This window comes from Battus philenor, unplaced genomic scaffold, assembly GCF_028537555.1.
Source record: "Battus philenor isolate CCGP_79_NKW_IND1 unplaced genomic scaffold, ilBatPhil1.0.hap1 SCAF_26, whole genome shotgun sequence".
In the NCBI taxonomy this organism is placed as follows: Eukaryota; Metazoa; Arthropoda; class Insecta; order Lepidoptera; family Papilionidae; genus Battus; species Battus philenor.
The window spans coordinates 940957-1217549 of record NW_027181689.1 but is presented as its reverse complement, the minus strand read 5'-3'; the positions used below and the strand labels follow the sequence as shown (position 1 = coordinate 1217549).

The window sequence follows — 276593 nt, the reverse complement described above, 5'->3', positions numbered from 1 at the left end:
GCTCCGTGCTATATATACTGCCACTTCGAACGAGAAATTCTTTGAGAAACGTCGGTGACTGCAATTCTTCTGTGAGTCAATCCACCTCGAGAACCTTTCGGCTCCAACTGCCATCAGTTGCACGAGCGATATGCTCCGTGCTATATATACTGCCACTTCGGACGAGAAATTCTTAGAGCAATGTCGGTGACTGCACTTCTTCTGCGGGTCAATCCACCTCGAGAACCTTTCGGCTCCAACTGACATCAGTTACACGAGCTATATGCTCCGTGCTATATATACTGCCACTTCGGATATTAAATTCTTCGAGAAACGTCCGTGACTACACTTCTTCTGCGGAACTCCGAGCATTGCCCTATCCATGATCTGTGGTCGCTACTCCTGAATCCATAACCTCCAGTGGTCATATTTTTTACGTAATTTATGGTCTACCAACCGACTTTTCAATTTTTCTATCCACCGGAATATTATGATTACTCTTTGTTTACGTATCACCTATTTTATGATTCAATATTGAAATCTTTATTTAGTTACTGTTAAATGTGGGAATATTTTCTCTTGAATTTAAGTAAGGTGTATAATAAATAATATATAATTGTATATCTTTTTCTTTTCACGAGATATACACCTACTGCAAGGTATAGGTAAGTTTATCAATCCATGTATTCTATATGTGACTACTATTTTTTTTTTTTTTGGATGCAACTTGACGTTGATTTATGGGACAAAAAATAAATTTTAATTTTAATCGATAGATACCCACAGCAAGGCAATGATCTCCTGCAAATATCTGCACGTTGACCTGTCTTGTGTTGCCTGCATCTGGAGAATTAACTATTTCATCGGTGCAAGGAAGGAAGAAAAGAAGAAATACATGCACAGGTGTTACAAGCACTTTCGAATCGACAATCAACATAAAATGTCGCCATGTCCCTACAGGAAGCTACCATCTCGGAAGGCAGTTCTGAGAGCCGGCGAGAAACTCAACAGTTGCTCTTTACAAATATAGTTTTATAAATACGCGACAATAATTAGCTTCCCCGTGATCATCAACTTATAATTCCACGCATTAACATCAGTATAGTATTCTTGAATACAATAATATACTTATTTAATATTGATTTTAAATTAATCGAGTGACAAATGTGAAATTGTTTGTGGAATTTTATTGTACATATGTTTCTATCTATATATACTATGACTATTTAATTTTGCTATCAAAATAACTATGTATTTTGTAAATAACTTCACTGAAATTTTCAGTTCATAGACCAAAAATATTTTTATAAATCGTCACATTTGCTGGCAACAGAGATCAAATGATCAAGATTTAGTTCGTTAATATTTAAAATTTTATTTATTTTTCCGTTTCGTTAATTTTAAGGAAGCACGCAACATTAAATTGTAAGATATATTTAATTATTTTTAATATGTTTACTCTATTTTATTCCACTAGTTGTGTTCACTCGATGTAACTGTCAACAGTCAATAAATACGACCGTTTGAAGTTGTATCTTGTTTGTGTGTATATTGTCGAATTAAAAACGCTGTGTAATTTAGCAGATTTATAAAAATACAGATTATATAAATCTTTTCATCTATATGTATAAAACAAAATTTTGTAAGTTCCATTATATATTATTTAAATTAAGAACGGGTTGAACAATTTATAAGATTGTTGTACAGTACCCGGCGATTAATATTGCATATCGATCTTTGGAAAGAGACATTCGGCTAATTTCGGCTTCGTACATCGTTATCTCTGTCGCACGAATAATAATCAGTTCGATATCTATTAGGAGCTGTTAAAACAAGTATCATTTGCTTCTTTTGTTATTTTTTTTAATTTATTGTATAAAATAAACCAATTTATCTATAAGTGGCTGCTTTTGGTGGGGGTAAAATATAATAAAAAATATGCACACATTATGTTTACGTACTAAATTATTTAGGAAAATTACAACTTAACGTAATAAACACTGTTATAGCTATTGTTAAAATATACAAACAGGTTTATTAATCTATCTATAGTATTGTTACTTACTGACTCATTCTGACTCGGAATGAAACACCACTGGTTCACAAGGAGTCCTATATTCACAAATCAGATGGTCACCCTACTTTAACACAAAGTATACTTTCACTTAGTCCAAACTACATTTCCACACCGCTCAAGAAATCACTATCCGAATAACTTGCCAAATAGTCACTTTGTATCACTGATCGTAGATCTTAATCTTATAACTCGAAAAACAAGACTGAACTGTCAACATGGAGCAACACCTATTTATAATACAGATATGGTTCTAGTAAGTTCGAGATAATACTCGGTAAGAATTTCCGAGAACCGTGCACAAAAATCTTTAAATAGCTTCAAGGTCACGCGTGTTTATAGCACTTCTTGATCCTAGGGTTCCGCGTTCATTGTTTAGTGGGTTCTGTAACTCGTGTTTTTAAACATTATAATCTGTGTGAATATTAATTTTGGCGGTAAATCTAGTTCCGCCATGTTGGTAATGACGTTGAGAAATTGAATTGTTTGACATGTGTCAAAAAAGGCGGGAATCTGGAACGTGGATGGAAGGCTTATTGAAGTTTTTTTTTTTGAGTATTGATCCCATAGACATCAAAGTTCGTGTTAAATAGAAATATTACTTTTCTTTCTTTATATATATATGAGTTCAATGACCCTATGGCGTCCATTTTGAATTACAAAACCACGTGAACGTTTAACCAATTATAATTAGAATACGTTTTAGCGCAATAGAATTGTTTCTAAAATTTGTTTATCTAATTATTCATGTTCATTTGTTTATTGGCAACCCTTCTAGATCATAAATACCGTTATTGTTTCCTGACATTAATGGTTTTAGGTGATGTTTGCTTTATGGAAGATCTATAGAAGTGCCAAATGAATTGCTTCCTGTGCATATATTACATTTAATTTTTCTTATATAAAGGATTGTATCTGAATAAAATGACAAGTCTGAAAATGCAACTTTTCAGGAGAGACAAAAAACTTAATATTGGCTATATATCAAACACTGATGTACATTAATTTTATATAGTTTTAAAAGCTAATTTTAAATCTAACATATTTAAAGAAAAAAATATAGATAATTTTGTCCGTCTCCGCGATTTTCAGCCTGAAAATCATGAAAAAAATTGACAAGGTGTATTAAGACTTGTAGATTGCAAATATTTATAAAAACACATAAAAATGATAAGGGCTTTTGTCATTTTATTTCGGTGGCGGCTGCGATTTCGATATAGTCATTCCATCCTTTAGGCCTCCCTGATAGATATTTAGGCGATATACCGTAATCACTTGGTAGGTGGACTGGGGATCAGTGTGGTATTATGGTACGCAGAGGACGCTGCTGTTCATCATCAGGAAACTTGTTGGTAAAGAGTGGTAATCATATGTAATTAATGCACAAAATCTGAATTATTTACTGACTCTGTGTTTGGCATTAATCGGTGTAACATAACTCCTGAAGATGCCCCGTGGAGGGGTGAAACACGTGTTGAGTGATTTGACGGTGGCAGTTGTGTAATTCGCATGGTTTGCCGCATGCGCATTTGTCAGCGCACTGGTGGGCGGTGCACTTTGTTGCACGACTACCACTGCATGTGCGGAAGTGGCTAAATATTGGTCCTTTTCTTTATTATTTAAGATTGTATCTCGTCAATCGAACCTAAGATCGCAAGTTAGTCTTTTACCACTGGTATACCACTACTGCGAATATTACCAAAGTATATATATCACAGTGTCATTACAATATACATTTTTAAACAAATATGTATTTTTTTATATTAATAATTGATATTTAGGCTTCGCTGAAAATTTTATATATTTTGAATAGCAATTACACCAATACCTCACTTTGCGTCGTGGTTACGTTCCTAAAAAAAAAACACGACGCAAAGTGAATTAAGATTTTCTATAGCAAACCATGTAAAGATCGAAGATAGATTCTAGTGTTACAAAAATACTACTTTTTAAAAAGAAAATTGAACAAAGTAAACATTTAAAAAACAAGAATAATGAATAAATTGGAAAAATATTTACCGTTTTTGTAACCAGAAACAACACGTAAAAATTAATAAATTTATTATTCTCTTTTAAAAAAAGCACAACACACTACGTAATTGAAACCGAACTATAGAATTACCAAAACAAAGTGAAAAAAAAACTGTATTCAAATTGCGTTGATTTTTAGTTAGAAAGGGAATCCTCGAGTTATGATGACATGGCGCAATTAGAAACAAAAGTGTTGCCATCTTTTGGAAAAAAAAGAAAATAAAAAAAAAAATTAGAGACTCGAACCCAAAACAACGCAACCTCGAAAATCTAACGACGCACAGCGAAAATTAGTTTTCATTAAGCAGCGACGCAACTTGGAAAAAAAAGCAAAACGAAACGACGCAAAGCGAGGTATTACTGTATTTAGATAGTACTAGTATACTCGCATGCAACTGGAAGCCGTTGGATCGGCAAGGGTAGATGAACCCTCTTGGACAGTGATTCCCAAAGTGGTCTATATCGACCCCTAGGGGTCTATGACAACCTGCAAGGGGTCTACGTCAGCGAAAAAAAATTTGGGGATCCATGAAATGAAAATGGGGGTCCACGATAGTGGATCTCAACACATACACTGATAGTACCTATTTACTTACATCATACCATCTTATAATATCAAAACATTTACATTATTTATAAAAGTATCTATGAGATTTAAGATTGACCCTTACAAAATTGACGCCAAATGTTGATAATTTATTATAAAAGCATTAGGTTCATCCTTCTCACTAAAAATATTGACTTATTGCTTATGTTATTTTATTTGTAGTTTATTTTATATTTATTTAATGTTACGTATATTTTACATAACAGATAAAAAAAATATTTTGAGTAGTTTTAATTTAAATTTAATTAATAAATGTATAAATTAACATGTGTTTTTACTTTAAGTTTTTAACACTAAACTTCACTACAGTTAGAAATTTTCAGGAAATCAATATCAGGTAAGTAGGGGATCTACCCAACACGGAAAAACATGGCAAGGGGTCTACGACACAAAAAAGTTTGAGGAACTCTGCTCTAGGACTTCTAGGACCCACTATGTGGACCAACGAAGTAGTTACGTAAGTCACTAGATGCGGAGCAGGGTGGAACTTATCATCGATATTTAGGGTAGGCCTGTCTTGCAGTGAAAAGATGTAAAACAACTTATTACTTTACGTTGAAAATTCAAACTACATACGTATCTAATAAATCGTAAGATATTGTCTGAGATGGCGTATGTGGAATGCGAAGCGTTTTGACGAGGTTTAATTTAAGACACACGAGATCATTGACTGCGCGATATTCCGAGGTAATTATATCGCAAAATACATTCGTATGATCGTATTCGTTTATATTTCGTAAACAGGAAACGGATGTGCTAATTCGTTTCACTTTTAAACAATTTTTTTTACTAACCTTATTTATTAGATTACTTTTGTATATTAGATTTGTTATATACACAGTATCCTATTGTAAATAGTGGTAGACCAATGGTGGAGCCCTAAAACTTGCCATCGTAAGTCACAGGTTTGATTCCTGCAATGCAACCTGATATAATTGACACTTTGCATTAATCATAAAGGATTGCCATTGCTTACAAATAAGTTTCTAGAGCAGTGATTCTCAAAGTGGTCTATATCGACCCCTAGGGGTCTATGACAACCTGCAAGGGGTCTACGTCAGCGAAAAAAAATTTCAGGGTCCATGAAATGAAAATGGGGGTCCATGATAGTGGATCTCAACACATACACTGATACTACCTATTTACTTACACCATACTATCTTATAATATCAAAACATTTACATTATTCATAAAAGTATCTATGAAGTAAAATTGTTCGTTTAATGTTACGTATATTTTACATAACGGATACAAAATTTTATTTTGAGTAGTTTTAATTTAAATTCAATTAATAAATGTATAAATTAACATGTGTTTTCACTTTAAGTTTTTAACACTAAACTTCACTACAGTTAGAAATTTACAGGAAATCAATATCAGGTAAGTAGGGGGTCTACCCAACACGGAAAAACATGGCAAGGGGTCTACGACATAAAAAAGTTTGGGGAACTCTGTTCTAGAGAATGAGCGAAGCATAGTGATTATGGTATATCTGCTTATAGATTTCTTCGAGTGTAACCAAGTTTGCAGTGTAAAGAAAATTATAAATAAATGGTTGTAGAAATAATTATTTTTTACTATCTCTGCAGAATTTGTAATGCAAGAAGTAATTGCCTTATAGCATAACTTATTTCAAAAATACATGTCTGACAAAGGACCTTTTCTCTTCTTTGAATCTTTTATACCTACTAATTACATTTCTATATTATACTGGCCCATCCCGCAAACGTTGTTTTGCAAAAAAAAAATTTTTAATTTTCAATTAAAAAATAAGGGTTGATCGTAGAGGGGTGAAAATTTAGGTTTGTATGTATTTTTGTATGTTGTATCATAAAAAAATAAAAACAAAAAATTTCGTCAAAAAAATAAAAAAAAAATTTTAAGGGTGAACAACCCTTATCAATTAGGGGTATGAAAAATAGATAGTAGCCGATTCTCAGACCTACTAAATACGCATATAAAATTTGGTAAAAATCGGTCAAGCCGTTTCAGAGGAGTTCAAGTTCGAATACCGTGACACGAGAATTTTATATATTAGATATTCAAGTCACTGGATCAGTGAGATGATTTTCATTATGTATATCACAGTTCACGAGAAAAATTAAAGTTTGTTGTTCCCCGTCCAGGTGGAAAGAGACGCCTGTTGTTACAAATGGCGACCTTCCAACATTTTACATCGGAATCGATTTACGAAATGCATAAATAACTAAACGATCCTAACAGCGATATCGTTTGGCACGCAGACTTGAGAATCGATATAATGTTTATTATCCGATCATGTATCAATCGATTTAATGTATATATAGATATATATATGTGTTAGCTATATTTGTATATATACACAAGCTGATCCCGCAAACGTTGTTTTGCAAAAAAATTAAAGTTTTTAATTAACAAATGTAAGATAAGGGTTGATCGTAAAGGGATGAAAATTTAGGTTTGTATGTATTTTTGTATGCTGTATCATAATAAAATAAAAACCAAAAAAAATTGTCTAAAAAATTAAAAATAAAATTTAGGGGTGGACCACCCTTATCACTTAGGGGTATGGAAAATAGATAGTAGCCGATTCTCAGACATACTGAATACGCTTGTAAAATTTGGTAAAAATCGGTCAAGCCGTTTCGGAGGAGTTCAAGTTCGAACACCGTGACACGAGAATTTTATATATTAGATAAGAGGAATCACAAAGTAATATCGTTTTTGTCGACATATTTTACAGAAAAACCTATAGATTTGTAACCGCTCCGGCATTGATTTGTATACTAGATGGCAAAAGGTTGTTGATGACGAAGGTTAATATATTGTTGATTAAAAATAAAAACTTTTTAAAATGTAGTCGTATGAACGTGACTTTATTGATATATATATTAGAGGAGAATCACAAACTAATGTCGTTTCTGTCGACATATTTTACAGAAAAACTGATTGATTTGTTACCGCTCCGGCATTGATTTATATACAAGATGGCAAAAGGTTGCTATTAACGAAGGTGAATATATTGCTGATTAGAAATAAAAACTTGTTAAAATGTAGTCCTGTGAATGTAACTTTATTGATATATATATTAGGGGAACCGGAAAGTAATGTCGTTTCTGTCGATATATTTTACAGAAAAACCGATTGATTTTTTATCGCTTCGGCATTGATTTGTGTACTAGATGGCAAAAGGTTGCTGATAACGAAGGTGAATATAATGTTGATTAGAAATAAGAACTTGTTTTCGATGTAGTAGTGTGAATGTAACTTTATTAAAACACACACATAAATATATATATATTCGGGGAACCGGAAACTAATGTCGTTCCTGTCGACATTTTTTACAGAAAAACCGATCGATTTGTTACCGGTTCGGCATTGATTTGTATACTAGATGGCAAAAGGTTGTTGATAACGAAGGTGAATACATTGTTGATTAGAAATTAAAACTTGAAAGAAAAACAGATTAATTATTACCGCTTAGGCATTGATATACAAGACGGCAAAACGGTTGTTGATTAGGAATAAAAACTTGTTAAAAATGTAGTCGTATAAATTTAACTTAAGAAAGCGACATTACTTTCCGGCACCCCTAATACGTACTGTCGCTGATAAATATGCAATACATTCACGTCTATATATATTTTACACTTATAACTAATTATGCTATATGTTAACTATGTATTTAAGCAAATTTTATTGTAAGATAAACTTAAGATTTGATATTTTTAACACATATCTACAAGGTTACATTGACCTATTTCTTACCGGGTGATTCATGCAAAACAAATGTCAATCAAACAGTCTGTAAACTGAACAAGTGATGTAATTATTTATGAGTTTACAGTTGCGTTGTTTTTTTTTTCAAAATGGCGATTTAATGGCACCGTTCGAAATGTATTTTACTACTGTTCACTACATCATACAGTTTCGTACTGGTTTTATGGTATATTAAATCAGGGGTATACAACCTTTTTTAAATTAATTAACCAATTTGTTTTTTTTTTTGACATAATATTTTTAATAAAGTTTAAAATAAAAAAGTAATAGATTTTAAAAAGGACAAAATAACAGAGGAACGAATTAACTTGAAATTATTTATGAGAAATTTAGTACGGTTCATTTGATACACGCTTATAGATATTAGTCGGAATCAGCAACGTTCCGTCATGATTGGTGGATACTTTTGATTAATTTCATATTTGTAAAGAATCATTCTCAAACATAAGTAACTAGTTACTTCAGACGGCTAATATGACGACGGTGGAAAACAATAAATAATTAAAAACGAACAAAAATAATGAAAATAAGCTGATAATGGAAATGTAAATTAAGTGCAATGTAGATAGTATTAACTAAATAAGAATAAATAATAAATAAAGAGAAAGTAATAATAATAAATATAAAATTATGAAACCCTACAGAGAAGGAGGAAAGTAAGACGATGAGAAAAGAATGAAAGACGTTGAGTAGGACGAAAGATATACGAAAACCTTGTATATATGTGTAATAACGGAAATAAAAATAAGAAAAATAGCGATGTACAGAAGGAAAGCACTTGTAAAAAAGATTATCTTGTAATGCTATTTACAGCTTATCCTTGAGAAAACAGTTTAAAGAAATCATTATTCCTACAGTGGATCTGTAATATATTAATAATAATATTTTATACATTATAATAATTATAAATACACGACGTCCATAGCGTATTTACAAGGCACTGGATATATCAAGACATGGTCTACGAAAAATCTTTATTTCATTTATAGTAAACGGAAACAGATTTTTAATAAATTTCTGCAAAAGGTTACGAAAAAAATTGACTAAAAAGCCTTATTTAATAAACGAATATATATTTAAATATCTGATAGATTCAGGCGTTATCTTGCGAAAGTCTATCCTAATTAAGAAAGGGACTAATATATAGCTACCGCTATGCAGCAGTAGTCGTGCAATGAAGTACACCGCCCATCAGCCCGCTGATAAATGCGCGTGCGGTAAACGGAAAGCATTATAAAACGTTAAATCGTACAGATTTAGAACATTTACAAAACTTCCTATTATTCAATTTATATATTATTAATCAACTGAAGCTGCATCCATAATATCTTAGCTTTGCTTGCACTGTGCCAATTTTGCAATTATCTATTTATGAAGCCGATATTGACCAAGTAATAGATATCAGTCAAGAGTTAGAAATACTCGACTAACAACATTTCGATTGTTTAGAACAGGGATCCGCAACCTTTTTAATCAACGCGTCAATTTAAATTGTAAAATTTTTTGACGAGTCGCAGGTAATGTCACAATGTTCATTATTCTGTGTTTGGCACTAATCGGTGTAACATAACTCCTGAAGATGCCCCGTGGAGGGGTGAAACACGTGTTGAGTGATTTAGCGGTGGTAGTTGTGTAATTCGCATTTTTTGCCGCATACGCATTTATCAGCATGGCGGGCGGTGCATTTCATTGCACGACTACCACTGCATGTGCGGAAGTGGCAAAATATTGGTCCTTTTCTTACTTAGGATGGACTTCCGCGAGGTAACGCCTGATTCCATTAAATAATGTTCATTAAAAACAAAACTATATTTTTATTATAAACATTAGAATAATAAAATATACAAAGATAAAAATAAACGAGATAAGAACGGAGAAACGAATATACTTGAAAGTTTTTTCTAGACAGGCGTATATATAATACGTTCGCAGCTTTCTAATCGTTATTAACTGTCTCAGTTTAGCATATATCACCATTTTATTATAATTAATATTATAACAATATATTGTTGAGAGAAAGTCGATAAAATAAATTCAAATTTATGAATGCTTTGCGGGCTGCATAAACATGTAAAACAAGCCTCGTGTTGTATACCTCTGGTTCAGAATGCTAAACGCAAAATGACGTTACCGTATAGTGGAATAGTTGGTACAAATGAAGCACAATCTTATGTGTTTATAGATGAAGTCACTATATAACCGTGACTATAAATAGTAGTAAGTTATATATGAAAAAAGTGTAAAAGATATAAACTTTTTTGTTAATAAATTAGCTAAAACATTCACCCCATTCTTGTTTAAACTCATGAACCATTCTGTCCCTACGGAAAACGGTTGCACATTACATTGTATTTGTAGTTTTTATTTCTTATCGCAATATAATAACCTTCATTATCAACAACCTTTTGCCATCTAGTATACAAATCAATGCCGGAGCGATAACAAAACAATCAGTTTTTCTGAAAAATGTGTCGACAGAAACGATATTACTTTCTGGTTTCCCTATTATATATATATATATATATATATATATATATATATATATAAATACAGTTACATTCACACGACTACATTTTAAAAAGTTTTTATTTCTAATCAACCATATATTCAATTTCGTTATCAACAACTTTTTGCTATCTAGAATACAAATCAATGCCGGAGCAATAACAAATCAATCGACATTACTTTGTGGTCCCTCTTGTATATATGTATATAACATTAACATATCCTTTCTCACTCTAATAGGATAAAACAGGGCTTTATTTTTGTGACAGTGTTCAATGAACTTTTTTTTTGCTGTATACGAACAGCACAAAACCACTCATGATGGTGATTGTTATAGTATGCCTATGCCTTGAAGTGAACTTCTATCGGCTGTTATGATGATGAATTACATCATAATTTAGAGACCACATGGGTGAAGACTTAATTTTGTGATGTATGTCTAAATGAGAGACAAAGGTATCAAAATATTATTTAAAAAAGAAGTGAAGACGTCTGAGGGTCTTTGGAGAAATGTTGACTGTATCAGCTCTGGCGTGGTATTGTCCGTTGTCCAGTGTTGGGCAAGTGGTACACGAAGCCGTTAAGTTCGAAGATGGTAATATGCGAGCGTGTGGTACGGATATATACTATATATACTATTAGAATCCTGCGTACTCGTACATAGGATTCTAATGGGATTTCAGTGTTGTCACTTAAATGTAAGTGATTAAATCACTTATTTAATATTGGAGAATCAAGGAAGCACGCCCTAGAGGTATTTGAAGTGACGACTGAGATAAATACTGCAAGATGCCCGACGGCTGCGCATGCGCATGCAAAAATGTCCGCGTGTACTAGCGATTTTAAACAATCGTACGAGTTGAGTGTAGAGTGTTGACTGTACTCCCGGTACAGTCAACGTCTTATTTAAGTTGATTAACAATTTGTTTTTTAACTAATGAAGTATAATGTCTTATGAAATGTAATATGCTTGTCTTTCGTCCGTGTATATTGTACACAAGCTTGAAATATTCCAGTCCATTTCGGTGTACACGCGCCGCAATAAAATCGGTTGTAAGCCAGTGTTTCCGGTGCGATTGGTCGTCACTTTTAAATACCTTTACGGCATCCGATCTAGGGTTGTGCCTTGTACATATAAATTAAATTTCAATTGTTTCATTTTGATAAAGTTATATTACAGGTAATTTTATGAGTGTGTGTGTGTGAGAGAGCGCGCGCGCTTGTGTATGCGTGTGTGTAGGTATGTGTGTTTGTGTGTGTGTGTGTGTGTTATTTCATCATTGGATCATCTAATCAGGGCGCGCATGGAACCTTTTTCATCGTTATTTTAGTCCATCGAGGCACGCTGCACGGCATAAGATATCTACGAGGGAATATACCATCACCTCGCTTGGCAGAGGTGTTGGTGATCAGTGTGGCATTATGGTATGCAGAGGACGCTGCTTCATATCCTCTGAAAACTCATTTGTGAGTAGCAATCCTATATATTTAATACAAAGTGTGAATTATATATGATTACTAGCTGATCCCGCAAACGTTGTTTTGCAAAAAAAATATTTTTAATTTTCAATTTAAAAATAAAGGTTGATCGTAGAGGGGTGAAAATTTAGGATTGTATGTATCTTTGTATGTTGTATCATAAAAAAATAAAAACAAAAAATTTCGTCAAAAAAATAAAAATAAAATTTTAAGGGTGAAAAACCCTTATCACTTAGGAAGTATGAAAAATATATAGTAGCCGATTCTTAGACATACTGAATACGCATGTAAAATTTGGTAAAAATCGGTCAAGCCGTTTCGGAGGAGTTCAAGTTCGAACACCGTGACACGAGAATTTTATATATTAGATATAATGTATCAAGTCCAAGATCATTGCAAGTGTATTTCCTCTACCGCTTGTACCACTAATGGATTTCTGTATACTGTGTCTAAATTCGTAAACATTATCATGATTTCAGCTGTAGTCCACAGCTGGATATCACCCTTCCCAGTGTGGACCAGTTGGAAGCAGCTGCATCCAGCTTCTTCCGATGACTTCACCAAGGTCCACCTTGTACGGTCTTGTAGGTTACGAGGACTCAACTCAAGGCTTAAGTGGTCATCTATTCAAAGCTATGTGGCTTGAATACCACTCCAGCTTACCAATCCGTCTGGCTAAATGGATTACTTTCGTTTATCTTAAGATGTACATACCAGACAACATATGGTCACGACTAGGAGAGACTTGGTGGAAGTCCATATATCAAATTTGAATGTACCTCTAATAATTATCTATTACTATTTTAACAAATGACCTTTATCCCTTAAATTCATAATGATGCAATTCTGCAACATACCACTTAAATGGTATAAGTAACAGTAAATGTAAAGTGTTGTATAGCTGCAACATAAGGTTTTGAAAAAAAAACATTAAATAAGTATAAGAATATTACACATATATAAAAATATTTTCCTCTGCATTGTAGTGTACCTATTTGCAAGACATATATTTTTAAAAGTATAAATAAAAGTCGTGCATTTAAGGGTTAAATCTGTCTTTTTCACACAAATAAGTTTCCCATAAATCAACGACAAATGCGTTTTATATTAAAAATGTATAAAGAAGTTTTTATTCAATGATCGACAGCCCTAAATTTATCCATGTTACAGTTTTGTAATAGCGTTGCAAATATTTATTCGGACTTTACAAATGATCTGGCACAAAGTTGCATCATTTAATTACATGCAATCAAAATTTTGATGCGTTAATTTGGTATATAATTATATAGACAAATGTAAAACAACATTATTTTTTTTGCCATTTGAAAACATTTACGGTGATTTGATGAAAGAATACATTTATGATCTGTGTAAGCCGGAAGTTAGGAACGTAAATAGATTCTTTTTAATTTATATGATATGAAATTATGTTTGCCGACACCGAAAATCGAGTATCAAAGCAATTTAAATTTATTTTACCTATTTTTTTAGAAAGTGTTATATTTATAATATAAATATCTGAAACAAAAATATATTTCGTGCGACTATATTTTATTTAGTAAGCAAATCATTCTATGTACAATTAAATATAATCAAAAATCATCTAACGTTATATAAATTTATTATTAATAAATAAATATTTATCTGTAAAAATCGTGACAGAAATGTGATGAATATAAAAAATACAAATAAACATGTAACGCCTGAATTTCTATTTCAAAAAGTCACCAAAGTTTACACGAATCTGAATGTACATATATATATATATAAGTTCCACAATATATCATAGACCTTTTATTAAATATATCTTTATCATGAGTTATAAGTTGATTTAAATGTGTAAAACTTTATTTGTTGACTTATTGAAATGGTTGATATTGTAATGTACATATGTAAAATTATTTATTATTATCTGTGCGGCTATTAGCAGATCAATTCTCCGAGCCCGCGGTAACTTACTGCTTATAATTTTAATATAATCGACGATTCAAAAGCGCAAGTAAATATCTTCTTGAATAAAGATATTTTTAAGTTGATTTTGGTTATAAACATACAGGATGATTATTAGTTGATGTAAAAATGGCGAGGTAGATACCGTTGTTATTATGAGATGAGTGTGCGTGTAGATCAGTGATTCCCAAAGTGGCCTATATCGACCCCTGGGGGTCTAAGACAACTTGCAAGGGGTCTACGTCAGCCAAAAAAAAATTGGGGGTCCATGAAATAAAAATGGGGGTCCACGATAGTGAATCTCAACACATACACTGATAGTACCTATTTACTTACATCATACTATCTTATAATATCAAAACATTTACATTATTTATAAAAGTACCTATGAAGTAAAAAATTTGTTATATACGAGTATATGTTTATAAAATTGTGTAAGTTGTAGGATGTTGGTATTCACTTTGTGATCGCAATACATTTTGAACATGTAAAAAACTTATAAATGTATAAATTAACATGTGTACTTTAAGTTTTTAACACTTAACTTCTCTACCCAACACGGAAAAACATGGCAAGGGGTCTACGACACAAAAAAGTTTGGGGAACTCTGGTGTAGATCATATTATACATTAGGGGAACTGGAAAGTAATGTCGTCTCTGTCGACTTATTTTACAGAAAAACCGATTGATTTTGTTATCGCTACGGCATTGATTTGTATACTATATGACAAAAGGTTGCTGATAACGAAGGTAAATATATTTTCGATTAGAAATAAAAACTTGCTAAAAATGTAGTCGTGTGAATTTAATTTAAGAAAACGACATTACTTTCCTCTCCCTCTAATAGTAAGAAAAAGCGTTTTAAAATTCAGTATTGTTTACTATCTATCTCTATATACTATATACTGCTAGAAGTATCAGCCTATATTATATTTAATGTTTTAGAATGATTTTATACAGAGTGATTAGAAATAGGGGTAAAAGCTTTAGAAATTTTTGCTGACTAATGAGCTATTAACAAATTTATAGCCTTTATAACTATAATCAATCGCCCTGTACTATAGATGTATTGACTACGTATTATTATTTTTCTTTTATACTTTTAAGTAGGGAAAGGACCAATATTTAGCCACTTCCGCACATGCAGTGGAAGTCGTGCAACAAAGTGCACCGCCCGCCAGCCCGCTGATAAATGCGTACGCGGCAAACAATGCGAATTACACAACCGCCACCGCACCGATTACACAGACTCTGTGTTTGGCACTAATTGGTGTAACACAGCTCCTGAAGATGCCCCGTGGAGGGGTGAAACCCGTGTCGAGTAATTTGACTACCACTACACTTGCGGAAGTGGCTAAATATTGGTCCTTTTCTTACTTAAGATGGACTTCCGCAAGGTAACGCCTGAATCCATTAAATATTTTATACTTTTCACTATGCTCGTATTGTGATCAAAAAATAAGGTGAAATAGTCATTTAAAACTGATCATGATCACATTAAAAAAATCAGTAATTTGGTGCTTGAAATATGTGTATTGACAATTAAAGAATTCACTAGTGGTGTTGAAATGTCATTTGTTTCAACCCAAATTATTTTGAAGTATGTTTTGTGCCCCAAACGCGTCAAGTCTCGATTGGTCGATTTCATACTGCATTGACTCTTCGCAACTTATTTACCTCTTAAAAAAATATCTTTAAATTTGAAATCCATTAATATACATGTTTTTAAATTTCGCCTGAATGTTTTTTTTTAACTCAATTAATAAATATTAATTAAATATTATATTAATTAACCATTTCAATAATGTTTTTTTATTGAGATATGTTACAATATATTTACAAAATTTTAAACAATTATTGAGAGAATTCAAATGAATGTGTTTAATTTCGTATTAATGCATACATAGAGGAATTGATTGTCTAAAATGGCAGTGGTCAGATCACATTGCTGGTAGAACGATAATCTTTGCCCCCTATTGGAGGCCTTCTCGCTCTCTCCTATCGTATTTATGGGACAGAGCATTACAATTTTATTTATAATATATAACATTAATTAAAATACTTATTTACTTTCTCAATTAAACAATTTTTGCTTATTTATATTAGTTTCTGTCTTGTTTCTTTTAGGTTTATTTATTTCACATTAGTGTTTTTTTTCTATTTCACATTAGTATTTATTTTCCTATTCCTTTAATTTCTTACCCGACCTGTACTATTTTGTACTTTATTTCTATTAATTACGCCCTTATTTATTACTCTGCAACATTTGAGGAACGTAGGCCTGTCTTTATCACTGTTGATCAGTGAGGTGATGCTGTCCTCACTGTTCTTTCCTTACAGATGCGGGACAGTTCACTATCAGGTGCACCACGGTTTAGTCCATTCCCGGTTCACAGAAGCATGACGGACTTTCTTAGAGCTTAAACCTGTGAAGGTACTCCGAGAATCCCCTGTTTTTATGGGGCCATTGGGGCCAATACCGTGTCCGAAAATGTCCGAGCGTGTCCGAGTGTGTCCTAGCATGTCCGTGTGACCGACGACGTATAGAAGATCGCTGGATGTGTGCAAGACTGGCTATCGTTGCCATCTTTATTGGAAACCTATACCTTATTATGGGCATCTATCTACTGACATGTTAATATGATGAAATTCAATAAATACATTACATATTTTTATTTATATGTTATCAATAAATGTTTTGTAATTGCGGCTCGGATTATCAAGAAGTTTAAGCACCCCTGGTATGTAAAATTATATAAATTACTTGTAATTACGACAAGAATTACTGTAGCACTTATGAAAAATTTAACACCCCAGATCGCGTGATAGTGCGACGTAAATTGTGGCGGAAGTCGCTGAGGCGTAGCGTATCAAAAAACAAATTGAGACGGAAACGACCTACAGTCACGCACTTCTATTTGCGTATTAAACTATTTTATATTCCGACTACGAATTACGTTGGTTGAATATTTAAAAAATTTTACCAGACTAAAGGTGTACATTTAACGTGGTATCTCTCTTATATAATGTTATGCAATTACGTAGTTGGATGCGGAACATCAGTGATGATGACCATTAAAATCTGCGCGAATGTTCAGCCACACACCAAATTAGGCATACAAACATGTCCTTTTGAAATAAACCACATAGCCACTTCGAATCTGACACCAATGACCATTACCATCCACTGGACCTGCAGTTTCGGTTCCGAAGTGTTTCTCCAGCCGGCAAACTATGATACAGCTAAGAATGAAAAGGACCAATATTTAGCCACTTCCGCACATGCAGTGGTAGTCGTGCAATAAAGTGCACCGCCCGCCAGCCCGCTGATAAATGCGTATGCGGCAAACAATGCGAATCACACAACCGCTACCGCCAAATTACTCAACACGTGTTTCACCTCTCCACAGAGCATCTTCAGGAGTTATGTTACACCGATTAGTGCTAAACACAGACTCTGGACTCTGCATGTGCGGAAGTGGCTAAATATTGGTCCTTTTCTTACTTAGGATGGACTTCTGAAGTAACGCCTGATTCCATTAAATATATGATACAGTTAAACTTTGATGATACGCGATACGTGGGGCCAAATAGGCCTGGCAATTATCAGCCTGGTACAAGGCCGTATGCCACCAGCGATATCAAGTGTTTCTTAAACAATAGATTCCCACATCTGTTTTTAAAACACTACGCGTGCTATAAACTTCAATTACTGTTGAATGCCCTGCGCAATTGTTTTCAACGAGAGAGATCGTATGAAACAATGTGTTCGTGTATTTTAAATATTTATTCACCAGCTGCCCGCATGGACTTCGTAAAAAAAGTTGTTGGCCTGTTGCATACATGTGAATAAACAGATGAAATATATTTCAGAGTGATCAAACTAATGTAAAAGTTGCCTCGCTAATAAAAGAGAACGAAAAGATACTAATTTTCCTCGAACTTTGTAGGAATTTTGCAGAAAAATCAATAAGTAGAAATGAAAGTTAAAAATAAGAATAAATGTAAACAATAAAATAGCAAATGAAGCAAAATAAAAATGAAATCTATTTATACAACAAAATGTTTAAAATAAAATAAAGAAATGTAAAACTGGGGAATGAATGATATCGAATGAAAAAGAAAGACAGAAGAAATTTGGAAAGAAAGATGATGCACGAAAGATTATAAGAAGAATGCAAGAATAGCGTGCAAATAAAAGTAATGTAAAAAAAATAAAACGACCCTGTCCTTTCAAAAGATAAGGGTACTAGAGGCCCTTAATAGCGGATGTCATGTAAAAAACTAATGTAAAGATAGGTTTTGCAATATGGTGTTGGTGTTTGTAATATTTGTGATTATATTTTTATTATCTTTAGAGTATATTATACTTTTAGAGTCTCTAAATCAATAATTTAATAACCCAACAAATTATTGATTTATAACAATTAATTGTAATTACCAACCCGTCTGTCAAGTGTGATAATTATGGAGTATCTTTGGGAAAGGCTTTTATGCCTATAAAGGTTATATATAATAGAAATTATCGTTAACCCAATAATACACATATTTAAGAATGAAAACATGTAGTATACTAATTAATAAAAAAAAAACTCCTGTATTGCTTAGATAAGCGGAAGATAGATTTTAATAAAGTCAGGCTTTACTTTGCGGAAGTTCATCCTAAGTAAGAAAAGGACTAATATATAGCTACTTCCGCTATGTAGCAGTAGTAGTTTAGGTGTTTTTGTGTTAGGACTCTGTGTTTGGCACTAATCGGTGTAACATTACTCCTGAGGATGCCCCTTGGAGGGGTGAGACACGTGTTGAGTGATTTAACGGTGATAGTTGTGTTTCGCATTGTTTGCCGCATGCACATTTATCAGCGGGCTGGCGGGCGGTGCACTTTATTGCACGACTACTGCTATATAGCGGAAGTAGCTATATATTAGTACCTTTCTTATTTAGGATAGATTTTGTTATTAGAGTCATTTAGAAAAACATTTATATCAGGGCATCTTAAACTTTGGGTCGCGACCCCAAATGGGGTCGCGTAGCAAAATTCTGGGGTCGAGAGATTTTAATGTTAAATATTTATATATACCATTTGATAACATCACTAGAGTTGGCGGAATACAGTGGACTTGCAGCGTATGGATACTCGCATTTGTTGAAGGTTTTACACTAATATAAATACAATTTTATAATTTTTTGTACAATTTTTAATTTTAGATTATTGTATGTTACAAAACGAATTCTAAAACTATATATATTTTCACATGTATATGTATATTGTTACCTAATAAATAAATATCAAAATATAAATATTTATCTTTTTTTTATAATTGAATGAGGTCGCCAAGAAACTCGCAATCATAAATGGGGATACTACTGACATTTATTCGTAATAATATATGATTAGATAATAAATTATGAACTTAAAAAATCTAGATCACGCCGTGCGCTTTAAAATCTAGGTGCAGTCGATATAAATAGCCAGTAACGAATAGTTTAAAACAATCACAGCTCTAGCCAACCGCCTCGTTCCATTGTACAAACAAATATTATGAAATAAATTTATCTAAAAAATCATTCCCGTATCAAAATTTATTATTGTTCGATAAAGTCAATTACATATTAGTTACGTTTTTAAATATACACCTATCCTTTAAAAAAAAAAAAAAACATTTACACGGTTGGTACGTTTCTCAGAAAAACGTGTAAATCGAAAATTAAAAATTTTCAAGTCAAAAACGTGTAAATTGAAAAGCTTGCAGAAAATGCATAATTTTGCTATTTGACAGTTGTAATTGTTTTCAATATTTTTAGGTATACACAGAAATAAAAATAAAATGCATTGAGAAGTTAAAATATTTAATATATTACGGAAACACTGTATTTTTAATTTAATTACAATTAATTAAACAGAAGAAAAAAAAATATAACCAAAAGTGTTTTATTATCCTTTATCACTGTCAGAAATTACTGTCATTTTTTTTTGGAATCGAAGGTTCGAATTCACTTTCATCACCCGAAGTTATTTGTGCCGATTCGATGTTTGAAGCAGAAATATTTACATTACGAAAGATGGTAATAAAATCGGTTATTAACAATTGCTTCGAATTTTTTGTAAGATCTTTGTAAACTTCTTCATATTGAGCCAAGTCAGCACATAAGCTCGGGATTCCCCGTGAAATGTGTACACAGCGCACGTGTTCAATCACAGTAGCATTTGGTAGAGTGCGATAAAAACAAAAAGAAAAAACTTATTTGGAAAACCGTGTGAAAGCGAAAACGTGTAAAACGAGTACCGTGTAAATCGGGGGATAGGTGTGCAAGTTTGTTTGTTTATATGAAGGCTTTTAAACTGTCTGGTTTTTTTATATGGCTCCCGTTTATAGGGGTTTTTCGTTCAACTTCTATCACGTGTTGTTTTTTATTTACATTACATTTATTCACATAATTTTAATTTATTTCCATACTCATCTTTCTTCCATTTCAATCTCTTTCATTCTATCGTGTAATTTTATTCACAATATCTTTCATTCCTTTCCATACATTCCTTTCATACATCACCTCACTTCCTTCCCCTTTCATACAGAGTTCTACAACTTTTCGTTTATTATTTTTATCATTCGTTTAACAATTCATTTTAAATAGTAGATCTTATAGTTAGAACAGGGTTTTTTGCGCAATAATTATTCCTTTACAATTTCTTCTATTTCTACTTTCGAATATCACATTATCTTGCGTTCTCTTTTCTTTAATTTACAATTTTTGCATACATCGACTCTTTTTTCTCCACTATGTTTGATCTCTTTTTTTTTTGAATTTCCGACCTTTTTTATTTTATTTACGATTTCTTTTATTATTTTGTAGCAAAGATCAGTCTGTATTGAAAGCAATTATATGGATTTGAGATATGTTTATTTACGATGGGCTTCATAATAATGTTCACAGAATCAAAGTCACCCAGGGAGCAATGGAGATGGATATGCTTGGTTTCGTTGCAAGAACAGAAAAGAGAAGATCCGGAAGAACCAAGGTCGTACGTAGCTGGAGTTTTACTTCCCAAGTGGCAGTAACCAGAGCACATCGTTCGTGTAATAGATAACCATTGGGGTTGATAAGTCTGTAGGCTTTTCACTAAGTGGACTGACGATATAGTCAAGGTTGTGAAAAGTAGTTGAATTTTTAATAAAATTCTGCAAAATATTATTGGACTAGATATATAAAATTCAAAAGGTCTATTAAAAGTCCACTCACTCCCTCTTATCTCAAATCAAGGTTTCAATTTCTTCATGATACACATGAGAGGTCTTTGAGATTATCAGAGAATCTGGAATTAAAAATACCGGCGCATTCTTCCTCGTTTATGGCCAAATCTTTCACCACGCAGGCCGTTCGATTGTGGAATGATTTACCGCTGAATATAAGACGTGCTAACTCACTACCTATTTTGAAGAAAATGGTTAAGAATTATTTACTAGACCTATAATAATCTTTCTCTTAATTCATTCCTTTTTCTTCTTCTGTTTCTTTCTGAGGCAAGTGCGATCGAACCAATACTGATAGAAGTCAGCAAGATGTTTTTATTTGTTATTGTATTATATTTAAAATATGTATTAAACCTTATTTATTATAAGTATATATGTTATATACGTATGTATGTATGTTTATGTTCGTTTGTTTGTAAATATGTATTTTTTGTACACGTAAACTGCCCATTATTAGTACTTTTACCTTTTCCTTACTATGGATGTCTGTAAGAGATTGCCTTGTGTGATAAGACCGCCCATTGTACTTTTTTGTATATTATTGTAAAACTTATTAAATGTATCTTAACGTGTACAATAAAGAATATTAAATAAATAAAAGTTCATTGACTGAAAAGGCATATCATTCAATAAACAAATATTAAAATGACATGAATCCTTGGCAGTGATGTCGCTTGATTATTTTGTTTTCATCTAGGCTATATCTGATAAAGTTTATATGTATAAATCTGTATTGTTAAACTTCATTAAAAGATGTGTTCTTGTGGAGTTTCTTCTATTCTTCTACACAACTATAACACATTGCGATGCAGATTAGAGTCAAAAATAAAATAGGTTTAAAAAAGAAGACGATCAAAATTGTTAAATTAATGAATTTCATATTTATCTTAGATTTATGTAATATTCTAGAAACGTGACAAAAAATGTTAAAATCGAATCTATGGAAATTTGTTCTATGGTTGTATTCCGCTTTGAAATACATGATATATACGATCTGGCAGACAAACCAACAGACACAGGACCGTTCAACGAGGCAATCTTTGTGGGAATCCTATGCGGCTGAAATGAAGAAGGAATCCAACGTTTTAATTCTTAACCATAATAAATACATTTAAAAAACTTTTAAGTTAAACGGTTTTTTGATACCCATATTGTTGTGGTTGTGGATAAATATGAACCTAGTCCGCCATATTGGAACGGCGTCCATCTTGAATTTTAAATTTTGACATAATCATCGTGTTTTACTAGTGTAGCCCTTTCATTTGATACCCATATTGAGGGGGTTAAGGAAAAATATGTAATTCGCCATTTTGTATCGTCGGCCATCTTAGATTTATAATGTTATTGATTTTATTATATTGTATTGTCATCTAAATTAAATGTGTGTACCAAATTTCAGATCAATCTGACGACGGGAAGGTGCTTAAATTTCAATTTCTAATTTTGATCCAAATAAACAAATTCCGTACGGGTCGAACTAAATAAAACCGTTTAAAATGAGATAAACTTTTTGTAGACCATCGCTTGAGAATTGTGAACTGTCATTTTTAGATCACCCTTACGTTGACTCCCGTCGACTCTTGGAATACTGGTGGTCTACCTGAACTACTTTGGTTGACAATAATTTAAAGTAACATTTATTGACTATACTCACCGTTTATCAGTTCTCTATTGACTGTAGTAGACAGATGTCAGCATCTCTTCTTTCTTACATCCATTTCAACCTATTTCACAGTCGGCGCAGTAGAGTTTAAAATATCTAGGTTAAACTTAGGTTAAGTAAATGTTAACTAGAGTGACGTTAGTTAAAGGATCTCTTAACCGAATATATAAGGATTTAAGAATCGATTGTCGGTTAGGTTAAATTTATTTTTAACTATTATCCTTCCACAGTTTGGTCCCCTGAAACAAGAGAAATATATTTAAGAATAAAATTAAATTAAAACAAATTGGATTTACAAAAGATAGAACCGTTAGGTAAATAGACGATGAAATCAATAATTTGCTTTTAAACGGTTCACCTTATCTATCAATGAAAGCAGATAATATATTTTATTAAGTAAGAAAAGGATCAATATTTAGCCATTTCCGCACATGCAGTGGTAGTCGTGTAACAAAGTGCACGACCCGCCAGCCCGCTGATAAATGCGCATGCGGCAAACAATGCGTATTACACAACTGTCAACGTTAAATCACTCAACACCTGCGGAAGTGGCTAAATATTGGTCCTTTTCATACTTATTATAGGATGGACTTCCGCAAAATAACGCCTGATTCTATTAAATATATTTTATTATACAGGAGGTCCATCGAAACTTACTTAATTTTAAAGTATGGTATGGTTGTGGTTAATGGTGTAAATAGAGCAAGACCTGTATCTGAAATCGACTGTCATTCTGACCGCGTACAGTGATTACCAGAACAGAAAATATATAGATATATATATATACACACACACATATATAAATATATATATACGTCTATATATATGTTTATATGTATATACGGTTACGATACGTAGAATTTCGATATTTGTTTTAAACATGTTACTTTATTTTTACAAAATATTGTTAATACTATTACAAAATAATATTATTACAAAAATTAATACTATTACAAAAACGGTTTAACCTACTTGCTTATATAAAGAACCTGGGTCCAGTTAAAAGGGAATTACGGGACAAAAAGCTAAATTGGAGAGTGAAGTTATAAATTACATTTTAGAAACGAGAAATACGAATAAATGTTTGTCATATATAGGGACATAACTTAGAAAGGTTCAGATTAATTACACCTTCTTTCATATATACGTTCTATGTTACACAAAATATAAAAGTAAAATTCGTTTATACAACATTGTAACATTTAACAGAACTGTTATTGATCGTCAACTTATATATATATTTTTTAATCTTTTTTAATTTTGACTCTGTGTGTTTGACTCTCGCAAGGTGTTATAGTTGTGTAGAAGAAGCAGGAAGAAACTCCACAACAACATCTTTTAATAAAGTTTAACAGTGCAGATTTACACATATACACTTTATTAGATATAGCCTAGATGAAATCAAATCAGGCGACATCGCTGCCAAGGATTCTTGTCATTTAAATATTTGTTTATTGAATAATAAGCCATTTCTGTTAATTTATTTTTAATATGCATTTGGAATTTTATAAATGGTAATTAAAATATCTGAATTGTTTTTTTAAAAATGAATTAACAAATTTTATGCAGTCGAAACTTTGGTACAGACAGTCTTTCACGTTCCCTATTTTTTTCATTTAATATATTTATATTGTAAACTTACAAAATATTATCATAAATATGTTGTGAGGCCACTAGAAGAATATTGACCTATTTAAACCGCTTTCTCATGGAAATTGGCGACCTAAAGCCGTAAATAGCGCGGATGGCTCTCTTGTAAAACAAATATATTTACAATATCCGCACTTCTACCCAAAGCATCAATCCATATAATATAATGTTGTAGCAATAACTAAAATACACTATTCTAGCTGTATCAATGTCAGAGTAACATTTTATCTTAACGGCATAAGCTGCAGCTTCATCGATTATAATTAACTAAACGCCATCTTAAGTATTATTAGGATGCAAGAAGAGAATGGAAATAAATAAAAGTGTGTGAATAAATTAATAACAAATTTAAAGTCCCTGTCCCACACTAGATAGGGGAACGAGAGGTCCCAAATAACGAGGCACGTGTATATAACAAGCACGTGTATATAATATACGTGTGCACATATGTTACTTTAATTCACATATTTTGTACATTTGTCATATAATTTCAATAAATAATTTGTAAAAAAAAATATTCGTTTGCATGTTTTAAATGCGTATTAAAAATTTCAAATTTCGAATAATGGCTCGAACTATCAAAGACCTTGGGCATAATTGGTATGGTATATGCTGCCAACACATTTATGTGATATTAATTGAGAGTAATAGGTCGCGGATTCGATTACCATGATTGTGACCAGAAACTAAAGGGTTGCTTTTTTAAATGATATTTAACAATATTTAATATGTACATTATAATATCAACCATGTTAATGAATCAACAGACCAAGTTTCACACATTTGGATCAACTAAAAACTCTTGAATTTTATAATAAGATATATTCAATAATATAATTTTAGATTTAAAACTAAGAAAAGGAACAATATTTAGCCACTTCCGCACATGCAGAGGTAGTCGTGCAACAAAGTGCACCGCCCGCCAGCCCGCTGATAAATGCGTATGCGGCAAACAATGCGAATTACGCAACTGCCACCGTTAAACCACTCAACACGTGTTTCACCCCTCCACGGGGCATCTCCAGGAGTTATGTTACACCGATTATTGCCAAACACAGAGCGAGTAGGTCCTTTTCTTAATTAGGATATACTTCCGCAAGGTAACGCCTGATTCCATTAAATATTTAAAAATTTTTATTGTATATGCGTACAGTCAGACTCCTTATAAATTTGTTAAATCTTTGAAGACGAAATAAGGAGTAACGATTTTATTTTAATTTCTTAGGTTATCATGTGTCAGTTGCTATTTTTCATACAAGATTCATTTAGTTACTGTAAAATAATCTTTATAAAACAAATTTATTAAAAACATCACCCGATTAATATGCCTGTACGGGTATTTTGTGTAAATAAATATAGAATTAATATCGGCATTGTTCCATAATAAAATACGGTAAGAGAGAACGCTATTAAATAATGAACTACTTCGAAAGTTATGATTTATATGTTTCTATCATCCATTTAACACGATATTTTTATTATATTACAATATTTATATATATACATATTCGACAGATTAGACCCGGAACCTGCAAGCTAGTAAATCAGAAAAAAACCCACAACAGATGTGACACCGGAAGTATTGTATTGACTTATTATTCAATCATTGAAGGAATCGGTGCTTTAAATATATACGTATAAAACATTTATTAAAAAATGCTTGAAGAGCTTTCTATCAATAAGGCTCCGACGTAACAAAAACCTCTCAACGTAGTTGTAAAACAATGGAGTCTACCACAAGGGTGTATTTGTTGCCCCCACACTTCACAGACACCTGTCGGATGCACTGTATTGAATATTTTTCATAAATATAAAACCTCTTTCGACTTGTAACATCGCCCTACAGTTTTAATTAAAAAGTACAACGAAGGTTTTAATTCGGGTGCCTTCAGTAATGCCAACAACCTGCTAAACTTGTATAAGTTTTTACAATATCATGTCAGAAGCTATGTTAAATTTATTGGCGAACAAAATTGATAGATTTTTTTAATAGCATTTATTATCATATAGGATTTAAACATGTTTGAAATAAATATAAAACGTTTATAAAAAAAATTATGTAAGTATTTAGGTTATATTTTTTTCTAAGTAAAAATTAAAAATAAAACAGAACTCATAATAAATATATAAAATAAAATACGTTTTAAAAATGTACCAATACAAAAAGAAAATTCAGTATGTTTTTTATTATTTTTACATAACCCATTCATATTAGAATGTATGTATTACACTTATACAAAAATTCCGTTTATAATAAATATTTATTTATATATACATATATTTCATTATATTGTCGATTCGTTAAAAATATTCGAAATTTCATATTTATTTATGAATAACCCTGTGTAATGATGGACGGACAAGCTTTTAAAAAATTTACAATAAACATAACTAAATGTATAAATTTAAATTTACAGCGATCGCCTCGAGCGATAAGACCGCCCTTTGTACTGCCTTTAAATTATAAACCCTTCTTCCTTTATTATTTCTTTGTTATATATTCAATTAAATATAATATAAATATATAAACAAACATAATATAAATATATAAACCATAGTCTTTGATCCCTGTTTAGTAATGTTTTTATTTGTTTTTTAATTGTTTGACTATAAATCATTATATGTTCTCAGTGAGATAGTTATACTAACAACTGTAACTAATTTTATATTTCTAAGCTTCTAAGTTTGTACTTTCTTACTGCCTTGTGTTACTGTCTATCTCCAATAAAGTAAATAAATAAAATTAAAGGTTTATAAATAAACGAGAGAGAGTACATTAAATGTAAGCAAGTATTCTTAGGTTTGTGTACGAGTATATGAAATAAATGTAACTAACTGTAAAGGTAATTTTAATAATATTTATAATGTAATAGATTTTTTAATAGCTTTTTTTAAGACCTTCGCTATTGGTGGCCTTTCGTATTCGTATCTTATTTATGGGTTAGAGACTTTTATTTATTTTTAATAATTTTCTTACTTATTTATATATATTTAAATATATATGTTATGGTATACTTACATATAATTACATACAATAGAATACAGCTATTAGTATATTTATATAGGATGTTTATTTTCCTTCTAAATTTAATTTAATTTTTTTGTTATCTTTTATGATTTTAACTTGTATCACCTACCTTTATTAATTTATGCACATTCTAAATGATTATCTGGTAGAGAATGTCTTAAATAAACAGTGTAATAATTTGAAGTAGGGTGACAAAAAAGAATCGCATTGAAAGACTGTCCCGGTACATTTATCTCGTGCTTGCACAATATAGCAACTTGCATTCTTTAATTATACAAATGAATATTATGTCACTGCCAATGACTCGATACCCGCCCCCCTTCACGCCCCCCTCTTAGTTCGACCCACTTGTGACAGAAATAAAGTGATTATTTGGCGGCTGTAGTTGTTCAACTGTCATTATCACCTGCAACGACGCGACACATTTGTTACATCTGTGACCTTTTGAATTGTGACGCTTTTAACTGTATCTGTGCCGGACGTCCACTGCTGTAGATATGGCACTACAATTGATTTACAAAATTACCTGTCGAAAGGTTTTTTTTCAATTGAAATGTTAAACAACATAATACTAGAGAAAAAGGAGATAACACTCCTTTTGTCAAGGTACCTAAAACACTCACTTGTTTTGGAAAAAGATGTTAAGCCTTTATAGGGGTAAATAAATAGCACAATTGTCAACAGAAAGCTTATATATAATGACAACTTTGAAGTATGTTATATTTTTTTTATTGGAATGCGACAAGCTAATGGCTTTTGGTAGTTCAGTTCGTAGAGACAGATAATAAACAATGATTACTTTTAATATGTAGTCTTTTAGTTAATGTAATATCGAACTTTTAGTATCTAAAACACAGGCTACATCTAGTTTAAACACTAGAGAACTCAATGTATAATATGCACTAATATACACTGGTTATATAACCAACATATTGTATATTGTATAAGCTTGTTAAAAGCGTTGTAAGTATAAATATTTTATTTAATTTTAAAAGTACTGCGGTCACTTCTTGGACGGTGCTGCTAAATATCATCTGGAAGTCTTGGACTCAGTTGACCGAAGATCCCGTAGTTAATTAACAACGAGAAGCTCTCAAATAGCAGACTAAACAACCTTGAGCATCGTTGAGTTGCCAGCTTATCAGTTTTTTATAGGATACACAAGTGCTCGAAGGCTCTTTTCGAACTGATCGAGACATCTCCATTCCTTTATCGGACTACCAGGCGCAGGCAAAAGTTTCATCCATACGTTGTTGACATATCCAAAAGTCGAATTAAACGGTTTCACAGCTCGTTTTGGGTGAGAGTCGCCAAGATTTGGAACGAACTGCCTGGATCTATTTTTCTGAGTTGAACTCTGGAGCCTTTAAGAGTAGAGTGAACAGGTTTCTTTTGGATGGGCGTGTACCATCTTCGTCTTCATCTACTCTTTCCATCAGGTGAGATGGAAGACAAACGCCTATTCCATTACAACTATATAAAAAATACTCCAAAAGTTCACAGTTTTAGTTGTCAAACTCAAGCTCGTGGTCAACACTAGAAAACCTTTGGACCCTGGTGGCCTTCGAAAGGAAGTTAAAAAAAAATATCCTGTGTAACATCACAGCGAAGTTTATATATCAAATAAGGGTGAATTTCTTTATCGAAATTCTCTTCGCCACATCGCCCTCCAGACAACTAAGGTCAGTTAACCCTTAAATATAAAATCAATATGAAAGCCTTATTTGTCTAAAAATAGTAGGAGGTAAAATAAAAATAGTAAAGTACTTGAAATTTCATTATTTGTATTAGAAATAAAGACAAGCTTCTTTAGTAAAGATACCATAAAGTTAGTAACTAAGACCAAATATGTCAATTAAATAATAAAGATTCGTCTAATACATTCAGGCATTACCTCGCAGAAGTCCATCTTTACTAAGAAAGGAACTAATATATAGCTACTTCCGCTATGCAGCAGTAGTCGTGCAATGAAGTACACCGCCCGCCAGCCCGTTGATAAATGCGCATGCGGCAAACAATGCGTATCTGGTAGAGCTTCTCAATATAAGAAAAACTGCTATGTGATGTCCATTATTATATATAATAAAACACCATTACATATAAGGAAACTACCACAAAGGCTGTTTTACATAATTTAAGTATATGGTTTGTAGATAAATGCTACTATACTGTTAAGGATTTTTAGATGATATTGAATAGAATAAATATGTAATGTAAGTTAGTAATTATAAGTAGAATTGTTATAAAACAGGTATAATACCTAGTTACTTTTGCATGCCGACACTTGCTAAACATGTGATACTTCTAATATATAAAATTCTCGTGTCACGGTGTTCGAACTTGAACTCCTCTGAAACGGCTCGACCGATTTTTACCAAATTTTATATGCGTGTAGGTCTGAGAATCGGCTACTATCTATTTTTCATACCCCTAAGTGATAAGGGTTGTTCATCCTTAAAATTTTTTTTAATTTTTTGACGATTGTTTTTGTTTTAATTTCTTTACGATACAGCAAACAAAAATACATACAACCCTAAATTTTTACCCCTCTACGATAAACCCTTATTTTTTATTTGTTAATTAATTTTTTTTTGCAAAACAACGTTTGCGGGATCAGCTAGTATGTTTATAAAATTGTAACAACCTTTCAACCGTGTTTACGTAAAAAAAATATATTTTATTTGCTTTTCATATTAAAAAAATAAATTGAAAATTTTTTCAACATATTATACAGTCGTAATGTTATCGGTGAAAGACTGCATTATGAGAATTTGTCTAGGTACAGTTGGCAACATAAACTGTGTGACGTCGTATTTTTTTTTGAAGTTATTTGTTTATATAAGCTATGTTATATTTTCTATTGCCCACATTCACATAGCAAACCCATTGCGTAGATGTATATTAATTTATAATTTTTGACCAATAGGTTTTATTTATATATTCATTGTTTCATGGTAGACAAATAGAACTACAATATTAAATACAATGTAATAATATGCTGTAATATTTTATGTGTGTACTAGTCAAAAGTAAACAAAGTATTTACAACTAAAAACATAATTATCACAATATAGAATACTTAAACTAAGAGTATATCAATAAAGATGTCCTAAAATAATGATGTTAAAAGATAAACATTCACTGCCAATATTTAATGGAATCAGGCGTTAATTTGCGGAAGTTAATCGTAAGTAAGAAAAGGACCAATATATAGCTACTTCCGCACATGCAGTGGTAGTCGTGCAATAAAGTGCACCGCCCACCAGCCCGCTGATAAATGTGCATGCAGCAACAATGCGTATTTCGCGATGCGAATGCGATTTCCATCAGGCTCTGTTGAAAGCGATCTGTATCTAGTTTTTCGACAACCTCAACTAAGACACCTATTCCTTGAGGATGAACATCCTATTTTTCCTCTTCCTCCTATGATCTCCATTCCAGAACCTCAAAGTTCTAGCTGCCATCATTTCTGAGCTATGTGGTTCACCCACTGCTTTGAACATGTTAATTCGCTAAGCAGTCGTCTGTTCCAAATTCGAAAATACATTTCTGAACCGAATAGAGCGTTGCGAAATGCTTGAGTACCTCTGGATATAAAATGAGTGAAGTTATGTATATATATATATATATATATATATATATATATATAAATGCTAACGAAAAATTGGTTATGTGATAATGTTAGATACCTAACTATGATGGGAGGAATGAATGTCCCTGAAGAATGGAATGAATTTAAATAAAAAGTTATCTATCTAGTCACACGAATAGATATATTTTTAACCAATGACATTGTAAATATAATAATCGTTAGAGAATTTCTATTAGAAAATTTATTTTCGTGTAAATTTGAACTATCCAAGTTTATGTCGCTGACTGTACAATGCAGGGCCGTTAACCAAATTGTCGATTTAAAGAAAATGCTTGACTCGCGTCTAGCGGATCGACGACCGAATGTTATTTTATCCAAAAGAGAGATCACGATTATGGATAGAAAGAATTTTTATAAAAAGTATAAAATATTAAATTTGGTTATTAACATACGAAGTATTGTTATATTTCAAAACTTTTATGTTTAAGCGTAAAAATTGTCTTAACTTAGTGGTTAAGAATACAGTTATTTTCTTATAGATGCGATCATAGGTGGCGAGTTTGATTTTCGAGATGCATTGTTATATAATTCACACTTTGTGCAATAATTATATAGGATTGCCACTGTACACAAACATGTTTCTAGAGCAGTGATTCCTAAAGTGGTCTATATCGACCTCCAGGGGTCTATGACAAACTGCAAGGGGTCTACGTCAGCGAAAAAAAAATTTGGGGGTCCATGAAATGAAAATGGAGTCCACGATAGTGGATCTCAACACATACACTGATAGTACCTATTTACTTACATCATACTATCTTATAATATCAAAAAATTTACATTATTTATAAATGTACCTATGAAGAAAAAAAATATTAATATGTTACGTATATTTTACATAACAGATACAAAATTTGTTTTGAATAGTTTTAATTTAAATTCAATTAATAAATGTATTAATTAACATGTGTTTTTACTTTAAGTTTTTAACACTAAACTTTACTACATTTAGAAATTTACAGGAAATCAATATCAGGTAAGTAGGGGGTCTACCCGACACGGAAAAACATGGCAAAGGGTCTACGACACAAAAAAGTTTGGGGAACTCTGTTCTAGAGGATGAGCAGTAGATTCCTCTGCGATTATATATATCCTCACATAGGGAGGCCCTTGCCATACAAGGGGCATCTATAGGCTGATACAACGACGATGAGTTATATATTTACGTCTTTAAAACTTTTATGTATATGTATTTTGTATATATCGGAACGTATTGTGGATTCGAACTCAGAATGAAACACCATTGGTTCACAAGGAGTCCTTTATTAACAAATCAGATGGTCACCCTACTTTAACACAAAGTATACTCTCGCTTAGTCCAAACTACACATTTCAAATAACTTATCAAATAGTTACTTTGTATCACTGATCGTAGATCTTAATCTTATAACTCGAAAAACAACACTGAACTGTCGTTATGGAGAGTAAACTTGTTTATACTAGGGATAAGGTTCTAGTAAGTTCGAGATAGTACTCGATTAGAATTTCCGAGAGCTGTACACAAAAAATTATAAATAACTTCAAGGTCAAGCGTGTTCTTCATTCTAGGGTTCTGTGTTTATTGTTTAGAGAGTTTTATATACGTGCTTGAATTTCAGGACGACGCGATGATTTATTTTATGTCCCCCTTTTTCAAAGTACTGTTTTTACAAAATGTTTTTTTTATCAAATTGTTTGCATTCTCATCTTCTGTCGTGCTCAATGTCATTTATTCAATTATCTATTATTATTCACAAATTATTTTTTTTCCTTTAAATTTTTTATAATTCTTTCATTCGTCACCTCACTATCGACGCCATTAGTACACAACAGGTTTACATTTTGTTTTATTTTGTTTTATTATTATTTCTTCATTTACTTTATTCTTACATTTACATACCTTCATAATTAAATTTTCACTTTACTATTTTTAAAACAAATTACGTAAAAAACAATCTTTTGTCAGTTCTTCATCCGCTACCGCTTTTGATTGTGATAGTAATGTAAATTAAGTTATAGAAATTGACTAAAACCTGTTTTTTTATGAATCCTCTTTGAGTCGAAATTCTAGACAGAAATTTATTGATAGCCCAAGTTAAGGTCCATAGTGTTTGCCGAAGCGAACCAAGAATTTGGAGACTCAATACAGTAACATAAAAGTAAATAGAGGTCCGAACTGAGATTTCAGAGGCTTAAACTTTTAAACTATTATAATAAAATAAAGAATAAAAAAATTTACCTAGCCACCTAAGAGTAATAAGATGATGGAAGGAAGGCGATTTTGTGATGGAAATAAGGTAAGAATAAAAGAAATTGAGAAGTATGACAGTGAGTGAAGAATAAAGATGAAAAATCTGAAAAACTTATTTGTAAACAAAGACCCTGATCCCAACTAATTAGGGGTACGAGAAGCCTCCAAAAAAACAATAAAAAAATGCTTTTACACTAAGCGACATCTACGTCTTGTGTTGTAAACCCGTAGAAACATTAAATAATATCAGAGAAACATTGTCAATTGAATCAAAAAAGCAATTAATACGAAACATTCAACATAGAATAATAACTTATTTAATATATTACCAATGAACAATAAACTTTGACTTAGTTATAAATTTAACTACAGCAATGGGTGTTATTTTCAAGTATCACGCGAAACAATGACAATCGATCTGAAACTTTATCACTTTGCAGTAGAGTCTATATTCGGTAGACGGTATGAAATATTTATTTCAAAATGTTAATACTTTGCTTCGATCACAGGTATTTTATGTTGTCGGGGAATATTTTCAGGTCTATACAAAAAGATGGGTAAACCTTCAGTCGATTAGGCTTTTTAAGTTGGTACAGTGAGTTTATTTCTGACTTAAAATAATTCATAAATATTATTGTGTACCACCTTTTGGTATAATTTTTGTGTTTTCCAAAGTGGGACCCACAGGGGAGCAAATTTATTCTTAAAAGAGCAATTAGAAAATGAACTAGAAACAAGTTTAACCCTTTCGCTTTAACAGTGGTGTTGTGATATTACAATTAAATTATTTTATTTCATTTATTTCTTTTAGTCCTTATTTACTAGTATGAATCCTATTTGGGTAGAAGCCTCCAACCTGTGCCAAGCCTCTCTATCTTGGGTCTTATATATATATATATATATATATAAATGTGTGTGTATATATATATATATATATATATGTGTGTGTGTATATATATATATATATATACAAATGGCTTTACGGTTAATAAATATTTTTTTACTTCGCTTTACTAAATATTAAAATCAATTAAAGCCTTTTATCTATCCCTGCAGGCTATGTACTGGATGTCCTTTAGAGCTTTTACATCTAAAACCAATCATTCTGTATAAATGCTGCGCATATATTCTTTTCAACTAGGATATCTTGGCCGATGACGTCACACGACCTGGAAGTTACTACGGAAGGTCGGAAACCTATTATTGCATTCATTCTAGGTCAGTGAAGCGACTTATATTTACATTGAATATTATAATATAGCGTACATAACTTTATAAATAGAAAATGGGAATCCCCTTGGGATGTAAAATCGTTAACTAGCTAATAAGAGAGCTAGTTTAAAACAAATTCGAATTTAGAATACAAATTACAAATTACAGATATTTGAATTAGGAATTGTCTACCGACAGTTGTCATATTCAAAATACTTTGGTTTATGTATTTTGGTGATTGTATCTATTTTATGATTCGAATAATTTTAACATAATAAATGCTCTGCTGATAATGCTGCTTTGGTAGCATAGCAGTGGTTGACTGTTGAATTTCGACTTAAAGAAATAGTTAATAACTTCTTATTTGTTTAGTTGAAACCAAAATAGAGATTTATCACTCTTAATGATATTGTTGAATACAAAATTTAAATTAAATTGAAATATTAAAAAATTTAGCAATATTAAAGAATTTAAATCAAAGTGAATATTAACCATTACTATTTCTATTAATATCTTTTTTTTAAAAAAAAACCATTACATTTTCTTTTTAAAAATAAAAATAAATTATCTTCAATATACTTTATGCAAGCTATATAAATTATTAAAATCATAAAAATTAAATACACAATTTATATACCTAAAATAAAACAAAATAAATTAATTTAAATTTTATTTATTAATTAGAATATTTTTTTATAATATTAAACATATTTTGACCTCCATAAATCTTTCTTCAATCTATATCAATATTCTTCATAATATTTTGCCCTAATTAATTAAATATGTTTAAACTATAAGTGTATAAATTAGGTATAAATCACATTAAACAGAAAATTTTCTTAAACAATAAGTTATTAAAAAAATATTTACAGAATCATGGGTTCTTCTTATCTACTGTAATGTTTTAGGAGCAGAAGAGAGGAAAGGAAGGTGATGTGTAGAAGACTAGAAAATCAGAGGAGTGAAAGATATTGTAAAGAATAATAGACGAATGAATGATTGAAATTGTGAAGAAAAAAAGACAGTAAGAAAAAAAAAATAATGTGAATAAATAAATAAAAAGAATTAAAAATTCCTTGTCTGTTCCAAGATCAACAAATAAGAGGTCACAAAAAACGGACTATAAAAAGAAACAGATGACTGCTGGAGTATTCAATATTGGAAGACGAATTTAACCCTTAATAGCCTAGAGTTTCAATTTTGATATCAATCTTTTAAACCGAATGTTCGCATTACTATTAGTTTTTTTATAGGTTGGTTGGCTGTACGTATTTTACTGTTGTATAATATTCTTTCTAACGAAATTTAAAAAAAAATCTGTTTTTCCCTTCATCTAAACCCTCAAGCAAAAACAGTAATATTAAAAAAAAATCACTTTCGTAAATCAGGCTATTAATGGTTAGGTCATCGAAAGAAGTTGGGTTCTGGCAGTTTTCAACAGGACCTGCTAGAAGTCTATAGAGGTCTGTGTCCAGATGTAGATATTCTAAAATTGAAATGATAATATAATATGTTTGAAACAAGTATATATATATTTTTAATTACATATCGCAAGTTGAGACAGCCTTTGTCCAACAGGGAACATTATACATCTGAAATGATAATGACTATATAATGATATTTTTAAATCAGAGTTCCCCAAACTTTTTTGTGTCGTAGACCCCTTGCCTTGTTTTCCCGTGTTGGGTAGACCCCCTACTTACCTGATATTGATTTCCTGTAAATTTACGAACGAAATGAATAAACGTATTTGTCCCACATTCATATTTATAGAGTGACGAATTGAACAAGTCAGTGCAAGGTAGCGAAGCTCTGAGACTGCGGCTCTCAGGTTTTTACAAGTTCAAAATGTATTGCGAAAATAAAGCGAATACCAACATCCTACAACTTACACAATTTTATTAACATATATAATATTTTTTTTTTACTTCATAGGTACTTTTATAAATAAAGTAAATAGGTACTATCAGTGTATGTGTTGAGATACACTATCGTAGACCCCCATTTTCATTTTATGGACCCCCTAAATTTTTTTGCGCTGACGTAGGCCCCTTACAGGTTGTCATAGACCCTTAGGGGTCGATATAGACCACTTTGGGAATCACTGGTTTAAATAAAGCATATTTTTTTTAATTTTATTTTGCTTGTTAATTCTGCTTATATGATACAGTGAACATTCTACATCTGAAATTATAATGAAGATATAATCATGTGAAGCATATTTTTTTTTAATTTTGTTGTGGACATTTTAAATCTGAATCGATTCTGACGAAATACATCATAAATATTTTAAAGAAATAATTACTCAATATCTTTTTCAGAAAACAAAGTTTAATTTACTTTGTAAGGCTTTCGAGAAATCAAAAGGTTCCTTTATTAAACTCCGCGAGTTCACGAGAAGCCTTTTGAGAGCCTCAAGTTCTTGGCTCCGAAGTTTTACGGCACGCACTTACACAACCGGATATACTTGACAAAAGCCTATATATCAGAAGCTATAGACAGTGATAATCTATTTGTATCTCAATCACAAAGAAAAAGTTTATGTAATAATATTGCATATAATTAGAAGATCAAATAAATAAATATTATTATTAATAAAAGCTAGTTATTGTGTATATAAAACATAGTTAAATTTCATTTATAAAGAGCAACTGTTGAGTTTCTGGTCGCCTTTTAGCAGATCAGGGTTCCGGGCCGGTGGAAGCTGACTGCTTATAATGTTACAAATAATTGACCATTTAAAAAAGCGTGTACAAAAGGTTACTTCATTATAATATCAAATGACAGACGCCTAATGCAAGACGTAGGTTTCTTTCAAAGATCGTGTGATATATTTAATGGAATCAGGCGTTACCTTGCGGAAGTCCATCCTAAGCAAGAAACGAACTAATATTTAGCCACTTCCGCACATACAGTGGTAGTCGTGCAACAAAGTGCACCGCCCGCCAGCCCGCTGATAAATGCGCAAGCGGCAAACAATGCGAATTACACAACTGCCACCGTTAAACTACTCAACGCGTGTTTGACCCCTCCACGGAGCATCTTCAGGAGTTATGTTACACCGATTAGTGCCAAATACAGATTCTCTGTGTGACTACCACTGCATGTGCGGAAGTGGCTAAATACTGGTTCTTTTCTTAATCGTGTGATATGACTACAAGTGGGATAGTTTTCCAGTTACACCAGACACGCTCGATAATGTAGTTATTTTCACTTCTCTTCCACTGCCAGGGCAATAGAAATATAAAATATTTATTTATCGAAATAAAAATACTGGCTTTAATAATCATATTATGTGTTTTCCCGCGCTTATTTAATGTCGGTAAAGCAGTATCGGTTTAACCTTGACACTTCATAGATGGCGCTGTTAATAATGGTGTTACGATGGCGTCCATTGCGGTCGCCGGTCGGTAAAGCAGTTTGTATTTGAGATAATAAAGAGATAATTAATAATATTCCAGAATAACATTTGAGAAGAAATTGACAATTTAAATAAAAATACAAAGATCTTAACAATGTCGTCTGTCCATCTAGTGTATACCGGCTTCTTGTTGCCACTCTAGAACTTTAAATAAATATATTTTGAATATGAATTCCAATTTCAAATTCAATCGATAAAGAACGTATTATTAAAAATTATTTAAAATAGATAATATTGTAAATACGAGTACATTTGTAGCGAAATAATCACAGCTGTCAAAATGCTTTCGCTTATCTGTCAATCCATCGGTCTACGCATGCGCAAAAACTAAGGACGCGCGGCGTATATTTGTAGGCGGTTGTCAAAACCGCGTCTCACGCCGAAAAATATTATGAAATATAATAATGGCGAACGGCGTCAAGTGACGCATGTGTTGTTGTTTGTGAATTTGTATTAAATATTTAGTTGTGTAATGGAATATGGTATTAAGGACTATCTTATACCAATTTTAAATCAATGTTTAATATTTACAAATAAGTGGTGAAAGTTTTATATAAAAATTATTTCATTCGTATGACAAATAATTTATAACGGCGTTGGTGTGTCTGAAGTTGTAGGCGGATGACTTTTAAAATAAACTGTTTATATCTTTCATCCAAGCGTTTTTGTTTTTGCCTACCTAACCTGTTAAACTCCACCACATATTTAAATGCTTATTAACACATCTATGTATGATCCCTTCTATATCTCCCCGAAGTTCACTGAAGGTGTCAAAAATGTTTTAATTATTCAAGCACAAGCTTGCCTTGACGACACTGCGAGTAAAAAGTCTAATTTTCTTTGCATATTTAAGTCCATGCCATTAGTCTCATCTACAAGCGCCTTTACTACCCGGATAGGCCATCTCCCCCCTCTCCCACTATAGGGGATATTGATAACTAGCTATGCTATCTCTGTTTGGTTAAGCCAAGCAAATATACTCATGAAGATAATAGCTATTGATTTTATTATTATTATATATAGGATGATTAATAGACGTAATAGTTTTAAAGGTGTGAATATATAACCAATTAACCAATTTTGATCACCCGTATAAAGTGATCACTGTTACGTTAAGCACTACACATCCTCTGCAGTCAAGACACTACAAGTGCAGACGTCACCATTACAAGAGCCTTTATCTTTAGTGAGAGGCTGTCCCTCTCTCGCAACCGCGAACAGTGAGGGTGATCTAAAGCAGGATCCGGATCCGACCTTTAATATCCGAGTAATCCACGCTGTCTTCCCAAGTCGCACAGAAACATTCTCTATATCCTACACTCACAGGTGTAGACTAGCTTGTCTGAAGTGTTAGGTAAGAAAAGGACCAATATTTAGCCACTTCCGCACATGCAGTGGTAGTCGTGCAACAAAGTGCACCGCCCGCCAGCCCGCTGATAAATGCGTATGCGGCAAACAATGCGAATTATGCAACTGCCACTGTAAAATCACTCAACACGCGTTTCACCCCTCCACGGGAATCTTCAGAGGGGTGAAACACGTGTTGAGTGATTTAGCGGTGGTAGTTGTGTAATTCGCATTGTTTGCCGCATGCACATTTATCAGCGGGCTGGCGGGCGGTGCACTTTATTGCACGACTGCATGTGCGGAAGTAGCTATATATTGGTCCTTTTCTTACTCAAATAAAAAAATCATTCCACCGATTATAATACTGATGTAACTAAAATTCACATCTAAAAGCTCTCTCTCTCCATGTTTATTTAGCTTAATCTGTCCTTGACATGTTTGAATTTCGCGAGTCGAGTTCAAATATTTTAAATGTCAAATATATCAAGATTAGCTTCGTGTCACATGAATCATTGAATTATGAATTGCGAGGCGAAAATTATTCAAAAAAATTCAAGTATGCATTACATGTACTTTAATGACCAATTATTTGTAATATTATATGTAAGCTACCACCGGTTCGGAACGCTGATCTGCAGACAGAAACTCAACAGCTGCTCTTTTTAAATGAAACTTAACAATGCTTTATATGTAGATTACAATATCAACCATGTATATAAATCAACAAATCAAATCAACACATTTCGATGACCTAAAAACTCTCGAATGCTATAATAAGATTTATTTAATGATATGCTTTTAATTTTAGATTAAAAACTAAGAAACGGTACAAGGTTTAGTAATTTGTGTACGTGTGAAAGAGAGAGCAATAGAGAAAGCTTTCAGGGAGATCACTGCGTTATCGAATCAGAAATGATCCGCAGAAGAACCGTGTGAAGTGTTAGTAGGGGGAGCATATAACTCGTGCAATCGGTTGCCGTTGCTACCGCAAAAGTTTCCGAGTGGCGACCACGAGTAAGTCCTCCTATTAGGTGAACTGATGGTAAAGTCATAAAAATGGACATAAATATTCGTGTGCCATTTCATGTGCCCCGCGATTGTCGGACCCCTTTAAGATTTTGTTACTGAGGATGATTATATGATGATGTTTATAGGTTCTTGAGGGACCACCCTCACTAGATGTATCAACGACATAGTGGAGGTTTATGCCATGTAGTGAGCGTTTTTCGGCTAAAAAGAAGAAGAAGAACAATGAAAGAAGAATTGTGTATTTAAAAAAGAATGTATCACTTAAAATAGCGTGTATGCTCTTTATTTTCAACGTTCGGAAACCAAATCCCCTTAAAACGAAATGCGAGCAACACTAAATTGCATTTCCAGAGGCCAATCCGCTACGCTCTACGTGGCTACGAGCTACGGAGCTACGAGATACGAATCCGCGCTCCCAGAGGCCCTAGTGTTTGACCCGACCTATTTAGCTCTACGCGGTTAGGGTTGTCACAAATATTTACGAGTATAAATATTAAATTGATATTTACACTTCTTTAAAAATTAACTTTAAATATTTACGAAATGTAATATACTAGATGTAAATACTTTAAATAAGTGAATCTATAGATCATTTGTCAGCAAAAATAATTGAAGTTTCAGCATCGATTTCGAATCATACTGTATAAAGTGAACACTCTGAAATAAGTTACATTAATATATTATCTGTTTAAATGCGAAAGGCTTATGACTTCTAGCAGTAAAGCCTTTACGAACAGATAATAAACATTAATTATGTTAATATGTCATAATACGAATTTTGAAAACCATTTTCTTACCATATTGTTATTTATTATTTCAGAAACAATGAATTGTTAGTTGGGGTCTACGAGAGTGGTACGAGCAGTGGTAGCGATCATTGGTCTCGAGTTCGATTCCCGGGATACAACCTTATAGCATTATAAAGCCTATAAGGACATATAGTAACAATAATTAATTTTAATATGTAGCAATTCGAATTTTCAAAGCGGTTTTATTATTTTCACTAAGGTTATTTAATATTTGAATTTTGGATAGGGTATACTATAGAACAGTTGACAGCAAATGACTTATACATTCATCATTTTAAATCTAATATATAAAATTCTCGTGTCACGGTGTTCGAACTTGAACTCCTCTGAAACGGCTTGACCGATTTTTACCAAATTTTATATGCGTATTCAGTAGGTATGAGAATCGGCTACTATCTATTTTTCATACCCCTAAGTGATAAGGGTTGTTCACCCTTAAAATTTTTTTTTTATTTTTTTGACGAAATTTTTTGTTTTTATTTTTTTATGATACAACATACAAAAATACATACAACCCTAAATTTTCACCCCTCTACGATCAACCCTTATTTTTAAATTGAAAATTAAAAATATTTTTTTTTGCAAAACTACGTTTGCGGGATCAGCTAGTATTTTATAATAAACGATCACCATGTATTTCGTATATGTATATATTTTATATATATTACAATAGGTGTGGTAAAAGGCTTTATAGGTCCTAAACTTAGAAGATTCAATCAGTTTTATTGGAAACACTTTAACACATCAGATGAGGACAGAAAAGCGGTTCTCCTTTGTTTTTGTTTTTATTGTAGATCATAAATCTAGGATGATAGCACTCTTAAGATAAGTTATATTTAAGCTTAAGGCATACTTAAGATTTTGATATGTGATAGATACGAGAGTATATACTTCTAGATATACAGTTGTGTATTACTATTTCTCGTCAAGAAGTAAGGTGAAATTGCATATAAAACATATAATTTATTTATACTTCCAAATCAATTTCATTTCCTTCTAAGTAATTCCTATAAAACGCACTTTTGTTTACAATTTTTGGAAGGAATAGTCTTTTAACAGTATAGCCTTCAAGACCTTTTCGATTCGGTTTTTACCTCCTCAAATGTGTCGAAACTAGCGTTGTGGAATAGCCAGAAGACGCACCGAGCTAAATCAGGCGAAACCGTTGGTCGTATTTATTTTTAAAAAATATATATACTCCATCGCTTATTGGCAACTAATTCTTTATATATCTACATTATAAATATCAAAGCGTAGTGATATTTGGCGCGTTTTGTAAAAATTAAGGCACTTTCACATTATGACATTACTTTTGCGTCACCTTATACATAGCTGCATTGGTAAGTATGTTATTGATTATAAAATATATTTATTTATTACACATTAAACAAAGGAACAGACCAAGAAATAGAGCAGTGGTAGTTCAGCGGTACACTTGCGACCATATTTCGCGGGTCGATTCTTGTGGTACAATCTCAGATAATTCACATTTTGTGTATTAACTATATATGATTGCTACTGTTCAGAAACAAGTTTCCACGCATAGATAGCAGTGTTATCCCCCCATAGATATATTTGGTGGAGGCCTATGCCTGTTACATTAATATATTCCAATTGGAATGCGACAAGCCAATAACTTAAGGCAGTAGTTAAGTATGATAAAAGTAATGGGTACAAAATAAATATAAAATTGTAAAATTAAGATAAAAGATAAAAATTTATAATTGTTATAGTATTATACGGTGAAGACGAAGAAAAAGAGGTGATGTATGATAGGTAATAAGGTATGGAAGAGAATAAGAAGGACAACAGGAATTAATGAAAGATCTTAGAAGAACAAAGAATAGAGTGGAAGTAATAATAATAATTGTGAGCAACAACAACGACACAATTTGTTGTAAATAATGACATTGAAATGAAAAAAAAATATCCAATTTTTATGACGTATTTTATCATGTCAAATAAAAGCAGAGTTAATATAATATAAAAAATAACTTTTTTAGACAAAGAAATAAAAACAATTCGACCCGTGTCAAAAAAGAAACTCATTAGTTTTAACCGCTCCAAATTAATTTTATCCTTGTGTTTTTTTTTTTGTTCATTTCACTGTTCATCACATTGATATTCATGGAGACCAGTCGCCAGTATTAAATTATATTCCGACAGAGGCGTATTGCTAACACAACGTCTGACTTAACACTGTGGCCGACAAAGAATTGACAGTCAATGAGTCGACACAATTCCTGTACCATTGACATAAGCAATTAAGTTCCTTTTAAATATACAGATTAGAATTTTATTTTTAGTTTATTATTATATTGTAGTAAAGATTGTCAAATTTAAGTTTAATTAAAATAAATATTTATTTTTGTTTATATAAGCTACATAAAATTAGGTATAGTTATAAGATTATTTGTATATATAAAAAAATGATTGTTATATGTGCAAAAAATAAATATATATATTTATAGCTGAAATACATCTTTCATTGCCTTTCATGCAGTGTTCTACAGTTTTAAATATTTTTGTTTATGTATATTTATATATATATATACATATATATATATATATATATATATATATATATTTGTTATTTTAACTTATGCTTCATGAGCAGAATAAGCTACAGTAGATGATGGTGATAAAGAGGTGAAAGTTATAAAAGCTATCACCGATATGAAAAATTTAATTAATTAATAAACAGAGATGATGACAGTTATGTTTCGGAGAATATTCGAAGCGTCGTGAAATAATTATTTGAATAATTTTCATTAGGAAGTCAAGTCACTTATATTTAATGACATTTGATAAGTACAAAAGCGAACCTTGTCGCTATAGGTCTGAACACCCCTGACCCAAATACTTTAACTTGATGAAGGTTTAACTTGAAATGAAGGTATAATTATTATCCATAAGGTTAATTTGTTAAAAAGTTCATTAAAAATTATTTTATAACTATAACTTGACAGAACGTAAGTTAAAAACTTTTTTTCAGTTTAAAACAGTTTTACGAAACGTGGAATCGACGCCCCACGGGGGAGGAAATAGATTGTTAAGGGGTGCAATTCGAAAGTATTTTAACCCTTTCGCTTTACTTTATTTTATTTACTTAATTGGAGATAAACAGTAATAAAAAGCAGTAAGAAAGTACAAACTTAGAAGCTTGGAAATATAAAACTAGTTACAATTGTTACCTTATAACTATCTCACTGAGAACATTTAATGATTTATAGTCAAACAATGACAAAACAAATAAAAACATTACTAAACAGGGATCAAAGATTATGGTTTATATACTTATATTATGTTTATTTATATATCTACGAGTATATCATATATTTATATTATGGTTTAAATTGTATTGTGTGTACTCAATAATTTCGAACGAAATTGTCTTTTAAAAGATACGAGAGAGCACGAGAATATATCTTTTAATATTAATATATATAAATATATATATGAATTTTAGAAAGGCTAAGGTGGTTGCCCCATCATACATAATAGTTTTAAAACACTGGTTTAGAGCAGGGATGAACAACCTTTTTATTCGCGATCCGATTCAAACTTAATTTTTTTTGGCGGGCCGCACATAAAGTAACACATATTAATAATTTACAAAACTCTATTGGTAATAAACATTAGTATTAATATAAATAAAGTTACAAAAGTAAATAATTTATGTACAAATTTTATTGCAAAATGTAAAAACAAACATGAAAAAAAAAAACAGAAAAATGAAATTATTTGAAATATATAATGAGAAGTTTTGAATTGTTTTTTTCGGTACAAACTGCGTATGTAGTTTAAGTCAGAATTGACGGGACTAGCTACACGTATGCAGCTTTCTAATGTTGCATCCCTTAGTTTTGATCGATGGTCATTTTTAAATAATTGTTTTGGTTTAATATTTTGAATAAAAAATCGATAAAATAAATTAAAAGTCAAAGTTATATTTAGAGAAAGTAAAAGAAAGAAAAAGAAAGTAAAACAATAAAGTTTTCGTAAAAAAAAAGAGCAGATGAGAGGAAAAGAAGCGTAAGCTGGAATTGAAAGAGACAACAAATGAGAGAACAAGATAGAGAATATGTTTGGCACAAGGTGTGGAAAAAAAAAGGAGATAGCAAGGCAGAAACATTTCGTCATCAGAAATTATACATTATTTGCTCTTAAATAATAATTATTGTTATATTTACAGGCAAGTTCCTCACTCTTTCAACCCTCACAGAATGAAAAGCCCCCAATTTTAACAAACACCGCTGACTTCTATTAAATACTTTATGAACTAGATTAAAAACAGAAGGCAAGTTGAGACGGTTCTTCATAATTTTCAATAAACTAAGAATAGATATAAAATGGAAATACAAACATCATGTGTATGCACGTTTTTAGTTTAATACTAGCTGTGCCCGTGACTTCGTTCTAGTGGAATTTAAGTATTTTTTTTTAACTTTTTTATATAAAAATAGCCTTAGTTATTCCTTATTACATTAGCTACTTCTAGTATAAGTTACGTCAAAATCGGTTCAGTCATTTAAGAGATTAGCCGATAACAAACAAGCAGACAGAAAGGCAAAAAAATATTAAAGAAATTAATTTTGATATATGTATATATATGTTTATATATGTGTATATATATATACATATGCATGTAGCAAAGAGCGTTTATTTTAATATTACATGCAGACACATCAGTTTTATTTATTTATATAGATCACGATCATTTCGCTATTTCAATTCCGGGAAGTTTTTCAGTTTTCAATTCAAACAATTGTAATTGCCCGAACCGCGTTTTCAAAAAAGTCCAGGATTTAAGTTACTAAAAACAAAATAGGAACTGAATTTGTTTACTTGAGTTTCATTTAATCAAAGGATCTTTCGAATACCAATCTGAAAATCCTTCAATAAAAGAGGCGTTATATATATATATATATATATATATATATATATATATATATATATATATAACGTCGCTCTCTCTCTCTATATATATATATATACATATACATATCTATATAAAAGACGTAAAGGCTTCAAAGGAGTTAATGTACAAATAATTTGCCGGCAAAAAGCTTTAAAGGTTTTGCATCTATTTAAAATTATCCTAAATAATGTCTCCACTATGAAGTATGTTTTATTATTTTTATTACTTATTTATTTAATATTCCTTATTGTAGACGTTAAGATACATTTAGTAAGTTTTACAATAATATACAAAAAAGTACAATGGTCGGTCTTATCACACAAGGCAATATCTTACTTATTAAGTGATTTTTTCTATTAAAATGGGTGTAAGTGAATTCTGGCAGTACAAAGTACGGGAACAGATATTAAACAATAATTAATTTTAATATGTAGTGTTTCGTATTATGAAAAAGCATTTTCTTATTGTATTATTATATTGTTAATTATTATTTTAGAAATCTTCAATTTTTAGTTGGGTTTACGAGAAAGATATAGGAGCAGTGGCAGGGATCATAGGTATTGGAATCGAATACCGGGATACAATTTTAAATAATTTACTCTTTTTGCATTAATTATATAAGATTGCCTTTAGCTTAATTGACAGCAAAAGAGCAGTGATAGCTCAACGGTAGAAGACTGAGACATGCGATTGTAGGTTCCGGGTTTGATTCCCGTGATACAATCGTATATAAATTATATAGGATTGCCACTGCTAACAAACAAGCTTCCAGAAGATGGACAGCTGCGTTCTGTGCCTACCATAAAACCACACTACTGTCGCAAAAAAGCCTACCGAGCGTGATTATAGTATGTACTTTCATAGATATCTATTGGGTTGAAACGTCAAGCTATGCGTTTAAAATTTCAAAGTTTTCACACCCTGTATATAAGTGGTGAAGTTCTGACACAGACTGATGACGTCATAGGTTCCGATAAATGCAGCCTCTTCAAAACTAATTAAATGCGACCTTGTCATATCAGTGCAGGCCGCTGCTGTGACGTCATACTGCACACATGCAACCTTCGGAATCAATCTCTCTATAAACACTTGAATTATAAAAGCTTTCCACTGTATGGTTTAGTTAGTTTTAATATATATATATATATATATATATATATATATTTAATACGCAAAAGTTTAGTTATTGTAATTGGTGTATTTATTTGTTTGTTCAACAGCAGATGGCTCGATCGAATCCAACTGGGATAGGCAGCGTTCAACTAACCACAAAACATCTTGTTTAAAATACCGCAAAGTAAGACGATAATCTTTGAGTAAGAAAAGGACCAAAATTTAGCCACTTCCGCACATGCAGTGGTAGTCGTGCAATGAAATGCACCGCCCGCTAGCCCGCTGATAAATGCGTATGCGGCAAACAATGCGAATCACACATCCGCCACCGTCAAATTACTCAACACGCGTTTCACCCCTCCACGGAGCATCTTCAGGAGTTATGTTACACCGATTAGTGCCAAACACAGAGTCACGTCATGTCGCGAGGTAACGCCTGATTCCATTAAAGATAATCTTTGACTTATTTATGCTACCGGTGATGAGATAATCTGACACGTGGGCGTTTACGTTGTGCCTTAAAAGAAGGCATAATATAGACCTTAGAGCTATGGAGAAGGATATATCCGTAGAAGAACCAAGGTTCTAGAGCAGAGTTCCCCAAACTTTTTTGTGTCGTAGACCCCTTGCCATATTTTTCCGTGTGCGGTAGACCCCCTACTTACCTGATATTGATTTCCTGTAAATTTCTAACTGTAGTGAAGTTTAGTGTTAAAAACCTAAAATAAAAACACATTTTAATTTATACATTTATTAATTGAATTTAAATTAAAACTACTCAAAATAAAATTTTGTATCTGTTATGTAAAATATACGTAACATATTAATAATTTTTTACTTCATAGGTACTTTTATAAATATTGTAAATGTTTTGATATTATATTATAAGATAGTGTGATGTAAGTAAATAGGTACTATCAGTGTATGTGTTGAGATCCACTATCGTGGTCCCCTATTTTCGTTTCATGGACCCCCAAATTTTTTTTCGCTGACGTAGACCCCTTGCAGGTTGTCATAGACCCCTAGGGGTCGATATAGACCACTTTGGGAATCACTGATTTAGAGTAACGGAGAAGGATATATCCGCAGATGAACCAAGGTTCTAGAGTTGACAAGGTATGTGTAGGTGCCCTACTAGTAAACCAACTAGAAAGTAAAAGTCGCAGGAAGTGACTGCATGTGGATAGGGTAAGACCGGTCATCAGAGAGATCTTTCAGGGAGGTGTATATAGTGGGTGGTGATGAAAATATCTATTCATTTATTTATTACGAAATAAATATTGCAACATCACTAAATGCAGAGAAAAATTAGAAATGACAATGATTAGTTTTAAATTCTAGCACGATACTATCTTCAAACACTTGGTCACATTTCGTCATCATCACCGTTTCCCCATCAGGATGTCTACTGCTAGACATAGATTTTTAATACAACCAGTTGCATTATTACCTTGGCTGCAATCATTTTGTTTTGTTAGTACGAATTATAAAAAAAACATTCGGTATTATGAAATTCAAATTTGGGTACATTCTTAAAAAACCTCTTTCTGCTAATTATGTAATGATTTTAAAAATGTATTTAAGTACATATTGATAAAAAGATACAATTGGGTTTTTTTAAATTAAAAATCGGGAACACTTATTCTTAATTTTTACGTCACATATTCTTGTTTATTTATGATATTGAGATTTCATTTTTATATTCCTATATTTTTACGATTCGTACATATAGTATATATTATATATACATTAAACTGTGGCCAAAAAGTAAGCTGAAATCTAATATATAAAATTCTCGTGTCACGGTGTTCGAACTTGAACTCCTCCGAAACGGCTTGACCGATTTTTACCAAATTTTACATGCGTATTCAGTATGTCTGAGAATCGGCTACTATCTATCTATTTTCCATACCCCTAAGTGATAAAGGTTGTTCACACTTAAAAAAAATTTTAATTTTTTTATCGAAATTTTTTGTTTTTATTTTTTTATGATACAGCATAAAAGAATACATACAACCACAAATTTTCACCCCTCTACGATCAACCCTTATTTTTTATTTGTAAATTAAAATATCAATTTTTTTTGCAAAACAACGTTTGCGGGATTAGGTAGTCGTCATATAAAACTCTAGGGCATTAGGAAGATAGGTAATTTTTTTTAAGTTGGTAGTACTGTCTATAGCAAACAGAAGAAAAATTTGTCTGATATCATTTTACAATGAGGACCACGTTCCAAAAATCTAAGATTTAAGTAAGAAAAGGACCAATATTTAGCCACTTCCGCACATGCAGTGGTAGTCGTGCAATAAAATGCACCGCCCGCCAGCCCGCTGATAAATGCGGTGCATTTTATTGCGCGACTACCACTGCATGTGCGGAAGTGGCTAAATATTGGTCTTTTTCTTACTTAGTATGGACTTCCGCGAGGTGACGCCTGATTCCATTAAAAAACTAAGATTTGGTACTTGAAATCAATGACAATTAGAGATTTTGATAGTGGTGTTGGAATATGATTTGGCGCATCGCTAAGGATTTTGAAGTATGTTTTCTGTTTAAAACGCGTCAAGTCTCGATTGGTCGATGTCATACTGCATTGATTCTCACGTCTGATATCGTTTCTCGACCACCGTATGTACCTGATGTTATTTCGGGCGAGTTCTGTATATTCAAACTCAAAAAGACAATGCCGGGACGCCTTTTTGACAAGATCATGTTGATAAATATAATCTGCTATACCGGAAAAAAACTTTTCCTGCTGTTTCGAAAAAACAAAAAGCATTGACAAAAGTGTGTTTTATCAGGCAGGTATTACTTTTTGATTTGGATAAATAAAGAATTTATACTTTATAAACAAATTTCTTTACTTTTTAAACGATTTTATTTAGTTCGACCCGTACGGAATTTATATGGGTCAAAATTAGAAATTGAAATTTAAACACCTACCCGTTGTCAGATTAATCTGAAATTTGGTACACAAATTTAATTTAGATGACAATACGATATAATAAAATCAATAACATTATAAATCTAAGATGGCCGCCGATACAAAATGGCGGATTACATATTTTTCCTTAACCCCCTCAATATGGGTATCAAATGAAAGGGCTACACTAGTAAAACACGATGATTATGTCAAAATTTAAAATTCAAGATGGACGCCGTTCCAATTTGGCGGATTAGGTACATATTTTTCCACAGCCACCACAATTTTGGGTATCAAAAAACCGTTTAACTTAAAAGTTTTTTAAATGTATTTATTACTCACAATATTATGTACGAATTGCAAAAAAATAGGTCAAATTGTACATTTTGAAATATATTTAATTTATCTAACATCTACCTGTCAAATTATAATGTAAAATATATTTTGTTGGTACGTATTACATAAGATGTATTAAATTAGATTTATAACTTCAAAATTCATCAAATTTTGACGTTAAAAATGTACAGAAGTAACGAATTGAAAAAGAAGGTAACATTGGGCATTTTGAATATGAAAATTCGTGGCTATCGTATATAAATATTTCATCAAATTACAAAACTAAATAGACGTGAAAAAGTGGTCTTTTAAATTCAAAAACTTTGAGTAAACTATCTTGTTCGTGTAGAAAACATTAAATATATTTTTGATTTAATATCAGCGTTGCCATACCAAAATACCTCGATAATATTATCTGCAATGTCCCCTACGTTTAGTAAGGATGAAGGTTAGAGCGGGAGAGCTGCGTCGAAATTCAATAAATAACAGTAGGAGCGAAAGAGAGGGCGGTAGGTTATTTAATCAATCATATAGTCACGGATGGAAGCTTCGAGAATTCCTTCCCGCAGAGATACCGCCCGAACTGGGTCATTCCAAGTGGAACTAAAGCCACTGCCACACTAGCTGCTTGTTGTGTTTGAAAACTTCACGCATACGTACAGTGTGGCACGATCATTCATAAACAAAATTTTATCTCATATCAGGTATACAGATTGACGTTTTTAGATCATTTCAATTTAATACAAATTCACATATATATTTTTATATATTTTTACATATAATAATTGCATCTAGTAAAGATAATACACACACAGTTTCGACGATGTCATACTTATATCTTATGTCTGTACTGTCACATTCTAATAGAAAAACAATATTAATGCAACATATTTCAGAGTGATTACCTTATACAGGGTGATTGAAAATAGCTATAACACACACACACACACACACACACACACACATGTATATATATATATATATATATACATATATATATATATATACACACATATATATATATACATATATATATATATATTTATATATATATATATATATATATATGTATATTACATCCATTCACCAATTTAAAGATAGGTGTAAAATCAATAACCAACCACTCTGTATGTTTACTTTTATCTCTTCTCTTTTCTCTCTCTGTTGTCTGTTCAGCTGTCAAGCACGCTGAGCTGTTCAACATTTGACAAAATAGATATCTATTGAAAGACCATCTCATCTATAAAATGCGATGCGTTCTACCATGCATCTGTAATTTTATTACAGCTTATAACTTATTTAATTAGTTTCTCCTGAAGTATACATTAACGCTTCTCAAAGGCGCACTCTCGACAGCTTAAAAGTTTACACTGGACAGCGGGAAATGGATTGCAAACAATGCATTTTAAACGTCAACATGCATTATATATTAAAGTTATAGTAAATCAAATTTTAAATTACTTGACATTACATATATATATATATATATATATATATATATATATATATATATTTAAGGGGTTTTCATACTCTCGTTGGAACGTTTTGACTCTGAGAGAAAACATAAAGAGTATTTGTTGAAAAATAAATGTTCCTATCTATATGTCTGAGCCTATGTCTTCTTTTCAGCTGATAGATGCCCACTACAAGATATAAATCTCCCTGAAATATCTCATAGATGACTGCTCTTCCACTGCTCGCATACTCCGACTTCCTGCAAACTTAAATATGGCGTCGATCCACTGGTTCTGATCTAACCTTTTGACCACTACGATCATTGATTGAACGAGCAATGTGCCCCGCCTGTTCCACTTCAGATGAGCAATTCTTCGATATATAGACCTCTCTATTGCTCTTTGTGACCTTCAGTGTTCTTACGAGGTTCATCATAAGTGATCATATCTCAGATCCATATTTCATCTCTGGCAACACACATTGGTCAAAGATCTTCGTCTTCATATTTGTTAACGAGATATTTTGGAACTTCCAAAACGCTGTCTATTCGAGTTGGAGTGGATCGAGTGATCTCTTTTCTCTAAGTTGAACTTACTAATCTGGAACGGTTTGTCCCAAGTATAGCACTTTCGACAACTACGTATAAACATTAAACATCGTCTTCCCTATATTTATTTTAAAGCCTACTTATCCAAAGGCTCTATTTAGAGCAGTGATTCCCAAAGTGGTCTATATCGACCCCTAGGGGTCTATGACAACCTGCAAGGGGTCTACGTCAGCGAAAAAAAATTTGGGGGTCCATGACATGAAAATGGGGGTCCACGATGGTGGATCTCAACACATACACTGATAGTATCTATTTACTTGCATCATACTATCTTATAATATCAAAACATTTACATTATTTATAAAAGTACCTATGAAGTAAAAAATTTGTCATATATATGTTTATAAAATTGTATAAGTTGTAGGATGTTGGTATTCGCTTTGCTGTCGCAATACATTTTGAACTTGTAAAAACCTTATAAATGTATAAATTAACATGTGTTTTTACCTTAAGTTTTTAACACTAAACTTCACTACAGTTAGAAATTTACAGGAAATTAATATCAGGTAAGTAGGGCGTCTACCCAAAACGGAAAAACATGGCAAGGGGTCTACGGCACAAAAAAGTTTGGGGAACTCTGATTTAGAGCATCGAGAGTTGTCCCATGATCTCTTATGACTACATAATCGGCAAACCAAAGGTTACTGGTATATATATGTTACTTCTATTCGTAATATTAGAAATATCTGATAACTTATTTATAGTTCTATTTTAGTTTTGTAAATCGAATATTTGTTTTATTATTTGTACACAGCAAAAGATCTTTATTCGCGGTGTATATGTTCTATATATATGTCGCGAATACAGACACCGTTAATACGGAATGCTGATTTATATGCGATTATATATACGTTACTAGGTGACAAAGTAAAGAAAATATAAATGTGAGAAAAATCAATTCAATTAAAGTTTTTGAACTCTTCTTCTTCTTCTTTCCCCTTTCTTTTTCTTTATTTGGGGTCAGGTCACCTTATCAATTTGCGCCAGGCCACTCTATCCTGGGGGTTGTCTCTGCATCAAGTTGAAGGGTTTCCAGTTCCTTTCCGATATTACCACCACGTAGCTTTTGGACACTCTCTCCCTCTTGGGAATTCTGGGAGGCTTAAGGCAGTTACCACGTGGTCATCTGGTTTTCGTTGAATGTGGCAATACCATCGTAATCTATTTTCCTGTAATTTTCTGGGAATCGGAGCTACCTTAAACGAACCTCTGATATATTCGTTGCGTATTCTGTCCATTCTAGTGACGCCACCTGATCATCTTCATCTCATTGACATAATTGAAGTTCTTGAACATTTTGATTAATTATCGTAAGGCTTAAAACAAAAGGTTGAAGAATTTTGTAATTATCTCTCGTTTGGCAGTTTTAAAACTCCTTTAGTTCAGACTGACAAGCAGTAGTCGTATTAGAAATTTGCCTCTTAAACATAAGACTTCGTTACAGACGGAATAATGTTCATAAATAAATCCTAAAGCTCATTTGTACTTCTTAAACTTTCACTAAGATTTTACAAATTAAATGACTGTCTCTTCTTCGATGGGCTATGAATTTAACATAGTAACATATTTTTTTTTATTAGTCCATCTGACGGCATTTACAAAGGATATTGTTTTGGATGCCTATTGGAATCATTTTATTATTATGTATGTACTTATTATTTCTGTGAATACAGGAATTGGGTCGCATTTTTTTTAATCTGCGAATGAGAGGCTTTTATCGTAGTGATCAAATATATATCTACGGCTCCGAATGCTAGTTAATCAGGAAAATATCCGAGGACGCTATATCCTCACTTATCAAGAATAGTGAGATTCGACCAGAGTTTCTTAGGCTATGTAGAAAAAACGTGATAAACGTAATAAAAAGAAATAAGAGTCAATATTCTAAGATAAACAATATTCTAAGATAAAGATAAATAAAACGAATGTAAGCATAATATAAGTATATAATAGATGAAAGGAACCGGAAAAGAGAGAAAATGGAATGAAAGGGCAAGACAAATGAAATGTAGAATGTAACGAAAGAATGAAAGATCTTAAGATGCATGGAAGAAGGACGCAAGAATAAAAATATAAATGAGAAAATTATTAAAAAGATATAAAACTCTCTAACCCATAAATAAGTTAGGGGTAATAAAGGCTTCCAATTCGGGAGCAAAAAATTTCTAAGCCTATACCTAAGTCTGCGTTTATATCCATATTTTAGTCAGTATCTATATTTATGACTATTTAAATCAATATCTGTATATAATATCTTTTATATCTAATAGATTCAGACGTCACTTCGCAGAAGTCCATTCTAACTAAGAAAGGGATTAATATATAGCTACTTCCGCTATGCAGCAGTAGTCGTGCAATGAAGTGCACCGTCCGCCAGCCCGCTGATAAATGCGCGTGCGGTAAACAATGCGAAACACAATCACCACCGTTAATCTACTCAACACGTGTTTCACCCCTCCACGGGACATCCTTAGGAGATGTTAGATCGACCAGTGTTAAACACCGAGTGAACCTAGTGGGCGTATTGTTTACCGCATGTGTATTTATCAGCGGGCTGGCTAACTTTATTGTACGACTACTGTTGCATAGCGGAAGTAGCTATATATTAGTCCCTTTCTTAGTTATAATATCTTTTTTTGTCTTAATTTCTGTGATAGTTTTATGTATATGTTATGCGGTTTTACTAGTACTATTTAGCTATTCGTCTAATTAGATAGGGGCTCCGTAAGATACAGTGTTTCATTTCGTAATAAATATGTCAATTATTAGAATTTAATACGCAATTGTAATTTCCAGGTCACTGACAACATTGAATAACGCTCACCTCGAAATATGGAAGCGATTCATTATTTATAATTGGGTTTCCGGTATTCACACGAGCTCGAGCTGCGTGTAATTAAAATTTGTTCACCATTTATTTTTAATTATATCTACCGTGTTTGTCACTTAAAGGCAGATATAATGACCTATTTAACACAATTCTTTGACCTGAAAATATACAGTCGATATAAGAATTCCAAATATAAGTGCTTCACCTGACAAGACTCAATAATATTTAATGGAATCAGGCGTTACCTTGCGGAAGTCCATCCTAAGTAAGAAAAGAATGTTTAGCCACTTCCGCACGTGCAGTGGTAGTCGTGCAACAAAGTGCACCGCCCGCCAGCCTGCTGATAAATGCGTATGCGGCAAGCAATGCGAATTATACAACTGCCGTCAAATCACTTAACTCGTGTTTCACCCTCCCACGGGGGATCTTCAGGAGTTATGTTACACCGATTAGTGCCAAACACAGAGTCATTTATCAGCGGGCTGGAGGGCGGTGCACTTTGTTGCACGACTACCACTGCATGTGCAGAAGTGGCTAAATATTGATCTTTTTCTTACTTATACAGTCCATAATATGTAATACTGTTATCAAAAAGTAAGGTTAATTTGTTTATAAAATCAATATGTGACTGATAAAATGCACTTTAGCCAACGCTTTTCTCCAGTCCTCGTAACAGTCGGAAAAGGCTTTCCGGTACAGCCTTCGAGATTTTCGATTCGGTTTTTTTTCCTTAATAGTGTCAAATGACGTCCCATATTACCCTTTTGAGTTTAAATAGCCAGAAACGCACGAAGCCAATTCAGGTGGTTGGTAGATTGCAGAACTATACGAGTCGAGTTTTTAACGCTTTTTTTACAATAAATTAGGAGATTTTTGGCACCAATCAAGGGTTGACACGTCAGATGATTAAAACATTTGACAAATAAATACATTTTAAAAACTTTTAAGTTAAACGGTTTTTTGATACTCATATTGTGGTGGTTGTAGAAAAATATGTACCTAGTCCGCCATATTGGAACGGCGTCCATCTTGAATTTTAAATTTTGACATAATCATCGTATTTTAGTAGTGTAGCCCTTTCATTTGATACCCATATTGAGGGAGTTAAGGAAAAATATGTAATCCGCCATTTTGTATCGGCGGCCATCTTAGATTTATAATGTGATTGATTTTATTATATTGTTTTGTCATCTAAATTAAATGTGTGTACCAAATTTCAGATCAATCTGACAACGGGAAGGTGCTTAAATTTCAATTTCTAATTTTGACCAAAATAAATAAATAAATAAATTCCGTACGGGTCGAACTAAATAAAACCGTTTAAAAAGCGTGTACCTCCAAGATAATTAAACTTTTTGATAAACATACGATTGGCAAATGTTATAGACAGTTCTACCAACCTAGGAAAAAAATGTACCTGCCTTGATAAAGCCCAGGAGTTTTAATAAACAATATTATCTTTCTTTTAGATATTGTATAAAATAGGTATATATAATACAAGTCCGTTGTTGGTGTTTAAAGTAGCAGTAGATAAGTCACATAGCGTGCAGAACAGATAACCGCTAGGGTGTTAAGAGGGTGTGAGTCTGAAGTGTTGGCCAAGAACAGGCAAGACCGTGGGATGTTCGCCCACATGATGGACAAGGAACCTTGTCAAGCTGGTCCAAAGACGAAGCCGCTGCCAACCGATCGTTATATTAATCCATGAGGAGTTCTATGTCCAGCTGTAGATGTCCCGTGAATGATAAGTTGGATTTATATTGTTCTTACGTACATCTTTGATAGAGAGTAGTCAAGCCTCCCTCAAAGAACGCCACGATGACAGCGACTCGACACCATAATTATATCGTTGATCCACCTAATGGAGGGCGTGCTCATGCCGCATCTGAAGGTTCATGGTTGAGCACCTTTCGGCTCCAACTGCCATCGCTTGCAAGAACGATGTACGCCCAATACCACTTCAGAGAACATAAGCAGTCATTCTTATCCCTCTACAAAGAAATTGCAAAAAGTGCAATAGAAATAAACAAAAAGTAAACATAGAAAATAAATAGATAAATAGATAAAATGTTAAAATTGAAACAATATACAAAACTGTGATAGAAAATAATTATAGAATAAGTAATAATAATGTAAAAATAAAAATGTAAAGTAAAAATAAAAAATGGAAATTGTAATAAGAAAAGAGGAAAGAATGAAAGTTGAACAGAGTAAAAGAGAAAGATAGAAGAACTGTAGCATGAAAGAGAGATAATAGACTGAAAGAGAATGTAAAAAACGAAAGAAGAGAGAAAATAAAAGACAATGTGAATAAATAAATGCTAAAAAAGTCCCTATCCCACAATAAATAGGGGTACGAGAGGCCCCCAATAGCAGGGGTCATAAAAAAATACCACTTCAGAGTCCTCAAATTCTTTAGGAAAGTTGCACAATACGCAATAGACAGAAACAAAACATAGATGGATAAAACATTGTAAAGTTATTAAAATAGATTCATTTATATTAAATTAATTAATAAAAAGATAATTATAAAATAAATCCGTAATAAAATTGATGTACACGACAAAATAATTAAATCAATTAAAACTGTGATACTGTAATAGAAATGGATAACTGAAGTGTTTGAGGATGTACGAAAGGAATGGAATGATTGAGAAAGGAAGATGGAATTGTAGAATGATAGAAGGAGGAAAAAAGTTATTGTGCACTATGGAAGACGAGAACGAAAATAAAAATTATTAGGAAATACAAAACCCTGTTCCCAATTAAATAGGGGGTGGAAGGAGAGGTCCCCAATAACGGGGGCCATAAAAAGAATGAGAAAAAGAAGATCTCATGATTTCTAATTCGATCTCGCAGCGAAGCCTCGAGCATAGCCTTCTCCGTTGCTCTCTGGGTTACCTTCAGCCTTCTTATGACGCCTGTCGTAGGTGACCACATCTTGGATCCGTATTTCATCACAATTATATTTTACTTTCTATCACATCCGTCTATTCTTAATGAAAATCTATGATCAAGTCTATGTACAGCTGTGGGCATTCTTTGAATGATCATTACGTCGCCTTTATTTTGTTCTTACGTACAAATCTTGAAACCGCCATATTGTTTAATGTAAATGTTTTCCACGTAAAAAGTTTCGTACATAAAAAAAATTATTTTGTTTTCTTTGTATTTCTTCTCGCGTACCATCTTAACAAGGCCTAGTTCTCCCGGGAATTAAAATTTTCCGACACTCATTAGTGTAATACAGTATATTTTTTTTCTAATAGAAGCTTCTAGAAGAAATTTCTGACTCTACGCTTTTTATTCTGCACCTTCTGACTGTTGCGTTGAACTAAAATTTTATGATCGACATTTATATCCCGGACGGGATTTATTTCGCATTGCGCTCGTTCGTTATTCTTTTGTTCGAATTATTTCCTTATTCTTTGGTATATCTCCGCACACAACGAATGAAATGACAATCGTCGCAATTATTTTCGTCGAATTTCTTTTTAAATATATGCAATCTACCACTCCTAATATACCTTCGATTTTTTTCCGTAAATTTCTAACTAAAAATGGCGGAGATAGGCAATGCTATCTTTCTTTCTCTAAATAAATTAGGTATAGTACCAGTACCAACAAAAGTAAAATTAAATTACGCATCGCTTACTTTCAAAAGTAATTATTCAAAAATTGTTCTGTATAAATTAAGTTTTAAACTATACAAAGATTAATATGTTAAATGTATTAATACTAGAGAGATGGAGAGAGAGGGATAGAAAGAGGCAGAGAGGGAGATAGAGAGAGAGGGAGAGGGAGAGAGAGAGAGAGAGAGAGCTGCTGAATTTGTTTCGCCTGTTCGTCTTAGGACTAAAGCAAGTCCTGAGACGAACAATTCATCATTTTATTCGGTGGAGGGTGGAGTGATGATATCTCATTTGAATTCGAGCAGAAGTTAATTTGATAGAAACTAGTCCGTATCTAAAGATGAGACGAAAGGTATGATTCTACTTTGTATATAAATATATAGGTATACATATAAATGGAGAAAGGAAGTCGATAATTACAACACTGCGTCTCGATTTTGCATGACATTGCAGGTACACGTGTACTAGGTACGTGTTTATAGCTGTGTAGGGTAACCATGAAATTAGTACGGACAGTCCCAATTAAAACTAATGTTAAATAGCATTTTAGGTTATTTTCGAATAATATTTCGAAAAGGTAAGACAACGTACAAATGTTCAATATAATTGGAATAAAGTTATTCCTTAAATGGCATTTAATGAAATCAGGCGTTACCTTGCGGAAGTCCCTCCTAAGTAAGAAAAGGACCAATATTTAACCACTTCCGCACTTTGTTGCACGACTACCACTGTATGTGCGGAAGTGGCTAAATATTGGTCCTTTTCTTACTTAAATGGCATTTTCAATTTTTTAATCCTAAAATACCGTCTTGTTCGAATGTGTACTATTGTACTAGCTACTTTAACAAAGTTGCTTGTACATTTAGTATATGGACAAATCAACAGTAAATCATAAATACAGGAAGATTGATTTTCGATGTAAAAGCACTAAAGAAGCAACATGCTTTAAAAAGACCTATTTCTAATCAACCTGCAGAAAGTGATCGGTAATAAAATGTGATAGACCTGTAAGTTCTGGAAATATAAAGTCTTCTGGGACAGATATTAAACAAGAATTTATTTTATTATGGATTTATTCGAGTTTTGTGAACAATTTTTCTTACGTTTTTTTTATAATTTCTGAAACCTTTGATTTTTGAATATGGTGTAATAGTGTACCACATATAAATTGACGATAATAAATTCTACATTCACCTCTTTTCACCCTGAGTTTTAAAATGTTTATTTATTTTTCCAAAAAAAAAGGGATTTTGAAATAGGTTCAACTGGTTTATATGTAAACTACTTAAATTATGAAAAAAACTTTTAGTACAGGTCTGACATTTAGCATGTAATAGTGTGGTCACCCCACAACCGGTTGAGATTCAATCAACATGGAGCTCGGGAACAATGGCTGCCATCGTCTCCCATACCTATACACAGACCCACATGTACCTGCATTCGACGGATTTTAGCTTCACACAACTTTATCAACTATCCTTGAAATATTAAAGATATTTTGGTCACACTACTATTCGGTTTACCTTCTTAGTCACAAGTTTCGATAGAATGAATATTCTTTCAAATATATACATGAAGTATAGATAAGTAGGTACAAAATAAACTGCACAAATAACTAATCAATTAATAATAGGAAAACGAACTAAAAATAGAATAACAAAAAAATAGTGTTGTATTAAAAAAGTTAAACCCAAAAAAAGAAAACTGTGATATAAAAAATAGGATAAGTAATAAAGTATAAAAGAAATGTACCTAGCCGTCTAAGAGTAATAAGATGATGAAAGGAAGGCGATGAAAGCGAGAAGGAATGAAAGATATTGTGAAGGAAAAAAGGTAAGAACGAAAAAAATTGAGAAGAATGAAAATGAGTGAAGAATAAAGATAAAAATTTGAAAAACTTATTTGTAAACAAAGACCCTGATCCTAACAAATTAGGGGTACAAGAGGCCTCCAATAGCGGGGGCCATAAAAAATATATACAAAATGATTGGTAATAGATATAAAAAGTTTAAAGGATATACATAGCACGTTTGTCAATTAATATCTTAAAAGATTTTATTATTTCCAATGAACCTCTATAAAGTGATCAATATGAAAAATATTACGTTTATTTATTTTATCATTGCGTTTCTGACAAGTCAATAATTTTAGATGTATAAAGTCTGCAAGGACAGATAGCATATATATATATATATATATATATATATATATGTATATATATATATGTGTATATATATATATATATATATATATATATATATATATAGTGATTTGCAACGTAGTTGTTGTCCTTCTTAGCTAGAGTTTTATAAACAAACCTAACTCTATGGAAATTGACAAGAGAAATAATAACAGAATTTGTTAAAGCCCCTATTTAAATTCTCCTAAAAATTTATTCAAATTAATTCAACTTTCGACATAATTTGTCAGATGCTTATTCACTTAACTGCGAAGTTAAAGTTAACATTTATGTAATGTCTTTTCAACACTACTATACTTATTCTTTCCATAAATAATTTTACGAAAAAAAAATTTTTTTCTTTTATTTTATGTTACACTTACTACTATTAAAGTGTGTTATTTTAATATATTAATACATATCATTAAAAATATATAAAGCGTTATGTCAAGTGGTCTCCATTGGATGCAATAAAGGCCTTTAAACTTTGAGGTCAAAAATAAATAGCAGCAAAAACTCTTTCTATGTAAAAAAAGTTTTTAAAACGATTCGGTTCTCTTTATCACCCAAATATTTTTAAATCACAAAATATTTTACAATATTTTGGCGCGAAAATAGGAGAACACAATAAACGATTAAATAAAAATGACAGATTCCAAATTTAAAAGTGAAATTTTATTTATTTTTGAATATCAAATTATTAATGGTCTGTATAAGTAAATTTAAAAGATAGAAAATATATTTGTAACGTATAGCCACAAAGTCTATACATGCGTTTTGATTTTATGCATTTTTATTAATTGATATCGTAAATAATATAAAAAGAATACGTCAAATGTCGACTTGATTCTGATCTGTCATTTACAGATTCCAAATTCAAAAGTGATATTTTGTTTATTTTTAATTATAGAAGTATTTATGGACTGTCTGAGTAAATTTTAAGTATATTCCAGAATAATATAAAATAGAATTGTAATAAAGCCTATAATCTATACGGTTTGAAATAAAACCTTTTCGATAAATTTATATCATAAATAACGTAAAAAGAATACGTCAAATGTCGATCTGAATTTGATCTGCCATTTACAGATTCCAAATTCAAAAGTGATATTTTGTTTATTTTTAATTATAAAAGTATTTATGGCCTGTCTAAGTAAATTTTAAGTATATACTAGAAAAAGATAGAAAATAGAATTGTAATAAAGCCTATAATTTGTACAGTTTGAAATAAAACCTTTTCGATAAATTTATATCGTAAATAATGTAAAAAGAATACGACAAATGTCGACCTGAATCTGATCTGTCATTAACAGACTCCAAATTCAAAAGTGACATTTTGTTTATTTTTAATTATAAAAGTATTTATGGCCAGTATATGTGTGGAGTGGATACCACGTAATTATATAAGTTCTAGTACATTCTAAATTCTTCGTGATATTTCCTATCTTGAAATATATATATATAAAAACACTATAGTTAAGCGACTTAAAATAATTACAAGGATGTCCATCATCTTCTTTAAGTGAGTGGTTGAGTATTTCGCATATATTAAGAAGTTAAAAAAAGCACGTGAATTCAGTGTACTGGATGTCCAGATGGTCCGACCATACATGTACATGGAACAACTGGCATCGAATGAGTACACGTGCATTAGAATTAAATAGAATAAAGGAAGAAGATGGAGAAATTACCTCTATCAACAATGACCTTGTAAAGGAGAACTTTTGTTAATACAATAATATAACACTGTTATCAAAAAGTAAGCTATATTTGTTTATAAAATGTAAAGAATTTATTCTAGCAAATCAATTTAATCAACTTCAAAAAATCACTTTCTGATAAAACTCACTTTTGCTACTGCTAGTTCTTTAAACAGAATAGTACTTTTCTAGAACCTTCAAACCTTGTATTCGGTTTTTATCTCCCCAATCTTACTAAAAGGCGTCCACGCATTACCTTTTTAACGATATAAGTCGTGTTTTTAGCAATAAATTCGCGAAGAAACAATGCAGAATGACATCGACCAATACTTGACACGTTTAAGACACAAAACATCTTTCAAAATTGTTTGGGCAGAGCCAGATGATATTACAACTTTTGATATAGACGCTTGGCAAATGTTATAGGCAGTTCTACCAACCTAGGAAACATTTACCTGCTTTCCTAATGCCCGGGTGTTTTAAATGACGATTTCATATATGCATGCATATATTTCTGTATAAACATGTATGAATGGGTTTATCTAAAATTTTCACAGCTGGACATAGGCCTTCAGAGAATTCCAATACGAATTTAACAAGATCTTCATTCCACCGCGTTGACATTTAACAGGCACTAATTTTATAAAAACAACACATATGTTTAATTTTTTTTCTAATGTATTTAGGGTTATCACTGTTGTAAATTAAATATTATATTTTTAATTTATATAAAAAGTTGATTAATCTAATCCAACTGCAAACAATAGATGTAAATTACATTGATGACAAAGCGTGCAATTTTGGCATCGACCATTCACTCCCGTATATATATAGATGACATTATTTTTGGCTCGTATCGTGATGTATTATCTCAACCTCTGTTAGTTTGCCCACTTCTCTTACACATAGATAGATAAGATAGATGTATCCACTGTTGGGATACAAGTAAAGATATACCTTAAAATGGTATTGTAAGGTATTTGCTACGATGTTAGATTAATTAGAAAAGATCATCTAATATAGATTCTCAAGAGGCGGTAGACGCGGCTCGGTAGCCAGTGGTGTGCCAATTCATGCGCCGCGTAATTGGTGTTTATATTTTTGAGAGGAATAAATAAATAAAAAATAATAATCAAGAGGGATAAATAGTTTATAATATATATAAATTAATTGCGATACAGATAAGTAAAAAATAAGAATAAATAAATTGTTAAACAAATAATAATTGTAGAACTCTGGATGGAAGGCGAAGGAAGTGAAGCGATGTATGAAAGGAATGTATGGGAATAAATGAAAGACATTGAGATGGACGAAAGAAGTATGAAAATCATTTAAAATTATGCGAAAAATTATAATGTAAATAAGGATGCTCTCCATCCATGATAGGGATTGAACTAGAGACTCCAAAACAGACCCATTAGAAAATATTGTAGCCGGTCTTATAGGAAATCTATGAAAGAGACTTGTCTAGAATATACGTCCTTTAAATGAAATATAAAAGATATAATATACAACATAAAGCCTATTTATTAAACGGTTTTATTTAGTTCGACCCGTACTGACTTTATTTGGATCAAAATTAGAAATTGAAATTTAAGCACCTTCCCGTTGTCAGATTGATCTGAAATTTGGTACACACATTTAATTTAGATGACAATACAATATAATAAAATCAATAACATTATAAATCTAAGATGGCCGCCAATACAAAATGGCGGATTACGTATTTTTCCTTAACCCCTTCAATATGGGTATCAAATGAAAGGGCTACACTAGTAAAACACGATGATTATGTCAAAATTTAAAATTCAGGATGGACGCCGTTCCAATATGGCGGACTAGGTACATATTTTTCCACAACCACCACAATATGGGTATCAAAAAACCGTTTAACTTAAAAGTTTTTTAAATGTATTTATTTTGGTATAAATTATAACATACAATATACTGGATATATACATGTATAAATTTGTATGAAACGGTATAACACAAGTATATTCACATATCACAAATGAGTTTGTTCCGAATGTGTTGCTAAGCAGAAAATTCGAGAGAGGCTTTAAAATTTCAGCTAATTTTCATGCTCTCGTAAAGGCAGTAAGGTTTTTATGGAGAGAAAATTATTTTATAATTAAATGGAAAACAGAGACTTCTTGATAGATCACTGTAGGCCATAGTGTCCTCCAATGGTAATAATTTCAACTAAAACTGAAGAGTTCCACGCGCTATATAGAAGCATCCACAACCAATGATAGGTTTTTGTGATGATCACTTAACATCCTTTATACACTCAAGCAACCAACGGCACCTTGGGGTCGAAGTTTGGGGACACGGTGAACACAAACATCATCATAGATGGTGTGCCATTTCATACGCCGAGCGATAGTGGGATCCATTTATGATTTGATGTAGTAAGTATGTTAAGTTTGACTAGATCAGTGATTCCCAAAGTGGTCTATATCGACCCCTAGGGGTCTATGACAACCTGCAAGGGGTCTACATCAGCGAAAAAAAAATTTGGGAGTCCATAACATGAAAATGGGGGTCCACAATAGTGGATCTCAATACATACACTAATAGTACCTATTTACTTACATCATACTATATTATAATATCAAAACATTTACATTATTTATAAAAGTACCTATGTATCAAAAAAAAATTATATATGTTTATAAAATTGTGTAAGTTGTAGGATGTTGGTATTCGCTTTGTGGTCGCAATACATTTTCATTACATAACATGTGTTTTTACTTTAAGTTTTTAACACAAAACTTCACTACAGTTAGAACTTTACAGGAAATCAATATCAGGTAAGTAGGGGGTCAACCCAACACGGAAAAACATGGCAAGGGGTCTACGACACAAAAAAGTTTGGGGAACTCTGCACTAGATGGATCGACTACACAATGAATTTCGTAAAAAGTGACGTAAGTGAAGTGACATTGGCTTATTTCGATCGATGGAATGTTTCTTTCAAAAAAAAATAAATGAACAATACATTACCAAGATTTGTTATAACTTAAAAAATCCTTCCACCTCTGTAATTTCTTTCAAGATATTTATATTATGAGACGTAAGGATTTATTGTTTAGTTTCTAATTTTATTAAACCTTGATACAGCTAAAACATGCTTACTTGTATTGCCAGCTTTATGTATGCATCTTTTTGATATTTATTAATATTCTTAAACACATATATCTATATAAACACACACACGCACACATTGTGTCTACACACATATGTATGTATATACATGCATATATTTATGTGTATGTATGGCATTACCATATTACTCTTAGCAGTGTAAAAATCTTTTCTCTTTATATTTCTCGTGACATTACATCGACTTGACGGTTTAACGTCAAGAAAATGAGTGACAAATAAGATACGTTTATGTATTTATAAGTAATAAGTAAATTGTAACTTAAAAATAATTTTATATTAAATCCATCTACTCATATATATTATAAATAAGGTTATTTCTACTGCTAGCTTTTTGTACGTTGCATTCTTATATTTATTAACATTCTTTAAAATCTAATATATAAAATTCTCGTGTCACGGTGTTCGAACTTAAACTCCTCTGAAACGGCTTGACCGATTTTTACCAAATTTTACATGCGTATTCAGTATGTCTGAGAATCGGCTACTATCTATTTTCCATACCCCTAAGTGATAAGGGTGGTCCACCCCTAAATTTTATTTTTAATTTTTTTAGACAATTTTTTGGGTTTTTATTTTATTATGATACAGCATAAAAAAATACACACAACCCTATATTTTCACCCCTCTAAGATCAACCCTTATTTTTAAATTGAAAATTAAAATTTTTTTTATTGCAAAACAACGTTTGCGGGATCAGCTAGTATATATATATATATGTGTGTGTGTGTGTGTGTGTGTGTGTGTAATAGTGTTAAGAACCAAATATAAATTTAATAAACAATCCTGACTAACAGCTTGAAAGTATCTATGCGTAAGGTTTAACTAAAAAACATATGACGCGCACAAATGAGTTGCGCAAGGCTTGAGTTAAAGTCAATACGGGTCACTTGCCGGTTGCGCCGGAGATGTTATCTCTTATCAGCTCCCGCTCTCCGATCGCTCGTTAGGCACGAGGAGGTCAAGAAGGTGCCTTCATTCATTCTTACCTTATATATACAGGGTGATTGGAAATATTTTTAAAAGTCTTTAAACGTGTGAAAGTGTACAACATTCACGTATTATCATATAAGATTTTTTTATATTGCCATGCGTATGGCCAGTTAATTATGAAAACGATATTTTTTATTTTCATCCGATGACCGCCCACTGCAAGGTATATGCCTTCACTAAACATATTGAATGGTATCAGGCGTTACCTTGCGGAAGTCCATCCTAAGTAAGAAAAGGACCAATATTTAGCCACTTCCGCACATGCAGTGGTAGTCGTGCAACTGATAGTACCTATTTACTTACATCATACTATCTTATAATATCAAAACATTTACATTATTTATAAAAGTACCTATGAAGTAAAAAAAATATCATATATGTTTATAAAATTGTGTAAGTTGTAGGATGTTGGTATTCGCTTTGTGGTCGCAATACATTTTGAACTTGTAAAAACCTGAGAGTCGCAGTCTCAGAGCTTCGCTACCTTGCACTGACTTGTTCAATTCGTCACTCTATAAATATGAATGTGGGAAAAATACGTTTATTCATGTGTGTAAACATGTGTTTTTACTTTAAGTTTTTAACACTAAGCTTCACTACAGTTAGAAATTTACGGGAAATCAATATCAGGTAAGAAGGGGGTCTACCCAACACGGAAAAACATGGCAAGGGGTCTACGACACAAAAAAGTTTGGGGAACTCTGCTCTAACGTTAAGATACCATTGTCCGTTTATGTTACGGAACACTCTGACCAAACATTTATTGAGGGCAAATGTGTAATACATTCATCGCTTTAAAGCTCTTACTTCATTCCAATCATCCTGTATATATTTGTAAATGAATAATTACTTTTTTAAACGGTTTTATTTAGTTCGACCCGTACGGAATTTGTTTATTTATTTGGGTCAAAATCAGAAATTGAAATTTAAGCACCTTCCCGTTGTCAGATTGATCTGAAATTTGGTACACACGTTTAATTTAGATGACAATAAAATATAATAAAATCAATAACATTATAAATCTAAGATGGCCGCCGATACAAAATGGCGGATTACATATTTTTCCTTAACCCCCTCAATATGGGTATCAAATGAAAGGGCTACGCTAGTAAAACACGATGATTATGTCAAAATTTAATTTTCACAACCACCACAATATGGGTATCAAAAAACCGTTTAACTTAAAAGTTTTTTAAATGTATTTATTTAAACTCTATTTAAAACTAGCTGATATGACAAATGCATTCATTCTCTAATTTAAATTAAAAAAAAGTTTGACTATAAATTGACGAGTTTTTCATATTTATGCAAAATCGAATATAAAAAGGGTATAATTAACAATAAAAATGTATTTAAAAACACATACAAAAAGTAGTAATGAATCATACGAAGAAAAGCTCAAAATCAATCTAGAATAAAAATGAGATTCTTTACAAAATTCAACTTAAAATACACGACCACATTGTTCCAAATGGAACATAATCTGTAAAGAGCTTACCACGAACTCAGACGTATGTCTAGTAATGTCTCTTATAAATATCTTTAAGACGTTGCAGCAATTCTTTCTCAAGCGTTTTTTTATCACAAACTATAGGGTTGTATTATTTCAGATATTAATTCGGATTAGATAGTTTTAGTTCCAGTGGGGGCCAATACACTTATCAAATGAACACCACGCACCGGCAATATATTGGTGGTCTATGATGGAGGTTGAAGAGGACATCCTAAGGCTCTATTGCGGAACTTTTTAAATTAACCGTGTGATGAAGCGAGGTGATGAATGAAACTAAATTAGTATGAAAAAAAATTAAAGAAAATTTAACAATGAAAGAAAAATAGATCTTAGAATAAATGATAGCAGAGCATAAAAATAGATAATTAATGTAAAAAATAAACAAAAGAGGTATAAAATTATCCTGTTTTAAAATAAGATAGGATGTGAAAGGTCCCTAATAGCGGGTGTAAATAAAATAAAAAAATTAACCATATTTATCATAGGCATTTAACATGAAAACATTTTTCCTTATAAACAGTGTCTAGGTACATATAAAAACCAATTTAGAAGTCCGGAATAGCAAGGACATTGTGTTCACAGAATACTAATGTATATATTGATTTATACTTATACAAGGGTGACTATGATTTTTAATATTCACCAGGATTGTCCCATTTTGCGTACTGCCGTGAATTTTGCTATAATAAAAACGATTTTATACTGCTACAAAAGATATATATACGTGTTTTTTGTTAATATTGAAACACCTTTAAAGATTAAATTAAGTAAATTAAAATTTTATCTGTCATTAATTATATACAGTGTAATGTCTGACTCCCCCAAAGATATCTACGGGAGATATATCATAATCGCTACGCTTGGCAGGTGATTTGGCGATTAAAAGTGTCTAGAAATTTGTTTGTGAGCATTGAAAATCATATATAATTAATACACAACGTGTGAAATATATAACATTGTATCTCGGAAATCAATCCTGCGATATGTGATCGCAAGTCTCAGTTCTCTTCCATTGAACTACAAGAGTTTAAAGACCCGGTTTGGTTTTGTTTTGATAAGTTAGAAATATGTTTGAGTAAAACTTACAAATTTCATTGATAATATGTATAAATTTTAGCTGTATTTACCCATAAGAGAAAATTGTGTAAGAAAAATTGTAAAAATTATGAAACGCTGTCGTGCCTCGCAGCTGGGAGAAGACCCCTCTCCCAACTGTCTGCGCTTAGTAAAAGCGAAAAAAAATATATTGTAAAGAAAACCTTAGGGATAATAATTACAATTAATAAAAATATATATACAAAAAAGTTAAAAATATATATGAGCAGTGCTTATGCCTTTGATTTAGAGTACCGGGTTGTACAAAAAGAGCCTTTAGTAAGTTTTTAAAAACCTGTCAAAGAATTGTTAATGATTAGATAGGAAGTAGCACACCTTGGAAATTATGTCTTCGCTTTTAGTCAACATCAATGTACAGCGCATATATTACGTCAAAGAGGTAGTGGATTTTCTGAACAGGCGTTCTAACTCTGGGAAGAATATCCCGAAACAGAGAAACACCCTGTACGTATCTCACATCCAAACCGATAAACAAGTTCTCATTAGCCAAGGCTACGGTACAGAGCCAGGTTCGAGGTCGCTCATCATCAACGAGGCTCAGGGGCTAAAGAGTAAGGCGATCATCGTCTGTCGAACAACAGACACCTCCAGGCTGTATATATGTCCGTGCGGCAGCAATATCACGTCACACACGTGCGTGTATTGCACGGACGAGACTCAAGATGCGATCGCAAGGTTCATCGATGTGAATACGGCAAACGCCGCACAGATACTGGCGCACAACCTGAGGATGCCAACGGTTTCGAGTACAGGTCTGGCGTTGAAATCAGGAAGGAGACAATAGCCTCCCTGATAGGCGAAAAAGAAACTAGGAAAGAATTCCTTGCTTGTCGCAAGAAAATAGTTAAAAACGTTATACAAAAAAATAAAAATCCAAATATACAATAAGAAATGTGATAAAATGTGATAAAATAAAACTCAAATGTGATATATAATGTATTATAGAAAATAACTAAAAATGTAATAAGAAAAGAGGAAAAAATGATAGATGAACAGAGCAAAAGGGTAAGAAAGTAGAAATGTAGCATGAAAGATAGATAATAGACCGAAAGAGAGAGTAAAATATAAAAAAAAGAGAGAAAATAAAAAATCATGTGAAAAATTAAATTGCAAATAAAGTCCCTGTCCCACCATAAATAGGGGTACGAGAGGCCCCCAATAGCAGGGGTCATAAAAGAAAAACCTGAGGATGCCAATATGGAGTAGGGATCAGGAAGTGGTCGCACGAAACGTAATTTAAAAAACTTGACATTGTTAGGGCGTTGTTAAAATCAAACAAGACATTTTAAATAGTTTAGGACACTTAAACATCGTAACAAAAACGTAAGTAAAAAAAAATTCGTAAATATTAAACGTAATTGTAAAAACAAAGGCATGGATGCTAATGTCTGTGAAATAGAAACGGATATTTTAATTTACTATATGATTTCGTATGGAAAAACAAAAGTATAGTTTTTAATGTTTTTCTCGATATCTTTCCTTTTTTTCCATAAGAACCTTCTATGTTATACCTGCGAGCTGGTTTCTGCGAATTTCACTGCGCTCATTTCGTCTCTGAGTTTGACTTATTCGAGCCAACTGCTCGAAAAATTCCGGCAAACCTTTTATAACGTACGGTTTATATTCCAGACTACCATACCCCTCCATATATGACTAGAATTCGGACTAGTTTATTCCATCTGTAACGCAGAATTTTTCGCCTGTTCTTCTCAAATCTGAGAAATTTATCAACTCAACATGACGTGAAAAATAGATATAATGATATTAAATAAATTAAAAAATATTGTTATTTATTTAATAAACATTAGGCCTGCTATTACTATTTCATATCGTTCCCCTATCTGAATCTATAATAAGAACTTCGCTTACGAAATATTTTTTTTCAATTTTGTTCTTCTCTGCACTTCTTCCATTGTTCAATTAATCTCGCATTCTCTCTTTTTTCTTCCATCATAATGTCTTTCACTCTATATCTTTTATGTACATTCTGGTCATACGCCACATTTCTCACAATATTACATTTTTTATTACATTTATTTGTTTCAGCTGTTAAAGTTTATTTATTACTATATCACAGCTACCATTAGACTTTAGGTTTTAATAATTACCTAGCACTATTGTAAGAATCTCTTGTGGCATTCAGCATCTCCTATTAAGGAGACGGTGCTGCAACTCTACCTTCCTGGTCCACTGTCCGGCGTTCAGAAGACTGCGCGAAGATTCTGAATGCCGGAGAAGGATACAAGAAGATAACATTGCGGTCATAATGCAAAATGAAGAGGAGAGAGATGGAGGAGAGGATGCTTCCTCAGCTAATGCCAAGAGGTAATTAAAAATGCTATAAATAAAAATAAAACGATATAGTTGATTCAGATATTGCAAAAAATTATATTGTAAAGAAAGCACCGAAATAGTAAAAATAGTAAAGAATTAATTAATTTGTAAAATTAAGGTAATAAAAAAAATGTTGTGAAATTGTACAGAATGGAAGTGAAAGACTGGGAAAACTGTAGAAAGAATGAAAGAAGAAAGAGAGATGATAAGAAATATGAAAGAATAGAATGAAAATAAATGGAAGTGTGTGAATATATTAATAAAAAATTAAAAATCCCTGTCCCACACAAGATAGGGGAACGAGAGGTTCCCAATAACGGGAATCAAAAAAAAACTCTATCTTCCTTTCTACTTCGACCTCTATAACTATTCGTACAGTGAATAAGGTAATAAAAATATCTGGTAATTTACCACGCCATGGTTTAGTCCACCGCTGGGTTAAACACGCAGTAGGGACTTTCCATGTCCAGCTAGATTTTCCGGAGCGCGCTGTTGTCTTGTCTTTCATATACCATCTGTTCAATTCATCATCTGCCGTCTAAGTTGATGCTTGAATAACGAAACGGAGCTCTTCTTATATTCTGGTTGCATGTACTTGCATGTATTACGATACTACTTCATCTTCTTTTCAGGCAGTACATCACCCTTAAAGATCACCAGGATCATTAAGTCTTGCGCTGTCCAAACCCAGCGACACCTATGTCATCGATTCGTCTAGTGGGACAACCCCCACTGCGTTTACCCACTCGTGGTCGTCACTCAAGAGCCTTTTAACCTAAACAGCCTTAAGTTGCACTAGCGCCGCCCACTGCCACTTGAAACGTGCAATTCTTTGAACCACGTCAGGTTTCACGGGTGATCTTGAGCCTTCGTATGAGGACTGTAAAGCCACGTCTCAAATCGGCATATCACCACTGATCATCATACTTTCAATTTTGAAACATTTATAGTGAACACTTGTATATGTAATTAGAATATTACCTATGGGATCTAACTTAAAGCTATGAAGGCATACATGTTCTAATTTCAAATGCCAACAACAAACTCAACTGTGTTTCGTTTTTTATGGTCATTTTATAAATTTAATTAATACTGTAAAAAATCAATTGTCAAGGTTTATTATCACAGCATACTTTATAGCATACAGTAAAGTTTTATTACTGATATTTATTTGTCAGCAACAAAGACGAATTTTAATATATTTTATTGTTAAAAACAAATTGAAATTGCAACGTAAAAAGAACGATATAGAACGTGATTACTAATTTTAATAATGTAGTTAAATAATCTAGTGTTATAAATTCTATTTAATGCTTTTGAATAAATATTTTATTTATTTTAAATAAGTGTGTCTATATTTAGGATATTTTTCGTTTTTTTTTAAGAAGTGAATAAATATGAATCGATATATTTAAACGTATCGCTTCATAAATCGTAGATATAAAATGTTTTACACAATATTTTAAAATTATATTTATATATACATTTATAATTCATATATTTTTTTACTACATGTGTTTATAATAAATAATTAATAATTTTTAATAATATAAATACGCAGATAAATCCGGGAGCACGTTACGAATTATTATAAGTACAATTTGTACTTGGATATTGTAAGTTATTAATTATAAGTAGGTAAGTTTTAAGTAGATAATAAGTACACACAATTACTTACGTATAATGGTGAGTGATGAAAGCAACTTGGAGATGGAATTAATAATTGAACGAACCACTGAATCACTGATAACACAACACTACACACCACCGGCTGAAACCAAAGTAATGTACACGATATGAAAGCTCATTGTTTTTTAATTGCATGCCAATGATAATGGTACACGCCTTATGATTTTATGTATATTTTTTTAACAGAATTTTTTTTTTCAGGCGAGATGTTGAATGACGAGCTGGGCGGAAGACGTGTGGGCGGCGCGCGCAACGCCCGCCCAACTTCAGGCGAGTGACGACGCAGACAACTTCACACTACTACGTGACCTCGTTTCGGTCCGGATCATTTCCGAAACGCTGGTGGGACAGTGACGGGACGAGAGGGAAATATTCCGAAGGTAGTGACTACAGTGCAGGCTTGTTTTGTTTACAAGATAAGCCTTTAAGATGAACCAAAATGCACATGTGTTTTAACATGTAAAAGAAAAAAATTATAATCTAAACAAATCTGTAACATCAAAAGATAATGATAGAAATGTATAAATAAAATAAAGATTAGAAATATAATTGTACCTAGCCACCTAAGAGTAAATAAGATGAGGAAAGGAAGGCGATGAAAGCAAGAAGGAATGAAAGAATAAAAAAAAATAGCAGGATATTGTGAAGGATAAAAGTAAAGAATGAAAGAAATTGAGAAGAATGAAAGTGAGTGTAGAATAAAGATAAAACAATGAAAAAATTATTTGTAAATAAAGTCCATGTCCCAAACCAAATAGGAGTACGAGAAGCTTCCAATAGCGGGGGCCATAAAAAAAGCCTTTAAAATAGGCTAGCTAAAATAATTTGTATCTAATTAATACCTTTTAGATATACTTCAATATATCGAATGATATATTCTTAATTCTTAAATGAATTCCATTGGTTATATTTTATATATATATCTAAAAAAGCTGGTTAGCAACAGGCATCTTTCAAGTAATCTTGTAAAGATAAGATTCGAAGCCTTTATTAAAACATCCACAAGTCGGGTTATTTTTATTTCGTTTTTTTTTTTATTTATTCATCAGTCTTCAGAGAGACAGGGATATAATATATGTTTTACTTAATATTTAAGATATATATATGTGTATATATATATATATATACATATATATAATGATGTATATATATATATATATATATATAAATATATACATCATTCTATGTCTAAAATGTTTTTTCATTATGAGTTAGTATTTTATCTAGCAAGCAAGAAGGAATGAAAGAACAAAAAATTGCAAGATATTGTAAAGGATAAAGGAAAGAATAAAAGAAATTGAGAAGAATGAAAGTGAGTGTAAAATAAAGATAAAGTCCTGAAAAAATTATTTGTAAATAAAGTCCCTGTCCCAAACAAAATAGGGGTACGAGAGGCTCCCAATAGCGGGGGCCATAAAAAAAGAATTATATCTATTAGTTGTATAACTTTTACTATTGATAATAATTTCCTGTTTTTTTTTTAATATTTTTCTTATACTATACCTATGTCTTGTTGTGACAGGGCCTGTCCAGTGTTCTTTTTAGTAGAACCTTTTTTTGTATCTAGATTTTAAAAACCTTTTTAGGTTATGTTATACTATGAACTTTGACGCCTCCACCGTCTGGTCGATGAAATAGTCGACTTTGGTCACCTAGTAAACACAGGTCTTGATGTATTTAATCACCGCGACCACTAAACATTTCTAATTAGATGTGCATCTTTTTGTATTAGAAGGTGATGAAGTCTGTTCTACATAGTCAGGTGAAGACATTAAGGTAAATATCTAAGAACCGTCTCACGTATTTTTATTAACAAAAGAACTCTTATAGAACATAAGAAAGGGACTTATATATAGCTACTTCCGCTATGCAGCAGTAGTCGTGCAATCAAGTGCACCGCCGCTGATAAATGCGCGTGCGGTAAACAATGCGAAACACAACTACCACCGTTAATTCACTCAACACGTGTTTCACCCCTCCACGAGGCATTCTCAGGAGTAATGTTACATGAATCTATTAGATATCTTATAGAACGTAACACCTAAATATATACAAAGTCGTTTCTGTCGACATGTTTTACAGAGAAACCGATTGATTCGTTACCGCTCCAGCATTGATTTGTATACTAGACGGCAAAAGGTTGTTGATAACGAAGGGGAATATATTGATGAGAAATAAAAACTTGTTAAAAATGTAGTCGTGTGAATTTAACTTAAGAAAGCGACATTACTTTCCGGTCCCTCTAATATAATCAAATATACAATATACATGTAATAGGTAATGTAACTATCATATATATTATAAAATAAACGTGTTAATAAGCGAAAAGTTTACATCCAATTATACTTAATTTTTAAGATACATGCTTCTCCCATAGATTTTTAATGGAACTTGCCTATATCTATTATTGTTTGTCCACCTTGTAGGATACAACGCTTAAGGTTGATATATATACATTGCTCAACCATGAACATGCAAATGAGGGAGTCCAAAGAAGTCCTCAATGGTAGACCACGTTTCATTCTTGATAGTATATCTTGAACTGATAGTATATTTTGAACTGATAGTACATCTTGAACTGATAGTATATCTTGAAGTGATAGTATATCTTGAAATGATAGTATATATTGAAATGATAGTATATTTTACACTGGTAGTATGTCTTGAACTGATAGTATTTCTTGAACTGATAGTATATCTTGAACTGGTAGTATATATTGAACTGATAGTATATCTTGAACTGATAGTATATCTTGAACTGATAGTGTATCTTGATCTGATATTATATCTTGAACTGATAGTATATCTTGAACTGATAGTATATCTTGATGTGATATTAAATCTTGAACTGATAGTATATTTTGAACTGATAGTATATCTTGAAATGAAAGTATAATTTAAACTAATAGTATACCTTGAAGTCAATATGATAGTAGATCTTGAATACGTTGAATTTCGATACAAAGGTATCATTCGTGCATACCTTCTTAAACCTTACCATGATATCAGTTATTGTTCTCATTCCTGATCGCTATACAGGATGATTGATTACATGTATAAAATTTTAGACGAAAAATAACGTATTGATAATATCACATGAAAAATCTTTTTCCAAATTGATATTAGTATATATTAAAATTAAATTATTGTTTACAATTTGTCCTTGAAGGCTTTATACTGAAAGAAGTAGTTGTCGCATTCCAATAGAATTTGGTTTTGTAGTCACTTTATACAAAGTGATTGTAAATAAGTGTGAAAACTTTAGATACATCATGCATTCACATCTTTAAATTAGTACATACAGCCAATAATCCTCCTGTATAATATATAAAATCTAAGTATTTTGATGAAGGTATATATGTAACAATTTGAACTGAACTTATCTATGTATAGTTTAAAAATAAAAACTGCGAAGAAACTATGAAGAAATTTTGAATTCGCTCAAGTATAGGGTGGGCCATAAATTTTTGCACTTATAAAACATGTGTAGAAATAAAAGTACAAATGCTATTTTGTTTACGATTTATTTACCGTAATTATCATTTATTAAAATTTATTTTTTAAAAATTACATCGTAAGGTAGCTCCGATCCCCAGCAAATTACAAGAAAAAAGATTACGATGGTATGGCCACATTCAATGAAAACCAGATGACCACGTGGTGAAAACTGCCTTACGCCTCCCAGAATTGCCAAGAGGGAGAGGGCGTCCAAAAGCCACGTGGTGGTCTAATAACGGAAAGGAACTGGAAACCCTTCAACTTGATGCAGAGACAACCCAGGATAGAGTGGCCTGGCGCAAATTGATAAGGAGACCCGACCCCAAATAAAGGGAAAAGGGAAGGAAGAAGAAGAAGATCGTCGAGATGTGCTCCGTCTCGCCGTTGGCACTCCTGTAATCGACTATTGTTTCTGTGTCGTGTTGCTATTTGCAAAAATTTTTGGCCTACCCTATATATAGAAATCGGGTATTACTTTTACTAGGAATTTATTTAAATAGGTTGTATATCCTATGTATGGGCAGATATCACTTAGGTACTAGCCTAAAAGCCTCCTCGCAAAACGGGAGGAAGGGCGCCGTTGGACTGATAACGTCATTCCAACGTCGTGACCCCGCAACTTTGTCGTACGACAGTACCTTACAACATAGTGACCATAGTTTATGATTTTTTCAGGACATTCCTATTATTTTATATTTAATAAACTCAAGTAATTATCTATTTAAATTAAACTCAATATACTTACTTTCATTAGTTTTTAGTACTATCAGTACATTAATCATTTCTGTACTTTTTTGTCGACCTTTCAGCTTTTGCTCTCAGAGATATCCACTGCATGGCATATCCCTCCTCCAAAAATATCTATAGGGGGATATACCATAATCGCCACACTTGGCAGACGAGTTGGCGACCGCAGTGTGGTATTATGGTACGTAAATGATACTGCTTCCCATCCTCTGGAAACTTATTTTGTGAGCACTGAAAATCCAGTATAATTAATGCACAATATCCCAATTATGTAAGATTGCATTTCGAGAATCAAACACCGCGGTCGAAAATTTCAGTACTCTGTAACAATGCACAATATACTTTGTACGTTTATAATAAACCAAAATGATATACAGCTTTTGTTATTCCAATATTACTTGGAAAAAGAAGTTGGTATGAATAATTAACATTGATATTTTCCAGTGGACCGTTATAACTTTTGTTTCGCTTATTAATTTTATTATCTACGAACTTGGAAAAAGGAAAAACAATCAATGGTGATTACTACGCAGCATTATTGGAACGATTCGATGTCGAATTGCATCAAAAACGTCCCGGTTTGGCACGCAAAAAAGCGGTCTTTCACCAAGACAACGCACCGGCTCACCGATCGGCTGTAGCCATGGCAAAATTACACGAATTGGGCTATGAATTGGTTGAACACCCACCGTATTCCCCAGATCCAGCGACTTTTTCCTGTTTCCAAACCTAAAAAAATGGCTCGGAGGACGCCGCTTCGCAACAAACGATGAAGTCGTCACTAAAACTTCGGCCTATTTTGAAGAGCTCGAGCAAAAGTACTATTCGGATGGGATAAAAAAATTGGAACATCGTCTTACTAAGTGTATCGAGCTAAAAGAAGGCTATGTTGAGAAATAAATCGATTTAAATCCTTCCTCCACTTCCACCAATCCACCCTCGTACTTTACTGACACGTGATATGATAGTGATAAGAGAAGAATGCTATGAAAACTTAGTGTAATATATACTTAAATAGAACTTTAGACAATTGGTGTTAAAAATACCTAACAGATATGAGAATCAACTGTGTATGGGGAACATGAAGCCTGGTTGCCAATCCGACTTGGCCACGCATACAAAGGTCATCACAATATACAAGTAATTCCATCCGTTTTTAAAGTTTTATATTCATTGAAATGAAATGTTTCAATGTTGAAAGTCATTACGATTTCCTTATAATGGTGTCCTTAAAAATATCGACTTATCAAAATTACGTACCTACAAGGATTCCACACACGCACATTAAAAACTCAGATATGTTTAATAGACCCTATGACAGTAATAACTTCCTCTCCCCAAAAATTAAATAATGCACACCGGGTGATTCGTTATGTATAAAATCTTTAAAGGGGTGTTTAGCAAAAAGTTCATTTACATCACACATATTTCCAACCACCCTGTATAAAGTGATCACTCTAAAACCCTATTGGAATGCGACAAGCCGAATCCGGGTAGTAAATAACATCTAATTTTAATATATAATCCGAATTTTAAAACGCTTTTTCTTTTTATATTTTCATATCATTTTTAATTTATTATTTTTTAAACTATTAATATTTAAAATGGTCTACTATACATTAATTCACCACAAAGCTTTTACATCTATAAATAAACATCCTGTGTTTTTAAAGTTATTTAGGCCCTTTTACCACTGTGTCGCCTTTCGTTACACTTATCAATCAATGACGACACATAATACAGAAGTTAGATCATTTGATTAACTGTCTATATTATTAGTACAAATATTTCACATTATATTAAAATTACAAATATTTTTATGGTCACCCTAATCCACCCGTATAGTAATAGCTGAGCTTATTACATCGTTACGCGCGTGACAAAGCGCGGTCGCGGAAATTCGCAATACATTACTTGCTAAATATGTCGAGATTTAATTACATGTTAATTAAAAACGAAATGTATGTGTGAGATGTTTAATGATTTTTATAGTCGTACCGAAATAAATTTACGATAATTTTTATGATATCTCACTTACTATCATGTTAAAAGGCTTTGCCGGAGTTTATTCCGTCATTTCCGTCAAGGTTTGCTGACGCTTTCTGAGTTGCCTTGTCGTTCCCCTCTCGGGGGGTTTGTGTCAACATACAACGGTACGCCAAAGCGATCTAAGATTATAATAAGAAAACATTTTTTAACAGATGGAATAATAAAAAGAAAATTATAATTTAGTAAGCAAAGTCGCTGTTATAGATTAATATAGAGAAACGAGAGAAAAAAATTAAGATCTAAGAGCTCCACGACCTCCTTAAATACGTACATATGTAACTGTTCCAACCTGGGTCCCCGGTGGAAACATCTAGCGTTGATATCCTCTCAAATCCACCGAATTTTCAAATGCCACTTGCAATTTAGATGTATAAATTGTAAGTAAGACTGCACATGCAGTGGTAGTCGTGCAACAAAGTGCACCGCCCGTCAAATCACTCAACACGTGTTTCACCCCTCCACGGGGCATCTTCAGGAGTTATGTTACACAGAGAAATGTGAAACATAACTCCTGAAGATGCCCCGTGGAGGGGTGAAACACAGAGTTTGACTTTGTGTTTGGCACTAATCGGTGTAACATAACTCCGAGTGAAACACGTGTTGAGTGATTTGACGGACCACTGCATGTGCGGAAGTGGCTAAATATTGGTCCTTTTCTTGCTTAGGATGGACTTCCGCAAGGTAACGCCTGATTTCATTAAATATAAAAGTATAAATTGTATGTCTTAACTGAACTTTCTATTTGAAAGCAACGCTTGAATATTCTTTGGATCTAGTAAAATAACCATACTTAACGTTTTTGTTTCATTCATTACGAAAAGTTTCTGGTAGGTAATGTTTTATTTTATTTTAATTTGTCGTCATTATGGTGATTTTCGGAGAATACCTATGCCTTGCAATAAAATGCTGACATCAATAAATATGTTCGATGACAATATTTTTACGTAATTCATGGTCTCTTTATAGAAACACATTTTTTTGTATCGTTATTATAAGTCCTAATTATTTCAGGTTGTATCTCTTATTATTGTTCTCTGAACTTGATGCTGCCTCTTACAGTTTCGTAGAAATGATCGGAAACAGACTGGTGGTGTGTTATTTTGGAAAATAATAATAAAACTAATCTATCAAATCTTACTGAATAAAGGAAACGCTAATTAATTGTATATACTGCTATTTAGCGCCGCTATAAACAACGTTTCGTACTGGAGTAAAAAGCTATTTGTGTTAATTATAGCTTAGCGTAATGTGTCTTTAAGATTGAATTATTTATATATATATATATACATACATACATACATAGGAACGTGAGATGGTGCGAGGCAGAGGCGTGTAAGAGTAAGGGAGACGGACGACGTTTGAACGACGAAGGAAGCGTGCACAGTTTAGGTGAAGAGTTCTTTTTAGAATAAATGTTTGTGCTCCACGAAGAATTTTAAACTCAATTCCTGCATCCCGATTACCACATATATATATATATATATATATATATATATATATATATATATATATATATATATATTTAGAATATTGTTTCTCAACAAGTACTTACATAAACCGTATGCTTATAAAAAAATCCCGATTATCCCAAGAACTGTGACATCGCTATTTCAACCCATAGAAGCCTACTTCAAGATACAATCCTCTCCTAAAGATATACTATGACATACCATAATACCATATTGCGATCGCAAAGCTGTCTCCCATGCTTTTCGATTATGGTACATCCATCTCATCGTAGATATTATTACTAGCCTATACCTTGAATGGACATCTATGGGGTGAAAAGAAGAAATTATTTAATAGATTAGCATAGAAGATTTACAGAAGAATTAAGATTACTAATGTAGCTCGAGGAATTGTCTGAAGTGTCTCCACTAGGGACTCACGATATAATTAAAGTCACAGAAAGTCGCTGAATTCAAGAAGTATTAGATTTTTTTTCATTTGACGTAAAAAAGATTTTTTATTTCAATTTAAATTTAGAAAACGTTTTAACTACATTACATACACTTCCTTACAATATATAGTTAAATTAGACATTATTCAATTTTACCAATTTTTAACTTTCACCGCAACATATGTATTTGTAGTAACATAACCCAGTTAGATGTATTTCAGCTCGGTGCACAACGTTCGACTGCTATAATTGGAACCCGTGCGTACCGACACACGACTCTAGATTTCCTAGGTCTTAACTCGATAAACTAGTCGTTCGAAACGACTAAATACGACTGAAATATAATCTCAAATTATTTCAGAGAATTTTTGTAACGTAATTATTTTGTTACAAATATATATATAGCAGAAATCAGTACGCTTGGACAAGACAAGAACACTCTTCTGTCTAAATATTTCCTAAATATATTCTTGTTTATATTTCCTAAATATATGTTTAAATTATCCTATAAGTTTACGATCGAAGTCTTGTATTGTGGTACAAACACTGCCGCCTATCAGGAAACTTGTTCGTGAACTGGTGATCCTATATATTTAATGCACAGAGTGTTAATTATATAAGAATGTTCCAGGAATCTTTCCAGCGATCTAAGATCGCAAGTCTATCTTCTATTGCTAGGTTCCCCCTGCTGATGACTTATACAATATAAATACCAGAAACTTCTCCAATGTGCTTTGAATTTAGCATTTTAACTTAACTTTTTTTTTAGTACACATGACGGCATTTACATAAGATATTGGGTTGGATACCAGTTGGATTCTTTTTATAATTATTTATGTACTTATTGGATCTGCGAGTAATAAGTTAGTTAGCTACGAATGCAGGAAAAGGGTTGAATTTTTTTAATCAGCGAATAGTGAAAACGCAAATGAAGTAAGCGCGAGTAAGATGTCACCGTATATATATATATACAGTATATAAATATAATACATAATGAAAGCTACTTATCCTGATGATTCCATCAGGTTATCAAACGACAGCTGTCGAACCTTCGCTTTGAATGCACAGCGATTCCTGATCATCCTAATATCGAGAGGGAGCGCGTTGCAGAGAATATAGCTCAAAGAATTGCTTGTCTGAAATGGCAGGTTGTGAGAAACTTCATTCCTGCAATTTACCGCTGTTTGTCTCGAGTAGCGACCACGAGTAGGTAGACGTGGCGTGGGTAGCCACCCCTCCACCCCCACCCCCACTAGGTAGACCGATGACATAGTCAAGGTTGAGGGGTTTTCGCATGCGTACAACACAAAACCTGTCATCACAGCGACCTTTGAAGGAGGCCTATGCTATACAGTTGCCCTATTTCAGCAGATATAATGATGATGGAACAGTAAACATGAAGGTTCATCATCAAAAGCTAACCGAAGTCTATCATTTGTCGCTGAAACCATACAACTATAATTTATACATGTTTAATCCGTAAACACTCTGAAATATAATTTTCAAATTGCCGCCAATTTGTGAAAATAAATCACAATATGATATTATGTACGAAAAAAAATTGACAAATAAAAATGTGAAGTTTTAACACTACAATTATTAATATATAGCTACTTCCGCTATGCAGCAGTAGTCGTGCAATGAAGTGCACCGCCCGCCAGCCCGCTGAGAAATGTGCATGCGGCAAACAATGCGAAACACAACTACCACCGTTAATTCACTCTATACGTGTTTCACCCCTCCACGGGGCATCCTCAGGAGATGTTAGATCTTGTTTGTTGTTTACCGCACGCGCATTTATCAGCGAGTGGTAAACAACTAACAAGAAAAGAAAAAAAATATATATATATATATATATGTGTGTATATATATATATATATATATATATATATATATATACCTTAAGCGTGTATTTGAGAGATGTTCATCATGTTAAAGTGGACGGAGTATAGTTATTAATACTATATACAGGGTGATCACTTCTAAGTACTAAACTAAAACTATTACCCAGCAACAATCTCTAAAGTTTTTACAACTATTTCGGATTAGCCTGTATAAAGATCACTCCGAAATATGTCAAGTTTTATTTTTTTTTATTGAAATGCGACAGACCAATATATACTGCTAGTACAAATCTTTAAGAACAAATAGTAAATGATAATTAATTTTAATATTTTATCATTATGTTGTATATACACTGATCGATATAGAATTTTTACACTTATGACCTGTCACCTTGTATATATGAGATTTCTAAATATGTATAGACTCATCACGATATCTCTAAAACTATAAAACGTAGAAACTTAAGTTTTGGTACAAACATTTCTTTTGGTAAATAAAAATCAGCTAAGAACATATTTTATGAAATTCCATCCGCTTCAGAAGTTAATTAAAAAAAAAATTAAAAAAATACTCGAAAAAAGTAAAGTTAAAAGAAAGGAGGGCATGTCCTCTAGCACAGACCACAATTTATAGTCCAAAGGGTTTAAGTCTGGACTAGCCGAAGGTCAATCATCAGCCTTTATGAAGTCTGGAACATATTGTTCTAGCCAAATTTTGGTAGTGCGCGCCTTATGACCCGGGGCTGAATCCTATTGGGATGTCCACACTTCGTTTTTGAATAAAGTTTTGTTCAGAGATTAACTAATGCTTCTAGAACGGTATCTTGATACACTTTGGCTAATGTTTTCACTCCTTTTTCGCAAAAATGGAGTCTTGAACTCCTTGGTAGGAGACACCCCACCAAACCTTGACGTATGCTGAATGAGGGCCTGAACTTTGGCCACTACTACTATTATAACTTGGAAAGAATATTTTTGTGACATCATATAGTGATGATGTAGTCTGATATATAAAATTTCCATGTCACAATGTTAGTTACCGTACTCCTCCGAAACGGCTTGACCGATTTTTACCAAATTTTATATGCGTATTCAGTAGGTCTGAGAGTCGGCTACTATCTATTTTCCATACCCCTAAGTGATAAGGGTGGTCCACCCCTAATTTTTTTTTTTTTAGACAAATTTTTTGGTTTTTTTTTTATTGTGATACATCATACAAAAATACACACAACCCTAAATTTTCACCCCTCTACGATCAACCCTTAATTTTAATTTGTTAATAAAAAACTTTTTTTTTTTAAAACAACGTTTGGGGGATTAGCTAGTTAACCCTTAAATGCATAATGATGTAAAACAGCAGCATACAACTTGAAACTTAAAATAAGTACTACACTTAAAAGTAAATGCATAGTGTTGTATACCTGTAACATAAGGTTATTTAAAAAACAAGTATAAAAAATATTATATACATATTTTTTTTCTATTTTTCCCTGCATTTTACTGTACTTATCTGCAAGATAAATAAATATTTTTTTAAGTCTAAATAAAAGTCATGCATTTAAGGGTTAATATATAAACGACGAATGGAATAGGAGGTATATGGAAAGTTTGCCGGCATCGACAACGCGGAAAATCTTCCCAGATGTCATCGCAGCCACCACTAGCTCCGCAGTGTCGAGGTGGACGCGGTCTTGGTCCAGCTCTTCAAGGGGCACGGGGGGTACTCTGAGTACCATGGACGTGGAACAGACCCTGGTCCACCTTGTAACCCACTGTCCCGCGTTCAGAGGACCTTGGTACGATTTCGAAAGCAGGTTGAGTAAAAAAATAAGTGAGGACACCATCGCCTCATTAAGAAAAACCCGACAAGCCAGTGTTCTTCTTATTGCAAAAAAACAGCAAAACATGTAATAAATGTAAACAAAACTGATACATGTAGCTAAAAAACTAAGAAATAATTATAAAGTAAATAAAACAAAAACTATGTAATCTGCGATAAAATGTAAAATAACCAAATTATAAAATGTAAAATAAAAGATAAAGTAAAAATATATGATAACCAAAAGCCGCCGATGAATGAACAGTAGAAAGTAAATAAAATAAAGATAGATCATGTGAAGTATGACAGAAGAGCATGGAAATAAAAAAGAAAAGAATGTGAATCATAAAAAGATAAAAACATCCCTGTCACATAAGTCAAATAGGGGAACTAAGGCCCCCCAATAGCGGGGACAATTCAGTAAAAAAATATATAAAATGTAACATACCTTTTACATCACAATATATATCTTGTTCTTCTCGATCACAAACGAACACTGAATAAAAACGAGTGAAGAATTCGTAAATTATCTTATGATTCACCCTAAAGAGATCTCTTCGTGAAAGTTTTCGGAAAAACGGTACCGTAATCGCTTCGAAATTCAAATATGAAACACACCGGACGCATACTCACAAACGCATTTTTGATTCAGTCCACTGCACTATACGGGAATTGATTTGGTTATTTCTGTCTGTACGTTTTTATAATCGGAGAGCGCGTGGTCGACGCGTGCGCCGCTCCCGGGTGCGGTGTCGGTCTAATAATGACGTATCCATACAAATATCTAAATATATCGATAAATACTCTTCCGCAATAACTTTCCGATGCTACATTATAATTATTTTCGTAACGCATAACGTTATTTTAAAACGGTTCACACTATGGAATTATAATCGTTACAACTGTCTTCAAAAATTGTAGGATTTTTATAACTTCGTTATTCCATGCCATCTTTATTCGCACTTCCTTTCTATTTTTTTATTTAATTTGTTATTACAACAAATAGGCAAAATAAGGTAATACCTCCTCCTCCTCCTCTTCCCCCTCTCCCCCCTCCTCCTTGCTCACCACGATGCAGTGCTCAATTCCGCAACCTCCCTCTACTTTTTAGCATATAGACAGCAGTGTCGAGGTGGACGCGGTCTTAGTCCAGCTCTTCCTGGAGCAGGGGGGGTTCTCTGAGTACCTTCACCGTTTTAAACTCAAGGAGCGCCCCTCTTGTTTCTGTGAACCGGGCGTGGACCAGACCGTGGTCCACCTTGTAGCCCACTGTCCCACGTTCGGAGGACTCCGAGTCGACTCCGAATTCCGGTTCAGCATTAAGGTTAGCGAGGAATCAATGGCCTCCCTTGTAAAGGAAGACGAGACACGTCTTGAGTTACTTGAGTTGTGTAATAGAATCGCTGTACAAATAATAAATAGGAATAAATGTTAAATTAAATATATATACATATATACATATAATATATATATGTGCGTGTGTGTGTGTGTGCAATAATAATAAGTAATGATATGTACATAAATTAAATACTGTAAAATAAAATAAAAATCAAAATTGTAAAAACTACGAAATGAAGTGATGGATGGAAGGCATCGGAAAAGATAGAAAATGGAATGAAAGGGTAAGACAGATAAAATGTGAAAAGTAAAGAAAAGAATGAAAGGTCTTAAGATGCATGAAAGAATAGCGCGATAATAAAAATATAATTGAAAAATTATTAAAAAAAATAAAAGTGCCTGACCCTAAATGTAAGTTAGGAGTACGAGATGCCCCCAATAGGGGAGCAACTATAAAAAAAGCACTGTAAGCATAGGCTTTCCCCATGACGATCGGTCATGCACTTCCCAAATCCCGCAATCTCAATAATATCTTTCGCCTAGATTAATATGTTACAAAATAAATAAAACAAATCATTGAAAATCTATACTATATATACACCAAGTCACCTCTGTGTTTGGCACTAATCGGTGTAACATAACTCCTGAAGATGTCCCGTGGAGGGGTGAAACACGTGTTGAATGATTTAACGGTGGGAGTTGTGTAATTCGCATTGTTTGCCGCATGCGCATTTATCAGCGGGCTGGCGGGCGGTGCACTTTGTTGCACGACTACCACTGCATGTGCGGAAGTGGCTGAATATTGGTCCTTTTCTTACTTATACTATATTTCTTATTACAATAGGCATAATATAATTTATTATTGTTAAGTGTTGTCGTGATATATAGTATGTGTAAACTTTTGTGTACAAAATCCAAATCTGCAGCAACTATCATCCATTTGTAATCTTTGGTATAATAACTTGATTTCTGTAAATATATCATAAATATCATATAAACTTTATCCTTCAGGCATCGTGTTACTGGCCAGTACACCCACAATAATTTTATGTAAAATCATTCCTGTACGTTAAAATTCAAATATCGAACGCCGATTTGAATTCAGACGCCATATTATACCAATGATTATTTCTTCACAGAATTCTATTATTTGCATCCTTATCTTTCATTCATCATTGTGTCAATTCTTATTTCTACTTTTATTCCTCTCGTGTTCTTTCATTCCTTTTCATTCTTCGTTCCGTTCATACCTCATCTCAATATCGTTGCCTCCTTCGCGGAATTTTTCAGGTGTTACATTTTATATATATTTATTCTTTACAGTAGTATTTATTGTTTCAGTAGTATTTACAGTAGTATTAATGTTACTTTACAGTCGCGTTACAGTAGTGTAAATTGTAAATAATCTTTGTATATATGAACACAGCATATCTATCACTCTTGGCTATCATCTTCCTTTTCAACGAGATCTGGTAAATCATCTCAACCCGCTAATTACGTATAATGACTCCGACGACAAGCATACATAACAGACAATAAAGCAGATAAGTAAAAAAAACTAAAATCAATTTATTCTTTATTTCAATAGGCGATTAGAAGTACTTCCGAATATATATGTGTGTATATATACATAAATAATACAGACATTTTTGACCCTGTAGGAAGCTACAGCCGGCTCGGAAGGCAGTTTTGCTAAAGCCAACGAGAAACTGAACAGTTGCTCTTTACAAATATTGTTTTATAAAGAGCGTGCGACAATAATTAGCTTTCTGAATGAGCATCGACGTTTTATTCCATGCAATAACATCAACACAGTATTCTTGGATACAATAATATAACTTCAATAATTTTAATTTAGTATTTCTTTTAAATCTCTCCAGTGGCATATATTGTACAGATACGTATATATGCCATAAAAGTTTTTTAAAAATTTTGAACACTAAAACTAGGAGTATGCAGCTTTTTTTTATTTCTAGTATTAACATAGTGTATTTCGTTGTTTTTTTCTATAATTTTGTATGTTTTTGTGGACAAATAAAACATTAATATAGATATATTGCACCGCAACTATAAGAACATCATCTTTATTAAAAATATCTCGAAAAGAATCCCACGAAGTAAATGGTCGGCACTGTTTTTTTTTTATTGAAAATATTGATTCAATATCTACAGTGTTGCCCCAGAAAAATATGCGATAGGACAATATGCTATGCTATAAATTTTAAATTACAACAATAAGATAGATATAAAAGCCTTAATGCTTTCCACAATATAAGAGAAAGCAGGTAATAAAGTATTTATATATGCATGAACTATATGACGTATTAATTACGTTCACAAAATAGAATAAGAGTAGGAAGAAAAATGAAGAAAAAAGAGTATTTACATCCAGTAAGAGTATTAAAAACATAAATAGGTATAAAATCTGTAAATAAAAGATAAACTGAAATAATTATAACACTGTAATATAAGAATTCTGTGTCAATAGACGGAAGAGGTATGAAGGCGTGACAAAAACAAAATGGCTGCTTATACGCGCGTGAGAAGTTACAATTCTTTGACGTCATTAAAAATAAGTTTTTAACTGTATGCAAATAATTAAATATAATTAAAACTGAATAATATAGTCAACACGATCAATAAAGTTCAGTTTAAATTTGAAAAACTTTAATTTTATTATAAATTCTGTCATGTACGACTTTTAAATAATGTCCATTTCCCAATGACAGCTATGACTTAAAAAAAGCTAGGTTTGTTATTTTAATTATTTAATATTGTTTAACCAATATTTTGAAAGTAAATTAATAAATTTAATAATGAATTCTAAAATTAAATTTACGTTCATTAATTTTATATATATTTATCATTTTCTAAATTCAAGATATACTTTTAATTTTTATCGAAAACCTTACAATAAATTTGTTTACCTGACATTTTGATATACTTACATAAGTATCTAGTGGAGAAATGAGTTTTATAAAAAAATATAAGACATCAATGAAAAAAAATAACACAAAAAAATATGTAAAAAATTAATTTCGTTAATTTGCTTCAAATTAGTCTAAAATTTTAATTTGGAAATTATTTTAGAAGTGCCTTGAGTTAAAAAAAGTAAAATATTATTCTAAAAACAAAGGCGAGGACGTTAATGTCTGTATATATATTATAGAATTTGTTTCCCTTTATATATATATATATATATATATATATATATATATTATGTATTGAATATAATAATTTTTTTTTCAAAAAACTCATTTCTTTAAAAGATATATGTAAGTATATAAAAATGTTATTAGATAATAATTACTAACAGCGGTTTGGTGTCATGGTAAAGGTGTTTTGGATTGTTCGTTTCAAGTGACAGTTGCCGTTGGAGCTGAAAGAATGTCAAGTTGCGACCACAAGACGGTATATATGGCATAGGCACCAGTATGTTGCTGCAAGGGAGCAGCACCAGGGAGGTCATGTTGGCAACCTTCGGAGGAGTTGGGCGTCTGTTAGCTAATATATTTATACAATGCGATTAAAATAAGAATAGGACGGGCTCTCGGCTAACTTCACTCATATAAGTACGGTCAGCATTAAATATATAAAATAAAAAAATAATAATAATTGTTTTTGTTGATTGTTTAATTTGTTCTACAATGAGCAAAAGAGGTAGTGTTTTACATCGGCGAGCTCGAGGGATTATCAGCAATGTTGATAAGTACTTCGAGGAAGAGAAAAAACGTGCCATTATGTTGTTGGACCAGTTTAAACAAGCAAGAATTGTACCAGCGCCAGATGGCAATATTCATATATCGCGTGATGTATTTGGAAGTTTCATTAAGCATTTGGAAACTGCTTCGAAGGTAACCGAGCGAGTGACTTTAGCCACTGGTATTATTTTTTAACATTGCTTTTTTTGCACACTATACCAAGTTCCCGTTGTGACGTCACAACATGGCGCTAGGCCGGTTCTATTCTTATTTTAATCGCATTGTATATAGATCACTTTTAAAACCGGAACATTTAACACGTTATTTGAACATCGTCAATTTTATAAAACGTTTATAACATAATATATCGATATAAAATTTTATCGATACACGTACATCACTATTACGTAAGCGCAAAATCTTACGACACACCGCACATACCTATGTTCCTGTTTGTAAACTCACATACATTTGTAAAACATTTATAACTGGAATACTTGAAAGCTAGACATCTATCGCACATCTGTTAAACTTTATCTTTGATAGAAGTCTACCTTTGAACAACCGTCTTGTTGCGATTCGATTTCGAGGAACACGCCGCAACTGATAATGCGGTTTAACAAATGTAGTCATAGGTAACGTGTGTGCCATTTCATCCGCCGAGCAATTATTGGACCCTTGATTTTGACGATTTATGATCGAAAGCTGGTAGACGCAGAATGGGTAAGTTACCCTCTAGGTAAACTGAAACGGAGAACGTCTTGAAGACTATACCAGGAAAACAGAATTTTCGGACGGTGATGAAATTGATTTGTAAGAATAAATAAAGAATTTATTTTTTTACTAACAAATTCACTTAACTTTTTTATCATAGTATTAGATCGACTTTTAATTTAATTTAAAAGTAAGTCAATTATTTCGTCTATGTTCACCGAAATAATTAAAATTACGCCTAATTTTTTAAATCAAAAATATTAATTTTGTAATTTTTTTTTATTAGAGTTCATATAAAACAATCACACTACTTTACGTCTGTATAAGTAAAGAGGAAACCTTCAGAGTATGTAGGCAATGTCAACGGCAACGTAGGCGACAGAAAACTAGATGGATGGATGTGGTAAAAAAATACATGCGGTTCCGCAATATTTCCGAAAATGAAACATCGGATAGAGTGAAGTGGAAGCGAAAAACGGTTATTTTGAAGATCTATGGAAGAGTCCTGTCTTATTCTGACATAAAAATGTTTGCTAACTTCTTCCTCACTGTATTACAATCTTTAGTAATAACAACGTATTGTCTTGTATAAGTTGTTTTGATCTATCGCAGGTTCCCCTATAATGATCTTCCGTTCATCGACGTGGTGAATACGGCAACCGCCGCACAGACACTGGCGCACAACCTGAGGATGCCAATGTGGAGTAGGGATGAGGAAGTGATTTTAAAAACTTGACATTGTCAGGGTGTCGTTAAAATAGATTAAGAGACTTAGTAAACATTGTTAGATGAGAAAACGTGTGCAAACACAAAGACACGGACGAAAATGCTCGTGGAATATATATCGTAATAATACTAAAGAAGTAGTCTACTTTAACTTCTCGACAAAATAATTTAATATCATGTAAAAGTATGTATAAAATGTACAAATTCTATTTATTCCTTCAAATCAATTTTTTCCTTTCCTCCTCAGAAGAAACGTTATCCCCCATTATCCCGGTATCATCGTCCTTCCTTCTGTAACAATATAGAAATAACATAGATGTTCTTATCCTATATTTGTATTGTATATTCGTCGTACATTTATATGTGTATTGTTGATTACATTCTGTATTTTATTATTATAATATTTCAATCTCAATAAATTCTATGAAGAATGTAATTAGAAAAAATAGTTTGTATTTCTAATTAAAACCTTCTTTCTTATATCATGTAAAAGAAAAAAAACCGACATCAGTTTAAATACTCAAAATTCCTTTTAACATATCAATCAAAAATTTCTGTAAAAAAAAGTTTAATTCAAGACAAATTTCAAAACACAAACACAAAAATAATTCAGGTGAGTTGTATTTTAAATATTAGGAAATTGTTACATATATTTACGGTGCCGGAAAGTAATGTAGTTTCTGTCGACATATTTTACAGAAAAACTCGATTGATTTGTTACCGCTCCGGCATTGATTTGTATACTAGACGGCAAAAGGTTGTTGATAAAGAAAGTGAATATATTGTTGATTAGAAATAAAAACTTGTTAAAAATGTAGTCGTGTGAATTTAACTTGAAAAAGCGACATTACATTCCGTTCCCCTTATACATAATTAAATCAAAGTAAAATAGAAACTGTTATATGCGGCATGATTGGTTATGTAAAATCAAGAAAAGGCTTTATGAATTATTTCCTTTGTATAAATTGACCACGCTGAAAAATGACACATTAATCTTTTTTTTTCATTTGAATCCTACATGCTAATAACTTCAGACGATAATCACCTAGGACAGATACAGATAGTAAATAATAATTAATTTAGTATTTAGCTAATTAATTTTTAATTGCGTTTTTATTACTTTCTTTATTATTTCTGAAACCATTCATTTTAAGACATAGTGCACCATAATTGACAGCAAATAATCAATACATTCACCTCTTTCAAACTTTTGAGCATAAAATAAGCTGTGCAGGCTATTTATAATTAAAGATAGAGCTTGTTGAGATGTTTTTTAACAAATTAATATAATAATGGTTGATTCGTAACATATTATTAATAAGATATTATATATGCGCAATAATTCTTAGAGAGACATACATATGATAAATACGAGAAATAAATATAAGCTCTTATCGCCTAAAATTAATCTTCGAAAAGCTAACACATATGAATGAAAGGGTGTGATGCGTGTACATATATAACAGAGTTACGCAACATATAAACCTTTCTTTTCTTTGTTTTATTTAAAAAAATAAAAATATATTATTGAATATATCTTATTATAGCATTCAAGAGTTTTTAGTTGATCGTTTAAATTGTTGATATTATAATGTACATATAAAAAAATGTTATATTTTGTTTGAAAAGATAAACTTGAGTTTATGGCAGGCTTAAAGGATCAACATTCCTATCAGGTGATAGCTTGCTTATCTTCAAATAATGCAAGAATCAAAAGCCAATTGAACTGCCAAACAACCTGTATGTACTTTTAAACATGACTTTAAGAGAAGCATTCGTATCACACACACAAGCGACACGTGTAATTGGTTGTAAAGCAGGGATTGTGATTGGTTGATAATAATGTCGGTTCTGCGATTCGATGACGTAGTTTCAACGAGATTTTCAGACAAAAGGTATATGATAGAATTGCCCTTCTAAGCGAAGACATTTTCCGAGACATGTAATGCTGTTGACGTCACAGAGAGATTATTTTTAAAATTCTTCGCTCAAAATAAATAACTTTATATGAGAATTCTTACTTAAACTCTTTTAGTAGAACTTAGTATAAAATTGAATATTTGACCCAAACCAATGTATGTGTAGTTAACATATATATGTGTATATATATCTTGTGTACGTCCAGAAGTGATTCCAGTCCAGATTGCGATTTGAATCTTGAACCTATTGGATTGTCTTTGGTTTCGAGGATGTGGTTTTTCTGGCTGGCGTGGAGTCTCCAGTTCGTGGTTGTTGATCACCAAGAGCTGGGTTTTTTGCAGTGTCGAGACCATGGTTGTCATGGGCAATCGGTAACGTACCATGGGCTTGGTGCGCAGCGCGCTTTTTCTGCTCCTAAGCGTACTTCTCTCGCTGACTTCTTTTGCCGGCGCCTGCACAAAGAAGATTTATATCGCCTGCAAGAAACCAGCGCCCTGTGGTGAATAATTAAGGTTTGTTAATCTTCTTCACTTATTTCATCACTTCTACAGGTACATAACACAACTTTAAATTATTTTAAATGATATAGTTTCCTTACATTAGAAATTTTAATACCTTAAGTCAATAGATGTTTCATCTATATTTAATTTTAAAATTAATGATATATGGTAAACCTCGTACCTTTGTTCTGCTAACATTTGATATTGGTATTACGTCAAGAATAATTTGATTTTTTGTGCATATCATACTGTTTACTTTAATAAAATAAAAACAATACTATTTAGGCGATGTAGAGATAATTTAATGAAAGTAGATGAAATAGAGCAAACCGGTAATTACGGCGTAAGTAGATTCCCCCTTCCCTCACCCCTCCCCTCCCCCTCCCGCTCTGTCATACGACTTATATCCTTCACGTATAAATTACCATCACCTAAATGTTACAGTGATGTTTCTCCAGATGTTTTCAAATATCAGAAACGATTATTAATACGTTTTAAATCTTGTTTCAGCATGAAGCACTTCCTCACCAGCTTATTTCTGGTGGTCCTGACCCTCGTTAGCATGGCCTTTGAAGTGAGTTGCTGTAAGAAGAAGATCTCGTGCACCGGCCGTGCCCCTTGCCGCCGGGGTCCGTACAGGAAGTGAAGATGGAAGAGAGAAGATCGAAGGAGGCTGGAAAGAGAAAGGAAAGCTGGATGGAGTTTGACGGGAGGAGGGAGTTTTCCAACCACGTCTGCCCCACGTACCAGCTCCGTAAATTTGAATTCTACTACGCTCTCATTTCATAATCGCAAATGTTGAACCGGTGTTGTACCACGTAATAAAACTCTTGGAATAATTGAAGGCTTTCACTTCGTAGCTAGCAAATCCGGTGATGAAAGGTATTGGTTTGGGTCAAATTCCACCCCCCCCTAAGTTATTGCTTTAGGCTAAGTTAGATTAGAAAGAAGAGCGTAAGGTGGAAGGACGCAAATCGATATTTTTCATTTTCAGGACCTGCACGGAAAGAGGCGCGAAGTAAATTTGCAGAGGAAGACATTGCAACCAAACACTACACATACACGAATATCCCGGATTTTATTTACCAGTGTAAGTATAATAGATATGAGATAGATACGGAATACCAGCAAGCACTTTTTGAAGATGCCTTAACACAGTGATTCCCAAAGTAGTCCATGACAACCTGCAAGGGGTCTACGTCAGCGAAAAAAAATTTGGGGGTCCATGAAATGAAAATGGGGGTCTACGATAGTGGATCTCAACACATACACTGATAATACCTATTTACTTACATCATACTATCTTATAATATCAAAACATTTACATTATTTATAAAAGTACCTATGAAATGAAAAATTTATTATTTATGTTTATAAAATTGTGTAAGTTGTAGGATATTGGTAGTCGCTTTGTGGTTGCAATACATTTTGAACTTTTAAAAACCTAAGAGTCGCAGTCTCAGAGCTTCGCTACCTTGCACTGACTTGTTCAATTCGTCAATTTATAAATACGAATGTTGGACAAATACGTTTATTCATGTGTGTCTACATGTGTTTTTACTTTAAGTTGTTAACACTTAACTTCACTACAGTTAGAAATTTACAGGAAATGAATATCAGGTAAGTAGGGGGTCTAGCCAACACGGAAAACATGGCAAGGGGTCTACGGCACAAAAAAGTTTGGAAAACTCTGCCTTAACAAGTTCACGTTTTTTTTTTTCAATATGTCCCCTTCTATGGAACCTCTTGTACCTCTATTGTGGTTCAGGGACTTTGTTTTTATTTCATAGATTTTTCATGTTACATTTTTATTTTCGCGGTCTTCTATCGTTCCTCCTATGATGTTACATTCCTTTATTTTCTTTCTTTCTACAACTCTTCTTTCTTTCCCTTTCATATCCATTTTTTCATTTATCACGCCGGCTTTGCAATTCATTGTCCACACCCACAGGTGGGTGCGCTTAGATTTTTTCGCTCTTATCAGACAGAAGTTGGTCTAGAACATTATACGGCATACTAAACAAATTGTCTAGCTATAGATATCTAAGAATCACTAAATATGATATTGATAAGTACTATCTTTAAACGTTCAAACTAATTACAACATGAATTGGTATTCATGTTGTAATTAGTCTTCTTCTTCTTCTTCTTCTTCTTCTTCTTTCCCTTTTCCCTTTATTTGGGGTCGGGTCTCCTTATCAATTTGCGCCAGGCCACTCTATCCTGGGTTGTCCCTGCATCAAGTTGAAGGGTTTCCAGTTCCTTTCTGATATTAGACCACCACGTAGCTTTTGGACGCCCTCTCCCTCTTGGGAATTCTGGGAGGCTTAAGGCAGTTTTTACTACGTGGTTATCTGGTTTCCGTTGAATGTGGCCATACCATCGTAATCTTTTTTCCTGTAATTTGCTGGGGATCGGAGCTACCTTAAACGAACCTCTCATATATTCGTTCCGTATTTTGTCCATTCTAGTGACGCCACCCGACCATCTAAGCATCTTCATCTCATTGACATGAAGTGTTTGCTCGTGTCTCTGACTTACAGTCCAGCATTCCGAGCCGTAGAGCATAGCTGGTCTGACAACTGCTTTGTAGACTTTACCCTTGGTCTTAATGGGCATACGGTTATCACATAGAACGCCTGACACTTCCCTCCACTTCATCCATGCAGTTTGTACCCTGTTCTTGACATCAGCGGTTGAGTCTGCATCGATACTTAAGGTCGACCCTAGGTACCTGAACTTAGTGACGGATGGTATTGGAATGCCACTGATGTTCAGATTGCTATGGCCTTGTGTTGGTGTTGGTGCAAATGCACAGTGCATGTGTTCCGTTTTGGATCTACTTATGCGGAGGCCGTTGGATTCTAGTTCTCTAATCCATAGGTTCAGGTCTCTCTGCAAATCATCCGCTGATTTGTTTGCAAGAACAATATCATCTGCATATAGAAGGCACCATGGTAAGGCATTCTGTATATCCTTTGTGAGGTAATGCATGACGCAGTTAAATAATAATGGGCTAAGTGCGGATCCCTGATGAACGCCAACTGTTACTTCGAACGGGTCACTGAGTCCTGCCGGGCTTCTCACCTGGGTCGCGCAGTTGTAGTACATGTCTTTTACTATGGAGACATACTTTTCGGGGAGGCCTTGAGACCTGAGAGCTTGCCATACAAGTTGTCTTGGCACTCTATCGAAAGCTTTTTCCAGGTCAATGAAGACAATATGTAAATCTTCTTTATTGCATCTATGTTTCTCCATAATAATTCTCATGGCTTGAATTGCGTCCGACGTTGATTTACCAGCAGTGAAGCCGAATTGGTTTTCCGTGGTTGGTTTCATGTTGTAATTAGTACTCTTGTAAAATCTAATACTAAAAAACCAAACATCTAAGTTATAAAAATACACCGTCAACGAAACATCTGGTCGCTTAGCGATGTATATAGCTTTCGTTAACGAAAGAATTTAGGCCAGCTATGAGTGAACATCAACTCTATAACATTAAAACATCCTTATTGAATCAGCACAGTATTTATCACTGTTATGGTAAGTACAATGTGATTAAAAATGAAGGTGAAATTTTCATTTAAAACTCCTGAGTAGCCAGGTATTTGGATGCGCGGTATTTTTTTCCTAGGTTGGTAGAACTGTCTATAGCATTTGCCAAGCGTCTGTTTCAAATTTGGAATATCTTTTGGCTTTTTTAAACGGTTTTATTTAGTTCGACCCGTACGGAATTTGTTTGGGTCAAAATTAGAATATGAAATTTAAGCACCTTCCCGTTGTCAGATTGATCTGAAATTTGGTACACACATTTAATTTAGATGACAATACAATATAATAAAATCAATAACATTATAAATCTAAGATGGCCGCCGATACAAAATGGCGGATTACGTATTTTTTCTTAACCCCCTCAATATGGGTATCAAATGAAAGGGCTACACTAGTAAAATACGATGATTGTCAAAATTTAAAATTCAAGATGGACGCCGTTCCAATATGGCGGACTAAGTACATATTTTTCCATAACCACCACAATATGGGTATCAAAAAACCGTTTAACTTAAAAGTTTTTTAAATGTATTTATTAGCGGCAAATTGCTCAATTTTTTTAGAAAAAGAGCTTCAAAAACTCGACCTCGACTTCTGCCTATTCAAATTCAAAAGGCCAATGCGACAACTCCGTTCCAATAGGATTGAGAAAATAAAAACCGAATCGAACATCTTGAAGGCTATACCGGAAAAATTGTATCGCATTGTATCGTATTGTATTGTAATTGTATTCCAGTCGGGACTGAAAAGAGCTTTGGCAAAAGTGCGTTTTGTCGGACGAGGATTACTTTGAATGTAATGCAATTGATTTGGAAGAATAAATAAAGAATCTATTAAAAAAATTACTTTATAATGTACACGGCGTTTGTGGTAAAGAATATGGTAAAACTAATTTGCCATCTCCTTCATGTCTCGTATCTCCATCCAAAGGTTGTTTGGTAGAGACCGCCTCGAGCGATAAGACCGCCAATTGTACCTCTATATCAATTATTTATTTTTTCCTACCTATCATCTATGTTATTTTGTTACATTTCCTTTTTGTTTTTTATAGAGTTTTGATGTATAATAAAGTGTAAATACCTAATACCTCATAAACCAATATCTCACTTTGGGTCGTGGTTACGTTCCAAAAAACACGACGCAAAATGAAACGCCACAAAGTGAATTATAGATTTTTTATAGCAAACCATGTAAAGATCGAAGATAGGTTACAGGGTCACGAAAATACTACTTTTTAAAAAGAAATTTGAACATAGTAAACGCTTAAAAAACAAAAATAATATAATATAATTTTGCCAATAAATATATTGGAATAATATTTACCGTTTCTGTAACCAGAAACAACGCGTAAAAATTTATATAAATTTATTATTCTCTTTAAAAAAAACACAACACACTACATTACAACACACAATGTAATTGAAACTGAACTCCAAAATTAGCAAAACAAAGTGAAAATAAAACTGTATTCAAATTGCGTCGAGTTTTAGTTAGAAAGGGAATCCCCAAGTTTTGATGGCATGGCGCAATTAGAAACAAAAATATTGCCATCTTTCAGAAAAAAAAGAAAGTTTCAAAAAAAATTGAAGACTTGAACCCAAAACAACGCAACCTCAAAAATCTAACGACGCACAGTAAAAATTAGTACTAATTAAGCAGCGACACAACTTCGAAAAAAACGCAAAATAAAACGACGCGAAGCATGGTATTGGTGTATATAAATTATTTATTTTTTCTTATTTATCAAGTTATTTTGTTACATTTCCTCTTTTTTTGATAGTTTTGTTTTACAATATAGTGTAAATAAATAAATAAACAAAAAAATGTAGCACGAAAAATTGCTAATCTGCAGTGGCAGCAGGTGGGGCCTTTGTGACCGAGGTTATCAGGTGACGATCACGAGCAGATAGATGAGGCGTTGGTTGGTTGAGAAGTCTCTGTATTTAGGCAGCGCATCTTTGGTAGAGATCTATAGCGTGCAGAGAACATCTATGGTCTAAAATATAATAATAATGAAAGTAAAATGCTAGTGTCGCAGGTCACGTGATAATGGCGTATGTAAACGAGTTCCTCCTGGTGTGCCTGCACATCATCGTGTCAATCTTCGACGTGTTCCAGGAGAAGAGTCGCTTGGAGCAGATCAAGGCCACTGGCGACTACAACTGCCCTGGAGTCAAGGTTATCGTGAAGGTAAAGTGGACTCTGTTTTACGTGAAATAAGTTTGATAGTTCTACATATTACACCTGAAGAACTCCAAGAGTTCTTTCTGGCCTGCTCCAAAACTTACTTTGAGTCGGTCTCTGCACATCCCAATCCCCTAATAGCTAGCGCCTTACTCTACTCCCCCCGTACCTGAGTAAAGACCAAGATACATCCTAAAGACGTTCTCCTCACGCCCATCAAAGGGTTCCCACAAAACACTCGCCACACCGCACCCCCTGCAGACACTCGCAACACTGCAAGCGCAAACCACTCAGCATCTTCAGCAACCACTACACCTGCAACACTTTACACAGGTCGTCGTGTTCTACATAACAAAACAAAACCCACCACGCCACAACACCCGTTTTTAGTGAGCGGCCGCCCGCTCCCTAACCGCAAACAGCTTGGGCGAACCGTGGTTGGATCCGGATCCCTCTTCGGCTCGCCTGTGGTCCGTGCTGCCGTACTAACCCGAAAGCACACTCCAGCAACACACCCCGTCAAAGCTCTACCGCGAAGAGCCTTAACAACGTGCAAGCGTCCCCGTGCAGCTGGTAGGCGCCCCACCAGCTTTTAGTTCTTTGGTTTAAATCTCGTTCACGGACCCTTCCGCTCCGTGAAGTACCGATAAAGCTGTAAAAGCCTTAGAGCTAACAGCATTAACATCATCAGAAACAATAGAGATGAAGAACTGTGAGGGTGCTTAGCTTGAACCTCGTCTTCAGAGTCTAACATTAAAGGTACCCTTGGAAGCCTTAACTCACACTGTAATATTTTACTCAGGGTATACCATAGCTGCCTTTTGAATAGACGATATAATACTGTGATCAAATAGTAAAGTGAATTTAATGATAAAATGTAAATTCATTATTTATTCTTTCAAATCAATTTCATCACATTCAAAGTAATCCCCGTCTCATAATACACACTTTTGCTAACGCTTTTTCCAGTTGATATACTATTTTTCCCGTACAGCCTTCAAGGCTTTAGATTCGGTTTTTACATCCTCAATCGTGTCAAAACGGCGTCCTCGCATTGACCTTTTGACTTTGAATAGCCGTAAGTCGTATGGAGAAAAATCAAACAAACACGATGGTTGCGGAAACATATTAGTGGAGTTTTTGACGCTGTTTTTCCAAAAACTTTGTGCTATTTTGGCACCAATCAAGACTTGCAGAGTTTAACAAATACATACGGAATAAAACCTTTTCACAAACGGACGCTTGGCAAATGTTATAGACAGTACTACCAACCTAGGAAAATTTACCTGCTTGCCAATAAAACCTGTGAATTTAGAATGACAATTTCATATTAATTTTTAATCTATTGTGTTGATCAAATAATATGTAATGAAGATACTGCATATCTACTTGAATTGTATATGTTGTGTATATGATATATGCATCGTGATTATTACTTCTTTATTATGATACTTCTAACATTAAATTTGTATAGTTTTTGTTATGGCAATATATAAATTTGCTATTCCAAATTCAAAATATCTTTATTCAAATATGCACGCAATTTTGAATCGTCAATTATTTTTATTAGGGGCACCGGAAAGTAATGTCGCTTTCTTAATTTAAATTCACACGACAACATTTTTAATAAGTTTTTATTTCTAATCAACAATATATTCTCCTTCGTTATCGACAACCTTTTGCTATCTAGTATACAACGTGTTCCAAATACAAAATGAGCTATGAAATGACAATTAAATATCGGCATGCGCAGAAACGACATTACTTTCCGGTCCCCCTAATATATAATAAATAAATGCTTCCGCCGGCACGGAATGCTGATTTCCAGAGAAAAGCCTGTCAGAAACACAACAATTGATTTTTCTAAATGAAATTTCACAGTGTTTGTTGTATACTTTTATTTAATGGAATCAGGCGTTACCTCGCGGAAGTCCATCCTAAGTAAGAAAAGGACCAATATTTAGCTACTTCCGTACATGCACCAAATTACTCACCAAATACAGAGACTCTGTGTTTGGCACTAATCGGTGTAACATAAATCCTGAAGATGCCCCGTGGAGGGGTGAAACACGTGTTGAGTAATTTGGTGGTGGCGGTTGTGTGATTCGCATTGTTTGCCGCATACGCATTTATCAGCGAGCTGGCGAGCGGTGCATTTCATTGCACGACTACCACTGCATGTGCGGAAGTGGCTAAATATTGGTCCTTTTCTTACTTTGTTGTATACATTATGATATAAGTCATGTGAACGAGTCAGCAAACTTTAATATATCATCTAAAAAGAGCCCACATTATAATTAATATTTTAAAATTTCAGATAAGACAATGAAAATATAAATTACACCGGAGAATCATGAAAAAATATTCCACCTAATGAAGCATGTATACAGTATTGTAATAAATATAAAAAAATTGAATAAATGTCATTACGTATATAGTTTTCAATTTATTAAAATAGTGTTTAGTTCACACCAATAGATGGCGCTGAATGGTTTTTAAAGTACAGAACCCGACGATAAATATTGCAAATCGACCTTTGGAAAGAGACAATCGGCTAATTTCGGCTTCGTAAAGCACTATCTCTGTCTCACACTACCTATGTGTTTGCGCGTGTGTGCGTGTGTGTGTGTGTGTGTTTTTGTTTTTTTTTTTTTGGAAGAAGTTTAAAAATACGTTTACGTACCATAGGGCCTGATGGTGATGCCCCGTATATCGGAATCGATCTAGGCGTCAATACCGACTAAAAACAATCCTCTCTCTTCGATATCCCTGGTCCTCACGGCCTGGCCGTGGCCTTTCTGTGATAAACTGGCTGTTCAGGCCAGCTTCCTCCGCTCCTACTCTCGTGTGTGTGTGTGTGTTTGTGTGTGGCAATATTCTATGGAGCCTCTCTTCCATCTTTTCCCAGACACTGCTAGTTTTGCTATATTGACAACTTGCTCTATAGCGCCTAGCGTAGACCGGCCTTTTCTGAACCCATACTGTGAGTAAGCTAGGTGGGGTTCAACTGCTGCTTCGATCCTGCTGTGGATAATACGTTCTAGTATTTTCCCCGCAGTATCCAGCATACAGAGGGGCCGGTATGACGATGGCTCGTCTGGTGGCTTCTTACCTTTAGGGAGAAGTACCAGTCTCTGTCGTTTCCACGCGGTAGGAAAAGTGCCTTCCCGTAAGCAGCTATTATAGGTCTCTAAGAAGACTCCTGGTGATGCTACAATAGCTTGTTTAAGAGCTACGTTGGGGATCCCATCAGGTCCTGGAGCTTTGTTGTTTCCAACCTTACCGCATGCTACCATTAGCCCCTTCTCGGTAATAGGGGGGATCTCATTCGGATCCACAATCCCTAGTATCTATATATATATCGAAAACCATTAATTTTTACAAAGGGTTTACGGTATATTATTTGACAGTAAATTAGCTATAAATTCTAAAGCAATAATTAATATTAAATTCTGTTACTGAAGCAATACGCAAAGGTAGGTCAAAGAAAAATGATAATGTTAGCGATGTAACAATAAATATATGCGTAATTATACATACATATACACACAAATATACTTGTATATGTAAATATATATATTACTACTTTATAGTAGCGTATAAATATAATATATTTCGAGTAAGCTAGGCACTTGTGAGACCCTTATTAATATATCAGCAACGATTTGTAAAATGTACCTAATTATAGTGCGTTAAGAGTATAAAATTGAACGCAGAGTGATGACTACTCAAGTTCTACCCACAACTAATGGATGTGTGTCCAGGCAACGTCGAAGCACTCTGTAGTTAAAAGGTTCGCACCACAATACCTACGGGGGGAGGGGAGGGGGGTGTTGTGACGTCATTATTCATAATTACAAGTCTAAGGGGTTTGTTTACACGTGTATTTAAATATTTTTTATGACCATCGTTTTTTTTTTGGCTATTGGAAGCCTCTGGAACCTATCTGGTGTGGGACAGCGACTTTTTGTTCTAATTTATTTAGTTTTTCACAATCTTTTTTATTTTCTTACTCTTCATTTATACATCTTAAGATCTTTCATTCGGTTTTCTTCCACATTTCTTCTTTCATTCTCTTTCGCTCTGTGACCTTTTATTCCTCTCTAGTTACACATTAACATTTTGTAATTTTATTTCTGTTTATTTACATTGTTTTTTCGCTTAACATTAATATCACATTATATCACATATCTCATTTACATTTCTTATTTTCTATTTACATTTGTATTAATTTTCTTTAACTTTTATTTTTGTTAATTAACTTTTATAATTATTTCTTTGCAGTATGAGAGGAAGTCGTCTTTGGTCTCTTTTTCGCTTATCAGGGAGGCTATGGTTTCCTCCCTGATTTTTAAGCTAGACCGGCACTCGAATTCGAGCCAGAGTCCTCCGAATGCGGGATACTGGGCTACGAGGTGGATCACGGTCTGGTCCACGCCCGGTTCACAGAAGCACGGGGGGTCCTCCTTGAGCTTGAACCTGTGGAGGTACTCAGAGAACCCCCCGTGCCTCGCGAAGAGCTAGGCCGAGACCGCGCCCACCTCGATACTGCGGAGCACGCGGTAGGCTGAAATGACTTATGTCCACCGTTACTGGCGGCCTCTGGTTTAAGGAGAACTTACAATCTTTAATTAATTATTTTACATTCTTCTTTTTATTTATTTACTTCTCTTTCATTCTTCTTAAGATCATTCATTCGGTCTTTTAATATACTTCACATGATCTTACATATTTAGTTACACTGGATTGGGTTTCGGAAGTTATATTGGCTCATGTGTAATTTGTAAGTTCATCAACATATCTGATGATCTTCCTTCGACCTTCTGCTCTGCCATTCCTGGCAAGTACGTTTTTCATTCATTTTCTCTTTTAGCAAATAGATGCCCACTTTAAGTCATAGGACTCCGGTATGATGAGATCCAGATCGCCGTGATGATCTAGCACTGCCCGTATCCAACGACTTCTCGTGATCTTGACTATATCATCGGTTCACGGGAGGCCTATCCTTGCTGTTTCAGCTCTTTGTCGCAACTGGAGATGCTTTTGAACCCAACGGCCACCTGCGACTTTAGACATACAATTCTTTGACCTATCTTAGTGACTTTTTTTTTGCGTTACTCCTCATTTCGGATTCGATCTCAAAGCCCTCTTTCATTGGTCTATGGATGACATTGAGCCATTTTAAAAAGCCTGTTGTAAGAAACCACGTCTCAGATTTTTAAGTCGATAATTTAGATATGCGAAGTTTTTGAGTTGGGTTCAACAGGTGATGTCTTAATGAATAATTTAGCTAAGAATTTACATTAGTCATCTTTCTGATAAACTAAAAAGTATTCTATGATATCTTAATGAATATATCAATCTCTCTCCTAAGGTGTTAGATGCGTTCTTGGCGTGGGATACGAGTTTTTTATCTTTTTTATCACAATTTTTTTTGTGCTTAAACCATTTTTTGTAACTAAATTTGTAGATATTATCACAGTTGGTATCACATTTAATTTTGTTTATTCCAATGTTTTGTTTACAATTTAACTTTCTTACTATCTTTTACTGTTTACCGTTTTATTGTTTTTTACATATTGCATCATTTCGCTTACCATACCTAATATCTTATTTTTAAGTTTTATTTTTATCAATTGACACTTTTATAACACTTCTGCAATACCTGAGGTCGGTCTATATACTTCATCGCCCATTATAAAGGCGATGCTATATGTATTTATATATTATATAGTAAAAATAGATTTTAATTGGGTCATTGAAAATATATACCAAATTAGACTTGATGAAACTTGAAGGTAGGGTGATGAAAAAAATACATCTCAATTGTTTTTTATGTTCCCTGTCTTTGGGGAGTTATGTTATACCTAGTAGTACCATAGATAGATTTATCTATCTAGATAGATAAATCTGTGTTTGGCACTAATCTATATATATAAAGAGGTATATAGTATATAGTGGTGCATTTCATTGCACGACTACCACTGCATGTGCGGAAGTGGCTAAATATTGGTCCTTTTCTTACTTAGGATGGACTTCCGCAAGGTAACGCCTGATTCCATTAAAGAATTACGCAGATATTTATAAACTCGTGTAAATAATATCGTAAAAGGTTCCACCAGTCGCACGGCGTAGTATTGACCCTTTGTGGAGACGTTGGTCTACTTCGTTGTGACTACTTGAAGGCTATTCAGATGTCAACGTGGTGTCTTGTTCTGGGCCCCCACTATAAACACCCGCAACTCTAGGGTCCGTTTGTGGTTAAGGAACACTCAGTCTCGGGTGCCGTCACGTGGTGTGCACCTGCACAGCCTTCGTCATCTCTAACACTTGCAAGTTTTCAAACTAAATCTTTTAAGTTACCAGTCATCATTTCAGCTCATGGGATAATACCTTTATCGACATAGAAGCTTGGCGATCGTAGTGTATTATTGTACACAGAAGACGCTACTGTCCATCCTCTGGAACTTGCTAGCAGTAACTGTATACAATTAATGTACATTATATAATATTGCATCACGGGAATAGAACCCGCGACCTACGATCGCAAGTCACAATACTCTATCGCTGGGATACTATAGATATTTTAACTGTATACAAATTGTCCCATAAATCAACGACAAGTCTATATCTGAAGGCAGTGTTGAACCTCATAATATCTAAGTAATAATTTTAAAAATTATTTCTAATTAAAGTATTACATTTACAGATAGACAGAGATGATTTTTATAACGAACATCGATTTGAAATAAATACGTAAAATATGTATAGATTTATTTTTAGTTAATTTTGAGGTACTTCTTAATTTATGGAAATCGTTAATTTATGGAATATTCTGGAAGTTCTTTCCTTGACTTAATGACTTAATTTTTTGTGGCCCTCGCTATTGGGGACCTCTCCTTCCACCCATATTTGTGTGTGAACAGAAATTTTAATTTTCTTTTATACATTTTTTCATATTTTATTTTTTATAACATATTATTATATACAACACATATATTATATAACATCTAATTTCCGTTCTTTCACTCTATAATTATCTTTCTCTTCTATTCTATCCCATTCAGCCATCCTCATCACTGCAGTTTGGTCTTTTTTATTATGACGGATTTTTGTTTATGAATTCTCTCATAGGTATATTTATCACATTTATTTCTAATTTAATTTTCATTTCTTTTCATTTTTACTTACATTATTTGTCTGCCTGTTTACACCTTGTTTTTATTTATTGCATTTTTTGCCACAACCCTGCAGAATCCGAGGGAGGACTCTCTTCCTTTTTCAGCCAAAATGGAGGCGACAATGGCTTCCTTTATCCTTTTTCCTATCCGGCATTCGGTTTAAAAACGGAGCCCTTCAAATGCGGGGCATTCTGCCAGGTGGATCACGGCCTGGGCCACGCCCAGTTCACAGTAGCACGAGGGGTCCTCCTTGAGTTTTTTTTATGACCCCCGCTATTGGGGGCCTCTTGGTACCCCTATTTATGGTGGGATAGGGACTTTATTAGCATTTAATTTATTCACTTAATTATTTTATTTTCATTCTCTTCTCTTTCATTCTTCACATAATCTTTCATTCTGTTCTTTTATACCACAATTCTGCTTTCTTTCCCTTTTGCTCTGTTTTACCATTCTTTCATCCTCTTTTCATTTTACATTTTCTTAATTTCTAGTTTTGTTGTATCACATTTTTATCTTTATCTTTATCACAGTTTAATATTATTTATTTTTACATATCTTTTTTGTTTTTGTTTGTTGATGCCTAACTTTTATTTTTTTCTATTGCATATTGTATAATTCTTTTGCAATAACTGAGGAATTCTTTCATGGTTTCTTTTCCGCCTATCAGGGAGGGTATTGTCTCCTCCCTGATTTCAACGCCAGCCTCCTTGAGTTTAAACCTATCAAGGTACTCAGAGATGACTAAAGGTTTAATGACGTCACAATAAAACAAAAGCACAAGTTCAAATATATATATTTATGTCGTATGTATATTATTCTAAACCTTCAACGGACTTTTAACAAAATAAAAAAAAGTGAAACCAATTACAACACATAACGTGGACATGGCGACAAATTATGTTAACGTCTATCATACAAAATCATGCGTCGGCTTCGTTTCGGGCGTGTCCACGTTATACTGTCGCAATTCGGTTCCTACGCCGTATCCAGTTACCAACAGAGTATACAATAGTTTACAAACTATCATTACCATTACAAGAATTATCATTTTACAATCAAGCTATGATCAGTTTTTTATTTTTAATCTGTTCTATTTTACTTTGAACGCCAGGCCTGCGTGACACAGATGATACAAAATAATATAATGCTCTAGTAAACCAAAAATTAACTAAAAACTAATTGACAAATTCAATGCAAATACTTCAAGCGTCCGCCATCTTGATGACGTCATATATGATATACACACAGTCACATATACATCCTTTTTAGTTTGGCATTAATCGACTTTTGAATTGATTAAAAAAGTAAACTATACAGGGTGATTGGTTATTGTAAAAGCCTAAAACTTATATAATTTTTTTTGGAATTCATCAAGTAAATAGCTTGCAGTAACAAGTTTACAACCACAGATAGTAAATAATTAATTTTAATCTATAGTGATTCGAATTTTGATATCGATTTTTTTTATTGCATTATAATTACGTTTTCATTTTATTAAAGCCATTCTAGCTGTAAATTCAACCCTCAGCTTTTACAGTTTCAACCAATCACACCGTATATTATGAATGGAATAAAAATTTTTATCGACGTTAAACTTAAAGGAAATTTTATATGGTTTTTGAGCGCCACCCAACATGGTTCTAATGGGGAAGTCCCCAGTATCACACCTTATAACAGTCAAGCTAACTTAGCATGGAGAAGGCTAGAAGGTACAGTTATAAACTAAATTCAAACGTTGAACAAAACCAATTATTAATTCTAATTACAACCGATATGAATTAGACAATGGCACAGTATATTAGCCTTTATCATTAAGGTATAGTGAGCACCGTAAGCAGCTATTATAGGTCTCTAAGAAGACTCCTGGTGATGCTACAATAGCTTGTTTAAGAGCTACGTTGGGGATCCCATCAGGTCCTGGAGCTTTGTTGTTTCCAACCTTACCGCATGCTACCATTAGCCCCTTCTCGGTAATAGGGGGGATCTCATTCGGATCCACAATCCCTAGTATCTATATATATATCGAAAACCATTAATTTTTACAAAGGGTTTACGGTATATTATTTGACAGTAAATTAGCTATAAATTCTAAAGCAATAATTAATATTAAATTCTGTTACTGAAGCAATACGCAAAGGTAGGTCAAAGAAAAATGATAATGTTAGCGATGTAACAATAAATATATGCGTAATTATACATACATATACACACAAATATACTTGTATATGTAAATATATATATTACTACTTTATAGTAGCGTATAAATATAATATATTTCGAGTAAGCTAGGCACTTGTGAGACCCTTATTAATATATCAGCAACGATTTGTAAAATGTACCTAATTATAGTGCGTTAAGAGTATAAAATTGAACGCAGAGTGATGACTACTCAAGTTCTACCCACAACTAATGGATGTGTGTCCAGGCAACGTCGAAGCACTCTGTAGTTAAAAGGTTCGCACCACAATACCTACGGGGGGAGGGGAGGGGGGTGTTGTGACGTCATTATTCATAATTACAAGTCTAAGGGGTTTGTTTACACGTGTATTTAAATATTTTTTATGACCATCGTTTTTTTTTTGGCTATTGGAAGCCTCTGGAACCTATCTGGTGTGGGACAGCGACTTTTTGTTCTAATTTATTTAGTTTTTCACAATCTTTTTTATTTTCTTACTCTTCATTTATACATCTTAAGATCTTTCATTCGGTTTTCTTCCACATTTCTTCTTTCATTCTCTTTCGCTCTGTGACCTTTTATTCCTCTCTAGTTACACATTAACATTTTGTAATTTTATTTCTGTTTATTTACATTGTTTTTTCGCTTAACATTAATATCACATTATATCACATATCTCATTTACATTTCTTATTTTCTATTTACATTTGTATTAATTTTCTTTAACTTTTATTTTTGTTAATTAACTTTTATAATTATTTCTTTGCAGTATGAGAGGAAGTCGTCTTTGGTCTCTTTTTCGCTTATCAGGGAGGCTATGGTTTCCTCCCTGATTTTTAAGCTAGACCGGCACTCGAATTCGAGCCAGAGTCCTCCGAATGCGGGATACTGGGCTACGAGGTGGATCACGGTCTGGTCCACGCCCGGTTCACAGAAGCACGGGGGGTCCTCCTTGAGCTTGAACCTGTGGAGGTACTCAGAGAACCCCCCGTGCCTCGCGAAGAGCTAGGCCGAGACCGCGCCCACCTCGATACTGCGGAGCACGCGGTAGGCTGAAATGACTTATGTCCACCGTTACTGGCGGCCTCTGGTTTAAGGAGAACTTACAATCTTTAATTAATTATTTTACATTCTTCTTTTTATTTATTTACTTCTCTTTCATTCTTCTTAAGATCATTCATTCGGTCTTTTAATATACTTCACATGATCTTACATATTTAGTTACACTGGATTGGGTTTCGGAAGTTATATTGGCTCATGTGTAATTTGTAAGTTCATCAACATATCTGATGATCTTCCTTCGACCTTCTGCTCTGCCATTCCTGGCAAGTACGTTTTTCATTCATTTTCTCTTTTAGCAAATAGATGCCCACTTTAAGTCATAGGACTCCGGTATGATGAGATCCAGATCGCCGTGATGATCTAGCACTGCCCGTATCCAACGACTTCTCGTGATCTTGACTATATCATCGGTTCACGGGAGGCCTATCCTTGCTGTTTCAGCTCTTTGTCGCAACTGGAGATGCTTTTGAACCCAACGGCCACCTGCGACTTTAGACATACAATTCTTTGACCTATCTTAGTGACTTTTTTTTGCGTTACTCCTCATTTCGGATTCGATCTCAAAGCCCTCTTTCATTGGTCTATGGATGACATTGAGCCATTTTAAAAAGCCTGTTGTAAGAAACCACGTCTCAGATTTTTAAGTCGATAATTTAGATATGCGAAGTTTTTGAGTTGGGTTCAACAGGTGATGTCTTAATGAATAATTTAGCTAAGAATTTACATTAGTCATCTTTCTGATAAACTAAAAAGTATTCTATGATATCTTAATGAATATATCAATCTCTCTCCTAAGGTGTTAGATGCGTTCTTGGCGTGGGATACGAGTTTTTTATCTTTTTTATCACAATTTTTTTTGTGCTTAAACCATTTTTTGTAACTAAATTTGTAGATATTATCACAGTTGGTATCACATTTAATTTTGTTTATTCCAATGTTTTGTTTACAATTTAACTTTCTTACTATCTTTTACTGTTTACCGTTTTATTGTTTTTTACATATTGCATCATTTCGCTTACCATACCTAATATCTTATTTTTAAGTTTTATTTTTATCAATTGACACTTTTATAACACTTCTGCAATACCTGAGGTCGGTCTATATACTTCATCGCCCATTATAAAGGCGATGCTATATGTATTTATATATTATATAGTAAAAATAGATTTTAATTGGGTCATTGAAAATATATACCAAATTAGACTTGATGAAACTTGAAGGTAGGGTGATGAAAAAAATACATCTCAATTGTTTTTTATGTTCCCTGTCTTTGGGGAGTTATGTTATACCTAGTAGTACCATAGATAGATTTATCTATCTAGATAGATAAATCTGTGTTTGGCACTAATCTATATATATAAAGAGGTATATAGTATATAGTGGTGCATTTCATTGCACGACTACCACTGCATGTGCGGAAGTGGCTAAATATTGGTCCTTTTCTTACTTAGGATGGACTTCCGCGAAGTAACGCCTGATTCCATTAAAGAATTACGCAGATATTTATAAACTCGTGTAAATAATATCGTAAAAGGTTCCACCAGTCGCACGGCGTAGTATTGACCCTTTGTGGAGACGTTGGTCTACTTCGTTGTGACTACTTGAAGGCTATTCAGATGTCAACGTGGTGTCTTGTTCTGGGCCCCCACTATAAACACCCGCAACTCTAGGGTCCGTTTGTGGTTAAGGAACACTCAGTCTCGGGTGCCGTCACGTGGTGTGCACCTGCACAGCCTTCGTCATCTCTAACACTTGCAAGTTTTCAAACTAAATCTTTTAAGTTACCAGTCATCATTTCAGCTCATGGGATAATACCTTTATCGACATAGAAGCTTGGCGATCGTAGTGTATTATTGTACACAGAAGACGCTACTGTCCATCCTCTGGAACTTGCTAGCAGTAACTGTATACAATTAATGTACATTATATAATATTGCATCACGGGAATAGAACCCGCGACCTACGATCGCAAGTCACAATACTCTATCGCTGGGATACTATAGATATTTTAACTGTATACAAATTGTCCCATAAATCAACGACAAGTCTATATCTGAAGGCAGTGTTGAACCTCATAATATCTAAGTAATAATTTTAAAAATTATTTCTAATTAAAGTATTACATTTACAGATAGACAGAGATGATTTTTATAACGAACATCGATTTGAAATAAATACGTAAAATATGTATAGATTTATTTTTAGTTAATTTTGAGGTACTTCTTAATTTATGGAAATCGTTAATTTATGGAATATTCTGGAAGTTCTTTCCTTGACTTAATGACTTAATTTTTTGTGGCCCTCGCTATTGGGGACCTCTCCTTCCACCCATATTTGTGTGTGAACAGAAATTTTAATTTTCTTTTATACATTTTTTCATATTTTATTTTTTATAACATATTATTATATACAACACATATATTATATAACATCTAATTTCCGTTCTTTCACTCTATAATTATCTTTCTCTTCTATTCTATCCCATTCAGCCATCCTCATCACTGCAGTTTGGTCTTTTTTATTATGACGGATTTTTGTTTATGAATTCTCTCATAGGTATATTTATCACATTTATTTCTAATTTAATTTTCATTTCTTTTCATTTTTACTTACATTATTTGTCTGCCTGTTTACACCTTGTTTTTATTTATTGCATTTTTTGCCACAACCCTGCAGAATCCGAGGGAGGACTCTCTTCCTTTTTCAGCCAAAATGGAGGCGACAATGGCTTCCTTTATCCTTTTTCCTATCCGGCATTCGGTTTAAAAACGGAGCCCTTCAAATGCGGGGCATTCTGCCAGGTGGATCACGGCCTGGGCCACGCCCAGTTCACAGTAGCACGAGGGGTCCTCCTTGAGTTTTTTTTATGACCCCCGCTATTGGGGGCCTCTTGGTACCCCTATTTATGGTGGGATAGGGACTTTATTAGCATTTAATTTATTCACTTAATTATTTTATTTTCATTCTCTTCTCTTTCATTCTTCACATAATCTTTCATTCTGTTCTTTTATACCACAATTCTGCTTTCTTTCCCTTTTGCTCTGTTTTACCATTCTTTCATCCTCTTTTCATTTTACATTTTCTTAATTTCTAGTTTTGTTGTATCACATTTTTATCTTTATCTTTATCACAGTTTAATATTATTTATTTTTACATATCTTTTTTGTTTTTGTTTGTTGATGCCTAACTTTTATTTTTTTCTATTGCATATTGTATAATTCTTTTGCAATAACTGAGGAATTCTTTCATGGTTTCTTTTCCGCCTATCAGGGAGGGTATTGTCTCCTCCCTGATTTCAACGCCAGCCTCCTTGAGTTTAAACCTATCAAGGTACTCAGAGATGACTAAAGGTTTAATGACGTCACAATAAAACAAAAGCACAAGTTCAAATATATATATTTATGTCGTATGTATATTATTCTAAACCTTCAACGGACTTTTAACAAAATAAAAAAAAGTGAAACCAATTACAACACATAACGTGGACATGGCGACAAATTATGTTAACGTCTATCATACAAAATCATGCGTCGGCTTCGTTTCGGGCGTGTCCACGTTATACTGTCGCAATTCGGTTCCTACGCCGTATCCAGTTACCAACAGAGTATACAATAGTTTACAAACTATCATTACCATTACAAGAATTATCATTTTACAATCAAGCTATGATCAGTTTTTTATTTTTAATCTGTTCTATTTTACTTTGAACGCCAGGCCTGCGTGACACAGATGATACAAAATAATATAATGCTCTAGTAAACCAAAAATTAACTAAAAACTAATTGACAAATTCAATGCAAATACTTCAAGCGTCCGCCATCTTGATGACGTCATATATGATATACACACAGTCACATATACATCCTTTTTAGTTTGGCATTAATCGACTTTTGAATTGATTAAAAAAGTAAACTATACAGGGTGATTGGTTATTGTAAAAGCCTAAAACTTATATAATTTTTTTTGGAATTCATCAAGTAAATAGCTTGCAGTAACAAGTTTACAACCACAGATAGTAAATAATTAATTTTAATCTATAGTGATTCGAATTTTGATATCGATTTTTTTTATTGCATTATAATTACGTTTTCATTTTATTAAAGCCATTCTAGCTGTAAATTCAACCCTCAGCTTTTACAGTTTCAACCAATCACACCGTATATTATGAATGGAATAAAAATTTTTATCGACGTTAAACTTAAAGGAAATTTTATATGGTTTTTGAGCGCCACCCAACATGGTTCTAATGGGGAAGTCCCCAGTATCACACCTTATAACAGTCAAGCTAACTTAGCATGGAGAAGGCTAGAAGGTACAGTTATAAACTAAATTCAAACGTTGAACAAAACCAATTATTAATTCTAATTACAACCGATATGAATTAGACAATGGCACAGTATATTAGCCTTTATCATTAAGGTATAGTGAGCACCGTAAGCAGCTATTATAGGTCTCTAAGAAGACTCCTGGTGATGCTACAATAGCTTGTTTAAGAGCTACGTTGGGGATCCCATCAGGTCCTGGAGCTTTGTTGTTTCCAACCTTACCGCATGCTACCATTAGCCCCTTCTCGGTAATAGGGGGGATCTCATTCGGATCCACAATCCCTAGTATCTATATATATATCGAAAACCATTAATTTTTACAAAGGGTTTACGGTATATTATTTGACAGTAAATTAGCTATAAATTCTAAAGCAATAATTAATATTAAATTCTGTTACTGAAGCAATACGCAAAGGTAGGTCAAAGAAAAATGATAATGTTAGCGATGTAACAATAAATATATGCGTAATTATACATACATATACACACAAATATACTTGTATATGTAAATATATATATTACTACTTTATAGTAGCGTATAAATATAATATATTTCGAGTAAGCTAGGCACTTGTGAGACCCTTATTAATATATCAGCAACGATTTGTAAAATGTACCTAATTATAGTGCGTTAAGAGTATAAAATTGAACGCAGAGTGATGACTACTCAAGTTCTACCCACAACTAATGGATGTGTGTCCAGGCAACGTCGAAGCACTCTGTAGTTAAAAGGTTCGCACCACAATACCTACGGGGGGAGGGGAGGGGGGTGTTGTGACGTCATTATTCATAATTACAAGTCTAAGGGGTTTGTTTACACGTGTATTTAAATATTTTTTATGACCATCGTTTTTTTTTTGGCTATTGGAAGCCTCTGGAACCTATCTGGTGTGGGACAGCGACTTTTTGTTCTAATTTATTTAGTTTTTCACAATCTTTTTTATTTTCTTACTCTTCATTTATACATCTTAAGATCTTTCATTCGGTTTTCTTCCACATTTCTTCTTTCATTCTCTTTCGCTCTGTGACCTTTTATTCCTCTCTAGTTACACATTAACATTTTGTAATTTTATTTCTGTTTATTTACATTGTTTTTTCGCTTAACATTAATATCACATTATATCACATATCTCATTTACATTTCTTATTTTCTATTTACATTTGTATTAATTTTCTTTAACTTTTATTTTTGTTAATTAACTTTTATAATTATTTCTTTGCAGTATGAGAGGAAGTCGTCTTTGGTCTCTTTTTCGCTTATCAGGGAGGCTATGGTTTCCTCCCTGATTTTTAAGCTAGACCGGCACTCGAATTCGAGCCAGAGTCCTCCGAATGCGGGATACTGGGCTACGAGGTGGATCACGGTCTGGTCCACGCCCGGTTCACAGAAGCACGGGGGGTCCTCCTTGAGCTTGAACCTGTGGAGGTACTCAGAGAACCCCCCGTGCCTCGCGAAGAGCTAGGCCGAGACCGCGCCCACCTCGATACTGCGGAGCACGCGGTAGGCTGAAATGACTTATGTCCACCGTTACTGGCGGCCTCTGGTTTAAGGAGAACTTACAATCTTTAATTAATTATTTTACATTCTTCTTTTTATTTATTTACTTCTCTTTCATTCTTCTTAAGATCATTCATTCGGTCTTTTAATATACTTCACATGATCTTACATATTTAGTTACACTGGATTGGGTTTCGGAAGTTATATTGGCTCATGTGTAATTTGTAAGTTCATCAACATATCTGATGATCTTCCTTCGACCTTCTGCTCTGCCATTCCTGGCAAGTACGTTTTTCATTCATTTTCTCTTTTAGCAAATAGATGCCCACTTTAAGTCATAGGACTCCGGTATGATGAGATCCAGATCGCCGTGATGATCTAGCACTGCCCGTATCCAACGACTTCTCGTGATCTTGACTATATCATCGGTTCACGGGAGGCCTATCCTTGCTGTTTCAGCTCTTTGTCGCAACTGGAGATGCTTTTGAACCCAACGGCCACCTGCGACTTTAGACATACAATTCTTTGACCTATCTTAGTGACTTTTTTTTGCGTTACTCCTCATTTCGGATTCGATCTCAAAGCCCTCTTTCATTGGTCTATGGATGACATTGAGCCATTTTAAAAAGCCTGTTGTAAGAAACCACGTCTCAGATTTTTAAGTCGATAATTTAGATATGCGAAGTTTTTGAGTTGGGTTCAACAGGTGATGTCTTAATGAATAATTTAGCTAAGAATTTACATTAGTCATCTTTCTGATAAACTAAAAAGTATTCTATGATATCTTAATGAATATATCAATCTCTCTCCTAAGGTGTTAGATGCGTTCTTGGCGTGGGATACGAGTTTTTTATCTTTTTTATCACAATTTTTTTTGTGCTTAAACCATTTTTTGTAACTAAATTTGTAGATATTATCACAGTTGGTATCACATTTAATTTTGTTTATTCCAATGTTTTGTTTACAATTTAACTTTCTTACTATCTTTTACTGTTTACCGTTTTATTGTTTTTTACATATTGCATCATTTCGCTTACCATACCTAATATCTTATTTTTAAGTTTTATTTTTATCAATTGACACTTTTATAACACTTCTGCAATACCTGAGGTCGGTCTATATACTTCATCGCCCATTATAAAGGCGATGCTATATGTATTTATATATTATATAGTAAAAATAGATTTTAATTGGGTCATTGAAAATATATACCAAATTAGACTTGATGAAACTTGAAGGTAGGGTGATGAAAAAAATACATCTCAATTGTTTTTTATGTTCCCTGTCTTTGGGGAGTTATGTTATACCTAGTAGTACCATAGATAGATTTATCTATCTAGATAGATAAATCTGTGTTTGGCACTAATCTATATATATAAAGAGGTATATAGTATATAGTGGTGCATTTCATTGCACGACTACCACTGCATGTGCGGAAGTGGCTAAATATTGGTCCTTTTCTTACTTAGGATGGACTTCCGCGAAGTAACGCCTGATTCCATTAAAGAATTACGCAGATATTTATAAACTCGTGTAAATAATATCGTAAAAGGTTCCACCAGTCGCACGGCGTAGTATTGACCCTTTGTGGAGACGTTGGTCTACTTCGTTGTGACTACTTGAAGGCTATTCAGATGTCAACGTGGTGTCTTGTTCTGGGCCCCCACTATAAACACCCGCAACTCTAGGGTCCGTTTGTGGTTAAGGAACACTCAGTCTCGGGTGCCGTCACGTGGTGTGCACCTGCACAGCCTTCGTCATCTCTAACACTTGCAAGTTTTCAAACTAAATCTTTTAAGTTACCAGTCATCATTTCAGCTCATGGGATAATACCTTTATCGACATAGAAGCTTGGCGATCGTAGTGTATTATTGTACACAGAAGACGCTACTGTCCATCCTCTGGAACTTGCTAGCAGTAACTGTATACAATTAATGTACATTATATAATATTGCATCACGGGAATAGAACCCGCGACCTACGATCGCAAGTCACAATACTCTATCGCTGGGATACTATAGATATTTTAACTGTATACAAATTGTCCCATAAATCAACGACAAGTCTATATCTGAAGGCAGTGTTGAACCTCATAATATCTAAGTAATAATTTTAAAAATTATTTCTAATTAAAGTATTACATTTACAGATAGACAGAGATGATTTTTATAACGAACATCGATTTGAAATAAATACGTAAAATATGTATAGATTTATTTTTAGTTAATTTTGAGGTACTTCTTAATTTATGGAAATCGTTAATTTATGGAATATTCTGGAAGTTCTTTCCTTGACTTAATGACTTAATTTTTTGTGGCCCTCGCTATTGGGGACCTCTCCTTCCACCCATATTTGTGTGTGAACAGAAATTTTAATTTTCTTTTATACATTTTTTCATATTTTATTTTTTATAACATATTATTATATACAACACATATATTATATAACATCTAATTTCCGTTCTTTCACTCTATAATTATCTTTCTCTTCTATTCTATCCCATTCAGCCATCCTCATCACTGCAGTTTGGTCTTTTTTATTATGACGGATTTTTGTTTATGAATTCTCTCATAGGTATATTTATCACATTTATTTCTAATTTAATTTTCATTTCTTTTCATTTTTACTTACATTATTTGTCTGCCTGTTTACACCTTGTTTTTATTTATTGCATTTTTTGCCACAACCCTGCAGAATCCGAGGGAGGACTCTCTTCCTTTTTCAGCCAAAATGGAGGCGACAATGGCTTCCTTTATCCTTTTTCCTATCCGGCATTCGGTTTAAAAACGGAGCCCTTCAAATGCGGGGCATTCTGCCAGGTGGATCACGGCCTGGGCCACGCCCAGTTCACAGTAGCACGAGGGGTCCTCCTTGAGTTTTTTTTATGACCCCCGCTATTGGGGGCCTCTTGGTACCCCTATTTATGGTGGGATAGGGACTTTATTAGCATTTAATTTATTCACTTAATTATTTTATTTTCATTCTCTTCTCTTTCATTCTTCACATAATCTTTCATTCTGTTCTTTTATACCACAATTCTGCTTTCTTTCCCTTTTGCTCTGTTTTACCATTCTTTCATCCTCTTTTCATTTTACATTTTCTTAATTTCTAGTTTTGTTGTATCACATTTTTATCTTTATCTTTATCACAGTTTAATATTATTTATTTTTACATATCTTTTTTGTTTTTGTTTGTTGATGCCTAACTTTTATTTTTTTCTATTGCATATTGTATAATTCTTTTGCAATAACTGAGGAATTCTTTCATGGTTTCTTTTCCGCCTATCAGGGAGGGTATTGTCTCCTCCCTGATTTCAACGCCAGCCTCCTTGAGTTTAAACCTATCAAGGTACTCAGAGATGACTAAAGGTTTAATGACGTCACAATAAAACAAAAGCACAAGTTCAAATATATATATTTATGTCGTATGTATATTATTCTAAACCTTCAACGGACTTTTAACAAAATAAAAAAAAGTGAAACCAATTACAACACATAACGTGGACATGGCGACAAATTATGTTAACGTCTATCATACAAAATCATGCGTCGGCTTCGTTTCGGGCGTGTCCACGTTATACTGTCGCAATTCGGTTCCTACGCCGTATCCAGTTACCAACAGAGTATACAATAGTTTACAAACTATCATTACCATTACAAGAATTATCATTTTACAATCAAGCTATGATCAGTTTTTTATTTTTAATCTGTTCTATTTTACTTTGAACGCCAGGCCTGCGTGACACAGATGATACAAAATAATATAATGCTCTAGTAAACCAAAAATTAACTAAAAACTAATTGACAAATTCAATGCAAATACTTCAAGCGTCCGCCATCTTGATGACGTCATATATGATATACACACAGTCACATATACATCCTTTTTAGTTTGGCATTAATCGACTTTTGAATTGATTAAAAAAGTAAACTATACAGGGTGATTGGTTATTGTAAAAGCCTAAAACTTATATAATTTTTTTTGGAATTCATCAAGTAAATAGCTTGCAGTAACAAGTTTACAACCACAGATAGTAAATAATTAATTTTAATCTATAGTGATTCGAATTTTGATATCGATTTTTTTTATTGCATTATAATTACGTTTTCATTTTATTAAAGCCATTCTAGCTGTAAATTCAACCCTCAGCTTTTACAGTTTCAACCAATCACACCGTATATTATGAATGGAATAAAAATTTTTATCGACGTTAAACTTAAAGGAAATTTTATATGGTTTTTGAGCGCCACCCAACATGGTTCTAATGGGGAAGTCCCCAGTATCACACCTTATAACAGTCAAGCTAACTTAGCATGGAGAAGGCTAGAAGGTACAGTTATAAACTAAATTCAAACGTTGAACAAAACCAATTATTAATTCTAATTACAACCGATATGAATTAGACAATGGCACAGTATATTAGCCTTTATCATTAAGGTATAGTGGACATAATCGCTTGACTTCGCTTACCTATAACATTTTTATACTATATTTTCCCTTCGTAAAATTAATACTTTTATCTATTTTAACATCGATAAGCTTTAAAATATGTTAAGAATTATATCGCGAACCTTTCTATAGTCCATTCGCGTTAAGAATTATAACACTACTTTTTAGTTATGTCGCGTTAAGATTTAGAGTTTAGACTAATTAAATTTCAGGTGAATTATTTTTCTTATACAGTGATTATATTTTAGAACGCATTTGATTAGTTAGGTATACGGACAATGATGATTCTCATTCTTAACGCGAACGAACTATATGTATGAACGCAATCTTAACGCAAACGAACTATACGGTTTAAATCTCACAGGTCTGACGTCCAAAGTGTAGACTTCATATCTCTGATTAGCCTAATAGACGTGCATATGCTATAGGAGGGAACGGATCTCCTTATGTATGTGGCAGAGGTAATCCACGTAAGATGAGCTTCCATCCATGCCGCGATCCTCCACCAGGAAATGCCGGAGCACCGCCTCCAGCTTGTCGTGTTGACGCATCATAGTAAGCTGTAACAAATATCATAGATTTATCTATAAATTTGTGAGCCTATAAATTCCTTAATGGCTTCTTACATATAAGCTAATTTTACTAATGAACAAGTAATTTTTGTAATGTCATCGATGAAGTGATATTTAGAAGCTTATAGGCCTTATTAGATCGAAGGTACTTGCAGCTGAGAAGGTCGATTACAAGATAGATAGACGATCTTTCTAAGATCGTCCGAAAATTCTGGACTCTAGTGGAAATTATTGGAAATCTTTGGGGGTGCATATGTCCAGCAGACATTTTAACCCTGAAATGTTGATGATGATATCATATTTACACATATTTTAAATATACCGTATATTAATATATCGTATATTACGTTAAAATTTTATTTTAGTTCGGCTGCGTTAAAGATTGAACATAAAGGAGTCTATACATAAAATCTCGTGGTATCAACGGACCATTATTTTTACTATGAGAAAATACTCTAATGCTTCATCCATTGTCTGTTTAGACATGGGCCTTTTCCTATAGATTTCTAATTGGACAAGTCGGAAGAGATCTGTGTCCACAACCTTAAAATTGTCATATGTCCGCCTTGTGGGTAGTTGTCCCACGCTGTGTTACAGACCCTAAGGTCCTAGCGGCCTGCCCACTGCAACTTTCCGGTGGATCTTTATACATCAAGATGTAAGTGAATTTTTAAATATAAAATTCTGGACAGCATTTAACATTTATCATTTTTATTCATAAAAGGATCTCAAAAACCTTATTTCACTAAATACAAAGCTGTCAAAATGAGAACAAATACATTTAAAAAATAAGGTAAACTAATATTTCTACATACAGTATCTTATAGCAAGGCATCTCGCATGTCAGTAGTAATATATATATGATATATATGAAATCGAAACCTTAACGAATAGCAATGAACAATAAGAGATAAACAAATATAAATGAGTGAATAAGTTATAGATGATAAATGAATAAAAAAGTTTTATGTCATGAAGTCCAGAAGTGAATGAAAGCAGCAATAAAACCCTGAAAAGCTGACCGCCTCAAAAATCATAAAACAAGTCCCAAAAAAAATTTCCCATGAAACTTAAATAGATCGCATAAAGCATGAAACGATCACTTAAAGATATTTCAAAAGACATTGCAAAATATTACTTAAATCCTCAAAAGATATTTCCCGAGAAAGTAGACTATTACATACCTCAAAAGCATAAATCAATTCTTTGTTGATTTTTGTTATGAAATTGAAAATTGTTACATAAATCCCCAAAAAGCATAATACAACCCTGAAAATATGTTTCCTGTGAAATTACAAACTATTGCATATATTCCAAAAGCATTATTTTATGCTCCCTTCCTCATAGATTGTTTTTACGAAATTACAAAATATTACACAAATCCTCAAAAGCATACAACAATCCCAAAAGGATTCCTTCCTTGAAGTGCCTCTCCAACTAGTGGAGGTTGGCTATCAGCTTTCTGCTCTCTTCCTTATTTTTGGTTCAGCAGCGCTGGCGATTCCGGTCCACTCTCTAATGTTACGAAGCCACGAATTCTTTCTCCTACCAACCTTCCTTTTACCAGCGACCTTTCCCATCATGATAAGTTGAAGGAGATTGTATCGTTGGTGTCGAAGAACGTTTTTTACGCGATTTTCCTTCGTTTTACTGTGAGCATTAGTGCGCGTATATGGCCGATTCGTTTCAGAACTTCGACGTTGGTCACCTTCTGAGTCCAGCTTATGGACAGCATGCGTCTATATGTCCACATTTCGAAAGCCTCTATACGCTTACGAAGGTCTTCCTTTATGGTCCAGGCCTCACATCCGTACAGTATAATAGGCCAGATGTAACAGTGAAGCAAACGGGTTCGCAGCTTAATGTTGATGCTGCGACTACATAGCACTTTCTTCATCGCGTTGAAGGCGCCACGTGCAATTTCAATTCACGTATTTATTAAGTCGCTATTCCAATCTTCGTTAAGCCATGTACCCAGATATTTGTACTTTTGAACCATTTCCAGATTTTGGCCTGATACCGTGATGTTCGTGGTGGTGTCAGATGCGTTAGAAATGACCATAAATTTCGTCTTCTTAACGTTCATTTTGAGACCAGCTTCGCTGCTGTGCACCTCCAAGGTTTCAACCAAAAGGATATATCCCGTAAAATTATAAACTATAACATACATCCCAAAAGCATTGTTTAATGCTCCCTTCCTAATATTACACAAATCCTCAAAGCATACAACAATTTCCCGTGAAATTGCAAACCATTACATATATCCCAAAAGCATAAAACAATTCCTTGTAAATTTTTTCACGAAATTGCAAAATATTACCTAAATCCTAAAAAAGCATAAAACATTTCCTTGTATATTTTTTTACGAAATTGCGAAATATTACACAAATACCCAAAAAGCATACAACAATCCTCGAAAAATATTTCCCGTAAAATTACAAACTATTACATGTATCCTAAAAGCATAAAACAATTCCTTGTATATTTTTCTTACGAAATTGCAAAATATTACACAAATCCCCAAAAAAAACGTACAACAATCCCCAAAACATATTTCCCGTAAATTGCAAACTATTACATACATTCCCAAGAACAAAACAATCCCCCAAACTTTTTAACACTATACAGATTAATAAAAAGAAATCAAATCTAGTAGAAAGAGTCCAAACAAAAAAGATTTTTCTACTAGAGCTTTTGAAATTTTCAACCTATTTAACCTTATCTAAAAACATTACGACAAGGTTTAAAATAACAGGTTGTCAAATATCTCCCTTCCGCTTTTTTGCTCTTTATTCATTGCTTTATAAAAAGTGTTACAGTGATCGGATTTAGTTCAAATATGCGCCGTTTTGTTCGATAATCTGTTTCCATCTAGACGGCAACTTCATAATACCTCCCTCGTAGAAGCCCCCCTCCTTATTTGCGAAGAACTCGGACAGCCACTTTTCACAAACCTCTTTTGAGTTCAACTTTACACCACCAAGGGCGTTCGCCATGGACAGGAACAGGTGGTAATCACTTGGCGCTATGTCCGGGCTATATGGTGGATGCGATAAAACCTCCCATCCGAGCTCCCGTAGCTTCTGACGAGTCATCAACGAAGTGTGTGGTCTGGCGTTGTCCTGGTGGAACACTACACCCTTCCTGTTGGCAAATTCTGGACGCTTCTGGTCGATCGCCTGCTTCAAGCAGTCCAGTTGTTCGCAGTAGATGGTAGAATTAAGCGTCTGGCCATATGGGAGCTGCTCGTAGTGGATGATTCCCTTCCAATCCCACCAAACACACAGCAAAACCTTCCTGGCCGTCAATCCCGGCTTGGCCACTGTTTGGGACGATTCACCGGCCTTCGACCACGACCGTTTTCGCTTGATATTGTCGTATGTGATCCATTTTTCGTCGCCAGTCACCATCCGCTTCAAGAATGGGTCGAGTTCGTTCCGTTTCAGCAGCATATCGCAGGCGTTGATTCGGTCCAGAAGGTTTTTTTGCGTTAAATCATGCGGCACCCAAACATCAAGCTTTTTTTGTATCCAGCCTTCTGCAGATGGTTTAAAATGGTTTTGTGACTAACTCCCATCTCCTGGGCGATGTCACGAGATGCCACATGCCGGTCTAACTCGATGTAGTCCATGATTTGATCGGTATTTGTGGTCACAGGTCTTCCGCCGGCTGGCTTATCCATGGTGTCGTTTTCGCCGGCTCTGAATCGTCGAAACCATTCCTCCGCGGTTCGAAGTGATAGAGTACCATCCCCCAAAACACCATTAATCTCACGGAACGTTTCTCTAGCGGATTTGCCTTTAACGAAGGAAAACTTTAAAATAGCGCGAATTTCGGCGTTAGTGAACTCCATGTTTACACGTCTATAACTGTTGAACGCAATATCCAAACTAATCATGCATAGCGTCGTTTTGTAGGTTATGTCAAGACCTTTCAAATTATGTATAGTATTGCCAGATACGAGCTCTGTAACGCTTTGTACATAGCCGCGAAATTCAAAAGACAAAAAGGCGGAAGGGAGATATTTGACAACCTTTTATAAATTGTTGATTGTTTTTTCAAATTAAATTTCATCTTACTATCTTCGTACCAAATCCTACCATATTCACTTTACCACATTCCAAATGGGGAAAAAAGTGCTATTTCTACTTAGTTCTATCCACACAACTGTTTCGACCGTGTGCGGATTAATTCATTACATTACACTACATTCATTATATATATATATATATATATATATATATATATATATATATATAATTAACTAAGAAAGGAACTAATATATAGGTCCTTTCGTTATGTAACGGAATTTATTAATGCCTGATAATATTAGATATATATATACTTAATTATAATGTAAACCAGTCTTATAGCTGAAGTCAAGTAAGAGTAATAAGTTTCATTTAAATTGGTGATTGTAGAAGACCCTATTGATAGAGCAGGAATACCCACAAAAACCTGCACCACTAGCGCCCTCAGTGAAAGAAATATACAAAAGCATGTACACCATGTTTCATACCCTGTTCAATTAAACCCATTATAAGTAAGAAAAGGACCAATATATAGCTATTTCCGCCAATGCAGTAGTAGTCGTGCAACAAAGTGCACCGCCCGCCAGCTCGCTAATAAATGCGCATGCGGCGAACAATGCGAATTACACAACTATCACCGTTAAATAACTCAACACGTGTTTCACCCCTCCACGGGGCATCCTCAGAAGTAATGTTACACCGATTAGTGCCAAACACAGAGTCTCATTCTCACACTCTGCTATATATTAGTCCTTTTCTTACTTAGGATGGACTTCCGCAAAATAATGCCTGAATCCATTAGATATTTAAACCCACATATATACTGTGATAAAAAAATTAAGGTGATTTTATTTATGAAACGTTAATTATTTATTTATTCTTCCAAATCAATTTCATACCCTTTCAAGTAATCCATGTCTGATGAAACGCACTTTTGCCAACCAGTTCTGGAAACAATCGGAATTGTCTTTTTCCGGTATAGCCTTTAAGACTTCGATTCGCATTGGTCTTTTAATTTTGCTAAATATCCAAAAGTCGCACGGAGTCAAATCAGACAAATGCTGAGGTTGTGGAACGATATGAGTCGAGTTTTTGGCAAAAAAAAAAAAGTCGTGAAAAAAAATGGTGTATAACATCGACCAATCAGAAATTGCCGCGTTTGAGATACAAAAAAATATCCTTCAAAAATGATATTTAAACTCTTGACAAACTAAAAAACTCTAGGAAAAATAATTTACCTGCCTTCCTAAAGCCTGGTAATTTTAAAAGACAATTTCACCTTACTCTTTGATCACAGTAGTAAATCCACAATAAATTATGACGGTAGTCCTACAAAGCTAACAACATCCAAAAGCAACGTAAAACTACCCACATAAATAAATGTACCCTCACAAAATAGAATTTTTAATTATGTGAACCTGATTTTACAAGTCAAAATTCGTAAATCTTGTATATTTCAACATGAAAAGCTGCTTCATCACTGATGATGAAATTGATGATTGTATCTGGATTAATTATCTTAAATATATTGATTTATTACTTGCAATGTTTTTAATCTGAGACTACAAATGGACTGAACTATGGTCCACACAATTGAAAATTCTACTTTAATAGAAAACCGGTCATCCCAAAAATGAATTGTCAACCATATACCCAATGTAGATACGCCCCGAAGCTCAAAAATTCCCACCACCTACAAACGAACCCTACCCCCAACTATAGCATCTTCTGCACGAGTTTATGAGTCTCCATGAGGCTGTCGACGTAGGAGGCGCTGCCGTCGGAGCCCCGGTCTTCCACCAGCAGCTTCCGGAACAGAGCTTCGTCCTTGTCGAATTGGTGGAGCACTTGCAACTGAGACGCAAACGCGAGGATATCACATGCTGGACTTTAATTTGACCATCGATTCTGACACTAATTCCTTATTGTTCTATTTACACTATACACACGCTCTCTCTCTTTCTTACTCTCTATCTCTCTCTCTTCCACACATCTATACAAACACACACTTATATTCATTTATATATCTACATATAAGATTATAACACCTATATACTCATCAAAATATCTCTGGAACCAAGTCTTAGAGATTTAAAATTTAGATAGAAATATTTCTTTTGCCGAGTAGAGTTCAGCTAAGATTCTGCGAAAATCTATCAGCAAGGAGTTGTAATATAGTCTCCATAAAATAATCCATTTTTTCAGTTATTAATTAGTTTTAAACTATAGTTTCCTTATTTTTTTGGTTATGTTAAATATTGCTAAAGAAAAAAACTCAAGACCGCTCGATTTGGCAATGTTTTGGATGCCCTCTGCCTTTATCTTGGGGACATAGGAATAAGTATATATTACCATTTAGGGGTAAATTACTCCCCCTTCCCCCGAAAGTAATTCATTTTACATGGTGTTTCAAATTGGTTGACAATTTTTCTTGATTATTGGACCGAATAATATACCATATAATAATTGACAGCAAACAAGTACAGCTTGTTTCATTCACTCCTTAAAAGCTCTTACACATATTAACAAACATCCTGTGTAACTGAATTAAAACTTTTGAATAGATAACACATGATTGTTTTCAATTCTTGTCGATATCTCAATAGGTAAATGTCACAAGACTTCACATAGCTTCTGGCGGTGAAACTCCACTCTTATGCTGATTATTTTGACAATTTTGAAAAACAAAACATCATTCATATATAAAATCTTCATTCACCTCTAGTGTTATTAATACGAAATTTGTATTCTTAATTTTTTTCACTATTAATAATAGATTAAATAGATCAACATTTAGCAATAAGCAATCTGGAAAACTGCAAATAAAATGTAGCCAATATGAAAAGTCTCTGCCAATAGGCGGCATAGCATTACGGAGAGCTTTAAAAAATATTTGTTCTAGTACTTTTCTTAGCAAAGTGTGATATCCTTACCCAACCTTCCAAATTTGAATGACATTATTTATCATAAGTAATAAATAAAATTTAGACATCCATGAAAAAAAAATAGATGTAAAAAATTACTTTCGTATATTTGCTTCACAATAGTTTAAAATTTAAATTTAGAAGTATTTAAGAGGAGTAGTAAAAAAAAAGGAAAATATTGTTCTAAAAACAAAGGCAGAGACATTAATGTCTGTATATATATTATTGAATTTGTTTCCCATTCAATATATATACATATATATACATTGTATATATGTAAATGTATATTTAAAAAAATGTAGACATCTTGACACTTTTTCACAATTGCTGTTGTAATTAGAAAAACTTGTTAAGCAGTTGTATTAATTAAATATATATTTAAACAGTTTATTATTTGAATAGATACTGTAAACACCTCTTCGCTTGCATATCTCTAATTTAAAAATAACTACATTACTTTATATAGTATGTTTAAATTTAGAAAAATTTATAAACTTCACACTATTAGGAATATTTCCGTCAATTCTATTTTAAACTACATTTCATATTTCTAATCCTAGAATAGGTTTCCTTGTGATGAATAATTTAACTTTAAGTTCATCATCTTCATCATTGCCGGATATCCTATGCTGCTTTTGCCAGACCATACACCATGTTGATTCCATTCCTCTATGTATCTCCTCATATAATGAGGTTAGTTTCATCATCATATCAATCTATAAACGCCCACTAGTATTAACCTCCAAATATCACCACAATGATCTGTTTTGCCATGTTGTCTTTCACACAGTGTAGCCAATTCTTACATAAGTGTCAAATTATTTGCCTCCTAAAAATCAAGCCGACAACCTGCGATATCAATTCGATGTTTTTATAAATTAAACTACCACAGATCATATATTAATATTAAATTATCTAAAAGTTTAAATATTAGCAGCTCTTAGCCATTCCACACAAACCTTCAAGCATGCAAAATATAACCACCACGTAAGACAGAGACAGAATGTATTAATATATTATTGCAACGCCATCTAGTGGTAAGTTACTGGAATCAAAGTATTATTTATAGACTATAGGCAAAGCATTTGACCTCTGTGCTTGCCTAGAAGAAACTTGACACATAGTATCAATAGAATCTTCTAGAATTACTCTAGCAGTGTTACGTTCAAAGATCAAGACTACTCTTATGCCGTCGATGCTCATTTAAACCCACCAACGCACTTAACCCTTGTCTGCCACCGGCAAAAAAGGCTGTTATCGCTTTGTACTTATGTTTATAACATATAAAAATAGATTCTAGAAGATTTATACCATAAGTATTTTCAATTATATTCCAGTAAGAAAAGAAGGCTTTAATATCTTATTTTTTAAAAAGAGGAAAATCAAAAGACATGACGTGAATTAACGCCCACAGACGGTTAAATAATATTACACATTATTTCAAGACTTTTTTGACTTTTAAGTTTCTGAACGGCTCTTAGCGTATCAGCGTTCCAAGCCGGTGGTAGCTTACTGCCTATAATGTTAAAATAATCGACGATTCAAAATCGATATAAATGCCTACTCGAGTAAAGTCATTTTGAATTTGACACCCAATGAGATAACATTCATAAGAATCCTTATAACAAAAACACCCCGTATAATATATTTGTCTCACTGCGATATTAGCAGCGCCATCTATGAAAAAATCTAAGTAACTTATATTAAATGTTTACAAAACTTATGCCTATCTTACCATAATAAAATTCAATTTCAAGCCATCTAATTTCGTATATATATAGGCTTCGCAAAGTACTTTCCAAAGGTGAAGGCTTTGATAAAATGTAAATTTAAATATGTATTCAAATATAGACAACTGACAGGTTCGAAATATTGATCCCTTGGAGAAGAACCTGACAGAGAAATTCATCGTTACTCTTTTAACGCGATTTTTATTCATAGAGGCTGATAGCACACAACCTTAACAATGTCATTGGTCCAACTAGTGTGCATCTACATAGGCCGCGTCTACCAGTTCGGGCCCTAATGGCCTCACGAGTAATGTGCCACTTCGGACGGGCAATACTTCATGGGCAATACTTCAATTACATCGGTGGTCTTAGTTCCTATGCAGATCTCTTCATTTCTTATTAAAAGTCCATCGTAAATGACGTCTCGAAACATACAAAAAGAAACAACAACAGGCTTTACTCTTGCCTTAACATACTACTACTACTACTACTCCGCTGGCTCAGTGACCCAAAGTGGGTCTTGGCCTCCGAAGCGAGAGACTTCCACTTTCGTCTATCTTGCGCCATCGTCTGCCATTGGTTGACATTCAATTCGCGCAAGTCTGCCTCAACGCGATCGATCCAGCGATACCTGGGTCTACCCACTGGTCTTCGACCCCTCGGTTTTTCCAGGTACGCTACCTTCACGCTCCGATCCGATCCCATTCGCTCCAAGTGACCAAGCCAGCGGATTCGTTGAGCTTTATATTCGCCAATGATATGATATTGCCTTAACATAGGCTCTGAAATTTTAGGATAAATTTATTACTTTAAGAATATTTCTCAACATACCCTCATCGCACATCTTCTCTTTTGTCTCACTTGGTCCACCAGCGCCCTCACCGCGGCGCTTGCTGGCGTGTCGAGCTCTGGCAGCTCGCACACCTGCGTGTCCACTTGCTGCGGTGACGTCACACCGAAAACATCGCGAACGAAGTCACTCGGAGCCAAGGACCCGATCCAAATCAATATATGGACTCCGTTCTCTGGAAAAGTAATTAATAGTAGACGGGTTTATTAATGACTAAAATCACTTCATGACTGAAACTTTTACAGAATAGGTGAGATATTATTATGAGAGCTTTAATTTAATATTAAATCATCATTATCCTCCATTTTAGCCTTGGGACAACTGCTAGACAAAGAAAAATATTCCTGATAAGACAGGTTAAAAGCAGTCTACATCCAGTGTCTACCGAAGATATCATACCCCTCTCATTTTTAGGCTCTAGTGGTCACATATCTTGTATGCCATGTGACCCATATCCACTGCAAATTGTCCACCACTGGGCTGCATCGAAATATTTCATTTGTTAAAGGATCTCATTCCCATGGCTTGTGGACCTAAGTTAGATACCATGTTCCAGTACTGTATTTACTGTTAACAAACATTGGTTGAAAACTTTCATCTTAAAGTGTTGACTGAATTTTGAGCTATAACTAATTTGCACTATAACTTAGTGTTATGTAAATAAAACACACATGTATATATAATATTAATCGACTGAAGATAGGTAAAAACCTTGGATATGACCCTGGAACAAATGGGAAAAATTATTATGAAGTATGGGCCTGGGCGGTAATAGTCCCACATTTCTTCCACCCAGACCGTGGGATATCATATATTATATATATTATATATGGCGTCCATCGGGTGAAAAGAAGACATAGATATTTCTTAAATCAAAATTCGTATTGTCGATATATAATTGGTTAACGATAATATATATACATACATATAAAAGTATATATTAGAGAGAGCGGAAAGTAATGTCGTTTCTGTCGACATATTTTACAGAAAAACCGATTGATTTGTTGCTCCGGCATTGGTTTATTTAATGGATGGCAAAAGGTTATTGATCACAAAGTTGAATATATTGTTGATTAGAAATAAAGACTTGTTAAAAATGTAGTCGTGTGAATAACTTAAGAAAGCGACATTACTTTCCGGTCCCACTAATACATTATATGTTAGTTAGTTATTTTATACTTTACTTTTTATACTTTAACTTATACTTTTATCACGAAATTATTGTGGTGTTGTATCTACTAATAATGGTTGTACATATAGTTATTTGTTTTTTGCTATATTTTATTTTTCATAGATCTAAAAAACAAAGTCAACTAACTGAACAGGTAGACAATGAGGTAATAAAAATCAATATCAAAAGAAGCAAATGACACTTGTTGTAACAGCTCCTAATAGATACCGGACTGTTTGTACTTAGTGCGACAGAGATAACGCTCTCCGAAGTCGAAATTAGCCGATTGTCTCTTTCTAAAGGTCGATGTTGAATGTTTATCGCCGGGTACTGTATAGTGTATTTTATTTGAGGAGTTTAAGGTAGACTTACCGAGCAGGTAGACGCCATGGTCTACCATCTTATCCATGGAGGCACGAAGAGGAGTGAGGTTGCCTCCTGCCAGAGAGCTGGAGTGTATCGGCAGCAGACGCGGGTACGTATACGCCAAGGAGAGCCCCACGTCAGCGCATAACGCGCGATACATTGCGCAGGATCTTTCGTCGCACGTCACGTCTGCGCCTATTGGGCCAGTAATGTACATGTTACATATATATTTTTTTTATTATTGTTACGATCTATATTCCACAGACATTAGCATCCGTGGCCTTTGTTTTTACATTTACACTTAATATATACGATTTTTTTTGCTCACGTTTTTGTTTATTACAGTGTTTACTAAATCTGTTAACCTATTTACTATACTATTTAAAACTAATTATTATGATATTTTTAAAATAATTAGTATCTTGTGCAGTTTTTTAAAATATCATACTTGAATTCTGAAATTTTATATATTACACTAATTCCAAATTAAAAATATTTTCATTCAAGTAGGCATTTACACGATACAATCTTATACAATTCACACTATGCATTTTTTATTTAGGATTGCCGCTGCTAGCAAATAAGTTACTAGATGATGGACAGTAGCATCCTCTTCATACCACCATACCACACTGCAATCGCCAACCCGCCTGCCTAGCGTGGCGATTATGATTTATTCTTCCACAGATATCTTTGGGGGAGGTCTATACCTTACAGTGGGTATCTACGGGTTGAAACGACGACGGCCTGTACTGTAATGTCAGAGGAGGCATAGCTTCCCTCCGGGATGTTTCTCTTGATATCCTGGCGACCCCTCCAAAGGTACCGAAAAAGATCACCTTGTTACTTAACCATCCATTCAGATATTCCTCCTCTTTCCCCCCCTTCTCAATAAAATAGCGTAACCATATAACATGCTATTAAAATAATAAACATACATCACTTCGCTTAGTCTACCAATTGACGGACAAAATTCCTTACATATATTGCAAAACTGAATTTGAATAAATTAAAAAATATATATTGAACAGGGTCAGTTTAAGTTTAGCAGAATTAGTTACAGAAGTAACTGAGCCATCTACGACCAGTTACCGTTATCACCATGGACTTACCACCAGCAATAGCGTCGGAGCGTAGCACGCAGCTCGTGTACAACGGCAGCAGCTTCATTGACTCTGGGAGGACCAGCTGACCGGAGGAGGAGGGAGAGGCACAGTGGCGGCGGTAGGCTGCCAGCGAACGTGCGCATCGGGAGGATAGACCCTCCCGCACCTGTCGAGGTGTTGCATCCCTCAACGCCCACACCGCTGCAACATATACATATTATGACATGATAATTGGAAACCCATTGAAGTTTTAGTTCTCAAAGTGGTCCAGATGGATTCTCAGGGGTCCAGGTGGATGGGCGTTGGCGGGACATCAAAAAAACGACTTCACCTTTTTTTAAAGGCCCACTTTATTTAGGACCTCTCGTACCCCTACCTTATTTTGAGATAGAGATATATTTTCTACTCGCTCATCCTTCACAAATTCTTTCGGTTTTTTCTCTTTTTTTCTTTGCGATGTTTTCACAGTGTATTTAAGTTCAGTTTTTTAATTTTCCTCATTTAATTTTCCTTTCTATATAAATCTTTTTATATACAATACATACTTATATTTAGATCTAAAATCTTTTCTTATCATATATAATCGCCATCCTTTGTTTTAAATTAAAACTTGCATATTCAATACACTTAACCAAAACACAAATACTCTTGTTATATCTAATCTCTATATAATTGTAGCATTATTGGCCGAATTTGGGGAATTTGGTAGACATATTTTATACCATTTGAACCAGCTTAATTGTATAAGCGGTCTACCAGAAAGTCTCGTGGGCAGACATTTAACTTATTCCAAATACTTTGGTCTTGCAAAAGACGTCACTATTAACACTTGTTCTCCCGGGTGAAGTGAATGACTCAAGATACAGAGGTCACTCATTTTTACAATGGATCAATTCCATATTATTACATGCGAAATGAAACGGTGGAACAAAAATGGCGAGAAAACAATTCACACTCATATTTGAGATTGTTCGACCTGGAGAAATGAAGACTTGTACAGGGTATAATAGAACAGAGATCACAGAATCAACCCCTCGGTAGAAAAGCTGAATAAGTGGAAATAGACCTTCTTCTGCCAAGAGCACATAAATAAACAGAGAATCTATGTACTCACCCTGTTTAGAGAGGAATGCCATGGTGGTATCGAGTTCGGCACTTCGGTAGACGTCAGCGAGCTGGTGGGCTACGTTCAGCGCCAAGTTGAGAACCCTCAGCCGCCTCTGGCCGCAGCGTCTCGTATACAGCAGCGCAGCCTGGATGTAGACTCCATCCTCTCCCGTCAGCTTATCGTCATGCTTTATCTCCACGCCGATTGCCTTATCCGCATCTATAGGCACAACCAAAAAAATATTTATGCAGGGTGGTATAGGACCTCTACTCATAATGTTGACAGACAACCTTGTTAAGGTGCTTCTGTGAACCAGGTGTGGACCAGATCATCATGCATCTGATAGCCAGCTCTCCCACATTCAGAGGACCTCGGTTGGCCTTGATTGTGCAAAGGGATTAGCGATGACAACATCACCTCACTAATGAAAGATGACAATGATAGGTCAGCATTTCAACAACCAAATTAACAGGAGATAGAGAAAAGAGAAATAAAACTAGAATTAAAAGAAATAGGAAGACAAAATAAAAAACCCAAAATAATATTAGATAAATAAAATAGAAACAGAAAACTGTGATAAATTGTGACAAATCGTAATAAGTTAGTGTATTAAATAAGAATGTAAAATATCACAAAATAAATATATATTAAAGGTAAAGAAATGTGATATTTGAGGAACGAGGCTAAAGAGAGGCGATGAATGAACGGAAATGTGTATGAAAAGGAATGATAGAAAATTGTAAAATAAAAAAAGAGGAAAGATTGTTCATGTCAAGAATAATCAAAGAGTACAGAAATAAAAAGAAAACACAGTGAAAAAATCATTAAAGAATATTGAACCCTGTCCTACAAGATATGGAGTATGAGAGGTCCACAATAACAGGGGCCATTAAAAAAAAACTTGTTAAGGTCCATTTCGAAATTTTGGGTAAGCCAGTCCAGTAGTGGACATTCTATGACTAAAATAACAAGTATACAGGGTGATTAGTTATAGGTGTAAAAAAGATTTTAAAAGGACAAATGTATGTGATAGTCGATCACGTGTCAGAAATTTATTTCAAAGATTTTATCGCTAATTCTAATCAACCTTTATTAACTAATCAGTCTGAAATATGTAACACAACTAAACTAACTTTTCTTTTAAATACAGTTTAAAATAATATTTACCAATAGCAGCCAGTTCCACGTCGGTGGTGTTGGACATGAAGAAGTGTCCGAAGAAGTCAGTTGCTCGTACTCCAGTGGATGTACGAACTCGCATAACGGCGTCATGTGCCGTTGCCCTGGATACCACACGACGGACATCCCACGCTAGACGGTGACCATCTGTCTCTGCCTGCGAAATATAAAACAATATTGCTACCACCAAACGGTCATGTCTCAACCAAATTCACTTTCTTTAAATATAATATAGTATACAGGTTGATTTGTTATATATAGTTGTATAACATCTTTGACAACAAGCAGCTTTTACACCTATTTCCAATCATACTGTATAAAATTTATTTTTCATATTTCAATGCGATAGGCCAGTAACTTATGGCAATACAAATTCTTCAGAGACAGATAATAAATAACTAATTTTAATATGAATCTAACTATATTAATAAAAACTAAAATAAAATTTAAATCCTTTTAGAGCCATTTTCACAAGAGAAGAACTGAGAAGCACTCACAAAGAATTTTTTTTTTTAATAATTTTCACTTGAACAATTTAGGTTGATAACTCTAATTCAAGTAAAACATCCTTTGTGATTGTCTTCTGATCTAGAGAACCCTGAAGACGAGGTAACTCGTCAGTTCCTCATATGACATTTAGCATAGTCCACCCTAATTTTGTTGATGCTTTACGAAACCTTCTTTATTATAATAATGTTTCAAAACTACGAGGTAAGCTCCCTGCCTTTCTCCCAGACTCCTTTTATGATTTGCTATAAACAAATAAACTATATCCTGGTAAAGGTTATTCAAAATAGCTTAGTACGAGGAACTGGGTTGATCCATCAAGAGTTTCTTCAAATCTTTCAAGTTACCCACTATGTTTAACTTGTCCAGCAGTGTTTCCAGCAGTATTTTGTACAAACCCCCCCCCCCTACCACTATTACAATTCCTATGCCACCATATGTAACATATATAATTTATAAACAAGTGCGAAAGGGCTATACCCGTGTCAAGACCATTCTCTAATTGCATCTCATAACTGTGCAATTGCCCACCACTGGGACACGGGTCCCACATTAGGAAACAGTTGTACTGGATTATCACATTGCCTCCCCCTCCTTTTTTATCATAATGATTTTGGACCATATCGAATCTTCATCCTCAATCACTAAGAGAGGGATGATATCACAGCCTGAGGAACAAGCTCCATTGAGGCACAAGGTTGTGGGAGTCTTAAACCTTCTAGCCATCACCGACCAAGGTGGTTTAAAGATCAACGTGTATTTGTCCTCCAAGTGACCCATCAGCTACATTGGTGCTATACCATATAGCGACTTACAGAGAAGTATGTGTATTTGTGCAGCTGTCCACCGGTTAGACGAGGAAGCTGGCCGATGGTGGCTGCATCCACGTACGCGTTGTTACAAACGAAGAGTTCCACGCACACCCCTGCCGCAGAACACGCCTGACCCAGTTCGTTATACGCGGTCGTTTGGGGCGCTGGAACCAAATAGACATTATCATAACCAGTCTCATTCTCTTTCTCTATTTTCATCATCATTTCTACCATAGGCCATTGAATGCTGGACATAGATGTACCTATGCATCTCTGTATAGAGAATGGATTCCCAGATCGCGGCCCGCCGGTCGAATACTGGTGGCCCGCCGACAGCAAAAATAATACTCTCGTACATTCGAAAAATATTGAATTCTATTCCAGAATAAAACCAAAAAATTTAATTACCTATACTTCTAGCGGCCAGCCCGCCATCAGTTCATTATTTGCCCGAGTGGCCCCTAGTCTTAATAAGTCCGTGCAACCATGGTCTAGAGACTTCTTTGTCCAGAATTAATTATTATTACTTCGATAGATTGATAATGAGATAAGGATGTGTTTATATGTGAAGTTTTTTTATTATAATAAAATTCCAAATACAGTTAAAAGTATTAACATATACTGGGTCGTGTTCGTATTCATGTCACACGTAAAAAAGGCCCACGATGTTCGTTGGCTGCATTATCGCTCAGCGAGATTGACCCACCGCGTGGGTTTACTCTCTGTTTTTTGTGTGTGTATATATGTTTGTATTTGTGATGTTATTTGTGCTCATGTTACTGTTGCAAAATAAATGGATTAGAATGCGCTATATACGGTTTCCAGACGATAATATGTTTTTTTTATTTCTAATATTACAAATTATATTTTAAAGTCTAAAATAGTATTTTGGTCTATAAACATCTAATATAGAATATTGGTAGTGACCACGTACTCATAATGAAAAAACACAGCTCAACTCATTAGTAAGCGAACATAGCTAAGGATGTGTTTACATGCAATCATTTTTAAGCATAAACAATTATTTTGTGTGTTGTTGATTTGAATATTAATTTTTAAAAAATATAAAACAAGTACTGTACACTTGTTTTATATTTTTTTTGTAATTTTCCTAAATAATTAAATACATAAACATAATGTGAACAGGTTTTTTTTTATTTCATTTTATCCCAACCTGAAGACACTTGTAGAAAAATTGGTGTATTTTATACAAAGAATAAAAATAATTATCAAAAGAAGCAAATGATACTTGTTGTAACAGCTCCTAATAGATACCAGACTGTTTGTATTTCGTGCGACAGAGATAACGCTCTACAACGCCGAAATTAGACGATTGTCTCTTTCTAATGGTCGATATGCAATATTTAACGCCGGGTAATGTTATAACTTACAAAGTATCTGTTTCTCCTTATCCGTTCCGAGGAGTTTCCTATCCTCTCTGTTTATCAGCTTGCCGGGTGCGTTATACGTGGGCAGGGTTGTGTGGAAGACCAACAGCTGTCCAGATGTATCAGCCGCTTTCAACGCCTCTAGACCAGCCTGGAGGAACAGAAGACTCATTTATCAAAAATATATGAAAACTTGCCTGTGCTTCAGTATTAAATCAGAAAAATGCTACAGGTGATTGTTTAAAATGGCAATTTGAGTTGAAAGGTTCCTGAGTAGCCCCACTATTGGTGAATTGATGACTTAAGGATGCTGGAAGCTGAATTTCAGAAGTTTCGAGGGAGACCTATCTCTAGCGTTGAGCGTCTTTCACCTAACATGATAATGATGAACAGATAACATTACAGATTTTAAAATATTTGTAATATTATCTATAACAGGGATGAGCAACCCGCGGCATGCGGCCCTCGAAGCAAGTAAATTTTAATTTGTGTAATGTATTTTTTTTAAATGTTAGAATCAAGGCTTTAAAGATAATAAAAGTGTCTAATTAGTTGTAAATCGGTTGATTACGGACATAAATTACGTTAAGAACATGGTTTGAGCCTTCAATATATACTTTATTTTTTTGTTCATGGCCCACTGTTTTTGAAACTGCGGCCCTCCGACCAAAAAAGGTTGCTCACCCCTGATTTATAAAATCATTTTTTTTTGTCAAAAATAGAAATTATAATGTCCATAGAAGAACCAAGGTCACCATCAAACTATATAGTTTGAAAAATTTCTCGTTTAAAGTAGCAGTGGCCGGGGTACATCGCTAGTGCCGATTGCCATTTGGTTCGAAAGATGCTTGAATAGCAACCACGAGCTGGTTGACGCGGCCTGCTTAACCCCGCCCCCCCCCCCCCCCTCCCACTACATGACCGGCGACATAGCAACAAAGGACCCGACGTCATGGTGAACTTTAAGGGAAGTCTATACCTTATTCTATCTTTTCGCATTAGTAAGTTCGAATTGAACTTCGCTTTAATAGCTCATGTACTAATAAATTGTTCAACAGTAAACGTCGGCTAAAATGAAAATAGATACGGAAAGCATCGCCTTAATGTTGGGCGACGACAACCTTCGCCCATCATTTCTATCGTTTGCTTGCAGGGTGGTAAGAAATGCAATAAAAAATAACAAAACCAAATAGGAAAACTTGAACCAAAATGCACATATAAAACACATGTAAAAGAACTTATTAAATAATAATAGAATGTAAGACAAGACCCTAATCTAAACAAATCTGTAATATCAAAAGATAATGATAGAAAATGTAAGAATAAAATAAAGATTAGAAATAAATATACCTAGCCACCTAAGATTAAAAAAGATGAGGAAAGGAAGGCGATGAAAGCAAGAAATAATAAAGGAACAAAAAATATTGCGAGATATTGTAAAGGATAAAAGGAAAGAATAAAAGAAATTGAGAAGAATGAAAGTGAGTGTATAATAAAGATAAAACCCTAAAAAAATTATTTGTAAATAAAGTCCCTGTCTCAAACAAAATAGGGGTACGAGAGGCTCCCAATAGCGGGGGAAATAAATAAAAGTTGTTCGATGTAACAAGTGTCTTTCCAGAACTATGTTATATTGGAAGTGTATTCTTCAACAACAAAACTATGTTGATATTGATTCTATCTAAACTAAGAACCATCATGTGGTCAGCTTGGCCAAGAACATACCACTAGTAACAAAAACATTGCTATGTGCTGTCAACTAACCTGAACCGCTGGAAGCAGTATAGTCTCCGTCTCCTTATTGTCACGGAACATTGATGGAAGCTGCTGCAGCAGCGCAGTGAGGACTGACCCGCTGTCTTCAGGCAGCTCCAGGAATCCTTGCAGCAGCGGCACGAACATATCCGACACATCACCCACGGACATCATCTGCGGCTGTGCTAATGTACCCTGTGGATATACATTTCATTTAATCACATTGCTGCACTAAATATTTGATGAAGAGATTTCAGAGCTGAAATATAGCTTTAATAATGACAATACAGATTATATTCACAAAATGAGATGTGTTACTATACAGCATGTTTGAAATGTTTAATTAAAAAATTATGTAGGTTGACTAGATATAGATGTATGTATAAGTTTTATAAAGCGTGAATAACATCTTTGAACAATTATTTTTGACTCTAATATCAATATTTAAATTCTCTATCTAAAAATCTAACCTATGTTAGCTCATAGGAAATCGAAACAAATTACTAAGTATGAATGATAATAATAATTTTATTATTATTCCACCATGAAATTAGCGAAATCCAACTAAAAGGCAACTTAAGTATTATTATATGTGCTGGCATAAGTGCCGTTACATCTAACTTCAACACACATATTTTGTACTTTTGTTCTATAATTTTAGTAAATATAACATAGTATTCCTCTGCGTATTTAAAATGCGTATTAAATTGCGGCTCGCAAAACATTTCAAATTTTGAACAATGGCTTGAACTATCAAGGAACTTGACCACCCCTGATATAAAGTTTCTACTTCTATATACAATCACCCTGTATATAATTTTTCTATCTCCCTGATCATAGTTAAATCACTTTATTCTCATATATATCACCACACGCATCCCATTACCAGCTTAAAGTGGTCTCTTATCGGTGACTTGAAGCGAGTAACTTCAACAGTTCGAGGTTACTAAGGAATCACTTGAGCTAAGTTACTATGGAGGTCTAAGTTAAGCAACTTTAAAGTTATAACACAGTACCTTTATGTTATAGAAATGCACTGTAGAACTGTATGTTATGAATCCGACTCGAGTCAAACTTTTGCCAGTCTGCTCGTCTTTCGGCATCGCCTGTAAATAAAAACGCACAGATCTAGAGAAATCCTTTCCATAGTTAGCTAACCCTTAAACTATAACTACATGTGTATCCTAATATCCAATCTTTGTTCATAAATATTGCATTTAAATCGCTTCAATCACATAATAGATCAAATCTGAAATGAGATTCATATAAAGACAAAAGTATTTTCTATATAGTCCAACTGATAAGTTGAGAAGGAGCAGTGGGCGGGTCATATAACTCTTTAAGACCCCGCCCCCTTTTTGGAGGTCCTCGCACTTTTCCTGTTTTGGATTTACACAGACTATTTTCACAATTTTTTCCACACCTTCCGACCAGAACACTATCATCATCACTTATTCCTATATCTCCAAGATCAGACAGAGGGTGTTCACAGTACGTCCCCATCCCTAACGGTCTTGAGCCTCGCGCTTTACTTCGCTCTACGTCATTCCAACTGCCTTCGCTTCTGCAGTGATCTTCCGCCACCAGGTTCGCTTTGAGCGGCCACGTCTATGCTTTCCTTGAGGATTCCATTCTAGGGGTTGCCTCGGGTATGTGATCAGAATACTATAGGTAACTTAATTTATTTAAAATTCTTTTTAAACATTTTATTTATAAAGGCGAAGGTAATCCGAAGCCATTCTCTGCCATTTAACCACTAGCAGTGCGGAGATAAATTAATAAATATATGTGAAACTGGTAACATAAAACATTAAAATCACATAAAAACACATATAAATAAACTAATAGCTATATATATAAATAAATATATATATAAAAATTGAGATCTACTCACATCTATGAAATCCATGATGTTATCGCAGACAGTTTGAACCATTCCGTTCTTGATGGCATTGTACGATACGTCAATTACAAACACAATGGCCGGAGAATTTGGTAGCTTGTTATTCTGAAAAACGAAACAATACATAAGTAAATTATTTTCTCATCTTACTATCTAGTAATAACATAATGCTTTATTCGTAGATGTTTCCTTCCAAATTCAAGATATCATCAGATAATAAGATGATGGTTAATAAGAGTTCTGTTAAAAGTTCCAATGTTGAATAAACGAATTTTTATTTTAACAATCTTTAGCTTTTAAAACATAAAAATTCCATATGGCTCATTTATGTAAAATACGTAACAGAGAACGCCATGATAATAGCTTATGGGTGAGGATTATGGCCAAAAATGCCAATAAAACTATTCATGTTTGCCATACCACTTCGTACCAATTTTTTAAATATCCTCTGGTCACCGAAGCCTTGCCTCGGGGTTTTGTTTTACGAGACTGTTGCCCCAGCTAATTGCTACTAATTTAGCAACAACCAGGGAGCATATACAGAATGATAGACAATTCCTTCGAAACCGAGTAGCCATGCCCAGCGTCGTAACAGATATAAAACATTGTCGTGATTAATTACAGCGCCATCTAGCGGCAAATTATAACAATGTGGTTACGATGTGAAAGTATTTTAATAGAAACTACATTGAAATTTATCTATACTCGCGTGCAAGCGAATCGACTTACCTCTGCAAAATGGATAAATGTTGTCTTATATTTGTAAACGATAAAAAATAACAAGCATATATTTATGTATATATAATCCCAAAAATCTGCGCATTATTATTGAATTTAATCGAATTCTAATTACAAAGTAACAAAAATATTAATTAGTAAAAAAAACCAAGGGAATTGAAATTAAATGAAGAAAAAAAGTGATCAAAAATTTATTAAATAAATAGCTTTAAGTTCATACCTCTACATTTTCAAAGTGGTGATTGGATTAAAATGATTAAATGTGTAAATTTAAAGTTTAAAGATAATAAGCTTTAATAAATAAATACATTTTATACCTTTTAAAAAAATATAAAACACATTAATTTTGTATGGGTGAGTCGATTCCATTGCACGAGTGTATAATGAAATGCTTCAACTTTAAGGCTATAAGCGTTTCAAATGCATTTAGAAGATCCTACAAAAACTTGACCAGGATTTTTATTTAACTGAACAAAATTTTAAAGAACTGTGCTATATCAGATGAAATAAAAAAACGCTTACTCTACAATATTCCTTGGTGGCAACAATCTCGTATGTGCCAAGTGCCATCTCGGCTGGCATCCTTCCATACTGCTGCATACTGTTAATGTATTGCGTATACTCCATTGGCACTGAGGAAGAATATTTTGCATTAGACAAGCCGGTAGGGGAGGCGTATACCTACCCACCAGGCGGAGGTTCAATGACATGCTGGAGAAGAACCTAAATGACCAATGTAGTTTGTATAATTGCCCATCTGAAGTGGCAGTGACCAGGACACAATTTTCATGCACCTGTCGGTTATTAAAATCGAAGATCACACCAAGTTTTGGTAATCCTCAACCGATTGATTCCCTCTTTGGTATCGCTAATACCACATGTAGTCTTCAGTCTAGCTTTTTCTAGCTTATCTTAACTTAGAACAAGATTTTATGTCGACTTGTTCAAAATGCTCCACAAATACAGCTTATATAAGCTCAATCTAGCTATGGAAGCTTATAGATCCTGATAAAATATATTCATTCAAAGAGAGCTATAACTTGATTGGTTTATATGCTTTCGATCTTGTGATATATATCACTCTTTTATATCTTTAACTCATTTAGCTCAGTACAGCTCGAAGAGAGAATAAGGCAGCTGAGATTAAAAACATATCCTTTATACCTTCGGCTCTTTTAGCTCAGACTGAGAACTCGGTATGGTGGAATAAAACATGTAAAATTGAAATAATGGAATGCTGAAAATTATATCCAATTAGTGAGCTTTTTTGGGTTGCATTTGCTTCCTATTAAGCATTTTATGTTTGACATATAGCACAAAAAAAAAAGCCAATGCGCGTGTTGTCGTTCCGAAAATCCGTAGTTTACATTTTTAATACAAACATGCTATAGCTATCCGTCTCTCTCTTTTGCATGTGAATTGCTAAACAAGCCCACTTTTTTCTCTCTAACTCTGAACGATTTGTAACTCAATAACGAAAATGAGTCTTAAGTATAAAAATATAGAGATACAAGTGAAACACACACAAGCTGGAGAGTGATTATATCTTTTGCAAAGATATATATCTTTCTTGTCTTTAACTCGCGAGCTACCCATCTCTAGTTCTAGATGACCAAACAGAAGACTTACCCTCAGTAGTAGCTTTACAGAAAGCGCACTTGAAATGCCTTCCAGCATCAATAAACTTCATGCTCGGACACATGTATGCCTTGCAACGGCTGCAGCGCACTGGACCCATTGTCGGGGATCCAGTAAGGGCTGCAAAGTCCAGTAGCGGAGGCTCTGGTTCTGATCCAACTGTCTCTGCCATTGGTGAAATCTTAAAAAAATTATTACATACATTTAATTCGGGTTTTTTTTTTTATATTGAGACTCTCCTCAAACCTATCTTATAAGGAATTAAAATTTAAAGTCTATAGAACTTCGTCCACCTAGTGGGATGTCTAGTTTTGGCTGGTGGTACGATGTGTCCAGCCCGCTGCCACTTCAGACAAATAACTTTTTAATCTATGTTGGTGACCTTGGTTGGCAGCATAACTCCCCTAACACAGCACTGTCCATATATCTGTGGGTGACCCTGAACTTTCTTATGAGGCCCATCATAAGTGATCACGTCTGATCCATATGTCATCACTGGCAACACACATTTGTTAATGACCTTCATCTTCAGATACTGCGGCGTTTTGAACGAGTAAATGACAGATCACATGATATCGAGTAAAAGAAATAAATTAAAAATCAATTACAAAGCAAATTTTAAATTAAAACTATTCTTTTCCCACACAAATTACAAAGTAAATTACAAGTGTAATAGTGACAAAATCATAGACTCATGGCAACAGCTAGAGGAAACCTTTTGTCAGAATGTTACACATACACACACACACACCCACCCACGTACACATATATGTGTATATATACATATCTCATTGTTGACTAACTTTCAAAAAATTTTCCCAACTAATGTACTTTACATTAAAATATAAAATATCTCTTGTTTCAGAATGTCTTAGGGCAAAGGGCTACTCCAACATCCTTCATTGCCTCTGGTCAGCTGCAACTGAGTCACATGGGGCCTAACATAGATCCTTTTCCACTCTCCCATGTCTTGGCTTTTGGACTCAGAGTACCATGTCCATTCTTGAGGTACCAGACAATCACCGTTTTGATTATTACATACATGCTATTATAATTATGGTCAGCATTCTTTATACCTAAAATTAGTTCAAATACTTAAATTTCTACTATGCTCTATGAAACTTCATTATCATATTTTCAGTCATAAAAAATCCACAGCTGGACAAAGGCTTCCACCATAGAATTTCACAGCTGAACAAAAGTGTCCCCCACAGATTTTTCCAGTACAACTAGCACAAAGCGAACTGCAAGCAATGTCTTCAGATGAACTTACAAAGATCATCATCAGTCCAAGTATTATGCCTGATTAAAACAAAATTTAATTTAGTCTATTATTCTTTTTTCAAATACTTACAATAAGACAGAAAGGCATGGATGTCTGCTTCAGTAAATCAGCAGTAACCGGAACACTATACATTGAGCTTCTAATATAGCGAGGACCTGTAAAATTATAATAGATTTTTTACATTAGTGTATATGAACTTGGCTGTTATTTAAACAAAATAACAAGGAAGTAACTATATTTTAGTGTTCTATCCGCTCCGAGACGACACATGGTAACTGTTAGAACATATGCGCAACTTTGTTATACAAGACACTCCTTCATAACATATCTGAATATTAAATTAAAATATTAAAAATCATTTTACAAGTCAAAGTAGTTTTATTATATATATAAGGGGTCGCCAAATTTCGACTCGTAAGCCACATGAAGCTCTTTGGATTATTTGGCTCTGATTGATTGTCGAATTATGTCAATATTTAAATTTATATGCTACTAGCTGTTCCCGCAAACGTTGTTTTGCAATAAAAAATAGGGTTTTAATTAACAAAAAAATAAGGGTTGATCGTAGAGGGGTGAAAATTTAAGGTTGTATGTATTTTTGTATGCTGTATCATAATAAAATAAAAACCAAAAATAATTTTCTAAAAAATAAAAAAATTATTTAGGGGACCACCCTTATCACTTAGGGGTATGAAAAATAGATAGTAGCCGATTCTCAGATCTACTGAATACGCATATAAAATTTGGTAAAAGTCAGTCAAGCCGTTTAGGAGGAGTTCAAGTTCGAACACCGTGACACGAGAATTTTATATATTAGATTACATGCTTTATATCAGGGGTGGTCAAACTGCGGCTCGCGAACCACATGCGAGCTGCATGTACACATGAACAATTATTTTTGATTTGATTGATTGTTCAATTATTTCAATGTGTAAATTTATATACCTATGGCAGCCTTTGGGAAATCAAAACAAATTACTGGTGTTAATAATAATTATTATTATACCACCATAAATAAAGTAAAATCCAAACACCAATCATAATTAACCAACTACCATCTTAAGTATTATTAGGAGTGCTGTCATATACAAGTGCCTGTATTAAAGAGATTTTAAATTAAAATACAATTATCGTGGGCTTGAATTATCGTGGGATGCAACCCATAGTTTCACAATATTCATTGTGATAGCAAATGTTTGATTGACTTACTCGAGTTTCCTTTGTCGTCCACAACAAAGTCGGTGGTGACCAAAGGTGGTACCGCACCCTTCTCGTTTGTTACGAACACACCACCACGATTCTGCTGATCATCTGCCATCACCTGGATCTGGAAAACAATTTACATACTCCATTTTTACAATTGACATTTGCCATTCTTAGAGAACGTTTTGGAAGCATCCTGCAGGCAGTATTAACAAAGTCTTAACATGTCTATTATGTGGGTAGCCCAAGCATAACCCTCTATTTGGAGGACTTTGATGCGATTCTGAGCTCCTGCGAGGAAAGAAGGTTAGTGAAGACAACATTGCCTCACTGATAAACAGTGACGAAGACAGGACTATTTAATGGAATCAGGCATTACCTTGCGGAAGACCATCCTAAGTAAGAAAAGGACCAATATTTAGCCACTTCCGCACATGCAGTAGACATTTGGAAGACAGGACTGCGTTCCAAATATTGCCTTGACCTAATTAATAGGTATAAAGTTCAAAATAGTACAGGTCCGGTAAGAACTGGTGTGAACTAAGTAAAGCTAAAATAAACAAAACAGAAACTTATTCTTCATTAATTCTAAAAGTTAATAAGTATTTTAATTAAGGATATTATAAATTATTAATAAGATTGTAATGCTCTGTCCCATAAATAAGGGGAGAGCAAGAAGCCTCCAATAGCAGGGGTCATTTAAAATAAAAGCCATAGCCTTCTCGTCTTGAATGACGGAGACCTTGTTAATGAAGCCCAGAGTGAGAGACCAGGCTTTAGAAACCTGTTCTAGAAATAAGTTAATATTCACTATCTATGCTGGTAAATTCTTCAGCAGGTTAGGGTTGTTTTATATGAAGGCACTCCTTTTTCACACAATACCACTTGTTCATGCAGCTTCAAGATAAGCCTATTTGGGTTTGAATATCTTTGTTATAGTGTCATTGGAAGGAGTCAGCATATACTGATCTCTTCTTTGACGTCAGGTTTTGTAACATAAAATAATGACTTGGCTATTTTTAAGGAAATACAAATAATTACTTACTGGACTTGGCATCTGATCTGGATCAAGCCGCCTCTGCTGAGGTTGTGCAAACTGCTGCCCTGGATAGCTTGGTTGCTGCCCTGGGAATGGTGGGTAGCCGGACTGCTGCTGATATCCTTGAGGTCCTGGCATTGGAGGTTGGCCAGGCATTTGATGTTGGCCAGGCATAGGAGGCTGCCCTGGCATGGGGGGTTGGCCAGGCATTGGGGGTTGACTGTGCATTGAATGTTGGCCTGGCATTGGTGGTTGTCCTGGCATGGGTTGTTGCCCGGGCATTGGAGGCTGATTATGCAGTGGTGGTTGTCCAGGCATTGGGGGCTGACTATGCATTGGCGGTTGGCCATGCATCGGAGGTTGGCTGTGCATTGGAGGTTGGCCGGGCATTGGAGGTTGGCCAGGCATTGGAGGTTGACTATGCATTGGTGGTAATCCTGACATAGGTGGTTGTCCTGGCATTGGTGGTTGACTTTGCATTGGAGGTTGGCCTGGCATTTGTGGCATTCCTGAAAAAATACATTTATTTTTAATCCTTTTTGGAATACTTGATGGTTCCTTTTCTACAATGTATAAATATTCATACCACTATATGCTGAACTGTGAGGAGGTCCTGGAGGTCCTGAAGGTCCAGATGGTGCAAAACCAGGTTGTGCTCGTTGCTGAGATAGGGGCGGCGGCATGTGGGGAAGACCAGGCATAGATGGAAACTGTGACTGTGAAGACGGAATTTGCTGCCCAGGTTGGGGTGGTAGACTAGCCTGTGAGTGAGGTATTTGCCCAGGCCCCATTTGTGATGGCATCTGTCCAGGCATAACACCTGGTTGCGGAGGGACTCCTGGTGGCCCACGAGGTTGTCCTTGATAACTAGGTCCTGGAGGCCCTGGTTGACGCATTTGAGGCGGTTGAATGTTTTGTTGTGGTTGCATACCAGGGCCAGGTTGGCTAGACGGGGGCAAACCTGTCTGAGAAGTTGGTAAACCATGCTGCGGTGGCAATCCAGGTTGACTACTTGGTGGTGCCATATTTTGATACCCTCCCAATTGTGGTTTAGGCTGCTCTGGTGCACCTAAAGGACGGCCCATCATGCCAGATTGAGGAGGAAGACCAGGCTGTGAGTGAGGTGGCATTTGGGTCATTTGCTGTGGGGGAGCACCAGGTTGTCCCGTTGGTGGACCTGGTTGTGAAACCATTGGCTTTGGAGGCCCTTGGGGCATAGACATGGAAGGTGGTCCTTGAAATTGGCGACTTTGTTCTTGACTAGGCATTTGACCAAGCCCTTGAGATTGAGAGATTGGGATGGGACCTGGTGTTGATGAAGGAGGTTGCATTTGAGGAGGAAATTGGGGACCTCCACTTACAGGAGGCCTTCCTGACATTGAAACTGGAGGCCTTACATTTGGAGGTAACTGGCCAAAGTTAGAGGTAGGGGGAAAACTGCCTGGAGGATACTGTCCAGGTGGCAATTGGGAAGAAGGGATTCCTGGTGGGCCATTTAAATTCATGTTCTGCATCTTTTGCGACATGTCAGTTTGGTCAAATTGCTTCATAGGCATTTGTGGACCGTTAGGTGGCATTTGACTGTAGATATTAGCATTTTGTACTCCATTGAAGTCTTGAGATGTAGGTGGGAAGCCCAAAGGATTCTGAGGTGCATTGTTATTTGGTCCCGATGGTATATACTGAGGGTTCATCATCTTGTTGGAAGCCGAACCACCTAGAAATAAGAAAATTTTTATTAAATTCATCCACTAAACAATTAGACCAATATATTGATCTAATTATATTATATTCTATGCATTTATATGTAGTTACATTTTAACTACTTGTTACTGTTTCCAGATAATATATTTTATAATATATAATAATTTATTTATAAACTGCCTACACAAAGTACATTAGTGAATGTAATATCTAAGACTTTCTCTATCAGTTAACCACTTCACAGGTGCAGTGTTAAATTAAAGGTAGTGTAAGAAGTATAAATTAAAAAAAAAGTATGCAAAATGAAAAAGAGCAATTAAAAACTTTTAGATGTCTCACATATCATCTACTTGCTTCGGAATTCCGAGATTAAAGAGAACATATGCTTAGGCTATATCCACTGGTAAAGACAAATTTAGAGAAGGCCATAAGCTTGTACTCCAGCCAATCTTTGTTTTCATAACCTAGCTCTAATACTTCCTCAGTATTAACTTAAGCCATTACACCAGAAGGAACAATACCGGAATTGGAAAGTTATTTATGAGCTATTATAAAAGAGCATGCCGCATTAATGAAGAGTTCAAAGACAAAGGCATCAGATCTTGGGAGCTGAACATCCTGTGAAGATCATTCCAACCAAGCAATTTTAGGATGTCAATCATTGATTTTGCAGCAAGCCTGGGAGAAGTTACTTCACATTTCATTAAGTTAGGGGATCAATGACATAGTTAAGGTTTGAAGTTACTTGATGCGTACAGCGATGGAACCGACATCCTGGTAATTTTTTAGGAAGTAATAGAAGAATAAGACGTGAGCTAACTTTTCCTATGCTCCTCAACCCTTTAACGGTCATAAGGAGTGGACAGAGGAACAATAAAGTTAATAATGGTTAGGGATATATAATAAAATTAAAAACATATGTACATATGTTCAAACTTTCTATGTTTCTATTGTGTCAAACTGTCTATTGATAATCCTAAAAGTTGCCTGAATAAAGAAATACGGTTGGTGGATGAAATTTCTGTGATGAAAAAATAAAAGTCACGGTGGTGAAAATATCACCTCTAACTTATAAAGGGTTAACTATACAGTTTCTCTTTTGATCAATAAATAATTTACATTATTGGTGTCTTTTGACATAATTCTTGTGGTTGCCACTCAAGAAACTTCCTTTCATCATGATACACCATTTCTATCGAGCAATTCTTCCAGCTACATTGGTTACCTTGGTTTATCTTTGGCAAGTGTAGACCACAAGCCAGTAGACATGTGGATAGATGTCCTCTTCTGATGACATTGTCAAGGTCTCAGAGAGTCGCTAGATGCGAAGTGTTAGACTGATTATGAAGTCTAAAGTGATGTGTTTCAACTGACATGGTGATGATAATCATGAAAAAGCCTACCAATGTGCATATTCAAACAGGCAAAATGACTAAAAACAACTAAAGAATACATTATGGAAGATATATTGCAACATGAAACTTCACATTGAGTCATTAAATATGATTTTGGTGCCTTTGACTCATTTGCTGTCAATAAATGTATAGAACACTTTAAAAAGTAAATGAAGTTCTTGGCTAGTTGCATTCCAAAAGAAAACATAAATTTATGTAACATATTTTACATAGAACACTTTATACAGGATTATTAGTAATAGATATAATATAGCTTTAAGCTCACCCTTCACCACCAAAACATCTCACCATTCACCTCTTAAAAACCTACATGTTTTACCAATCATCTTGTATAAAAATGTAAATATGTTAAAAAGTTTCATGGATTCCGTTTGTGTATCTATGTTAATTATAAATGATTGGTAATCTTAATTGATAATAAAATTGACTTTATTGACTCATTCTATAAACTGTTAAACGAAAAGAAACAAAAAAAAAAAAGAAATTAAAGAAAAAACTGAAAAAATAAATTATCACGTCATATCGGAATAATATATTCAATGTTTTAAATCTAGTATAATCCACTACACTCATCATATAGGAAACAAGTATGTCACTATTGTTCAATTTCCATCCATATCTATGAACATGCTTTATTTTTAATAGACATTGTATTTCTTATACTATGTTAATTGTAGCGTTATTAATAATTATAATTACAAAACATATCCAAAAACTACAAAGATGCAATCTAGTTGACAAATAATTACGCGTATAAATTATAAGAAAAAAATTAGAAATTAAGACAAAGGAATAGTTTTGAAACAAAACGCAATTATTACATATTACACCATGAGCTTTAACAATGTAATATATAAAGATAATTAAACGAAAATCCAATAATTCATCACAAAATCTTGTTAGTATCGAATTTGACAGATGCCGTCTCCAATATGATCCAGTATATCTTCAAGGATGTTGTTTACACGATAATTACGCAAATAAGGATATAAAGAGAACAATTATATCATCAAATACTTACGGCTTCTAATGCAAAATTCAGCGAATTTTCACAATAAAAAATATAAACAAGACACATGAACTGCACAGACTTCGGGGCCACGTATTCTGGCAGACGGTGTTGTCAGCTTCACTCCGCTTATGTGGAACTTTTCAAATTTCACCGTGTATGCGTACAAAGAAACGTGTTTTTTTAACTTTCTATATTTATATACCTATAAATGCGAGATTTCGACCAGCTTATACATCAATAAACCTTTTAAATTATTATTCTTATCACAATAAATATTTATTATTCACGCTTAAAACAAATGTAAAATAGTTTTAACTATATTAGTTCTAAAAATATTGAAATAACGAAACGATAGTATATGTTCTGGCAATTAATTTGCAATGTGTCAATTTTTAAATGTAACAGATAAAACTGTTTTTTATTTTTTAAGGACCAAAGTTCAAATTGCAATAATAAATAATTATTCATAACGTTTACTAGTCTAATATGAGTAATTTAATATTGACTCCTATTTGCGCGAACCGGGTTAATGTAGCGCTCTTTCAATTGCAGTCTTTAAAACGTTTGTTAATAAATTTAAAGATGTGTTTACATGCGATTATTAGTTTAGTAAATGTATATTTAAGTGGTTTTTTTTCGTTTCGCACAGATTAGGCAAAAATCAATGTAATGCAAAATATTATCGAATCCACAAACGCAAAAAGTCTGCTTACAGTCAAAATTATCAAGAACATAATTTTCATAGTTAAAAAGAAATTTGTCTTTTACCTACGTGTAAACGAATCCTTAGGGCTTTTTTTACTAACCAATAAGATAAATTATGCATGTTCTGGTATAACATTTATTACTGTCCTGTGAGTTCAGATTTTTTTATTATTAGTATTTTACGTATTATTTTATTACTCCAATTTACTTCCTAAAGTATAACTGCGATTTTAATACAGCTTTATCACAAATAATAATTCAACAAATGTGTTGCGTGGCGTAAAAGCAGAGAATGCTTTGACCAATCCCGCTATTATTTTTCAACTTGTATTAAGGGCCAAGGAAAGCTTTTATGGAGAGGATGAATAAAAAATTTAAAAGAAATTTAGAAAAGTCCCTGTCTTTTCTTTAACAACCACAGAGTGACCTAAAACCGATAAATGTCAATTGATGTAAAAAATGGCGCGTAAAGATGTAACTAAAAAAAAATGCCATTTCAATTAAAATATAATCATATTATCACTGTCTTGCAATATACGATATAGATAACTTTTTTTTGTAAATAATCATCATATATTATAGACATAAATCAATAAATAAAAAATATGAAATACGATTTATTGAGTGCGACATAACAAAAGAAAGCATTTGACACTACTAAATCTGTCAAATTGTATTACGAATAAAAATATTAAATATCAAAACAGTGATTAAATTAATAGGAAAAACTTAACTTTTTCGCTTAAATCTTAATTATCTTTTTATGAAACTGTAAGTATCTGTTGATTGAAATTAGATACAGCTTAAATAAATAAATGATACTTTGAGAAGACACACCCCTTTTGTTGTACGCATGCGTCGACATCGACATAAATAGTGATGTGCGGTCGTTGTTTATATCGATATCCGTCACATTCATAAAAGACACTGAGAGAATAAATAGAATATTTAATTTAAGTGTCACCTTTATTATATAAATTATCCTTACGAAAAGGTAACTACAAAATAAATTAATTCCCCTACATAGGCTTTCATATACTTCATTTAGGACTGGCTGGAAGCGGGTACATTCAAACATCGCACCGTTCTGAGACCGAGAAAAATACTCGAGTTTCTGAATGACCCGACGCAACCTCAACGTCGCCGGAAATGAATCCGGATTTATGTTACAAGGAACATCAACCCCTGGTCATTATAAAGTAGGTAATTGAGAGAAATAAAAATTAGATCATACCTTTTTAAATTAATAAAGGGTAGGGAAAGACCCAAATGTGAAAATATTTAAGAATAGATAAAAAGTACTAAAAATATAATGATAAATTAATTGCAAAAAATAATAACATTTCAGACCCAAATGTAATATTCTGTGATACTTTGAAATGGAGAAGAAAAATAAAAGGCGACAGTTGAAAAATAATGATTCTTATGGAGTGAAAGGTATTATATAGAAAGATACTGTGAAAGAAGAAAGAAGACAAATGTTGATAAAAATATATCTGAAAAACTTATTACCTTGAAATTCTAACATTCCTGTCCCACATGAAACAGGGGGATAGAAATTTAAAAAAAACCTTGATTATACTAAAAAGAAGCGTTGTTGGAGTTTCTTTTGCTACTTCTTTCAGCGATAACGCTTTCCAAAGTGTTAGTAGTGATGTAAGCTAGGCAATAGTAGCCGACCAAGCCAGCTTCAGCAATCTCAAGTGCACTCTTGTCACTGAGTTCACTTTTTCTTTTCACTGATCGTGCATCCAAGCAATCTAAGAGCTTGATCGCTTTCCAATCAAGTAAAATAGTAGTATATATCGGCCAGAGCCGAGGCTTCCCGGGGCCCTTGTTAATTTTAAATGGTTTTTAATGGACCTTGTGTTTGGGGACCCCTCGTTAACCTCTATCTTGGGAGGCACAGGGTCTTTTTTATTAATATTTTCACGTACTTCTTCTTTATTTTCTTACTCTCTTTTTTCATCACAATTTCAATCATTCACTCGTCTAACATTCTTCTGACTTACTACACATCATTTTTCTTCCTCCTCTGGACTCCTAAAACATCGCAGTGGGTTACTTATATAAATCACAGTAAAATTCAATTTAAGTATTTTGGTCATTTACCTCCTTTTTTATATCTGGTTCAATCAATTTATTTTCTTTTACAATTCCTATTTATTTTATTTTTATTGATTGCAACCAGTATGATGGCTCTGCAAAATTTCAGAAAGGAACGGCAAACTTTTTTCCTCGCACTTAAAGGCGCTGTTTCTTTTCTCAATCTTCTCTCTAATATCGATCTCCAATTGCGTTCTATGTCTTCAGAATACAGGACAACCACCCTGTGTTTGGCACTAATCGGTGTAACATTACTCCTGAAGATGCCCCGTGGAGAAGTTAAACACGTGTTGAGTGATTTAACGGTGGTAGTTGTGTAATTCGCTTTGTTTGCCGAATGCGCATTTATTAGCGGCAGGCGGGCGGTGCACTTTATTGCACGACTACTACTGCATTGGCGGAAGTAGCTATATATTGGTTCTTTTCTTACTAACTATCATATGTCACTTATCTCTGTACAATTTAGTTTAAGTCTTTGGTTATTTACGTCCTTCATATATATTTGGTTTAGTCCTTTAGTCTTTTACAATTATTCATAATTTTCTGGTTTCTTATTCATCATTACAAAATTTTTGGCTTTAGCAGACTCTTACTAATTTACATTTCATTTTTATTGATTTCAACCAGTATGTTCGTTCTGCAGAATTTTAGAAACAAAGGTCGACACTTTGTCTTTATAACACAGGACAGCTGCGCCCTCTTCGCTTTACTACCTTCCCCCGTAAGATTAGCAAATGCCATTTGAACAGCAGTGATAGTCTGGTTGAAAAAGGCTTCTTTCGGCTTTAACAACAAGGTTCTTGGTCAAATTTGTGGATGGACATCCTACCCTGCGCTTGCCGATTTCTACTCCAGAGCCTTCAGGCACTTGTAGCTATCTGTTCTGCATGTTATCTTGACTACTCACTGGCACTTCAACTTGTGTAGAAATTTTTTAAGCATGGCTCTCGTGGCGACTCTTTTGCCCTCTTAACATTCCACGTTCTCAAATGCGTAACTAAAGTCATTACTTCGCGACTGCTTGTAGATACACGACACGCATTGGATATCATGCTGTTCGATTGTATCGCAGATCTACGTGACATTATACAAGTCGATATATGCTATCCTAGTTTCATTGCACCATAGCAGAAGACGATGTCCCATAACCTTTACATGGCTCCTTCAGCGACTGAGCTTGCCAATGACTTTCATAGTGAGAGACGAAGTTTCATTGCCGTAAATCATCACCGGTAACACACATTGTTCGTCAACCTTCATCATAAAGCATTGGGGGATACTAGACAGGAGATGTTACATTTAAACTATATAAACCCACGCCCGTTAGTTCAAAACCAGACTTCCTAGGTGATACAAGGTGACCAGTAAGGAGAGATATAATAAATAGGTAGTATGGAGGGGTTCAAGGACGCTCATCATCCACGAGGCTCAAGGGCTAAAGAGCGAGGCGGTCATCGTCAGTCGAACAACAGGTACTCGAAGGCTGTATAAAAGTGTCCGTGCGGTGGTAGCAATATCACGTCACACTCGCGCGTGTATTACACGGAGGAGACTTAAGAACAGCTCTACCCGAATAGAGGGGAATAGTGTGGTCGAAGTGTTTGCGGATTGGTACGGCAGCGTGGATCAATCGGGAATCCAAGGAAGGATCTAGATCCTCCCGCGGCTCGCCTACGTTCGTGATTAGGGTGGGGGAGGCTACCCTCTAAAACTGATAGTGTCGTGTGGTGTGTAGTGTCTTGCTCTTTTGTGTAGAACGCGGTGTCCTATGGGGTGTGTCGCAGGTGGATTGGCTGTTGATGCTGTGTGGATAGCGCATGCAGTGTCTGCAGTGTGTGTTTTGTGGGAACCTAATAATGAGAGTGATGACGACATCTTTGGGACGCCTCTTGGTCTTGGCTGTGTATATTCATCAAGCTTAGCCTATATTTATACAGATCTATGAAAACAATGTTAAACCCACAATAATCATCAGCCAATCACAAGTCGAGAATTATTGTAGCGCGCTCTCTTTCGCACGATGTAGATAAAGAATTATATTTCTGTGGGATTCCCCTTTTCAATTTGTCACTGACGCTGACATAATGATGCTCCTACTATACTATTTAGTACATTACTAGTGCGACATTTAACACAATATAAAATAGATTAAAAGAGAATTTGTGAAAATATCGATAACATGTTTAATATCCCACACTATTTCGTACGAACCACCCTCTATCGATTCGCGTCAAAGCCTAATTTTACCAGCTCGCTTTGCGCATTCGTTCCATAATAATATAAGACTCATATTCTTTCAAACTATAATCAATCTTAAAACTGAAAGTTTTAGATATATTTTTGAATTACAAATAATTTACTTACGACATTAAGTTTCGTGGGTGATGATGTAAAGACAATTGTATGGTTATAAATAAAGCAACGTAACGCTTTGGTGATAGAGTTCATTTTTGCGTGTTGAATAATAAAGGAAGATCACATTTAGACGTCAGTACAGGGTCTGAAAAGATCGCTTCAGTAGCGAAGACGAAATCATGAAACACTTCGTAGCACTTTGCTTTTTTATACGAAAAGTGTTGAATATATATAAAATGTAGTGTTTGTACATCTGTGTTTCTTTTCGAATGTATTTTAATAAGTTTTGTGAATATATGAAGTGAAAATGTTACTAAAATAATCAATGTATTTCCAATTGAAGACGTCTAGACTAGATGTTAGGTGACGCCTGTTTGTAATAAGGTAAGTAGATATACAGGATGATTGATTACATGCATAAAAATATTATATATGTGAATGTATAGTACAATTATCAGAAAACATCTTTAAAGCTGTTACACCTATACATAATCACCATGTATAAAGTTATCATTCCAAATGATAATATTAAAAATAAATAAAAATTCAAAAGTGTTACGATAAATATATTGTTTAAATTCATTTGTTTTTTATTTTTAAAAAGAAACAAGCCAATGACTTGCAGTAAATCTACAGGCACAGATAATATAAATATGTAATATATATACTTATATGATAATCAGAATTTTATAAAACATTTTTCTTACTTCAATATCTTTACTTACCAGATTGTATCATACATCAATTAATAGTTTTACACATTTGTTATTAATTGAATTCAAATCATTTGTTTACAGATGTGATTAAGACTGTTACAGGTGTTGTGTGTATAAATTCTCTTGTTCGTACTTACTCTTCCTTATTTATTCTCCATTCATCTATACATGGCTTAAAATACACATATAATTATAACTATTATAATATAAAAGCTAGTGATTCCATAGCAGATATTTTTTTTAACAAAAATTGACAATATTTTTGTTATTTGTAAATGCAAATTTATTAATATATTATCTGTGGCCTTCATCCGTGTGAAATTTAACTAGGAAAATAGTTCATTTGTTTTTTTTTTTCGTATTTATTTTAGTGTAATAATGTATTTACGGGCATGAATTTCACAATTGCCATAAATTCTCATATCACTCACAACTCGCAACGACATCATTCATTCGCTGTTTTAGTTTCATATCAAATCAACATGAACTGTCACGGCGATATATGAAATTAATTATAATTACAATGGCGCCATCTGTCGATAATTGATCACAATAGCTTAGAAACCTTTGTGAGTTCATGCATAACAACTTTGCTGAATATCATCACACGGTCAAATGCATAGTATACGATTCTATAAAAGAGATACAGACAAACATTCATTTACATATATAGGTTACATATGCATCAAAATTTAAACACATGTTTAAAAATAAATATAATCACGTTACGTCTAAATTTCGTGTTTAAAAATTTAACAAATGTTTTATAATACATGTAAGCATATATTATAAAGTTCCACAAGATATCTTAGACCTTCCGTTTCTTAGTTTTAAATCTAAAATTAAAAGTTTATTAATAAATAAATCTTATTACACCATTAAACATATACGTACAAGGTCAGCAACATCCTTTATTTATTTACATTTTATTTTAAACCATAGATAATAATTAAAAAAGAAACAATTCATATGGTACAAGAGGCGGTCTTATCTCTCGAGGCGATCTCTACCAGACAACCTTTGGATGGAGATGAGAGACGTGAAGGAGAGGGGAGTTTAGGGTGTACATAACTACAAATACATACATTACCATACACTAATATGTATATACAAAAATACTTATATATGAATACTACGCAATGTTCTATTTTAGAGGCCAAAGAAGTGCTCTTTTACCATCTTTTTAAATTCTGACAGCGACTTAGCGCGTGTTATTGGTTCTGGTAGCTTATTTTCACAGCCCGCTGATAAATGCGCGTGCGACAAACAATGCGAAACACAACTACCACCGTTAATCTACTCTACATGTGTTTCACCCCTCCACGGAGCATCCTCAGGAGATGTTAAACCGACCAGCGCCAAACACCGAGTATTGACTGCTGCATAGCATAGGAAGTATTTTTTAGTTTCTTTCTTAGTTAGGATGGACTTCCGCGAGGTAACGCCTGATTCTATTAGATATTTTAGACTATTAGAAACCGTGCATCATTTTCCATCATCAACAACTACTCTACCAAGAGGAGGACCATCAAGATACCCCATCTACACACCTTCAGAACATCACCACCAGCAAACCACCTATCAGCTCTTTGCACTATGGTAACACGAGATAGAGTTTCATAAACCTAAAATATTTAAGTAAGTAAAGGACCAATATTTAGCCACTTCCGCACATGCAGTGGTAGTCGTGCAACAAAGTGCACCGCTCGCCAGCCCGCTGATAAATGCGTATGCGGCAAACAATGCGAATTACACAACTGCCAACGTTAAACCACTCAACACGTGTTTCACCCCTCCACGGGCATCTTCAGGAATTATGTTACACCGATTAGTGCCAAACACAGAGTGGCACTAAGCGGAGTGGCGGTGTACTTTGTTGCACGACTACCACTGCATGTGCGGAAGTGATTAAATATTGGTCTTTTACTTACTTAGAGTGGACTTCCGCAAGGTAACGACTGATTCTATTAAATACTAAAGTATTTAACCAGTTCTTTCCTTTTTTTTTCAGCTGCAACGATGCTGCAGATGATACTGTTGGTGCATATTCTGATGCTGGTTGAGGGTCTGCCGCAGAAGCCGAACTTGGACGCGATCCTGAACAGGAGAACGGATGTGTACATCGCAGGCTTCTTCCCTTTCGGCAAAGGCGTGGAGAATTCCAACACTGGTACCTATTTATACTCTGATCTGTCTTCTGCAGAAGGGATATGCGTTCGAAAGACAGAAGCATTCCATGTTCCAATTTAAAATTCAAAATTTTTTTTAATTTAGTATTCATACATAAACCAGGTCTGTGTAGTCAGCCCGTGAGTAATACCATCTGGGGAAGTTTATATTCCGAAAAAGCCTGCTTGAAACTCAACAGATACTATTTTTAAAATAAGAAAATGTAACAACAAACCAAGCGCTTGCTATATATATATAGGTTGGTAGATTTTTTTGGTAAAAAATTTGAACTAAGATTTATGGGACATTAATGTGCAACGTTACACTGTGGGCGTCTATGGGCTGAAACAACGGCTTTTCATATAAGTGTTCTGAACTGTTTAGAAAAGGAATGGACAAATAGGGTAGACATATCAACTCTTCAGTTCATTAGAATAAGGGAAAAGTACTTCCTGCCAATTTTCCTCGTCCACTCAATGGGAACCCGAGAAGGGCAGCAACGCGAAGTGATCTCGTGTTACAACTGTACATCTTACACTTATAATTAAACACCCTATAGTAGTTATAAAATTTTTGTTAATATGATGTGCCAAATGTCTTTCGTGTCCCACTGCTGTAGGTCGCGGCGTAATGCCGAGCGTGAAGCTGGCACTGGACCACGTCAACGAACACGACTCCGTGCTCAGGAACTACCGGCTCCACATGTGGTGGAACGACACTGAGGTAACACTAATGCACTCACCCATAAACCAAGTAAATCGCTGGACAATCCGGTTCTTCACCAACCTCCTTTGCGTTTAAAATTAATGAAATGCATTTTGTGCGGGATTCCTACCAACTAAACCCCCCCCCCCCGGTGGTCGACCTCTGCGCTAAACGTGGATCACGGTATCTCCCGGTCAGGGATCGCCACGCGGTCTTCCCTCGCGCCGTGCTATTTTTCGATAGCCCGTCCCAGGTTACCCTCGATATGTAAGATAACCCTCGTGGTGCTATCACGATGGTTCGAGACCACGTCGAACCATCGTCCGCCTCAGAGTCGCCGAAGCTAATAGGAGTTTAGGGCCTCCACCCTAAACTCCCGCGACTCCGAAGGCCCGGTTTATGGTAGGGGAGCACCATTTGCCAACCTTACCCCAACTTAAGCTTTCTAAAATTTTTAAAACCCCTTATGTAACATACATAATTTTATATTAAAGCAAAAGGGCCAATCTATCGAGTCATTGTCCACCGTTGGGTTGTGGGCTCCACGTTAGGAAACACTGCTCTAAAGAAAGTTGAGATATAAAGAGTGACACTGAAAGTCCAGTGAAATTACCTCAGCGAGGTGAAGATCCTCTTCGTCCGGATCGAGCCCCCTCGTCCCGCAAGCATACCTAAGGCGCGGTACAAAGGTCCCGGTACCATTGTCATATAGTCAAATCATTAATGAACGTGATAATTTAACGTTTAATTATATTTTTCCAAACCCTCGGCAGTGCAACGCGGCAGTGGGTGTGAAGTCGTTCTTCGACATGATGCACAGCGGTCCCCACAAGCTGATGCTCTTCGGAGCTGCCTGCACTCACGTCACAGACCCCATCGCCAAAGCCTCCAAGCACTGGCATCTCACACAGGTACTCTAGCTATTCCATATCTCAGCCAGTAAACATGACGTGGGCAAACCCCCCACTAGATGGACAGAAGTTAATGTCACGAGAAATCTGGAAGATCATCACAAGATCTACCATCATAGCTACCTTGGGAGAGGCCTATGTCTTGCATTGGACGACTACCTGCCGATATGATGCTGATAGTTACCCTAGAAAACCACACAGCACTCAGAACTGATGACCGCTGGAGCCTTAAGGTTCTGATTAGAAGACCACAGAACACAAACTTCTGCTAAGACGAGCTTATAAAAGACGTTGGATGCAGTCTTCTTCCAATCGATCCTGACGTAAATCTATGAGAAAGACCAATGTTCAGCTGTGGACGACGTGTCTGAAGTTATGATGATGAATAACTGCTGCTATTTGCTATAAAGAGCAGAATCCTGGACCCATTGTCATGTAGATTTTTAAGGAGTAGGGAATTTAAGAAGAAGAGAGATTATCTCTCCTAACTGAAATTACACTACTACTATTTTGATACAAAAAAACACCCTGTACCTAGCTTACACCTAAGCAGACAAGTTCTCATTAGCCAAGGCTACGGTAGAGACAGGTTCAAGGATGCCCACCATCCACGAGGCTCAGGGGCTAAAGAGCGAGGTGGTAATCGTTGTCCGTCGAACAACAGACACCTTCTGGTTATATAACAGTGTCCATCACGCTGCTGTAGAAATATTACTTCACACGAACTCGTGCGTGTATTACACGAACGCGACTGAAGATGCCTTAACTAAGTCATGTTTTTAAGATTACGTTTAGTACGACCACTTCCTCATCCCATCATATTTCCATCCTCAGGTTGTGCGCCAATATCTGTGCGGCGGTTGCCGTATTCATCACGTCGATGAACCTTGCGATCGCATCTTGAGTCTCGTCCGTGTGATACACGCGCGAGTTCGTGTGACGATATCGTCATCATCGCATGATGGACACTGTTATACAGCCCAAGTGTTTCTGTTGTTCGATGAACAACGATGGACGTGTCGCTCTCCAACCCCTGAGCCTCATGGCAAATATACAACAATTATAAAAGAAAAACTAGCCGTAGAAGATAAGTTCATGGTAAAAACTCCTGGCTTTGTATTGTCGGGGAATATGGTCTTACAAAAGAGAGGTTGTATTGCTTTGATAGATGAATCAAGTGAGTGCTCCTCCTATATGTACAAAGTAACTCGGAGTGAGAGATAGAGAAGGAGTATGAGAAGGACTTTGCGACTACCGCCGTGATTACGATTACCCTATAATGTCACTAAACAAAGCAGTACTGACAAAGTCACGTTCTTTTCAGCTCTCATACGCGGACACCCATCCGATGTTCACGAAGGAGGCGTTCCCAAATTTCTTCCGCATCGTACCCTCGGAGAATGCTTTCAACCTGCCCCGCATCAGACTTCTCCAGCACTTCAACTGGACAAGGGTCGGCACCATCTATCAGAACGAGCCGAGATATGCTTTAGTAAGTAAACTGATCGTTTTTAGAAAAAGAAGATCACGGGAAGTCGCTGAAAGCGGGCAGCGCACGATGACCACGTGGCGATCTTTGGGGGAAGAATATGCAAGAAAAGGACCAATATATTGCCACTTACGCACATGCAGTTGTTAGTCGTGCAATAAAGTGCACTGCCCGCCAGCCCGCTGATAAATGCGCATGCGGCCGATTTGTGCCAAACACAGAGTCAATGCCAAACACTAATCAGTGTAACATTACTCTTGAAGATACCCCGTGGAGGGGTGAATCACGTGTTGAGTAACTTAGCGCATTTATCAGCGGACTGGCGGGCGGTGCACTTTATTGCACGACTACGACTGTATGTGCGGAAGTAGCCATATATTGGTCCTTTTCTTACTTAGGATGGACTTCCGCAAAATAAAGCCTTATTCCATTAAATATGGAAGAATATGCCCTGCAGTGGGCTTCGACCAGTTAAAACAAAGATTTTTTTATATATTATTTTATTTCATTTATTCAATCAATTACAAACAATTGTTCTGGATAACTCAAACTGTACCGCCTCCTTTGATATTTAAGTCATCCTGTGTAATAAAAAGTAGTTAGTAGTTACTGGTTTAATAAAATACGTAGATTTGGAGTTGTAAGGTTAATACAAAATTATATATTCTTTTTTTCTTAAACTTCTAGATTAAAAAAGAGTTATTTCCTACAGGCTCACAACGGATTATTATCAGATCTCGATACCCACGGCTTCGACATCGACGAAACCCAAAGCTTCGCCACTGAAGTCAGGACCGCGCTCACCAAGCTCAAGGAGAAGGACGTCAGGATCATACTCGGCAACTTCAACGAGACCTGGGCCATGAGGATCTTCTGCGAGGCCTATAAGTACGTACCCAATTCACCTGTTCTTTATAACAGCTAAACGCTTCTAATTCCATTGGAAATCTATAGAAGGGGCCCTTCTTTTGGTATCGGGTGGGGGGGGATTTTTAGGATGAACATAAGATACCTCCCTCTGGAGGAAGGACAGAGTTATGTGGTATTTCTACCCACAAAAACCTTTATGTGGTCGTCTTCAGTATCCTATGGGGGCGGTTCTCCTACCGAACTCGCAACTGCACCAAGTAATGTGCCAAGACACATCCCGGATGTAAGCTATGCATCCTCCAATAACCTCGAAATACCGTAGCAAAAAGACATAAATTTTTATTTGAAAATTATAGGAAATATAGTGATACAGTTCCAACTCTAAAAGGTCTTGTTGAAAAAAATACGTGATGTGAGTTTTACTAATATGCAAGGGTTAGCCAGTAACCTTACGCTTGTAATTGTATATATATATATATATATATATATATATATATATATATATATATATATATGTATACGAGACAGGCGGTCCAACTCGGCAAGGCTAAATTCAAGGAAGAGTTCACTCGCCGAAATCATCTTGAATGGGCAGCGTTCGGAAATCTGCGAAATATATCATAATCCTGCAATGCCTGAAGGTACTTGACCAGAGCTGGTGATAACTTACAGATCCTAGACGTAGTCGCAAAAGAATGCTTGAAGTTTTGCTGATAAATCGAATCAAGTATGGAGATCTGCAGAAAAGGCTAAATCAACGTGGTAGATCTAAGAGTTGTTCCTCTGAAGTATATAGTAGGTACATCGACCTTGTAACCAATGGGGTTTGGAATCAAAAGATCTTTGACCCGGGTAGTGCAAGACCGTTCATCATGACGATCTTTGAGGGAAGAGTATGACGTTGATTTATGGGACACTATTTACTATCAATATATTAGGGTGATCGGAAAGTAATGTCTTTTCTCTCGACATATTTTACAGAAAAGCCTTATTGATTTTTACAGCTCCGGCATTGATTTGTATACTAGACGGCAAAAGGTTGTTGATAACGAAGGTGAATATATTGTTGATTAGAAATAATAACTTGTTAAAAATGTAGTCGTGTGAAATTAACTTGAGAAAGTAACTTTGCTTTCCGGTATCCTAGATGATATATATTTTCAAGGTATATATATATATATATATATATATATATATATGTGTGTATGCTAACTGGACTCTAAATAGTGGTTTTTGATTGTTAATGAATACAGGTTGGAGATGTATGGTCGGGCTTACACGTGGTTACTGCTTGGCACGTACAGCGAGCGCTGGTGGGAGAGACACGCACCATGTGCCAGACGAGACCTGGCCGCAGCACTGGACACCGCTATCCTCACTGACCTTCTTCCTCTATCTACCACCGGGGAGACGACCGTCTCCGGCATCGTAAGCTTTACAACTAAATATATTTAATGGAATCAGGCGTTACCTTGCGGAAGTCCATCCTAAGTAAGAAAAGGACCAATATTTAGCCACTTCCACACATGCAGTGGTAGTCGTGCAACAAAGTGCACCGCCTGCCAGCCCGCTGATAAATGCGTATGCGGCAAACAATGCGAATTACACAACTGCCACCGTTAAACCACTCAACACGTGTTTCACCCCTCCATGGGGCATCTTCAGGAGTTATGGTACACCGATTAGTGCCAAACACAGAGTGCCCTCTGCACTGCAGCACACTGGTGCACTTTGTTGCACGACTACCACTGCATGTAGGGATGTGGCTAAATATTGGTCCTTTTCTTAACTAGATATATATAGAAGGGATAGATATGCGGTACATACCTGTAGATAAATAATGTACTTTCTGCCATTAATAACAAGATTTCGACTGCAAAAAATATCTATTACAATAAAAAATGCCGTAAGACATTATTGCATTATTATATACAAAATTTAAAACGGACATTAAAAATAAATTTACGGATAAAGCCTTAATATGCTTGGTGTAGTGATGTCGCCTAATTATTTTGACTTCATTTAGGTTATATCTGATAAGGTGTATATGTATAAATATGTATTGTTAATCTTTATTAAAAGATGTGTTGTTGTGAAATTTTTTGCTGCTTCTTCCACACAACTGTAACACCTTGCGAAGCAGAGTAGAGTCAAAAGTAGAATTGGTTTAACAAATAAATAGATGATAAGTTGACGATCAATAAGAATTCTGTAAAAGTTCCAATGTTAAATAAACGAATTTTATGTAATTAGGAAGCAGGGGCGGCTCTAGCTCGTGTGCAATGAAACCCTGGCGCCCCTTGGCCTGACCCCCCCCCCCCCGACTATAATTACCAACTTTGCCGTCGTAACAAGAAAGTTTTTTCATATTCCAACAAGCTATTTTATAAGTAGGTATAGCTTAAAGTATGGTATTAGTTACGGCCTTTCTTATGATGGCAGAATAACACTCATTGTTTTTATGCCTGTAGCACATCTCTGTTACGAAACTAAGCAAATATGTTCCAAGACGATGCTCTTACAACACGCCCCCTGAGACGGCGGCGCCTGTGTATATTACACACCCTGCACTATAGGTTAAGCCGCCCTTGTTAAGAAGGGCCTATAGTTTTATAGCTAATATAATAAAACGTAACAACTGTATGCAAAGATATTCATTTCGATAGAAAACATGGCAAAAATAGACAATACAGATTATGGAATTGATAATGAAGGACATAAGCGGTACATAGACGAGGGTAGATCCACACCAGGTAGATTGACAACGTGAGTTGTGAGAAGTCGGTGGTTGAGGGCATCATGGCGATCTTTAGTAGCCAGGGAGATTAAAATAACAGACTGAAAACTAATTCTATATGTCTAATATATAAAATTCTCGTGTCACGGTGTTCGAACTTGAACTCCTCTGAAACGGCTTGACTGATTTTTACCAAATTTAATATGCGTATTCAGTAGGTCTGAGAATCGGCTACTATCTATTTTCTATACCCCTAAGTGATAAAGGTTGTTCACACTTAAAAATTTTTTTTTTATTTTTTTAACGAAATTTTTTGTTTTTATTTTTTTATGATACAGCATACAAGAATACATACAATCATAAATTTTCACCCCTCTACAATCAACCCTTATTTTTTATTTGTAAATTAAAATATCTAATTAATTAATATATTAATATATATTAAAATATCTCTATAATTTTTGCAAAACAACCTTTGCGGGACCAGCTAGTATCTATATTATAAATGTCAAAGCGCAGTGACATTTGGCGCCATTTGTAAAAATTAAAGGCGCGTTCACATTATGACATTACTTTTGCGCCACCTGTAACGAGTATAGCTTATATTTATAGCATATATTTGTTATAATTTAATGTTTTTTTTTTTAATCAGACAGCGAAAGACTACCAAGTGGAATACGATCGTAGAAGAGGCCTGGAATATTCCAGATTTCACGGTTACACTTACGATGGTAAGTATCACAATGATATATCAAACATTATGTTTATTTGCAATGATAAATTGAAAAGAAAATAATATATGTTCAGCTTCGTAGAAAACAGGAAAGAGTTTTAAAACAAAAAGGTTTTAATCAAACCTTTTTTTTAAGTTGAATAAATGTAAAAGCTTGGAAGCTTTTTTTGTTTCATTTTTTATGTTACATGTATATATTTTCTTTCAGTGTACAATCATTTTAATATGTAGTGTTTAATAGTCATTTCTTATTTTTGAAACTTGATTTTTGAATAGAGAACCATACATTCATTGACTGAAATTGTTATATATTACCCCTTTAATATTAAAATTAAATTGCTATATTTAAAAAATGTGTACGTTTAATCTTGTTTATTATAAATAAAGTATTTTTTATTTTTTTTTTATTGAACTTAAATTGTGCGCATTATTAAAAAGGTTGCTCACCCCTGGATAAAATAATTTTTTAAGTGATACTTCCTGAAAGCATATTTCGAACGTATACTTTGAATTTCAGGAATCTGGGCAATGGCGCTAGCCATCCAGTCTGTGGCTCAGAGAGTAAAGCTGAAATACAAGGAGAAGACTGTCCAGGACTTCCGTTACCGAGACAAGGAGTGGGAGCAGCTGTTCTTGGATGCACTCAGCAATGTCACCTTCGAGGGTGTCACTGTAAGGCTTTTTTTTGTATTATGGCTCCCCCTTTTTAAGGGTCCCTGGTACTTTTTTTCATTTTTCTTTTTTCGTTCTCAAGGTCATTTATTCACTAATTATTCTGTTTTGTTCACGAATTATTTCAAAGCTTTCATTCATCACCTCTCTTTTGTCGCCTTCCCAACAGAATACTATGGGTTTACATTTTGTTCGGTTTTGATTTATTTATATTTCTTTGTTTATTGTTTTCCATTAAATTTATGACAGATTTAGGTATTTCTTTTGGCTAGTCTTATACACTTTTGTTTTTTCGCCTACTTGTTCCTTTTGATGATCTTCCCTATGAGCCTTCTGCAGTACTCTAGAAAGGTCCCGCGACTCTCTTCGTTGTCCATAAATGATGCGATGTTCCTTTTTCCGACTCCAAGGTGGATGCGAAACTGGCAATCCACTTTCGCTTTATTTTTTAAAGGTACACCTTCACCTCTTTAATGGAATCAGGAGTTATTTTCTGGAAATCCATCCTTAGTAAGAAAAGGACCAATATTTAGCCACTTCCGCACATGCAGTGGCAGTCGTGCAACAAAGTGCACCGACCGCCAGCCCGCTGATAAATTCGCATGCGGCAAACAATGTGAATCACACAACTACCACCGTTAAATCACTCAACATGTGTTTCACCCCTCCACAGGGGCATCTTCAGGAGTTATGTTACACCGATTAGTGCCAAACACAGAGTGACTGTTACTCTCACTGTACTGTTTTGTAATAAACTTTGGTTATGAACTTTCATAATCATCATATCAGCTGATAGACGACCACTGCAAGGCATAAGCCTCCCCCCAAAATCGCCACGATGATCAGTCTTTCGACGCTCGCAACCAGCAACCTCCAGCGACCTTGTCTATATCTTCAGTTCCACTTAAGGAACTTACCTACGCCAAAAATAGCAGCTTTTGATCGTCACTCGAGATCCTCTCAACTCCAAAGGCCAGTTCTGACGAGTAATTCTTCGAGTCACGTCGGCCACCCTAGTTCCTCTACAGATCTCCTCATTTATTGATCTTGCAGCGAAACTCCGAGCATAGTCCACTCTATTACTGTCTAGGTGACCTTCTTATGAAGCCCGTCGTGACCACGTGACGGTTCCGTATATCATCACCTGCAACACACATTGATCAAAGACCTTCGTCTTCAGACATTGCGGTATATTGAACGAGAAGTGGCTACGGAGCTTTTGGAATATTTCCCATTCGAGTAGGATTCGGCGAGAGTAATAAAAAAACTGAAACTAATTTCTTCTCAAACGTGTTTATAACATATACATATATATCATAGAAACATATAAGTTATCGGTTCTTACCAGGATAGAATAAAGCCTATTTTTATTTATTTGTTGTATAAATGATTGTATGTATTTATTAGGGTCCAGTGAGATTTCTTGGTAACGAGCGTAAGGCGTCCATCTTGTTGAAACAGTTCCAAGGAGACGAATTAGGCGAGGTGAAAGTTGGGGAATATTGTGCTGAAAGAGATCACCTTGATGTCACCAGCTGGGAACCCTTTAAATGGGTTGGGAAGTAAGTCATATACATATATATATCTAATATACAAAATTCTCGTGTCACGGTGTTCGAACTTGAACTCCTCTGAAACGGCTTTACTGATTTTTACCAAATTTAATATGCGTATTCAGTAGGTCTGAGTATCGGCTACTATCTATTTTCTATACCCCTAAGTGATAAAGGTTGTTCACACTTAAAATTTTTTTTTTATTTCTTTAACGAAATTTTTTGTTTTTATTTTTTTATGATACAGCATACAAGAATACATACAACCATAAATTTTCACCCCTCTACGATCAACCCTTATTTTTTATTTGTAAATTAAAATATCAATTTTTTTTTGCAAAACAACGTTTGCGGGATCAGCTAGTATACATATACACACACACACATAAATATATATATATATATATTTATAAAGTAATACAAATTCAAAATATCTTTATTCGTGTAGGCATTTACATGCGCTTTTGAATTGTCGATTATTTTTACATCATAAGCTGCAAGCTACTGACGGCTCCGAACGCTGAACTTCTAACAGGCGGACAGAAACTCGACAGTTTATCATATGTTGTGATGTGGAAAAACGTTTATTTAATTATTAAAATAATTTGTGCGCGGAAAATGAATAATTCGCCTACGCGCGGTTGCGCATCGAACCATGGCTCAAATCCGACTCTCTGAGAACTCCAACGGCCGCGGGCGCACGTGCTGCGTCTTGGCTACCTGCCAAGAGCAAGCAAGAGCGCGTATCGTGCACGCCGTGCGAGTGAGCGAGACGAGTGGGCGAGACGAACAAAAAGTTAAGCGTTGTGACGACGTCCGCGGGAACTTTCACATAAGGCGACTTTTTATATAGCAATATTATTACAATGTACATTATAATGTCAACCACACAAATTTTAAATTTTAAATCAACTAAACAGTCTTGATTGCTATAATAATATTTATTTAATAATATAATTTAAATTTTAGATTTAAAACTAAGAAAGGTATAAGATATCTCGTGGAACTTTATTATATATACTTACCATACAGACACATGAAGGATTTGTTGTATTTTTGAAGACGAAATTCAGGCGTTACGAGTTTATTTTTATTTCTTATATTTATAATATGTCTGTCACTATTTTTTTTTAATATTTTAAATAATGGCAAATAAACAATATTATTACGTACTGTGGGTTCTGACTCGAAATGAACACAACTGGTTGACTAGGAGTCCTTTATTCACAAATCAGATGGTCACCCTACTTTAACACAAAGCATACTTTCGCTTAGTACAAACTTCGCTTCCAAATCGCTCAAGAAATCACTGTCCAAATAACTTACTAAATAGTCACTTTGTAACACTGATCGTAGGTCTTAATCTAATAACTCGAAAAACAGCACTGAACTGTCAACATGGGGAGTACACCTATTTATACTACGGATAAGGTTCTAGTAAGTTCGAGATAGTACTCGGTTAGAATTTGCGAGAACCGTACCCAAAAATCTATAAATAACTTCAAGATCACGCGTGTTTATGGGACTTCTTGATCTTAGGGTTTCGTGTTTATTGTTTCGAGGGTTCTGTAACTCGTGCTTTGTAACGATATGAATTGAGTGGAGATTGATAGAGTACCAATTTATTTAAAAACTTCACTCAGGGAATCTCCAGCTTTTTAGTTATAGATAAAACGTACAGGTCTTTTTGTAAAATAAATCTAGAACTAATTTCCGAAGGCTTTAGTTTAGATTTAAGAATTGGACTTAATATTTGTTGTAAAGCAGTGGTAGTACAGCGGTAGAGGACTGAAACTTGCAATCGAAGGTCACCGCTTCGATTCTCGGGATACAATTTTATAATTCACTATTGTGCATTCATTATATAGGATTACTCACGAATAAGTTTCGTGACGGGTTTCGTGGGCAGCAGTGTCCTTTGCGTACCATAATACCACACCACGATCGTCATGGTATATCCCACCATAGATATCTTTAGACCTCCCGCCTATGCCTTGTAGAGGTCTTTTGGGCCCTCTGCCTAAGGTCCTGGCCCCGGTTCTCATATACGACCATTTCATGTTTGAAAGCCTCTTCGCATCCCAAGTACTCCCCCTCCACCTTATTGTATAAAGGATGTTATAGAATGACCACTAACCAAAGAGTTCCACTATTTGATAGTTTATTCAGATTGAAGTTACTATCAAATTCGGCATTTTTTAATCCTTTCCATGGCTTATACATGTGGTAAATGTAAATGATTGTATGAGAATAAAAACATAAATAAATACGGTGCAATACCTAAAAATAAGTGTGAATGCCTTACAGGAACCCGCCGAAGGATCGTACTCTACGAATCATAGAACACACACAGGTGAACATCACAATCTACGCGGTCCTGGTCTCCTGTTCTGTCATCGGAATACTCCTGGCAATCGGCTTCCTTGCCATGAACGTGCATTACAGGAACCAGAGGTATACAAGCAAAACCCATGAACAAATATATATTTTGATGGTCTAATCAAATATCGTCTTCTGCTGAAACCGGTATACTTGATTAAGAAAAAGACTTATATATAGCTACTTCCGCTATGTAGCAGTAGTTGTGCAATAAAGTGCACCGCTGATAAATGCGCATAATCGACTACTGCTACATAGCGTAAGTAGCTATATATTAGTCCTTTTATTACTTAGGATGGACTTCCGCAAAGTAACGCCTGAATCCATTAGGTATACTTGATGATAATGTATAATGTCACAAAATTCAATAGCATACCAGATTTCACGGGTTTGAGGTATCAGAGCGTAGTATGCCTGGCCTAAGACCTATTTTAATGTAGCGAAGCTCGAAGGCTTTCATTTTACCGCCGAAGGCGCCGAGCACTTGGGTCTCTTCGATGAACGCTCCATAGAGTGACTAAGTTCAAGGGCTCCAACGAGGGGACCTCATGAGGCTTTACCTCGTCGATAATACCCGCTCAGCATTTTTATTAAACGGTTTTATTTAGTTCGACCCGTACGGAATTTATTTATTTGGGTCAAAATTAGAAATTAAAATTTAAGCACCTTCCCGTCATCAGATTGATCTGAAATTTGGTACACACATTTAATTTAGATGACAATACAATATAATAAAATCTATAACATTATAAATCTAAGATGGCCGCCGATACAAAATGGCGGAATACATATTTTTCCTTAAATCCTTAATTCCTCATTATGGGTATCAAATGAAAGGGCTACTCTAGTAAAACACGATGATTATGTCAAAATTTAAAATTCAAGATGGACGCCGTTCCAATATGGCGGACTAGGTACATATTTTTCCACAACCACCACAATATGGGTATCAAAAAAGCGTTTAACATAAAAGTTTTTTTAAATGTATTTTTTTTATTTTACCTATTTTTACAACTCCTGTCATGAGTTCACAGCGCCAGTTTTGCTTAATAGTTTATTAAAATTCTTTTTTATTATTTTCTCGTTCTTCATACGTGCTTTTTAATATCTCTGAGTCATTCTTCTTCTATCGGTCACATTGTCTTCAATTCCTTCACCTTTTATATCTTGTCTCTTGTCCTTCACAGTTTCTCCTAGATTGCTACTTATAATATAGATTCATTTATTTTATTTCACATTTGTAGTAATATTGCTTCCAAAAAACCGCCATATTTAAAAACTCGCGGACGTCGTCACAACGCGCATAACTGTTCACTCGTCTCGCTCACTCGCACAGCGTGCACTATACGCGCTCTTGCTTGCACCTTTGGCACGCAGCCAACGCGCAGAACGCGAGCCGCGGTTTGTAGTTCTCTGAGAGTTTGTTTGAAACTAGGGTTCAATAAACGTTTTTCCAAACCACACATTTAATTTTTATTGTTTTAACTCATGTTTATATCACAGTTTATCACATTTTGTTACCTTTTATGATTTTAATTACTTCTCTGTTTTATTAACTTTTATTACTATATTTACTACCTTCTAGCAGTAATCCAAGGTCTGAAGGCTTTTCTCTTTACTTATCAATAAGGCGATGTCACCTTATTTTATTCTTTCGTGCAACCGAAACATTCAACCCGTAACGCGCAAAATGCGGGACAGTCGGTGATCAGGTTTGCCACGTTCTGGTCCACGAGGGTCACAGGTGCTCGAGAGACTTGGAGGCCCCCATACCCCAGGAACGTTTTGCCCAGAACCGTGTTCAGCTCCAACAGGTTTTTTTTGTAACAAAATTGCCATGTTCGGAAGGCAGATATACGCCGAAAAGTGACAAGAAACTCAATATTTACTGTTTTAAAAATCGTAGAACATTATATTAATTTTTATTACAAGATATTTAATATTTTGTGAGTAGATGAGAAATTTCCCCGTAGAATCTTTGTCATATATATGTTCCATATTATAGACAATTTATTAAAGGAAATATTTTCTTATTACAGGTATATAAAAATGTCATCACCGCATCTCAATAACCTCATCATCATTGGCTGCATCTTCACATACCTGAGCGTAATATTCCTCGGTCTGGACTCCAGTCTCAGCAGTATAGGTAAGATTTTATAAATAACTTAAATTCAAAACATATGTTCACTTCATAATTTTCTTATCATCTGTATTGCATATATCTTGAAAATTTTTGATTATTATCTATATTTTTAAAATCACCGATTTGCTAATCAAATTTTATTTGGTTTTAAATATACAGAGAAGTATAAATAATATACAGAGAAGTATAATAAGTAAAAACAGCATTTGTAGGTATTTTTTTTTTTAAATTTACAAAATTTTTCTCTAACATAGTCAGAGCCTTTATTTACTAAATTACAATTTCTAGACGGGGGGGGGGGGAATCTTCTTTGGACGCCTGGGAATGGAGGGCCCAGGAGTCTCAGACTTAGCATTTATAGGTTGCACGGGTTTAAGTAGTAGGGCGCTGATAACGCCTAGCCTAAAGCCTCCCCCCCAGCCTCGAATAGGGGACCTTGGTCTGGGCTATCAATCGTGAAAGCGTTTAGTATTCCGACACGGACGCACGAGAAAGCTGAACTTTGACTTGGTCAGCATTGCCTGGCTTATAGAAGAAGAGGCAGAAGAAACTCCAGTCTCGCTTCTATTTAGCATAATCGGGGGGTTCCCCTGTAATATACGATCCAGCCTTGTTTCCAACATGACTGGGTGGTCATCAAATGGCGACGATGACAGTGTGCAGTGCATTCCGTTTGAATGTACTGAATCTGTTTGTTTTGTAGATGACGGCACTTAAGTCAATAAATCTATATGAAGTATTTATTAAATATTACTTTAAATATTACTTCTAATACTAATTAAAAAATAGTTCAGATTTTCAAGTCCATCCAAAGGTTGTCTTGTCGGGTACAATTGTACAATGCTCAAGATCGATATTTCGAAATTAGATAGAAAAATATTTTTAAATTAAACATGATAGTCAAACAAATTCTCGAAGAGTCTGCATACGTATATATTGATTTAGGAACAAGAATAAATTAAAGTCATAAAATAAATTTAAAGACCTTTAAGTTATAAAAACAATAAATTGTAATTAACGGATTCTCCCCTTGTCGCTTGGCGTGTAGCGCCACCTATCGGCGCTCTATAACAATGCTAACATATGTTTATTTTATACGTTTACAATAATCATAATAAATTCAAAAAATAGGGGTTGTCCATAGTGTATTTAAAAGGAACCGTGAAAAATTGACTGTACCAGAGTTTCGACTTCAAAAAGTCTCTAACTCAGATTTTTTAATAAAATTCTGCAAAACATTATTGGACTATCATAAACAAAATTCAAAACTCATATTGAAAATAAATTGACGGAAAAGGCTTATTATTCAATAAACTAATAATTAAATGACAAGAATCCTCGGCAGTGATGTCGCTTGATTATTTTGATTTCATTTAGGCTATATCTGATAAAGTGTATATGTATAAATCTGTATTGTTAAACTTTATTACAAGAAATATTGTTGTGGAGTTTCTTCCTGCTTCCTGCTTCCTCAACTAAAACACTTTGTGTAGTGGAGTCAAAAATAAAATAGATTAATAAGTTGACGATCAATAAGAGTTCTTTTAAAAGTTCCAGTGATGAATAAACGATTTCTTTTTATTTGTAACAACGCGGCACGCTCACGCACCACGCGCATGCGCGAAAGAGTTGCGCAGGCGAAATACAAACATGGCGCGTGATACTTAACGTCCCGGCTCGCTGCAACAATTATTTTGATAATATTTTGTTTAAATTTCCTTTAAATATATGTTTCTTAATATTTTTTTAACTTAGATACCGTGGTAAAACTCGATGAGGTCTTCTACTAAATTTATTCCTCATTTATTAAATGAAATTAAATTATACTTTTTTTCTTTGCAGTATGCAAGCTTGATTTTGATTAAGGAACCTTTCTTTAGCATCGTATAATTTTTATAAATATAAATTTTATCACTAAACAAAAACTAGTTATAAAATCATATTTTTAACGGCTTCTGTTATTGGGAATCTCTGTTCATCCCTATCTTGGGAGGAACAAGATTTTGAATATTTTTTCACTTCTATTTTTTTTACTCTCCCTTTTACGTCACAATCTCAGTCATACATTCTTCTATACATCACTTCTCTTGTTTCTCTTTCGCTCCCAAAATATCACAGTAGATTTCCTTTTAGATCACAGTTCAGTTTAATTCTTGTCTTTGATTATATACCTCCTATTTGTCTATCTAATTACATTCTTTTATATTTCTTTTAATTTTCTAAAAGTAATCTAATGCCTATATTCAGTGGCGTACCTAGAACTTATGCCGCCCGGGGCGATCTCCAGTTTGCCGCCCTTTCTATTATAAGTCAATCAAATAGTGGTTTTTATAAATTAACACATAAATAAATTATTAAGTTATTTAATGATGATTTAAAAAAATATTGATATATCACTTTGAAGTAATCATATACACTTTTCAAAAGAAATTACATTTATGAACTGATATCAAAAATTTTAGTTAGGAAAAATTGCCGAACAAAATCGTAAAGATTTTGACGAATTCAACGAATTTAAATGAATACAATAAAATAAAGTTATTATCTTGTTCTTGAATTAGAATTCAAAATTTACACTAAAATGCATTTATATACAACGAGGAATAATATTCGAAATCATTTAGTTAATCATAATTTTTGTAAATCAAATATTAAATTTATAATAATCATAATAATCATTTATTATTCAAGAAAGAAAATAAATATGAAATGAATAAGTTGCTTTTTACAACTATAAGTAAATCTAAAAAATGCCGCCCCAAGGTAAGTGCCGCCCGGTGCGGACCGCACCCACCGCCCCCCCCTAAGTACGCCACTGCCTATATTAACATTTCAAAAATTTGTTACTCTATAGAAGTGTCTAGAATTTTAAGAGACAATAAAGCTTGAGAATTGTAACTGTTGAATTTCAGACCGGCTGTTATCAGCGGAAAAACATGCTGCTGACGGTAGCTTACTACTTATAATGTTAATATAATCTATATTTCAAAAATGCGTGCCAAATTCTACTAGAATAAAAACATTCTAAATTTTGATTTATTTTTTTAATTAACAATATTACTAAAGATACAGTACCCGGCGATAAATATTGCACATCGACCTTTGGAAAGAGACAATCGGCTTATTTCGACTTCGTAGAGCGTTATCTCTGTCGCACGACTGACAAAACGGCACATAGGTTAGTGTGGGACAGAGATAATGCTCTACGGAGCCGAAATAAACCGATTGTCCTTTTCCAAAGGTCGATATGCAATATTTATCGCCGGGTATTATACCATAAAAACACTGTCTTAGTATGTTGTAGACCTGTTTAAGATCTGGTCACAATTGTAATTCTTTTAGTTATAAATTAAAAATGTTATAAGTAACCTCAATTCAATTGTTGTTTCTACTAATATAAGACTCTTACATCCTTCCATGACGTACACATCCCTGTGAAAGGCCACAAGTGAATGAATGAGTAATAGAAAATAAATCAATAAATATATGTTATCGACACCAAAAAATTTAAATGTACTTAAGAATCAAGATCACCGACTTAGCTTGAAGCATGTCTCAAGTGGCAGAAGGCTGAAAGGTTTTCGATCGGCGGTAGGTTCCCCATTAGGTAAACCGACGATGTAGTAAACGTCGCTGGTAGACGCTGGATGCCGGCAGCGCAGGACCAGTCATCGTGATGATCTTTGATGGAATCCTTTGGCTGATACTGACCTTCCATCGCTTGTAACGAAGAAGTCCGGAAGTTGCGGAAGTCCATCCTAAGTAAGAAAAGGACCAATATTTAGTCACTTCCGCACATGCAGTGGTAGTCGTGCAACAATGTGCACCGCCAGCCAGCCCGCTGATAAATGCGTATGCGGCAAACAATGCGAATTACACAACCGCCACAGTCAAACTACTCAACACGTGTTTTGCCCCTCCACGGGGCATCTTCAGAAGTAATGTTACACCGATTAGTGCCAAACACAGAGTGCCCTCTGCACTACAGCACACTGGTGCACTTTGTTGCACGACTACCACTGCATGTGCGGAAGTGGCTAAATATTGGTCCTTTTCTTACAATATGCATAGTCACAAATAACACACATGCGTTGGTCAGGTCTGATCCATACCACAATAGTCGAAGCAATAAAGATCACCTTACACCAGCATAGAAGTGGTAATATCATTACAAATTCACCAAAAGGTATCACAGTCCAGAGAAGATAGATACGATGCAAGGCCACGATTGTTATAAAGCAATCGAAACTTTGAGAATTGTTAATAATAATTTAGACTTTTATATGCATTCATAGATCGCAGTGTAACGTTGCATAAATCTAAAAAGACAATAATATCAATGACAATAGATTTAAGAGAATGAACTCATTAAGGTAATCTAAGAAATAAAAATAAACTAGCTGTACCCATGTTAGGGTCCATAAAGTGTCTCATTTATTCGTAGGTATTTTATACGACCAAACGTCGTGGTAAATTTATCTAAGAGTATATTCAACAAAAGCACGGGCTGAAAAGACGCCATTACTCTATTTCAGAGTATGTTCTAAATGAATATGTTTGAAAATGAATTGTTTTAAGTGTAAATATAAGTATTTATTTTGTCAATACAATCTTCGAAGAATAAATTACTGACCCCATTGAGTTTATTGTTACTTTGTTTTTAGTAAAAGTCCCGTTACAAACTAACTTAATATTAATTTTAAGCTAGCGTAAATGATTGATGATGTGATATAATAAACCTATTTTGACTTTAACACAGATGATAAAGTTTTTAGTTTTAAAAATATTAAATAGGTAATCAACGCGCATGCCGCACGTTGTTCGTCTCGCTCACACTTCACCTGATCTCATCATCTTCATTAATTCTTAGGTCTTTCTCAGGAACCGCCGCTGAGAGGTAAAAAGTGTTTGTTCCCAACCCCCCAGCTTCAGCTTCCCCGGGCATAAATGGAACCCGTCAACCAAATTTTGGGAACTTCAACCCCGTCCATAGTGTTGTGAGAAAGACCTAGGCCGTTCTCTGGATCGCTGGAGTCGACAGCATGTTTTCAAATTTGGTTTATATTTCCTTTTACCTTCGCTTATGCTGACTGTACTTTCTTGTGCTATATTTACAAGTTTACTGTGCTTAATAACATTAACACCGTTCTATTTTTGAATTACATGACTATTATTTGCTGCTTCTATCTCATCTACGACTTCTTGTATTGTTTGCTTTATATGTATAGCGTTAATTTAAAAACTTTTCTTATTGCTGGCCACTTTAGTCATGATACTTTTTTATTTTAAATCATTCATACGCGTTCGAATTGAAATTCGAATGCCGATTTAAATTCGAACGCTGTCATTGTAGTGACAGCTGTCATTACATTTGAGTTGACAAATACTTGAAATATTGGCACTTCATCTTCATCTGTTAATCCTGTACAGATGCTCATGCTCTAGTGACCCCCTAAGAATTGTGGCACGCAAGAATGATTTAAAATAAAAAAAATATTATGGCTATACTGGCCAGCCATACGAATTTTTTTACGCAAACGCTACATCAGCTTGCTGTTCTTTATTCAAATTATTAGTTATCGGTACATTTGAATCATTAAATAAACAGACTGTTAAAATGTAATCCTAAATAATACTTTTAAAACCCGTATGAGTGCAATTTACACCTCATTCCGTTATACATATGTTAATTTGAGTTTTGTCTGCGCAGGCGCTTTTCCTCACATCTGCACCGCCAGGACGTTGCTGTTGATGGCCGGGTTCAGCATCGCGTTCGGTGCCATGTTCTCCAAGACCTGGCGCGTTCATTCTATCTTCACTGATGTCAAACTAAATAAAAAGGTTTGTCCATATTTAGACGTGGTCACTTAAAAATGCTCTAGGCCACCTAGAGAGCAAGGAAGACGTCTACGCTCAGAGTTTTTTGGCTAGATCGAAACAGAAATGAGGAGATGCCCAATAGAACCAAGGTCACCGATGTATATCGTCTGAAGTGGCAGTAGGTGGGGCAAATATTGTAGCTGGTAGACCAACCGACACTAGGTAGACCAGCGACATAGTTATGGTCGCGGAAAGCCGCTGGATGGGCAACATAGGTCCGGTCATGGTGACGATCTTTGGGACAGGCTTGTCTTACAGTGGGCGTCCATGGGCTTAAAAGGAGAAGAAGAAAAAATTATGATGAAATGGATTGATTCTAGAATGTTCGGTCAAACTAGGTCTCAAGTTCTCATTGGCCAGTTCACAGTTGCTCAAGAAGCGACGCAGATAGGATACCTCCATAGTTAGAATCAAGGGAAGATCCACAGACGAATGAAAGAAGCTGATATAGTCCAGCTGATTAGTGAGTTCAAAAGGTAGTAGGTGGAACACATGGCACGAGTAAAAGAGATAACTGCTTTTTATGACGTCCACCCAAAAGTTGGCCAGACGAGTTTGCATATCTCGCTTCAAGCCGTTCATATAGGAAATCCAAGGAGAAGTTCTATATGAAACTTTACGACTAGAATGATGATGCACTGATAGAATCACCTCTAACACAATTACCTCATAAATCGCTGGTGGTTTTCAGGTGATAAAAGACTACCAACTGTTCATGGTGGTGGGAGTTCTTCTGGTGATCGACTTGGCCATCGTGATCACCTGGCAGATATCGAATCCATTCTTCAGGGCCACCAAGCAAATGGATCCTTATGTAAGATTTTTTTAAATTTAATAAAGATATCGGAAATTATATCTTTTAAAAAGGTTTGTGTACCAGTTCAACTTTGTCACAATTGTTGAACTGTCTACGAGTTAAAATTCTTTCTTCTGATAAATCTACGAACTAAAATTACTTGACTTGAGACTACTATCACCATCTTCCTCTTCGACCGTCCCATCCCATGGAAGGACTCGTCTTCGACTCTAAACTAGTCTTCCGCCAACATATTCGCCAGGTCAGGACTAAAGCCAGTCACATCTTCAGCACGCTTTATCGCTAATCTGCTCAAGCAGGCTTCCCCTGGGGCACAAACTTTGTACAAAACTTGCGTAAAACCATTCTTTGCTCTCTTTGCTTGTTAAAAGACTTACCTAATAACCTAACCTATAAGAACATAGCGAGTGATTCTTCCTACTCTCACCGTAACTCAGAAAACGCTAAGAGAAGTCCCAAAGACGTACTGCTCACGCCCATCACAGGGTTCCCACCGAACACGTACACTGCAAGCTCTAACCCCACAGCACCAGCTACTTCCTCACCTGCGAGAATCCACACAGGACATCGCGTTATTCACAATAAAACAAAACACTACTCACCACACCACAACTCCAATTCTTAGGACCGCCCGCTCCTTAACCGCGAACATCGTGGGCTAACCGAGGTTGGATCTGGATCCATTCCTGGCTGTGTGGTCCACGCTGCCATACCAAGCCGCATACATAAGCTCCACTCGGGTAGAGCGGTTTACTACGTGCAAACGTCATCGTACAACTGGAATGCGTTTGTCCCGCTTCTGTTTTATTTTTAAGTTCACGGACCTTTCTGCTCCATGAACTCAGTTCCTATGAAGCTGTAAAATCCCCCGGACTTACAGCATCAACTTCAACCGAAACCAAGTAGTATACTGCTACCAAGCCTCATTGGGGTGCCTGGGTGGACAGACTATACATTTAATATCGCGGGATATCACTGGGTGTTGACAGCGACCTATGTCTTGCAGAAGACATCTATCCGTTGAAAAGAAGAAGACGAGGAGTTATTTCATGTTTTGTAAGAAAAGGACCAATATTTAGCCATTCCGCACATGCAGTAGTAGTCGTGCAACAAAGTGCACCGCCCGCCAACCCGCTGATAAATGCGTATGCGGCAAACTATGCGAATCACATAACTGCCACCGCCGGACCACTCAACACGTGTTTCACCCCTCCACGGGTCATCTTCAGGAGTTATATTACACCGATTAGTGCCAAACACAGAGTCGTTTCATACAGAGACTCTATTTCATGTTTGTCAACGATCTCTGTCACAGCCGCATCCAACGAGCGAGGACATTGTCATCGTGCAAGAGAATGAGTACTGCCAATCGGAGAAAATGACCATTTTCATCGGCATCATCTACGTTTACAAAGGACTGTTACTGGTAAGTCTTATGTCTATGAGTCTATGACCATAAACTTCAAAACCAAAATTAAAATATTTTTTATTCGAATAGGCTATTACAAGCATAAGTCAATTGACATAAAATATCAGCATTGTTATCCATATAGAAAGCTACCATCTCGGAAGGCAGTTCTGGTACAGCCGGCGAGAAACTCAACAGTTGCTCTTTACAAATATAGTTTTATAAATGCGCGACAATAATTAACTTAGCTTCCGCGTTAGCATCAACATATAATTCCACGCATTAACATCAGTATAGTATTCTTGGATATAATCATATACTTTTTTTCAGTAATATTTTTTTAATGCCAGCTTGAAATCTTTCCGGTGTTACATCTGAAATTGTTTGTACCATTTTATTGTATATAAGTATATATTTAGACATAAATGATTTATTTAATTTTTGAACAGAACTCTAGGAGAATACAGGCTATTATTATTTTTTGTATTAACACAACTGTAAGAACACCAGCTTTATTAAAATCATCTCGCAAAGAATCCCGAGCTAGAATGACTTGTAGCTTAATTGACGGTGAGCGCTGATGATTTGTAAAAACATCATCAAAGTGCTTCATTATTTCAGCTTCAGGACGTTCACAGCTGGACATTAACGTCCCATATTTTCACAAGGTCGTTAACGCACTCTTGTCGCGTTTGATCACCAATTCCCCATCAGAAAGTGATAAAGTTTTCGAGGATGAAGTACGCAGTTTGTAGGTATCTATTCACTTTGACTCTGGAGAAATCTGGGTTACAATCATCGGGAAATAACGTAAGCGTTCAAGGAAATTTCACAGTATAAGATCTTCGATCACCACTCCGGAACAGTCATCTGTTCATGTTCCAAAGCTCTTAGCTACCACAGATACATATTTATTAGAATTGCTTGTACTTTATTGCGTAGCATCTAAAAGGTTGCTTTAGATATAACACTAGCTGATCCCGCAAACGTTGCTTTGCAAAAAAAAAAACAAAGTTTTTAATTAACAAATAAAAAATAAGGGTTGATCGTAGAGGGGTGAAAATTTAGGGTTGTATGTATTTTTGAATGCTGTATCATAAAATAAAAAAAAATTGTTTAAAAAATAAATTAAAAAATTTAGGGGTGGACCACCCTTATCACTTAGGGGTAGGAAAAATAGATACTTGCCGATTCTCAGACCTACTAAATACGTATATGAAATTTGGTAAAAATCGGACAAGCTGTTTCGAAGGAGTACGGTAACTAACATTGCGACATGGAAATTTTATATATTAGATAACAAAAGAATACAATACAAACCCGGACTCTTTTTGAGTTCACATTAGTTTTGGCACCAGCTCTCTTTTATGTCTCCCTTCCGACTGTGCCAAACTAAAGGCCGTCCATCACAAACACCATTAAATTGTCCTTCGATACTGTGTTTGTTCTGGTTTGAACTGGTTTCACTAGCTTTTCTCGTTTAGGAACAGAGAACTTAGTTTTTAATTAATTCATTCACATCATTCTTTTTATTTCTTTACTCCTTCAGTCTTCTTCATTCATTCGGTCTTCTAACATCTTCACATGGATTTATCAACTCGGTTCCATTGGCTTGGGTTTCGAAAGTTATGTTGGCTCATGTGTAACGGGTAATTTCATCATCATACCTGATGATCTTCCTTAGTTCCGTAATGAAACTTCGTCCTGCCATTCCTGGTAAGTACATCCTTCATTCGTGCCTCGTATCCAACAATTTTGACCTTGACTTTTATTAGTCTACTAGATAAACCTTTTGACCCATCGACCGTCTGCCACTTTAGACGTGCTACTGAGGATTATCTCATTTCTGATTCGATTTCAAAGCCTTCTTCATTGGTTTATTGATGAAATAGAGCCTTTTTAAGAGGCCTATTTTAAGCGACCACGTGTCAGATTTTTTAACGGTTTTATTTAGTTCGACCCGTACGGAATTTGTTTGGGTCAAAATTAGAAATTGAAATTTTAAGCACCTTCCCGTTGTCAGATTGATCTGAAATTTGGTACACACATTTAATTTAGATGACAATACAATATAATAAAATCAATAACATTATAAATCTAAGATGGCCGCCGATACACAATGGCGGATTACATATTTTTCCTTAACCCCCTCAATATGGGTATCAAATGAAAGGGCTACACTAATAAAACACGATGATTATGTCGAAATTTAAAATTCAAGATGGACGCCGTTCCAATGTGGCGGACTAGGTACATATTTTTCCACAACCACCACAATATGGGTATCAAATAAAACCGTTTAAAAAACCGTTTAACTTAAAAGTTTTTTTACCGATTTTTTAAGACACACTGGTCACCTTAGTCATCCGTCTTCATCTAAAAAATATTCTGCAATTTCTTAACGAATATATCAATCTTTCTCTATAGGTGTTCGGTGCGTTCTTGGCTTGGGAGACGAGGCATGTCTCCATACCCGCGCTGAACGACTCTAAGCACATCGGCCTGTCAGTGTACAACGTGCTAATCATGTGCATCATGGGCGCACCAATTGCTCTTGTAAGTTGTACTATTAGCTTCTATAGTTAATGATGTAGCTGTGTTGATGACTGTACGTATTTAATTTATATAGCTTGCATAAGTGTTAAGTAAGAAAAGGACTTATATATAGCTACTTCCCCTATGCAGCAGTAGTCGTGCAATAAAGTGCACCGCCCGCCAGCCCGCTGATAAATGCGCGTGCGGTAAACAATGCGAAACACAACTACCACCGTTAATTCACTCAACACGTGTTTCACCCCTCCACGGGGCATCTTCAGGAGTCATGTTACACCGCGTTAACGGTATAACATTACTCCTGAAGATTGATTTTGGGACTCCAAATTATCAAAAAGCAAGTTTAAATATAAATCATCATCCAGTGAATTAAGATCAGGGATATATGACGACCAGTCTTCAGCTCTGATAAAATCCAGAACTTTCGTTTCTATTGGGCAAATCCAGTTCTATTACCATTATTATTGATTATTGAACATGGTTTTTAAGTGGCTTATCTACCTTTATAATAATTATATCTTGATACACTTGTGATGATATTTAAATACACTTAACAATAATATGGTTCAATCACACCTACATAGCTAACACCCCATCAAACCATCAGTCGAATAATATTCACGTTGTATTCTGTTGACTAATAAGAAAAACGAAAAAAAAGGAATTTTACATTCGTTTATTTACGGATTTTTTTAGCAATGATTTTGGTAAGTGTGTTGAAAAAATAGAATAAAAGTTCTCTTTTTAGTTAGACGTTCACTGCAAGATTGGTCTCCCCTAAGATAATGGGAGGATGTACCATAATCGCCACGTCTGGTAGGTTGGCGATCAAAGTGTGGTATTATGGTATGCAAAGATCGCTGCTGCGAGTGGCAATCCTATATAATTAAAACACAAAGTGTGAAATTTATAACATTGTAAATGTACATCGAAAAAATATTCATTATAAATTATTAAATATTTAATTATATACTGATTTTCATGTAGTTATGTATTTATGTAGAAAATTGTTGACCGCCATTTTGTCAATCAAATCAAATGTCAATTTAAAAGAAGTTAAAATATTACAATAGATATAACGTAATACAACTAAATTGTAGACGAGTTATTGAATTGTGGATTATTTATTCAGCTGTTGTTTAGATTTATTGAATAAGTTGAATAATTATTTAATAAAACATACAATAATCTGTGACAAATATTGTAACATCGACTTTCGCATGATTGACAAAACGTCACACAGGTAGTGTGAGACAGAGATAGTGCTCTAAGCCGAAATTAGAAGATTGTCTCTTTCCAAAGGTCGATGTGCAACATTTATTGCCGGGTACTATGTTAGATTAGATTATTTATCTAAGTTTTCTTTATAAAAGTGTCACGACGCAACCAAAACAAAGGCGACCTTTTATTTCATATAGTTTTGGAGCAATAATCTTGAATTCTTTTATATTTAGTTATTATACCTAAGTTGTCGCTTTGGTTATATCTATACAAATTAATAAAACTGCATTGTTTGTTAGTCTTTTTAATAACACGCTTTTAATTACATATATATGAATATATTTACGGTTTATATATAAAACTTACATTTTTGGATTTTGTCTATCTATTTTTCCGGGTAATCTTACTGGGCAAGTAGCTGAAGTAATATAAAGTAAACATAGGCCGGCTCCTCTACTTTCATTTAAAAATTTTTTTAAAAATTTACATATATATATATATATATATCATAATGAAAGCATTTTTGAGCTAATATATTTAATCATATATGTATATATATATATACACACACATTTAAATTTCAAGGGAATGATGTCGCGTTGAAAACTAGTTATATATGTAGAACTTATCATTACTTGAATATAACTTCATATATGTTAATATATGCGGACCTAGTTATAAAGATATTTTGCAGGTTTTGATCAATTGTGATCAAAACCCTTTCTGGAAAAATCTTGTTTCTATTAGATAGAGAACGTCTTAACTGTAACTCTACGGACTATTCGTCCAGCTTATTAGGAATCCACGGCGTGCAAACGATACCGTGTTATAAAATACCGCTAGCGCCATCTAGTGTAAAATATGTAGAATTAATTCATCTGATGTAAAAAATATTTAAGTGAACAACCTTTCCTTTACCTTTAACAACCAACAAAGTGATGGGTTCTTGATTGGGTCCTTATCCTAATTTAATTAAAAGGATGCTTGGTATATATATATATTAATATATATATATATATATATATATATAAATATATATATAAATATGATGATTTTTAAAATGGTAGTATCGGGTACGAATGCTTACATAGCAATAGCGTAAGACGAGAATCTGTTTTGATGGGTTTGCATAATTTTGTTATATCTGAGATTTTCGGAAAAAATGTGTATCAATATTACAGAATTCATCAAAGTAATACAGCGTGTATATAACAATACATTGACACATAATAAACGTTTGTAATTATTTTCATACTTTTGAAATGTAGTTTTTTATTTGCGATGGTGGCGCCACATATTGACTTAATGTGGTAACATTAAGATGTCAACCTATCGTAGTACGCTAGTCGTTTGGGATGTTGTAAATAGATGGCGCTGTAAACAATTGCTAATATTGTGCTTGGACCTGAAGTAGATAAGCATACCATAGCATATTTTCTGACTAGTATAGACTTGACTTGATAATTCTTTTACTCTTCTTTGAGTAATCGTGGTTGATTTTGTAGCTCAAGGTTTAACGCAGAGAGATAGAGAAGAGAGAGAGTGAGCATTTACTGAGTTTTTAATGGCAGTTTTGACGAAATCAGTTCATCATGTTTACTTGATAATTAGAAAACAATAAATGAACCAACATCCGACAAACGAACCGTCGAAATGTAAATGCAATACATACGATAAATCTAATATAATTTGATTCAAAGACAAATTATACAGAAAACCTAAAGCGAGCGTATATCATCGTGCTTTACATTTTCTATTACATACAGAGTGATTGTTTCTAAATGTAAATGATTTCAAAGAATAAATGTATAGGTCATTTCCTGCCAATTACTATATGAAACACCCTTTATAAAAATTAATAATATAGGATATAATAAATGACTTAATAATAATATTGTAAGAAAATGTGTTTGCAAAGTTAAAATCTATGTATTTGTATTCATTATTGTTTACTTTTTATACTAGCAAACTTTCTATCGACTAAAGTTATTGGCCCGTCATATTTCATTAGTTTATATATATAAAAATTTTATATAAAAATGGACCCGGGTTTATATACCACGGCTAAATCCGATCTAGTACAAAGTGGTTGTGTTTTAATAACTTCTTTCATTTCAGGTTCTAGCTGATCACAAGGATGCACTGTTCATCCTAATATCGATATTTATTATTTTCTGCACGACAGCCACTTTATGCCTTGTTTTTGTTCCCAAGGTAAATATAAGGAATTTTTTCTAGAACATTTCTTTATAATATAGCACATTTAAATTATAGACGAAACACTAACAGTTAGTGCAAAAGTGGATATATAGATATACTCCATTGTTAATTGACAACTAATTCTCTTTATATCTACATCATAAATGTCAAAGCGCAGTGAAATTTAGCGCCATTTGTAAAAATTAAAGCATATTTACATTATGACATTACTTTTGCGCCATCTGTTATTAAAAATACAAGTTTTACTAAAATATGTCAGTAATGCAGAGCTCTAAATGCCAATGTAGCTGTAAAAGCAAGTACATCTTCAGAAATAACACAATACATTATTGCTCGATTTTTAATATAAATTGTAAATGTTCTCATTAGAACATTAGTATTTGTTTGTACATATTTATAAAAGATATCAGTGATACTCGTCATTAAAACAAATTAAAATGGGTTAATAAGACACATATTTTATTTATTTATTAAATTAAGTTATGTTATACTTGCAGCAACAAAGCGGACTACAATAATAGAGGTCCTAAGATTTGAAAAAACTTTGTTTTAAAATTTATTTTTATATGTTCAGTATACATTACTTAATAAACAAATTTTAAGGAGAAATTAAAACCAAAACGCATGTTTTTTGTATCAAAATATAATCGAAAATTTTGATAAAAATGGATGTCTGTTTATGATGGTTTTATTATTGCCATCTAACTTTTACAAATACATATTGTTTAATTTATTTGAAAATTCAAAATTCTTATTAAATAGCTACATGAATTTATATGTAGGCACATATAAAATAAATATATAAAAAATATGTACTTAGTAAAGCAAAATAAATATGGTAATTAACATTTTGTATAAGCCAGATATTGTAGCAGGCCAATAGTATATTAGTATATAAGTAAATAATTATATAAATACTACCATTGTATGATGGCATACCCCAGAAATATCTACCTGTTGGCGCTCTTAGTTTGGTATCAGCTGCCATCTTCTGGAAATTTATTTTTGTGTAGTGTCAATCCTATATAATTAATGCACAAAGTGTTGTTTATTTATATAAGAACGTATCCTACTAATCGAATCCGCGACTTTCGATCGCAAATCTCAATTCTCTACCTAAAACATTAATAAATTTTAATAACTCTATCTGTCAATAGATGGCGCTACTTGTGGCATAATATTTATTTACTAAACTGTGATACAGCTGTTGGAATTGAGACGCAACGGGCAGCCTGGGGCGGCTGGCGCTCGTATCCGCGCCACGTTACGTCCAACAACCACACATGAGTGCCGTGACCCAGGACCAGAGCTGGAGCGACGTCTTAAAGAACTTCGCCAGTACAATAATAGATACCGACGCACCCTGCAAGCGAAGGAGAATGAGCTTCAGGTATGTTCATCATCATTCTGTTCATCATTAGCTGGTTAGCTAAGATCGTCACCTTGACGGCTTAAACTACCTAATCGAGGCCTTTCCAAACCTCTATTGCAGCTGTTGGAATTTTTTAATAACTTCAGTGTTCTCGCTGTACGCCAGTCAAAAATGTGATTCAATTTACTAGACAGACTGTGCTTAGTGTAGAGTGAATTTTTGAATAATTAATTTTAATATAATTTCGCATGTTGAGTTTTTTAAAATTATTATTATATCTGTGAGTTTTTTTATAATGTCGATTTTACCGCTCGGTGCCCATTTTGTTTACGACTAGCGCCATCTGTCGTAGCACGCTAAGTAATTTGAATTAGGTGAATAAGCTATATGCTGACAAATGTTGTAAACATATCTGATGTAATAAGGAATAACTTAACCTATTTTTATTTTAGAAAAATTAGTATAATGTAATGATATTCCATACGAACGAAGACACAGGAACAGCTAGTCTTGTAATAAATAAAAGAACTTGTAAAAATCTAATATATAAAATTCTCGTGTCACGGTGTTCGAACTTGAACTCCTCTGAAACGGCTTGACTGATTTTTACCAAATTTAATATGCGTATTCAGTAGGTCTGAGAATCGGCTACTATCTATTTTCTATACCCCTAAGTGATAAAGGTTGTTCACACTAAAAAAAAATTTTATTTTTTTAACGAATTTTTTTGTTTTTATTTTTTTATGATACAGCATACAAGAATACATACAACCATAAATTTTAACCCCTCTACGATCAACACTTATTATTTATTTGTAAGTTAAAATATCATTTTTTTTTGCAAAACAACGTTTGCGGGATCAGCTAGTATATATATATAATTCCTCTGAATTTCATTCACCTGTTCTTCTCATATATGAAATATATTTTATCGTAACAGGTGGTAGATTCGTAAAATCAATAAATAAATTTCAATTTGAAATAATTGTAGAATGTACACCCCAAAGATGGACGACTTCGTTAAGATCATCGCATACCGCTGCATGCAGACCTCTTTTAGCAAAATCTATTGTGACTCTAATCGAATGTGCATGTTCTAGAGCCAAAATGATGTTGTATCAGATGTCACTTGATCACCCCGATTAATCATATGCTGATCAATTTGTTTTGATAACAATTTAAGAAAGAAGACGACGATTTCATAAAATCTATATTGTAATGTCTATAACAATGTTACGTTATCATTAAGAGTGTTTTTAAACGGTTTTATTTAGTTCGACCCGTACGGAATTTATTTGTTTGGGTCAAAATTAGAAATTGAAATTTAAGCACCTTCCCGTTGTCAGATTGATTTGAAATTTGGTACACACATTTAATTTCGATGACAATACAATATAATAAAATCAATAACATTATAAATCTAAGATGTCCGCCGATACAAAATGGCGGATTACATATTTTTCCTTAACCCCCTCAATATGGGTATCAAAGGGCTGCACTAGTAAAACACGATGATTATGTCAAAATTTTAAATTCAAGATGGACGCCGTTCCAATATGGCGGACTGGGTACATATTTTTCCATAACCACCACAATATGTTTATTAAATATATTTATTAAAAGTGCTGTGGTGGCGAAAATACATTGGAAAACCTTGGGAACCTTCCAGATGCTGCTTAGTAAGCTGGGCAGCGACGCCAGCTCAGAGTCTTCGGTGCGCGACGCACGTTCTCCGGTGCCCCAGCGTCCACGCCCGGCTGCCGCTCGGGAGAATTTTAGTCATCCTGGTTTGTTCTACAACTATATTCTGTACATCATTTTTTTTCCGGTGGGGGTAATTTTCCGGTATTCAAGATGCCCTGCCTCTGGGGGGAGGACAGGGGTATGTGGGATTCCTACCCACTAACCCCCCCCCCCGGTGGTCGCCCTCTGCGCTAAACGGGTTATCCTGTACATCCTGTACTATAACACCTTGCAGAAATATTAGAACAAGATCTATATCCTCACTGAAATTAAACATTTATTCGAATTTAAATGTTTCACACATAATCATCATAATGTAAACCTATAGATGTCCAAGGCAAATATGTTAATACTAGAAAATCCGATAAGAAACCAAAAAAGATAAATGTAATAAAAGAGTAAGGTATAGATGATTATGGAGTGAATAAATAGATACAAAGTATAAATAAATATGCTGTGATATAAGAAACAAAGGTAATCAGGAATATAGATGAGGAAAGTAAGGCGATGTGTGAAAGAGAAACGTGAAGTTTTTGTGAAAGATGCGCAGAAAGAGAGAAAGAATTTGTGAGGAACGAAAGATGCAAGTTAGAAAAGTCTGAAAATATATTTATATCTGAAATGTAACGTTCCTGCATATTGTAAAGGACGAGTGAAGAGAATATAGTTAAAGAGAATGATTAAAATATTATTGATAAAACATATCCCAATCCCAACAATAAGATAGACAACGATAGGCACCCAAGCACCTGTCAGGCTTTCATACGGAAAACAGAGTATTGTAAGATAGAGATGGAAGGAAAAAATCACCAGCGGTAACATCGGTTCTCTCATGGAAGATGATGAGACTTGTTGCATCTTCTTGCGATATTATAAAAATGTAATAATACAAAATAAAACATAGGTCGTGTAGGTAGATAATACTGGTAAGAAATGAACTGTGATAATAAAATAAAAAAATTAATTGTAAATAAAAATATATACACCAATACCTCACTTTGCGTCGTGGTTACGTTCCCAAAAAACACGACGCAAATTGAAACGCCGCAAAGTGAATGAGGATTTTCTATAGCAAACCATGAAGAATCAATGAAAAAATAATAAAAAAATAGAATGATCGAAGGTTCCAGGGTCACGAAAATACTACTTTTTAAAAAGAAAATTGAACAAAGTAAACATTTAAAAACAAAAATAATATAACTCTGCCAATAAATTAATTGGAATAATATTTACTTTTTTTGTAACCAGAAACAATACTTAAAAATTTATATAAATTTATTATTCTCTTTTTTTTAAAAAAGCACAACACACTACAAAATTGAAACTGAACTCTTAAATTAGCAAAACAAAGTGAAAATAAAACTGTATTCAAATTGCATTGATTTTTAGTTAGAAATAGAATCCCCGAGTGTTGATGGTATGGCGCAATTAAAAACAAAATTGTTACCATCTTTGAGAAAAAAAGAAAATTTAAAAGAAAAATTTAAGACTCGAACCCAAAACAACGCAACCTCGAAAATCTAACGACGCAGACTCAAGATGCGATCGCAAGGTTCATCGATGTGAATACGGCAACCGTTGCACAGACACTGGTGCACAACCTAAGGATGGCAACGTGGAGTAGGCATGAGGAAGTGGTCGCACAGAGCGTCTTTAAGATAGATAAAGATACATGCAAAAACATGAGACAAAATAAAACGGAAATAATGGTTGCAAATATCAAAGGCACGAACGCTAATCTGTGGAACATGGATCCTTGTAATAATAAAAAAATGTTAAACTATTTTTATCTTCTTTTAAAAACAAATTGCCTATATGAAGCATTAGCAACTGTATTTCAGAGACTTCAGATATTACATCGGTATGCAGTCTCAGTGCCTCAGCTGGGGCAGAGTCCGAGTATCACCAAAGTCAGACGAACCTCGAGAGGTAAGACAGTATAGCAAAAGCAAAAGCAAATAGTATTGTTACAAAACACGGTTTAAATCTCAATCCTCTACCGCTGTACTACCACTGCTGTACAACAAATATTAAGTCCAATTCTTAAATCTAAACTAAGCCTTCGGAAATTAATTCTAGATTTATTTTACAAAAAGACCTTTACGTTTTATCTATAACTAAAAAGCTGGAGATTCCCTGAGTGAAGTTTTTAAATAAATAAGTTTTTAAATAAAAAACCCTCTAAATAATAAACACGGAACCCTAGTAAACGCAAAACACAAAATTTCCGTAAACACGCGTGAACTTAAAGTTATAGATTTTTGTGTACGGCTCTCGGAAATTCTAACCAAACACTATCTCGAACTTACTAGAACCTTCTCCGTAGTATAAATAGGTGTACTCCCCATATCGACAGTTCAATGTTGTTTTTAGAATTATAAGATTAAGATCTACGATCAGTGATATAAAGTGACTATTTGGTAAGTTATTTGGACAGTGATTTCTTGAGCGATTTGGAAGCGTAGTTTGGACTAAGCGAAAGTATACTTTGTGTTAAAGTAGGGTGACCATCTGATTTGTGAATAAAGGACTCCTTCTGTACCAGTGCTGTTTCATTCCGAGTGAGAGGGTTCTGACTCGGAGTGAAACACCACAATGTGGGTACATTACGTAACATTATTATGAGCGGAAATTATCGCCTTACTTTAAAAGACTAAGCTTTAAAAGACATAGACATCCTTAGAGTAGCTAAACACGAATAAATATTTTTTTTATAAAATTTTCTAGAATTACTCATTATATAGGACGCTGCAAGGCTGCACCTTCTTAGCTTACGTTCATTTATGGAAAGTCATGTATTACTGTGATATCAATATATAGATATAATAAAAATAGAATAATATATAAAAATTGGTGTATTTTATACAAAGAATAAAAATAATTATCAAAATAAGAAAATGCTACTTGTTGCAACAGCTCCTGATAGATAACAGATTGTTTGTATTTCGGACAACAGAGACAACGCTCTACGAAGACAAAATTAGCCGAATGTCTCTTTCCAAAGGTCGAAGTGCAATATTTATCGCCGGGTACTGTAGAGTAATATTTTTTAACCTTATTAAAAACTTTTATGCCCCCATAAGTAATATATATATATTTTTTATTAAAGCGAAAGGGTTAAACTCGTGTTGAGTTTTGAATTGCTCCCTTTAACAATCAAATTTCCGCCCCCTCGGGCGTGGGTCCAACATTGGGAAACAGTGGTGTACACAGATAACTAATCCAAATATAAACAAATCTTACATTAAATACATCCTTTATTTAGTAGTACTGCTTTCAACTACTACATGGTAAATTCTTATAGTCAACATTTTCAATAAAAATGTTTTAATTCCCCAGGCTGAAACCATCTGCCCCACCAGAGCCGGTGAAAGAAGTGACCATCAAGGAACCGAAGAAGGAGCAAACGAAGAATGTTTCATTCAAGAATCACCTTGACTACACCAGCCCACCTTCATCTAAAGCCGTTCCTGAGAAAGACCAGCTGGCGAAACTGCCTTACGGCTGGTCCACAGAGGTATGAATTAAATCAAAAATATTTTTATTCAGGTAGTTACCCGCGATTTTTGAATCGTCGATTATTTTAACCTGTGGAGATTGTAGAGTGCTCCCATAAATAATAATAATATTCGCACTGACTTTCTTGTCATTCTTCTTACTCATAACTTTAAATGACATTTGTGGGGTTGCCCACGTATGGGATATCAGGGACGGTACGCTTATTGAGCATACAGTAGTCTCCGCACGGCTTCCAGCCGTTGTTCTTCTTTAGCACCAGATCAAGTGGTGAAGACCAGGAACTTTCAGAAGGTATTGCTGTACCGTCGCGTAACATATCCTCAAGCTGTTGTTTAGCAATCTTCATTTAGTCCGATGCTAATCTTCGAGGCATGCAGTTAATTGGAGGTCACACTGATTTTCTTATGTCATTCTTCTTAATCATAATTTTAAATGACATTTGTGGGGTTCCCCACATATGGGATATCGGTCAGGGACGGTACGCTTATTCAGCGGTAGTACCCGCACGGCCACCAGTCGTTGTCCTTCTTCGGCACCAGATGAAGTGGTGAAGATCAGAAACTTTCAGAAGGTCTTGCTGTTCCGTCGCGAAACATGTCCTCAAGCTGTTGTTTAGCAATCTTCATTTTGTCAGGATCTAATCTTCGAGGCATGCAGTTGATTGGAGGTCCGGGCGTTGTGCGAATATGATGCACTTGGAGTGACTAGTTTTATTTCGTATTCCAGATGGTCGGATAATTTCTGGGTATCTTTGAATGTCGTAGTAGCTGGATTCGCCCAATAATGTCTTGATTGATGATATCATAGACGTAATGGCTAACGTTGCTGAAACGAACAGCGAGGTGATGTCATCCAGTAAGTCCAAAAGTCTACGCTGATAATAGGTTTAGTGACATTTGCCACTATGAATTGCCACCGGAATTCGCGACGTTATCCAAAATCAAGTTGTAGATGTACGAAACCATTAGTGTCGATGATTGAACTGTTTGCTGCGTAAAGTTGGTAGTTGGTTTTGACTCGGCGTTCGTGTAGAGCTGAATTGGGGAAGGTCGTTTCCAGTGGCGACTCTGAGGCGGACGATGGTTCGACGTGGTCTCGAAATCGTGATAGCACCACGAGGGTTCCGGGGGTAGCGTATCCACGCATACCCCGGGACGGGCTATCGAAAAATAGCACGGCGCGAGGGAAGACCGCGTGGCGATCCTTGACCGGAAGATACCGCGGTGCCCCGTTTAGCGCAGAGGGCGACCACCGGGGGGGGGGGGTTTAGTGGGTAGGAATCCCACATACCCCTGTCCTCCCCCCAGGGGCAGGGCATCTTGAATACCGGAAGATTTCCCCCACCGAAAAAAAAAAAAAGTTCGCATCCAGTATCGACCAGAAACTGCGTTTCCGTTCAGCGATCAATGACGAACAGGTGACCGGAGCTTTTTGAGTGACAATCGTTAGTCGCCATTAGCAACTGCTGTTCGCATTTCCCGAACTTGCACAAAAATCACATGGTTTTACGCATTTATGGGATTTCGCCCCAAACTTAGAGTGATACCAGCAGGTGGGGTATTTGTGGTAGCTGGAATCTGATCTGATTTGGATACGACAACGCCCGCGGTAGTGTTTATATGAACTTTGCTTCGAACTGTCTCTTGCTTGACGTCCACCGGTCTGCGCGTGCGCCTGTCGTGTGAGTTCTCCGATTTTGTTTCGTTTCATCCATTTTATCACTTCTGGGTGTGCTCGCTACTTGGGAGATGCTTGGTACAAGCTCGTTTACTCCGTCTGCAAGTTCAGCTAGCGAATCCAATGACGGTTGTGCCTGAGATGCGATGAGGGTTTGTATATTTGTTGGAAGGCGGCTAGTCTAAATAATTTTAAAGAAGTTTTCAGGGACGTCAGGTCCCGCGAGCTGATTTAGGTGTCTTAATTGAGAAGGTTTCCTATCTCCCAATTCTTCTTCCATGAATAACTGTTTTACTTCTTTTTCGCGTGAGACACACAATCGCCTTATAAGTTCTTTCTTTAATGTTAAAGTCTTCCTGGATCTTGAAGAGCAACCTACCATCGTTTCTTTAAATATAGTAGATTAGTAAATTTAATAATATTTATTTTTCCTTGTTTATCTGCAATCAGTGTCAGACTATTTAAAACAGATTTGTTCCTTTTCTTGTCTCGTTTAACACGCTCTTTAACTGGGAAATACCTTCATCACCACCTGTCTCCAAGTTTTGCTATGTCCTTGCGTTTCTGTCGTTTAGAGTAAAATTATAATTCAAAATATCTTTATTCGAGTTGATATATACATTCACTTTTTAATCTTTAATTATTATATCAAAATATAGTATAGTTAGTTCGTGTATAAGCTATCATTGGTTCTCCGCGAAGAAGTGCCGGATTCAATAACAATTTATTATGTAATTTGTACTACAACATTGTAATATCAAATTTTGTCGAAAATTTGTCAAAAAACCTTCTTAAATATATAACTTACACTTATATCTTTTACAGGAACCAGAACCACCGAAACCAATAGCGAAACCAGTGGAACCGGTTAAAGCTGAAACGAAAACCGTACCAGCTTTGAAACCGTCGGACACGCCCACAGCGAAATCCGTACCGGCTAAAATACAAGAACCGCTCTACACCAAAGCTGCAACTCCTAAAATTCTAAAGGTAATTTTTAAAAAAAATATTATTTTATCAAACGGTTTTATTTAGTTCGACCCGTACGGAATTTGTTTATTTATTTATTTGGGTCAAAATTAGAAATTGAAATTTAAGCACCTTCCCGTTGTCAGATTGATCTGTAATTTGGTACACACATTTAATTTAGATGACAATACAATATAATAAAATCAATAACATTATAAATCTAAGATGGCCGCCGATACAAAATGGCGGATTACATATTTTTCCTTAACCCCCTCAATATGGGTATCAAATGAAAGGGCTACACTAGTAAAATACGATGATTATGTCAAAATTTAAAATTCAAGATGGACGCCGTTCCAACATGGCGGACTAGGTACATATTTTTCCACAACCATCACAATATAGGTATCAAAAAACCGTTTTACTTAAAAGTTTTTTAAATGTTTTTATTTTTAAACTCATTTTAAAAATGTAACAATTATGATGACATGAGCGTATTTCAAATATGTTCAGTTAATGATTATGGTATAAATATATCAAATTTATTATTGCAAATTAAACTTTATTTATATATAAAATTTTAAATTATTTGTTTATGATATTATAATGCATCATCAACCGCAGCGTATGATGTCACCAATGTGATCGACAGATCATTCATTCGGCTTATATGATAATGATTACAATTATGGTCATGGGACAAGACCCCAACCTTTTTCAATTCTTTTAAATCAACGAGTCAATTTAAATTTTTTATCTTTTTTGGCAAGTCGCACATTACGTAACACTTATCAATAATTTACAAAACTTTATATATAATAAACATTAAAATAACTAAATATACAAATTGCAATGCGAAATAAAAATAAACAAGATAAAAAAGAAAAAATAATACCTGAATTTTTTATGAGAAATTTGATATAGTTTTTTTTGATACAAATGTATATATAATACTGTTATGTACTGTGGGTTCTGACTCAGAATTAAACTCCACTGGTTCACAAGGAGTCCTTTATTCACAAATCAGATGGTCACCCTACTTCAACACAAAGTATACTTTCACTTAGTCCGAACTTCGCTTCCAAATCGCTCAAAAAATCACTGTCCAAATAACTTACCAAATAGTTTTATATCACTGATCGTAGATCTTAATCTAATAACTCGAAAAACAACACTGAACTGTCGACATGGGTAGTGACCTATTTATACTACGGAGAAGGTTCTAGTAAGTTCGAGATAGTACTCGGTTAGAATTACAAACAAAATTCTATAAATAGCTTAAAGGTCACGCGTGTTTACGACTTCCTTTATATCTCTTTGTATTATTTCGACGTGTGGTCAGTTGTGTTGTGACAATTGGTTTAATGGTTAAGAGGTTTATAAAACTCAATCTCGTGTTACTATAGTAAAAGAGCCGGTAGGTGGTGGTGTTCTGCAGGTATATAGATGCAGTATTTTGATGCTCTTCAAGAGGAAGCTTCATTTTTCATTTTCTATCATCAACAACTACGCTACCAAGAGGTAGCGTAGTTGTTGATGATAGAAAATGATGCACGGTTTCTAATAGTCTAAAATATCTAATAGAATCAGGTGTTACCTCGCGGAAGTCCATCCTAACTAAGAAAGGAACTAATATATTGCTACTTCCGCTAAGCAGCTGTCAATACTCGGTGTTTGGCACTGGTCGGTGTCACGTCTCCTAAGGACGCCCCGTGGAGGGGTGAAACACGTATAGAGTAAATGAACAGTGGTAGTTGTGTTTCGCATTGTTTGCCGCACGCGCATTTATCAGCGGGCTGGCGGGCGGTGCACTTCAATGCACGACTACTGCTGCATAGCGGAAGTAGCTATATATTAGTCTCTTTCTTACTATTAATTTCTTTACAATTTATAAAGGCTTCAGTTGAATATCACTGAAAATGAGGTCTTTTCCCAACCTGCGTTTTTGTAACTAAGCCTTGTTACTATATATATATATAGATATATATACACCAATACCTCGCTTTGCGTCGTTTCGTCGACTCTGGAACCTATCTTCGATCATAATTCACTTTCACGTTTTTTTCGAACGTAACCACGACGCAAAGTGAGTGAATATATATATATATATATATATATATGTATGTATATATATATATATATATATATATATATATATTTATATATATAATGTTATGTTATTCAGACACCGGAAGCCCAGAAGAAAGTAACTAAAACAGCAGATCAGGGTCAAAAGTCGACGCCATCGCGGGAGGTCAAGACCCGTCACCGAAGGATGTCCAGTGCCAATCCAGCAATGCTTGCTGATCTGATGCACGTGCCGGTGGATCGAGATGATGGGGAAGTTCCCGTCATAGAGAGGAAAGCAGTTGGTTGGTCAAACTATATTTTTATATAATCAAGTGTATAATATCATAGCCCAAAGAAAGTGTCGTCGGTCAACTTAGTCGGAGGCCTATCCACGCTGCAAAAGTACAACCTGCATAAAGTTAAAATGGCTAAAAGCATAATTTTAAACATATAATGTACAATATACATACTTCTACTTTCGCATCTGTGTTGTCACCTATAAGATTTACCGCCCATTTGTAGCATCTTAAATTTACCATGAACCATCCCAATTCTTCTTCTTCTTTTTCTTCCTTCCCTTTTACTTTTATTTGGGGTCGGGTCTCCTTATCAATTTGCGCCAGGCCACTCTATCCTGGATTGTTCCTCCATCAAGTTGAAGGGTTTCCAGTTCCTTTCCGATATTAGACCACCACGTAGCTTTTGGACGCCCTCTTCCTCTTGGGAATTCTGGGAGGCTTAAGGCAGTTTTTACCACGTGGTCATCTGGTTTTCGTTGAATGTGGCCATACCATCGTAATCTTTTTTCCTGTAATTTGCTAGGGATCGGAGTTACCTTAAACGAACCTCTGAAATATTCGTTCCGTATTCTGTCCATTCTAGTGACGCCACCCGACCATCTAAGCATCTTCATGTTATTGACATGCAGTGTTTGCTCGTGTCTCTGACTTACAGTCCAGCATTCCGAGCCGTAGAGCATAGCTAGTCTGACAACTGCTTTGTAGACTTTACCCTTGGTCTTAATGGGTCTAAATGAACCATCCCAATTACGTAATATTTGTTATATAGAATACAATGTACAACTTTAATTAAATTGTATCACATGTAATGTTTATTGGAATGATTAACAAATATAAGCGCTTTACCTGATAAGACTCAATAATATTTAATGGAATCAGGCGTTACCTTGCGAAAATCCATCCTAAGTAAGAAAAGGACCAATATTTAGCCACTTCCGCACATGTAGTGGTAGTCGTGCAATAAAGTGCACCGCCCGCCAGCCCGCTGATAAATGCATACGAAACAATGCGAATTACACAACTGCCACCGTTAAATCACGCAACACGTGTTTCACCCCTTCACGGGGCATTTTCAGGAGTTATATTACACCGATTAATGCTAAACACAGAGTTTGTGTACAGAGTCTGTCCACTGCATGTGCGAAAGTGGCTAAATATTGGTCATTTTCTTACTTAAAGACTCAATAAGGTACCAATTCCACAGGTCAAGATAATCAACTACCAACACCACCAAAACCTAAGCAAGAACCAGAAGACATTCTTGACATAGACCATGACTTCTCATCCATGGAAAGAAGGAAATCATGTAAGTATAGTTTGCAAGTAAAACTTCTTCAAATACATCCGAATCAAAGATGGAACTTTACAAAAGAGATTTCCATTTATATATACTCATCATAATATCTCTACAACTAAAAGGTCTATAATTATAAAATTTTGTACAAATATTCTTTTTACTAATTAAAGATCAGCTAAGAAAGTATTTAACTAAATTTCATCTGCAAGATTGTACAAGGGTTTATTAAAAATGTGTTTTGAAACATTAGCCCTCACAAGTATAAGACTTGGACGTAATATTTTTTTTATTTATTATAAATTACCAAGTATTGATTTCATAATCACATATGAAAGACTGCGTGAGTCACGTAAAGCAAGGAATAGCTTGTATCTAGTATGAATCCTAGGTCAAATCTTTTTTATAGGTTACACTGTACCACTCAGACTTTTGGGATGGTATCCTGTGAAACTGTTATAATTCTAAGAATATTTTTATAGAAGAATCAACAAATTGATTCTAATCGACAGGGGACTTCTCTTTTGCCTCTATTTAGGGAGGGTCAGACTCTTTTTATTGTGTTTAATAATTTTCTAACATTCCTATTTTTATTTTACTTTCTCTCCTTACATTCTTCACGATATGTTTTATTTTTCATTTATTTTTCGTCACCAATATCTTACACCTTCCTGGATTACTCGTCTCCTTATACACACCACCTGTCTTCCTTGTCTTCTTCTTCTAAAATACTACAGTTAATTAATTCTTTATTTCACAGTACAGTTTTATCAATTGTATGTTTTTCCTCCTTCATCTTTTTAGTTTCTAGTTCTTTAAAATAATGTTTACCTTCTAAAATACAATCTTGCTCGAGCCTTTTTAATTTGTTTTATTTTAATTAATGACTTTTTTAATTGCTTCACTGTTGTGCTTCAGGAACGAAAGGCAACGCTTTTCGTTGCCCATCCAGGAGGCATTATATCAAGCCTCTGTATTTTTTTCAATCTCTATTTCCAGTTCCGTTTTTTCCCTCAAAAATGCGAGACAACATCTGCATAATAAAAAATGTAAACTAATTCACAGGTCAAAGAAGAGATTCAGAAAGAAGAAAGAAGGAAAGTTTTATTGTGGTCCAGAGCGACTTGTGGGACACGAATACATTCCAGTATACAAATCAGAAATCACCGCCAGGTACACTTTTGAAGTATTAAACCAGAGCTCCTCAAACTTTTTTGTGTCGTAGACCCCTTGCCATGTTTTTCCGTGTTGGTAGGCCCCCTACTTACCTGATATTGATTTCCTGTAAATTTCTAACTGTAGTGAAGCTAAAAACTTAAAGTAAAAACACATGTTACTTTATACATTAATTAATTTAATTTAAATTAAAACTATTCAAAATAAAATTTTGTATCTGTTACGTAAAATATACGTAACATATTAATAATTTTTTACTTCATAGGTACTTTTATAAATAATGTAAATCTTTTGATATTATAAGATAGTATGATGTAAGTAAATAGGTACTATCAGTGTATGTGTTGAGATCCACTATCGTGGACCCCCATTTTTTATTTCATGGACCCCCAAAATTTTTTTTCGCTGACGAAGACCCTTTGCAGGTTGTCATAGACCCCTAGGGGTCGATATAGACCACTTTGGAAATCACTGTATTAAACGCTCTTTGTAAAGGATGTTTTATTATAGATATACATTAACTGTTATAAAAGTTTTGCGTATATGACCATTAAACCTATCTAGAGGGCAAGTTATGATGTAATACTTCTTTCAGCTCACTCTCATACTCCTATGCAGAGGAGTGTTTCGGAGAAGAGTCGACAGCAGTCTCCTTCTCCACACCATCACAGGTTTGGAGTTTCTTCTTATTTCAAGATTATTTAATTAATTGTAATACGATTTTTTTTTTACAAATTCTTGAAATGAAATAATTTAATGTTCTTTATATATATATATATATATATATATGTATATATAATGTGATTGTCGTTTCAGCCCATATACGCCCACTGAAAGGCATAGATTAATTAAAAAAATATTTAATAGAATCAGGCGTTATCTTGCGGAAGCCCATCCTAAGTAAGAAAAGTACCAATATTTAGCCACTTCCGCACATGCAATGGTAGTCGTGCAACAAAGTGCACCGCCCGCCATCCGATAAATGCGCATGCGGCAAACAATTCGAATTACACAACTACCACTGTTAAATCACTCAACACGTGTTTCACCTCTACACGGGGCATCTTCAGGAGTTATGTTACACCGATTAGTGCCAAACACAGAGAGACTCTGCTGAAGTGTCTAAATATTGGATCTTTTCTTAGTTAAAAAATATCTTTGTGGGGATATACCATAATCGCCACTCTTGGCAGGCGAGCTGGCGATCGCAGTGTAGTATTATAGTACGCAAGAGATGATACAACCCATCCTCTGTAAAAAATTTTTATGAGTAGCGCAGCTCTAGATAATTATTGCACAAAGTGTGAGTTATTCAAGATTGTATCCATGGATTTGAACTCGCGACCTACGATTGCAAATCACAGTCGTCTACCGCTGGGCTATTGAATAATAAAATCATCAGCGAAGCGTGGCTTTAAAAGTACGCACATGATGCACGTACCGGAGCCTGGCAACCGAGGTAGTGCGACATGATGCGGGAATTCCCCGAGTTATCGGTTGGGCGACGTTATTTAAATATGGAATGCGAGTGACAATATCTTTATTCAAGTAGACATATACATGCGTTTTTGTATCAACTTTTTTTTAGCATTATATGCTAAGAGCCGAGCAGAAACTTAACAGTTGATTTTTTAAATAAAATGTAATTTTTTTTTCATGTATATATTATAATATCAATCATGAAAATGAGACAGCAAACCAAGTTCCACATATTTCGATCAACTAAATACTTTTATTTCCATGTCACAAAGTTAGTTACCGTACTCCTCCGAAACGGCTTGACCGATTTTTACCAAATTTTATATGCGTATTCAGTAGGTCTGAGAATCGGTTAATATCTATTTTCCATACCCCTAAGTGATAAGGGTTGATCACCCTTAAATTTTTTTTCCTAATTTTTTTGACGAAATTTTTTGTTTTTATTTTTTTATGATACAGCATATAAAAATACATGCAACTCTAAATTTTCACCCCTCTACGAGCAACCCATATTTTTTATTTGTTAATTAAAAACTTTAATTTTTTTTGCAAAATCGTTTGCGTGATCATCTAGTAAAATATTTTATATTTAATGATATACCTTTAATTTTGGATATAAAATAAGATATATTTAATGATATACTTTTAATTTTAGATACAAAACTAAATATTTTTTATTAATTATCAGTCTAATAAATATATTATAACTTCCAGGGAAACCGACACGAGGGGCATAGAAAGGAGAGCATCTAATTCTTCTATCAACCATAGTAAGAATATTTGAAACATGTACTTTGTTAATGTTAATTCTAGTCATAGAACACGTTTGAACTTTGCAGAATTTTCTAGACGTTTCAATGACTTTTTATATGAATCACCAGATCTGGCCTCCCACCACTTCCCCCACAATTGTAATAGAACTGAATGGACACAACCATCACCATGTCCAACGATAAACTCCCACTCCAATCGCCATCATCAATGTGTGTTAAACCATCACCACAATGGACCTGATGCTGTACATTAATTATATGAAAAATAATTTGTTTTGTAAATTATAATTGTCGTTAATTTGAACTGATGGAGCAGTGGTACAGTGGTAGACGGCTGACTTATGATCGCATTTAACGGGTTCAATTCCCGGGATAGTATTATATATAATTCACACTGTGCATTAATTATAAATGATTTCCTCTGCTCACAAACAAGTTTTTAGAAGATGGACAGTATTTTCTGCGTAATATACCACACTACGATCAACAATCTGCTTGAAAAGCGTAGTGATTATAGTATATCACATAGGTATATTCAGCGGAGGCCTATGACCATGGTTTAAAAAAATTGAACGTATGTTGATACTGGTGCTTTTGCTATAAGCAGATAATTTCTTTAAGGTTTTAAAAGAAGCTCCTTTGATAGTCCACGCTCTTAGAATTTATGTTTTCTTTTAACAGATGCTTCAGCTAGTATATTATATAGTATACTAGCTGATCCCGCAAACGTTGTTTTGCAAAAAAAAATATTTTTAATTTTTAATTTAAAAATAAAGGTTGATTGTAGAGGGGTGAAAATTTAGGGTTGTATGTATTTTTGTATGTTGTATCATAAAAAAAATAAAAACAAAAAATTTCGTCAAAAAAATAAAAAATTAATTTTAAGGGTGAACAACCCTTATCACTTAGGGGTATGAAAAATAGATAGTAGCCGATTCTCAACCTACTAAATACGCATATAAAATTTGGTAAAAATCGGTCAAGCCGTTACAGAGGAGTTCAAGTTCGAACACCGTGACATGAGAATTTTATATATTAGATTACAGTATATATTTAAAAAATCAGTGTTTTTCTTTTGAAAACATGGATATTATAGTAATTTATCCCCATTTACAAAAGATCACAGTTGTTTTCTTTTAAAAGCAGAGATGTCACAGTACGGTTTTTTACAACTTGAGCTCTAATTTTATCTTTTTTATATACATTTAGGAAACATATATACAGCATATAAGCATGTATACAGTATTGTAATAAATATAAAAAAAAATTAATAAATGACAACATATATAGTTTTCAATTTATTAAAAACAGTGTTTAGTTCACACCAATAGATGGCGCTGACACGTTTTTTAAAGTACAGCACCCAGCGATAAATATTGCACATCGACCTTTGGAAGAGACAATCGGCTAATTTCGGCTTCGTAGAGCACTATCTCTGTCCCACACTACCTATGTTACGTTTTGACAGTCGTTGTATTTCGTGCGACAGAGATAACGCTCTACTAAGCCGAAATTAGCCGAGTGTCTCTTTTCAAAGGTCGATGTGCAATATTTGATTTGTTTTGGTTGAAAAATTATTAATATTTTGTTAAAGCGGGAGTAGTTCGTGATGGAACGCCTGAAGGTTACCGAGAATCAGAGACGCTGAGGATGTCGGATCGATTATCAAAGGTAATTTAAATATTTACGATTTTTTAATATTAAAAATTCATTCTCGTGTTCATATATAGTAATGGCTTCTATTCTATATACAATTGTTTCTGCTTATGTCATATTTAGTATCAACAATACGAAATGGTGTGTTATAAGAGTGGACACTCAGTCTACACGATTCAAATGAAGATTTATTCGTCAAGCGACAACTGAGACTGGAGTCGCTCGACGAATGAAACAGGAGGTATATGGAAGGAACGACGGCTTTAGTGACGAGGATATTTTTCCCGGACGCCATTTCAGCCTACCGCGCGCTCCGCAGTATCGAGGTGGACGCGGTCTCGGCCCAGATCTTCACGGGGCACGGGGGGTTCTCTGAGTAACTCCACAGGTTCAAGCTCAAGGAGGACCCCTCGTGCTTTTGTGATCCGGGCGTGGACCAGACCGTGATCTACTTTGTAGCCCAGTGTCCCGCATTCGGGGGACTCCGGTTCGACTTCGAGTGCTGGTCTGGTGTGAAAATCTGGGAGGAATCAATAGCCTCCCTGATAAGAAAAGAAAAAACTAAAGAAGAGTTCCTCCTACTCAGTAAAATAATAAATATAGTAATAGATAGAAATAAAAGCTAATAAAAATGTAAACAACAAAAATCAAAAAAAAATAAATAAACGTAAAACCAAGTGATATTGTAATAATCCTATATAGAAATAAAGTAACAAAAATGTAAAAGAGTAATGAGGAATGTATGAAAGGCGTTACATAGCGAAAGGGAAAGACAGAAGAATTGTGGCAAGAATGAAAAGAACGAAAGATCATACAATGTATGTGAAAAAATTAAATAATGTTGAATAGTCACTGTCTCACACAAGATAGGGGGTACGAGAGGCTCCCAATAGCGAGGGCCATTAAAAAAAATGAAGATTTAAATGAAGTCGCTGAAGTCATAAACGCTTATTGTCACAGTAGCGCCCTCACTAAATTCAGACGAGATGTTTTTTCTGTAATTATAGAAAAGGTTAATGGAAGTCCTTTCACAGCGCCGAGGGTCTGAGTTCCCGCAGCCGGTGAGCACGCCACCACAACAAGTGCAGTCTAAGAGGAGACAGTCTGCAGCATATGTGAGTAGAAATTGCAACTAACCAATATCATTACAAAAGCAAAAGTTTAAAATTAATATATGGTACATTCTATCCAAAAATAAATGGTTTCAGATATAATAAATCATATAAATGTCAAATTCCAATTAAAATATATAAAAACTAATTATTGTTTACTATCTGTTATTGCAGAATTTGTACTGCAAGAAATCATTGGCCTATCGCATTACAATTGAAAAAATATATATTAATTTATCTTATTTTAAAGTGATGACTTTATACAGGTTGTTTAAAAATTGTTGTAAAAGCTCTAAAATATTTTGCTGTCAGATAATCTATAAACCGATCATCCTGTATAATGTTACATATGATATAGTTCGAGTTATACCTTCAAATTCTTGTATGTACTTAAAAATTCATAAGTAACAAATCAATATTAATAGTAAATTTACGTTTTTAACAGATGAGGTCTTATCAAGAAGAAAGGACGGAAAAGCCTGAAGCAACACCACGAAGACATGACGATATTCCAAGGAAACATACTCCTGAACCGAAGTCAGAGCCGTACAAACCAGACCCTGATACAATCAGAGTGTCCAGGGGTCAGGAGTCTCCAGCGAAGAGGTTGAAGCAGGAAGCTGAACCATTGAAGAGGGCAAAGGGGGTCGGGGATTCACCGAAGCTAACGCAAGCGACCCATCAGACGAGACCAAACCATCACAAGAGCAGTCCGAATGTGGCTTCAAGGCATAAAATGGGTAAGACCAATGACTATTATAATTCTATCAAATGCGCGACGTTCAAATTAAACCGCCACTTTAAATATACGCCATCTACCGGCTTGTGGTCGCAACTATTATATATTCAATGTTTAATCTGTAATAACAATCGAAACTGTTAATTGAAATCCAAAAAACTTTTGTTATTTTATTTGCTATAAAACTGTTTACTTTGTTAGTTGAATTGTATTTAAATCAGAGATTATAAAGAGACAAAAACATGCAGAACTAGTAATTTAATTTCAGTGCCATCTATTATTAAAGAACTTAAAAACTTACTACTATTTACAACGGCAACAATACAACTTTGAAATTGAACGCCTTCAGTAATTTACCGTCGTCATAGCATTTGGACAGAATTTGAGAAGGAAACAGATTTAATATGGTTCTCAACTACCTGCTAAATGCGTGTACAGTTTTCAAATTAATATATGCACGTTATAGAAGTATAATTATCAAAATATCGAATAAAAATATTGATGTTAATGTGTGTGCATACAATATACGTAATACTGAAAATTATTTTTCTAATATAGTGAAACCTATTATTCTCAGAGTCAAATGGAAAGAAGGAAGAACGGAAATCAGCAACGTACGGAAGGAGCGATTCAAAACGTCAGGAATCTGTGGAACAACGCAAAATGTACACGGCGAGCTCTGAATCAGAACTATTTGAATGCGCCATCTTGCCGATATTCCATAAACTACTCACGGAAAGGCACAAGAGCCAACCGCACGGCCTAAACATGACATATGGCGTCAGCTGTCCAAACATTTCCATCAAATGTGACATAGTTGAGTACTTATAAATATTTATTATCTATCATTTACAAAAAATTAAAACTAAAATCAATGTGAAAATTAAATCTTAATAATATATACAAACAACAGATAATTAATGTAATTGTAACATTTTTTAATATAATTAGCATAGATAAAAAATTTACAAAGCAAATCTCTTGCTGTTTAAATCAATTCATAGATGTAGTAAAAATACAAGTTCGCTCACGGGTTTATATTTACGGATATTATAGAAAAACAATTCAAAAGTATTACTATATGTTACTATTTAGATAAATTTAAATATGTGACTTTTAAAATCATATATGAAGTGTTGCCATGTAATTGCTTTTCATTGAGTAATCTTTTTTATAGGTTATATATACGCTTCGTTTTGCGTTTTTTTTCGAAGTTGCGTCGCTGCTTAATTAGTACTAATTTTCACTGTGCGTCGTTACATTTTCGAGGTTGCGTTGTTTTGGGTTCGAGTCCTTAATTTTTTTTAATATTTCATTTTTTTTCTTAGTGATGGCAACACTTGTTTCTAATTGCGCCATGCCATCAAAACTCGGGGATTTCCTTTCTAACTAAAAATCAACGCAATTTGAATACAGTTTTATTATCACTTTGTTTTGCTAATTTTAGAGTTCAGTTTCATTTACGTAGTGTGTTGTGCTTTTTTTTAAAGAAAATAATAAATTTATATAAATTTATTGTGTTGTTTCTGGTTAGAAAAAAGGTAAATATTTTTCCAATTTATTCATTGGCAGAGTTATATTATTTTTGTTATTTAAATGTTTACTTTGTTAAATTTTCTTTTTGAAAAGTAGTTTTACGTAACCCAGGAACCTATCTTCGATCTTTATATGGTTTGCTATCGAAAATCTTAATTCACTTTGCGACAGTTTCACATTGCGTCGTGTTTTTTTGGAACGTAACCACTACGCGAAGTGAGGTATTGCTGTATATATTTTTATTTATATAATAGTGTATATGATCACAGATAATGTAAAAAAATTTATGAACGTTTTTGTCAATGATTACATAAAAGATAGCATATTTTAGAAATATGTTTGTCTCCAGGCCATTTCAGTGTAAATTAAATATCTAGTTTAATCATTTGCCTGTTCTTCTTAGATCTGAGGTATTTATTATCCGTACATGTGGAAGAATTTTACTTTTCTTCACCAGATAGAAGCCGTACTACGATGATTTGTCTTGCACTACCCGTATACAGTGACTTTCCTCGTTCTTAACTATTCGGTAAACCTAGTTAGAGTCCAACCACGCCACTTCCACCGGCTTGTGGTCGTCACTGCCAGTTCAGACGAGCAATTCACTACTCTCTGGGTGACTTAGAGCGTTCTTATGTGACCTATCGTAAGCGACCACTTCTCAAATCCATATGTCATCACTGGCAACACACATTGGTCAAAGATATTTTTATATATCATCGGAGTTGGATTAGTTTTTATAGTGGTAAACTTATCTTGGTATTGAGATGTGTTCCATTCTATTTTGAATAAAGAATTTTTAAATTTAAATTTAATAACAGATAAAAAAATTATTTTAATTTTGTACTGGCAACACTTCGTCTGTGACTTTAGTCTGTGAAACTTTAAAATAGTACATAGGTGAATTATGTTTTAGTGTATGATATAATGTTATCACATTTTACGTAAATCATTTTGTAAATTTTGCTGCGGACTATTATTGCGCCATCTTTACTGATCTGTGCGTATTGCTTTTGCTACTGTGGTACCGGAAATTTTTTCTATGGCCCCCGTTTTTGGGGACTTCTCATTTCTCCCCAATCTTTGTGGGGACGGGAATTTTATTTTTATTCATAAAATTTTTTTTTTCTATTATTTATTTCTATTATTTTCATTCTCTTATACCATTCCTCACAATATCTATCTTTCTGTTCTTTCATTCCATAATTTAGTCTACCTTTCATCCATCCTCAATTACTGCAGTTTGGTCTATTTATAATATATCACGGTTTCTTTGGTTTCTCTTAATTTCAGTATTATTATTAACGTTTTTAACTTATTCCTATTATAATTTAGTTCTAGTTTACAATTTATAATTACACTGTTTTGCTTATGATTTATTTCTATTTATCACAGTTGGATAATGGTTTGGATAATGTCCTGCAGAAGTTGAGGAAGGATTCTCTTCCTTATTCCTCTGTCATGATGGAGGCGATAGTAGCCTCCACAATCTTTTTACCCCTCTCCGTATGCGAGACAGTCGGCAATTAGGTGGAACACGGTCTGGTCCACGCCCGGTTCACAGAAACATGGGGTATCCTCCCTGAGCTTAAACCGGTAAAGGTACTCGGAGAACCCCTGTACCACCTGAAGAGCTGGACCAAGCCTGCGTCACGATAGGCTGCGATGGCGTCCGGGAAGAATTTCCGCGTTGTCGATGCCGTCGTACCTTCTGTATGCCTCCTATTCCATTCATCAAGCTTTCCCAGACTAAGCTGTCGCTTGACGAATGAGATGGAGCATTCCTCGTAGTCCGCTTTTCTCTTACTCTTTAGGGTACCGGAGATTGGGAGCGGCATGGTGGTTTTTTTTCTTCTATTGGGAGCCTCTCGTACCCCCTATCTTGTATGGGACAGGGACTATTTAACATTATTTAATTTTTTCACAATTTTTTTTTATTTTCATTATCTTCTTTCATACATCATATGATCTTTCTTTCTTTTCATTCTTGCCACAATTCTTCTGTCTTTCCCTTTTGCTCTGTAACGCCTTTCATACATCCCTCATTACTCTTTTACATTTTCATTATTTTATTTCTATATAGGATTATTACAATATCACTTGGTTTTACATTTTTTTTTGGATTTTTGTTGTTTACATTTTTATTAGCTTTTATTTCTATCTATTATTATACTTTTTATTTTTCTACAGAGTAGGAGGAACTCTTCTTTGGTTTTTTCTTCTCTTATCAGGGAGGCTATTGATTCCTCCTTGATTTTTATACCAGACCGGCACTCGAAGTCAAGGCATGGTGGTTGTCGCTTTCCACTCACTTTCCGACAGTCAAAAGTTTTTTATTTTGTAACCGTTTGTCCTGTGCCATACATAACTCATTGTAAAAAAGTTGTTTTTTTATTTATTTATTATAGAATAAATTAATACTAGTCAATATTCTACGTGTTCAAATGATTTATGTTGTCATACTTTAAAACTTGTTATAGAATTAAGAATAATTAGAAAAAATAAAAGTCGATTTATATCGGGGATTCCCAAAGTATTCAATTGATTTGTGAATTTATTCCTAGGGCCGGTATATCTTGAAGGTAGTAATAACATGAAGTCTGAAATAGAAGTGTGTATGTTCATCAAGCTTAGCCCATATTTATACCGATTTAAAACAATATTCGACCTATAAAAATCATCAGCCAATCACAAGTCGAGAAGTATTGTAGTGCGCACTCTTTCGCACGGTGTATATGAAGAATTATATTTCTGTGATTTAATATAGCTCCTTCAAATTCATATTGCGAGTGCTGGGTCTATTCTATTGTAAGGAGTGGAACCTGGTGTGGTGGTCGAGAAAGATGCACCATGCAGTACATTGGCGTTCACCTTCAGCAATCAGACTCCTCATCAAGCCTAACCAAATTTTATATCACCTAATGAGGTGATGTTCGCTCTTAACAAGTCTAAATCCTTCTGTTAAAAAGGATTTCTCACACACTTATATATATTTTTTATAGTTGATTGAGGCTTGAGATCATAAGTCGCGAGTTCGGTTCCCGGGATACAATTTTATATAATTCACACTTTGTATATTAATTATATAGGATTGCTACTGCTTACAAGTTTCCAGAGGATGCACAGTAGCGTCCTGTGCGTACTATAATACCTCATAGTGATCGCCAACCTGCCTACTAACCTTAGCTATTATGGTATATATCTTATTAGATATATACCATAATAGCTAAGGTTAGGATCTTTGTGGGAGGACAAGACTTGCATTAGGCATGAGCTGAAACAGTGACCAAAATTCCGTTAATTAGGTCGTGGTACCTGATGGTATATGATATTTTTTGGCAAGATAATGTTTAAAAATTTACGAGCATTAATTAAAACTAGTACTGTCACAAAGAATGTCAACATAAGACTTTGAAGTTCCACTATTTTACAATAGATGGCGCTCGTTGTATTTTACACCGCACTAAATTTTATTTGGACAGATATTGATTTCTATTTATGTTAACCATAGGATCCGGAATCCACGAAGCTTTTACACTTAGCAGCATCAAGGATTTGTTTTAAATAATTAGAAATAATATTACAATCAACTAGGTTCAATTATGTAAATTCACCCAAAGGTTTAATCACTTAATTGTTTTATACATATTAAATATATCACTTCTAGTATATAGGACAGTTAAAAAACGTTTACCCTTGCTTATTTCAAACCTTCAAGATATATAAGTTGTTTTATTTGTACCAACCTGTTATTATATATATATATATATATATATATATATATATATATATATATATATATATATATATATATATATATATATATTATCGTATATATATATATATTATATATTCATACTTATCTAATTAAGTGTTATATATATATATATAACACTTAATTAGATAAGTATGAATGAGATTGTAGTGTAATATCGAGTAACTGTGCCATCTATGTCTTATGTATGAACTAATTCCTGAAAAATATTTTTGTGTCAAAAATAATTTGGGAATCCCCGTACTTTATGTTGTTATATAATAATTGATATACAGATAATAAATAACGATAATTACATTTTTTTTTAATTTCATATAAACGCATCTGTTTATTTTCATTTGAAATAAATCATTAGTTTTAACAATTATTTATTATACCTACTAATTCATTTTTCGGAAAAAAGCTCACATGAAATAAATATTTATAATAAAATGCATTGTCTTTGAAAATCAGAAAATCGTTTTTACATTTAAGCTTCAGAAAATATGGAAGTTTTTTTTCTAGTGTTTAGTTTTTAAAATTGCGAGGCTAGAGGGCTTCCCGGAGAGCCTTGTTTCGGGTCACTACAAATTACTACTTCATCCAATTGGACGATATGTAGTGGTATTTTATCTATATATATGTATAGTAGGTAAAATATAGTATATATAAATGAGTTCCCATTTCTCGTGGTCGAGAACGACTTTACCATTCATATTTTTGCTGAAGAGGTTTCTTATGGTAATACAAATACAATACCCGGCGACAAATATTGCACATCGACCTTTGGAAAGAGACAATCGGCTAATTTCGGCTTTATAGAGCATTATCTCTATCCCACATTAAGTATGTGACGTTTTGTCAGTCGTGCGACAGAGATAACGCACTACGAAACGATTGTCTCTTTCCAAAGGTCGATGTGCAATATTTATCGCCGGGTATAGTTCGGTATATTTTTAAAAAATTGCAAGTTGTTCATATATATTGTCGTTTAACAACCGTACCAATATTTATCGATCACGAAATTAATCAATTGTTTTTAATTAATAAATAAAAACACTTGGTTATATATATTAGTAAAATATTATATTTTGTGTGTATATTAAAAAATGAAGGATATTCTTTTATTCTTCTCTGTGTTAATTTCCCTCGCAAAGCTATAGCGGGAGGTGACCGCCTGCTAGCGCCATCTGTTAGAGTCATATGTAATTAGAGCATTCCGAGCGCCATTTGCAATAGCATTGCAAAAAGTTGAAAAACTATGAACTGAAAATGTTTTTTTTTAATTAATTTCATGTGAGTTTTTTTCTTGAAATACTTGAAAGTATCCTCGCATATAACTGAGGTTGTGTAAGTTTATACAGTTTTACGAAACAAGAACTTAAATTTAATTTTATTTTTAAGTCAAATTTTCGATATGGTTTTACTTCTTTTTAATTTATACAATTTAAATAATATTGATAAATTTGTAAATGTAAATGTATATTTAATTGTTTGCACATGTCGCAAAAAAAGCTAATATCACTGCGAAATTGTAATATACTGAATAAATTAAATATAAAGGGTATTCAACCAAGTCAAAGTTAGCTGTTAAGTTTTCACAAGTTAAGTGCTTTACACTTGAAGCAAACTTAATCGTTACTTAGTTCGTCTGCACGTTATTGAAGACTTAATAGATGTAATAAAATAAGTTATTAAATTTATTATTATAACAGTTGTTTTATTTATTCACGACTGTGATGTTTCATTTTGTTTTGTTGACTTTATTATTGGATTATAACCTCTTTTTGTGAGAAGGACGCTATTAATGGCGCAGTTATAGAAATCAACCATTTATAATCTTATAGACATAAAACAGACTAACCAAAGCCCAACCAACAAAATTTTTAGAGAATAAAGAGGGAAAATAAAAAAGAAGATTTATACGACTCTTTATTAAAATTTTCTTAATGTTAAAATAAAAAATACGTTCTAAAATTTAAAACAAATGAATGTGGGAAGACGAGAATAAAACTACAGGCGACTAACCACTAGTTTATTAATTAAAAAGTCTTAAAAACAAAACATGTCTTCACCTTACTACTATTTATTTGACAACTTTGACATCTGTCATCACGTCCCTGATTCAAAAGTCTTACTAGAAGAAAATTCAAGTGTTATTTTGTATACAAACTCACATAAATTAGTCGCCAAAAATAACGTTCAAAATTTTAGAGAAAAGAGAAACACTGTAAAGTTGAATCACTTTTGGCAACTAAAACTTCCAATTACTAATTAAAGCTGTAAAAGTAAGAAAAGGACCAATATTTAGCCACTTCCACACATGCAGTGGTAGTCGTGCAACAAAGTGCACCGCCCGCCAGCCAGCAATCTGCGTTCCTAGATGTATAGCATATATTTAATAAAGATTGCTCTGCAAGGTGAAACAGAATCTGCTACATATTTTAAAAGTGAATTTATTAGTTTTCCATATTTGGTTAAATACCTTGAAGTCAATGCAATAAAATTTGTTTGTTCTTTTAAATATAGATGGCGTTACCTTGCGTCACCAGACGTGAACGTTGATCCTGTCATCGCACTGTCAGTGAAGTTAGTATTATTCAGCCGTTCTTACTGTTTGGTTGTGTTTTTTTATTTTTGTGCTTATTTCGAGTGAGTTTTGTGCTTTTTGTGTTTATTCATGTAATTAAAGTGTCGAAAGTACAATAAACATGCCGGTGTTTCATACTAAAATCATCGAGAGTATCTTAGAGCCGGTTGCTCAACAGGTGAGTGTTGGAAAATATTAATAGACCGTATTGTATTGCAATGTTGAAGGTGTCAAATTTTAGTTTAGCTGTTTACTTTAAAGTTTTATTTATCGTATGATTATGTCATCGGCGAATTGGTGTTTGTTGTGAGGCAATCTCATTAATTACTCTTTGATTATGATTAGGTAAATAATAGGTAGATTCGAAGTATATATAATAACTATCTGTAACCTTAATTGTATGCAAGTGTTTAAAATTAAGTCAATTAACGATATGCTATGAGTAACGACTCGTTTTAGTATTTTGTCTTGAACTCATTTCAGATGGCTGACTCATGCGTTAGTTCGTTTATATTAAAATGTAAATTGATTTTACACATTCTTTGAATTGTGTTACTAACTTGATTTGACCGTTATTTTATGTAGCTTATTTTCGACTTACGGTGTTTTTCAATCACTGGAAAAAATTTATGAAACTTTTTTTTTCGTAAGTTATATATAAATTTGCGTATTGAACTAACAGAATAAACAAAACTAATAATCATCTCATTTATTGTCTGTATGAAAGGCTAACAGCTGTTGGTAAATATAGGACGAAATAGTGTAATTAAAGTAAAACAAAGTAAAAACAATCTCCCACATATAGTGTTAATTTTAAAATATTTAAATAAATGTATAATAAAATATTTAATATGATTTGAAAGCTGAAAAAGTCCTATTGCCAATTTAGAAGCCTAGTCTTAAGAATTTAAAGCTAAACCGACTTTGTTTCAATGTGATAATGTAGAAACAAAGACAAGTGTATATCACCTATCTCTAGGCTATAAAAAATTCTTATGGCTTTGATATTATAGCATAAATAAAAAAAAATTGTCAAACAAAAATAGTAATATTCTATTACTTAGTTTGTTGTCGATTCTTCCAAGGTGAGATAATAATGCTTTATTTTAACCCATATAAATGTCTCAAAAATTTGTAATTCTGATTAGAAATTTGATGATTTTGTATTAAATTTGTATGAACCCCCTCAGGGTAAAAGCCTCCTCCAGAGCTTTCCATTTTACTCTATCCTTGGCAACTTGGAACCACCTGTGACCTGTCATAGCCAAGATCTTGTCAGCCCATCTGGCATTAGGTCTGCCTCTCACTCTGGTACCTCATGGTCATGTCCATTTTAAATATTTGACTAATTTATTTGAGAGATGTTATTTATAGTAGAGCTCAATTTGATTCTAGTTTTTATCTAATAAGGTTCTTCTGGTTTTAGTTTGAATTACTCAAAATTCTGTTCTATAAACCTTTGTGAAAGCTATAAGAATAAAAATCACTGTTAAAGAAAGAATAAAAAATGGTTAAATATTGACTATATTAATGCCAGGATGTGTTTGGAACAATCATTGATTTATTTTAAGTTGAAGAAGTTGGATTGAATCAAGGTCTCTGACATAGCTTGAGGAATTGTTGGTCTGAAGCTGGAGTAGGCGCATGCACTTGTGCTAATAGTTGTTGGTGTCTAAAGGTTCTTGAGTAGAGATCATCTTAAACACAGCGTTGATATCCTTCACTGGGTGGAACAATGACATAGGTAATGTTATTGAAAGTCATTTAATGCAGACAGTGCTATATCAGTCATTATTGCACTCTTTGGAGGAAGCTTATGCTTTGCAGTAGGAGCTATCATCTGATATGATCATGATGAGATGTGAATTTAGTAGAACTCCCACAAGGTTGACTGATGATATAGCCAAGGTTGCAGGAAGTCACTGGATGTAGGTAGCGCTATACGAGTCATCATGGTGATCATTGTGAGAGGCTAAGTCTTGCAGAAGGCTTCTTACGGCAAAGATGATGATGATGCTTGATACTCATTTCTAAATTTGAATATGAATTCTTCTCTTCAAGAATTAATTTCTTGTATTAAAATAAAATATTCTTAGTCGAAAAGTAAAGATAAATGAATAAACATTTTTGGTGTAATAGATAGGTTTACCTTTTTTTTACCATATATATGTGTATATATACATATTGAGTTTAAAAAAGTTCCATGTGTATGCTTATATAACTTGTTGAGTTTAAAACACAATGAAGGTACTTTTAAATTAAAATATTACTCATTCTTATAACAAGCTGATAAATGTAATACTTGATGTATCTTGAATGTTTTATATAAGAACTTATACAGGGTGATTGGGTATTTTCTGTCAATTAATCTATGGTACTTCCTGTACAAAAAGCAATAGTTTTAGAAATCATAAATAATATAATGATAATTTATGAAGTAATATAAGAAAAACTTTTAATATTTAATTATCTTTTTTTATAGATTTTTACATGAACTACTTATATATTGTCTGTGTTAAGGAAAGACAGATAATAAATTACTCCTTTGTGTCATAAATAGAATTAAAAAAAAAACATAATTATAGTGAAATTAGGATTACTACATATTAAAATTAATTATTGTTTACCATCTGTACATGCAAATATTGTACTGCCAGAAGTCATTGGCCTATCGCATTCTAAAATAATAAATAAAACTTGGAATGTATGTTTGTAATATTGAAGTATGCACATTTTAACACAGAGTTCCCCTAACTTTTTTGTGTCGTAGACCCCTTGCCATGTTTTTCCGTGTTGGGTAGACCCCCTACTTACCTGATATTGATTTCCTGTAAATTTCTAATTATAGTGAAGTTTAGTGTTAAAAACTTAAAGTAAAAACACATGTTAATTTATACATTTATAAATTGAATTTAAATTAAAACTACTCAAAATAAAATTTTGTATCTGTTATGTAAAATATACGTAACATAGTAATAATTTTTTACTTCATGCATACATTCGGTACTTTTATAAATAATGTAAATGTTTTGATAAGTTAGTATGATGTGTTGAGATCCACTATCGTGGACCCCCATTTTCATTTCATGGACCCCCAAATGTTTTTTTGCTGAGGTAGACCCCTTGCAGGTTGTCATAGACCCCTGGGTTCGATATAGACCACTTTGGGAATAACTATTTTAATACATGCATATGGACATATATATGGTACATATACATACATTTTTTTAAAAATTTTGTCTGTTTGTTCCGGCTAATTTCTAAAATGACAGAACTGATTTTGATAAGACATACTTGCAGGTAGCTGATATAATAAGGAGTAATTTGGGCAACTTTTATTTAAGATTAAAAATAGTTAAAAAACTACATAAATTAGATATTTTTTCTTGTTAAATTTTATATAGATAAAGTTGCAGGCATACAGCTAGTTGAAGAAATATATTAATGTACCATATTTCATTTTATACAGGTGTTTGAAATTAGTGTGAAACTTTTAAGGATTTTCACTGGCAAATGAGAAAAATATTCACCTTTTAAAGCAAGGGTGATCAACCTTCATAATCAAAGGGCTAATTTAAATTTTTTTTTGACATATCACATAATGTAACACATATTTTATTGATTTACTAAATTTTATTTTTAATAAACATTAAAAATTTAATGCAGAATAAAAATTAAGAAGATATGAAAGGAAAAATGAATGTACTTGAATATATAAATGAGAAATTTGGCAATGTTTCTTTGTTACAAGCGTATATACAATATGTTCACAGCTTTCTAATCATACATCACACAGTTTGATCTGTGGTTATTATAAATTGTTTCAGTTTAGCATGTACCACTTTTTTATTATAATCTAATATATAAAATTCTCGTATCACGGTGTTCGAACTTGAACTCCTCTGAAACGGCTTGACCAATTTTTACCAAATTTTATATCCGTATTCAGTAGGTCTGAGAATCGGCTACTATCTATTTTCCATACCCCTAAGTGATGATTGTGGTCCACCCCTAAATTTTTTATTTTATTTTTTATACAAATTTTTTGGTTTTTATTTTATTATGATACAGCATACAAAAATACATACAACCCTAAATTTTCACCCCTCAACGATCAATCCTTATCTTTAATTTGTTAATTAAAAACTTTAATTTTTTTTCAAAACAACATTTGCGGGATCAGCTAGTTAATTTTATAACAATGTATTGGTGAGAGAAAGTCATTAAATAAATTCAAGCTGCTATCCACTAATCTCTGCTTTAAAGTGATTACACCTATAAACAATCATACTGTTTAGGGTTGAGATTTTCATACCTTGTGTACCTTGACCCCAAGGTGTTGATATCAACCACTCCAATATAGAGACAAAGCGTTCTCTATTATATTTTGGACAATGACATATGTTACGTCTCTGTGTATTCCATTGTATGTAAATATAATAATCAGATAAAGGAATGACAATACATCATCAAGTTTAATTAATTGTTATTGAATATATTAACATTGTTATAGTGTGCTTTACTGACTGCTGTCTAATTAAGTAAAAAAATATGTGTCCGCATGTATTACTGCGCACTATATGATGTTAATGCTGTTAGCCAGAGGGCTTTTACAGCTTCATCAGAGCTGAGTTCACAGAGCGGAAGGGTCTGTGAACTTAAAAATAAATCAGTTGCATGAAGTCGTTTGCGTGTAGTAAAAGGCTCTACCCGAGTAGAGCTGTGTAGTGTTGATGTTGTGTATGCGGTTTGGTATGGCAGTGTAGACCACAGGCTAGCCAAGGAGGGTTCCGGATCCAACCTTGTTTCACCTGTTTGTTGATAATTCTTGATTTCCTGTTTTTCTTAACATTATATCAAATGTTTAAGAAGCGCTTGCTGTTTTGTGGTATCCATCTTAGAGCCATTTTACAATATACTTACTGAATAATAATACAATAAACATTTTAGATTGTTAGATAAAATGTTAAATTTATTATTCCGATAAAGTGGTATACTCGATATCATGTCAACTGATAGATGCCTGCTACGACCTCTAGGCCTCCACCAAAGATCTCCAGGGAGGGTTCACGTGGTGGGAGTTTACCCACGCCGTGGTTACGGCTCGTGGTTGCCACTTAAGAATCATGTTGTGGGTTGCACGAGCAATGTGCCTGACTGCCACTTCAGATGATAAATTTTATTTGTTGAAATGATATTCATTTATCATCATATCAGGTGATAGACTTCCACTGCAAGGTATAGGCCTCCACCAAAAGATAGCCATGACGACCTGTTCCGATGCCCACATTCAGACTCTTACCCCAACCTTGACAAACTCTTTAATGGAATCAGGCGTTACCTTGCGGAATTCCATCCTAAGTAAGAAAAGGACCAATATTTAGCCAATTCCGCACATGCAGTGGTAGTCGTGCAACAAAGTGTACCGCCCGCCAGCCCGCTGATAAATGCGTATGCGGCAAACAATCCGAATTACACAACTGCCTCCGCCAAATCACTCAACACGTGTTTCACTCCTCCACGGGGCATCTTCAGGAGTTATGTTACACCGATTAGTGCCAAACGCTGAGCTCACTGTGTTTGGCTCTCAAATATTGGTCCTTTTCTTGACAATCTCGTTTGTTCACCTGGTGGTTAGCTAACTCTCGCCGCGTCTAACTTCATATGGTCGCCACTGTAGAACCTTTCAGCCCCAATGGCTGCCGGCTGCCCTGCCAGTCCGCCCACTGCCACTTTAGATCTAAAATTATGTTCTAAATTCGTTTATATGCAATTAATTCATAACATCAGCTGATGGACGTCCACTATAAGGCATAGATCAGTTCCAATTCCATCAAAGATCGCCTATGTCTTCAGTTCACATAGTGGGGGCCCTAAATATATGTTTTAGTAAATTTCTTCTTTTATTGTTATATGACACAATGTTGCCATTCCATTGTAACCATACGACAGTTATGTTTTTTATAATATCAGCTGATGGAAGTCTACTACAAAGAATAGATTTCCAAAGATCACCTATGTCGTTAGTTCATATAGTGGGGGCCCTAAAAATATGTTTTAGTAAATTTCTTCTTTTATTGTTATATGATACAATGGTGCCATTCCATTGTAACCATACGACAGTTATGTTTTTTATAATATCAGCTGATGGAAGTCTACTACAAGGAATAGACTTCCAAAGATCGCCTATGTCGTCAATTCACATAGTGGGGGCCCTAAAAATATGTTTTAGTAAATTTCTTCTTTTATTGTTATATGATACAATGTTGCCGTTCCATTGTAATCATACAGTTATGTTTATATCTTAATGTAAACGTGTAGTCATTTCAAGTTCCCCACTTGTTCTAACGAGCGTTTTGTTTCTCAAGAAAGACTTCTTGGCAACAAACGTGATTTACAATTCATTGCAATTTATACCTTCAGTTCACGTAATAGAGATCAATTTTGATAATTTACCTGATTACTAAAGTTGCAAAATACAGTTTTTTACATGTGTACGGTTAATATAACTGGGTCTTATAAATTGTTGAAGAGCAATGGTAGTCTAGCGATAGAGGTATGAGACTTGAGATCATAGGTCGTGGATTCGAATCCAGGGATACAATATTATATGATTCACAATTTTGTGCATAGTTTAATATGTTATAATTAAAATATCATACTGCGATCGCCAACCCTCCTGCTAAGTTTGGCGATTATGGTATATCTGTATATACATCTCCATCCAAAGGTTGTCTGGTAGATCGCCTCGTGTGATAAGACCGCCTCTAGTGTCATATGAATTTTTTCTTTTTGTCCCGTCTATTGTCTATGGTGTACGAAAGTGTTAATAAATAAATTAAAAATATTTTTTTGGCGGAGGCCTAGGCCAGAGGGCGTCTATGGGTTGAAACGAAGGATTATAGTTTCTTGATTTCTGATAAAATCAACATCCCGAAGCTGGCAGTAGTACCTGGAGAAGATATATATATATACGATAAGATATATATATACGGACACACATATATATATATATATATATATATATATATATATATATATATGTGTGTGTGTGTGTTGGAGAAAATACTTATCGGGCAACAAAAACAATAGGATAGAAGGATGTAAAGGTTGACATTGACAGGGGATGTCACGCAGACGGTCAGATGTATATATATATGTTATATGCTGTAATAGTAGAATCATAGACTCGTGTATCAGATGAATGAATTTAAGCTCAGACAAATAAGTTTAGAAGTTTCTAGAATGCTAACTATGTGGTTCATCTTCGTCATCAAAGATCGCCACGGTGTCTGGTCTCATGCCGTCCGCATCCTGATACCTTGACTATGTCGCCGGTCCTGGTGGTGGGCTTACCTATGCCGCGTCTACCGGCTCCTGAAGACCATTTGAGAAGCATTCCACCCCAACAGCCGTCGAAGCAATTCTTCTATCAGTGACTTTGGTTCTTCTGCGGATATCCTCTTTTTCATACAATTTCTCATTAACACATTCCATACCATGTGGGGCGTATACGAACACCGCTGCACTTTCCGTTCATTTGCAGTTCTCGTTTAAAAACAAAGGATTTTTAAACAAATGAATTGTACACTCGAACATAGATAACTTCACACCACGCATGCGTACGTAATGCATATTAAAATTTATAACTTTTTTCAGCTAATTATAGCTTTTTTTTTATAATATTGTCCCCGCTGTTGGTGACCTCTCGTTCCCCTATCTCGTGTGGGATGGGACTTTTTATTTCTAGTAATTTATTCATATTTTTTATTATTATCTTTCTTCTCTTTCATGTATCATCTTATCTGTCGTACTGTTTCTTTCGTTCTACAATTTTCCCAGTTGTACTCTTTCATTCCATTACCCATAGATCCATCCTCAACCACTACATTCTAGGTTTCCTTACTATTTTATTTTGCAACATTACATTTATTGTTCAAATATTTAACACGGCTAATTAAAAAAAAAAGCGTGCTACTTAAACGACTTTTTTTTTATTTTAAAAATGTCGGTCGTATACACCCCACGCGGCATGTTACCGATCAGTATTTAGAATTGGCGGGAATTTATTAAAAAAAAGTTTGTTTATTAAACAATGACATAATATCGTTTTAAATTTGTTATCATTTTTCAAAAAAAAGTCCAGGTGTATCGTATAATATTTATATTGACCGCTGACTCACACTGGCTGGCCGCTTATTCTCATCGACGTTTTCGCAGCTAACATTCGCGCCCGAATTTAAATTTAGAACGTCGCGTTCGCGCCTCGCTTGTTTTGTAATTCCCGTGCTCTATTTTTTTTTCTATGCGGCCTGCTTTGGACAGATTAAAAATGAATTCTTTTATTTATCTGTTAATGTCATCAAATATGGAATCTGCAGGTGCAAATGTGAGAGGGGTGGCCTTGGATGCGGGATGCGACGGATGTTGGCCGGTTAAACCAGTTTTGTCGGAAATCAATGGGACAACCCCGTGTCCAGCTGTGGGACTTTATTGTATGTTCTTGTTAGAGCAGTTGTGATCGTGTTTTGTACTGCTCTTCTGTCTCGACTGATAATAATGACGAGGTCTACGATACTAAATGCTTGTTTAGAAGATGCAAACCATTCTTCTCGCTCGCTCCTCGATATTAGGATGATCAGGAACCGTTGCGCATTCAAAGCGAAGGTTCGAAATGTCGCTTGACAAGCTGACGGAATCATCAGGATAATTCGATTTTTAAATATATATATTATGGTTTATTTATATATAGTTGTAGTAAGTAGTAGCCATTAATATATCTACAATATCTCTGTTGCACGACTGACAAAACGTCACAAAGTAATGCAGGAAAGGGATAATGCTCTACGAAGCCGAAATTAGCCGATTGTCTCTTTCCAAAGGTCGAAGTGCAATATTTATCGCTGGGTACTGTATATAAGGTGTTTATTGTCTTAGTAATTATGTTTCTTGTCAATTTCATTTTACGTTTTTTCGTCTTTTATGATATGATCTTGTTTCACTTGCCTTCTTTAGTTTGCCTCGACTCCGCCTAACGGTTAGCTGGTAGAGAATGCCTTTGGTGTTAAGTTCGCCGCTTTATATATGTTGTATAAGAAGTGTTTTAAGATACATATTCATCCCTGACATGAGTTTACTCATGTACAAACACAGGCGTGATCAACCTTTTTTTAATGATGGCTCAATTTTAATTTTTTTTGGCTAGCCGCAATAATTCTTTATTTATGATTATTATTATTATTTACACTTTATTGTAAATCATAGATAATAATTAAAAAAAAAACAATTCATATAGAGGTATAAGAGGTGTTATCACATAAAGCGATCTCTACCAGAAAACCTTTGGATGGAGATGAGAGAATTTAGAATACTATTAATAATATACATTAGATTTAAAAAATAAGTAAAATAGGTAGAAATTTTACGTACAAATTTTAATTCAAAATTAGAAGAATAGAATAAAAAAACGAAATAATTTTAAATTTGTAATTAGAAGTCTAGAATTGTTTTTATAGGTTTAAGTCTGAATTGATGGAGGTAGTTGCACGTATGCAGCTTTCTAATGTTGCATACCTCAATATTGATCGATGGTCATTTTTGTTTTATTATTTCTGTTTAGTATGTACCTTATTATAATTAATTTTATAACAATACATTGATGGGAGATAATCGCTGAAATAAAATCAATTTTAGAAATACACGATGCATACCCATGTTTAACCCCTTTTAGTGCCGGGCGAAAAAGATGTACATATGCGAGAATAACCAGTCGAATTTCAGTTTTACAAGGGTCTGGAAAAATGCGCATAAAAACCTACGGAGAAACAATATTTACATTATTCAAAAGGCAGTGTACTGTAAAAGAAGTTGAGAAAAAACATTGATTAGTTTTTCTCTACTCATAAAAAAATATACAAATAACACAGATATAAATTCTAAATATTATTATATTTAAATATTTTTAAAATGAGATATTGAAATAAAAATAGATATACAGTGGTACCTCGACATACGAGTGCCCCAACATACGAGTTTTTCGAGATACGAGCCGACGAGTAAGTGATTTTTTGCTTTGAGTTACGAACGAAATTCGAGATACGAGTTCGGTTCGGTAGTAACACGCAGTCGCGCCATCATGATTAGTTAGCAGCGTACTTCCGCTGTGATAAGTTATGTAGTTGTGTTATGAACAATTGGAACCCGGTGTTTCAGTAGAGGAGGAGATTGTATCTCTGGGGAAATCGATGGTCTAGAGGTGGAAGAGAGAGAGACGTGAACGAGCTCATCGAGGAGCACACCCAGGAACTGACGACTGAGGAGATACAAGAGTTACAGTCACAGCAGCATACTGAGGTTATGCAAGAAATTGGTTTCGAGGAGTCAGAGGAGGAGGTTATTTCTACAAGTGAGATAAAGGAGACCTTAGGAATGCGGGAGAGAGTTTCACAGTTCGTGGAAAAAATACACCCAGAAAAAGTTGCAACAGGTCGTGCATCTGACCTTTTTAATGACACTTGCCTAACTCATTTCCGGAACATTCTGAGAGGGAGGAAGAAACAAACCTCCTTGGACATGTTTTTTTCTAAACTGACTTGATATTTAATTTATTTCTTTACATTCTCTTTTTTGTTTTTGTGCAATAAATATTTGATATTTATAAATATGTTTTTATTATTCAAAACCACGTAACAAAAATAACTGGGGTGACATTTTGGAGGTTGGAACGGATTAATGGTAGTTCAATTGTTTTGTATGGGAAATTTGTTTCGAGATACGAGTAATTCAAGATACGAGCAAGGTTGCGGAACGAATTAAACTCGTATGTCGAGGTACCACTGTAATGGTGTTTATTATGTACAGTTGTAATTTTACTAAATAATTAAATACGTAAACACAATGTGAACATGTTTTTTTGTTTATTTTATTTTGCCACAACCTAAAGCCACCGCTTACAGAAAAATTGGTGTATTTTATACAAAGAATAAAAATATTTGTCTAAAGCATCAAATGATACTCGTTGTATCAGCTCCTAATAGATACCGGACTGTTTGTATTTCGTGCGACAGAGATAACGCTCTACGATGCCGAAATTAGCCGATTGTCTCTTTCCAAGGGTCGATGTGCAATATTTATCGCCGGGTAATGTAATATATATTAGTTAAGAATTTTGACATGTCTGAAGTGACAAGGAAGTAGCGAAGTGACAGTGAATAAATTGTCGCCACCATGAACACAACTCGTGGGTGACATATGCCATATGGCGCAAAATACTGTAGTTATGTCATCGCTGTACAGTTTATTGAATAAAAGTGAAGGCCGATTTTATTATAGTTTCTACAATAATTAAAAAAAAATCTAAATTGTACTCTTCCGGTTTAGGAGTGAATAGCTAAAACTAATGTAAAAGGTGTCGCCTCCCTCGTGGGGGGACAAATGTCGTTTTTGTTCTGCAGAGAAATGCAGCAGACAGAAACAAAACCAAGAATTTAAATAAAAGAGTGGCGTGAACAAAAATTTTATATGTATATAGTTACTATATGCCGCGAAGAACCAATGAAATTAGAAAGAAAAAAGGAGATGTGTGAAGGAAGATTAGAAGGTGAAGACTGGAAGATTTTGTGAAGCATGTGAGAGAAAGAATTTGTGAGGAATGATAGTGAAATAGATATAAAAAATGAAAAAAAAATTACACCAGAATTTTAATGTCCCTGTCCCAAACGAAGCAAAAAAAAACTAACTTAATAGGGTCTTTTTTCTCTCTCGTACATCCCTGTCTAGTTTTGGACAGGGCTATAGATTTTTAATATGCTATTTATTTACTTATTTTATAATCGTTTTCACAGCAAAATTTTAAATTTAATGTAATAAGGTCGTTGATGGTGGTGCTTGGCTTCATCTTCAACCACATAGTAGCTTTAAAATTGAGTAAAACTTCCATATTGTATTGTTAAAATTTATGATTACACATGGCATTAAATGTGATAAAGTATTTTTTTTATTTAATATTCTTTATTGTACACGATAAGATACATAATATACAGATACAATAATATACAGAAAAGTACAATGGGCGGTCTTATCACACAAGGCAATCTCTTACAGACAACCATAGAAAGGAAAAGATAATAGTACTTATAAAGGGTAGTTCACGTGTACAAAAAAATACATATTAACAAACAAATGAACATAAATATACATAAACATACATAGACATACATACTTAAACATACGTAGTCAACATCGACTGAGAATAAGTAATAGAAAAATCTAAATCGTATAACATATTTCGTAACGATCACTTTATACAGAGTGATTAGAGATAGGTGTACAGCTTTTGATAGCTTTAACATATAGAATCATTTTGTATACACCAATACCTCACTTTGCGTCGTGGTTACGTTCCAAAAAAACACGACGCAAATCGAAACGTCGCAAAGTGAATTAAGATTTTCTATAGCAAACTATGTAGAGATCGAAGATAGGTTCCAAGGTCACGAAAATACTACTTTTTAAAAAGAAAATTGAACAATGTAAACAATTAAAAACAAAAATAATATAACTCTGCTAATAAATAAATTGGAAAAATATATACCTTTTTTGTTACCAGAAACAACGAGTAAAATTTTATAAAAATTTATATTCTCTTTTAAAAAAAAGCACAACACACTACGTAATTGAAACTGAACTCTTAAAATTAACAAAACAAAGTGAAAATAAAACTGTATTGAAATTGCGTTGATTTTTAGTTACAAAGGAAATCCCAGAGATTTGATGGAATGGCGCAATAAGAAACAAAAGTGTTGCCATCTTATAGAAAAAAAGAAAATTAAAAAAAAATTAAAGACTCTAACCCAAAACAACGCAATAAAATCTAACGACGCACAGTAAAAATTAGCATTAATTAAGCAGCGACTCAACTTCGAAAAAAAAACGCAAAGTGAGGTATTGGTGTATATATATTATTTATATTGGCATGACAAAATTAAATATACTTCTGCCATATTTAAAGTCAACTGTATTTATATTATTTTACCACAGAGTACATGAGTAGGCTTTTATCTCGCCCCAAATGTTACAACCTTGGCCACTACCTTGATTCCAGAAGAGTCGTGTTTTTCGTAAAAAATATTTCGTTTAAGATTTTTTATAACATAATAAGCATACGTTACTCATTGAATGCTGTATGCTGGATGATAGAAGATATGAAGGTTGAAAGAAGGAATAAAGAGAGAAATTGTAAAGAATGAGAGAGAGAAGTTGAAAGTAGGAGGGTGTGTATCCCTGCCCCGTACCATTACATCTGCTAAATGACCTGTCACAAATTGAACAAACATACAGACAGACAAAAAATTAATAAAATGTTATTGCATGTATTTTAGCGCCTATATACACACTGCAAAGCACAAAACCTCACCAAAGGTATATATTTTTTTATTTTTTTATTTACTTTATTAGAGATAAACAGTAACAAAAGGCAGTAAGAAAGTACAAACTTAGAAGCTTAGAAATATAAAATTAGTTACAATTGTTACCTTATAACTATCTCACTGAGAACATTTAATGATTTATAGTCAAACAATGAAAAAACATTACTAAACAGGGATCAAAGATTATGGTTTATATATTTATATTATGGTTTAAATTGTATGTATTTAATAATTTCGAACGAAATTGTTTTTTAAAAGATACGAAAGAGCACGAGAATATATCAATATCACTAACATATGAATTGTGGAGGTCACACATTCTGTATAAGGGTGCACGTTTACGGATTTTGTCCTAGCCGTTGATAAAGAAAAGAAGATCTAGAACGCGTTCTTGCTGCATATATATATATATATATATATATATATACATATATATATATATACATATATATATATACATATATATATACATATATATATATATATGATACATATGATATATATATATATATATAGATATCATATATATCATTGGCGAATATAAAGCTCAACGAATCCGCTGGCTTGGTCACTCGGAGCGAATGGGATCAGATCGGAGCGTGAAGGTAGCGTACCTGGAAAAACCGAGGGGTCGAAGACCAGTGGGTAGACCCAGGTATCGCTGGATCGATCGCGTTGAGGCAGACTTGCGAGAATTGAATGTCAACCAATGGCAGACGATGGCGCAAGATAGAGGAAAGTGGAAGTCTCTCGTTTCGGAAGCCATGACCCACTTTGGGTCACTGAGCCAGCGGAGTAAGTAAGTATATGTGTACTATTACTATATGTTTGCAAACTATCAATTAATAGTTGGAAAGACATAGTTTAATCAGTACAACCATGTTTTAACTCGTTGAACCAGTTATATATGGTGTAGTTTCATTACCAGAAGTTATCTGAAGTCTAGACTTTGTTTCCTATAGAGGCTGCTATGGTAAAAAATCATAAAAAGAAAAGTTTTTACGTGTTAAATTAGTGATTCCCAAAGTGGTCTATATCGACCCCTAGGGGTCTATGACAACCTGCAAGGGGTCTACGTTAGCGTAAAAAGAATTTTGGGGTCCATGAAATGAAAATGGGGGTCCACGATAGTGGATCGCAACACATACACTGATAGTACCTATTTACTTACATCATACTATCTTATAATATCAATACATTTACATTATTTATAAAAGTACATATGAAGTAAAAAATGTATTATATATGTTTATAAAATTGTGTAAGTTGTAGGATGTTGGTATTCGGTTTGTGGTCACAATACATTTTGAACTTTTAAAAACCTGAGAGTCGCAGTCTCAGAACTTCGCTACCTTGCACTGACTTGTTCAATTCGTCACTCTATAAATACGCATGTGGGACAAATATGTTTATTCGTTTCCTGAATCTTGAAAAGGAAAGTGCTAAGAAAATATTTAAAAAAAAATGTTTAAATTAACATGTATTTTTACTTTAAGTTTTTAACACTTAACTTCACTACAGCTAGAAATTTGCAGGAAATCAATATCAGGTAAGTAGGGGGTCTACCCAACACAGAAAAACATGGCAAGGGGTCTACGACACAAAAAAGTTCGGGGAACTCTGTGTTAAATCTATAGAAGTTGTAATAACATTTTTAAATTGCGGACAATTCGTCAAAATAAATGACGTAATATAATGCGCTTTAAAAGAGTTACAACGTTCTATTTTTGAATTCTTTTTTTAATGTTGTTTTAAACCGGCCAGTTATATAAACATTCAGTGCTACCAACATAATAATATAAGATTTACTTACGAGACTTCTTGCTACAGTTAAAAGTGGACCAACGTAATATGATTATGCGGACCTTTGTTTTAATAAAAAAAAAAACAGAAATTTCTCTTTTTTTCTTCTCCCTCCCTTCGTCTGTTACAAGATTAAAAGCGCAATGCGACGACTGCTAGTGCATTAGCACAATCGTGCAACTGTATTAAATTTTTAAACGGAAATGAACCTTATCTACATCGGATAAAGTTGATTTTACGACAGAATTATAAATATAATTTCCTTCTATCACACCGAATTTATTTTTAAATCGGTGTCGAAATATTTAGCCGAGTATTACATATAATTATTACATACTTTCTCTTTCTTTTTTCTTATACCAAAATACCAAAGTCAAAAAATAATTAAAAAAATCGTTTAAGATTTCAGTAAGGAAATATTTTAGGCCTTATGTTTAAAGAGATATATAGACGTGATGACTTAGTATGTCACTATATATGCTTATATAAGTATATATAAGTGAAGGCTGAATGTTTTGTGACTTTTGTCTTTTTTTTTAAATAGACGCTCTTTTTTGACAGATGTCAATAAGAGGTTATCAAAATGTGGTAAAAAATGAAGACGTGTTATGTTATATAAATACATTTTTAATTAATAAATGAATAATTAGTCGCCTTTGGTTTAAATCTTGCCCTACTAATATATACATAGTGAAATACATAAAAAAATATGTAAAAACAAAGTTATTTCGTTCTGTTGTGACGAAAATAATTCCGGAGCTTTTATGGATAGTAAAAGTTCATATTAAGCCGGGTGTGGCGGCCGCAAGGTCGACGTGATATTTAGCAAATAGGTTGAAATGTTTTCATACAGTTCGCCCTTTTTATTATCTTTGAAAAGATATATGGCAATATTTGAGGGTCTTGGTTACATGTGTAAACTTTTACACCTATATCTAATCACCTTGTATAATAATAATAAACGAAGTAATGAAGATATTAAGGAGTGTTTTTAAACGGTTTTATTTAGTTCGACCCGTACGAATTTATTTGTTTATTTATTTGGGTCAAAATTAGAAATTGAAATTTAAGCACCTTCCCGTTGTCAGATTGATCTGAAATTTGATACACACATTTAATTTAGATGACAATACAATATAATAAAATCAATAACATTATAAATCTAAGATGGTCGCCGATACAAAATGGCGGATTACATATTTTTCCTTAACCCCCCTCAATATGGGTATCAAATGAAAGGGTAGCCCTTTGAAAAGGCTACACTATTAAAACACGATAATTATGTCAAAATTTAAAATTCAAGATGGACGCCGTTCCAATATGGCGGACTAGGAACCTATTTTTCCACAACCACCACAATATGGGTATCAAAAAACCGTTTAATTTAAAAGTTTTTTAAATGCATTTATTAAAGTTCGAGATTACATAATATTAAAACAAATCACTGTGTACTATTTGTCTCTGCAGATTTTACTGCCAGAAGTTATTGATCATGTAACATATTTCAAAGTTAAGTTTAATTTTGGAACTTTAGTAAAGTAAGTTTTAGTTCTCCACCGCTGGCTTATCATAGCATTATTGTACATATCTATTTATAGTTTTTTTTAAATACTTCTTATAATAAAAACGAATAAAGAAGAATTTACTGTCGATGGCTTATATTTTGGAAATGCCTTCTGTTCTCCTGTTATGGAATTTTTATGATTTTTGTTAGAAAAAATTTTATAATTATTTCAGTTGTAAGACATATATGAATTTACTAAATATATCAGAGATATCACAGTAGTTTTTTGTAAAACGAATACATCATTATCAACATATCACGCAGGCGAAATTTTCAACCATACGTTGTTGACATACCTAAAAGTCGAACTAAACGGTTTGACAGCTCGTTATTGGTGAGAGTCGCCAAGATTTGGAACGACCTGCCTCGGTCGATTTTTCCTGATGTGTTGAATTCTGGAGCCTTTAAGAGTAGAGTGAACAGGTTTCTTTTGGATGGGCGTGTACCACCTTCGTCTTCATCTACACTTTCCATCAGGTGAGATGGAAGACAAACGCCTATTCCTTATAATGTTAAAAAATATATATCACCCATATTCTACCGTCAAATCAATATATCACTTTGTATCAAATTGGTCTCATGATTTTTCTAATGACGAACATAGGCGATCAATTTCAAATCAGAGTTGAGCAACCTTTTTATTGAACGGAACAACTTAAATTATTGTTTTTTTGACGGTCCGAATAAAGTATCATTTATTAATAGTTTACGTAACTTAATTTTTAATATATATATATAACAATTAAAAAGGTTAAAAAGTATAATAGATTACTACAAGAATAGAATAACGAAATTATTTGAAATACAGAACTTTGAAATTGTTTTTGCGATACAAGCTGATTAAAGTTTGTCGGAAACGATAGGCTAGCTACACGTATGCAGCTTTCTAATGGTGCATCCCTCAGTCTTGATCGATGGTCATTTTTGATTAATTATTTAATGGAATCAGGCGTTACGTTGCGGAAGTCCATCCTAAGTAAGAAAAGGACCAATATTTAGCCACTTCCGCACATGCAGTGGTAGTCGTGAAATAAAGTGCACTCACTCACTCTGTGTTTGGCACTAATCGGTGTAACATAACTCCTGAAGATGCCCCGTGGAGGGGTGAAACACGTGTTGAGTGATTTAACGGTGGCAGTTGTGTAATTCGCGTTGTTTGCTGCATAAGCATTTATCAGCGGGCTGGCGGGCGGTGCACTTTGTTGCACGACTACCACTGCATGCGCGGAATTGGCTAAATATTGGTCCTTTTCTTACTTTTGATTAATGGTTTCGGTTTAATATGTACTACCATTTTATTATAATTAATTTTGTAACAATATATGGTCGACAAAATAAATTAAATTTTGGATATACTTGGCGGGCTGCATAAGCATGTTTAACAAGCAGCAAGCGTCTAGCTGACGCCTCCTTTAAATGATAAATAGTACATTAAAATATGAAAGAATAAAAACCAACAGCAATATACACGAAAGCTTATGTTTGATGATATTTAATTATAAGAAATATCTTTATACATATAAATGTTAAGAAAAAATTATATATTTTGCAATATATTTGCTAACGGTGTGATAGGCGGCCGTTGGATAGTAACCGGTCCGAAGTGCAGCGTGAAAGCACAGAGGTGCTTCTGTTATAACAAACGACTGCTTTGTACCCGTGCGAACACAAGTTTCGACCTCTTAATTTATCTAACTCGAGCAGTGACAAGGTGTTAACTGCGAGGACCATTGTATTGGATAACGTAAGGATTTTGTTTCTTATGACGTAATGTTTTAACTTATTTATGTATATATATTACTTAACTTTTTTTATTACATGACCTTCATTATTGGAGGTCTCTCGTTTCGCTATCTTATTTTTGGGACAGGAATATGCTTTACGATTTTTTTTATTTTACATTTTTATTTTCACGTTGTCTCTTTCTAATCCTTCACAAATTATGTATTTTTTTCTTCTTTTATCATTCACATTTTGTTTCAATTTCACAACTTTACCTTACGTTTATTTATATTTTCAATTGTGTTATATATATCAGTTATATATAGGGACAATTCTGACCATTACCTGAGGCTTTTAGCAGTGTGTGGTATTAAAAATATCTATTAACAAATCAATGATTTTAGAAATATTTAGGTTTTGATTTTTTAAGTGTCTGGCTGCCCGAATGGCATTTGCAGATTCGGCGGATTGGAAGCTCTGAGGGCAGTTTAGCCTGACGCCTCTTAACACGTTGAACGCCAGACTAAAAACCATGTTTAGTTCAGTGGGCCGCGACGGACACCATGTGACTGCCATCATGTTGGGTCCAAGAGGCCGCGTCGGACACCATGTGACTGCCATCATGTTGGGTCCAAGAGGCCGCGTCGGACACCATGTGACTGCCATCATGTTGGGTCCAAGAGGCCGCGTCGGACACCATGTGACTGCCATCATGTTGGGTCCAAGACGCCGCGTCGGACACCACGTGTCCGCATGCCCTCGATCACCTCAGAAGCCTCTAGGGAGCCAACGAACAGTGTTTCGACTGTTTTTACCAAGGCATGTGACCCGCGCGGCCCCGCAGACAAATAATGGGTAAATCGCTGATTCCGTAAGTCGACCATTATTTTTAAGAGTTTTACTGACAATATTTGCAAAAAAAACACCTTGGTGATTTTTTGACGATTTTCGGTGTGGCCCCAGGGGACAGTATGCCGTCGGACACATGGTGTCCACCATGGCGTTCAACGTGTTAGGTTGCAAAACTCGTGGGCTCCCTAAGAAGCCTCGGTTCAGGCTGCGATGTATAATATCATCGGATTTGGAGGCCGCATAGGACATATCGCTTCTGTACCGGTCACTAATCGGTATACTGTGCATTTTGTTGCACGACTACAATTGCATATGCGGAAGTGGCTAAATATTGGTCCTTTTCTTACTTCGCTAAGATTTTTCGAATTAAATGTCATGTTTCCAGTGCTTGTTGAAGCCTCTTCCATGGGCTGTGAATGTAACATTTCAACATTACTTTTTTATTAGTCCATTTGCCGACATTTACAAGGGATATTCGGTCGGATACCTATTGGAATGATATTGGTATATATGTACTTATTAGGTACGTGAATAAAGATTTTTGTTCCGCCAATATCGGAATGGAGATGTTTTTTTAATACGCGAATGAAGGAAGCGCGAATAAAGAGGTTTCACAGTAATACCCCGCTTTACGCGAGGGATACGTTCCAAAAAAATCGCGTTAACTGAAATTCGCATATAACGAGGTTTATGATTAAACATAGTCAAAAATTATTACAAAAAAATACAAATCATTTTAATCAATCACTTTAATTCTAGGAACACTTTATGCAACACATACTCTTTGTTTTACGGAAAAATACAACTATTGTCTTTTGAGTAACGTTTTGTTTACGTTCTTGTAAAATACGTTCATAACACCCAACACTGTTTTTAATTGTTTGACAGATGGTCAAGACACCATAGAGAAGTTGATGACTACATTATATTTATATGCACTCTTTCGCGTAATTCGAGGCATTTGAGCGTGAAATTTGCAATTCGCGTTATAGTGAAACCGCGTATAACGGGGTCGCGTAAAGCGGGGTATTACTGTACTATAAAAATATACTGTTATACACCATACGAGATAATAATAAACATGATTATATCGCAACCACGTCCAAACACCTCAACAAAATAATCTACCCACATGTAAGATCATAAAAAAACCCGTGAATGAACAGGCAGCCTTATATAGTATGCGCAGCGGATCCAAGATGGCGCCGGCGCCGTGCGTGACTTTTGGCGCGAAAATGACGCAATACGCCACAATGGCGACTTATGTTCGATCAAGTGAAAGTTGTTTCATATCTCAACGTCTAAATATAGTTCTATTTGCGTTTACTATTTAAACTTATAAAAAATTTCGATGATTTTGTAAGTTGGTTAGATAATTTATCATGTTCACTTATTGTACAGGTGATTGGTTTTAGAAAAGTCTTAAAGGATTATGCTGACGAATGAGATATACATTCGCCTGTTTAAAGACGGAACTATTTGCACATATTTCTCGCGTAAAGTTTCCTTTTTTTAGATATATTGGGGGTGGCCTATGGTATATATATATATATACCATAGGCCACCCCCAATGACCGGTCTATCACTGCCTGCATCTAGCGTCTTCCTTCGACCCTGATTATGTTGTCGGTCCACCTAGTGGGGGGAGGGGGGGTGTCTACCCCACGCCACGTCTACCGGCTCGTGGTGGATTAATCAAGAACTCTTTTTTGTCTTACTGGTCATCAGCTGCATGAGCCACAAGTATTGTACGAAGCGAAATAAATGTAAAAAGCAAAAATAAAAGAAAATGTAAATCAGAGTTCCCTAAACTTTTTTGTGTCCCCCTTGCCATGTTTTTCCGTGTTGGGTAGACCCCCTACTTACCTGATATTGATTTCCTGTAAATTTTTAACTGTAGTGAAGTTTAGTGTTAAAAACTTAAAGTAAAACCCCGTATTATGTTATGAAAATTTGTTGCGAACAAAAAGCGAATACCAACATCCTACAACTTACACAATTTTATAAACATATATAATGATTTTTTTTCTTCGTAGGTACTTTTATAAATAATGTAAATGTTTTGATATTATAGGATAGTATGATGTAAGTAAATAGGTACTATTAGTGTATGTGTTGAGATCTACTATCGTGGACTCACATTTTCATTTCATGGACCCCCAAATTTTTTTTCGCTGACGTAGACCCCTTGCAGGTTGTCATAGACCCCTAGGGGTCGATATAGACCGCTTTGGGAATCACTGATGTAAATGTAGTATCCTGTAGAGAAGGCGATGGAATTGACGCGATGTACGAAAGGAGAGGTAAGAAAAGTGGTACAAGATATTGTGGCGGGAAAAACGGAGAAATGAATGGAAGATAATAAGAAGGATGAGAGAGGAGCATACAATAATGATATTCAGTGAAATTATATCAATTGTATAAATAGTACCTGATATACCATAGTAGGGGAACGAGAGATACTAAAAACGAAGCCTTAAAAGAACTTTTTACTGTCGGAAGTTATTCTTTAATGGAATCAGGCTTTACCTTGCGGAAGTCCATCCTAAGTAAGAAAAGGACCAATATTTAGCCACTTCACACACTCTGATTAGTGTCACTCTGTGTTTGGCACTAATCGGTGTAACATAACTCCTGAAGATGCCCCGCGGAGGGATGAAACACGTGCCGAGTGGTTTAACGGTGGCAGTTGTGAAATTCGCATTGTTTGCCGCATACGCATTTATAAGCGGGCTGGCGGGCGGTGCACTTTGTTGCACGACTACCACTGCATGTGCGGAAGTAGCTAAATATTGGTCCTTTTCTTACTTAGAAGTTATTCTACTTCTTTTTTTAAAAGGCCTATTGGCAGCTTACTGCACCACTAGAGAAACTTTAGTAGAAGTAGTTAGAAGTTAGAAGTAGTAAAAGTTATTATCCAGTCGCAATGCTAAAGAAAATAAAAATAATAAACACATTTAAATAATTCAATAAATTACTTGTAGTGTGGCAAGATCTGACAATATACAAGTCAATGGTAGCGAATAACGTGTTATGAATGTAGCATCTCATGACCCTGGCACGAAACCTCACTCGTAGGCTGCGCGGCCTCAACACACAGCGACACGGTATTGACTTATAGCAAAAATATATTTGATAAGAATGCACAGATTCTGGGATATTGGATCTAAATTCAGATTCAGCGGCTGTGGTGGGTTATGGATTGACGTGATCTTGAAGCATCGTGGTTCAAATACAGAACCTCAAATATTCTTTGACTGGAAGACTATACGAAAATGTATGTATATATATATATATATATACAGTATGTTTAGTTGTAAATCTAAAAGATATATAGTCGGTATATCTAATATATAAAATTTCCATGTTACAATGTTAGCTACCGTATTCCTCCGAAACGGCTTGACTGATTTTTACCAAATTTAATATGCGTATTCAGTAGGTCTGAGAATCGGCTACTATCTATTTTCCATACCCCTAAGTGATAAGGGTTGTTCACCCTTGATTTTTTTTTAAATTTTATGACAATATTTGTTTTGTTTTTATGATACAGCATATAAAAATACATACAACCCTAAATTTTCACCGCTCTACGATCAACCCTTATTTTTTATTTGTAAATTAAAAACATTAATTTTTTTTGCAAAACAACGTTTGCGGGATCAGCTAGTATGTATATAACTAAGTCCTGCCCATGTATGGTGTATATTGTAAAAAACAATAGGTTCAAAACTAATACATAACGTGATAATTATATAGAAAGAAAAAGTTTTTTTTTTTAATTTCGGATTCTTAATTTTAGCAGATAGACGCTCACAGGCATTGGTCTCTCACAAAGATCTCGTCACGGTGACCGATTCTGACCTGCATCAGCGTCTTTTCGTGACTAACCCTATCATTGGTCTAAGTAGTGGGGCGCCTACTCACGCCGCGTCTGCCGATCTATCTAAATTCATATTACTACGTATTAAAATGTACTATTGTTTATCTGTCGCAGCGGAATTTGTAATACAAGAAGTTATTATCCTATCCCATCACTATATTATTTCAAAGTGATCACTTCATACGTAGCAATTGGAAATGTATGTTAAAACTTTTTGCTGACAAGTGACCTATATATTCGCCCCTTCAAAACTTTTACATGTATTACAAATCATCCTGTATAACTAACTAAACGGCCTCTTCTGATTTAGAAAACTTCGATAAAAAAACGGTTCGGAATGTATATCCAAAAACGGTTGTATCGCCCCTATTATATATATATATATATATAAAATTTGTACTCGAGTAAGGAATGAGATTGTCATTCGCAGTAACAAGCTGCGGTCGATCTCTGATATCATGAAAGTATATTTAGATCAGTGTCTTGACCCACGGGGCAAACTGAATGGGGCATGTGACGACATTTATCTGGGAAAGATCTAGACGGGTCGACCAGCTCTGATGGAGAATATATCAGAGGAAGTGAGTAATAAAGATATCTAAACAAAATGTAAAGTAAAAATTGGAACAGAAGTTAGAAAGAAAATGAATTAAAATTGTTATGATGTATTTCTGAGGGTAGGCGACGAAGTGAGACGATATATGGAAGAAGATAAAGTAAGAAAAAGAGTAGAAGTGTTTGTGATGGATAAAAGAGGAAAAAATGTGTGAGAATGAAACGGAAAAACATATAATTTGCTAGATTATTTTCGTCAAAAAAGTCCTTGTGACCGGGGGTAATAATAAAATATATCCCACGTTGTGACCCTCGTTTTTGAGACCCTGTCGTTCCTCCTTGTACCAGACAGGGACGTTACTTCGGTAAAAATTAATTTTTAAATTTATATATAGTTATCTTTGATCATTTTTCTAATGCTTTAAATTATCTGTCATTCTTCGCTTGAAGATCTTCTTTCTAGAATCTTCCTTCACAGTTTGTCGTGAACGCATTATAAGATCGCGTGACTGTTGGAAATTAATAATAAAAAGCAAAACAGTCACTTAAACAATGGAGAGGAGAATGTTGAATTTGAAAACGAATCTAATAAGGAATGTGGAGTTTTATAGACGAATGAAAGAAGCCAAGCCAATTGATAGGTTTAAGTGGCAGGTCACATAGCGTGTTGATGGCTCTGTGTTTGGCACTAATCGGTGTAACATTACTCCTGAAGATGCCCCGTGGTGAAACAGGTGTTGAGTGATTTAACGATGGTAGTTGTGTAATTCGAATTGTTTGCCGCATGCGCATTTGTCAGTGGGCTGGCGGGCGGTCATTTTATTGCACGACTGCGACTGCATGTGCGGAGGTAGCTATACATTGGTTCTTTTCATACTTAGGATGGACTTCCGCAAAATAACGCCTGATCCATTAAATATGTTGATGACTGTTAGGGCCTTGAATTGAAATCGCGGTAGCACAAGAACAGAGAACAGACTATCTTGGTAAGGTTCCAACCAGTCTTGGGAAATCTATGGGAGAGATCTCTGTCCACTTGTACGTTATGCAGTTGAATAGGTAATGATGTAATTGCATCGTAAACACGTGCTTTGTGAAGTCCTGACTGTTAAAGTGGACGGATGTTTCTTAGTCTTGTGTCTGAGTATAAATAACCATACGTTAACTGCGATGGAGCTGTGGTAACTTTTTGCGCCATCTAGCGGAGTTGAAGTGAAGCGGGTTCTGGTGTAAAGCGTAGAGCCGCATGCGCAGGCGACGAGCATCGATTGTTTTACTACTTTGTTAATTTCTTTACTGCGCCATCTATTGTAATTGTCTGGTATATCTTCAGTAAAGTGATATCTACGGAAGTGTTTACAGCTTATATACTAACCATCACACTTGATAGCGTTGCAGGAGTTACTTCCACCACTTCTACCAGCGCTTTCAGAAGTGGTAGTAGTGATATTAGACAGGCAATAGCAACCTACCAAGTTGAGGTACAGCCTTCTCGGGCGCAGTCGGAGTGCTAAGCGAGTATTATAGACAAGTGACAGCTAGAAGTCAAAATGTATCCCTGATAAGAGAAGAGTGATTTGTATATTTTTGTTCTTGTATATATATATATATATATATATATATATATATATATATATATATATATATATATATATATATATATAACTCTTGTATATCTTTAACTCATGTAGTTCAGTATACTACAGAGAGAAAATAAAGCGTATTACTATTATACTTTGATCAAAAAGTAAGGTGAAATTGTCATTTAAAACTCTCTGAAAGGCGAGTGAATTTCATTCCGTAGGTTGGTAGGACTGTCTTTAACATTTGCCAAGCGTCTGTTTGTCAAAAGTAGGAATATCATTTGGCTCAGCCAAAACTACATTCACGCACAATTAGGTGAACACGAAAAAAAATTTTTTTTCGACTTATTTTATATAAAAGCTTAATTAAGCCGCAAAATATTTATTTTTTATACAGCGGTTCATGAATTTTTTCTTTTCAGTTATTGTCGGTTTAATTTTAAAATGAGCACAAAAAATAAATGAAATCAATGTCGAGTATTGCCCCCGCTAGCCCTTATTAGTGCTTGTATACGACTGCCCATATTCAAAATAAGGTTGTCGATTAATTCTCAAGGCAAATTGTCCTATTCTTCCACCAATGATGCGTGTTTTAAATCGTGAACATTCCTGGTAGCTGGATTTCACTGTCGAACTCTTTTTCCCAGAATGTTCCAGGTATGTTCTATAGGATTCATGTCAGGCGAATGTGTTTATTAAGGTACCTATTCACTATACTAGCATCATACGGCCGCGTGTTATCATAAAAATGAAATCATCGTCAATAAATGAAGCAATAGGCATAACATGGGTAAAAAAAGGACCAATATTTAGCCACTTCCGCACATGCGAAGGTAGTCGTGCAACAAAGTGCGCCGCCCGCCAGCCCGCCGATAAATGCGTATGCGGCAAACAATGCGAATTACACAACTGCCACCGTTAAACCACTCAACACGCGTTTCACCCCTCCACGGGGCATCTTCAGGAGTTATGTTACACCGATTAGTGCCAAACACAGTGAGACTCACTGCATGTGCGGAAGTTGCTAAATATTGGCCCTTTTCTTAATTAGGATGGACTTCCGCAAGGTATCGCCTGATTCCATTAAAAATGCATAACATGGGGTTCTAAGATATCTGTTACATAACGCTGTGCAGTAAGTGATCCATTTTCAATGATCACTAACTCTGCGTGAACTCCCAAACATATGCCACTTCATACCATTACTGACCCTCAACCATATGACACAGTTTCAGTAAAGTTGGTTTGGATATAGCGTTCTCCTAGATAAGAAAAGAACCAATATTTAGCTACTTCCGCACATGCAGTGGTAGTCGTGCAACAAAGTGCATCGCTCACCAGCCCGCTGATAAATGCGTATGCGAACAATGCAATTACACAACTGCCACCGTCAAATCACTCAACACGTGTTTCACCCCTCCACGGGGCATCTTTAGGAGTTCTACGAAATTAACACAGAAACACCTCTAATCAATGAATAAAACGTGGCTCCAGTCAGTTGTCCAGTTTCAATGCCCGCAAGCGAACGCTAATCTTGCTACACGATTAGCTGCCTCGAGTTTTTAAGCTTTTGCTGGCATAAGATCTTAGCCCAGTCGCAGTTTGTCGTCTCCTTACAGTACGTTCACTTATATTTACGCTACGGAATTCTTGCAATCGATTTCTGGTCTGAACAGCAGTTTGTCGATGATTCCTTAAAGTCTGCAAGACGATAAAACTGTCATTCGTCACCGGTTGACCGATTTCTGCCTTGCCTCGCCTTCGCGTGTAAGATCCAGTTGTCCTGTTGCATCATACGAGTTGAATCACCCAATGCGTGATTGACTGAACGGTAGGTATGCTCCTCCTCGATCAAGGTTGCTACCCTAGCCACTGGAGTTGCTGGTAAATCATTCATTTTGTATCAGAATAATTTGCATTATTGAAAGCAAACAGTTAAATGAACCACAGTGATCACACACAGTATCCAATAAAGATCTTATCAGAAACAATTAGAACACTCGATGTCAGCAAATTTTTAAAATAATCATATAATCTGTCACCGCACTTGAAAAGAAAAGTGTGAAATTTTTAAAGTATGTTATTTCTTAACCTTTTAAGTGCCATGAGGATCGCCGGCTACCTCACGATACCCTACAATAGGTGCCGTGAGGGCCGCCGGCTACCTCACAATTTTTCATCTGTACATCTAAGGAATATTATTTTTTTCCGACCCTCCGGTAATCATTAGCTTCATTAGCTTCATTAGGCACCTAGAAACTGGATCACGGGATGGTACACGATTTGCAGCATGTTTTAGAAGCGGTTACCATAGGTGCCAATGAAACCGCGGGCGGCCTCACTTTTTATATAAAATTTACATTAGAATATGTATATAATAACCTTTCTTTGTATTGAATTCACAATTTATTCATATTTCAAAGCTGGCTTTGAAAACCTATCGTGTTTTCTGTGTTACAAAAACGTGACCCGCCGGCGCCCTCATGGCACACCGAGTACTCTGTTGCCTTTAAGTGCCATGAAGGTCGCCGGCGGTCTCAGTACATAATGATATATATAATGTGTTATATTCATTCATAGAATGTAAAGATTCCAAATTTTCACATAAGGAAAGCCTACACTTGATATTTTCATTTAACACCTGGGGAAGTCATGGCCAGAACAGCTTGGTAGTTAGAAGGTTAAGGAGGGTACTTACACGTTAATAAAAACTAGTACTCAAGATTTACAAAAACTTTAAAAGAATCTACCTTTTTTGAGTTCTCCAAATGTGCCGGTTAGGGTATTTTGAAGGATTTTTTCTATTTCAAACGTGTCAAGTGTCGATTGTTCGATGGCATATTGCATTGGTTTCTTGCGGCTTTGTCAAAAACTCGACTGATATCGTTCCGCATCCACAGTGTTCGTCTGTCTTGGCTTCGTGCTATTTCTCTTCTACCTTCTGGATGGACACAATACTCTGTCCTCTGAGGAAAAGACAAGGTTATTTGGGATTCCTACCCACTGAAATCCATTCGATGGTCGTCTTCGGTTCCGTTGGAGTGCCTGTCGCATATCTACTGAACTCTCAGTTGCCTAAATATTTTACCAAGGTACACAGGGAGGAAGCTGTGTCTCCTCAGGCATCCTCGCAGCAAAAATAGACCACTTTTCGTTGCTGCCCATCTCGTGTTGCCATTGATTGGACGATGAAGGCCACCGTCAACGCTGTCAGGGTATACCTTAGTCATATTCTAGTGAACCCGGACCAAAAGGTTGGGAACATATAATACATTGATGTACATGAAAAAATATTATTTGTTGATCTCCAGGTGTCGCGACTGGTGATTCTTCATGAGGAAGCCGAGGATGGCAACGCCATGCCGGACCTGGCACGGCCGGTGCAAGCCGTGTCGCTTGCGGTCAACAATCTCGTCAAGGTAAGTTTATTTATTCATTCATTTTATTCTCCACATACGTGAGAAGAATTCTAGAAGAGTCCAATATGATTGTAATAACTAACGTTTCTCAGTCCACCTGTGACCATGGTGGGTATAGGTTGTTTACGCAGGTAACTGTATCACTTTTGTCCAGGTCGGTCATGAGACTATCGAATCTTCGGATGACGTGATCCTACGCCAGGATATGCCGGGTGCCTTGAAGAGGGTGGAAGGTGCGGCCACGCTGCTGCAGCAGGCTTCGGACATGCTGCGATCTGATCCGTACTCCGGTCCAGCTAGGTAAGCAGAGAAATCGGAAATATAACACGCGGGAGTCCTATTGTCTCAGATGGAATTAATGCTGTAAGGCAGAACGTATGTTCAAGGCAGTGGCGTAGCTATGGTATTTGGGGCATGGGGCAGATTGGGGCTTGGTGCCCCCCCCCCCTCCTCTAAAGAGTCTAAATAATTTCTAAATGCAGAACAGAATGTAGTTAATACATAATTTTTTTTGGTTTAAAATAATAATAAATATATAAAAAATAACATTAGATCTTAATAAAATTTATTGGGAAAATTTAAAAACGAACATTCCTCGCTTTTTGGTCTACAAAGTCATTAATCACTTTTTCAAAATCAATAGTGTCGACTAGTTTATGTTCTATTGACACTATTTTTTAATCTATCTGTCAGATTATTTAATCTATTTATCATTAAATAATCTTGCAATAATGTAATAATTTATTATTTTGTCATTAAGGGCCCTTTTAAAAAACACTTTGTGTTTTGCGAATGAAAGGCTTAAACACTGTGTATATTATAATTTGTCACCGTTTATTTTTTTTAATGTTCATATTATTTAACAACTTTATTGGCACAAAAATAGTAAAATTCGATATTCTTTTAATGTTATTTACTTTAAATAATGGTTTTCATTTTTCTTTTAACATTTCATTATTCATCATTCAAAAAAAATAATTAAAAAAAATTATTTTCAACTTTGGTGCCCCCCTACTTGTGGTGCCTGGTGCGGCCGCCCCGCTCGCCACCCCCTAGCTACGCCACTGGTTCAAGGACTCAGTTTAGTATTTAATGGAATCAGGCGTTACATTGCGGAGTTGCTACACCGATTAGTGTCTCGGTGTTTGGCACTAATTGGTGTAGCAACTCCTGAGGATGCCCTGTGGAGGGGTGAAACACGTGTTGAGTAAATTAGCGGTGGCGGTTGTGTAGTTGGCATTGTCTGCCGCATGCGCATTTATCAGCGGGCTGGCGGGCGGTGCACTTTCATGCACGACAACCACTGCATGTGCGGAAGTGGCTAAATATTGGTCCTTTTCTTACTCAGTTTAGTGTTGAAGGTTCTTGAGTTGTTTTAACTACAGTTAAAGATATCTGATGAAGATATAGAATTAAAATGTCTGAAGGCGAAGGTGTTTGGTCAATTTGTCTTGCCGGTGATGACATAGGTATCCGAGAAGTGATCGCGGACAATGGATCTCATAAAAAGGCTCAAGGTCACCCAGAGATCAATGGAGAGGATTACGCTATCTTTTTTATGCCTACGTTTTTGTGGGCCTTTTGTACCTCCTCCTTGGGTACACAGGGATGTTATGCCAATAATAATCTCTTCACAGGATTCTATTATATACATCCTCATCATTCTTCCATTTTAATGTCAGTTATTTATTTTTGTTTTATTCTTCACATATTCTGTCGTTTCTTTTCATTCTTTGTTCCGTTTATATCTCACATCACTTTCGTTGTCTTCCCTCGCCGAATTTTACAGGTTATGTGTTACTTTATTTTTGTCATTTTACATTTTTATTTTGTTAATATTTTGAATACTGTAGTATTAAGTTATTATTAAGGTTAGTATTAAGGTTTTGTATTATTTTTTTTAATTATTTATCTCTTATTTTTGTCCCTCTTTCTGAGATCTGCGGAAGAACTAAGGTTACATATCTTGAAAAATTGCACATCGGTAGCGGCAGTTGGTGTGGCACATTGCCTCAAAAACCAACGACCTTTGAAAGTTTCTTGAGTGGTGATCACGTGCCGGTAGACCTTAGGGGAGGGGTAGCCCTGGGGGGTGTAGACTCCAGGAGGATCTACAATATAGTGAAGGTAGTCGGAAGTGGTTGGATAGAGGTCTTTGTTATGAAGTGGGTGGTTGACGACTGCCGTGATGGTAAAGTAAGAGTTTGGTATGTTCTTTGGGTCTATACGACTATGGGAGATGGAATAAAATATTTGGTAACAGTATAAATTATCTTTTAAGTAATACACGGATATAGGAGGATATATAGGGTGGCCCAAAATTTTTTGCAAATAGCAACACTTGATTTCTCCTAAACCGTGACAGTAAGGGGCGCGCGGGTGGCGGGGAATTGTGCGTCGTACATCTCAACGATGTAATTTTTAAAAAATAAATTTTAATAAATGATAATTACGGTAAATAAATCATAAAGAAAATAGCGTTTGTACTTTTATTTCTACACATGTTTCAAAAGTGCAAAAATTTATGGCCCACCCTATATATATATATTAATAGACGCGACGGGAGTACAGGAACGACTAGCACATTCCATCCGCCGTTCAGACGTCGCTAAATATTGTTATGTACTGTGGGTTCTGGTACAAAATGAAACACCACTGATTCACAAGGAGTCCTTTATTCACAAATCAGATGGTCACCCTATTTTAACACAAAGTATACTTTCGCTTAGTCCAAACTACGCTTCCAAATCTCTCAAGAAATCACTGTCCAAATAACTTGCGAAATAGTCACTTTGTATCACTGATCATAGATGTTAATCTTATAACTCGAAAAACAACACTGAACTATCGACATGGGGAGTACACCTATTTATACTACGGAGAAGGTTCTAGTAAGTTCGAGATAGTACTCGGTTAGAATTTCCGAGAACCATACACAAAAATCTATAAACAACTTCAAGATCACGCGTGTTTACGGCGCTTCTTGATCCTTGGTTTCCGTATCTTTTATTTAGAGCAGTGATTCCCAAAGTGGTCTATATCGACACCTAAGGGTCTATGACAACCTGCAAGGGGTCTACGTCAGCGAAATAAAATTTGGGGGTGCATGAAATGAAAATGGGGGTCCACGATAGTGGATCTCAACACACACTGATAGTACCTATTTACTTACATCATACTATCTTATTTTATTTTATTTATAGTTTATTTTATGTTTATTAAATGTTACGTATATTTTACACAACAGATACAAAATTATATTTTGAGTACTTTTAATTTAAATTTAATTAATAAATGTATAAATTAACATGTGTTTTTACTTTAAGTTTTTAACATTAAACTTCACTACAGTTATAAATTTAGAGGAAATCAATATCAGGTAAGTAGGGGGTCTACCCAACACGGAAAAACATGGCAAGGGGTCTACGACACAAAAAAGTTCGGGGAACTCTGGTTTAGAGGGTTCTGTAACTCGTGCTATGTAACAATATGCTGACTCCATAAAATGCTAATTATTGGTGCAACTGAACAGAGTTTGTTTTTGCAGAAAGAAGTTGATTGAAGGCTCTCGTGGCATCCTGCAAGGCACTTCGGGTTTGCTGCTATGTTTTGACGAGTCCGAGGTCAGGAAGATCGTGAAGGAATGCAAAAAGGTTGGTAGGATTCTCATTTGGACTTACAGCAATGATTACATATGAAAGACCATATATAGTAGATTCATTACAGAAACTCGTGATGGGTGTTTTTTGCATCACTGTTGTTATCTTTGTTGGTGACAATGCAGTGCAATTGTTGGTCTGTATAACACAAGCTGTTTCTATCGCTTATAAGATTCGCCAAATCTTTTGTTGTAAGAAATATTTATAAATTAAAAAAAATATGACGGAACATAATGAAGAATCATTCAATGAATTAAACGCGGATGCTGTATCTGATTGAATTTGAAATCTAATGGATTCAGGCGTTATTTTGTGGAAGTCCATCCTAAGTAAGAATAGGACTAATATAAAGCTATATAGCTTCCGCCAATGCAGTAGTAGTCGTGCAATAAAGTGCACCGCCCGTCAGCCCGCTGATAAATGCGTATGCGGCAAACAATGCGAATTACACCACTGCCACCGTTAAATCACTCAACACGTGTTTCACCCCTCCACGGGGCATCTTCAGGATTTATGTTACACCGATTAGTGCCAAACACAGACTATGTTTGGCACTAATCGGTGTAACATGGGCTGTAGCGGGCTGGCGGGCGGTGCACTTTATTGCACGACTACTACTGCATTGGAGAAAGTAATAGCTACTTATATTAGTCCTTTTCTTACTTGAATTTGAAATGATACTGCATAAGAAAAGAGCGACTCTAATATTAGGTCATACTATAAATAAAGAAATATTATAGCATCAGATAGTGGCGACGATTTGAATGAAGGGTAAACCTAATATGATATTACATCAAACTTACAGAATTGTTTAAATATTGGTGCAACTGTTGAACTTGGTGATGATCCGACTTTCATTAGGGTGACGGCTTCATTTTTAAACGGTTTTATTTAGTTCGACTCGTACGGACTTTGTTTGGGTAAAAATTAGAAATGGAAATTTAAGAACCTTCCCGTTGTCAGATTGATCTGAAATTTGGTACACACATTTAATTTAGATACAATATAATAAAATCAATAACATTATAAATCTAAGATGGCCGCCGATACAAAATGGCGGATTACATATTTTTCCTTAACCCCTTAGTAAAACACGATGATTATGTCAAAATTTTAAATTCAAGGTGGACGCCGTTCCAATATGGCGGACTAGGTACATATTTTTCCACAACCACCACAATATGGGTATCAAATAAAACCGTTTAACTTAAAAGTTTTTTAAATGTATTTATTCGATAGCGGTGTTTTTGATTTAGTTCCGCAGACCAATTTGTAGCATACTCAAATGAAAGAATTACATAGAATTTATGCAAAAACAGTACCAGGCCGGTGACACGAGATAAATTTTCTACATGTTTCGATGTGTATAATATTTTAAATTAAGAATGTCTCAGATAGATAAGCGTAAAATTTTAAATTTCGAACTCCCTTGTAATACCACAGAATTATTATAAATTGAAAAAGTGATTGTAAAAGAATTCTACATTGTTAAAGGCTTTTAAAATATCTAGCTTGATGAACTTTGTGTTATTAAAAAAACAAAAACACTTAAGTAAAAAAAATTTTTTAAGTTTGTTCTGGGCTATTGAAACTTATTGGAATCACAGCTGCTTGGCTTCTCTTGATGTTGATGCTATTAGATCTGGAGACTGTCACAGCTTCATCAGAACTGAAGGCTCTATGAACACAGTTCCGATGAAGATGGTGAAGAAGTAATTTATTTATATGAAAATGTAATGATTATTATTTTGTTCAATTTCGCATAGGTGCTGGATTATCTAGGCGTGGCGGAAGTGATAGACACGATGGAGGATCTGGTGCAGTTCCTCAGAGACATCTCTCCGGCGTTGTCCCGTGCTGCAAGAGAGGTGAGCTGGTTTCTAATCTGGTGATGATATATATTTAGTGGTGTTCATTGTCTTCTATAACCCATTTACGTGTAAAAGCTACCTATTCTGATGGCATTATGTAATAATAAAGCCTATAAGAGGTTACTTTCCGATTTTTTTATGATTTTTCGTTCTTTTCATTCTTACCGCAATTCTTCTGTCTTTCTCTTTCGCTCTATGACCTTCCATTCATCTCTCATTTTACATTAACATTTTCTTCATTTTATTTCTGTTTATTTACAATTTTTTAGTTACTTACAGTAACTTATAAGTTTTTAGTTACTTTCCGTTAGGGAGTACTTTCCGTGAGGGGTCAGATGTGCTTTCTCATAAACCGTGCTATGATTCAGGCTGATTTTTTATAACAACACAACGAGCATATATATTAGTATGTATGGTACACCCTAAAATATATTAAAAAAAACAAACCATCGGTAAATCAGTACTACGTCTATAAGGCTAGCTAGCTAGCGCCATCTAGTGGATTTTTAGAGAAAATATGTTAAACAGTTCTATGTATTTAGTACCATTGTTGATAGTTTTATAATATATGTGTGCGAGTGGCGCTCGAATTAAAATGACACTTGTACTCAAAAGATGTGTTATTTTACCGAAATTAAAAATAGCAATGAGTAAATTTTCACTATTCACGCATAACATCGTAACGCAATGAAAGGTCACAGAGCGAAAGAAGAAATGTGGAAGAAAACCGAATGAAAGATCTTAAGATGTATAAATGAAGAGTAAAAAAATAAAAAAGATTGTTTTAAAAACTAAATAAATTAAAAGAAAAAGTCCCTGTCCCACACCAGATAGGGGGTACGAGAGGCTCCCGATAGCGGGGGCCATAAAAAAAACATCGTAACGCGAACACAAGACTGTAACTCCGCGAACACTTCGACACCCGAAATCGCTGATGAGAAGTCAGACGATCAATACGCTTTCACTCGAGACCGACCCTTATGAACCACAGGCTGATAATTTTTAGACGGTTCAACACGGGGTGCTAAAGTGAAGCCACTCGAAGGTCGAATCACTTTTGCTGTCTGTACTTCATTTCATTGCACCGCCTGCTAGAAGCAGTGAAATATGCAATAAAGCAAGGAACATACGAAAGCCCGTATAACTATACTATACTCGATCTGTACTGTTTTGATGTCAGCCGTCAGCCCCGACGGGCTCATTCGTTAAATGATTCCTTTGGTCAAAGTTCTCCTTTTTATCGAATATAAAAATGTTTTTTTTCCCTTATTTTCCTTCGTTAACCTAGGTGGCGGCCAGGGCAGCTGAGTTGACCCATCCACCACACGCAGAGACCCTGACGAGGTGCTTGGAGAGCGTCAAACAGCTTGCACCAGTTCTAATCTGCTCCATGAAGATATATATACATATACTTACTGAAGGTAAGTCCATTTAGCAATTGTTATCTTTTTTTGTTTTCTGTCATGCTCGATTTCTTTCTTCTGAGGTCTTAGATGTAATAAAGCTATTTTGACTTTGACTTTGTAAAAAGGGGGGGAGGTGTATTACTAAGGTTGCGAACCTATGAATGAAATTACCAGCCATTATATCATGCCGGGGGTGTCTTATGTTGACATACCCTTAAAATTATTGAAGTTTTAATTTATTTTTTTAATTTTGAAGGTGGAAAGGGGATGGAGGAGGCAGCGGAGAATAGAAACTACCTGGCTAAGAGAATGGAAGATGAGATACATGAGATTATACGGTGAGTTTTGGTCATACTTTTCGGTTCTACTATTACAGATGGTGTATTACGTATTTAATGGAATCAGGCGTTACCTTGCGGAAGCCCATCCTAAGTAAGAAAAGGACTAATATTTAGCTTGTTTTTGGTTGCACAGAGTCTCTGTGTTTTGGCACTTTAGTGTAACATAACTCCTGAAGATGCCCCGTGAAGGGGTGAAACACGTGTTGAGTTGTTTGATGGTGGCAGTTGTGTAATTCGCATTGTCTGCCGCATACGCATTTATTAGCGGGCTGGCGGGCGGTGCACTTTGTTGCACGACTACCACTGCATGTGCGGAAGTGGCTAAATATTGGTCCTTTTACTTACGGTGTATTACGTATTGTGTTCTATATACACCCCGCTAGTTTCTCAGTATATAATTTTAGACACATACCATGGAATTAGGAATAAGGAGTTCTGTAAAGGAATAGAAGTAATCGATGTAGCGCTGGGGATTGATACTTGAAGTAGTCACATAGTGTTCAAAACAAATGACTGCTGAAGTCATAAGGTTAGTGGTGACCATAGATCAGCAAACGCAACGTATGGTCATCTATAATGTGGTCAGACGACCAGGTTAAAGATGGCGGAAGACGCTACATGCTATGGAGGAGGCTTGTCTCTAAAAGACGTCGTACTACGGCTGAAATTTTGATACATTGAGTTTTGGTAGAAATTGTCACTATCTTACTAAATTCTATGGATACATTGGTTTTTGGTAGAAATTGTTATTTTGTTATTAAAGTCGATGGATTCATTTTGTTTTGGTAAAAAATGTTACCATCTTACTAAAATTCAAAAGATGCATTGCGTTTTGGTAACGATTGTTAATATCTTACCAAAAAATCCATGGATGCATCGTGTTTTGGCAAAAAATTATTACCATCTTTCCAAAATGCATGAATTGTGTTTTGGTAATAATTGTTATGTATTACCAAAAAATCCATGGATGCATTGTGTTTTGATAACAATTATAACTATCTTACTAAATTTCAACTGATGCATTGTCTTTTGATAAAAATCGTAACCATCTTACTTAAATATCTAATGGATTCAGGCGTTATTTTGCGGAAGTCAATCCTAAGTAAGAAAAGGACCAATATATATTTACTTCCGCTAATGCAGTAGTAGTCGTGCAATTAAGTACATTGTGCATTTATCAGCGGGCTGGTGGGCGGTGCATTTTATTGTACGACTACTACTGCATTGGCGGAATTAGCTATATATTGGCCCTTTTCTTTCATCTTACTAAAATCCATGAATACTTTGTGATGTGGTAAAAATTGTTACTTTTTTACGTAAATTTTATGGTAACATAAAAATAAATAATCCATGGATACAGTGTGTTTTGTTAAAAATTGTTACTGTCTACCAAAAATCAGTGGATACATTGTGTTGTAGTACATATAGTCAATATCTTACTAATTTTATATCCATACATAATATTTTGGTAAAAATTGTTACCATCTTATTAAAATTCTATGGGTGCATTGTGTTTGAAATAAAATTTAATTATTGTCTGTCTGTCTTATTTCAGAGTGCTGCAGTTAACTTCGTACGTTGAGGACGGTGGCGAGAAAGATAACATCGCGGTGCTGAAGGCTCTGCAGTCTCAAATGCACTCGAAAATGGGCGCTGCACACGAATTCCTCAATGTAAATTACATTTTAATATACAATGCGATTAAAACAAGAATAGGACGGGCTCTCGGTTAACTTCACTCATATAAGTACGGTCAGCATTAAATATATAAAATAAATAATAATAATTGTTTTTGATGATTGTTTAATTTGTTCTATAATGAGCAAAAGAGGTAGTGTTTTACATCGGCGATCTCGAGAGATTATCAGCAATGTTGATAAGTACTTCGAGGAAGAGAAAAAACGTGCCATTATGTTGTTGGACCAGTTAAAACAAGCAAGAATTGTACCAGCGCCAGATGGCAATATTCATATATGGCGTGATGTATTTGGAAGTTTCATTAAGCATTTGGAAACTGCTTCGAAGGTAACCGAGCGAGTGGCTTTAGCCACTGGTATTATTTTTTAACATTGCTTTTTTTGCACACTATACCAAGTTTCCGTTGTGACGTCACAACATGGCGTTAGGCCGGTCCTATTCTTATTTTAATCGCATTGTATAATGTCTATACTTGTCAATTCGTGTTCGAATATGTTCAAGCGTGTTCTATCTCGAACTACTCCCTAAACACACACGGTACGCTGTAGGTCAGGGGTGATATTTGCGTATCAGATAGATTCCAAGTACGAGGGCGTGAAAATAATTTAACCTTATATATGTTTATTACAATGTACAACCTGTGGCGTGCATATCGTGCGCCACCCGCTAACCGCTCCGCCTTTGGACCGCGCCTCGAAACACGCGTTGCCTAGCAACGAGCTCTTACCCACGTGACCAGTCGATCGCATCGCGGCGGCGGCGGCAATGAAACGGATAAATGATAGATGGCGCTACAGTAGACGCAACAAAAGTTTGCATCGCGCTGTTGAGAGTCTCCGCGCTCATTATAAGTGCTAGCGGAGGTGTGGTCAACATTAACAAGAAGCTACAGAACTACCTAGTCTCCCGCAAACTCTTTTTTTTAGTTTTTGAATTTTTAGTGTTGGCTGCTATTTTGGTTCAACAATTTAGAAAAAAGAAAGACGTTTCGATTGATAGTGATTTTATTTCGAAAAATTACTTCTATTTATATGTGCGAATGAGGTCGCTCAATTTGGCGACGCTCTTGCTCGTCCCTCTCGCACACTTTAAGAAGGGAGTGGAGGGGGGAGCATAAAACGCGTATTCGCGGGAGCCGGTCTTCAGTAGCTGTCGAACGGTGTATGCCCGCGAAGCTGCCACAAGTATGACACTCCTACTGGAAACCAACTAGCTCTGATGAACATAATTATGCTGGCGGTAGAATAAATAAAACTTTGAAATAAATCAAATATAAGATGAAGAGAAACCATAGGTGGTGGTAACTATGTATATATATAATATACATTAAATGTAATATATCTCTAGATATATATTTAGCCATGTATGCCCTGCTTGGAATACGCCCACCTGGTTAAATATTCCGTGGATGTCGAGGCGTCAGAGGGATCAGTTTCCAGAGCAGCGGCAGCGTCTTCTGTAAGGCGTGGCGATTATTGTATATCCTCTAAATGAAACACCTAAGAAATCGACCTCTAGTCCTCGGTGGCCTCGCTGTTCCAAGGGTTCTTAAAGGGTGGTAGGAATCCCCGGCAGACACCTGGCTACCACAACGACAGAAGATTAGACCTGGTTACATACATCATGGGGGCAGCAGTGCTTATCAGAAGTGGTAGATGACGGGACACAACGCTCTCTCTCTTCTATTGGAGATCAAGAGTTGGTAGACGTGGCGTGGGTAGGGTCCCACTTAGATGGACTGCCGAGTTGCAATCTATGGAAGAAACCTATGCCTTGCAGTGAGTGTCCATTGGCTGAAAAGAAGATGCTATGCTCATCCACCTGCGTAGTCAACGAAACGACTACCAGCGCCATCTATCGATCTTATTTAACAACACAGCGTTACCAACGCCATCTTGTATCAAGTTTTGGAAACTTAATGTAATGTATACCCGCAGGATCCTACAGCGCTGAGGAACAGCGCAAACGAGAGGGCGTTCCGCTCTGTGCTGAATTCAGCGCAGAGGGCCGCTGAACATCTATCTCCCGATCTAGCAGACGGTGTGCGTCGAGTTGTCAGGTAAGAACACTCGTGAGAATACTTACACGTGATATAATGTAGCAGAAAGTAAGGTGAAATTGTCATTTATAATCTCTGGGCATAAAGAAAGTAGGTATATTTTTTCCTAGGTTAGGACTGTATATAACATTTGACAAGCGTTTATATCAAAAGTTGTAATATCATTTGGCTCAGCCAACACAATTTTGAATTCGATGGCATACTGCATTTTGTCAAAACCTCGACTGATATCGTTCTGCGATCATTGTATTCTGGCTATTCAGCAAACTTGAAAGGCCAATGCGGAGACGCCATTTTGACACGATTGAGGTGACATAAACCGAATTTAAAAATTTTCTGAAGGATATAAGCGTTGGCAAAACTACTATATCGAAAGGGGATATTTTTTAAATGGTCCCCGCTATTGTGGAACCCTGTTCCCCTATCTCGTGTGGGACAGGGACTTTTTATTTCTAATTATTTATTCATATATTTTTTTATTATTATCATTCCCCTCTTTCATGTATCATATCTCTCGTACTGTTTGTTTCGTTCTACAATTTTCCCAGTCTTTCTCTTTCATTCCATTAGCCATACATCCATCCCCAACCACTACATTCTAGGTGACCTCACTATTTTATTTTGCAATTGGACGGGGATTATTTTGAAGGAGATGAAACTGATTTGGAAGAATAAATAATGAATTTATAGTTTGCTTTTTCAGTCTATACACGCTGCCAGGCATAGGCCTCCAAAATTGCCACGGTGACATTTCCTGTAACCTTGTCTAGAATCTATTGAGAGATACCTAACCAAGCCACCTCTTCCGGCTTGTGGTCACCACTAGAGAACCTTTCGGCTCCAACGGCCATAGGCTGCCCAAGCGATTAGCCCCGCCCACTGTCACTTTGAACGAGATCTTCTCATTTCTGATTTTTCTCTAATATAAATATATTCCAAGATATTCACGTATACATATTTGTGATTTCAGATCTGGTAATATAAAAGCTGACCACTTATGCGATGAGAGGCAAATTGGCCGCGGTAATGAACCAAAGGTATGTCATTTTAATCATACTCTATCTCAAGTAATACTTAATGTGTTCAAGACTCCATTCTAGAAGGAGAAGAAGAAACATTGCTACGGAGACTGCAGTATCATGGAGATATATCAGGACAGTGCTAGAAAGTTTTATGCTGGCGTCGTTTTAATTGACATTTACGAAAGTTACGTCAATGATTCCTAGCTTCTCTAAGCACTTAAACTACTTCTTTCCTGTCCATCCAACGCTTCATCTCCAACCTTCTTAATCTAAAGCAGACCTTGTTCTCCTCTCATGCATTTAGGAGAGGAGCCTAGAGGCAACCTTTTCCTTCTCTTCCAGTTAAGATACAGATCTAAAGAAGTCTTTCTCTCGTGTAGTTACAAGACTGTCCTTAAGAAGAATCTCCTCTTCTTCTCTTATGCAGTTCTGAGACGAACCTAATGGAAACCTTATACCTATGTTAAAAAAATATGTTCTTGCAGGCTTTGAATCTGGTTACTGATCTTCGCTCCCAGCTGAATGAAGTAGAGGGGATAGTGAACGATGGAGTCCGCGCTGCTGAGAAGCAAAGCGGCAAGACTATACAGTCCAGGTCGGTACAAAGAAGACTCGAACCTTCTAAGGTATCATCATACAATGCCTTGCATCTTGGGGCTTCCCCTAGAGATCGCCACGATGACCCGTCTTGCTTGTCTTCTCTTTACATAACTATTACAAATCTAGAACTTTAGAGTTGCTGGAGAAAATTGAGGACCTCCGCCAGAATGAAGAGGCCATCCCTAGGGTACGCAATGTTCTGACCCTCGATATCAATCAATCCGTTGTCTGCGTCAATGTAACTGGAGCAAGTGGAAGTTTAAGGCTTCCATATTTACACTTTCAACTTCGAAGGTTTCCCTTGACATGGAACAGCGTGATCACAAAAAGGGATCAAAATGATTATGTCCACCAGGTTTGCCTGGCAGTGGGAGATTGCTTTTTATATTTTGTTGGGTTTCCTAAATGGGTGGGGGGGGACGTTGGGTATGTTCAAGTTACCGTGCCCTCTGAGGTGTGAAGGACTCTGGGTAACGCCATTAGGAACTTTAAGACGCAGACTTCTAGGTAATCGAAGAAGTTAATACCAGGCAACCAGATATCTATAGAAGGAATAACACTATATCATTAACTCCTTCCATCAACATCATCCACAAAAACTGGCCTTGCGCTGCTCGTCCCGTGACCTGGACTTTCTTCGATCTAGTTATGTCAAGTTATAATGGAACGCGATATTTTTGTGTGTAGGTTGGAGACAGCCCACAAATGGCTTTTGCATCCTGCTGCAGACCCTCAAACCAGGGCAGAGGGCCAGAAAGCCATCACCAGCGTCGTCTCTCAAGGACAGAGGGTGAGTTTATTTAATCCAAGTTTTACATCAACATAATTGACAACTGCTGCCATCTATTGTAACTACTCAAAAATTATTTAAGATTATGAATACATTTACACCAATACCTCGCTTTGCATCGTTTCGTTTTGCGTTTTTTTTTTTGAAGTTGCGTCGCTGCTTAATTAGTACTAGTTTTCACTGTGCGTCGTTAGATTTTTGAGATTGCGTTGTTTTGGGTTCGAGTCTTTAATTTTTTTTTAATTTACTTTTTTTTCTAAAAGATGGCAACAATTTTGTTTCTAGTCGCACCATGCCATCAATACTCGGGGATTCCCTTTCTAACTAAAAATCAACGCAATTTTAATACAGTTTTATTTTCACTTTGTTTTGCTAATTTTGGAGTTCAGTTTCAATGACGTAGTGTGTTATAATGTAGTGTGTTGTGCTTTTTTTAAAAGAGAATAATAAATCTATATAAATTTTTTCGTGTTGTTTCTGGTTACAAAAAAGGTAAAATACATTATTTTTCTTTTTAAATGTTTACTTAGTTCAATTTTATTTTTAAAAAGTAGTATTTTCGTGACCCTGGAACCTATCTTCGATCTTTACATAGTTTGCTATAGAAAATCCTTATCCACTTTGCGGCGTTTTAATTTGCGTCGTTTTTTTTTAGAACGCAACCACGACGCAAAGTGAGGTATTGGTGTAATTATCTTAAAAATCTTCTATTGTACAGGCTAGAAAACATATAAATAGTTTCATAATAATAAACAGAAGAGTACAATGGGCGGTCTTATCACCCGAGGCAATCTCTTACAGACAACCATAGTATGGAAAGAGTAGGAGAACAAATATCCTTTATTTTTCTTTCTTTCTATTTATGTTTATTTTTTCTGAGGCAAGTGCGATCTAAGTATATACATACATTAATTGATTTTAGAGTATGTACATGCTAATTCCATGCGCATATGCGTATGCAACAAATAAAAAGATTTTATTGAAACCGAACAGTCATATACAGGATGATTAATTATAGTAATTTTTTAAAGGGGTGATGAAAACTTGAAAGATTTCACACGAATTTCCAATCATCCTGTATATAAGGATCAATTTGGAACTCAAGTGGAATATGTTGGCCTATTAATACATATTATTCCCGATTTTGCACTCTTTTCTAATATATCATCATTATGTTACACACCCATTTTACATCAATAACATACACTATATTATATATATATAATATATATATATTATATATTATATATGTGTGTGTGTGTGTGTGTGTGTGCATAAAAATTGCATTAGTTGGTTTTCGACTGGTAGTACATGAGTGCATGTTTTAGGTACACTATTCCATACATTTGCTGGCAAGATATGTTTAAATAAATATAAAATAAATACATTTAAAAAAACTTTTAAGTTAAACGGTTTTTTGATACCCATATTGTGGTGATTGTGGAAAAATATGTACCTAGTCCGCCATATTGGAACGGCGTTCATCTTGAATTTTAAATTTTGACATAATCATCGTGTTTTACTAATGTAGCCCTTTCATTTGATACCCATATTGAGGGGGTTATGGAAAAATACATAATCCGCCATTTTGTATCGGCGGCCATCTTAGATTTATAATGTTATTGATTTTATTATATTGTATTGTTATGTAAATTACATGTGTGTACCAAATTTCAGATCAATCTGACAACGGGAAGGTGCTTAAATTTCAATTTCTAATTTTGACCCAAATAAATAAATTCCGTACGGATCGAACTAAATAAAACCGTTTAAAAATCAGATCGCGGATGGACTTCAAGGACGCGAGAAGGCCGAGATCTTGCAGCTGTGCGGCGACGTGCAGCGCCTGTCCGACCGGCTGGCGGACCTGTGTGCGACCGGCTACGGTGACTCCGACGAGGCCAGAGCCATCACCAGGTGATGACAACTAACCCAATGTTTATCTGGTTCATATATTCTAAAGTTGAACACGCAACCTTCGCCCATCATTTCTGTCGTTTGCTCGCAGGGTGGTAAGCAATGCAATAAAAAATAACAAAACCAAGTAGGAAAACTTGAACCTAAATGAATAATATGCACTGGTAAAAAAACTTGTTGTATTAAAAAGTCTAATCTAAACAAACCTGTGATATTAAAAGATAATGATAGAAAATGTAAGAATAAAATAAAGATTAGAAATAAAATTGTACCTAGCCACCTAAGAGTAAAGAAGATGAGGAAAGGATGGCGATGAAAGCGCGAAGGAATGAAAGAACAAAAAAATAATTGCAAGATATCGTGAAGGTTAAAAGGAAAGAATAAAAGAAATTGAGAAGAATGAAAGTGAGTGTAGAATAAAGATAAAACCCTGAAAAAATTATTTGTAAATAAAGTCCCTGTCCCAAACTAGATAGGGGTACGAGAGGCTCCCAATAGCGGGGGCCATAAAAAAAAGTTGAACACGAAGTTAACAACCAAGAAAGGTCCATACGTCTCCACAACCAAGAATATCCGAGAAAATATTAGTAAAAAAAAAAATATAATGGTTAAGTTCCATATTGTACCCTTTCACTATATTTAATACGTTAGCCAGTGTATATATTTTTTTTATATTATAAGACAGAGTTTGATAATATTTAATGATTTTTACAGTATCTTTTCCTTTTATATCTGTACTCTTCTATCATTCATCGATATCTATTTTTCCTTTTCTTTCATTCTATACCATTATGTCATTCTTTTTCATACATATTTTCGTTCATTCATCATAAGACAGAGTTTGATAATCTTTAATGATTTTTACAGTTTTCCATTTATATCTGTACTCTTCTCTCATTCATCGATATCTATCTTTCATTTTCTTTCATTCTATAACATTCTATCATTCCTTTTCATACATATTTTCGTTCATTCATTGCCTCTCTCACCTCGTTCCTCAAATATTACAGATCTGGGTTGTGTTACATTTACTTACCTTAATTTATATTTATTTTTTGCTATTTTACATTCTAATTTAATGTGATAATTTATTACGAATTATCACAATTTATCATAGTTTACTGTTTTTATTTTATTTACCTAACATTATACAGTACCTTATAGAGCATTATCTCTGTCACACACTACCTATGTGACGTTTTGTCAGTCGTGCGAAAGAGATAACGCTCTACGAAGCCGAAATTAGCCGATTGTCTCTTTCCAAAGATCGATGTGCAATATTTATCGCCGGGTATTGTACTGAGTTTTTATTATTTATTGTCCTTTTAATTCCAGTTTTATTCTTCTGTTCTCTGCCTTCTGTTTACCTACCTGTATTAGTTTTAATTTTTTATTGCGTCTTGCACTATCTTCTTGCAGCAGTGGAATAGAAGAAAATATTTCAAATAGATGGTAGTGGGATGAAGGCGTGGTCTGATTTTAAACCACGGGTACTACTTCCTTGATGGTGATTAGCAGCCGCATGGCTTTCCATTACTGGTCAGGGCGGTAGCACGTCTGAACGGAAAGCGTCGATAATATACAGGATGTGTTCGAACTGGTGCGAGGCATAAATAGATTGAACTTTTATAACCGAAGATTCTTTAAATAATAAAACATCCTATATATTAATTTATACATATGCAGCTTTCGCTTCGCTATTTTTGATATTTAATGTTACTCTCTTTGGTTAAAATTAGTTTTTATCACTACCTATCTGTTCTGTGCGAAATTCAATATTAAACAGTTTAGTTAACTTTATTATTTGTTCTCTCTCATCTGACCATTGAATTTATTATTGAACAAACAGACTAACTATATATACATCATTCAGATCTGTCTGTATAACGTAGGCATAAATAATAAAACACTCTGTATATTAATTTATACATATGTTACTTTCGCTTCGCTGTAAAATTGTATTTCTGATATTTAATATTTCTCTCTTTGGTTAAAATTAGTTTATATCACTACCTATCTGCACTGCGTTTATTTTAAATTCAAAATGTAAGAGTTTAGTGAACTTTCTTATTTGTTCTCTCTCTTCTGACCATCGAATTTATTAGTGAACAAACAGAATAACTATATATAAATCATTCTGATCTGTCTATAAAATGTAGTATGTAATAATATTACTACATAAAAAGCCGTCATATGTGAAAGTTCCCGCGGACGTCGTCACAGCGCTCAACCGTTTGCTCGTCTCGTCCACTCGTCTCGCTCACTCGCACGGCGTGCACGATACGCGCTCTTGCTTGCGCCTTGGCAAGTAGCCAAGGCGCAGCACGTGCGCCCGCGGCCGTTGCAGTTCTCGGGGAGTCAGATTTGAACTAGGAATCGATGCGCAACCGCCCGTAGGCGCATTATTCATTTTCCGGGCACAATAATTATGTTAATTATTCAATAAACGTTTTTCCTATAATTATAGTATTTTTAGTGCGAAGAGGCAGGTATAAAAATCAGTCTCGAACGATTAATATAAATGTATTTAAATTTATATTACGTTTTTCCAGAGAGCTAACGGATAAGCTGCACGAATTGAAACGCGGTATGGAGAGAGCTGTGGTGAACCGCGTTGTAGAGGACTTCATAGACGTGGCCGCCCCGCTGCGTCACTTCACTGATGCCGTCAATGCTCCTGAAGGTATATTACAATTACTGATTTAAAATTTCGCTGCAGAACTAAATATGATTTGCTTGAATTATCTGTTACAAGTGTTACTTTAGTTGGTTTAACCCTTAAATGCATGACTTTTATTTATACTTTTAAAAAAAATATTTATCTTGCAGATAAGTACACAAAATGCTGGGCAAAAAAAAATGTATAAAATATTTTTTACTCTTACTTTTTAAACAAAAAACCTTATGTTGCATATATACAACACTATGCATTTACTCTCTCATTTTACGTTTAAGTGGTATGTTGCAGTTTTACATCATTATGCATTTAAGGGTTAAGGAACTGTTCATTGCTAAAGTCACATTCATAATCGATGTTTGGACGATGATTTTTTCGTGATGCGAAAATGTATTTTTTTTTGAAACAGTATTCTCATGGTTGGAATGGTACAGGAAGGTTCAAGAGTGGGGGCCTCGAGTCTATAAACCCTGCGTGGGTGGACCGACCACTAGGATAACCAACGGCATAGTGGACCCGTCATCGCGACGATCATTGTGGTAGATCGATCACCTTGCGCGAGCGTCTATCGGCTTATACGATGATGATAAAATGTTAAATCAAGCTCTTTGGTTGTTCTGACCACCACCTCATCCTTCCCATGCTAATTTCTCGTCAGAAGTATAATATATAATTGTTATAGCTCGACCCGCGCTGATTTTTTCATTATATATATATATATATATATATATATATATATATATATATATAACTAGCTGATGCTGATGTATTGCAAAAAAATTTAAGTTTTTGTTTAACAAATAAAAATTAGGGTTGATCGAAGAGGCGTAAAAATTTAGGGTCAGTATGTATTTTTGTACGCTGTATCATAAAAAAAAAATTAGGGGTGGACCACCCTTAACATTTAGGGGGATGGAAAATGGATGTTGTCCGATTCTCCAGCCTGGCCGATATGCGCGCTAAGATTTACGGTATTCTTTTTCGAAAATAAATAAATGTTATTTGACCTCCACTTACTAATTGTAAACCCACTATTTTTACGTAAGCTGTCAGAATCATCACGATAATTACATTCAATTATTTGATATATTTATACAAACAGTATATGTTGATATTTAAATATTAGGTGCAACAGAAAGTAATTTCGCTTTCTTAAGTTAAATTCACACTACTACATCAGTAACAAATATTTATTTCTAATTAACAATACATTCACCTTCGTTATCGACAACCTTTTGTCATCTAGTATACAATTCAGTGCCGGATCTGTAAAAATCAATCGATTTTTTATAAAAGATGTCGACAGAAACGACATCATTTTCCGGTTCCCCTAATATATATGTTAAGGTATATTTATATATAATTATATTTAGTAGCTATTTGTATTATTATACGGTGTTTTTTTATCTTGGTGATAATTTTAGTTCTCAATTTGAATTTACTTTTTTTTGTCTTTTATTGCATGTTGTTTCACCTACCTTCATTAATTTATTTCTTCGGTATAAAGTTCGCCGTTATATATATATAGTTTATGTATTTATATATATGTATATGTATGTACCTTATCCAGTCCCCCGTAGACATCAGAGGGTTTTAATGTTGACTTTTTGGAACCTATTCAGGTACTCCAGGACGTGAAGCGAACTTTGCGGAACGAGCTGCAGCTCTTCGTGCGTTCAGCGCGCGGGCAGCTGCTGCAGCTGGAGTGGTTGCTGCAGCTGCGCGTCATGACAAGCGCCTGGCTGACCACCTGGCGCATAACAAGCGGGAGGTAACGTACCACGCTTCTACCATCACCATTAACTATCACAAACTTAATCTATATATATATATATATATATATATACATATATATATATATATATATATAAATCAATATGGCCACCCTTTTTGGAGGCTTCTCGTTCCCCTAAATTCTTCTTTACCTTTGCGTACGAAATGAGATTTAATATGTTCTGAATTCCCTTCCAGGTTGAAAAATTATCACCGCAGCTGATAGCAGCTGGAAAAATTCGTCTACACTACCCTGATAGCAAGGTATAAAATTTTGTTTATTTATGATCTTAGATATTTATAATTTATTTATTAAAACCAGGCTTTACTAAGTACTCTTAAAATTAAATATATTGATATAGTGTATGTATATATAATATTAATATATAAATAGTTTAAAATTATTATAAATGGAAGCGTTAGAGTTTATTCCTACATTTTTTCCTCATAGCTAATGCTTTCGGAAGTGGCAGTTAGGTTAGACGGCAAACCAACCAAGTTAAAGTTGGATTGTCTATCTCTTCGATTCTCTTTCTCTATCTTTTCTGAAAGCCCGGCGGTCTTCCAATCCGTTAACGAAAATATCATGTATCCTCTCAAGCAGAGACCATGTATCCTCTCAAGCCTAGAGGAAGGAGCCCAAGAGCTTGATGCCTTAATCAAGTTCAGGTCTCACCCCTCTGCGCTCTCCCCTTATTAAACTTGCGGTATCTGGCAATAGTAACAAAAGGTAAAGATAAAATTGGCTTATTCAACATTCAGAAGCTTGATACTGTCAAACTACCAAAACTACCAAACTACCAAACTACCAAAATGGATTTTACCTTTATACACAGTATTGCTATATATAAAATTTAAACGCTAGAATTTAGATACATTAAAATGTGAACTATAATACATATGTAATAAATGTCAATTTCCCTTGCCAGGTTGCCGAGGAACACTTCAACAATCTGAAAAACCAATACGCTGATGCTGTGCTACGCGTGAGAGACCTCTGTGACCAGGCGGTTGACCCGTTGGACTTTGTGCGGACGGCAGGTAGGATTTGGCCAACTTCCGTAGATTAAAGAAAGAAATCCATATAGTCCAGCGGATTGGCAGGACCAAGTGGCAGAGCTGGATAGATAGCCAAGGGGTCTTAAGATCCTGGAGGACAGAGGCCGTTTCCAACTGGTTGTACTGGACCTCATTGTGGACGCTTATTGTCTTATTCAAAAATCTAAGAGTCATAAAAACTAAAAAAAAGGCTCTTCTTCTTGAAGTGCCTCTCCAACTAGTGGAGGTTGGCTATCAGCTTCCTGCTCTCTTCCTTATTTTTAGTTCTGCGTAATAGCTCAGCAGCGCTGGCGATTCCGGTCCACTCTCTCGTAACATTATAGAGTGGACCGGAAAAAAAGGCAATATAGTTTTATTTATAAAACAATTGTGATCTTTTGCATGAGCACTTGATTTAAAGTGATTCGGCCTTTGTTAGTATTGAACCACTTATTTTATTTGGGTAAAAATAGATTAAATCACTGTCAGCGGCCACGCCTCTTAATTAAACTTCTTTAATAAGAAACAAGTGATACAGTGACCAGGTATACTTATAAACAGTACTACTTTTCTTTTGAGACCCCTTTAAGCATAAAGCTGTGGTTAATGACCATCGTCATCGCCATTGTAATTAACACTGTGTATAGATTAAAAATCACAATGAGGCTTTTTTAACAAAGACAGGGATGTCATAGAATTCTTGGTTTTTCAGGCGATCTCATGCAAAAGCATACTTACCTATGCGAGGATGCCATACGGAACAACGACGCTCAGAAAATGGTGGACAACACCTCCGCCATTGCGAGGTGAGTGAATACTATATTGATCAACAGATGGCGTTGTTTTGAATTATAATACCTACATCGTGCAATCGACCTAGTCAAGGTTCGATTCTGTCTGACGCCCTATGATACTTCATGGAGCTACCGTCTAAATAATTTTTTTAACCTTTTATATTAAATTTCGTTCTCCTCCTCACTAAGTAACATATATGATTAAAAATTGAATGAAATTCATACTATCTCCCCACCCCCAGTAACTTATTTTTTTATGTCGAATGAAAGGTTACCCCCCCTTAACCTTAACTTAAGTAACCCATACATTTTTTGTCGAATGAAATTCATACTCCCCCTCAAATAACCCATACATTTTTTTGTCGAATGAAATTCATACTCCCCCTCAAGTAACCCATACATTTTTTGTCGAATGAAATTCATACTCCCCCTCGTGTAACCCATACATTTGTGTCGAATGAAATTCATACTCCCCCTCATGTAACCCATACATTTGTGTCGAATGAAATTCATACTCCCCCTCATGTAACCCATACATTTGTGTCGAATGAAATTCATACTCCCCCTCATGTAACCCATACATTTGTGTCGAATGAAATTCATACTCCCCCTCATGTAACCCATACATTTGTGTCGAATGAAATTCATACTCCTTCTCAAGTAACCCATATATTTTTTGTTAGATTAAATTCATATTCCCGCTTCCCCCAATTTTGTATGTTGAATGTAATGCATACATGTTATGCTGAAAATATCATTTGTCAGATTGGCGAACCGTGTATTGCTGGTGGGAGGTGCAGAGAGGGAGAATACGGAAGATGGAGAGTTTGCCCGCGCGCTGGGTGGAGCCCACCAGCGGCTGCAGGCCAGCATAGCGCCAGCCGTGCGACTGGCCAAGCGCGTAGCTCTTGGTGAACGAGCTGCAGCAGCTGGCTGGCGTGCTGCCAACAATGAGGTACATCACTGCAAACACCACCAAAACAACTTCCTCTTGGACCTCCAATATTATAACAACAGCTAATCACAGACAAACCGCGAAAACCAACAATATCAGTACTATCACTAATATCACGATAAACACCAATGGTCAAAGTCCTTCATCACCGCCAACGCACCGACATCAACACCTCTGTTTTCACGTCTACTACGAACAGAAAGACAAAATTTTCATCAACTTCGACACCAACACCATCACCGCCGACATAATCTCTGCTACTTAAACCACAATTAACACTTGTACCACTATTAAAACTATAAATACTTTATCACCGCCATCATCACGAATATCATCATAAAGAAAGAACCTCTATAACCGCCAACACCACTACAACGACAGCACCTCCATTAATGCCAAAATCACCACCTCTATCACCTACCACACCATCACAATGAAAATAACTCCATCACCGCTAATAGCTACTACAACGGCAGCACCTCCATTACCGCCGAAACCATCACAATGACAACACCTCTATCACTGCCAACACTACCACAACGACAATACCGATTACCTTAACAACAACTCATCACCGCCACCATCACCAATATAAAACATAGTCATCTATAATTATAGATAATGAGCGCTGTGGGCGAAGTGGAGGCAGCGCTGGGCCGGCACGCCGGGCAGGAGACACCGCTGGCAGAGTCTATGCGGTCGCTGCAGCTGCAGGAGAATCCGCCACCAAGGCCCCCACCACCTACAGCCTGCGCGCCACCACGCCCGCCGCCACCAGACACGGATGACGAAGGCGAGGATATCTTCCGCAGACAGCCGCATCCAAGCCAACCTATTTTGGTACGTATCCCCATCGTTTTAAGGTCTACTTCTGTTTATCTCTTATGAGATTTTAACTAGATTTAAATTTATAACTGAATATTTTCGTAAATATGGCGCTAAATGATAAGATGTATTTAAAGCAATTGTAGGCATTAGTCTGACAGCTGATATGTCGCGTCGCAACGTTCGAATTTTAAATATTGACTAGAATATTTTTTTGTAACGTAGTAATCTCTATAGATTATATTAGTAACTATTAAAACAGGTTTAATTGTAATTAATAATAGAAGAATGATATGCTAGTTTGTTGTTAGTATATACATACTAATAGACAGACCAAAGGACAGTATGTACATAGTCTCATTATCAAATCTGAACCTAAATATCACCACCAAGACAGCTCTGATAAATCTAGTGGAAGGTTACCCATGGCGCGTCCACTGGCTCGTGGTCGATATTACCTTTCTGCTCCAAAGACTGTTTCACCAGAAATTTTCTCCTCCTACTGCCACTTAAGACGATCAATTAAATAAACTCCAGTTTTGTACAATTTTTTTTAGCTAGCTCTGTATATATATATACATATATATATATATATATATATATATATAAGCCAAAAATATATACAAGAGATTTAAAATGATCCTATGGGGTACTAGGGGGACCGATTTTAGAAAAGGTCATAAAAGTGGTTGTCTTGTCGATTTCTGGGGCAGTCCTATGCCATGAATTTTTTAAATAGGCCATTACTAACATAGCCATTAACTTAAAATTCTTACAAACTTACTAAAATTCTATGAACTCGTTACAGTTAGAAATATAATTATATAAGTTGATATTTGCACAAAATTGCACAAAGTATTTGCACAGGTTGCCGCCCACAATCTGCACAACGCTGTGCGGGAATGGTCGTCCAAGGACAACGAGATCATCGCAGCAGCCAAGCGAATGGCCATCCTCATGGCACGGCTCTCTGACCTCGTGCGCTCTGACTCCAAAGGTATATATCCTCAAGCATCACTGTCACTTAATTACACGTGTCCAATTTCAACATAACAAATCCATAAAGGAGATTCGTATGCATATAATTAGAATATTACACATATTCATATATATGACAAAAAATAAAAATAAATATATAGTTAATAAGAAAACAGAAGGAACTAAAGTATTAATCAAATAACTAACCTAGGCTGTATGTGTATACAATTGTAATAATTAAAACAATCAAAGTTACAAAACTAGAGTAATATTATATTATCATATATAATAATCTCTACCTGGGTATGTGTGTATCTCTGTCTGTCCGGAGTATATGTATCTCTTTCTCTGGGTGCTTCTTCTTCTCTTTTTCACTGTATATATGTACTGGGTATGTGAGAATATCTCTGGGTTTGTATATATATTTCTCTCTTGGTGTATATGTATCTCTTCCTTTCTCTCTTGGTGTATATGTAGCTTTCTCTCTCTGGGTGTGTCTGCGTATGTCTTTCTGGGTTTATATGTATCTCTCTCTCTCTCTCTTAGTGTGTATATACCTCTCTCTCTCTCTCTGGGTGCGTGTGTATCTATGTCCTGAGTGCGAGTGTATTGCTCTCTGGGTGTATGTGTGTGTGTATCTCTTCATTCTCTTTGTGTATATATCTTGGTATGTATATATCTGTACCTCTGGGTGTGTTTGTCTACCTCGATGGATGTGTGTATATCTCTCTGGGAATGAGTGTCCCAATAGAAACCATGTTGAAACCATGTCATGTATTTATATATCTTTATATATGTAAAAAGAATTTTCATAAATACATTCATTCGCACATCATATGCAAAGGCCTTTACTAGAAAGTTTACTTAAACGTGCTGTAAATATTCCTGTAAATCAATGTATTGTATCTACACGTGCTTAACTATATATATGTATAAATATATATATATATATATATATATATATATATATATATCTGGCTTTTTAGGTATTCTCTGTAGATGGAACCTTTGCGAACTAACGTAAACTTAGATTGTCTATATATGTTTATATTTATAATAAAATTACATAATATTTATGACAATGCCGACATTTTATGTCGATTGAAGAGTCGAAAGTGCTTGTAACAGCCTTTTTAAATAGAGCCTATTTTGATGTTTAATCATATCTACATATTTAAAAAAATATATTAATGACTTACCAATAATAAAAATGCTTTTTTAATATATCTATTAATATATTTCGCTTGTCAAGCTAATATCATATGCGAAGCTTTCACTCATACATATATATCTCTTCACTGCTTACACACGGACAGAAGTCTTTTTAAATTTGAGCGGTAAGTTCATATGAGCTTTTTAATTTATTTTTTTATTTAACTATAAAATATAATATTTTTTATCTTTAGGATATCTAAGGGAAGTATCTCTGAATTGTTCTTACAGTACTCGGCCATAAATATTGCACATCGACTTTTGGAAAGATGCAATCGGCTTATTTCGGCTTCATAGAGCATTTAAACTAGTATCATTTGCTTCTTATGATAATTATTTTTATTCTTTGTATAAAATGTATTTTTTTTTTATTTTGTTACCCTAACCTAAAGCCACCACTGATAGAAATATTGGTGTATTTTATTCAACGGTTTTATTTAGTTCGACCCGTACGTAATTTATTTGTTTGGGTCAAAATTAGACATTGAAATTTAAGCACCTTCCCGCTGTCAGATTGATCTGAAATTTGGTACACACATTTAATTTAGATGACCATACAATATAATAAAATCAATAACATTATAAATCTAAGATGGCCGCCGATACAAAATGGCGGATTACATATTTTTCTTTAACCCCCTCAATATGGGTATCAAATGAAAGGGCTACACTAGTAAAAAAACGATGATTATTGTCAAAATTTAAAATTCAAGATGGACGCCGTTCCAATATGGCGGACTAGGGGACTATGGGTATCAAAAAACCGTTTGACTTAAAAGTTTTTTAAATGTATTTTACAAAGAATAAAAATAATTATCAAAAGTAGCAAATGATCGTTGTTGTAACAGCTCTTAATAGATACCGGACTGTTTGTATTTCGTGCGACAGAGATAACGCTCTACGAAGTCGAAATTAGCCGATTGTCTCTTTCCAAATGTAGATGTGCAATATTTATCGCTGGGTATTGTAGTACATGTATATACAACCACTCGCTTAGAATAATTTCACGAGGCAACTGACTACCAGCGCCATCTATTGACGCCTTCCGAAGTAACAGTGTTTTTATATGCCAATGAAATTAAATAATCTAAATCTTAGGTTTTATGTTACTTGTTGTTTAAAATTTATTAAATATATTTTTAATTGGTATAGGCAGTAAACGTGAGTTGATCGCCACCGCTAAAGCCATCGCGGAGGCTTCAGAGGAGGTAACTCGGCTGGCGAAGAAGCTGGCCCTCGAGTGCACAGACAAGAGGATTCGTACGGTAAGTGTTTTTAGAAAAAAAAAAACCTTCAAGTGCAAATGAATATACACAATTCTACTTCGTACTTCGTGATGTTAGTACCTCAAGATTTACCAGCTCTATGATATATACCAAAGGAGAAAGGCTATGGTGGTGCATTTCACCATAAAGCCTGGTAAACATTGATCTACAATGTACTGATTTTTTAAGATATGTAGATGTTAATTATTCGTAAATATTTATTTATATATATATAAAGTTTTTAATTAACAAACAAAAAATAAAGGCTGATCGTGGAGGGGTGAAAATTTAGGGTTATATGTATTTTTGTATGCTGTATCATAAAAAAATAAAAACAAAAAATGTTGTCTAGAAAAATAAAAAACAAATTCCACCTTTAACATTTTGGGTAAAAAATAGATGTAAATTCTCTTATTTACGAAAATCGGTCGAGTGCTTTCGGAGGAGTTCAATCGCGCACACCGTGATACGGGAATTTTATATATTAGATGTTACATATTATTCACAATGTACTGAACCCGTATATCATTTATCTCAACAGAACCTGCTGCAAGTCTGCGAAAGGATCCCCACCATAGGCACCCAGCTTAAGATACTGTCCACCGTGAAGGCCACCATGCTTGGAGCTCAAGGTATTTTTATCTTATATATATATATATATATATATATATATATATATATCTTAATGATAGTCAATAATTAAAATATTAGTTAAGCAATAATAAATCATAATAATAAATATATTCATATATATATATGTATATATATATAGTGCTAAGGATATATATGTATATATATTATTCTCGATCGTTTACCATCGTTGGCTAAAGGTTCTTCTCCAAGAAGGCCTTGATCGAGGATTCGACAAGAAGCCTCCACTCAGGTCAGGTCTCTATGATCTGATGGCTTCCCTTATCATGATGCCCGTCACCACTTGCACAAAGTGTGCCCATCGGCTTGGTGATTACTCTCTTGGTCTCTTTCTTTCTTAATGTCTCCCTCTGTATTAACTTAATTTAGCGAATATAAATAAATCAGTAAATTTACTTCAACAGTACATACCTAATTGTATTTAATATTATGTGTGTGATCAAAAAGTAAGGTGAAGTTGTTTATGAAATGTAAATTATTTATTTATTCTTCCAAACCAATTGCATTACATTAAAAGTAATCACTGTTACATATAAAGCACTTTTACCAACGCTTTTTACAGTTCTAGAAACAATTGGAATAATCTTTATTCGGTACAGCCTTAAAGGCCTTCGATCTGATTTATATTTCCTTAATCGTGTCAAAAGGGTATCCGTTGGTCTCTTGAGTTTACTAAATAGCCAGGAGCCAAATCAGATGAATACGGTGGCTGAAGAATGATATCCAATGCAGTATGACAACGACCAATCGAGACTTGACACTTTTAACACATATAACATCGTTCAAAATGGTTTTTGTTGAGCCATATGATATTATAACACCATCAGCGAAGATTCTAATTGTCAATCGACGATTTGAAAGCATCACATCAGTGATTCCCAAAGTGGTCTATATCGACCCCTAGGGGTCTATGACAACCTGCAAGGGAAAATGGAGGTCCACGATAGTGGATCTCAACACATACAGTGATAGTACCTATTTACTTACATCATGCTATCTTATAATATCAAAACATTTACATTATTTATAAAAGTACCTATGAAGTAAAAAATATTAATATGTTACGTATATTTTACATAACAGATACAAAATTTTATTTTGAGTAGTTTTAATTTAAATTCAATTAATAAATGTATAAATTAACACGTGTTTTTACTTTAAGTTTTTAACATTAAACTTCACTACAGTTAGAAATTTACAGGAAATCAATATCAGGTAAGTAGGGGGTCTACCCAACACGGTAAAACATGGCAAGGGGTCTACGACACATAAAAGTTTGGGGAACTCTGCACCAAATGTTTGATTTCAACCCTCGCCAGTTTTAAATGACAATTCCACCTTACTTTTTGATCACAGAATGTTTTACATTAAACATATCAATATATTCTTTCATTAACAGTCGGCTCTCCGGACTATAAAGGTATATATATAATTATTAACATTATAAACTATATATATATATATATATATATATATATATATATATATATATATATATATATATATATACATACACATACATCTGATCGTCCCCGTGACATTCCGTGTCAGTCAATGTCAACCTTTACATCCTTTTATCCTAATATTGCCCGATAAATATTTTCTCCCTCCCATATATATATATATATATATATATGTATAAAGTGATAAAACATGAAACTGATTATATAGGGTGTTTGGTAATGGTGTAAAAACTTGTAAGGTGACGACTTTGTAGAAGCAACATTTCGTCGTCGTCAGCGATGCATCATAGGGGGATCCTACAGAAATATAATTGTATACATACATAGTGCGAAAGAGAGCACACTACAGTAATTCTCGACTTTTTTATTAACACCCTGTATAGCTTGCCTAGTGAATTATGATTTTAAACATCTCTTTCTCTTTCAACAGGAAGTGAAGAAGATCAGGAAGCGACGGAGATGCTGGTCGGCAATGCGCAGAACTTGATGCAAAGTGTAAGAGAATACATAGTTTTTATTTGTGATTTTTTCCTCATCGTGCCCATAGATTAAATGCGTGCCCATGCGCATGCCCATGAGGACTTTCACTATGTCAATCGAAAATACAGACGTCTGCAAGATGTTAGGTCGTTTACATGTAAACGTGATTACATCAAATTCATCACCAATACATCACCTGATAGTGCTTCCAGCATCTGCTCCCAAGACCTGGTCCATGTCGTCTGTCCACGCAGTGAGGGTTTTACCAACGTCACTTTTACCGCCTTATAGTAGAATAGATGTTATCATTTAGGTCCCAAAGTGATGATAGATGATTGTTAAAATTATTACTGATCATCTACAGGTGAAGGAAACGGTGAAGGCAGCTGAAGGTGCGTCTATCAAGATCCGCACTGAACAAGGTGGATACCGGCTGCGTTGGGTTCGTCGCTCGCCTTGGTACCAGATTTAAGCGCACGCGCATTCCCCACGCCCACCATCAGGCCACACCCAACGCTGCCACGCCCACAATGGACATCGGTACTGCGATTTTTACTACAACCGCTTTATTGACGATCCGAGTTAATATTCTTAAATATAACTGACATATAAATCAGTACAATCTAAATTTATTTAAATCTGAACCTTATTCTATAGAGATAGAGCACAAATTTGTAATTTAGAATCTTCGGCCATTGACAAAGTACACATGAGAGATTTTAATCCTATTTATACATTATACATATAGATATAGCATCTCAGGTTGTTGTATGACAGCTATATGTAGATTTTAATTCGGCCTGAATGAAGATATACATTATATTTTTATATACATACATATATAAGATTTGTAGAACAAGCGCGTTGTATATTTTGGTTAATATATGCTATATCTGTTATTGACGTGAAAATATGTCAACCTGTTCGGAAGGTAAATGACTCAGATATGAGAACAAACGGAGGAAGCATATATAGAAACAAGGTGTGTGTGATTTTCTATGAAATCATATAAACAACAGCTTTCTGCGATCTAAAAGTAAAGTGAAATTGTAATTTAAAACAGAAAATTTATATGAATTGCTGTAATCTAAAAAAATGTTTTTTTTTGTTAACGGTACTAATTTTTCAAAGCATCTGACGTCAATAGAAAGGCGAAAGAAATTTGCCTAAATATATGCAGCGTGCTTGTAAATCGAATGACATTACAATGAATTGTGTAAATCAGGGGTCGACAACCTTTTTTAAATAATCATTTCGGTCACAATAAATTATATATTTAGATTTTTTTATTACCGGTTTATGTAGTGCCCAATAAATTAATTTTATGCTTGTTGTTGCCAGTTGTGTGTTTATTGTATATACATACAGAACTGGGTTTGATGATATGTGTGTCCAACACTAAAAT

The 276593-nt window shown here is 34.6% G+C and overlaps 3 protein-coding genes and 1 long non-coding RNA gene across 5 annotated transcripts; 3 read left to right on the top strand and 1 right to left on the bottom strand.

The window, feature by feature from the left end:
* The first annotated feature begins 93052 nt into the window (after positions 1-93052).
* Positions 93053-95753, top strand: LOC137925289 (uncharacterized). Its single transcript, XR_011107661.1, has 3 exons — positions 93053-93133; positions 94782-94952; positions 95451-95753. It is a non-coding gene; the product is annotated as an uncharacterized lncRNA (long non-coding RNA).
* Positions 95754-120316: 24563 nt separating this feature from the next.
* On the bottom strand, positions 120317-152902 carry Sec24CD (Secretory 24CD). Of its 2 annotated transcripts, XM_068768750.1 has the most exons (19): positions 152813-152902; positions 149259-150389; positions 148679-149181; positions 147640-147757; positions 146500-146585; positions 145137-145326; positions 144030-144139; positions 142761-142874; positions 141883-141972; positions 140876-141061; positions 139115-139262; positions 137727-137887; positions 136393-136561; positions 135232-135444; positions 134124-134318; positions 133018-133206; positions 131456-131649; positions 127681-127824; positions 121838-121927 (listed from the first exon to the last, which is right to left on the bottom strand). In XM_068768750.1, the coding sequence occupies exons 2-18, from the start codon at positions 150367-150369 to the stop codon at positions 127687-127689; spliced, it is 3915 nt and encodes a 1304-aa protein (XP_068624851.1). In that variant the 5' UTR covers positions 150370-150389; positions 152813-152902; the 3' UTR covers positions 121838-121927; positions 127681-127686. The 2 variants fall into 2 exon arrangements, with proteins under 2 accessions (XP_068624852.1, XP_068624851.1); XM_068768751.1 differs by lacking the exon at positions 127681-127824 and having other exon boundaries at positions 120317-121927.
* Positions 152903-160704: 7802 nt separating this feature from the next.
* Positions 160705-209857, top strand: GABA-B-R2 (gamma-aminobutyric acid type B receptor subunit 2). The gene is made up of 31 exons (XM_068768640.1): positions 160705-160855; positions 161474-161577; positions 162333-162470; positions 163795-163962; positions 164672-164847; positions 166083-166257; positions 168219-168297; positions 168817-168971; positions 170379-170533; positions 172832-172978; positions 174943-175052; positions 179920-179946; positions 180760-180890; positions 181621-181743; positions 183062-183172; positions 185582-185710; positions 189047-189142; positions 190353-190538; positions 192190-192307; positions 194105-194192; positions 195603-195780; positions 198285-198449; positions 200614-200800; positions 202002-202103; positions 203157-203264; positions 203863-203938; positions 205461-205516; positions 207114-207190; positions 208210-208290; positions 208733-209027; positions 209604-209857. The coding sequence occupies exons 1-31, from the start codon at positions 160705-160707 to the stop codon at positions 209855-209857; spliced, it is 4146 nt and encodes a 1381-aa protein (XP_068624741.1).
* A 7076-nt stretch (positions 209858-216933) lies between these two features.
* On the top strand, positions 216934-275784 carry Vinc (vinculin). The gene is made up of 25 exons (XM_068768541.1): positions 216934-217084; positions 245607-245714; positions 245869-246014; positions 249262-249367; positions 251140-251241; positions 252533-252665; positions 252907-252988; positions 254547-254664; positions 256627-256748; positions 257719-257785; positions 258256-258365; positions 259058-259160; positions 260941-261077; positions 263630-263760; positions 265377-265525; positions 265726-265791; positions 266457-266568; positions 267278-267371; positions 268125-268314; positions 268933-269154; positions 270007-270136; positions 272482-272594; positions 273136-273226; positions 275139-275203; positions 275553-275784. The coding sequence occupies exons 1-25, from the start codon at positions 217028-217030 to the stop codon at positions 275658-275660; spliced, it is 2862 nt and encodes a 953-aa protein (XP_068624642.1). The 5' UTR covers positions 216934-217027; the 3' UTR covers positions 275661-275784.
* Positions 275785-276593: the final 809 nt, after the last annotated feature.

Bases quoted from the DNA above. Each gene is read 5' to 3' on its own strand.
- Sec24CD (XM_068768751.1), bottom strand. From the start codon at position 150,369: ATGATGAACCCTCAGTATATACCATCGGGACCAAATAACAATGCACCT. The intron at 139,263-140,875 runs GTTAGTTGACAG...CTGTTCCTCCAG, and splicing joins TACTGCTTCCAGCGGTTCAG to GCTGGTCTAGAGGCGTTGAA. The intron at 131,650-133,017 runs GTAAGTCTACCT...TTACTTTTCCAG, and splicing joins CCATGGCGTCTACCTGCTCG to AGAACGGAGTCCATATATTG.
- GABA-B-R2 (XM_068768640.1), top strand. From the start codon at position 160,705: ATGCTGCAGATGATACTGTTGGTGCATATTCTGATGCTGGTTGAGGGT. The intron at 161,578-162,332 runs GTAACACTAATG...AACCCTCGGCAG, and splicing joins TGTGGTGGAACGACACTGAG to TGCAACGCGGCAGTGGGTGT. The intron at 198,450-200,613 runs GTAATTTTTAAA...TATGTTATTCAG, and splicing joins CAACTCCTAAAATTCTAAAG to ACACCGGAAGCCCAGAAGAA.
- Vinc (XM_068768541.1), top strand. From the start codon at position 217,028: ATGCCGGTGTTTCATACTAAAATCATCGAGAGTATCTTAGAGCCGGTT. The intron at 254,665-256,626 runs GTAAATTACATT...GTATACCCGCAG, and splicing joins CTGCACACGAATTCCTCAAT to GATCCTACAGCGCTGAGGAA. The intron at 258,366-259,057 runs GTCGGTACAAAG...TTTTGTGTGTAG, and splicing joins GGCAAGACTATACAGTCCAG to GTTGGAGACAGCCCACAAAT.